The sequence below is a fragment of the Antennarius striatus genome, chromosome 11, assembly GCF_040054535.1.
Source record: "Antennarius striatus isolate MH-2024 chromosome 11, ASM4005453v1, whole genome shotgun sequence".
Classification (NCBI taxonomy): domain Eukaryota; kingdom Metazoa; phylum Chordata; class Actinopteri; order Lophiiformes; family Antennariidae; genus Antennarius; species Antennarius striatus.
This window is the reverse complement of record NC_090786.1, coordinates 13814732-14102336: the sequence shown is the minus strand read 5'-3', so window position 1 is coordinate 14102336 and position 287605 is coordinate 13814732. Positions and strand designations below refer to the sequence as shown.

At 39.3% G+C, this 287605-nt stretch overlaps 16 protein-coding genes across 26 annotated transcripts in view; 7 read left to right on the top strand and 9 right to left on the bottom strand.

The window, feature by feature from the left end:
* The window catches only part of prim2 (DNA primase subunit 2), an 18530-nt gene extending 259 nt beyond the window's left edge, over nt 1–18271 (bottom strand). The window contains exons 1-14 of one of the 2 annotated variants that reach the window (XM_068327498.1): nt 18180–18271; nt 17798–17947; nt 17561–17673; nt 17027–17130; nt 16830–16950; nt 15786–15881; nt 14370–14507; nt 11223–11290; nt 10564–10636; nt 9909–10094; nt 3675–3801; nt 3378–3460; nt 1974–2042; nt 1–618 (exon numbers count right to left, since the gene is read on the bottom strand). The exon at nt 1–618 is cut by the window's left edge and continues 259 nt beyond it. In XM_068327498.1, the coding sequence (XP_068183599.1) occupies nt 391–618; nt 1974–2042; nt 3378–3460; nt 3675–3801; nt 9909–10094; nt 10564–10636; nt 11223–11290; nt 14370–14507; nt 15786–15881; nt 16830–16950; nt 17027–17130; nt 17561–17673; nt 17798–17942 (1551 nt within the window). In that variant the 5' untranslated portion in view covers nt 17943–17947; nt 18180–18271 and the 3' untranslated portion in view covers nt 1–390. The remainder of the gene's footprint in view (nt 619–1973; nt 2043–3377; nt 3461–3674; nt 3802–9908; nt 10095–10563; nt 10637–11222; nt 11291–14369; nt 14508–15785; nt 15882–16829; nt 16951–17026; nt 17131–17560; nt 17674–17797; nt 17948–18179) is intronic. The other variant, XM_068327499.1, reaches the window with a different exon arrangement.
* A 1800-nt stretch (nt 18272–20071) lies between these two features.
* Nucleotides 20072–26434, top strand: rab23 (RAB23, member RAS oncogene family). The gene is made up of 7 exons (XM_068327054.1): nt 20072–20434; nt 22738–22946; nt 23201–23286; nt 23521–23677; nt 23975–24057; nt 24144–24236; nt 24323–26434. Exons 2-7 carry the CDS (start codon nt 22792–22794, stop codon nt 24454–24456), a joined length of 708 nt encoding a protein of 235 aa, XP_068183155.1. The 5' UTR covers nt 20072–20434; nt 22738–22791; the 3' UTR covers nt 24457–26434.
* A 283-nt stretch (nt 26435–26717) lies between these two features.
* bag2 (BCL2 associated athanogene 2) lies at nt 26718–29344 on the bottom strand. Its single transcript, XM_068327055.1, has 3 exons — nt 29084–29344; nt 28760–28869; nt 26718–27908 (listed from the first exon to the last, which is right to left on the bottom strand). Exons 1-3 carry the CDS (start codon nt 29203–29205, stop codon nt 27514–27516), a joined length of 627 nt encoding a protein of 208 aa, XP_068183156.1. The 5' UTR covers nt 29206–29344; the 3' UTR covers nt 26718–27513.
* Nucleotides 29345–29547: 203 nt separating this feature from the next.
* znf451 (zinc finger protein 451) lies at nt 29548–37360 on the bottom strand. 2 transcript variants are annotated; one of them, XM_068327052.1, is made up of 13 exons: nt 37262–37360; nt 36757–36817; nt 35254–35331; nt 35051–35164; nt 34329–34440; nt 34013–34154; nt 33805–33931; nt 33564–33723; nt 33157–33304; nt 31561–33044; nt 31407–31478; nt 30538–30588; nt 29548–29977 (listed from the first exon to the last, which is right to left on the bottom strand). In XM_068327052.1, the coding sequence occupies exons 2-13, from the start codon at nt 36811–36813 to the stop codon at nt 29928–29930; spliced, it is 2595 nt and encodes an 864-aa protein (XP_068183153.1). In that variant the 5' UTR covers nt 36814–36817; nt 37262–37360; the 3' UTR covers nt 29548–29927. The 2 variants fall into 2 exon arrangements, with proteins under 2 accessions (XP_068183153.1, XP_068183154.1); XM_068327053.1 differs by having other exon boundaries at nt 29549–30212.
* An 8066-nt stretch (nt 37361–45426) lies between these two features.
* LOC137603482 (microtubule-actin cross-linking factor 1-like) lies at nt 45427–47132 on the top strand. Its single transcript, XM_068326999.1, has 3 exons — nt 45427–45499; nt 45774–45978; nt 46856–47132. Exons 1-3 carry the CDS (start codon nt 45488–45490, stop codon nt 46987–46989), a joined length of 351 nt encoding a protein of 116 aa, XP_068183100.1. The 5' UTR covers nt 45427–45487; the 3' UTR covers nt 46990–47132.
* Nucleotides 47062–125785, top strand: dst (dystonin). Its single transcript, XM_068326998.1, has 100 exons — nt 47062–47241; nt 58253–58314; nt 60137–60226; nt 63445–63522; nt 64255–64347; nt 69604–69770; nt 69931–70043; nt 70210–70316; nt 70396–70515; nt 70844–70939; nt 71031–71158; nt 72023–72116; nt 72218–72372; nt 72453–72909; nt 73005–73133; nt 73252–73329; nt 73410–73571; nt 73657–73761; nt 73905–74000; nt 74079–74204; nt 74290–74442; nt 74529–74683; nt 74770–74896; nt 75058–75241; nt 75995–76152; nt 76237–76412; nt 76534–76672; nt 76756–76949; nt 77043–77205; nt 77295–77378; nt 77566–77673; nt 77768–77866; nt 78115–78261; nt 78803–78891; nt 78972–79080; nt 79656–83567; nt 83664–83810; nt 84512–84730; nt 84811–84954; nt 85038–85274; nt 86138–86290; nt 86406–86639; nt 86761–87036; nt 88138–88686; nt 89032–89208; nt 89996–90119; nt 90521–90729; nt 90854–91171; nt 91280–91446; nt 91567–91723; nt 92094–92220; nt 92391–92441; nt 92994–93229; nt 93377–93506; nt 93722–93921; nt 94021–94507; nt 94859–96327; nt 102069–102230; nt 102429–102599; nt 102891–103057; nt 103885–104044; nt 104230–104556; nt 104689–104773; nt 105392–105633; nt 105744–105950; nt 106167–106286; nt 106409–106516; nt 106602–106820; nt 106904–107107; nt 107229–107460; nt 108451–108677; nt 108764–108886; nt 109023–109124; nt 109747–109848; nt 110190–110363; nt 110606–110761; nt 110885–111082; nt 111430–111558; nt 111996–112166; nt 113053–113208; nt 113381–113587; nt 113854–113973; nt 114541–114710; nt 114821–114980; nt 115570–115764; nt 115841–115969; nt 116247–116390; nt 116581–116769; nt 116914–117043; nt 117210–117373; nt 117757–117919; nt 118012–118166; nt 118239–118313; nt 118482–118499; nt 120706–120823; nt 121536–121649; nt 122712–122902; nt 123124–123234; nt 123839–123965; nt 124739–125785. The coding sequence occupies exons 1-100, from the start codon at nt 47154–47156 to the stop codon at nt 124993–124995; spliced, it is 21231 nt and encodes a 7076-aa protein (XP_068183099.1). The 5' UTR covers nt 47062–47153; the 3' UTR covers nt 124996–125785.
* A 5831-nt stretch (nt 125786–131616) lies between these two features.
* On the top strand, nt 131617–144046 carry zmp:0000000760 (collagen alpha-1(IX) chain). The gene is made up of 26 exons (XM_068327866.1): nt 131617–131695; nt 132577–132700; nt 133768–134161; nt 134246–134323; nt 134411–134506; nt 134592–134645; nt 137049–137102; nt 137201–137254; nt 137330–137383; nt 137559–137612; nt 137699–137752; nt 137829–137882; nt 138214–138267; nt 138366–138410; nt 138508–138561; nt 138653–138706; nt 138820–138873; nt 139000–139071; nt 139154–139189; nt 139542–139586; nt 139670–139702; nt 140163–140309; nt 140610–140786; nt 141455–141545; nt 143475–143552; nt 143653–144046. Exons 1-26 carry the CDS (start codon nt 131617–131619, stop codon nt 143853–143855), a joined length of 2292 nt encoding a protein of 763 aa, XP_068183967.1. The 3' UTR covers nt 143856–144046.
* A 1272-nt stretch (nt 144047–145318) lies between these two features.
* Nucleotides 145319–172737, top strand: col21a1 (collagen, type XXI, alpha 1). Of its 4 annotated transcripts, none has more exons than XM_068328183.1 (29): nt 145319–145376; nt 151305–151432; nt 151587–152147; nt 152278–152443; nt 152528–152756; nt 154466–154636; nt 155438–155515; nt 156721–156804; nt 157887–157949; nt 158335–158388; nt 158472–158525; nt 158624–158677; nt 162262–162315; nt 162409–162462; nt 162534–162587; nt 163315–163368; nt 164824–164868; nt 165183–165236; nt 165330–165383; nt 166303–166356; nt 166531–166602; nt 166840–166875; nt 167279–167323; nt 170676–170708; nt 170800–170946; nt 171065–171119; nt 171206–171397; nt 171474–171551; nt 171686–172737. In XM_068328183.1, the coding sequence occupies exons 2-29, from the start codon at nt 151336–151338 to the stop codon at nt 171871–171873; spliced, it is 2880 nt and encodes a 959-aa protein (XP_068184284.1). In that variant the 5' UTR covers nt 145319–145376; nt 151305–151335; the 3' UTR covers nt 171874–172737. The 4 variants fall into 4 exon arrangements, 3 of the variants coding, with proteins under 3 accessions (XP_068184284.1, XP_068184283.1, XP_068184285.1); XM_068328182.1 differs by lacking the exon at nt 145319–145376 and adding an exon at nt 147507–147627; XR_011037391.1 differs by lacking the exons at nt 145319–145376; nt 171474–171551; nt 171686–172737 and adding an exon at nt 147507–147627 and having other exon boundaries at nt 170804–170946; nt 171206–171291.
* Nucleotides 172738–174410: 1673 nt separating this feature from the next.
* bmp5 (bone morphogenetic protein 5) lies at nt 174411–184724 on the top strand. The gene is made up of 7 exons (XM_068326934.1): nt 174411–175401; nt 177739–177931; nt 181811–181959; nt 182276–182473; nt 183592–183668; nt 183772–183882; nt 184035–184724. The coding sequence occupies exons 1-7, from the start codon at nt 174906–174908 to the stop codon at nt 184182–184184; spliced, it is 1374 nt and encodes a 457-aa protein (XP_068183035.1). The 5' UTR covers nt 174411–174905; the 3' UTR covers nt 184185–184724.
* Nucleotides 184725–192319: 7595 nt separating this feature from the next.
* On the top strand, nt 192320–204302 carry hmgcll1 (3-hydroxymethyl-3-methylglutaryl-CoA lyase like 1). Its single transcript, XM_068327794.1, has 9 exons — nt 192320–192569; nt 194486–194563; nt 195007–195114; nt 195410–195505; nt 195692–195840; nt 196372–196435; nt 196683–196871; nt 202783–202908; nt 203294–204302. Exons 1-9 carry the CDS (start codon nt 192474–192476, stop codon nt 203396–203398), a joined length of 1011 nt encoding a protein of 336 aa, XP_068183895.1. The 5' UTR covers nt 192320–192473; the 3' UTR covers nt 203399–204302.
* Nucleotides 204303–206484: 2182 nt separating this feature from the next.
* On the bottom strand, nt 206485–210089 carry gfral (GDNF family receptor alpha like). The gene is given in 9 exon segments (XM_068328121.1): nt 206485–206950; nt 207033–207114; nt 207346–207426; nt 207507–207766; nt 208522–208811; nt 208814–208998; nt 209164–209319; nt 209669–209797; nt 210024–210089. Coding segments are annotated over 9 exon segments (1290 nt in total). The 5' UTR covers nt 210061–210089; the 3' UTR covers nt 206485–206880.
* Nucleotides 210090–214739: 4650 nt separating this feature from the next.
* hcrtr2 (hypocretin (orexin) receptor 2) lies at nt 214740–226069 on the bottom strand. The gene is made up of 7 exons (XM_068328027.1): nt 225856–226069; nt 220632–220810; nt 218608–218851; nt 216038–216153; nt 215692–215912; nt 215351–215472; nt 214740–214909 (listed from the first exon to the last, which is right to left on the bottom strand). The coding sequence occupies exons 1-7, from the start codon at nt 226067–226069 to the stop codon at nt 214740–214742; spliced, it is 1266 nt and encodes a 421-aa protein (XP_068184128.1).
* Nucleotides 226070–231339: 5270 nt separating this feature from the next.
* fam83b (family with sequence similarity 83 member B) lies at nt 231340–242268 on the bottom strand. Its single transcript, XM_068327793.1, has 5 exons — nt 242158–242268; nt 238109–238581; nt 237180–237344; nt 235236–235360; nt 231340–234841 (listed from the first exon to the last, which is right to left on the bottom strand). Exons 2-5 carry the CDS (start codon nt 238556–238558, stop codon nt 232852–232854), a joined length of 2730 nt encoding a protein of 909 aa, XP_068183894.1. The 5' UTR covers nt 238559–238581; nt 242158–242268; the 3' UTR covers nt 231340–232851.
* An 11623-nt stretch (nt 242269–253891) lies between these two features.
* mlip (muscular LMNA-interacting protein) lies at nt 253892–280432 on the bottom strand. Of its 5 annotated transcripts, none has more exons than XM_068327590.1 (13): nt 280381–280432; nt 279253–279593; nt 273567–273692; nt 266250–266387; nt 264282–265895; nt 263462–263533; nt 261901–261984; nt 261737–261820; nt 261596–261640; nt 260703–260744; nt 260194–260256; nt 259968–260093; nt 253892–255320 (listed from the first exon to the last, which is right to left on the bottom strand). In XM_068327590.1, exons 2-13 carry the CDS (start codon nt 279280–279282, stop codon nt 255114–255116), a joined length of 2631 nt encoding a protein of 876 aa, XP_068183691.1. In that variant the 5' UTR covers nt 279283–279593; nt 280381–280432; the 3' UTR covers nt 253892–255113. The 5 variants fall into 5 exon arrangements, with proteins under 5 accessions (XP_068183691.1, XP_068183692.1, XP_068183690.1 ...); XM_068327591.1 differs by having other exon boundaries at nt 273567–273641; nt 280190–280423; XM_068327589.1 differs by having other exon boundaries at nt 280190–280422.
* Nucleotides 280433–282308: 1876 nt separating this feature from the next.
* Nucleotides 282309–285137, bottom strand: LOC137603997 (tyrosine-protein phosphatase non-receptor type 13). 2 transcript variants are annotated; one of them, XM_068327907.1, is made up of 7 exons: nt 284687–285137; nt 284277–284513; nt 284020–284109; nt 283848–283925; nt 283178–283447; nt 282941–283018; nt 282309–282697 (listed from the first exon to the last, which is right to left on the bottom strand). In XM_068327907.1, the coding sequence occupies exons 1-7, from the start codon at nt 284960–284962 to the stop codon at nt 282554–282556; spliced, it is 1173 nt and encodes a 390-aa protein (XP_068184008.1). In that variant the 5' UTR covers nt 284963–285137; the 3' UTR covers nt 282309–282553. The 2 variants fall into 2 exon arrangements, with proteins under 2 accessions (XP_068184008.1, XP_068184009.1); XM_068327908.1 differs by having other exon boundaries at nt 284705–285137.
* A 1130-nt stretch (nt 285138–286267) lies between these two features.
* The window catches only part of lrrc1 (leucine rich repeat containing 1), a 25039-nt gene continuing 23701 nt past the window's right edge, over nt 286268–287605 (bottom strand). Inside the window, exon 14 of the mRNA XM_068328141.1 lies at nt 286268–287605. This exon is cut by the window's right edge and continues 33 nt beyond it. Within this exon, the coding sequence (XP_068184242.1) occupies nt 287480–287605 (126 nt within the window). The 3' untranslated portion in view covers nt 286268–287479.

Sequence of the window (287605 nt, the reverse complement as noted above, 5' to 3'; positions counted from 1 at the left end):
TATTTTCATCCATCCTTCTGCCACCATTCATCCAAACTCCTGCCAGCAAATACAATGACATTGTTTTTGAGACAGCTGGGAAATGTTCTAGTCATCACACCCAAAAGCACATCCCTGCCAAAACAATGCTCTGAGACTTTGTCTAAACAATCCCAGTTGAGCCCCAGTTAAAGCAAAGAACGAACCACTGAGAGGATTTCACACTTTGGTTAAACAACATTAAAGATGTTCTCGCTTATAGGTCAATTCAGTTCAATGTCTTAAAGACCGTCTGCTGCTTATCATACTGAAAATACGACGAATCAGTAATGGAGATACGAAATTGTAATACTTGTACCATATACACCTCATTCAGACAAGAGACACATTAAATTCTACGACAAAATAAAATCATTCATCTTGAAAGAAGGAGTCCAGCTCCTCCATGGACTCCCCCAGACCCTTGGAGGTGCTTGCTGGTGGTTCTCGAGCGGTGTTGGATGTTCTGGAGGCAGCGTTTTCCTGCGACCTCTGTGGTGCCTCCAAGTCTCGCTTTATTTCCTTGGCACCTCCCAGCACCTTTTGGCTCTCTATGAAGTACTGGTTTGGATGACTAAGCGAGAAATTGGTGTCCTCGGTCTGCTCAAAAACACACAAGAGAGAAATTGCCTAGTTTTTCTCAGGAGAGACACGTTAGCAGTGAACTGATTCAATGTTATTTAGTGTTTATGAGGTCTTGCAATGTGCTGCACTGGAAAAGACATGAAATTATGAAAATTTATGAAGATTTACTCATTTAGTAACATTAATGGTGACAGCAGGTTTTCACAACCAAATTAGAGCAGTAAGTCACTGGCTAGCTGTTTCCTCAGAGAACGGAGAAGAGATGAAATACCCCTTGAGGAAATAGAATGTCAAAATCACTCATGGTGAGTAAAAATCTATGAGCCAATTAACAGAAGAATTTCAAACTCTTTATGTGACCTTTTCCAAAAGTTTCAAACAATTATATTATTTTGTTTGATGTTTAAAAAGCCCAAATTAAGATCAGTAAGGACGCATTTCACTCTGTTACCTCTACCCTTTGAACCACTGGAGGAGAAATTATTAGGTAAAAGAAATTAAAGCGCTTTAAAGACATTTATTCACGGACTGCACAGCTTTGCACAAACATTATAATGAATCTGCAGGGGTTGAAAGGGTTCCTTCTCTCCAGCTCCTCAGATTTCTCAGCCATACTCTTACATACAATATCTTCATTTTAAAACCATTTTACCTTTCGATGGTGTGTTACAGTGCTATAGTTATGTGACTGACAAGAAATAATGTCAATAAGACACCTTGTGGTTTCATGAAATCAATCAAACAACATTTAGCATTCCTCAAAACCCAACTGAAAATCACACATTCATTGTCTCAAACAAAATTTGTAAGTTTAAGACTTTGGTTTTCCAGTGTTTTACTACTAGTCACTGAGCAGAAACCTTGAAAATGACTGAATGGGATAACTTAAAGATTCAAACTAAGCAAGGTTAAATTCAATAAGCATTCACTGCACGCAATAAATCTCAGTGGTAAAATGAAACTAAAATATATGTGTGTGAAATAGCCCGGATCCCTCAGAGTGGGTGTATTTCATACAAGAAACTGTACACATAAAGGTAGAAGTCGGATTCCACTTCACAGTATTTAAAGACAACTTTTTTTAAAGGCATATTTTACATTAGTTTCTTTCATTTAGAAAAAAAAATAAATTTTTTTAGCATCATTCATCTTTGCGAATTATCACATAGTCAAATCGTAATATAAGAAGAAATATTTTAATTTAATGGGAGATGTGTAGAAAAATGTCCATATCCTTCTGGGCCACCCCAGATTCAGTTTCATGTAAAAGTCCAACAACAAATAACAGTTGTTCTTTTGAAACAACAATTGTTTTTTGTTGACGAGGATCGCCACGGTTACATCGTCATCAAATAAATCTGAATACTTACATTGTGTGTGAGCTCAAAGTATTTCTGGCAGGCCACCTGGTAGTGCATCCCTTTAACCAGTTCCAGGATCTGCAAAAAAAAACCCAACATGTAGAGGATTAAAAGACAACACATTAACTCTGAATTTGTTTTAAATTATTACTGTGACAGTATCTTTATCAAAAATGTTTAGTCAACTACATCTCTAACCATAAAAGGCTAGATTTAATTATTTTGAGTCAGTTAATCAATTTTACTTTCTGGTACATCTAAAATATATTTTTTTTACAGATTAATTTCAAGAGTTGCTGTATTTTATTCCATCCTTAGTAGTCTTAGTTTTGGCCCTGCTTTTATCAGATCCAGTGTTGTGTGAGCTCCTCCCATTCACATCTTCGTGACTAAGAGACAGGCTGTTCTAATGAATGCGCCTGTGTTCGACGCTTTCATTATTCCCCTTATTCCTGAAGGCCATCTCCATTGTGATACTGTCACAAGTACACTCAATGCTTATTAGTCTCTGCCAGATATTTCAGTCTTTATTATTTTGTTTAATGACACACCAGTAACATTTGTAAAAATGCCAAAAAGACAGATAATGAAGGGCAAACAGTAGCTGTGCTGAGGGCTTCAGTTCTATTTTGTCTCATTGAAACTTTTTAGACATCGAATGTCCTTTGTGAGGTTCATGGGGAATTACTGAAACACGTCAAACATCCCGTGAAAATCTCAAATTTCTCTGGCATCCCTGTGTCATTTCATTTAACAAACTAAGAAATAAATAAACATAAATATAAGTAAAAATAAATTTGATTTATTTGGTGATCCACTAATTTTTCATTATATTCAACTCTTAGTTTACAATTAAATACCTGAAAAACAGGTGACATTCCCATCAGCTGTTCACATCACATCAGTACTTTCTTTTTAATGTTGATTGGAAAATGTAAGCCTGACAGCAAACTAAACTAAGACGGCACATAATGACAACATTTCACCAAATAAACATCGCCATTTTCACGATGACATTAGCATTTAGCTTAAAGAACAGATGCAAGTGCATTCTCAGTCGACTATTAGTCTTGTTTGGCTGCTCTCAGCATGACAAAACCTGTGTCAGCACATTGTGTGTGTGTATAAATTCGTGTCTTCTTAAGGCGTCATTCACAGGTTGGTGTGTGTCGTCTGTCCCGGGGTGTTTAGTGCCAAATCTGTGCTGCAACTCCTTTCAAGTTGTTTTCGCTACGATTTAAAAACTGCAGATGAAACATTATTGAGACTCACTCTTTTCTTTTTTATATAAACCCATTTACAAAATAAATTTATATTTGAGTTTGACAAATCAGGGGAGAAACGCAACCTCGAGGACTTCAGAAGCAGATCGTCATGGTGTCAGAGAGCCGGTGCGGAGGGGATGTCACCCACCTGACTGATTCCACTGGGGGACACCTTGTAGAACTGAAGCTTCTGCTTCAGCAGTTCGGGATCGCTGTGTCGGAAAGGACATCCTAGTGAAATGATTTAAAGCAAGTAGATACACGCGTTAATAAGCAAATAGCATGCTTGTTTAAATATTTACTATGCATAAAGAGTTTGGTAATTATGTCCACAATCAGATGCATCACTATCCCCACAGCGGGTGTTTTAACCAAGAGGCCTGATAATGACAGCTGGGTGGCTTATCACATGGGTAATGGTTCCTTCCAACAGCTGTCAACTCACCATGATGGTCGCCTTGGCTGGGTGGGTTTGATAAAATCACCTTCATGCAACTGTAGGGGGTGTAGTCTGTTCGCTTGCCTTCTTTGCCAAACATGTGGCGGATGCTGTAGGCATATGCTTTGTCAAACTACAGCCAGGAAGAGATGACGGGAGAGGAAAAGGGAAGGCATTAGTGAGGATGAGAGTGTAAGCGGGACAAGGTTGGAGTGAAAAGAGACATTGTCATACATCATGTCAGCTTTGAGAGGGTGTTTTCCTCCATGAAATATAGAGCTATTAGAGAGGACCTGCTGTAGCGGCATGGCACACTTGAGATAGCTGAACGGATATCGTAACATGACCATCTTTCTCCAAAAATGTCTGCTCCTTTAAACAATATGAAGACTATATTTTAAGTGAAAGAACTGAGGAAGGAAACTGATTCAGGTGAACCTGCATCCTCCTACGCATGTGGCACAATATTTATTGTTCACTGGGAAAATTACCAATGTGCTCCACTGATATCTGTCAAAAAGAGAACGGTGCCGAAAGGTAAGCCTTCAGTCATACATCAATGTCTAAGAGTTGTTGGTATTTCGACCAATGAAAAGCATCCCCCCTAAACTTCTCAGATGATTTCATTCATTTCCCTTTTCAAGGCTCACAAATAATTATCCAGGGTTCACTAGAAAAACACAACATCAACTGTGAAACCTTGTGTTTTGCTCTCCTTTCCCATTTTGCTACCCCTCTGAGCAACCATCTCAAATTAAGGGTCTGAGTGTTTGAAATGTATGCTGTTTCTCTTTGTCTTGGTCAAACTAAATAAGATGTATCTTTTTAGAATACCGTGATGGCAATTGGACGATTAGCTCAAAACAATGAATTGATGATGATAATGTCTTGGCTCTATGAGATCCATATCATTTTTAAACGCTTTTTTAAAAATTTGAACACATAACACCGTTACTTTTATTTTCGCAAGACAACTCAAAGTTAATGTTGACAAACAGGGTGCATTTATAGTGAACAAATCAATGCCTTAACCTAATCTTATAACGTGACAGCAGTGTCACCTATTTCAAACTAAATGAAACTTTCTGTCCCTTGATTTTTAATTGCTGGGAAAAACTTTGTATGATCACCGAAAAAAAACAAGCAAACAAAAAACATTAAAGGACACAAGTGAACAATATCAATTAACTTTAAGAGTCTGACTGCTGCAAGCCTTCACATCATCTTCTGTACAAACCCTTCATTCATTTTGCTGGAGATCAAGCCACACAATCTTAACAACGAATCCTTTTTTATATGCACAGCACTTATGCGAAACCATAAAGAATGAATTATAGGAACCCGTCCTCTAAAAATTAAACAGTAAAACACACACGGTGCAATTCAACAGTGGCAGAACACTCATCATGACTGCACCCATCATAACACAGTAATGATGCCACAAAACCATTCGAGCTGCTAAAGAGACAAGCTGCGGTGCAATTAAAATATCCATAAAATCTTCCTTAAATACAATCAATTAAATATTAATCACGTAGACTTTCTAAGGATCCAGAAAGCCATTTCCTCATTAACAACCTCTTACTCTAGTAAAACGAATTTTGAAACTTTGATGGCATTTAAGTATGCTTATTATGTATTATGTGAAATCATTAGCAAATTATAAAAAAAAAAAAATCCTCTGTGGTCAACAAAAAGATAGTTAACATCATTTTCCAGGTGAGACTGTGGAGGTCTTACTTACATTGCTGTAAGACATCTTTACTGAATGTGTTGATGAAGCTTATGAATAAACATCAGATTTTAAGATAGAAGATGTTAAAGTCATACATTCATCATCTTGAAAATAAGATGATCGTTTCAAGAAGTTGCCTGGTCTTCAACAGTTTATCACAGGGCCACAAATAGAGAGACAAACATTCACTCACGCTCACACCTACAGACTAATTTAGAGAGTTCAAGTCACCTCAGCTTCAGGTTTTTGAAGGTGGGAGGAAGCTGTAGAGCCCGTTAAAGAACCCATGAGAGAACCCACACAGACACGGGGACTCCATCGTCCATGTGGAGATTGTAAAGCCCTTCGAGACATTTTTTGTGAATCTGGGCTACATTAAAATTAAATAAACTTGAAACTCGAAGCACCATGCAAAGTCCACACAGAAAGGAATCAAACCAGAAATCTTCTTGATGTGAAGCAAAGGTGCGACTCACTGTTTCACTATGTTGTCTTAACTTAAAATAAAATTTGAATAAACAAAACTATTGAAGCTTCACTTCCTGCTCAAGATGGCGGCATTGTGGCGCAGTGGGTAGCGCTGTCGCCGCACAGCAAGGCTGTTCCGGGTTCTAGTCCCGCCCTATGCAGAGTTTGCATGTTCTTCCCGTGTCTGCGTAGGTTCTGTCTGGGTTCCTCCCACCTCCAAAAACATGCACTTCAGGTTAACTGGCTGTTTCAAATTGCCCGTAGTTATGAGAGTGTGTGCGCGCTTGTCTGTCTCTGTGTGGCACCGCGGTGCACTGGCGAGGTGCCCGGAGTTTCCCCCACCTAATGCCCTCAGTCAGCTGAGATAAACTCCAGCTCCCCGCCGCAGTGGATGAAGCGGAAACAGATGAATGAATGAATGAATACCTGCTCAAGGTGTTCAGCAGGGTGATGACTGGTGAATAGTTGCAGGTGCAGTCATCCTACCAGCAGGGGGGACCATGTTCCTGTGGAGGTGAGCTCCACTGCAAACTCAGTTTGTTTAAAAAAGAAGGTGTTCCAGGGAGACTGAAATGCTGCCACAAACTGTATTCACATGTGAACTTCACTGGGAAACTGCCACTGCTTTGATGGAGATCTCAGAGCTCTCTAATGTTTTGTTTTTACACTAATTTTCTGCCTGTCTTTTTAACTTCACACCCTTCAATAATCTCTGTTGCCAAAGACATCATATCTGACGATACTAATGCACAAATGTTCACATTGGAAGTAATGCATTAGTAGTGCATTTAATCTACATCACTTTGGGTAACATTTCATTCTTTCACTAGGCAGAATCCTTCCAGAACAGACAAGCTGACCAAAGGTCACAATACCAAAACAAAAGAAAAAGAAACTTTTCTTGGTTTGAACAATATTGAAAAAAACAACACAAAAAATTCAACTGAATATAGAGCTACGGTAATCTCGCTTCATTAAAACATTTCAAAGCAGTTGACAGGAGTAACTATAATTATACCAGCAAAATGAAGCAAATAGATTAGAGAGACCTGATTTACCATTTAGTAACTTATTTTTAGTTGTCCTTGAGAAATACATTCAGATTCCTCTCAGTTGTTCATCCACATTAGATGCTGTCCAAAGCACCTTGCAATTTCTCCTCCACTTGTTCAATTTCTCACACAGCATGAGTCATCTAGATAAAATTGGCTTCAGTTTCTTTTAATCACCACTGCTTTCCTACACTTTAGGTAATCATGAATATACTGTACTCTAATACAGCTGACCTCTATACAGAGGGAATTCATGAAATCTAAATACATGCACAAAAGATGCATTAGAGGAGCAGAGCCACAGCATTTCTCCTGCACATCTTAGTTTGTGGGGCTAGATTGCTAACATCCCCCCACACTCTAGGACACGTTCACAAAAACCTGCGGCAATAGAAACAGAGAAATAGGACACAATCAAAGGGATTATGTATGCGTGTGTGTGCGTGTGTGTAAACTTGGCATGGCTTCTTAGGCTGAGTCCATGGTAACTGATATGCTTGTAGCTCCAATTGCATTTGTATTTAAAACCATTAAAAATGCTTTGCTTCCTAATCCGCACTACAGAACCTGCAGACAAAGCATGAGGGTCTACAAAATACTCCAAGTTCACACAAGTTAAAACACTGGAGAAAGAAAAGGCAGATTTAAACGGCCCTTAACACATAATCTACAACAAAAAGGCAACACGGATAAATAAGTACAGCAAAGTCCATAAAACACTGTGACAAGCCTGCTACTGCTAAAACTAAAATTGCATCAGTGTGCATCACCCCTAGATAAACATTTTTTTTTAATTTCTTCTATTTGTATTTTTTAACATTCTTACTGACGATGGTAGGTGTCACCATTAACTGTTGAAAATGTTAGTTTATTGACAATGATGGCTGTAACTTAAACTGTTAAAAAAGTTATAAGGCAAGAATAATCCAAAACATGCTTTCCCACACTATAAAAAAACAAAACGATGATCCTGTTCGGTCCAGACTGTGACCATCTATTTTTAAAGGAAGAAAAGTGGACCTCAAATTTCCCTTGCTACAAACAGCTGGTTGTCTGTGTGTATCAAGGGTAAAATTCACAAATATGTACATTTGTCTAGTTTTTGTTCCAATAATTAACATTATAAAATTATACATCAACCATTATTCTATGTATAGTGACATTCAGTCTGTCAAGTTGCTGAAACAGTACATCCATTCTAAAAGCTCATTTTATTTAATACTAATGTTTTATTTATGAAAATAAGTTCCAGTGAATTCCTTGATCCAAAGAAAATGACATCCATAGTCCAAAAAATTCACATTTTCACAGTTTAACACAGGGTAGCAAAGAAAGCTAAGGGGCTACTTTCCAAACTACTGACGATACCATTGATTTTAAAAAAAAACAAACTGTCAGGAATCACCTTTGTAGATACGCTTTAAGACCAGCTGAATAATGGTTCTGGTTGAGGCAAATAAATTAATCTGAAGTTTGCATTTGTTAAATAAACAGTTGACAAGCTGTTCTCCCCCAAGGCAAAAAGAAAACAAGATATAGTTCAGACAGCCCTCTAAATGAATAGGCCAACTTCTGTGGTAGGAAAAATGGATAAATCAAGTCGATTTCATCAATGGTCTCTCTGCCTCTAGCCTAATTTTACATTGCCTCTTCCTGCAAGTCTTCCTTTCGGCATCGCTGGCTTCCATCTTTTTTCTCGTTGCCTGTTACATACTAATGAGCAGGCTTTGTGCATCCTGCCACAAAGTGCAGTCTTTGACTTAACACATACATCATTGTAAAGCCGCAATCTGCCCAGCACTGTTCTGCTGCCAATGCTGTGGGACAAGTGCTGGGTTTTGTGCAGCACATCTCATCTTCTCTGTGAGCTCTTCCATGGGAACCGAACCACCTCAGAAATGGAGCACCAGAGGCCGTCAATACGGACCTCTGGTAACAGAATCTTGCAGATCCATACAGACTGTTGCTGTTCCTTTAGCAACGAACAATTACTTAAATCTTAATGTGGGTTGTGAAGTGGGAGGTACTTGCTTTGTTAAATGTATTTAAAAACTGCTGAGATTCATGTGGCCCTGGTTAAAAATACTACATTAATGTGAATCCACAGACCTACCTCAACCCTAACCTTCATATGTAGATGTGACAAGTAGCACATATCTGTAAGGAGCACACATCGACAGGACGGTCATTTTCACCTTGACTGGGTGAATTCCTATTGCTGTATGGTGGTGTTTCTACCAGTATGACTGCACTTGTCTCACTGAACCTGATATTTGTGGCATCTGTGACAGGACCTGTCTTCCAGAGGAGGTCCAGTCTCTGTCTGTAATGCACAGTTGCTTTCAGTGTTGATTAGGTTATTATTAGTGACCTGAAACTCATCAGACAGTGCAGTTGGCAGGACACTGAGTGCAGCCACAGCATGGACCATGAATGTATGAGAACTCATAATGCACTACATAATAAAAATAACTACTGATACACTAGAATGGCACTCAGTTCTGAACAATCCTTCACACCTAAAAACAAGTTCAAGGATAACTATTCAGTAGATCGTACTCATGGAAAATACTGTAGTGAAAAATTCACCGAGTAGCAATCGATGGTTGAAAAATCACCAGATATGTAACTTCAAAAACAACAAGCAAGGAAACTTTGTTTGCTGACTCACGTCACCGGAATGATGCCTGAATGCAACACTTCAGGCATCAGTTCAGTTCAGCAAAATGAAAAGCTTTCTCGGCACTTGTAAAATTCAGTGCTCCTAAAAATACACATCGAAACACTGAAGCTATAGTAAAAAAAAAAGGGGATCTCAATCTGATGCCAAACTATTAGTCGATCAACTGATTGGAAGGGTTAGCGGAGCAACCTGCATCAGCAGGAAAGCCATTTACTGAATTAATTTGTATTTAAAGTCCATCATTGATTAGAAAAAACAAAAACATTTCATAACATATATGGCACTCGTGATGTCAGCATTACCTTGTCTGCATCCACTTTGCCTCTTATGAACTCTGACCTCCAGAACTGCAGTGCTTGCTCCAGCGAGAGGCCGATGCCTTTGAGGAAGAGGCCATACTGCATACGACCACCATGGCGGAGGTGGTGGTTCTCTCTCAGGGCCTGGTGGAGTTGCCTCATACACAGTGGGAAAGACTTTCCTGCAAGCTGAAGTCAAACATGCAACATAAGGTCTATATTTACAACATATCTGCAATATAAGAACTATATCTATAACTAACTACTTGCATTCTAAATCTATGGGACTTATTTTAAATATAACCATAACCAGAAACATAATATTAAATGACTGATCAACTTGATCCACTAGCATTAATACACAATCTTAAATTCTGGCACTTGAGGCAATACATTAATACATTCATTCATTCATCTTTATACCGCTTTATCCGCTGTGGCGGGTCGCGGGGAACTGGAGCCTATCCCAGCTGACTAAGGGCGTGAGTCGGGGGAAACTACGGGCGTGACACCAATCACTCCAAAAACATGCAATTCAGGTTAATTGGCCGTTCCAAAATTGCCCGTAGTGTGTATGAGTGTGTGCGTGAGGCAATACATCCCCAAGCAAATAACAGCTTGAACCTAACGTCTCACAACGATGGACGATGCTACTTACCGAATCGATTTGCTCCAACGAGATTTTCCCAACATTTTTCTGGATGCTGTAATCCTGCCCCACATAAGCATGACTAAAACAAAAAACACCAAGGCTGTGACAACTCTGATTTGGGGGTTTTTGATAAAATCTTAGAGGCTGTGCGTTTCCTCAATGTAACCAAATTTTAAAAGATGTTAAAACTGACAACTTTGCTATTCCGTACTGTGTTCCCTTTCACATAGAGAATACTGGTTTAACCACGACTACTACCCCACTAGTCCTACAAGAATCTGGAAAGATTACTTTTTTGACCCATAAATGCATTTTGATATTTAAAGCTGATGAGCCTCCAAAGTGTTAAGCCTCTCTCCTTTTTCAAGATGAAAAGAGGTGTTCTCTCCATCTTGTGTACCAACACACATTAACTTCCAATCGTGCCAAAGTAGAATATTTTACATGGAGGTATCTACAGGAGGCCACCTTAGAAAAATCAGTCAGCTTTAGTACTATTGGTTCATTAAACACCTTGTGTGTAGGGACATTTCAAGGGACATTTCTGGCTTCAATCAGTCCATCCACAAATACCTCATGTTCATTGTCCCAAAATAACCCTGCTAAATCTCTTTCCACAGAATCCATGTCAAAGTGGCAGTAACGTTAGTAATCCCATTGCTTACCTGAGGTGGTTGAGGAGCGGCTGGAGTCGTTCATCAGAATGCACTGCTGGTAAAGAGCGTGCAGTCAGCTGCAAAAGAGATGACAAAACATCCACATTTGTGTAACAACAATACATTAAAAAGTACTTTTAAACCGCACAGTTCAAAATGATCACGAACATCGATAGATAAAAACTTGACTTGGCTTGACTCTCAGAATTTAAAAAAATGATTTCTGAGAGTGGTTCAGACGTGGCTTACTAATCCCAGAATGCATGTACAGCAGCATGGGCCTCAAACCTGACTCATGTTTTTATATGTTATCATTTTGCAGACATAAGTTCATACCATGTCCTAGAAGTAGCATAGGACTCTACTGTGATTATTACTTACACAACAGTGTTTTGTTCTCGGTATAGTATAGAAAGCCATGGATTCCGTTCAACATACTGTATCTACACCCAAACAAGTCCTCCATCATGGGACAGAAAGGGTTGTATTTTCAAAATTTAAAAACAAACACATTAAAACAACTTGGTCCAGTTCTGCCATTCTCATTTCAAGGTAATTATCCGGACCACTTGCTGTTGGAACAAAATAGTGTTCCAGAGCAATTTTTCTTGTAACTGTGCCATCTTGACTGTTTTTGAGCTACTATAATGGTTATTCTACTCCGCTGGGGACAATGAGGGGACATAGTAGAAAAGGTGTCATTAAAAAGGCATGAAATTGAAAACTGCCTCTCCATATGACCACAGGTAATGGTAGGATCTTGGATGTGTAATTTGGTGAAAAATAATAGAAATGTAGTACTATACTGATTTCTTTTCATGCAGGTATAAGACACTCAAATGATTTGCTTGGTGTTCACTGAACAAAAAAAGGTTCGCATTTCAAAACTAATCACGTCTGTCACAGCTTGTCTCGATCTCTGACCCTTTGTTTCAGTGGGGTGTGAAAATCAAACATCACAAAAAACTCTGTAAGACCTTCCCTCAGCTGGTTTAAATCTTCATATCAATATTGTGTTAAATGTACATCAAATCATATTAAAAATCTTAATGTTCCTCCCAAAGCACACATATTTTTTCCCCTGGAATAATTACCGTATTTTCCACACTATAAGGCGCACCTGAAAGCCTAAAATTTTCTCATAAACCCGTAGTGCGCCTTATAATCCGGTGCGTCTTATATATGGATTAATATTCATATTAATATTGGTTAAAAACATGATCGCTGAAAAAAAGCCGGCAGTCTGGCCGCCAGTCATGCCACACTCCGCCACCAGAGGAGCCCCCTCACAAGGCACTCTGGCCTACGCCCCCTAACAACGGTAGTCAAGGGGCTTCACCGAAGTCCCGGCTCTGACTGAGCTGCTCTCAGACGGTAGAGCAGACTGTAGGAGCACCGGTGATTATGTAGCAAAACATAAGGAACTTTCAACAATTCTATTAATAAAGTTTGACTGACTGACTGATCTCAGTATTTCCTAACTATTTGGCGTCAGAAATAACCCACTTTAAACTTAATTGGTCTTAAAAATGCCATTGTGCTGGAATCTAGTGATGGTCCATTCTATTAGTCTTTGGAAACAGACAGAAAAAACTGGCATAAAGGTGAATGAAAGACCCTCAAAGCTGAACTTCCAGCCTTTTCTGAAATTTCAAGAGCAGAGTCACTGCTAGACAAAGGTACCAACGGGTGTGCTGCATTGATTTACAAATGTAGTTGATAGCTCTGGGGGGGCGGCGGAGGGGCCCATTCAGGCTTGTGTATTCTGTCTGCAGCTACGTGTGGTGATATTCACGGCGGTGAGATTCACGGCGGTGAGACACCGACGTTAAAGTCAGTTCTAGGAGTAAAACAGCGTCATATTTGCCAGTAAATTATCAGCCTGACATTAAAAACTAGTTAAAAAATTGTTTAGGACACACAGAAGCAAATAGCTGCACCTCACCTCCGACTGGACTACCGATTGATCGAAACAATATATAATTAATATACAAAGACGAACGTCGGAGCTTAAATATCTGCTTCGAACTTCAGATCAGGAAATAATCTGCTCTGTTCGCACCAACTGCACTCGTAATGAATTTAACCAGTTTTTAATGTCAGGTTTTTTAATATGCGTGTTGACTTCTTCCTAAGATGGCAAAGTGATCAGGTTTCCTTGATGAGGCTCAGAATGGCTTATTGACATAACAATAGGGGCCACTCAAAGGTAGTCAGGAAGTCATGAATGCAATCATGACTGTCTGACCAGCGCAGCTCTATCTGGTGGACGGATTGCGCAACTACAGCCGCTGCAGTTTATCAAATAAATATTATTTATTTTTTATTGTTGGCGCCTTATAATCCGGTGCGCCTTATATATGAAATCAATTATAAAACAAACAAATTAGTGAGGGTGTGCCTTATAGTCCAGAAAATATTGTAATTATTTCTTCTGTGGACTGTGGATCTCATGTGCTTCATTAACAAGTTTTTTCACGAACTATTTAGTGGTCCTGCTTGGTTGTTGAACACACATTCTACTGCTGCCTGGTTAGAACTGTCTCCTCACATGTATCATAAAGAATGCCTCTAGTTACTAAACATCATGTTGCACATTCCTCAGGGCATTCACTGTGATGCTCAAGTGTTGTTGATATTGTGCCTTCATAGACACTCTTCTGCATCTTAAAAAAGGCACGCCTGTGGGGACAACAACAAACACTTTTATATTAGCTGTCCCCAGTCTTTCCTCCAGACATTTTATGTCATATGTGCATACTTATTCCCCTCATCTGAACCCTGCATTTCTCCAGCTTCCCTCAGGGTACTGCAGGCATCAGCCATGGCTGCACTAATATTTTTCCTTGTGCATTTAACATATTTAGATAAATTATATGTACAAGGAGTGGACATTATGTGTGATAAAAGGTTGTTGATTTAAAACCAGCTTTATTTTTGGAGGTTGGGGCTGTATTTAGACTGTATTTAACTGTGAAACACAAAACTACAGATTCAAACAAAAGTCCGTTGAAATAGCCCATGTGCATTAAAGTACATGCAAATGTTTCTTTGTGGTGACCCACACAAAAATTTCTCATAAACAAAAACTGACTGTATTAATGCACTAATATCATTATTGAACTTTTCAAAAGATAAAGAGCTGCAGACACTTACTGCAAGAGCTTTAGAAAGTCTAGTTCTGAAATCATTGAGCACAATGGTGACAATGTCCTGGTGAGGGATGTAAACATAGCCGGCTTTGAGATACACCTTCCTGGTTCTCAGTAGATCCAGGGCATCTTGAAAGGGAACCTTTAAAATAAAAGTGAAATGTGTATTAATGTGCTTATAGACAATGTCCTGCTTGCATGCCAGGTTAGCATATGACACTCTGACCCACACCAGCTCAGAAATTTCACTACTTAAAATGCAATCTAATCTTTAAACTTATTCCGATGGTGTTCAGTGGAATATGATTTATATTATCTCAAAGAACAAAACTATAATCACCAAATCTTTTGTGTAAATGTAAAGTAAATTCTAATTTGGGACAATTTTAATTCTCCAGTACTTTCATTTAAACTGAGTTAGACAAATATTTTCTTTTGCATTTAATATCAGGAGATACGTTTCTATCTGACAAACCACAAAATTTCCATTTCTCTCAAAAATAACTGAAGCTCTTTTTTGTCATTTCAACCAATCTTCATTTACAATATCAGACAGAGTGGAGGCAATGTGTGTGATCCGGGTTCCTACATTTAGACGCCTCTAAATTGGACCCAAATTATGCAGACAGTTTAATTCATCTAAGCAATCAACTAAACTGTGCTTGATCTGTTCGTAATGATGTTAAACGAGTACTGAAATTTAGATTTGCATTTCCATTAAACTGCAGGATTCACATGAGACAGGTTTCATGCAACACTCACTCCTTCAGTCCCTAGTGCAATGGTTCAACTTCTAAAGACACTGGATATTAACTTTCCGATAATACAATTCAAAAGCAAAGTTTTTTTTTCCCTTGATCTGAAAAAAAATCAACACATTCAATTCATGACCCATCATTACTACTTAAAATTTGAAATCCTACATGAGATGACTTCAGTGTTATCATTACGGTTACACACTGGTGTCTCAAGCAGCACCTGGAACACTGACTACATTGACCTTCTTGTGAAAAGGTGATAGTGTGCCACTTTAAAAATCCAGCGTGCAGAATTTTATTTGTTTCTGGACAATTTTTTGTCAAAGAATTTAGAAAAAAAAAATTAAACAAAATACAATAATTTCCAAGTTACCTTGTAATGGAGAAGGGAACACATTAAACACAAAATAGGGAGAGCAGTTATAAGTAAAAAAAAAGTCTGTTGTTGTCAATGTTATAAAATGTGGAATCAACTATTACATTACTGTATTTCAAAATTTTTATAGCGACAGAGATGTAGAGAGCGATAGAGAGCGATAGATAGAGCGATAGACAGACAGACAGATAGATAGATATTTCTACTAATTCCATCCACTATGTAAAACCTGGATACAACAGCTCATTAAATGCACGCTCAGAGAAGAGAAGGATGAGTGACTGACTTTGTAGAAGTCCTGATCCTCCACAGTGATTCCACTGACGCTGTAACTCGAGTTGATGAGTTTATCGTGCAGAGACTTCTTCTCCTCCGTGCTGATCTGCAAAGTAATAAGAGAAAAAAGTTTCATTGAAAAGTATCACTGTGCCAGCATTAAGATACTTAAAGTTGGGACTCAATGAAAACAAAGATTAATAATCAGATGAATGCATCGCTTTTCTTTTCACTGATGAACACGTAGGTGATTTCTTCAGGTTGAAGTCAAAAATTCAGTAAAAACCAGAAACACACATAGTTGCTGTTCACATCTGATTGGGGAAGTGTGACTGTGCTCATGTACATGTACTGTGTCAGAAATCTGTTTAACAAATAAAGATGATTTTTATCATCATTCAAGGTTCAGCTCGCATCCTCTTAAAGAGATCAAACAGCGCCATCTAGTGAACATAATTTTTAAATACATGTTGCACTGAACACAACCAGCAAGATGGTAGTGTGGAGTAATGTAGACTAGTTCTCTCAGTTTAATTACACACTGGTGACATGTTACTTTAAATTTAATCTTACCAGCCCATCGGATTTTTGTTTTCTTTCTATTTTATCAACTAATAAATGTGCCTCAACAATGAAATACAGTATAACTGAATTATTTCACAGCCCTTATAAGACTCTACAAAATCTCAATACAATAAACTGTCAAGTATTCATTAGTAATGGAGACTGATTTTTCTGACAGAAATCACAATATACAGTATGCTTCCATAATAATTATAATACCTACTTACTACTTTTGGCATACAATACATACAACATTCTGGTCAGTATAGAAATACATTTATTAGATAAATTCATTCAGTTGAAGCAGTCAGTTCCGGTCAGTCTACAAACCTTTCAATTCAAAGCTGTGGACTAGTATAAGCATCAAATGTGTGAGCAAGCATCAAGTAATAAAGGAAAAAGAAAAAAGGATTTTTTGTTTTGAGTGAACCTATTGATTTATTTAAAATGAAAACAGACTTTCAAAAATGTGAACAATGGTAAAACTTACTGTGTCATACTGCAGATTATTTCTATGGAGAAATTCAAGCTTCTGCTGTGAAGTCAGGGTACTGAAGCGGAAGCGGAAAAGATCAATTTCTTGCTGTATGAACCACCTTCTCAGGTCCTCCCTTAAAAAAATGTTTAGAAACAATCCTTAAGCCCAGAATGCACTCATGGTTCGAATATTTTTAACTACAGGCTTACGTTTGGCAGTAGGCAAGTCTGAGAATGAAGTGAGATATGTGGTCCTTTCTTCGTTTTTCATATTCACTTGGTCCACTCAGAGTTCTTTTGTCATCCTGAAGATTCTGAAACATAGTCAACACTTTAAAATACACTTTAAAATACATCTGTCATTAGTCACTAGTGCTTCATGTCTTTGTGCTTCTGTTCCACTGGTGCTACTGGTGTTGTGAGATTTTAGTACGTAAAATCTGACACCAGTAGCACAGTCAGTCTCTCTTCCAGAAGATGGTGCAGATGAATTTTATTACATTACAAATTTTCACTTTTTAACCATTTTCAGCAATGAAAATAGGCTAAAAAGAACAGTCGGTATAATGCAATATAGTTGTGATGGTGCACGATGATGCCATGATAGGGAAACCCTTGTGACAGGTAATAAAGCTGTGTGCGTGTGTGTGTGTGTGTGTGTGTGTGTGTGTGTGTGTGTGTGTGTGTGTGTGTGTGTGTGTGTGTGTATTTATCAATAATGGCTGTTGTGTTTAGTCTACTCACATTGTCTAGTCTGTGGGGAAAGCTCAAAGCTTTGGACTCACTGACCAGCTTCTTGGAATACTGTTCTGACAGCTTGACGTGGCTCACTCCCAGAGTCTCAACAGTCTTCAACACTGTAGCAGCATTCAAAAACGATATGGAAAATACAACATGCAACGTCAAAATTTTGTAAAATGTATTTCACAACAGAAGAGAAAACATTATCCACAGCAAAACGGCATGAAACAATGGTCTTACATTTCAGCCTGTCCACAGCAAATGTCTCAAATTCACTGAGGGACATGTTTTCAAGAGGAGGCTGCACGTAGAACTGCAGAGCATGTCCATAGAGCTCCGTCTGAGGATTGATGTTCAGCTTCCTTCTTCTACCACCAAACTGCATGGTTGCTGGTGATAAACAATTAAAAAAATACTTCAGTAGCACAAAGTGATACTAGTTTATTAATTAATGACCGTAATTCTACGCCAGTCAACAAAACATATCGCTCTACTCAGAGTACCGATACCATTTAGTTGATGCCGTTAGCTACCTTACAATTAGCTAGCAAACGTAACATCATACTACATTAGACAAGTATTAAAACAACCCTTAAATGATAGTATTCTAGTTATTTGTTACCGATTAGACAACGGACGATCTTATTCTTAGTTCAGTCCCGCCAAACAAACAGGGGTTGTTGAACAAACCCGCGTAAACGATGACGATTTGGGCCACTTCCGGAAGAGAAAACCTGTCGTAAGGGGGAAGCACTTGATTTGCTGTTCGGCGTGTCTCGCCCTGGCTCCTCTGCTGCAAAATAAACTTACGGGGCATTAAAAAGTTTAGAACAAACGTACCCAGAACCAGTGGTCTATCAACGTCGTAACGCATAGTGCGAAGCTTTCTTCTCCTTCAACTCCTCTTCGCCCTTCTTCATTTTATTTAATGACAGATGACCTCAACATTTTTATACTTTACTGCTGTCTGTCAAAATGGAGTTTGAACGAGATTTTTCATTTATTTTAGAAATATGGACTATCAACTAATGTTCTCTTAATTAACCCATTTTTTGTTATACATGTTTCTTCAAATACAGTATTTACTTGTATTAAAGTTAAAACCTATTGCAAACACATCTGAAGAAGGTTCATGAGATTGAAAGCATGTGCCACTACATAAGGCTATTGAGAACTGGCAATATTGTATTCACATATCTCAGTGGTCACAAAGAAAATTTTACGAAGGATCCTACAGGTGCTATTGTTTGTCGGGTAATGTTCTTTAGCATTATGTGAACATTTGACTTAACATGTATGTAAATAGTATTTTCCAATCAGTCTAGGAATCTATGGAGTCTTTGATTATGCTGTACAAACTACAGTATTTTCTGCACTGTAAGGCGCACTGGATTCTAAGACGCACCTTCAATGAATTGCCTATTTTAGATTTTTTTGTCCATATATAAGGAGCACCAGGTTGTAACGCGAACTGGAGCATAAGGCGCACCTTCAATTAATGGCCTATTTCGAAACTTTTTCATATACTGTATAAGGATTATAAGGCGCATCCGGTTTTTGAGAAAATTAAAGGCTTTTGGGTGCACCTTACAATGCGGAAAATACTGTATACGGATTCATTTCTCGAGATGAATATACTAAACTTGTAGAAGTGTTTTGTATTAACATTCAACAACATTCAAGTTGATAGTTACTGATGTGTCATTTTTGGATCAATATTTCCTTTAAGGTCATTCATAATGGTCAACATTATGAATGTCTTGAATCTGTAACAGTCTTTGGTGTTTCTTTTTATGTAGTAATTATAATAATTACTACAGTTGATTTCTGACACGGCACGGTGGCGCGGTGGGTAGCGCTGTCGCCTCTCACCGGTTACTTCCTCCAACCTTCAAAAGCTTCAGGTTGATTGGCCGGTCCCAAATTGCCCGCAGGAGTGAGTGAGTGTGTGTGTGTGCACTGGCGTCGTGCCTGGAGTGTCCCCCGCCTCACGCCCTATGCCAGCTGGGACAGGCTCCAGCTCCCTGTGACCCGCTACATCGGATACAGTGGCGGTACATGAAGATGAATGAATATCCATCTCATTTATGTATCATTTATGTGTTATGCAATCCAATTTCCACCGGCGCCCTGTAGGTCAAATGCCCCGATGGCGGTCGTTGTTAACCCGGGCCTCGACCGATCCGGTATGGAAGTCATAGGTTTGATTCGCATCTTTGATTTGGCAAAAGTTTTATGCCGGATGCCCTTCCTGACGCAACCCTCTGTATTTATCCAGGCTTGGGACCGGCAAAATAAGACACTGGCTTGTGTCCTCTTGCGGCTACATTCATCTGATTTATGTGGGTTGCATCACATATTCTATTTTGAAAAGCACACAAAAGTGGATACAAAAGTGGATTTTAAATGAGGTCTTCTGACCCAACAGAAGATTTGAAAAAAGAATGAGGAAGTCGAAGTCAGGTAACTATCTTGTGTCGTGTCGTCTCTGTCTCTGCAGCCTAGCAACAGACACGGGCGAGCGAGCCATTTGCCTACTTAGCTGCTCTCATGCGCAATGTACAGCACTGTAGTTAGCTGGAACGTAAAGGCAGCAAGTCTTTTTCCTCCTAGAATTGTCACACATATAACCTAGTTGTTGAAGTTGTTTAAATATACATGTCAGTCTGAGCTTGCGAACATTCGATGTGCGCAGTCACAAGTTATACGCCATTAAGGAGTGGAGGGCAAGGCTTTTTTTTTTCTGTGAAAAGCGGCTAACCATAGCTAAGTAACCTTAGCATCAGTCACGAGCAAAGGAGCACCACAGGAGTTATGTGATTGTGGGTTAGACAACTTGTTTGCTTACCTAATGTTGACCGAAACGTGGTTTTGCAGGTAAGGCAATTACTAAACTGAGTTTATTTCGTCACTTAACAATAGTTACCCATGACTTGCCACCTGAACATTTTCCAGCATCTCTTCCAATAGGTCACACCTTGGCCAATTCTGATAAGAGGAGATCACACGGAATGAAAAGTTGACTCTAACACCCATCACAGACTTTGAAAACACTATTTCGAGCGTCATCAGAAAGGAGATATTACATTTCATGGCATTATCTTATTTTCTTTCTCTTTGTGTAAAGATTTTGACTAGCTGTGACCTGCTTTTAGGCCTGGGAAAATTATCTAGATGACATTGTCTAGAAGAAGTGTATTATATCTATCTACTAACGTTAATTTTATATGGTTATTGCAATCCTTGGGAAACCCTGGTACCATGTTATGTAAAATGGGTGTATTCAATTCTGTTATATGTTTTTGACAAGTGGATACTAATGATAATGAGATAATATATCATAATTTCTAGAACCCCCCACCACCACCAAATAATGCTAGAGAGGAAGACTATCTATGTAGCCATGTGATAGAGAATTACCTAGGGTTTACGGTGTATTATGTATCAGACAGAAACTTATTCTTAGATGGTATAATAAGATATTTAGACATTATATGAGAAGTCTGACTGTTTTGTATTGTCAGATCATGTATCATACATTTTACAGAAGGTAAGTAATTAATTATCCAACAGTGTCATTGCTGGTACAAGCATCCATACATCCATACACCCATCTTCTTGTAGAGGAGACAATTGCATTTAATAAGTTTAGTAATGTGTGTTCATGGCTTTATTTCATCCCATGGTTAATTTTGCCAAATACAGTTTATGGATATGCACAGATAACTTCCCACATTTAAGTAAAAATCAACAATAGAGTATAACAATAAATCTTGGAATGTTAGTTAAAAAGAATGTAGTTTTTAAATATGTCACGAATTCATGTTGTAACAACTGCAGCAATTATAGTCAATGAATGGCGTCAGATATTGTATGACTCAAATCCAGACAGTCACACAGTAGGTTGTCAGTGTTGACTAGGAACAGCTTTCACACAGTATGTTGTTTAGCATTGCACTGAGCAGCTACACACATAGAACTGTAGAAGAGTCTGCTGCCAGTGCTAATGGAAGAATAAACACATTTCACGTTTGCTCCAAACAAATTCCTTGTAAAATTTACAACCGTGAGTTCAATGAGAGCACAGACACCTATAGACACATAATAGTTGTCACTTCAACATGTGATGCACCTCACTAGAATAAACCCCATACATCCTTAATAGCTGCATTCAGATTTGTAAAGTTAAATAGATGTTTATGCTGAAGGAGATTGGACTCTCAACCAAACAGAAGAATCTGTCTTGTAGACTCTGGTAGTTTTGAGTTTTAAATATTTATTTGACAAAAGGATTGAAAAATATTCCTATTAATGACAAAAATGAGCACAACTAATTGTTTAAATTTATTTGTATCATAATTATTTGGTTGTTGGAAAACAAAATTTGTGTTACTTATTTGGGTGGCTTGTATGTGTGGGTGTGGCTCGCATGTGTGGGTGTGGCTTGCATGTGTGGGTGTGGCTTGCATGTGTGGGTGTGGCTTGTGTATGTGGGTGTGGCTTGTATGCGTGGGTGTGTTGGTGCACGAGTGTCTAATTGCCTGATAAATATCACCTGTGCCTGGCTGTGATTCTCTTTTGCTTGGTACAGAGTGTGTGAGGTGGGTTGCTATTATTTCTGTTGACCGCAAAGAGTAAGAAACTCAGCGCAAATACGCAAAGGCCATTTTGTGTATTTGTTCTGAGTCTAGTCCAGTCATCGTCCATCTGCACAGAATGTATGTTCTTCATGGAAATGGTAAATTGAACGTCCCCAACTGCAATAATGCCTCATATTTCATCCTTGGGCTCAGACAGAGCCCCGCTCTCTCCTTTAGGTAACTAAATTTGGGTTTTGATAGTCACAAGTTTGGAAATATTTTTGATCTAAACACTTAGTTTTTAATTCTTTGACAGATGACAGCACACTATGTATGCATCTAGTGTTAATAATGTATTTACAATCATTTCACCCTAGAAAAACTAAACAGAAGACAGAATGTCAAACCCAAACAGTATAAATTTTGGATCTCTAAAGCAACAAGTATATTGAGTAGATTAAACCTATTTGTAATTACTGCCTTAATGTTTTGGATTTTTATATCATAAGGTCTGACATGTGTTCAGATTGCTTTTACTGCTAGATATGTTTAATAAGACATGTCAAACAATTGTGTTTTGTTTATTATACACATTCACAGGTGTTCTTGTTACATTACTGAGTGGAACTGAGAAAATCAGCCTGACGTGCAGCCATGTTGGAGGAGGACATGGAAGTGGCCATCAAGGTGGTTGTGGTTGGCAATGGAGCTGTCGGCAAGTCTAGCATGATCCAACGTTACTGCAAGGGCGTCTTCACAAAGGACTACAAAAAGACCATCGGAGTAGACTTTCTGGAAAGGCAGATACTGTAAGTAACTTGCTACTGCAGGGCTTGTGTTTCAGCTATCATTACTATACTCTTGATTTGAGGCTTTATTCAGCATTGACCAGGCACACCTATGTTTCTGTAACTTATTTTCAAAGAAAAATGTGAGAAAAGCTTGGAGTGCAGGCATTAGAGCTGCAGATGTGGGAAACATTTACAGACACAACAGAAATAAAAAATAAAGTGGGATTGATGCTGTTGAGAAATGACTCTAGCGTGTCTCCTTGTTGCTGTAGTGTGAACGATGAGGAAGTGCGACTGATGCTGTGGGACACCGCTGGGCAGGAGGAGTTTGATGCTATCACCAAGGCCTACTACCGTGGTAAGATCTCACATTTGACGGGTATAACACTGCTGCTTTGTGTCACTGACCGCTGAGGTTTTTAAATGCCACAGATTTTATGGTTGACTGGCTGTGTGGCATTCACATGGACTATGACTGTCTCGTGGCAATGGTCAAAGTAGAACCCGAGTTTTCATGACATGAAATGTCAATGTTTTTAATAGAATGAAGACTTATATAAATGACAAGTTGGTGTCCTGTCTCCCATTCCAGGTGCCCAGGCATGTGTGCTAGTCTTCTCCACCACAGACAGGGATTCATTTCAAGCAATCGACAGCTGGAGGGAGAAGGTGGAGGCAGAGGTCGGAGACGTTCCCACAGTTCTAGTGCAGAACAAGATTGACCTGCTGGAAGACACTGTTATTCAGAAGTAAGCAATATAAAGAAGACATAGCACACTTCGTTATCAATCAGTCAATCATTCAACTTTTATGTAAGTAGCGCTTAATCATATCTGAAGATATTTCAAAGCGCGTTACAGATAGAAAGCCAACAATGCCCTCCAGAGCAAGCATAAGCGACGGTGGCAGGGAAAAACTCCCTCATTGAGGAAGAAACTCCAGGCAGGACCCAGGCTCTGGAGGGCGGTCATCCGCCTTGACCTATGACTAAACAGTTAATACAGCAATGTGTGTTTTTTTTCTTTTCTGTGACTTTACTACTTTAGTGAGGAGGCAGAAGCTTTGGCTAAAAGGCTGAAGCTGAGATTTTATCGAGCTTCAGTAAAAGAGGATCTCAATGTCGTGGAGGGTGAGTGATTAGAAGTGTGCACAGGTAGTCAAAGTGAAGGAGTCTGAATGTTTCCATCATAACACTTCTGCTGATCTTTCCTTTAGTCTTCAGGTACTTAGCTGACAAGTATCTTCAGCGACTCAAACAACAAACAGCAGAGGAGACAGACGTTGTCCATTCAACAAGCAATAAAATAGGTAAAAGTCTGTTCATCACTTTTTTTGTCACACCTCATTTTTCTTCTGTATGGGTGATACTACTCATAACCTGTGTTCTCCTCAAGGTGTTTTTAATACCATAAGTAGTAATGTCTGCAGCCAGAGCTCCAGCAATGGCAGAGAAGTCATCACTTTGCGACCTAACAAACAACGGACCAAGAAGAGTAAAAACCCTTTCGGAAGTTGCAGCCTGCTCTAGATAAATCATTTCATGTGGTGGCTTGACTTGTTTCTGTGAGTACATTGGTCAATGTTATATTCTGTGGAGGTTGACACATTTGAATACCAAAGACCTCACTGACTGGGAAATACTATTACAAACCTATAAAAACCTTTTTTCCTTAATTTGAATTTAAGTTGTTTTCACATACTGATGGGTGGATTTTCTTTGATTCATATCCAGTTATTCGTCATTGATCTCACTACAAAACCAACGTTTATACACTCTTGAGTCGTCCTTGTGGTTGCCTTAATTAAAAGCAACAACTGCAACTACAGTGCATGTTTGTTGTTTATATGAATTTAATGATGCCCTAAAAATGACATGACAGTAACTTATTCTGTCCTTGACATTTCAACTGTGCAATACAGTATGTTTGCATGCATTGTAGAAGATACACACATTATTTTGTACCATATTTTTCTAACTCAACAGAATATGGTTCAAACTATGCTGTTTATCCTGGAAGAAACTTTATTGAATCCAGAGTTCACTCTCTGAGGAATTTTTGTACGAATCTAACAGTGTTGAGTGATATTGTAACTGAAGTGTTGACATAGTGCCAAAATGTACTCTTTTTTTCTGAGATTTAGTGAAATATTGCAGTATGGATTTAAGATTAAATTAGTGGAAAGTGCTCCTGTTTCTAACCAAAAGTCAATTAATAGTTCCAAACTGATACAGAAGAGTCTGCTCACAGCACTTGTTTGCACAACTGAATCTTAAAGACTTTTGAAAGGTTCTGTACTTGGTGACATAAAACATGTGTTCACTTGGTCACCTCTCATCATAGCCACTTATAGCACTATGTTTATCGCACTGAGCTTTTCTTGAACTTTGGCCCAGCTTTCTGAGTGTCAGCATGAGGTTGAAGGTATCAGCATCCATTTTTAAACTCCTGTACATTTCAAACACTAAACATGTTACAATATGTTTGTGACTGTGTGTTTGGCTTCTATAGCATCCAATCACTCTTCATGAAATATCAGCTTGTCCTTTTATTCCGGATTGGGGCCATAAAGTTGAAAAATGGTGGTGGAGTCTGTCCCCGTCTCTGTTGCTCTCAGAGGATAGGAAGATTGTACCTTATATTTTGTGTGTGCTTCAATATCCAGAACTATTGTTTCCTCTCACATCATGAAGGCAGTAAAATAGACTCCATAACTTATATGAAATTTACTGGGTTATGAGACACAAATTTATAATGGTTTGTTTATTCAGTGCTGGGAATTTGTTTCAGAACTCGATTTTGCCTTTTTTTACAAAAAGAAAAGTTAAATCTGAAATTGAATCATTTCCCACATTCAAAATTTTTTTATTTTCACGAGTTTCTGGTATTACAGTAACTTAAATGTCTGTTTCAAGAATACCAACTGGTGCTGAACATGTGCAGATGTCATCACTGATACTGCGATTGTGTCGTGTTGAAAGTGTTCTCATCTTGCTGTGTGTAAACAGTGCTGTGTAACTGCATGCAAGCCTTTTCCCCACAACATTGAATGTCCAAGCATGTTTGCAACACCACAATGCCTTTTCCATGTCCACATGCTCCACCACCTAGTGTTTAAATCTGAGCAACTCTGTTAAACTGCCCGCACACTAAACCTGTACATATTTTTCAGACTGTCTCTCGTTTGTAACTTTGAGTTTACTTTACGTTTTTTCTGTTTTTACTGAATGGATGTAGTGCACTTTATCAAAGATGAGGATGTAATCTTAAGGAACCACAAGTTAAAACTTACCATACTCATGTGCTGCCACTCAGGTGTTGTAATAATCTGTGTCTTATCGTTTTACTTTTTCGCACATGACTTCATCAAACTATTGGATACATTAAGGAAATCGATCAGACAAAAACAATACTGTTGGATTTCACTGTCAGAATATAAGATTTTGTTTGTTGGGAGTGGGTTGATGGTAATCTAACATTAATAAAGCAACCTCTTTTTTTCTTGGATGTCCTTGTGTGCAATTTCAATGACACAATGCTTCTGCCATGCAATCCGTTAAACAACTTCAAGTCATAGTAGTAACAACATCTGATTGCATGTGGTCAGATATAAGGACAAGAGGGACTACAAATAAGTACACAACTGTTAATGGTGTCAGCGAAAGACAGTAATGTCTGAGAATCGTCAAATACGTATTGTGATCCAGTGGAGGAAGATATATTGTACCTAAAATCTTAATCCAGAGTCAGCCACATGTCATTCATCCTCTTTACTGAAGAGTGCAATTGGCTGAAAGTGAATGAAAGGACTCTTAAAAAACCATTTGCATGGAAACTTGTCAAACTAAATTTTTGGTGTGATGGAAGGCGCAAAAAAGAACAGTTTGAATACTCAGGTTGAAGGAAAAGTAATGCTTGTGATTTTGCTGTAGGCTGAGTTAAAAATTTATCTGGTCTGTTAGTCTCCGAAAATGTCTGAACTGATTTTTTGAAAAGAATGGTACATAATATATCATGAAAGAGTTTATACGTAAACTAGTTGCTGCCACTGTTTACTCGACATTGGCTCATTGTGTAAACTTCAGTTTTGTAATTGTGGCCTTTCATAATACTTCATGCCAACATATTGAAAGACAATGTTTTAGGTCTTTATTGTGACAAACAAGCAGACATAAAGCAGCTTTGTGCAAAAAAGAACTAAAATCCATGTGATTTGTGATTCCTCTACACATTGAGGTAGTGTAAACACATCCAGGATCCTCACCAAGTGTCTGGCCTAAAAGTTGAGACGAATACAGTACATTTATTTTACTTGGATTTGATGTTTTTTTAATAAAACACTGCATTGCTCAGCATCAAATATTTTTCTTTTTACTGTGCAAATGTGAACACTGTTGGGTGGATAGATTAAATCAACAGTAACATGAGGGCAAAATGTGGTCTCAGGAAGATGATGCTGTTTGTTTCTTTACTGTACTTTTGGCCCCTTAAGGACTTGTTTGCTGCAGGGACAGTCTGACAGATCAGAGCGGCCCAATGATACAGTGGTACGGTCAGTAGCATTAAGACACATCATTTGCCACATGTTATTGACAGCCATTGGATTTTGGTTCCTCTAGTTTTTGGTGATCCATTATTTTGATGCTCTTCTCAGCATTTTCAACATTTCTCAGCAAAGTCTCCAGCCTCCGCTTGATCTTCTTCTGGTCCTCCAGAGCACAGCCAATCACTAAAGCCTGAAACGTCTGGTCGACAGGGACAGGTGAGGCCTCGGTCACACAGGCCGCGTGCAAAGCCATCAGACTCTTGCGGCCGCTGTCCATGTCATCCAGTATTTTTTTTACCAGTTCATCAATTATGAATGTGGCCTTGCGTAGTGCCTCCTCCTGCTGAGGATTTCTGATAGTGCCAACAGAGATCTCCACCGACAGCGTACGGCCCATGAGACGGTTTGCAGTCAGTTCTAACTCCTCCTTCTCTCCTGGATGATAGAAAACATGAAATAAATCAATGCAATCATCAATACATCATAGCAGAAGTTCTCCAGGCAATGCATCACATGATTGGTGATGTCATGATTTTGCTATCGTTGGTTACTCTTAACAGGATCACTAAAAAGTTATGGAAGGATTTGACTAAATGAATGTTTTTGGAGATGCTCCAGAGATTTCTTTTGTTGTTGTGGTGGTTGTTTTTTCTTAGAATTTGCCTCTGTGGTAAGGACAGAATTTAAAATAAAAATTTTAGTTGATAGTTTTTATCCTAGCGTTCTAGATATTATCAAATGTACCAAACACATCAGTGTGATATAGAGCTAAGTAAATGTAAAGAGCTCACAGAAAATTCATTGCCATGATATCAAAATTTTAATGGATACATAAAAATGCACAAATCTCTGCCGAATAAAGATCTCCCATAGACCCACCATCACCTTGATGTGTGGGAATCTTCACAGAACTAATCCACAGAATGGTACCTAAGTGTTGCTGAAACTGAGTTCATTGAGTTGTCAGATTTGAGATCCTTCATTTTAATAATTTGTACATGCAGATAAACTACTTTTCTGGATTTGATTTTAATTCAAAAGGACTGTTGAACCTTGGAAGAAGTGTTTTGTTCACTTCTAGTTCATAAAGAAAACTGACTACTTCTTGACTCTACGGTTTATGTCAGATTACATAACTTCAGATTACATAACAAGCCACAGATAGAACAAGAATTTGTGTTTGGAACTGCTTTGTCATTTATCCAGTGGATAAAAATAATTAATTGAATGCTCCACAATGTAAAGCGAATAGATGTTTTTCACTGTAAATTCAAGTGGAGTCTCACCCGCACAGATGTTTCGCATTTCTTGTCCTGTCTGGATGGACTGGAGCATTTCCAGGATGCTCTCCCTCTCCTGCTCCATGGCCGATGCTGCTTCGCGTAAAGCCTCCACCCTAACGGAGACAATAACGCGTCACAGCAGATCCATCCTCCGATGCATGGAGATACCGAGGTTCAGACACCCGGTGTATGTATTTTCTGAAGAGAATAAACATGTTTTCTCCTCTTTTACATTTACATTACATGAGTATGAATGGTATGTGTTCTATCATGGATGTGTCATCCGGTGCACATTCACGTCCCACGCGTTTGAGGCCCGATCCTTACCTCACTTCCAGCTGATCCAAACTTTCCAGAAGTCTTCCGGAGCGATCAGCCATGGACAGCGTTCTGTTGAATTTGGCAGTGGAAGACTCGGTCATTCTCGCTTGTATTTTAGCTTGAGCCATAACGATGATCGATTACTAGTATTGATTATTGATCCGGTGTTGGAGGAACACGCTCCGTGTGCGTTCAGCGCCTTGACTGGTCCGGCTGTGGCTCCTCAGTGGCTCAGGGGAAACATTACCTAACATGGGCTGCAACTTCCTTCAGTCCCCGCAGAAGCTTCCCGAGGACACCAGAGGGGTGGTTCACAATATCTGGTCAGGAGACCCCCCCAGAGGCCGCTGGCTGCGTCAACAGGGTCCACGGGAATGTCTTCACGCGTAATCATCCACCAGTGAAGATTTTAAGGTTTTATTTTCAAGTAAAAATCATTACAGTTAGACAATCTGAATCACAGGAACAAAAATGAACATGAAACACTTTCAACAACCCTGACTTGTTAATTAGATTTTTAAAAGCAATGCTTTTCCACATTTCACCCCTGGAAACTCATGAGACTATAGACCCACTCATCGAGTTCTCCTAAAACTTTTAACAATAAAAACAAAATTCTAAGTTTTCTTATTATGAAAGTTCTCAAAAAGCAAAAGGTACTTCAGTACTTGGTTGTTGTCACTGTTGTCCATCAATTGTGCACAAATGACTTTGACATCAGCACAAAGGAAACAGAATTTTCCACACAACAGGTGGCCCTACACTTTTAGGCCACCTGTTGGTGCATTCAATGCACTAGACTTCAAGTCTGCAGCAACACCAGAGTCATGAGAGCCGTCAGCACAGAGGTTCAAAGGTCAGCTGTAGTATTTGCAGTGTCATCTGGGCCATCTATAGAAACTGTCAACATACCAAAAGGTTGTCTTCACATCAGAAGCTGCAGAAAATCAACCACTTTCTTGATGATAAACAAAATCATAGACAAATAAAGCATCAGCTAACATTTATTGAATTTATTCAGAACACAAATATCTGCTACAAAAAAACCCTCAAAACAATGTTTGATGAACATTGTGTTATGACCCATTAGGTCCTTAAAACTCCAGAAGACTTCTTTGAAGAGCTTCTTCTAATTCTGGAGGAAAGAGAGTACAATTTGAGAGTCAGATTACACCGAGTCTAAATAGAATACTGGAACTTTGACACCACTATTTTACACTCTGCTGTAAAAATGCACATGAACCTAGTGCTACATTATACATGAAATATTGTCTGGTCATAAAATATGGTCCTTTTAGAGGACAACTGCATCCAATTTTCACCTTTACTACAGCCAACATAATCTGTGTGATTTTGACTCAAAAAGGAATCATTGAGTAACATATCAAATAAACTGCAAGGTTCTGAAATAAATTTGGGATTTCTTAATTCAGAGTCAGTTTAAAACCCAAGGCACTCACCTGCTGACTCTCTTGCCTCTTCAGACATACTATTCATCTTGTCTTCATCATCTGTAACAGAACACAATGAACAAGATGAAGCAGAGATCCCAGTCAGTAGTTTGGGCTGACGGGGTCAAGAAATACATCATTCAGATGAAGATCTTGAGGTGAAGAGGTGAACAAATTTTCTGTGCTGTGATCTTACTACCACCATTGTGTGTGGAAACTTTTAAAAGTGCTGAAAGCAGCCTGACAGATATGATACACAATAGAGAAAAAGTTCACCATACCCTGGATGCCTTTTACTGTTTTCACTAAATCTCAATCTGAGTAGTTTTGTACTCAGTCAAACCAGGCCTTCCTAATCCAGTCATGGACACATACCCATTAAGGAGACAAGCAGCATATTAACAAAATATTTCACAAAGTTCAGCACAATTCGGGATGTCAGATAGAGGAACAGCAGCTGTCTACATGTGACATCACGTCACTGCTCCATCACTGGGGCTTTAGTTGGTCAAAAGATATACGACGATACTGTTTGTTCCACTTACTCCATTCAATTGTAATGCCAGTAAAAAAAATGAAACATAGAAATGCAACTCAAAGTTTTATTTTCTCATTACATGAACAAGTGCAATGTTTGTTTGTTTCAGTCTCCATCAGAGGATCTTAAGTGCATATCAAAGCATGAAAAATGGCTTCAATCTGGAGGAGAGGAAATGAGGACGTGAAGCGAAGGGGTGGGGGTGGGGTTCCTACAGAGGAGCGCAGCTTCCCTTAATTTCAAATGGAATACAGCCTAAAGGGGCTGGAAGACCTGCAGCAAAATGTCTGAGCGGGCGTGTTCGGAAGTCAGTAGTTTATTTATATTTTGTGTTGCCTACCATCACGTGTTTCAGTCTCTTTGTTGGTCTGCTCCATGTTCAAAAATTTCACCAGTGTCTCATCATCGATTTCTGAAATTACAATATAAAAAACAGAATTAAATGTTGGATTTAGGTAGCTGATAAAAGTAAAAATAGAGAACTGCTTTATTACCTTTGGAGTGTGGATTGATCTCCATGGCATTTATTACTTTTACAGAGGTAGGTTCTGCTTTGGTGTCTCTGCTCTGAGTCCTGGAGCTCACGCAGGGTTCCAGTGAACAGTGCAGGAAGTGATAATGTTTATGGAAACTCGGTACATCTCTGTAGCTCTCCTGGCAAATTTTGCATTCTATTTCAAAGGTCTTATCCAGGTTCAGAGCTGGGTGCTTTACGTGAACATGCGTCTTCATCTGAGCATAGGAAGGCACTGATACATTACACGGAGGACACACGTATTGACATTTTTCTTCATGTGCCAGATCCCTCATGCATTGTGTGTATGTAGCCTTCATTTCCTCTCGTCTCTTTTCTGAGCCCATGCATGGGCATACAAGCTGGCCGGTGCTTTCAGTAACTGAAGGCTGAACGCCTTCACCCTCCTCTATGCAGTAGTAGTCCTTACTGTGAACTCTTTCATAATGCTCCAAAAATTCACCCTCAGATTCAAATTGCATGCTGTCGCAGAGGCCACAGTAATGGTGGCTCTTGATCTGCCCGTCGTGCTCATTCATACAATGCCTGCGTATGGTGGACTCTTTGAAGAACTTCTGAGGGCAGTGTCCACACATGTATCTCTGATAGCTGTGACTGCTGACGTCACTGCAGTGTTGGCGGACGTCATCTTCCGAGTCAAACACGTCCTCGCACATCCTGCACATCCAGGTCTGCTCTGTTTTTAAGGGACTCTTCTCTACAGTTTCCTGCTTGACTGTGGATGGGATAGAGAATGAATTTAATTTGCTGTTCGATAACTTTGCCTCAAAAGTGGTGAAGGCCTCCTCGCTGACTTCCTGTTCGCTGAAGTAAGTGTGTCCGCTGTGATTTTGTGACAAGTGCGATAAGGCGTCTTCATACTGAGGCATTTCAACTTTGCACTTGCGGCAGTAGAAGAGGAAGTTGGAGAGATGAGCGCCACCGTGAAAGCGACTCATGTGCAGTCGGGCAATTGAAGATTCTCCCATGTGTTTGCCACACACGCCGCACTGATGGAAAATCTGATTCACAGCCAGGAGGTGTTTGGTGGCTGCAGCTTTTTCAACGAACTGCAGACCACACTCGCAGCGCCATGCTGTCAAATTATTCTGACTGCTGACATTCAGACTCGCGCCAAGTCTCTGTCGTTTGGCTGGAGATTCTAAACAGTTGCTCCTCTTGCTGTTTCTCTTTGGAAAAGAATGTTGATTTTCTCTCTGTACCTCAGACGCTTCCCATGTCTGTTGAGCTCCTCTAAACCTGCAGTGCTGAAGTACCGCTTTCTCCATTGTTCGGTTGACTTCCACGTCATGTTGGGTCAACCTCTTATGACTTTCAATATCAGCTTCTCGAAAGAAGAGCTTACAGCAGAGGGTACACTGTCCTCGTACTTGTAGTTCTTTCATTACTTCCGTTACTGTCTTATCAGCTTTTGCCACAGCACAACCTTGTCTGCATTGCACACTGTCAAAAAAAGAAAAAAAGAAAGGAAAAGCAACAATCAGTGCAATTAAACAAACACAAATCTAATATCTGCTATATGAACATTTTAAAAAGATTAAATCCTAAAACATACTTAAAGTGAGCCTGAGCTGTATGATGTGAGGTCAGTATTTTGTAACACAATGAACATTGAACTCTGAACTTCACACTCTTGCACAAACTGATGAGGTGGTTCTTCACGTATTGTGGGATGGGAACAGGCAGCGCTCTTTCCCTGGTTTCTTGAGGAAGAGAAAAATAAAGATACAAATATGTTGTTCATACAATAATTATATTTAATAACTATTGTCTTTACTATGGTAAAAGTGCAAATTTGTCTGGTGAGACGTCTCTAGAGTTCCACAGATGAAATCAGAAAATTGTTCAACATCACTGCTTTATAACTATCTTTCCCCTTTCTTGCAATCATCAGTCCTTGACCTGGACTTCTCTAGTTTTAATAATGATGTACAAGAGGTGAAAACATTGAATAAACCTTACCATTCATGGCAAGTGACTCAGAAAAGTGGTTTTTGTCCAACATGTGTTTAAGACACTCATCACGGAGGTTGAAGAAGAGGTAGCAGGCAGGACAGGCAAAACACACAATGCGCTGGTAGGTCTGGGTAAGGCTGTGGCTACCGGGAGTGGAGGACGACACCTGGTAACACAAGAAAAAGAGTTGCTACATGTTTCTTCTCTGGAGTGATGATATTTAACACAGTCAGGAAAGCTCACAAACCTTGGACTCAAGATGTATCTTCCATTCATCTTTTGTTAGAAAGTGTTGACCACAGGCAGCACAGGCAAACAACTCAGAAGGACATCCTTTTAGGCTGATGGTTGGATCACAAGGAGAGTGATCAAACCTACACAAATGACATTGTAGAATAAAATATCCCATAATCATACACATTTGCTCTAATTATACTTATAGGATATAAGCTTACCTTTTTAGGTGCCCATCGAGGAGGGGCACATTGTCAAAAACTCGACCGCAACTTATTACGGGACAAGTGTGTCTGGTTGATGATTTTCCAGGAAGAAAAACTTGTCTTCTAAAACCAGAACTAACACCTCCAGGTTTGACACCTCAAGATACCACAAAAAAAACAACAACAACCCAACAACAACAGTTTATTGAATACATGCAGCAGTACAAGATAGTATTAGTAAAAATTTAAAACATAACAGAAAACGCTGTAAAAGATGGTCTGTTGACAGTGACAATGTCAGCTATTATGGAATAGGATTCTGGGGAAGTACCTGGCATCTTTAACCACATGTCAACACAGCGCTTTGCTTCCTGATTAGATCCAGCTCCTGAGCTAAAAGCCAGCTCCCTCTGTCCGTGAGCTTTTTGAAGCATCTGCCTCTCCTAAAAAGACAGAACAAAAAATGTCCTACCATCTCTACAAACGTTTTTGTCAAATAAATAAATATTATATTAAAGTAATAGTCTTTGTTTTCTATGTTAAACTGATGTATGGAGTAAATACACAGACATTCTTCATTGAGGTTGTGGTTTAAGTTATCCATTCATCCAACAAGTTAGAGCTGTTCTTCCAACTGGACTCCACATACAAACAACATGAAAAGTTAATTTATGGAGCATTTAAGTCAAGGACAAGGTTGTTAATAAATTGGATGTAGCGCAGTGGTAGAGCATGCTTTCTGTGGACGCTGCCTGGGGTTCACTCCCTGACATCTGCAGCCCTACAGGGTCACAATCCAGTGTTAACTCGAGGCCGGACCCAAGTCTGGATAAATGCAGAGGGTTGTAGTGGTAAGGGCATCCGACATAAAAAACTGCCAAACAGATATGAGTGTCCATCTAAAATGGAATACGGATGGCACACTGTGGTGACCACTAACAGTTATAATAGTTTGTAGTGATTTTGATTTGAAGTAGAGCCAATAGAATTAATACAAGTTCACCTGTCCATCACCAGTATAGATGTCAAACAGACTACAAACAGAAACTTTACCTTGAAAGCTCTACATTTGTTTGCTCTTTGTTGTTTCTCTTGAGCGACCTTCTGTGCTAGTCTTTCCAGGGTAGATGTAACTCTGGCTTTATGGCAGGTAATTTTATCTTCCAGCTACAAGAGGATAAAAGACGTGACAATGTCAGAAAAAACTCTGTTATTGACATTATTAAATAAAAAGAGCGTTCTTGTCAGCCACTCACGGTGCTTGATGAACATCCCTCATCCTCGCTATTGCTTGTAAGATCGATACATTCCGATACTGGTTTGACAGGGCCCTCCTAAAGCAAATGCAGAACATTTAATGACATTTAACACATTGTGACGTTAATTATTAATACTAACATGCCCTGCAAAAGATGAGGGGACACACCGATCAGCAATTACATTAAGGCCACCTTCCAAATATCATTTAGGTCCCCCTGACCCTTTGAGGTGTAAGACCTCTGAAGGTGTGTTGTGGTATCTGGCACCAAGACATTAAGAAGCAGCAGAGCCTGCTTGTTGTGAGATGAGGTCTCCATGGAACAGATTTGTTTGTCCAGCACCTCCTAAAGCGGCTCAGTTAGACCACCATCTAGGATATGAGTGGACATGGTCTGCAACAATAGCTAGAAAGACTGTACATAACGTCCACATGGATGACAGAACCCAATGATTCCCAGCAGAACATTGCCCAAAGCATCAAACTCCCTCCACTGCTTCGGCTTCTGCACATGCTGGATCTCTTTGACATCTACTCTCCAGCTAAGCAACACAAAAGCACTTAGCAACCCACGTGATGAACAGAAAATGTGATTCATCAAACCAGGCCACTTCTTTCTTTGCTCCACGGATCACTGATGCGCCTGTGCACATTGGTGAACACTTGTTGGCGAACATGGGTCAGCACGGGCATCCTGACATCCTGCAGTCTCATAAATGACAAACAATTCATTTCCTTCCTCAGACTTTTGATTGATACTGCAAACCAGGAGTTACTGAATATTGTAGACAAGAAGCTAGACCATTACACACCAGGAGTTACAAACCACTGCAGACCAGGACTTACAGATCAAAAGCAACAAACCAGTGTGGATCACTAGCTACAGACCACTGAAGAGTAGGAGATACAGACCATTGCAGACCAGAATCTACAGACCACTGCAGATCAGGAGTAACAGACCACGGAAGAAGGAAGAAGAGCAGTAGTTTTGGAGGTGTTAGGTTCTGACCCATCTAGCCATTACAATTTTGTTCTTGTCAGATTTGCTCAAATCCTTACACTCCACCATTTTTCATGCTTCTAACACAATAACTTTGAGGAAAAAATGTTAACTTATGGTCCAATATATCTAAGCCACTATCAACTGCTACGATAAAGAGATAAACGGTTTCATTCCCTTCACCGGTCAGTGATTAAATATTATGGCTGATCAGTATAGGTGTCATAGTCATCATGTACAGTCATAACATGTGGTAGCATCACTCACAGCTTGAAACAAAGTGATTCTACCCTTCTTATATATTATGTTTACAGGAAATATATTATATTTATCAGTGTTTGTGCAATAACTGGATCAAACAGAACAATTACAGAAACTCCATACAAAGGATAATATAGATGTTTCCCTGATCTAACATCAAATCTTATTTCTAGATGGTTCATTCATGGAGTTACTCTTGACTGAAATGATTTTTGAACTGATTGTTGATTTATTACTTACTGACACAAACTCCACTTCTTCCACCTCATCTTCATCCGTCTGAACTGGTGAAGACATTAACCTGAGGAAGGAAACACTCCTGAAGCTTTAGGGGCTGCGACCCAAACGTTCCACATTCACATCAGTGAAGGGATCGGTTATCGATCAACTAGTCACACAAGTACTGTAACAGTAACAGAATCTAACAATTACTGTTAATCAATGTACAGGTTTTCTCTGCCTTTTAGGAGAATAATTGTGACTTAGATTAGTCACATACTAACAACAATCATAAATGTTACAATGTTTTGCTCTACGATCTTATTTACATGGGATTTGACCTGAAGACGTCGCCTTGGATCAGGTGGCTAGCTACGTTGAGGTTAGCTTACATGTCAGCTTTACGTTGCAGGTAGTTATAAAATAAGCTTTATACAAGCTGTATTAAAATCCAGTACAAGGCATTTATTCAGAACATTTCAAGCCAGTATAACAATTGAATGAAGAAATAAAAAAAACGACTTACTCCAATGTATCACAGAGTCTTTGTAACAACAAATTTAGTCCATTCCGTAAAAGCAAACAATTCTTCCTCGCCCCCTGTCGGGAGTAAAGTTCTTCTCTTGAGTGCTGCCCTCTATGGGTGGGAGCCGGACTGTGGTCTCCTCTGTCTTTAAATGATGTTGTAGTATAACCTTTGGCCACCAGGGGCAGTAAAATTCAGCAATACTGAAGTTAGGTTTGACACTCAGATCATACAGTACAGTACATTGAACCAAATACACTACTTGAAGGGGAAAAATAAAACGTAAATGATAAGGAACGTACCATTTCCATACGGGGTGTGCCAATGGGACAAGGACACATGTTGGAGTTTAGTAATAACAATAATAGTAATGAACATATGATTACATTTCTGATCACATGTTAGAAGACTGGTTAAACTTATTTGATGATGACATTTTTTCATCATGAATTATTTTGTGAATAGATTTTTAATTATTTAATTAATGTGAATTTTATTCCATGCGCAAATTTGTAGCACATGAGGAGTCACTGGTGGACCCTATTCTTTAAAATTAAAAATCTGCTCTACAATCTGTTGTGTTTTCACTCTGGTATTTTTATTTCAGATTTTTCTTTGAATTATACACATCCTTCTGTAAATATTAACTTCATTTTTTTCTTATCATGATTTTTTTTAAAGAAACTACCAATATAGAAGGTTGAATTCAGCATCACATGGTTGAAAATAATAATAAGGTTGAAGGGATGATCATAACAGTACTCTGCATGCCATGGGTTATTTTCTGCAATAAATGACAGTGCAAAAATTGCATCAGCAGTTTTTCAACTTCTTCCTGAGTTTCCATATGTTGAGATTACACAGGCTTAGAGAGCAATCGGAAGTGCATCATCAAATCAAATCAAATGAGCTGTCATAGCCCATCCTCATAATTAAGCCAAGAGAGCCTGCTTCATCCAACAGATCATGAATTGTCTTTCATGGCAAAAAAATACTAAAGAATACTTTTTTTAGTACTGTATTCATCCAAAGCTTGTCCTTTTTGTCATTTTCCACTGTCAGTCAGTTAACTGATGCTTTTCTTTTTCTCCTGACTCAGTGTCGCTTCTTCACTTTCCAGAATTTTGCTATCATCAATCTGATAAAAATGAAATGCAGGGAACAAATGTTTGTACCTTTCTTTGGAGTGTATTCTTCAAACGAAGTGTCATATTGCTTAATCTAATTCTCATTCTGGGAACGAAGCATAATTTTTCTAGAGGATAAACTGCATAGTGCGACATATCTGAAAACAAACTTGGGGGCATTGTATTAATCCCATTTTTTATTTGTTTGATATTCAGTTTATATGAAAAGTAGTTTTATAGTTTTGCTTACAATGTTATTCCAATTATGACTGCAATTTTTTGTTTTCCAAAAATTAAAAAGCAAAAGAGACTCAGCATGCACACAATTCACGGAGCTATCACTCTGTTTGTGTTTTAATTCCTAGTGGATGAATATGTAGGTATGCATGGGTTGATGCTAATTGTCACTATTCACTTAAATATTTAATTGTACATGTTCTAAGACACAAGCTATAAAATGAAAAACAATTAAAGGTAAACTGAGACAGAGACATAACGACCACCAAGCAGACTGTTCACCATTATCCATTTATATTTTCCATTTCAATCCTCCTGTCAACATTGCTGCAATCCTCTATATATGAGCAAGACTGTCCATTGCAGATAAAACATTGCATGATATGCTCTTTGTGAGAAAAGCCTCATGAGTTCTAATGTGACTGCTCACACTTATCTAATTTCGGAGTGCTTGTGAAAGTGTCCCAAGTCAGACTTAAAAAGATCAGATTTCCTGTAAAAAATAATACAAAGAACAACAACAAAAATTGTACACAAATCACTTTTTGTTAGCAGTATGAATGTTGTCACAGTCTTCCATGATAGCCTAAAACAACTCATTATTTTTGCAGGTGCCTCAGACTCATTTCTGCAAACATTTATACATATACCTATCTGTATACAGGTGTTTCATAAACAAGGCATGTACAGAAAAATTGCACATTTCTTGCATCGCACATCACCATATCATGTAAGAACTAAATCATGCTGTCAAGGCCCTTGAGGCACGGTTGTCATTATGGGCTCTTTAAAAACAATGTCTTGATGTCATCTAATTATTAGCCTGTCTGGACATATTAAACATGGCACAAACTGAACATGTGTTATGAGTAAACACAAATTGTGCAAGTTTTTACCAGGCATAATATATTTTGACACATTCATTGCATGTTATATTGGCACATGATTGTTGCCTTTTCAGTAAATACATTTACATATTAATGATAATGAGAATGAACCTTTTTTGTGATTACAAATAAAACCTTGTAAAAACTCTTTACACTTTGATTCATCACAATCAATAAAAAATATCAAAATTCCTAATGTGCTGTGATGTGAGTCATCTTCTGTCATCCCTCACACCCTGAACGTGTCACTGCATAGCTTCTAATTTATTTAAATTGAACCAGTTCATCCACATTCTGCATGGATGTTAAACTTCACTTTGTCAGACAGAATTGTAAGATGATCAAAGATGATATGTAACCCGGCAATATTGTACAAATAACAGGAGAAAGAGCAACAAATATTCTGTAATCTTAATACAATATTCACTCTCGTATCCCAAATAAGTCTATATATAACTACTGGTATTGTACTTAGTGTCACATTATCCTGATGCGCACCTGACTGCAGCAGAGGATGAATCTGCTGACTCTCTCTGATCCTGTTCGAAAATAAATAAATATATAAACGCAACTTGCGTCTCTGCTGAGTCATGCATTGTGTCTCACAATAATGATATGAATAGCCGGGGCTGTATACTTTGAACCAAAGCACTGTTCTCTCCACTATCCTCCTCATACATCAGTCTCTTTTCTCGCGTCGAGCTTTCAGCGACGTAGCGGCAGGAGCGGAGTCAGCTGTTTGAGGCTGAGGGATCCGTCCTACATATCGCCTTATGATGATCGCTGCGGCGTTTCTGGTCCTGCTAAGGCCGTACAGCATTCAGTGCGTCTTGATACTATTGTTGCTTTTGCTCGGGACTGTTGCGACTATTTTGTTTTTCTGCTGCTGGCATCGAAGGCTTCGTAATGGAAAGCATCCAATGAAATCTGTGCTTTCCGGACGCGCCAGGAGCCGCGGTGAGTAGCGCAGGCCAGCCGACAGCTCACGCATGTACACTTCATGTTATAGATGAAGTCAGTCTGTTACATTTGTTTTATTTTCCTTCTGTCAGAGGCAAAGTCAGTAATCTACCCAAAAAATAAGCTAAGATGCACGAATGTTTATCCAGGCACTGACGTATAGACTGTTAGTTTATAGCTAAATGCTTTGAGTTGGCCGAATAAGAATATGAAGGTTTATATTCTATATCTAACATCTCATGGATTACTCCATAATATCTAATTCTAACAACTGTTTATCTGTCCTGTAGTTGGCCTGCGATCACATCATTTTCGCTCAGAGGTAGGATGAACTTTTTCATCAGTCGATCCTCTGTCATGTCAAACAGTTTTTACAGAAAGTAAAAACGTGTAAAGAATTTCACATGCTACACAAGAGTATACAAATGAATGTAAATATATTATGTATAATCAATTAAAGCCGGTTACTTTGAACTTTGCCAGAACTGCGTGTCTATTTAAGAGATCTTGAAGTGCGCAATGCGCATGTGTTATCAATTAATAATGGAGCTTGTTTTGCAGACTCACTCTTCAACGAAGGTTGAAACTCTTCACAGTGTGTTATGAGGAAGACGGAGGGGTTTAGTGAGCCAGTAGAAATCCACACTGCTTCATGATTGATATATTTGTTATCATGTTTTATGCTGAAACGCGTTACTGTATTATGAAGATGTCCACGTGTTTCCGTTTTACGACCTTTGCTTTCAAAATAAAACTGCGAAATTTTCAATTGTGTATCAAAATACCACACGGAAAAATAGACAAATACAAATCGTTTTCTGTCAAATTTTGTAAACCAGTCAGAAACTTTTTTACTAGACATAATTTCAATGTTAGATTGTCGCGCAATAAATTTGACAGAAAAACTAAACCTGTAACTCATGCAAGACAAATTCATAAACATTATTTATTTATTAAAATTGCCTTAGAGGCCACTCAGATTTATTTCTATAGATTAGACTTGATTTAATACACCATTGCCTAAAAATAAAGCTTTTCTCTATGTTCAGGTCAGACTATGGAACCACAGGACACTGAATCCCCAGTGGCTTATACTGTAGCTTATGCAGTACTATGCTCAAGGACACAACAACAGAATGGTTGTTGGCCCTTATCATTGGAGAACAGTCAACTATAACAACCCTTGATATCAAGTCCAACAATAAATTACTTTTCAGGGCCAAAAACAAAACAAAGGTTACCCTGAAATGTCTGTTTTTCCTCCTTTATTTCACTTAATATATCATCTTTTATTAATACTTCTGGCAAGTAAGATGCAGCCACAGTACTTCCACCACTTAAGAAACCTGAATGAGACCACAATTATCATGTTTTAATGAAAGCTTTCAATGTCTATTGTTTGCGGAACTCTTACTTTGTTGTGAGTTTAATGGCTGTCCATGTTTCCTAGGGCTTCAGGCACAGTCCACGTCATGCCAGAAGGAGCGTACATGTTTGTATGTCTGAGGAAAAGCCCAAACTGGTGGAGATTCCCGAGAGCGAACCAGAATCATCATCTGGTCCAAGAAAACGCAAAGTGAAGAAGAGAGTCCTGCCAGAATTTTACCAGTCGGTACAAGTCACCCCCACTCGTAAACATGTAGGTACCCATTTCGCTGTGACACTGATTAATGCCCGTCCATGGAGAGAGCAGTGTGTTTTTGATCCGGGTAAGAATTCGGCAAGGACAGAAAAGTGCTTGTTTCCAGGGTGCAATCCATCTGTTGAAGGATGTTTGTTAATTGTTAATGTTATTTTGATTACTCCAGTGAAATGATATTTGGGGTTTTTTGTGTGTCTTCTTGTCTTGTATTTGTGTGTGTTGTTCCGCTATAATAAGATGTCAGTATAGATAAAAAAAGGAATTTTAGGTGATCATACCTGACTTCTCCAAATATATGAAAGGTTTAATACAAGTGACAAGAAAGTTCTCAAGAGTTATTGTAAGGGATATTTTGAAGGCCCAAACTTAGCTTTAACACTTCTCCATTAGACATTCAAGTAAGTTTTAAATAATAAAGTAAATATAACCTGTTAACCTGAAGTTATTACTCGCAGAACCAAATCTTCAATCGCACTAGTTAGTCTTTATCTCATGGCACACACAAACATGTTATGTTAACATTTCCCAACTTCTTTTTTACTGATGTCCAGCAGGTCCTTCCCCTTTAACAGATTCAGTGGTATCTGCTCACTGTACCTTTGTTTTCAGTCATCCTCACTTTTATTCTGGAATTTGTCCTCGCTAATATGCTTAAATTCTAACAGGTTCTCACAATGCTATGGAATATGTCTCCTCTTGTGGATCTGGATATAAATAGCTTGGCTCTTTGTTAACTCAACACCTTTAAATTTTCCTTCCTCCATCGTCATGTCTCTCTGTGAATCGGCTGGACTGCTTTAAAGCCGCATTATGCTCTCCATGCCATACTTTTATCAGTTCAGATAGTGCTGTTAAAAGGTAAGGTGAGGAGGAAAATGTGCCTGACCCATATATTGATTCCTTTCTTCCTGGAAGGCAACATGACCAACAGGAACTCAGAGTTGAAGAAACAGCGCCTCAGCTGAAAGCATTTGAAAGCCTCCTGGAGGATTGAGCTGGTGTTTCTTTGTGTCATGCTGTTCTGATCAGAGACAAAAGATCAGATCCCACTTTTATTAAATCACCAAGACCCATGCTACTCCTGGGTGTGTCATTTATAGTATCCAGGATATGACGTGTCCATCACATGTTCTCTATAACAACATCATTTGTAGCTCTTACTGCTGTATAAAATTGACACGGCAGCATTGAACTGACTGTTCAAAGAACCTATTGACCTGTGTGATGATACTGCAACTCCCTGCATCCAGTTGTGTTGTAATACTCTGGATATTAGACATAAATACATTGTGGTTTTTATTACAAATGTCTGCAAATATGTAACACAAATTAATCTGACCCAATCATGGAGAAGAGTCTGTGTGTAACAGTTGTCTATGATACCTCCTAATGTTTGGTACAATCTGTTGCTAAAATCCACCCAATGTTTCAAACTGTGTGGATACTGTCGAGCAGGTCAGATGGTGAACTTGGCAGTGAGCAGAAGGTATACAGTCCTGTATTTATTTTCTGATTATAAAGGCAGATGAGTTTCATGTGTTTGAAGATGTGTTGAGTAACAAGAACTCCAAGATGACAATATATAATAATGCTATATATAATAGTCCTATTACTACTAATGAAAGTCTTGATCAATCATCACCATGTTTGGTACTCAGATTTTATTTCATTTAATGCACTTGATTGTGGGCAAATATATGTTCAAATGTGCCTTACATTTGTCAAAGAAACAAACTGGTAAATGTGGTAAAATTACCTATTTTACCACTTTTACTCGTATTATACACTAAACTCGACATTTGTCAAAAGTACTTTCCTTGATAAAAATTTTGTTTTTTAACTATGATCACTAAATGTTCAAACGATAGTCACAAAAAACTGCTGACAGTCCAGTCATGTCATGTTTGCCAACAGCACAGTGGAAAGGACATAAGGTATTAACAAAGTAAAAAAAGATGTTCCCTAATCAAGAGGATGAGCCTATTGTTATTGATGGGAGAGAGCCTCCAATCTGTCAGGTCTTCCTATCCTGTGTTTTATGCGGTTTTGTGTCTTATGCTGTTTTATTTTATAAAAACATGGACACAGGTGAATATTTTTATTTAATGAAAAACAGCAGGTTTCATAATAATGGGTATTCTTTTGAACAGAATCTGGAAATATCCCCCCATTAGTGTTTGGGATTATGAATAAACACTAAGCCGCCCTTTAAGCTGCAAATTTTATCCTGATGAAAAGTGATGTAATGATAAAAAAGCTGCTGTATTAATAGAAACTTTTATGAAGCCTGCAGATTTGACATGAAAGCAGCACTGACAACAGATACTCACAAATACACATATAGCTTTCTGTTGCCTTGTACCGTCAGGAGTTGCTCTGTTGACTCCAGGACATTTGCATTTCAGGCTGTAGTTTCAGGTTAACTTTTAGATGACGATGACGCCAGTCTGAAGTCTTATGAAATCTTTAAGCAGTTTTTTCTCCCTTTAAATACAGTTTCATCATCAAACAAATGAAGTGTCATCACGCAGGTATGCTACACCCACCCCTTTTCCATCAGGCTGTGTTTACTCAGATTAGCACTCTTGCCCAATCTCAGGTGTGTCAAGGTGTTACTGCAAATTGTAACAAAGTCATTCATCCACAATTTCCTCTGTCAGCAAAGAGTTGCTGGCATTTAGAAACATAAAAGTCTGAAAATATCCAAGAAAGAAATACACATTTATCTCCCCGAGAGGATGCATTTATTGGTGCACTTTTTCTTTGATTATATTGGCTTGATCGACTTGCTTGAGTTAGAGTGTAAATCTGGTTCATCATATAATTCAGGTGCAATCCGTTCTGTGTGCTCGCCATCCTCTCAGGTAAATTAGCTCAACTGTACCCTCGGTCAATAATGTGACATACCATGTAAGCAGTTATGTAATCATGTACAAAGTCCTCTTGGCCGTCTACTCTTAGGATCTCACATAAATCTATAGTAAAGTCTGTGGCAACCGTTATTTTCTCTAAGGTTTGGATGCACTTGCATCCGCGCTGAGCCTTTGTGGAGGATGGCGCTCTAACGCTGGCGTCACTGGTGGATCCTGCTGTTGTTGTCTACCGGGTGTGACGCGGACAGACATGCAGTCTGCTCTCCCATCACGTTCCAGCTCTGCCTCGGCAGCGCACATCGTACCATCCACACAACCCTCTGGAGATCTGACATCACCCACATCCTTAATGCTCGGATAAGGGACCATCCCGCGGCCGGAGCATCTCACCCCCCCCCCAAGGGCGTGGCACCTTTCTGACGCACGAAATGTGAAGACTGAAGGGTGGAAAATAATAACGCGCAAAACAGGATCATTTTTCTTCCAGCTGACAGGTCCCCATGTATACAGTGGTAAGTCGTACAGTTGACCTGGCGGGGGAGCCAGATGCTATTGATTTTGCATTGGCTTTATTTGACTCAGTCTTTCATTGTTATGGATCGTTGCGAACCGGTGGCTCATGTTCCTGAGCATCCTCACACCTTTACGCTCCCATTACGCACTTTGACCTGCGATGGTGAGAAATAAAGGGATTTGTGAGCGCTATTCCTGCACCGTATGAAAACAACACAGTCGTTGTTGGGGTTTTTTTTTTTTTCTTCATCCCCGTTTTCTTTTGTCTCACAGAGCTCCAGTTCGGGGAACCCTTCCCTTCACGGTTCCATGTCTTCTTCGGCGGATTTCTCAGATGAGGATGATTACAGCGGTAAATCTGGGTCGGCATCGCCGGCACCCGGGGACACTTTACCCTGGAACCTGCCTAGACATGAGCGGTCCAAGAGGAAAATCCACGTTCTGGATCCCGCGGAGAGAGCCGTGCTCAGGATCGCAGGTGAGAGGTGGTCTCCTTGTCCAGTTATCGGATATCAGGTATTGATTAGCCTATAGGGCTCACGTAGGAGCCATATGATCTCATAGGGACTTGTTGGGGACTACATTTTTATTTGGGAGTTGTTAAAGGTAATATTGTGCTACCCCATGATATATTGAAGTGGATTTGCGAGGTATTTTAGTCCTTTCACGAATATGGACTTAAGATTACCCTAGAAATAGCCTCATTATTGATATTAGCGCATTTTTATAGAAGCAGCGAATTTATCAGGAATTTATATCAATTTTTTATTTTTTTTTTACAATTGTTTTCGTTTTCTAGTGTTGTGAAGAAATCGCAAAGCCTCATCTTGTTTTCTCCAAAACAAGGATGGAATTATATCAATCGCACTGAAATCTAGTGTTCGTGATAGTTGTGAAAGTTGGTTTGAAAGTTTGTTTTAATCATGGTTTGACGTAACGTGACGTGACGTGACGTGACGTGACATGACGTAAAGGTCGGTGAACTTTTCCAGTGAACTTGCCATTATGGGAGTTTGTGACTTCAGTGACAGCTCATGAGTTGAAGGTAATCTCAAACAGGCTTATCTTGTTTATCTGACTAATTTGTCTGAAAGTTTCGGAAATATGTAAAACAATGTTTAAAAAAAAAAAAAAAAAAAAAAAAAAAAGGTCCGCGTTACGAGCCGGTACAGAGACGCCTGACAGGGTTTGTTGATGCACACTGTAAAAAGTGAATAATTCATTCAGACTGGTTTGGACTTCTTATTTTACTTCATGGCGTGAATGAGAAATAATGTCATATTTGGTGAATTTTTAATGCTTTGTTTTAATAAATATACATTTTCCTGTCATTTTGTACCACATTTAACCCTCAGTGTTGGATCGTACGTCTGGTTCACTCCGACTTTTTTGCAGCGTAACGCGTCCGGCAGGCCTTCCTATCAATCTGGTGAACCCCGGAGAGGAAATGTCGCCTATTGGACGGACCGCAGACAAGGGAGGGACGTAGGGCGTTTCCTTTAGTGCAACAACAGCGCCGATCACTCTTGAGTCCTCTGCACATTCACATGCACACACACACACACAAACACACACACATGCACACACAGGCGCAGACCCACACTCGCAGTGCCCCCGTCCGCTGGTGAATGTCCAGTTGGTGGAGTCCGGGTTATGGATCAGTACGGAGCGCAGGCAAACGTGCTCTCCGACGAACAGGAATACCTCCAAGCTTATGAGGATGTGTTGGAGAAATATAAAGGTAGGATCAGTCCTGATGGGATGTTGTTTTAGGCTCTAGGGGAATGAACAAATTGCTGCTTGACAGTTCAACAAATGACAGCCTGCCCACTCTCTTTGCGGCGACCGGCCGGTCTGAATGTCTTTATCCCATCAATGGAAAAGTGGGAATATTTCCTGCATGACATCATGAATTTCAGCAACCAAGACAAAGGCGTTATTATTGCTTTCTGTAAACTGACTTGATTGTTTTAGTGAATAATTTATAATGGTTTGGTAAATGGAAACATTTCAAGATTAGATGATTATATTTATTGCTAAATGATGTAAGCAGAAAAATGGTATATCTTCATTGAGTTAAATGTGTAGATCATTTATTTTTAGATGTAAGGAACATTGCTATGAGTTGAGCACCCTATTACTATTGACTGTGTGACCTATGGGATGTCTCAAGGCAGAGAGGACAATAGCATAGCAGGGTGAGGCTGTAGCTCACAGATCATTCCGCTCCATGTAGTTTGTTCTTTTGGGTTCATCTCTTAATTGTAGGAAATCCATCACACACAGGGGTCGGTGTTACTCAGTGTCTCTTTGACAGCCAGCTAACCATGTGGTCTGCAGTTGGGTTGTGGAGCTGTGGTGGAGCACAATTCAAAATGACAGCAAGACTTAAGTCTTTGTGTTTCATCCCCATGCAAAATAATGCCATAACACGCAGCGTGCACTATTATATAGAAGAACTGTCATGAGTGTGTTCTATCAGCTGTTTGAGTGCTGCAGCCAGGAGGGCCAGTCAGCTGTGGTAGAGGGCTTAAACGCCCTGACTGGAATCACATGATGCATCATCATTAGGAATCTGTAGCTGCCGTCTGCTGGCAGAGGAGCTGTGACACACATCCAGCTCATCTCCCATGTTTTCTTGTTTCACTTACTAGCAGACTTTGATTACTTAAAAGATATATGGATTATTTTGGGGGGGTGTTCAACTTCCCAGCAATGAACCCATCAAGGAATGGTAAGGCTTTTTTTTTTTTAGTTTACAAGTTGATAGCAGTGACAGAGCGTCAAAAGAATTATACTTTTTTGTGTGTTTAAATGTCATTGTTTTCTGTCATGTGTTGTTTCTTGTACGTTACACTGACTACATATAAAGTAATTTGCTTTTGTTTTGTTTTTAATGCTTGTCTCCTTATAAACAAGTGTTTATTAAGTTGTCCTGACACAAAAATTTGATCAGATGGGTGGGCGAATCAAACTTTTTTTCAAGCCTCAGCCCTGTTTATCTGCTGTTTACGCCTGTCTCAATGCAGAAAAAACTTTCTTACTTTCGTCATATTTATTTTTGCAGAGGCCAGTCAAAGAGGGGAGCAGGAAGCTATGAACATGATTGATTCTTAATTCTTTTGCATAATTTTCTTTTGAAAAAACCTTTTGAAAGTTAGTTTGTATAAGACGTTGTCTGTGTAACACTAAAGTAAATAGAGAGAATACATGAATGGGCAAAAAGATTGATAAATGTTTCTTTAGCTCTTACTTCCGTCAAACAAATTTGTCTTTTTGACTTGAACTGACATCAAATTGAAAACACATATTGTTTCCATACAAGTTTCTCCAAAGCTCCTCCAAAGAAGAGACATTTTTCTGAAGGGTGCTGGCTAAGTACTGTAAAATCTCTGTTATTGTTACTGAAGTTTAATTTGCAGTGGATGGAATCGCCCAGAGCCCAAGGCTTCCCTCCATGTGATTCCTGGATAATCAAAGGCACACATTTTCATAACAGAATTGTCAATAGTAACTGAACAAACAGAGCAGAAAACACAACAACAACAACCACTGGGGCAACAAGACATGAGTTTGTATGATTTTCATAATCAGCTTTAGAAGGTTAAACACATGCACTCCTTCCCGTAGGTTTATGAGGCTGCTTGTCGCTTGTTGTCTGGTTAATCCCACTGCCATCAAACACCCTCTCAGCAGGTTTGGCTGTCAGGTCAAGAGAAAAGATAAAAACTGGAGGAAAAGCTGCACAGGCCTTGCTGGAAGGAGGAGTGGACACGTTACGTGTTGCATTTCACAACTGTGATCATTTGTGAAATAAACTGACAAACATCACAGAAAGCTGCTTAAAGATGTTTGCATGATGATCTGAACTGTGTTTAGATCAGATGTAAGTTCAGAATTGTTTTTGCGACTCAGTTTAACTCAATGGACTGAGAGCATTCGTGCACATTTAACAGTTCAGACTGTGAAAATACCACTTTAATGTGGTATTAGCACTAATAATACACCAAATGGAGGAATTCTTTTGAGGCGGGATGAATTCCAATGCATGAGGTACAAAAGAGTGTAAATTTGAGTAGTGAGATAAATACATGGTTTCTTAGACACATGGAACAGTTAATAACACACAGCAGTGGATGGAAGGGTTCACACTGTTCTCTCAGAGCCTGCTTGTTGATCAGCCTCTGACACCAGGAAGGATTCAGTGGATTAGATGTTTGGTGGTTTGGTCAGCTCCTTAAGATGTGACACAGTATACATTTTCACAAGATTTAGTATACAGTTTGAATTCAAGCTAAATATACATTCGATTTTTCTTTTGTGGTCAAACACATTTTGACTACAGTGTTCAGAAACAATGTATTAAAAGGAATAAATAGAAATCAGAGGATCCTCACTGAATGTAATCTGTGACGGTCCACGGCTGCACACGAGTGACTCAAAAATGTGTTTGTCCTCAGACTCAATAACATCCAGTGATATCATAATTTGATGAGCTTAATATGACGAATGGAAACGATCGCTGAACAAAATAAAAGAACAGGTTCTCTGCCTCTTAAACATACAACAAATTGACTGCTGGAGGTTTGTTCTATGTCAGGACTATCAAGTGTTAGCCATATCCAGCACAGGACAGTCTCTGCAATCACAGGGTGTGGTCTGTCTGGGGGTGGGTTGACAGTCTATTTTATGGCATAATCTGTCTCCATAATATAAATAGCTGCGGACATATTAAGGAAGTGTATGATAATCACCATCAGACTATTTTCAAGTGTTATTTTCAACATCAAACTCATTGATGAGGCAGCTTTGTGTTTTTTGCACAGTCATTGCCTTTGTCCACCCTCCTGCCCAACCCCTCTATGTCGACAGCCCACTCATCACATTCAAATGGCCTAGTGGCACACACACACACACACACACACACACACACACACACACACACACACACACACACACACACACACACACACACACACACACACACACACACACACACACACACACACACACACACACACACACACATACACACAGGCTTGGTCTGTGGAATCTGCTACTTTACAAAAGACACTTTGTTGTATGGCAGCAGTGTCAACGGACCTGTACATGTGTTAACTTGACGATAACTGCACTGGGTTATTTTTTGTGGTCTTTATACTGAAATTGAAACATTTTGAAGCCACACTAGGAAATCAATGTCTAAACTGGACTCAGTTCCCAGATCAACATTCCTTTCTTAATTTTGTGGATGTGCTGTCAGCCAATGTTGCCTCACAAAAAGACGTACTAACTTTTCTAATTAATGGTTTACTAGACATGCTTGTAACTTCTGGATTATATGCAGTTGTTTAGACCTGCTCAGATTCTTATACAGATTTCAAATTTGATCTTTTCTCTGATCACTATATCAGTTGATTTCTATTGATAAACGAGAAAATGGCTTCATTTTAAAATAATTGTGTAATTGATTTTCAAAGTTTTATGCAAACATCAAAATATTAAAAATGAGACCCTCACTTAGTCAATACTGGACACTAAATCTCCATGTCCTGTAACACAATATTGTTCACTCACTGATCTAATCAATAGGCTTCTCCTAAAATGAGAATCATAGTCCGAACCAAAGAAGCCTCTAACTGCTCCATCAGTCTGTAGCTGTAGAAAGTAGCGTGTGTTTTATTTAATCTTTATAATGTTCTTTTATTATTCTTACACTTATCGTGAGATATGCATGCTATGTCCATCTGGAATGCATTTAATTTATCTGATTGCAGTTAATTCAATTTAGTTGTGTCTGCGTATGTCAGTGGCTCTCTGCCGTGCATCTAAATGTTGTATTTATTTGCTGTCATAGTGATAGGAAGGCCAACATGACTGAAACTCATTCCACAGCTTGGCTTTGCTCGTTTAACATGAGATCATCTTGCACGCCTCGGTCCCACCCCTGACTCATACTCTGTAGCCTTTCCTGTCTATCTCTCCAGCAGCACCACCCTTCTCTCCTGAATGCAGCAAATGGTGGGAAGTGATCCCATATCTGCTCTAGTACAGCTTTCCTTTCTTCACCATCTCATAGGAGACCTTGAAACAAGTAGTTCCGTCTGTTTCAACTGTTGTGTTGTTTTATAAATGGTGTCTACATTCATATACCTGTCTAATATCAACTGTAACTTCAGAAGAATCAAAAGTCAAAGAAGAACAGTGTAAGACATGGATGGCTAAGAGAATTCAAGTACAAAATAAAATACAAGATGAGGTGAAAAACTCTGAATTCAAAATTGATTAAAAATGCCTCCAATTATTAAGCAACACTCTTGCTGCATTTAATGATGCAAAAACGGTGGCGGAGCCCCAGAACTGGACTAAAACACTTTTGGGGTTTTGTTCTCCATAAATTGTAAGAAAGTAATTTTACAATTGTTCAAAATGCTATTGCATGTCACAGAAAATATGGCACATTATTCGCCAAAACTCTTTCAAAATGACAATGTGATTTTAATTATGTTTAGTGGCAAAAATGACAATTAATTCTAATATGGTTACACTTTGATAACTGAAATGTCCAGCCAATGAAGGCTTTGTCTGAAAATTTATGAAATCCTAACAGAGCCTCTCAGTGTAATTCTGAGCTTCCAGTGGATCTCCCCTGCCAGAATGTTGTCTAGAGTGTAACTGGAGTCATAAACCTTTAGTTTCATTTTATCATATGTATTATAACGTATGCAAATGTAGCAAATTCATGGGATTAGTTTAAATGATAACATTTAAATATAAAATTCTCCATAATATAAGTGAGAGTTTGGCGACAAAGGCAGGTTTCCTCCCATGAACAAATACAGTACTTATTCACATGTGACAGTTGCAGCTGTTGTAGATGTGGGAGCTTCTAATGGAGTGTTAGCAGCTCTGTGTATGTGTGTGTTCCTATTTGGAAGTGTGTATGCATGTCCCATTAGATCATTAATGCTTCCTCCCCATCTTGAGTTTGCTGAGTGCTCCTTCTCCCAGTTGGTTTATATCAAGGGTCATCTAATATTTTTACTTCACTTATGACGACATTTATTATTACGTTACATCAACCTCAAACACAATATTACCGTTGTAGGTAATATTACTGTACTACACTTAGTTATTTCGTTTATTTATTTTTTGGATATGTAATTACAGCAGACTTCACCACCTTCATCTCATTTGCAACATCAACATCTGGAAAAAAGGGCTGACGATTAGAAGTCGTTTGGCTTTTGTAGTCCCATCTCCCCTCAATCAAATAAACACCTCTGTCATCACTGTATGTTTTCAACCAATCCATGCAATAAATTTTGTCAGTCTTTGTGGCACATTGTTGTTTCAAACCGTGTGTGTCTTCACACGTCTCCATCAGTTCCTTGAGGGAACGTAAGTTGTTTAGTGTCCTTTAGTGGCTCTGGTGTGACCCACAGCATGGTCACATTGACATTCTTCCAACGTCAGAAGGTTTGGCCAAAATGAAGTTGATCTTGTTGGTGTTCTTACAGTTTCTGTACAAAAATGTGATCATATCAACCAATAACCATATCAAGAGTTAACCAACATTTCCATCTGTTTTGTAACCTTGCAATGTCAATTCTTTTTACGCTTTTTAAAAGGCAGACAGGTTTCCTAGACTCCTAACTTTCTTGTCCAAATTGTTCCATAGTTTGACACTAGTAAAGTAAATGATTTTAATGTAGTTCCTGCTTTCTTCTGTAAAAATATTGTATTTCCTCTTAATTTATAGTTGGACTCGCTATTCTGGAATTGTTCTAGTAAATTTTATGTTAAGCATTTGTTAATTTTGTGGTACACATTTGTTATAATGCCAGTATTGGACATTTTTTCCTTATTGGTATTATCTTCCTGAAATAAGCAGTTTTAAAGATGAAAATAACGTTTACACAGGTGCTCAGTTATCGTACGATTTTCATAGTTTTATCTTGCCTTTTTCTTGACCTGTGAACAAAGAACACTGAGTGGAAGGACGGCTTTAAAGGCTTGTCAGCCTGTTTCAGTTCCTGAGCTGTTCCAGGCACATATTTCAGGTGCTGCCCTGCCTGTCTGAGGCGGCTGTCTGTAGTATTGTCACTTACAAAGAATGAGAAAAATGCACCTGACATTATTGTACTTGCTTTATTGTTTACTTCCTATCCAAATAACACGTTGACAACATGGCTATTTCAGTGCACTGAAAGGTTTGTGCTGAGTCATCACTTCTGTGAACAAAACAATTGGCAACACTTAAGTTATACAGCTAATAATAGTGATGCTATTTATTATTATTATTGGTATTTACTTCCTATTATATCATTATATGACCTTAAATTAACTAATTTTGACCTGATTTATCCTTAGTTTAAACTTTTCTCTTTTGTTTTTTTTAATTTCATTTATGTTGTTAATCCATTACAATGATATTGGTTGAGCTAAATAAAATAGGCAATAGTTTAGGCATGCATTTTGAAATATGTGTCACAGCCACGCAGCACACATATCCACAGAACAAATCAGAGGTAACACATGCCTTTGCTAAGTGAGCTGGTTGTGAAGTGAGTGTTGAACTAGAATGTTTAGTGACTTCCTGTCATGGGCTGGAAGCTCTAGGCCTTTCCAGTTTAGTCCTGATTGCTTTTTTAATTTACCTCCATGGGAGGTCAAGAGGATTACACAGGCAAGATTATTGATTGATTGCTTGAACTTTTTGACCGCTCAGAATGTGAGGATATTTTAAGAGTAGTGATGTAACAAAACATCAATGAGTAACACTGCCGCCAACCCCACCAAGTTTTTTGTCGAAAATAGTAAAATATTTTTTCGCCCATTTGAAGAAGCTTGAAAAAAAATCTAGCAATCAATGATCAGGAGCTGTTGATTGTCGTCAGTCTGGTTGTGAATTGTCAGATATATTTTGCTATTTATTATTTATGTTGATGTAGAAACACATCCAGTGTTCTGAATCTCTGTTTGTTGAGTATATGAATTAAACACTACACAAAAATATTCTTGAACTAACAAATGTTTATTTTTGGATGGATGAATCATGTTCTTTAACAAATAAAAGAAACAAACAAAAGCAAGGAAATACACTTCATGTCCACAGATACATAAAAGTCAATTTTCCTCTAAATTCAAGTTAACCAAAGTGACTTTTGCAGTGAAGGTTGTCAACTAAGTGGCCCAGACGATTTGGCCTGAAGTTACAGGGCAGCAAGGTTTAGGGTTGTTGCTATTTATACTCCTTGCTCATGTGTTCTGCTGGGGTCTACAAATAAGCTCAATGTCTGTTTGCTGGTCTGCTGCATGTGGTTGACTTTTGGTTGTGGGCTAACACCTAAGCCACAATAACTTTTACATAAGACTAATGATGTTTGTCACCATTGTTTAAAAAATACAAAAACAGCACTTTTGCATAAGATCATAGTCTCTGCAACAAATTAATCAATATCGTTTAGTTGATTATAGTTACTATATTACTACCGGTTTTCATTTGTTTCATGTAAATGTAAATGTAAATGTGTACTTCTGAAGTAGGCTTTAACAGCTATTTTATCCACACAGCCTGAGGTTTAGAATGTCTCAAAGTTCAAGTGTAATGTGAGAGACAGGCGGTCAGACAGCCTTCAAATTGAACCATTGTAGGTCATATATGTCTGCTAAACATAATGCTCGTACCAGACCTATGATCTACCTGACACTGAAGGAAGAACTTAGAATCAACAAAATGAAGATTTGTGTGATATTTTTCGAGATTTAAAACAGTATGGTTAATCTAAGAAAAGTGTTTTCAGTAGAATTAGGTGCTGAAGTTTACAATTGCTTACAACAGTTTGGAGTATATTCACAATTTAATAAAGTTTCCTTGCTATTTCAAGATGTAATGCAAATTATTTATTCTTCACTTAGCATTATAATGGATGAATCACAGTTAACTTTGCAAATGCCTAACAATAATTTTTATTCAGGCTCTGTGTCTCGGTGTTAATGTTTGGATATGTTATCAATATGTCATTAAATGATAGAATTATCTTTACAGGGGCATTAATGGGTTAAACTGAGATGATAATTTAGTTACACAGGATGAGAGGCATTTTTATGCATTTTATATATAGACAATGACAACTCTGTTGTGACTATTGGGGAGTAAATAAAATGCACATCTGTACAATCAGTGCGACTGTACAATCTGTATTACTGAACTGAAGAAGTTGTTAAATTAGTCTTACATGTGAAATATGTAAAATCTGTGTGTAAAATCCAGAATAGAGAATGTGTATGATGATCTTTGACGTTGGTTTTTCAGTTTAATAGTAGTCTTTAATAATGCTTTCAAATTGTGACCACATAATGAGTGGTTACCATTTTAAATTTGGGAGCGTTTGTTTGGACTGACCCCAAACCGGAGTTCATGCATCATGTTTGTTCTCATGCAATTCTCTAGAGGGCAGTATACTGTCAAATATTCAATCTCAGCTTATTAACAGCTGCTTTCTGTGTCTGCTTCTGTTTATAAGGCTGGCATTAAAGCTCTGTAACGTGGTTTTTACGCCATTTGTCAGTGGCTGTTGTTGAGTCTGTTGGGTTTGCATGTGTGTCATATGTGAAGCACAGTCGTCTGTAACTGGCCTCTGTTTTATTCAGCTCTGACCTGTACTGCTGGATGGTTTCTTTGACGATTGGTTCAACTATTCTATTTTGATGCATTTGTCACTTGCGGTTTAATCATAATGCACCAAAGACCCGAAATATGAGGTACGGTAAAGTCAATTAGTGTCTTATTATAGGTGGAACTGCTTTCCTGCTGTGGCTGATGGAGGCAGATACATCAGCAATGACAGCAGCACTGCTGATAAATGCTTCTCTCTGACTCACATTATTAATATAACCACTATTACAGACTCTGATGTGACTGATTTTTGGCTTCATGTCAAACTTTGTGTAGAACATCAAGCAAAATTATAGACAGACCAACCCAACGTTCAATTCTCTGCAGCTTTGTCACTGACACTATTTTTAGATGAACTGAATAAAGACTGCAGAGAATAATAACGCAGAGCTCCAAATTATCCTTGAAATGCATGCACCATTGCGTTATTTATATTCCACAAGCCAATGTCAGCATATATGCCACTAACATATGTATTTTTATGTCATAAATAACTGAGACAATCTTAACTAATGTTTTTGTCTTGCTTGAGTCTTTTATAGAGTATTTCTGAAGGGTAGTTTGTCCTTCATTGCAACAGTGGCACACTGAGAGAAGCTGTCTTACAGGCCGATACAACTACAGCCCAATCTCAGGATAGGAACACTTTTTTTTCTATTCTATTTTTATCAAAGTGATATTAAGTATAATGAATAGAAAATAATATAAAAAATCTCAGCTGAACCATTTTGATTGAAAGATAACATCTGTTTGGTACGTTTCCAGTTGAATTATGAAGGATGGTTTTCTGCTAGTCGTCTCATCAGTTGCACACAAACATAATAATTTGAAAACATGTGCATGCGTAGATGTTGCAGTGAAGAAGTAATGTGAAATGAATGCTAAATGGCAACATAAATTCTACCTTACATGAACTGGTTGCATCCTAAAAAGGAACACTCATTTCTTCTATGGTTTTGAGTGCTGTTGCAACATAAACACTAAACTGAGCGGAAAGTGAAAATGGTGAGCAGCCACGGAAAACCTGACGTGACTCGTTCTGGGTGCTTCAGGAGAAACGGAGTCACTGCTGCCCTAGAGGCTGGTAGGCAGGCAGGAAAGCAAGAAAACGGACGAGAATGACAGACTGACAGCGTTTCCTCAGTCAGTCGTCCACATGGCATATGTCTACCTGAAGAACGACCCCGGTGAAAGCCCTCAGGAGCTGGTGGAGGGGATGAAGTACCTGTTAGAGACGGAGAGGGAGTATAGAGCTCACCTGGTGACTCGAATGTGTTGCATGGGTTGGTGTTAATCTTACTGCTCCTTGAAAGTTTTGTTTTGTCTGTGCCTGTTCATTATCATTGATTGAAGGAACAATGTTGTAGTGATGCACTGTTAGTCCTGTCGGCAAAAAATGTAGCATTGGAGAAAACGTGAACCAGCCAGCAGATCACTGGTAGAGTTTTGATTTATATGATCTTCTTTTGTTCATTGAGGATCACTGAGAGGAGTCTGGCAGACTGGGAGAGGTAGAAGCAGTCAAATGAGTCATAGCTCTGGTAACTGGCCTGAATTATGGTTTGGCCTGACATAGAACACAATTTAAAGGAGAAGAGAAAAGTAGAAATTGCTCATAATTTTGAATAGAAAAAATAGTAAATCATAGTAAATAGTAAATAATATTTTTTTTATTTAAATTTACTTTCCAATCAAATTGCAACTGAAAGGGCTTCAGTATCCTATGGTGACGGGTAGCAAAAACACTGTAGTCAAGAGCATGAAGGAGAGAGTCTGTGGGAAACAATCATCTTTTTAGGCACCGGGATCTTGTGGTTTTCATGTGTCTCTAATTTCTCTAAAAGTCTATTTTTGCATGAAGTGAAAGTATCCCTAAACTATGCATAAAGAATATTGTACATCCACTGTGCTACGGCAAACGACTGTAAAGCCTACGATTAGGCATATTTCCTAACATCTATATAAAATCTGAGTACAAACCAGAACTAGATGGGTCTACTGACATCTCGTGAAAAGAGCTTTTAATCTTCTATGATGATTCACTGGATGTCTTTTTCTGTCTTATCTCCAGATGAAAGAGACAGAGTGCAAAAGAAAACCTTCACGAAATGGATAAATCAGCATCTGATGAAGGTAAGAACAAATGGATGCTTCTTATTTTTGTCCATGTTTTTATGCCACATTTCTGTATTTGACATCTGACTGAAAATCACATTCATCAGATGCATTTATATGGAAGCAATATTCATTTACACAAACTAAACATCTGCAGCAATCAGTAACCATTTCTCAATAAACAATCCTTTATAGAAGAAATGGTAGGGACAACACTTAACACTTGTTTAGTTGTAACATGTTAACATTCCTCCCAGATATTATTGACACTCATTAAAGTTAGTTGACAGGTACTGTGTTGCAGAAGGTGTCTTCTGTTGAATTTGGTTACTTTGGCACCATGCCTGTCTGTGGAATTTAAGGAAACGTTTAGCAGACTGACAAGTGTTGACATGTCTCATTTACTAAGAGTTTGTAATGAGGGATCATACTAACAGAGATTACTGTGCAGTCTGATGTACAGTATATATAATTAATTGAGTTCACGCTTCAGTCACAGTTATTTAACTGTGACTGAAGCATCCGGTACTTCTTATAGGAACTTGTTTTTGTTTTGTTTTTTTTAGAAAAAAGCTCCAATAAATGTGGCTGAAACTGGAATTGGTGACATAATGAGAAACAAATTAATGATGAATTTTGAGGGTTTTTGTATGATTTGTAATCTGTCTCAAAAGACAAAATCTTCACAAAGTCCATATTTACCAATGAGAAATCCATGACGATAAAATAAAAAACCACCCCAATTTAGTGGCTTTTTTTGTATGAGGGTTCAAGTCCACTCCAGAATTAAGAGTGATTATTTCCTGAGACAGCACTACTGTTATCACATCCAATGTTAATATAATTTATGAGCAGACACCTACTGAACATATAACACTTCCACTGGCCACAGTGGTGTTCAGCAGTAAGTTCTAGCTGTTTGTAATTTGTATTACTAAACTAAAGGTACTCTACAGATTTCCACTAAACTAATGTGTGGATTGTATTGTATTTTGTACCTTTACTGAGGGATATTTATTGTTTTTGTGCTCCAATCATCAATGTCAGAGTATAAGATGGGTCACGAATCTGTCCTGGATAGTCCAAGGGTCTTTGCTTGATAGTCACATGGCTGCTATCATTTGGTGTGATATCTTCAAAGAAGAAATATATTTTGTAGTATTAAAGTGTATATATAAACAGTTTTCTCTTTATCTTTCTCAATCTTGTTAATGTTAATAAATTGTTTGATTTATTTTTTTTTTCAGGTTTTGAGGCTGATTTCTGGGGGGCTACCACATGGTCAATGAAAAAATTGGTGCTGAGTAATAGTTGGGAATGTGCTTTGCTGTCCCATTAACATAAGGGTTCAGATCTATTTTGGCTCCACAGCTGTGGGGGCTATCTGGGATTACAGCACTGAAAACCCTGTGTGAAAGCAGGTCAGCAGGAGGCCAGGGGATTTCAGAGGCGTGGTATTTAGGACAGGAAGGAGAGAAGGAGAAAGCCTCGGACACGGGGTTCAGTGCTTCGATAGCGTGTTACAATGACAGATGTTTATTCAGTGAACTTTGAGGGAACTAAACAAAAACAAGGTTGATGTAAAGTAACAAACAGGTTTTTCTAAAACTGGAATCAAACAGAACATATGCTGATGTACTGAGGTAGTTCATCTATGCCAGGCAGACGTGAGGGTGCCCTGTGTAATCCTCAAAGGATGATTTCTTCCAGTTTAGATCACAATAAAGTAGTACAATAACTACTATTATAGTGATGAGCAACCGTCGAAAAGTTTTGTCATCGTAGGATGATTTTTAATGTTTGCTGGTTATTCATACTTTGCTTTCTCCTTCTTTTTCAGGTACGGAAGCATATCAATGACCTTTATGAAGACCTACGAGATGGACATAACCTGATATCACTGCTGGAGGTCTTGTCTGGGGACACTTTGGTGAGTTAAGGTTTTTAACTTGTTGTAGCTTTTGTGCTTAGATTCACTTAAATGCAAAAAACGAAAGTGAGAGTTATGCAATGTAGATTGATGTTTGGTACACTCACGTGTTTGTGATTCCGTCAAGTTGCCAAAACAGTTTCTGTTGAGATCGGTCTCATGAAATCATAACTCAGATTATCATAAGACACTTAAAAAGGAAAGTGAGGAATCTGAATCTGTTTCCCCTCCTTTAGTGTCACAGTTTACTTTCTTCTTTTTCACTTATGCAGCTGATAGTAGAAAGGAATCCTTGAATTTGGTGGTCTGCAGGAAGATCTGCTGTTTATGTTCAGATATCTAAAAACACTCATACCCCCCACCCTCCATTTATACAGAAAACCAATTATTTAAAAAAAAAACATTCATGTTTTGAACACCTTTTAATTGTTTGTTATCCCACCATTATGGATTATCTATAAAATGTATGCATTCATTCTCAGTAGTTGTGCTTTGCTTCTAGCTGTAAGTAACATGAAATAGGTACTACTATGTAGTAAGCCTTGCTGTGTATATAGCTCCATGGTCTTTTGATACAGTAAGGGATGGGACGCTTTGAGCTGCAGCAGGAGCAGCAGCTCTGAATAATAATTATATAATAGTTATAGGTATTGGTGTGATATTTCCCAACAGAACAACATAAGTCACAAATGAGGAAAGTATGCTTCCTTGAAATTGTTTTAACTTGAATGATGACAAATTAATTTGAAGTTGTTTGATTCAATGTGTGGGGATTGTTCTGAGAAGCTAAACAGCTAAATCCTTTCACAAATATTAATGTGGGACCACACTGCATTTATCATGTTACATCTATGATATTACCACATGGTATTATTATAAGTTTAGAAAAACTAACTTGAAAGCATTTATTGTATTATAATGAAGCCACACATCTTTTTTGTGCCAAATTTAATGCAAACTGGTTTTAACAGAATTACCAGTGGTATTGCTGCTGAGGAATGTATTATATGTATTATTTTCAACAAAATGTGGCCTTGTAATACCAGTATGTCAATAACTTCTATAAAGCCTTTGTTGCTGGGGCCCATGCTCTCTTTAGGTCATGTATCCAGACCCTCACATACAGCACAGGGCAGGCAGCTGTATAGTACTCTGGACTTAGGCAGAGAACACTGGTGTTCTGCTTGTTATGAATATTATTCTTTGTTAACGCCCCATTCTTTTCTTCTGAACTGTGATAATGCAGATACATAATAGTGCTGATGTCCCTTACTGTATTAAAACGGCATTTATTCCTGTAAGAGGTACATCAGTGGTTACTCCCTCTCCAGCGTGACTAACTCTCATCCTCTAAGGGCCTTTTTTATTTTTTTTTACATCCTGTCTCCCTCTACTTTCCCACTCTTCCGTTCTCCACTCTTAAATTGGTTTCTGTCCATTGTCTAACGTCCTTTTGATTTGGCTGCCATGTGTGTCCATGTCTTCCTTTCTTCCCCATGTGTTGCCTTATCGGTGATAAGCCAAGGGAGCGTGATTTTCTGAAGACATTACGGTTGGTGAGTGGGACAGAAGCATGTGCAGTTGAGCAGCATGGAGACACGGTGGATGATGATGATAAGGGGGTACGTGCCCCCCCCCCACATCCCCTCACCCCCACCCCACAAACTGTTTTTAACAAACTAAATCCTTATGAATGACCATGTGTGTCATAGAAATAATGTGTTCCATTAATTGATATTAATTGTGAAGATAATTCATAAATATCATATAAAAAAATTAAAAAGTGTTCAAGGATCCACCCATTATCTTTGTCTGCACCAAAAGTCAGTGACATTTATGGGACAACACCCACTGTCTGTGTCATGGGAATCTGTCTTTACTTTATTTCAGCATTTAGCATCATGTAGTTTCTGTATGTTGAGTTTAATCTGTGACACTCTTGGCTATATATGTGGGAAAAACAAGTTAAAAATATGTAGCTTTGGTACGTAACAGGCTACGTGGATGCTCTCTTATCAATCTGAGGGTTATATCCTATATGTCCTAATTTCTACTGTTTTACCTGAGCAACCAGAGTGTCACAGTGTGACTTAAAGAAGAGGCTGAAAGTCAGAGCTGGTCAAAAAGAAAAGGCAAAGCAGCTAAGTGGAGATACAAAGACGAAAGGAAATGTTAGTGTCCAAGAATGTAATTTCATTTATTCTTTATTGAGTGTATCGGTTTGATTATTTATTTCCCCCTTTAGTGTGTATTCTCTAATTGATTTTAAATTTCACTATTGATATATTAATTTGTGTTTTTTTTCATATTATGTGCCGAGTGACTTATTTACATTTTTTAACTGTTTTAATTTCAAGAAGAATTTCAGTTTGGGCTGTTACTGTTTCTAATGTAATCTATATCATTAGGTAAACTATTTATATTTTCCATGTGATCAGAAGAATCAGACGGCTTCTTGCTCAAATCTTTTTTTGGAACGTAAATTTCTTATATGCCAATAAATTTGGCATTTTGAACCATGAAAGGTCTTTAAAATATACAAAAAATTGAATTGTGATGGAAATTGGCCATGAAGCTGTGCCCATCATTGCTCCATGCAGTCAAATATATCTGGAGTTTTTTTTGACTGCATGGGGATCTCCAGCACATCATTCATATACTGCTTCTATGTATTCTGCTAAGAAGCTCCTAGAGGACTTCGGATGCGAATGACATTCACTGAGTTAAAGCTGTGGGAGGTTTAAGGAAAGTTGCTGCGTTGCTTTGTTTCGTTCTCAAGGGGCTGAATGCAGCATAAGTCTTTTGTTGCCGTTGCACCCTGCCTTCAAATCATTTTCCATTTCACTACTTCATGCTGTGGCTCCTGACTGACCTCGAGCATTCATCACAACTTTCTTGATATGAGTTATGTTAACAGGCTAAAAATGTACATTTAGTGTCTACAGCACAGTGGAGAAAAGGTTTATCTGGTAAGATTAACTTTCTCCAAATGTTGGAAAATGTTCTGTATGTGCAGTTTTGGGTGGGGTTTTGAAAAATGTCGCAACGTCTTGAGGGGAGTGTTTGTGTGTTCTTTTAAGTCTTTGCTTCACCAGATCAGTGGGTAAGAACGTGGAAGCATGTCTCAAATCGCCTCGGCTACTAATAACTTAATTTAAATCCTCTGATGTGGAGAGAAACAGATTTCCACTCATGGGTCTTCTTTCCTATTTCTGCAGCCTCGAGAGAGAGGACGGATGCGCTTCCACAGACTCCAGAATGTACAAATAGCACTAGATTATTTAAAGAGGCGGCAGGTATGGATCAATTTACAGCCACACTACTTTTCAAACTCTTGTATCAAACTTAACATGGACGACAAGAATACACTGATATATAAATATACTGTATATGTATACTTTTATATATTCAGCACATACAGTAAATCCAGGCAATCATATACTGTATAGTTAAACATTATTTTCACATTTAATTACCACTTAACTGTCCCACGCTGTTCTGAATCACCTGGCTTTGGACTTGAAGCCATTTTTCTTGTGTTCAACCATTGCAAGTAATTTCAAACTGTGATAGCAGCATTTATGGAGCGCAAACTTTGAATCCTCTCAGTGGATCACTGTGACTGGCCTCCATTTTCCCGTCACAGTCAGGATGTGATGAAGAATGCAGCCTTACTGGGCTGAAGCCAGATGTGACATAACGCATGAGACAAAGGATTCATAGACAGTCACAAATTAAATGTTCGGATGATGTAGCAACAGTACGTACCAGACACATCCATGCCATCTACAGTGTTATTAAATATAAAACTATCTCACTGCTTGAATAAATAGCTTAGACATCAGCTTTCATTCTGAGGGACTATTTCTGACTGGTTATAAACAGTGAGTCTTAGCAAGTGTTCTTCCTGCAATTAACAGCTCTAACATAATATGACTGTTGTGCCACCTTGTGGTGATTTTGAGCTGACAATCAAATTAGCTAAAGCAGCTCCCAATTTAATGTATGGTAAATGTTTTCATCATCAGGTCAAACTTGTAAATATCAGGAATGATGACATCACAGATGGTAACCCGAAGCTAACTCTGGGATTAATCTGGACCATAATTCTGCACTTTCAGGTAGGTGTCGCTTTGTGGTTTTTAATTTATTTTACCAACGTGGTAGATCAGAGAAAGAATTCAGACTAGATTCAGGATAATTACTGTGTAACTTGTGTTTTCACCTGTGTCCTTTGGTCGATCTTTGGCAGGATTACACAAAAACTGTTGAAAGTATTTCTCTGATACTGTATTTGTTTGGAGGATGGGTCTTAGGTTGGATGAATGACCATATAATTTAATACAGGTCAAGAGATAAAGGGATGGATTTAAGAGGGGACTATTTAAGGGATTTATATCCATGAGTTTATGCAATTTGGTTTAGTTTTAATAAGAAATCCAGATCCATCACCCTTTTGACAGCTGCTGAATTCCAGGGATAGAAACCTCCAACTATTACCAATGTGTGGCTGCATTCCGGATGGGTTCCAACTGCTTTGTTGAATCCCTGAAAGCTCTAGTATTTCCTAATGAGTATGGGATATTTAGGTCAGATCCAGCCCCAGTTATTACTGGTCAAATGTCCATCAGAATGTTTCCATCTGCTCTTACTCAACGTATTACATTTTCTACTTGTGACCACAAGGTGTCAGAGTTGTGTCGTTTTAAATGAAAAAGGATTAGTGCTACTGCGAGCTTGTGTAGTGTTGACTTCACTCTTCAATAGTACACACATGTCTTATATTTACTGGAATTACTGAATTTCGTTTGTCTTCAAAACATTGTTTTCATGTTGTTAACATTTGTGCGTAAATCAGTAAAACAGATTAGAGTGTGTATTCATAATTTGAATGACCTGTCTTGAGTTGGATTGTTATTTTAAAGACCATTTTAAAGATTGATAGGCAGTAAAATTTCTATCTATCTGTCTATCTGTCTGTCTGTCTGTACACACACACACACACACACACACACACACACACACACACACACACACACACACACACACACACACACACACACACACACACACACACATACTTGAGCTCCAACAGCTTACAAATGTCACTCGCCTTTTCCTTCTGACTCTCTGATTAAGATAAGATAAACCTTTGTATTTGTTCGTCTGTGTGATTTTGGATTATTATTGCCGATCGGTTCATTCCGAACACAAACAGTATTATAACATTTCCGGTTTTACGTTCCCCCCATGAATTGACATTTTTGGTTTCGTTTGTATTCCTGGCAAAATACCAAATGTTTCTGGTTTTCGTTTTTGTTCCATGACCCGGTTCAAATCCCTGAACATAAGTATTGTCTTCCTGTTCAGTGACATTGTCCGATCAGACGTGCAGCTGATGAATTCAGTTATAGTCTTGTGTAGGATCATGAATGTATGTGTGACTAATGTCCTGTTGAGATAATGAGGGTAAAGGTGTTTGCCTGCACTCAGACATGCTGACAGGTAGTCCTGGATGATGCCAACACCTGCTGTTGTCGGTTGATTCAGTAGCGTAGGGACTTTTTTGTCTGGATATGAAGTAGTGTCAGATATTTTTTTGTGTTTTAGCAAAAGGATACACCTTTGGCCTGATTATATAAATATGGCTGGCTGCATATTGATGTGTATGAGTAGTGTATTATTTTATACAGGTATTATGTGTTTTATGAGAACTGGTTTTGCCTGAGGTTCTGGAATCATTTTGTGTTTGAAGAGTAGGGATTGTTGGGGAACACGCACTGTGAGCTTTGTTTGTTGCTGCTGGTTTTATATATTTTTATATATATAAGTTGTTTTGTTTTTTTTAAATAAAAATGATAATATGGAGAACGTTTTTCGTGATTTCAACTCTAGCCTGATTGGGGTTATCCACGGCCTTTTTTACGTGTTACATTCTATCCTTTGTTAAATCAGTACAGATAAGAAAGTAATTTCAAAACATAATGTTGCTGTTCTTTGTGACCACTTTGGAACATGGACCATCATCATGACTTTGCACTGTTGTCAACACCTACTCCTCTTTGTGTAGTTTGACCAGTACTTGGTATTGTGCAGTTTGACCTGTGCTGGCTGTCAGGTGACTTTGACCTTCAGGGAAATTTCACTGGTGCACACTGTTATTTTTAGTTCTGCTGTAGAGTAGCATTATATTAATCATTCACACGTTACTAAGCAATTTGCCCATCAGGTGATTAATAAAGTATTCTGATTCTGATTATTTATTTATTTATTTAGCTTCAAAATAAAATTCTTTGTAGAGTCTTCCACAACTGGAGATGATGCATTGGGTTTATGTACTATAATGTACAACTTCCTGGTCAGAGCATTTGGCCTCTTGTGAACTATGCTGGTTTGATCTGTTGATGTAATAATGTCGGAGTAAACCACTAATGTCAGAGTAATGTCGGAGTAAACCACAACAAAGTGAAACCACTTTGTTGTCCAGCTCAGATGTGGATGTTCCAGCCGTTCCTATTCACTGGGACACTGCTCTGGTTCATGTAGTTAAACTTGCTGATTTAAAGTTTATCACAGCATATTAGGTACACCCCCATGTCTGCCTGTCACACATCATTGCAGATATAAATAAAAGAAAAGTCACTGGCAGCTTTAGCTGTGACGTCAAAGTGTTCAGACAAAGCCTGAAACAGGTCTGTCCACAAGTGTTTTTGATTGTCACCTATCTTAGAGCTACAAGCACGTAACGCCACCTCTCTCTCTCTCTCTCTCTCTCTCTCTCTCTCTCTCTCTGTGTGTGTGTGTGTGTGTGTGTGTGTGTGTGTGTGTGTGTGTGTGTTTATTGTGTTTTTACCAGATTAGCAAAGCCAAAGACATGTTTCAAAGGTCAAATAGGATTCAAGTGTCATAGATCCTGTGAGAGAGAGAGAGAGAGAGGGAGGGAGAGAGAGGGAGGGAGAGAGAGGGAGGGAGGGAGGGAGGGAGGGAGGGAGGGGGAGAGAGAGAGAGAGAGTCAGAGAGAGAGAGGGAGAGAGGGAGAGTCTGACCGGCGACTCTGAATGGACTTTTTTCACCGGCTTTCAGGTCGTCTGACACGTCTGAATGTTTTGTAGAGGTACTTTGTTAGAATGACTTTATGTCACTGGAATAGTGTTTGTTCAGCTCAAGCAGAGTTCACTGGAACCTGAAACAGCTTGCTGCTGGGATTCCATTGCAGTCAATGGGCAAGAGACTACATAACTGTCAGCCATGGGAAACATCTGTGGCTGCGTTCGTGGTCCGAAAGAGGAATGCTATGTTGACCCTAAGAAAGCTCCACTGAGCCCTGGATCAAGAGAACTCAAGGTTCAACGGTATTTTCAGAGGAAGAAGAGGAAATGGGAAGATTCTCAGCCTGCTGAATCTCCTAAGAGTCCAGGAAGACAGCTTGTTACAGGTGAGGCTATCTGCAAGAGCAGAGAGCTCCAACATGGCCCAGATGCTGACACAGAGGAGTCCCAAGCTATACAGGCTAAACCAGCAGAGCTGGACAGACATCTATCCAGGAGAGGAGTTTTCAGCAATGATGTTGACATTGGAGAGATACCAGTTTTGACCACGAGAGATCCCGATAATTGCCTACTTGGCAAGACAGTACCTTACAGGTTGGCAAGGGTATCCACAAAGAAGACAGAAGATGCCAGAAAGAGTACCACTGTAGATGGAAATCTTCATGGCATGAATGAAACTTCCAAAGCTGCCTTGGCCAAGGATGGTCAGCCTGTGAAGAAGCTTCTACAATGCCAGGTAAGGAGGGCTGTTAGTGTTGGTGCGGTGGAACACATGGTGCAGAGTCTGAGGGGGCATGACGTACCTCAGAGTATAAGAAGCACTTGCCAAGATCATATCTGGCTCTCAAGTACACAAGAGGAAGCGACAGAGGGCCTACACCTACTCTCACGACATAGGGCATCTTCAAGAGTCTATTTCCACCCAACAAGAGGTAAACATAGAACATGTCACGTGGGCATAGTGGTTAGTCATCATAAATGAATAAGGCGTTTGATTCATTTGATATGATATCATTTTGCTTCAATATGGTTGGTATTTAAATCATGAAAGATGGGCAAACCCCAGAAGGTGCTTTTAAAAATAAAAATATTTGAACTTATGAGGATCATAATTGATGAATTTGTCTTACAATGCAGAACAAGCAGTACCGTAAATGTTCACAGCTACCCTTTCATGTATTGTATTGAGTTTCAGTGGTGGGGTTTTGGTTTTGTTGAATAGAATACATTTAGTGTTTTTGTTGGAAAGCACCACAGTCTTTACTTGACAAAGACTTTTTGGTGTGTGGATTGAAAGTGATTCTTCTTATCACATATATCCTATTGTTTTTTCGTTCTGTGATGTTGCTTGGAAATCAGCCCCTGTCTGTACAGTAGTCACATCCTAAACATTTATACTGGCATACTCGTAGGACATTCCGTCATTGTCTTCAGGTTGGCGCTGGTCTGAAAATATCAAAAAAATCTTTGGGTCAGAGTTGTTGACCTGTTAAACCTCTGTAATACCTTTTCTGAACTTGGCCGTATGTTCCATGGAGTCTGTCAGGGATTCTGCCTTCATTGATAAAATCTACTGTCTTTGTTTTGTTTGTTTTTTTGCCCGGAGCATTGTGATGGAATATTTATGTAATAGTAACACAATCTCCTAAATGTATGAGTTCCATCTGGTTTATGGTTCCATTATTGGCCTGCATGAACTGATCACCTTTCAAGTGTGAACAAGCTATTCATAATCCAAATAAGGATTGTTTTCTGTTCAATAAATATTGATTGAGATATGAAGGTGACAGTCAAGTCCAGTTACTATTCTTGAGGCAGCTTTGGCTTTTGTTACATTTGCATGCATTGTGTTTCAAGGTGTTGCTGCTGTTATTACCACTCTTTATCTCACGGAGTTTTTATTCATTAAGTTTTCGGTTAGATCAAGAGTTCTATTTTAACACATTTTCTCTCTAGCTTCAGGTTATTTGACTTGAAGCCTAATTCAAACTTTGATTATTAACCTAAACGAATAAATCTGTCTATATCATAACCAGCTGATCTTAAACAAATGTGGAAGAAATCACTTTCTATTTGGTACATGCCACAGCACCCTGAATCAATCCTTTATCCAGATCTGCGCTAGCACTGAAAGTTTAAAATTACAATCTTGCTAGAGATTTAAGGGATGCTTCTCTAGTGGGGGTAGCAGCTAGCTATGTAAAAAGACTTCCACTATCTCTGTATTCCACAGGTATTTAGTGTGAGTTATGTTTTCAGTCCTCCACAGCTGCACATGTATTGTAAGAGCATCTGGGGTTCAACATTTGTTATATGTCTTTGTGACAGATCTCAGAGATCCACGTGACAGGCGAGTCCGAAGACATGACAGCCAAGGAGAGGCTGCTGCTCTGGTCCAAGCAGATAACAGACGGCTATGTAGGTGTACGATGTGATAACTTCACCACATCCTGGAGGGACGGGAGGCTATTTAATGCCATCATTCATAAATACAGGTACTATGACACCCAGGAACTGCAGTGATTTTTGCGGAACTGTGAATCTTTGTGAAACTTAATGGACATATAATGGATTTAGTGCTCTATTGTGCACACTTTTGTAGTTGGCAGGACTCGCTAGCATTGATTCATTGGTCTCTGTTTGTCTCATCTGCAGGCCGGACATGGTCGACATAAGTCATGTGTCATCACAGACCAACCGATCAAATTTGGAGCGGGCCTTTTGTGCAGCTGAGCAGCTGGGGGTGGCCAGACTCCTGGACCCAGAAGGTGACATCAGACTGTCTAATAGTATTTTCAGTCAGTAAAAGACTCAGCACAGCTATGCACTGAAAATCATGAGTGAAACTCAGATTTTGGCTTAAGGGATATTACTGGAGTGGTGGAGCACATTGTGTTGCTTCTGTGACTGTTTTGTTTCTTCTTCACCCATCAGACGTGGATGTGCAGTCTCCAGATGAAAAATCAGTCATCACATATGTTTCTTCACTTTATGATGCCTTCCCCAAAGTACCTGATGGAGTCGATGGAATCAGCCCAAATGTAAGTTAAGAGTAAAATATCAACTCCACCCAGTCTTAAGTTTGTTCTTTGTTGCTGATGATCCTTTTTCTCTTGACAGGATGTTGATATCAAATGGGTGGAGTATCAAAATATGATCAAATATCTCTGCCAGTGGATCAAACATAATGTGGCTATAATGTCTGATAGATCATTTCCCAACAACCTTGCAGAAATCAAGGTATTGAAGGATTTTTGCTTCATTTTGTTCACATGCCTCAGTTTAGAGGGCTCCAAATCCACAAACCATGTCATAAGATGTAGAATAACATAATAATAACTGCTTCAGCTAGTCCATGTGTGCGTTTGTCTGCTGTCGCTGAGACCTAAAGTGTTTCTGATTATATGTGAGAGAAGGCTTTTATCAGTGAAGGCACTTTCATGTAGTTGTTTTTAAAAAGAGGTGCCATTATCTTCTCACCAAAAGTTGTCCTAGTCCATTTTTGTTCTGATGCTTGGTGGCTCAAATGAAGAACTTTTTGTTTGTTGCAATCTGTTACCTTTTGCAGGCGCTTTACAGACAGTATCTACAGTTTAAAGAGCATGACATCCCACTGAAGGAGAATGAGAAGACAAAGATCAGCAATCTGTACAAAATGCTTGAGGTAAACGTGTTAAACAGAATAGCAGTTGTGTTTATGCTTGCCATCTCACAGTCTGCAGTGATAACAAATCTGTTTATACTACATGTGACAGATGTGGATCGAGTTTGGACGTGTCCAGTTACCCCCGGGTCATCACCCTAATGATGTGGAGAAGGAGTGGGGTAAATTAATTGTTGCCATGTTGGAAAGAGAGAAGAGCCTGAGGCCTGAAGTAGAAAGGTATGTGCAACTAGTGAGTTATTCAACGCTTTTGTTCACCTGGTTCAGCATAATGGGATTTAGGTATATAATTTGGTTAAATGGTTTGAGTTTTGCTGGACCTACTGTTCTGCACTGAGGTTCACTTCAGGGAAGATGTGGACTGATAAATCAAAGGGTGACTGCTTGTTTCAGTCAGGTTCTCGAGGAGGAGCTCTACTTTCCCTACTGTGTTTGTTGGCAAGGTATCTTATCTCTGTGCAGACTCACATGTCATCTATTGGACATTTAATTTCTTTCAATAATTTCTTTCACTAATTGTTGAAGCAAATTTGCCACCATGTCTACTCTTATGACCTTTTTTAGCTACATATTTACATTAGTGTTAGATGTGTCAAAAGCTGAAACATCTACTACAGCAGTTGGGCAGACTTTTTGCAGCCTCCGCTCAGATGAAGGGGAACTGTCCAAACATTCTGTTTCAGCAAATTATAGGAGTGAAATTTCTTGTGGACACTCCTCACCTGGCGGTATATCTAAAAATGTGAATGAGTTGGAAGTAGTTGCATCAGTTAGTTATTTGAATGTTAAAGAATTGGGTCCTTTCAGAAGGATGCTATGGATTATTAATAGTTGGATTCATTTACAGTAGTAGAGGGGATTTACTTTGTAAAGTAAGATGGCCTATTTGAACAGATTCTCTGCTGGTAGCAGTAAGAGTTTTTGCTCTAGTGGTGACGCTATCCTCAGCGAGCCTTTCCAAATGACCAGGTCTGTCTTTCTCAGTGACAGTATTTCTTCTGGATACAGGTGAGGTGACACCGCTTCTAAAATTATAAATTATAACATTTGTAAGCTGACATCTTTTTCATTTTGTTTTTGAAGGCTTGAGATGTTGCAGCAGATTGCCAACAGGGTTCAGCGAGACTGCATTAATGGAGAGGACAAGCTAGCATTGGCAGGAACTGCCCTGCAGTCTGTAAGTTTTATGAATTTTCATTGTGATTTGATTATAGTAGTAACAAATAAGATTGTCGTATTAGTTCTTGAGTTTTGAGTCTCTTCCTTTCCTTTTTTAAGGATACAAAACGTCTCGAGTCTGGCATTCAGCTCCTGAATGAAGCTGAGATTGCTGGGTACCTTTTGGAGTGTGAGAATATCCTCAGACAACAAGTGGTGGACATCCAGATTCTTCTGGACGGGAAATTCCCCTTTACAGATCAACTTGTTCAAAGGTCTTAAGTATATCCTGTGGCAAAAAGAAGCCACAGAATACTTCAACATCTCATTAATTGTGTTCTATTTTTTATAACAGGGTATCAAAACTCCGGGATGACCTCTTGGCTCTAAGAGCTGAGTGTTCCTCCGTGTACAACAAAGGTCACACTTTGACATCAGAACAAACCAAAAGGATGATCTCCGGCATCACACAAAGTCTGAACTCTGATTTCTCACAGAGCATCAACACAAGCCTGACACCAGCCCTTACTCCTGCACTGATCCCAGGAGGGTTAGACACCCCTGGGTCCACATTCACCTCTAGCCTTACACCGTGCCTCACCCCATCTATGACCCCTGGTCAGCAGTCCCCTTCAGTCCAGAGCTACATGGGAAGTGGTGGTGGCATGGATGCAGGCAGCCTTACGCATTTGAAACACATACAGACCCACATACCCTTACGGAAATCCTCACTAGCAGACCCCAACATGACGGAAGAGGAGAACAACATGAAATTTGTACAGGAACTCCTAAACTGGGTAGAAGACATGCAGGTGAGTTGTCATCACTAGATTATTTACAGCGTGATGTACAGTAGCATTAAAAGTGATTTTATCATGGGTTTAAATGTTTTTCTAAATTTTTAAAGTTGCAGCTGGATCATTCAGAGTGGGGATCAGATTTGCCGAGTGTTGAAATGCATTTAGACAACCACAAAGTTTTACATAAAGCCATTGAAGATTTTCAAATGAGTCTTAAAGAAGCCAGACTATATGAGGTAAGTAATTCGGAGATCCTCTGTTGCTTATAATCCTACATAATCTAGAATATAAATGGTATTCTGAAATGGGACTGTCTTCACACTGATGTCTGTGAAAAATATTTTTTCCCCTCAGACTCAGATGAACATGCCCCTGAAAATAACTTATTCTGCCAAACTTGCCAAACTCGATAAGCAGTATGAGAGACTGCTGGTAAGCAATCTGTTTTGAGTTTAATATTGTGCTGCTTTACATGTTTTTCATAGCCTTACTTGGATGTGTGCTCCTTTCAGAACTGTTCAAGAGAGCGGCAAAGCCAACTGGAAAGCCTGCATGACTTTGTGTCACAGGCAACACAGGAGCTCATCTGGCTAAATGAGAAGGAGGAAGAGGAGGTCGCCTTCGACTGGAGTGATCGCAACAGCAGCATCTCCAAGAAAAGAGACTATCACACAGTAATATTTTAATAACTAACTGTGAGCTAACAAGCAAACTCGTCCATGCAGACGCCAGAAACTCAGATTGATGTCTCCCACATAGGACCTGATGAGAGAGTTGGATGAGAAGGAGGAAGTGATCAAGTCTGTGCAGGACAAGGCAGATCATCTCCTGTTCCAGAACCATCCTGCAAGACTGACTATTGAGGTAAACCCTTTTTGGGTTTCCCCATCCCCACAGTCTGTATGGTAGTTAGAGTATCGCAGCTGTCTTTTCACCTTAGCAAGATGGAGTATTTTTATCTGTAATTTTCCAGTTATTTTACCTGGGTGTTGTGTGTTCTCTTCCAGGCCTACAGGGCTGCCATGCAGACACAGTGGAGCTGGATTTTACAGCTTTGCTCCTGCGTGGAACAGCATCTCAAGGAGAATACTGAATATTTTGAGGTGAGGCGAAGCTTGTCTTTAAGTAATCAGTACATGTGTTTGTCATATCTAATTTTTTATCTCTTTTTTCCGGTGCAGTTTTTTGCTGATGCCAAACAGTCCATGGACTACCTTAAGAACCTTCAAGATGGCATACAAAGAAAATACAGCTGTGATCAAACAAGCAGCCCACACAGACTGGAGGATCTCATTCAGGAGTCCATGGTAAATCAAATGAAAGATACACTATTGTTGTGTGTTTGCATCTTGCAAGTGAACAGCATTGATGAAGCAGTGTGTGTGTTTTCAGGATGAAAAAGAACAGCTGCTACAGTACCGCAGCACTGTGGCTGGATTAGTGGGCAGAGCCAAGAGTATCGTGCAGCTCAGACCCAGGAACCCTGAAAGCCCCGTGAGATCCTCCATCCCTGTTAAAGCCATCTGTGATTATCGTCAGATAGAGGTGCACAGAGGCTTTGTACAACACATTTAATGCCAGGTTTTCCCTCATGATATATCTGTGGTGCATCTTTATTATTGTTTTTTCAGATTACTATTCATAAAGACGATGAGTGTGTATTGGCTAGTAACTCTCACCGGGCCAAGTGGAAAGTCATCAACACAGCAGGGAATGAGGCCATGGTGCCCTCTGTGTGTTTCACTGTGCCTCCACCCAACAAAGAAGCCGTTGACATAGCTACTAGGTGAGGTGTTTGGATTTGTTTAGTCTGGAATGGGTAACTGGACTTTTTTCGGGTAGAGTGATTTGTTTCATTTGCTTTTCTTGCAGAACTGAGCAGTTGTACCAGGATGTCTTGGCACTATGGCACCACTCCCACATCAACATGAAGAGTGTTGCGTCTTGGCATTATCTAATGGCTGATATAAGAGCAATCCACAACTGGAATGTGGCCTCGGTGTGTTTTAACTATAATAATTTCCTTTCAGTTTTTAAAAAAAATCAGTTTAGGTTTTTAACACTAACTGACGATCATTTGTGATAATTGACTCAAGTTTGATGATAACTCAAAAACAAACGTAAAGTTCATGTCCAGTGTTACTCTTTAATCTCATGCAGATAAAGACCATGTTGCCAGGTGAGCATCAGCAGATCTTAAGCAACCTGCAGTCCCATTTTGATGAGTTCCTGCAGGACAGTGAAGAATCTGAAGTGTTCAGTGTGGCAGACCGTGCCCAGCTAGAAACAGATGTGAAAGCCTGCAAGGAGTACTACCATGATCTACTCCGATCTGCAGAAAGAGGTAAGGCTCAGTTTCCCCTCCAGTCCCTCCTCAACAAAGAGCTGTTGGCATACCACGAATGTAACGCCATGAGGGAAACACATGGCTCCATAAGCCGTTTAGGCCACAAGTTAATGCCTTTTGGAATTATGTTGATGCTTTTAACTCTCTGGCTGCTAATGATGTCTATGGATGTCATTCATGTTTTTCAACGGGGAGGGCTGGGCAACAGTCTGGCAGAGCTTGTCATTGAAAATCAAGCTTCTAATCATGGAATTTAGGATAATGATGCCTGATCCAGTTAGGGAACAGATGATGGAGAATCAGAGGAAGACGGAGAAGGAGAAGCAAACACTGAAATTCATATGCAGTTATGAATTTTGAACAGGGAAACATCTGGGAAAATACAGAATCATTGTTGTATGACAGTATGTTGTCATTTTACTGAAGTCATTGTAGAGAAGAAGGATCAATGCAAAGTGTGTAGGTCGTCATTTACATATATCTCCCTTAACCTTTGTTAAGTTCTTGATAAAAACAATTTCCAAAACCAGTTTTATAAAACAATGTGATTTACTGTAGATTATTCCAGTGCAGTTATTCCTAATTGGCCTTACTCTGTTATAATGATGCCACCTAGAGTAGAATGTATGTAGGTTATACATTAAATGTTTAGCCTTCCTTTCTGATATTACTTTTTAAAAATGGATTTGGATTTTATCCCCCTATGTGATCAGTTTTAGTCATTGTATTTATCAATTTTTTTGTAAACAGAGGAACATGAGGAATCAATGTACAACCATTACATCTCAGAACTACGTAACTTACGAATGCATGTGGAAGCTCACGAAGAGCACCTGATCAGGAAACTCCGCACACCTCTGGAAAGGGATGACTTGGAGCAGAGTCTGCAGCGCATCGCAGAACATGAGGTAGACACATCAGAAACTAGTAGACATAGATACAGGAAAACAGTGTTATTGTTGTTTACATCATCTCCGCATGTTGCTCTGCAGAAGAAAACAGCTGATCTAAATAAATTGAAAGAGAACCTTGACGGTTTGAAGGAGAAGTGTGAGTTGTTCCTCAGACAGGCTGCTGGTTCTTCTTTTCCGACGCTTTCCTCGGAACTCACCGTCCTTGTTGAGAGAATGAGCCAAGTTTACTCGATGTCCTCCATTTATATGGATAAGTAAGACAAGCCTTCAATGTCTAAAATAATTAATGTGGCATTGAATGTTTTTGGGTTTTTTTGCTCTATATGTATTTGCATTGAGAGTACCTGAAGTGAACACATTCGCCTCTGTTTGCAGGCTGAAAACTGTGAGCTTAGTGGTGAAGTACAGCCAGGATGGAGAGGCACTCGTGAAGACCTACGAATCCAAACTCTATGAGGAAGATTCTATGAACTCCAACGTCAAAACCATTGAGGCAGTCATGTCAACACTTAAGGTCATACATCACAGGATTCTACATTTCTACAACATTGTCAATTTTTCTGGTTCCTTTTGAATCATCGATCCTTCTTGTTACAGCAATGGCAGACAGAGATGAGTGACAAGCAGCAGGTGTTCCATGACATGGAGGATGAGCTGCAGAAAGCACGGGTCATCAGTGATCGCATGTTTAAGATACATAACGAGCGTGACTTCGACCTCGATTGGCACAAGGAGAAAGCCGATCAGCTGAGTGAAAGATGGCAGAACATACAGTCTCAGATTGACAGCAGGTTTGTCCTCATTACTTCTTCCAGGATTTTTAAAAATTCCTTTTGTCAGTCTAAGTATTGTTCACAACTTACATATTTACATTTAATTCAAAGGCTACGGGACCTTGATAGTATCAGCAAATCTCTGAAACACTACAGAGACTCCTACAGTAGTCTGGATGAATGGGTGAGACAAATGGAAGAAGCACAGCTAAAGGCCCAAGAAAACAAACCTGAAGATAGTAAGGCACTTGCTGAGCTGTTAAACAAACAAAAGGTACAACAAAATTTCACTTCTTCAGTATTAGTAAAAAAAAAGCTGTATCATATTGCTTTAGAAGTTTATGTTTGAAATACCTTTTTCAGGTCATTGTTGCCGAAATTGAACAAAAGCAGGGCAAACTTGATGAGTGTCAGAAGTATTCAGAGCAGTATTCATCTGCTGTTAAGGTAAGCCAGTTTATTTGAATTTGTTTTTATCCATTTTATTAAATCTCATCATCATTTGAATTGAATTCACAAGTTTTTTCCGTTATACTATGTATATATATAATTTCCAGTCCATTTCCAGCAAAAATCTAATTTAATTTTTAAAAAAAACAACCCAGAACACTGTGAACTCTACATCTCATTTTAGGATTATGAGCTTCAGCTGATGACCTTCAGAGCAATGATTGACTCCCATCACAAATCTCCACTCAAGAAACGGAGGATGCAGACCTCATCAGATGCCATTCAGCAGGAGGTAAGACTAGGATTCAGCTATGAAATGTGTGCTCTGTACAAAGCAGGCCTTCATCCCAGTGACATACTTGTTTTCTTTGTTTGATTTAACGTAGTTCATGGATCTCCGAACCCGTTACACTGCTCTTGTAACTCTCATCACACAATATGTGAAGTTTGCCAGTGAAACACTGAAGAGGACAGAAGATGAGGAGGTGAGAGACTAGAGTGTTATACTCCATTAAAATTCCTGGCATTCTATATATTTTATATCTTATTATGATGGTCGCTTGGTTTGGCTGTGAAGTAACCTTGAATTGTTGCGTATTTTGTTTTACGGTTGTTGATGACAAAAGCAGTGTTTCTTGATTTTGTTTAAATTACAATTTGCTTTTCAAGATCCCCCTTCATTTTTTAAACAAATCTAATAGTCTTTTCATGAATCCATCTGTTCTGATCGTAGAGATCCGTTGATGAGGAGAAGAGAGAACATGGTGATAAAGTTAGCAAACTATTGCACTGGATGTCCAATGTGAAACAGACCCCCAACAACTATGGGAATGCTCCTATAGATAGCAATGCCAACACAGACCCTTCTAATAAGCCCAAGGTAAATAAATTGCTTTTCTGTAGCACTTTCTGTGTCTCTCATTGTCATATGATGCCACATATTATATATTCTTTGGTTTATTTGTGAGGATTATTATACTAATCAAAATGATATCAGCTTTTCGATGTAATAATTTAATTTAATTTAATTTAATTTAATTTAATTTAATTTTTAATTTTTTTTAATTTTTAATTTAATTAAATTAAAAATTAATCAAAATGATATCAGCTTTTCGATGTAATAGTCAAAATTTCTACAATTAAATTATGTTATTCAGTAACACCAGATGTTGCACAAGCACAAAATATATTCCAAGGTTTAGTCCCATTCTTTCAAAAAGAAAAGTGCAGAATGTAAAAAAAAGACAAAATTATATTGTAATGTAATGACATATGAAAGACATCATACATTTTCTCGTACATGTCCACCGTACTAGGATTCTAATTGGATATTTCTTCCTTTTAAACCAGTCTAATAGAAAAATACTAAGTTACTAAATGCACGATGGACATTACTAATATGCCATTATTTGATGTTCTAGGTGTCAGTCGAAGAAATGGTCACTAAGAAGGAACAAATTGCAGAAGCATTGAGGGCCACGCAAATGATGCTGGACAAACACAGTGACAAGTGAGTCAAGTGACCGTCACTGAATTGAGTTGTCCACTGTTAGAACTGTCAGCTTCATTCTTTTTGTTTCGTCATTACAGAATGACAGAAGAGGACAGAGAAAGAGCTCAAGAGCAGCTGAAGGCCCTCAACCAGGCTTACAGCGAAATCTCCCAACACTGTTCTGATCAGATACTCTCTGCAGACGAGGTTGGACACTTGGCTGTTTCTTCCCTTGAGTCGTTTGCATTTGTGTCTTATAGTGTGTGAGAAAACAGTGCCACTTTGTATTTATCTGCATGACTAACCTTTTTCTGACAGAACATTGTAAGCTGCTATCTCTTCCATTGAATCATTAGTGACAGAAAACAATATAATTACGATTGAAGAACAGTAGGTCTGAGTATGCTGTAAACATGCTTTGTTGCATTCAGCTTTCTTCTGAATGTGCTTGTCTTGAAAAGTCAACAAGATGATCGATTTGCCACATAACCTGTTTCCAACAGTAAGGGTTGTCACTAACTATCCTCTTTTATAAGACACTGGATACAGCATTCCCAGATGCATGATAGCTTTCACTGTGTTGTCCGTCACTCTCCTGTTGCACCCCGATGCAGTCCTGCACTTGTGCCAATTTGCATTATACATTTAACATGCCAGTATCTATCTAGTGGTGAGTATACCCTCTGTCCTGTTTTTATAAACTTAAAATGCATTTTCAAAAGAAGATAATACAGGTTTTAAATGCTGAAACCATGCACTAATGTTGTTGTTTTTTTCATTAGGATTTTAAATCCAGTGATGAAGAGCCTGGGAATGGATACATGACTAGCCTACATGATCAGACAGCTGCTGTTATTCAAGAGGAAGATCAACCAGTGGTATCCAACTCCTCTCAGCCTGTGCCGCATGTCTGCCTGGACTGGGACAATCCGTTCAAGCAAGATCTTATACACAGATCCACAAGGAACCATTTACCGGAGTTAAGTGAATCAAGCATATGCATAGAGAGTGTCTCTTCTGTGTCACTCTCTGAAATAGCAGCACTTAAGCCCACATCTGAGGACCTGATCATCAAGATGATTGAAGTAGAACAAGTCAGCGGTGGACTAAAGGTGTCCTACACAGGGGACATACTGACCTTGAAGACGGCTTTCCAGTGTGGTTTGATTCCTGCGTCAGTTTATGTAAAGATTCTTCAGAAGCAAGGGAGGCATCAGGGTGTTAGTGAAGATCAGTCACTCTTAGAGCCTGTGCAGGGGGCAGAACCATACGAAGTCAGTGGATTGATCTTGAAGTGCCTCAGCAGAAATAAATCACTGACATCAGGGAGAGATATTCAAACTCTGAAGTATTTTCCTGATGTTGATGAGGAGGCCATAAAGAGACTGTTAGGTGTAGGTGACCCCAATGAAGGTCAAAACATAATGGCTGAGGCGTCAGAGGATGTTAATAGCAACGTTTGGAATGTCAAAAGTGCTGATGGGCTACTGGTTGATGCATCCGTTCAGTGTGATTTGATGAGCTCCAGCAGCACACTCACTGTGCTTGGACATCAGCAGCAGTTTATTGGACTTGTGTTGCCTCCCACTGGGGAAACCACCTTATTCCAGTCTGGCCAAAACACCCCTACCAGCCACTTTACCAGCAAACTGTTTAGTAAACGGGAAAAGATTTTAGCTTTTTACATTCCAGAGAACTCAGAAGTGGTGGACATGAGCTCCGCCATTCAAAATGATCTGATTGATAGTTACACAGCGGACTTTTTGAAATCTATAGAAATCCCTGATTGTTTTCCTGATGTTGGTCACCTCAGTGAAAAGTTTCGCTCATGGCTCATGTATAAAAAGCTCAAGCTTGATGGATTCCGTCATGATGTAGATTGTTTGAAAGTTGGTAGTATCCCTACTCACACGGAGACAATGCAGTTCTTCATCTCCTACCTAATGATAAACAGCTATATAGATCCTGTTTCAGGACAGAGGGTCCTAATTCTTGATAAAGAACTGAGAAAAAATATTATTTTTTTTCTAGAAGATTCAGAATTATCTGAAGAGTCAGAGAAAAGTGTAGCTTCTCTGACGTTAAGTATTGGTGACCCTTCAGAACAGATAGGATTAGAGGTCCCGCTACAAATAAATGAAGAAGCAGAGGAGTTGAGCAGCTTCACACAATACACACCAAGTGCTCATTTTATTTCCTTGGTCAATGGAAGAATTTCCTTTGATGAGGAAGCACATAAAAACGCTTTGACTGTAAATCAACCCCTTAATAATGGCATTGACATGGATATCACAGAACCTGGCGTGACAGAGAAAGCTGCTGGTCCTGACTCAACAAAGTCAGGGGAATGTGAAGAAAATGTTTGTGGATTTTCTTTGCCAGTTGCTGCTGGAGGGATTCGTAGCTATGACCTTGATATTCAGACTGTTGCGGGTGTGTTGGTACTTCCCACCTCATGCTCTCTGAATGGCCAAATTAATTTGCCACTAAAATCTCCTGATCAACCACTACCAGACTATGACACTGAGTTCCTTTGTTCTGAATCAGAAGATAAAGATATTACGCAATCCGATTTTTTATACATTGAAGACTTTGTGGAGGATGATGCTGACAGAGGCCATGATATTTTTCTTCCACAAGCCCAGGTGAAGGAAGGGAGTGTATTAGAAGGGAGTGGTGAGACGACAGCGTTGAATCAGGTTGAACTGCAGTTGAATGAAAATAGAAGTGATTTAGATGATGAGGTCAGTCTAATGTCTCATTTAAAACAGGAAGAGTTTAATGGATCCATTTCCTCAGATTGTGTCCTTTCTGTAAGGGAACAGGGGCAATTGAGTTCTGGGTGCCCCATTAATGATAGCCAGTTATTGCAGTTTGAGTCAGCTTTAGAAAAGATTGATGACAGAATATTTAATTCTGACCCCAAAGTCAGCATTTTCCCAGAAGAATACCACATCCACTCCATCTCTAGTGATCATAATACAGGTTTAGTGAACATTAATGCAGACGAAAACACACAGCAGCTGACTGAGAGGAAGGTTTCTGTCACGGTACTTGATCTGAATGATAAGGAGGCCGTTAGCAGGGAGGGAGAGAGCAACAGCGGAGATGCAGCGGTAGATTGTGAGACAACAGGATACACAGAGAGCAATTATCCACATCATTTGCCTCCATCGACTGGTGGTCAGGAGTCCCAGATGAGCTCATTATCCAAAACGAGTCAGCTTACTGCTGAATGCGTTCATCACGACAAATCATCTTTACTGGCTGAAGACTGTGACTCACAAAGTGTCATCAGTGATCGGTTGACAGATGAAGCTGATGTGATAGAAGAACGTCAAACTCGACGTAGCATTCCTTTTAGCCACGTTAAATCTGTCAGCTTCAGTGATGAGGTCTCCATCGCTAGATCTGAAATAGGGAATCAAATAGTTAGTGAGAGTGAACTAGACACGTCTTCGTCACATTGCAGTTGGTTAACTGGAGAAAGTAGAGTGGAGGATGACACAAATGACATTGAGTCACCTTTGTATACTGAGTCAGCAGCAAGTACAGATTACCCAACATGCATAGAGCCGGTATCAAACGGAGTCATCTCAGGTTCCAGGAGTAAGGGTAACTATGACGACAACATGACAGAAGATGGCAGCAGAGTCACATCCCCTGAAAGACAAGAGCGTCTTTCACAAAGTGATCTTAGTGTAAACCTCATTAGTGAGAGATCGCCAGACAAAGTCACTGTGACAAATATCGGTCTCATGAGTTTTAATGCAGCAGATTCAGAGCGAAACACTCATACATCCAGCACAGTTTGTCCTAAGTCTGTATTGGTTGATCAAAATGTGTCATTTTCAGGGCCCTGTGCTACAGATAATGTCTCAAGCAGCAATGTTCTTCCTCCGGAGAGTCAAAATGGTGACATTGATATGGAAGAGATCTCTGAGTTACAGACAGCAGAGGCAGGAGATGAGCAAAGTGCAGATGTTAGTGGAAAGGTCTCTCCATCATGGCACTCTGAACCTGTAATGGGAGTGGCATTAGAATCTGCTAGTCCTCCAGAGGAAGAAAGATTAGAAGGCTGTAATTTTGAGCATCGTCAGAATCTGTCTCCAGCTTCATCAGTGTTGACAGATGCTGTAAAAGTGTCTTTAGACAACCAAGGGGAAATTACAGAGGTGACTAATGTCAGTGATTTACAAACTCAAGATGTTAGCAGTGTAGCTGAAGGTCTGAACCCTTCACAGCATTTAGTAAGTGACGGTTTCTGTGGGAATGTCCCACCCCACAGTCTCAAAGTGAGCACTCATCCAGACCTTCTCATGGATTTGATCAAGCAAAACACTCTCAATTTAAAAGACAAAGGAAAAGAAAATTCAGACGTGAAGCTGCAGGACCAGACAGTCAGTGACATTATAGAACGGTCTGATGGTCCAAACATCCAGCTACAACTGCTGCAGATCATCAAGAGCCAAGACCTTTCAGTGCTCCAGGACGTGATGGAGACACTGAACACAGCTCTGGGGGCTGAGCACCAGCAGAGGCAGCGTGTATTGGAGAACATCATGGAGGAGAGCTCAGAGGGAGATGATGAGGGGTCAGCAGAAAATGATGACAGGAACTCAGCAGACAAACACCACCCTCCGCCTCAACCTGCCAGCTCAAATTCTTGCAAACTTGAGCAAGTTAAATCAAAGGTACTTTTATCATTTCTTTTATGTTGAGCTCATCGCGTCCAGTTTTTCCCTTATGTAGCATCTCCTACACTGCTGCTTTGTGTTTTTTTCCCAAAGCTGTTCTCCACCCAGGACTATTTGGAGTGTGTTGGGAGACTGCAGGACCACGTTGATGTTTTAGATGATGTCAGAAAAGACCTTCTAAGCCAGGCACCCTTGAACAACAGCATGAAGGATTTATGGATCCAAGTGGAGGAATGTCAGGTTAGAAACCAACATCAATCAGCATCATTATTTTTTCATCTACAGTATTTTCCGCACTGTAAGGCGTACCTAAAAGCCTTTAATTTTCTCTGAACTGACAGTGCACCTTATAATCCACTGCGCCTTATATATGAAAAAAATAAATAATAGGCCATTCACTGAAGATGAATTTTCAGAGGAGTTCTCAGCTGTAACCTCAAGCCCCACGCTGTTACCTATCTGGTCAGCAGCCCAGACAGAATACGCAAGTCTAAGTTACACCCCCCCCACACACAGTTACCTGTTATTTCAAGGTCAACCACATTTGCAATCAATTTTAGCATGCCAGGTGCCTTTGGCTAGTCATGATTTGGCTCTTAAAATTTCAGAAAGAGCTACAGAGTTATGAATGCAATCTCTTTAGCGCAGCTCAATCTATTGGATGCGTAACACAACCACAGCCACTACAGTAGTGTCTGTTCTATGCACCTCATAATGTGGTGGGCACTATTCTGGTAAAAACAGGCCATTCATAGAGTTGCGCCTTATAAACAGGTGTGCCCTTTAATCCAGTGCACTTTATAATCTACTGCACGTAATATATGACATAAAAAAGAAATAGACCAATCATTGAAGGTGCACCTTATAATACGGTGCGCCTTATAGAGAGGAAAATTCTACATGTTTATTCATGCCTTTGTACTCAATTGTCCTCTATTAAGCAGAACTTGGAGTGCCAGCTTTCTTCACTGGATAGGGAGATATCGGAAGACATGGAAAAATCCAGGCAGCTCTTAAGTTGTGTGGACGAGGGCATTCCCATACAAATCCGTCAAGATTTGGCCTCAACTTATCTGGAGTTAGGGACACATTTTAAAGCACTACCCCAAATGTGTGCAGAAAGGAGTCAATCCCTGACTCAAGCAATGGAAACAGGAAAGGTAAGTGCACATCAACAGTATTGAAAATACAATAATGTCACAGTTTCATCAGTTATTTACTCTTTAAAATGTGATTTTAGGTACATTTGGAATCAACATACCAAAGACATCTTAGTGAACTTGGTGACCTAGCGGGTCTCATCCAGAACAATTCTGAGGTGAATGACATGGATTTTTGCACATGTGATGAACACACACTGAGACAGTTGATTCAACAGATAAAGGTACCTTTAAATGCTGATTAAAAACAATGAACACTAACAGTGACTACATAAAAATGCCAGCATATTTCTATCTTTCCATTCAGGACACAGAGAGCAACCTGCTAAAAGATGCTAAGCTCAAGTTAGAGGATGTTGCATTTGACATCCACTGTTTTATTTCTGAACATGCTGAGTTTCTGAGTCCAGCTCAGAGCAGCGACCTCCTCAGATTCCTCAGCAACACTCAGAGAGCGTTCAGGGATGAAACCGAAAGGCTTATAAATCAGAGAAGTGCTTTGGATCTCCTTTTGGACAACTGCGAAAGGGAAACCCAGGATAAGGTCTGCATGCAGATATATAGTAAAAAATCCACTGAAATAACAGCTGTGTACAGTTTGGTTTGCAAACTGAAAATGAAAGGTGATGATGAATGCCTACAGCATGCAGAGATGGCTGTGTATGTCACATTACTGGTCAGATTTAAGCAATCACAGCAGTGGCTGTGGAGTGTGCAGTTTGCACATGAACTGCATGCAAAGATAACTTTGAGTTAACTTATTTTAACGTATTAAATGTAGATTTAGGTATGGTTCTTAGCATTGCTACACAAATGCATATATAGGAAGCTGACATTAGGTTATGTCATCTCTCACATGTAGAGATGCCTGTTTAAAAAGTAGGAAACTTTCAGCCTTTTAATTTAATGTGGAAAATGTAACTTTTTTCAGATATGCAATGAGAAAGAGTCACAATCAGCAGGGACAGCTCTAAAACGCCTCTCTATCTGTTTGTCTTCAAAATGCTTCCATCTTGATTATTTAATACCTGTTGGCTTTTATACCAGGGTTCCAATGTGGGACACTCTGCTGTCAATACCTAAATGTCAACTTTTGCATGTTCAAATGCTTGATCACTCCTGCAGACTAACTTGTGTGTTGGTTGTATTCTTCAGGTCTTCAAGACACAGTGGACTAAATGCACCTTTCTGTTGGAACACCTTCATTAACACACAGGACATAATGTCCCTTTGAGCTCATGTTTAAAGTGGCAAAAAGCATGTTTACAGCATACTAAACTTTTACACTATTTTGATGAAAGGAAAAGATTGTATGTTACCTCCTTTGCTTTTTTTTGTTGGGTGTGGGTTGGAAAGGACTTAATGGCGATGTATTAATTTGTTGTTGTTTTTGAATGTGTTGTACAGTCTTTATTGGCAAAACACAAGGAGTTTACAGAGAAGTTGGAGGAAGTGTGTGACAATCTGACTCTGACGGAAAACCTCCTGATTGGTCATCAGCAACAGGCTGAAAATGCCGAGTGTGTAAGAGACCTGCAGCAATATCAACAGGAGAATCAGGTTTGAACTGTTTTTTTGTGTGTGTTTTTTAGTTTTTAGCACAGTACGAGTTCAAAGCATCTCCTTTAAAATGGCCTCTCACATCTTTCTTCCTTATGTCTGTCTAAATCTCAAGGCTCTGCAGAAAGACGTACTGACCAATGCCAGTGCTTTGAGTGAAGTCGTCTCAAGCACTGAAAAGTTTCTGGAGGAAAACCGGAACAAACTGATGCCAGATCAAATCGCCATGCTCGAGAAAAAGTTGGGAGAAGCCAAAAGTAAAGCCAAGCTCATTGACCAGCGAGCCGAGGAGTCTAGGAAAGATTTAGAGAAGGTTGTGACCACAGCCATAAAACAAGAGAGTGAAAAGGTCAGGTGTCAGATTACCTCCACATGTGATGCCTGCAAAATATATGTCATGCATTGTTATTATTAGCTGGTTTATAATTGACACATTTGAAATTTTAATGCCAACAAACTATGTTTCTCAGGCAGCTGCTGTTGAGCGGCTTGAAGAAAGTAAGAACAAAATTGAAGATCTCCTGGATTGGATATCCCACGTAGGGAACAAAAATGAGAGCAGTAAAAAAGAAGTAAGCAAAGAGAATGGAAACCTGTTAGAAGAACCTTCATCTGAGAGACTGATCAGAGAGGATGATGATGCCAATGGAAATGCTATGCAGACTACTGAAACAGATTCCGACATAGAGAGCAGCGGAGGGAACAACGTATCCCTGGATCTGGATAAGCAGTACGACAGAGTCAAGGTACGGTTGACCTGACCTGGTTATGACAGGTCATACTTGTATGTTTTTTTAAGGTACTGACTTTCTTGCAAAACAGTGTCCATGTAATTAAAATTCCAATTTTGGATCATCATATTTAAATCTAAAGATTAATGGCATGAAAAGCAAACTAATCAGAAATAGAACTAGAATCACGATACTTTATTGATCCCCAAGGAGAAAAAAAAAAGTTTTTAGTTCGAGCTGCTGTGCTTCAGAATGTTAAAAGACAGTCAGTATTTGAAGAAAAATTTTCAAATTCACCTTTGCTGATACATCCAACCACGACTGTCTCATCTGAAAACTTCTGGAGATGACATGTATCTGTGCTGTCGTTGAAGTCTGTGGTGTAAAGGGTAAAGACAATTGGAGAGAGAACAGTCCCTTGTAGGGGCCCCAGTGTTGCTGATCACACTGTCAAACACAGAGCCATGCAGGCACACATACTGCTGTCTGGAGGTGAGACAAACTCCAGACACTAGAGGATGGTCGACCTGTATTGCCATTTTTTCGTGGTGTCTTAGGTACAGAAACTGAGCAAAACATCGTCCACATCACAGGGACCCTCTGTAGACTCAAGATTGTCTTGAAGAGATGCTGAAATATCCCACACAGCTGAGAGGCACAGGCTTATACACTCTGGGGCCCACCCTGTCTGGGCCTGCAGCCTTCCCACAGTGTAGTTGCCCCAACTGTCTTCACACCTCATCTGCTTTGATCTTAATTGCCACCAGCAGTGGGTGAGGGCATCAGGAGGAGGCAGAAGAGTAGTGACATACAAAGAGGAGTACCAATTTCAGGGAGACCAGAATAAGAGATGTATGATGTTATGACATTTCCTTCAGTTAATTTAATTTATTAATAAAACAGTTCATAACAATACTAATACTAATACTACTATTAATAATAGCAATAATAACAATAATATTATTAATAATAAGAGAGTATCACTATTGGTAAATTGAAAATTTCAGATAAAACAAGCAAGAAAAGGAATGGACTCTAAAGACAAAAAATGATTTCATTGATTATAACCTATAAATGTGAGGATATTTTGTTCTCATGGTTTTATTGCTCCCGCAGGCCCATCATCAGGAGATTCTATCACAGCAGCAGGATCTGATCATGGCCACCCAGTCAGCTCAGGCATTGCTTGACAAACAGGCCAACATGCTGTCTCCAAAAGACCAGGAGAAACTGCAGGAGAACATCCAGGAGCTGAAGGGACGCTACGAGGCGTCACTGACACGAGCTGAACAGCAGATGAAACAGGTGCAGAGTGTCCAGGAGGAACTGAAGAAGTTTCGGGGCGACTGTGAGGAGTTTGAGAGTTGGTTGGACCAGGCGGAGGGGGAGATAGATGAGTTAGGAGCTCCTGTCGGCTCCCTCAATATCCTCAGTGACAAACTCCAGCAACAAAAAAGCTTCTCAGAGGATGTGATTTCGCACAAAGGGGACCTTCGCTTTATCACCATTTCAGGTCAGAAAGTGTTGGATGTGGCCAAAGCATGTGGGTCGGATGATCCTGCAGTTAAGGATGCTCAGCTGCACGTGGATACATCAGCAACCTGCTCTGTTGTCAAGGAGAAGCTGGATTCAGCAGCCACTAGATACAAAAAGCTGCATTCACAGGTATTCATTCAGTCTGGAGCTGATCTGATGGAGGTTGGGAGGTTGACATGTCTTATTCTCACCTCTGGGTGGGAGCGTTTGTCTTCAATGAAATATGTGAATATTACCTCATTCAGGAGTCTCAATCATTTGTAATCACATTGAAAATGTCCTTTTTATCCTAATGGTAATTGATATCTTTACTTCCACCAAGTCATGTTTTGGAATTATTTGGTAGTCAGTGGTTATGCGGACAGTACAACAACCTTATTGTCACAAAATTAAATTATACATGCCTTTCTAGTCATATAATCAACCCTAATTATCTGGTTTATGAGTGTCTTAATTTAATTTCCTTTGTTTCAGTGCTCTCAGCTTGGCAACAACCTGAAAGATGTGGTTGACAAGTTCAAGAAATATGATGACTCAAGCACCAGTCTTTTGAAGTGGCTCAACAGCTCAGAGGAAGAGGCGAGAAAGCTGCAATCAGAGGCCATAGCAGCTGAACCTCAAGCACTGCAGAAACAGTTGGATGAGACCAAGGCAAGAGTCATGGGCTGTCATGCTCAGGCATAGTCTTAGCGTCAAACAGCATGAATTCTTCTCTGATTTTGATCCTTTTCATCTCTTTAAGTCTAGAGGTCTTATGAAAAAGATTGGGTGGAAATACTTTTTTTTTATTTCCAAGAGCCTGAATGAATTATCCTCGTGCTGCAATAGACTTAAATTATAAATAACCTGGATAAAGAAAGAAAAAGTAGCTTTAATTAGATGTAAGAAATGTAGAACCTGTCACAACACAATAGACTTGTGTTACCATATACAGTGTTTCCACTGACTTAAGTATAACATAGTTATTTTTAGCACAGTGTCCAAATTCGGACCCACATGTGCATAGTTTAACTCTGGCTATTTGTGGCCCACGTACTCCTACAGGAGGAAAAGAAACGAAGCTGTCTCTGCGTTTTTGGCTGCAGTTGGTCTGAACATTTGTTTGTAGGGAGGTAGTAACGTTCAGCAGTGATATGCCCAGATAAGAGGCGCCTGCAGACCAGCCCAGAACGCTGCTGTTGGCTTTGGTTACAAATCACTGCACATAATCCTGAAATTTCCTGTAAAGTCTAGCAGTTGGTACAAACTTCTTACTATATCTGCAGAATGACTCATTGTTTCCATCAATCTCATCCAGACCATCATCAGTCTGTTGTTTTTATCTTCAGTCCACCACACTGGTAGAATTCCATAAAAGTATGGCTCAGTCTGAACAGAAAATGATTTTTGTGGATACAGTTCTATTTTCTCTAACGTGTTCTTCATCATTAATCCACAGGCACTACAGAGTCAGATGACAGTACATCAGACCGCTGTTGACACTCTAAGAAAAACAGCTGAGTCTTTGATAACTTCTGAAGGAGACCTGCTGAGCAACTCAGATGAAATCCAGGAAACAGTAGGTGAGGAAAAAAAGTCAAAGCGGGAAGCTGGTTTTGTGTGATGTTATTTGCTATCACTGACTGAATTATTGGATTATAATGGAAAAATAGTCATGCAGCTTTAGCCATGCAGCTTCTTACTTATGAGAAGGTAATCAAGATGTCCATTGGATGCACACCATCTGCCCACCATTCATTTTCTGTTCTAAATGATCTAGATATTAATGTGAAACAAGGCTTTTGCAGTGTTTCATTTGTTCTCCTGTTCCCCCAATGAATGGTCTCATGACTTAGGCGTAAAATTCTCTAAAGCTTTTTTGTAATAGCCTTAGCAAACTCGTAAACACTTGATAAGAGTCGGCTTTTTTCATGTTTATGTCACGATGTGTCTCACTTGAACTCAGCCTGATTTGTTTCCTTAGATGACATAGCTGAGCGCTACGATAACCTATCCAAGTCTGTAAGTGATCGAAATGAAAAACTGCAAATCACCCTGACTCGCTCCATGAGTGTCCAGGATGGTTTGGATGAAATGATGGGATGGATGGAGGGTGTAGAGGCTGATGTGAAAGAGAAAGGACTAATATCCCTGGATTCCTCATATATCAGAGATATACTCAGCAAAGAAGCAGTATGTACAAAAGCCTTGTAATCAGCTCATCATCTAACAGTTATAATTGCTTATTTGATGCCGTCAATTTTATTCTTATTCTCTCTCTCTACTTATTTCTTAAACCCTTTGTGCTTTTTCCAAGGCGTTAGAGCAGGACATAGCAAGTCGACAGAGCAGCATCTCAGCCATGAAAGCCAAGCTGAAGAAGTTTGTGGAGACGGCGGATCCGTCCGCTGCTGCCCTCCTTCACTCTAAGATGGACACACTCTCACAGCGCTTCTCTGATGCCTGTGATAAGCATAAGCAAAAAGTTTCCCGTCTGGAAAAGCTGAAAGAAAAGGTGGAACAGTTTGAGGAGGTCACGGATAAAGTACAGCAGTTTGTTGCTAAGCGTTCACAAGAACTACATGAAACAGACGGGCCAGGGAAAACCTTTAGTGAATTATCTCAGCTAATGCAGGTAAATCTACTTTCTGTCATTAAATTGATAAATATGTGAATTTTAGTAACATTTTGACTGTAAATGTATTTTAATCTGCAAATGCTGAGTGATATAACTATGTTTTAGGATACTAAAACTGAGATGACCCAGCATGCACGTGATCTGGAGAAACTACAGACTCTGTCCAGGGAACTCTCTGAAATGTGCCCTGAAGGAAACAAAACCTTGATCCAGAACAAGATGGACAACCTCACAAATATTTTCAGCACCTTCAAAGACACTGTCAAAGAAAAGTAAGTTGTAACAGTAATTCTTTTCTTTTTTTTAACAACCTTACATCTCTTCCTAATCTCAGCGTCCTTCTGGTAATTTAAAGATGAATTCACAATGTGACTGATTCTCCTCTGCTACAGAGAAGAAGAGGTGTCATCCTGTCAGGACCAGCTGAGTCAGTTCAGATCTGCTGCAAGCGCGCTCACCAAGTGGCTTGAGCAGACCAATGAGAAAGTCCCTGTCGTTCAGTCAAGCAGCAGTGAGAAGAGTCTGGAGAAAGACCTGCTGATTGTTACTGTGAGTTGAGAGATAAATAAGAGGTGGAACTGCACTTGTAATCTGGGAAAGCCATGGAGTCTGTGTGTTTTGCAACAGATGGATGTGTGTTTCACTGGTCATACCTCAAGCCTTCTTAAACTCCCTTCTATCCCAGCCTATCTTCTCTTCCAGCTAATGACAGATGGATGATCCTATATATGTTTAAACAGAACAGAACCAGGAGTGAATCACGATGTTGTCCAGCAGAGAGACGATCCTGATGTTGTAGAAAAAGTTCTAACTCTAATTCTACTCTCACAGGACTTTTCAAACATCACCATTTACTTTGTTGTGTCAGGACTGCCATGTTCCTACATGATATTTGTGTTGATGTTTAATCTACCATCAGGGATTATTAGAGGAATGGACATCTAAAGACCCCGCAGTCCAAGACCTCAACAGCAAAGGATCAACGCTATGCAGCCTCATCACCTTCCTCACATCGCCTGCCAAGATAAAGACCCCTAACAAGTCAGGTAGTCATCAGCACAGTTTGCACACGTCTGGATCGATCTGTTGAATGGGACGCATGATGTATATGTGCAGCTCTAAACATAGTGTAATCCCTAACCGGTAGAAATTATTTACATGATTTCCTAAGTAGTTTGGCTGTCCTTCACAACTTTGTCTCATGTCTTTGCATCAGCTCTTACTAATGGTGGTGGTCCTGGGACTCATTCCTACCTAACAAATAAAGGTAATAAGATGATATGATGCTGTTGAAATGAAATGTTTTGGGCACGCTGTTCAGGTTGGTTTCTAATGCGTTGCTGAGACACAAATACCAGTTTCTGAGGTTTACTGCAGTAGCATGTTCAGTTGAACAGTAACAAAGATACAGGAACCAAGACATACAGAGTTTGGTTTTTACATGCCTCAACAGAACTCCATAAATAATGAGAGACTTCATAATTTCTCACTGTATTTGGCACCTTTATCTAAATCTCTCATTATGATATGAAATTGCTGGCGTTACATTTGGTTTTCACTAATGTCAGCGTGTTTACTGCAACTAGACGGTGACATGCTTCATGACTGTTGATGTATGGGAGAACTTGTGAAATGTAGGAGTAGTTTTTTAAATTTGGAGATTTACACAAATGCCTGAAATTCATTTGCAACTTTTCTAATACTTTACCTGGTCATGTTGTGAACACACCGCATCACAAGCCAACCGTGTTAATAGTTGCCAGCAGCTGTTATCCTAACCTCGTAACGCCACCCTGACTCTATAACTTCCTGTCCTCAGACCTGATGGTGATTCAGCACAACATGTCCTTCATTAATGAGGGATACGCCAGCCTTGGGGAGATGCTGAAGTGTCGAGCAGCAGAGCTGAGTGGTTCCGTGCAGGAGGTCAAAGAGGTCAAAAAAGAGACAGATGACATGATAGAGTGGCTGAACGACATGAAAAAGACTGCAGCTTCCTGGAACAGCACAGACACAGAGAAGGATTCAGTGAAAACACAGCTTGAACAACAGAAGGTAGTAAAGTGTTGTTGTCGCTTACAAGATGAATTGTTTCATTTAATCGTGTTCTTAACCTGCATTCAATTCCCACTCGTTCTTATGCTCTGAATGAGACAACATGACACTCAGGATTCTGCAACTGTAATTATTTTCCTCTGTCAGGTGTTTGAGGATGATATGAAGCAAAAACAGGAGCAGGTCCAGAAGGTCAAAGAGAAACTCCTCAACATGATTAAGACTAATCCAAACTCCCCTGAGGCAGGAAAGTGGAAGCAGATGCTGACAGAAATAGGTACGCACAAGGTGTACAGATGGCCCCAACTCATTTATGTCTCCAAGTATGTTAGTCCTGCAGCTAAGTGCCTGCTGTCCCCCTCACTGGTTACAGCAACACATTTTTAGTGCCAAGTCCTTCACTGTGGGTCATATGAAGAGAGCTGCAGGACAGGAGTCACCTTTTCTGCTGACTAAGGCTCACCCATGTGTTTGTTCATGTTTCCTGCTCAGACTCTGCTTGGGCTGATATCATTGGCACTGTGGAGGAGAGGAAGCAGCATTTGGAAGAGTCCAATAAGAATCTGGATATTTTCCAAACCACTGGGCAACAACTCGGTCAGTGGCTTCTAGAGAAAGAACTGATGATGAGCGTCCTTGGACCCCTTTCGATAGACCTGAACATGCTTAAAATGCAGAAACAGCAGGTTCAGGTAAGGATGCTGCAGGTTGTTTTGAGTTAACTTTCTGAAAAACATATTTCCTACCAGTTTCTGACAGGATGTTTATCCTAAATGGTTTTTACCCTACAGATCCTCCAGAATGAATTTAAGAGCCGTAAACCTCAGTATGAGCAACTGGAGGAAGCTGCCACTGCCATCCTGAATCAGGAACCGTCAGGGGGGAAAATGGTGAGAGAACAGCTCTCCACTGTCAGCCAGCAGTGGCAAGACCTCATAGGACAGTTAGACCAGAGAGACAGCCTGATTGACAAAGCCATGGTTAAGACAGGGAAGTTTCAGGAGTTACTCAGGGGCCTCAGTCAGACTGCCACTCAGCTTGAGAATCAGCTCACCAACCATCATGGCCACAGCACCCAGCCTGACGCTGTAAAGAAGCAGTTGGAGGATGTCCATCACATATCAGGTCTGCTGAGAGAAGAGCGGAAGAACCTGAAGGAGGCTGAGGCCATCAATGCAGAGCTCACAGCGATGGTGACTGAGGACTATCTCAAAGCAGACTTAGCCAGACAGCTGCAGAGCATCAGCAGGCCCTTCAAACAGCTGGAAGAGAAAGCAGGTTGGCCCTCTAACTTAACCATATATTTTAATGCTGTAATGTTTGGCAAGAAAGAACTGTTCTATTTGTGTTGACTTAAGTGAAATGTATCTATTCTATGGAAACTCCGCATAGTTGTAAGGTGATGATAATCACTCTGGTGGAGTATTTCAACTCTGGTCTGGATTTGATTTTAGACAACTTTTTTTAGAACTACATGTTTGACATCTAGTAAAGTCAGGTGGGACTGCCAGCTAAATTACTGTATGCAGAATGAAATGTCATATATAGTCATGTTTCCAGTTACCTTTTTTGTGTATTTTTAATTTACCACAGACTGTACTCAGTAATCGCCTTATTTATCTGTTGCAGCAAAGCGGATTGAGCAACTCAACTCTACTTTTGCCAGCTCACAACAGTTCCATCAGACCTCAAAAGACTTCCAGTCATGGCTGGGTGAGAGGCTCCAAGACCAATCTAAGCCTCAGCCCATCTCTGCTAATGTGGACACCCTGCAGAAAGTTTTGGAGGAGCACAGTAAATCTCAGAAAGCTCTAATTGAACACGAGGAAACTTATAACACAATCATTGGGGAAGCAGACATGCTTTTGCAGAGCACCAATGGTGCAGAAAAACTGGCACTGCAAGGTCAACTTACTTCACTGTCATCCAACTGGGAAGATGTGAAGAAGAGTTCTGTGGAACAGGCTGACAAACTCAAGACTGCTCTGCAAAGATCTAATAAATATCAGGAGCTAGCAGAAAAGCTCAGCTCTTGGGTTCAGGAGAGTGAAGCCGGCGAGGGTCGAGTCAAACTCACAGTTGATCCAGTTACTATGGAGAGCTCACTTTCTCAGGTAAAAGCTCTCCAAAAGGATGTTGACAAGCATAGAGGAATAATGGAGCAGCTCAACGCCGCTGCCGATAGCCTTCTTGAGGTGGCCAACATAGACACTGAAGCTGTCATTGAGGAACAAGCTAGTTTTGGCAAAAGAGTGGATAATGTAGTGGAAAATCTTCTGTGCAAAAGGGAGTCCCTAGAGAAGATCTCACACACAGTTAAGGAATTTAATGAGGCCTGCAAGGAGGCTAAGAGTCAGCTTGAGGGGGCAAAGAAGCAGGTGGATGTCTATGAATCACAAGGAGTTCAGGCCCACAGTAGCAAGAACCTGACAAACATGAAAGCTCAACAAAAGAGTCTAGAGGGTGTTCAGAACCAAATAGAACACCTGAAGGACTTGGCTAAGGACCTCGTAGCAGAAGTTCCAACAGCTGATGGAGTGACAGACCTCTTGCTGCAGGCTGACAGTGTAGAAAAAGACTACAGCGCCCTTAACAAGAAACTAGAGGAGACGTGTCAAGGGTTGGAGGGTAAACTGCAGGGTATTGGGCAGTTCCAAAACAACATCCGTGAGATGTTTACCAGTTTCACAGAACTGGATGATGAACTAGACAGCATGGCTCCTGTGGAGCTTGACTTGGTTACGCTTAAAGTACAGCAAGACAGCATTCAGAACTTCGTGGCTAAGCTGAAAGAGCTGATGGCCAACACATCCAGCGCTGGAGACAGCTGTAAAGAGATGCTACAGACTGAAACCTCACCCGACCTGTTAGGCCTAAAGAGAGATCTGGACACTCTGAGTAAACAGTGTGGTAAACTGTTGGATAGGGCTAAAGGCAGGGAGGTGCAGGTGCAGACAACTCTCACCAAACTGGAGAAGTTGTACGGTCATCTTGAGCAGGCCCAAGATAAACTCTGCAGGGTCGTGGCCAAGGAGGAATCTCAGGAAGTAGTTGGCATGGAGACAGATGTCATCAAGCAACAGCTAGAGGCCTTTAAGGTACAGTATCCTAAATTTAAAATTGATCCATTGAATTCCATGACATGAACTTTAATAATGCTAACAGTTTGCTCTATGCAGAATTCATTCTGTTATTCTGTGAATAATAACATGTATTAACATTTGTCATTTGTCACAGAGATTAGAGAGCTTATTGATTACCCTACTGATTACTGATTGATTGTTTGGCCTTTATAACATCAGAAAGCAGTTAGAAAACATTGATTTGTGTTAGGGATTTGTTCAAAGCATTTTCAAAACTCAGAAAATAAATAGTTTACTTTATCTGAATGTCAAAAAACGGTTATCCTCAACTTACTACTACGTCGAGATTTGCCAACCAACTGATTGATTAATCAATGAACCTTTTGTCTAATATAGACAGAAAGTCAATACATTAATGTAAAGGTGATAAAGGGATGTGACATACTCTGAAAACTTTTGGTGATCGTAAGAACAACTGCAGGATAAATTAACAAATAAAAGTTTATTTTTTGTCATCTCAATGTGGAGAAATGTAACAACGCGTGAATTGCTTGTTCGCCAAGGATTTGTTAATAATGAATAAAAGTAAAACTCGTCTGAGGAAGCCTTGGATAATTCTAGCAGAGATACAAGTTTTATTCAGTTTTTAATAGTCTTGTAAAAAAAAAATTCTATGGAAAAACTTGACCAGTGGGACAAATTCTGCCTTTGGCACGTATTAATAAGTGCTGTTTTTATTGTAACTCGTAATTAATTTACACATCCCCTATTGGTTTCACATCTACAGTTTTTGAAAACACTAGCATTTCTGTCGTTACAAAAATCTACAGTAAATACTGTAGCTGTCATTCCATAAAGCCTTCATAGGGACAGATTTCCACCGTCTGAGGACACTTTGTACATCCGCTGCGATCCTTTGGGGACTGCTGGTTCATTAAGGACATCTGCTGTTAACAAAAGAGCTTCGGTCCTATGCAGTAACTGTGCAGGAGGGAAGGACTTTCACAGACAGGTGGTTACTTCATTCAATGGCTCCAGTAATAAAGTTGGGCCATGATCTCTTAATAGCGTCAGATATTTCTTTTTTAAAACTGCTGTTTATTTACACACTAACTTATACTCAACATGCTAAACCTAGTTTAAACATGTTGACAATATTTAAAAATTTTAAAATTATGTTAGTACAGTTAAAAAAAGGTTTTTGTAGATTACTGTACAGCTGATGCAACAATCCACAGATGCATTCTAATTGTTCTATTGGTCTGCTCTGAATGACTTTCGATGATCCTATTTGTTTGTATCATTTAGGGATAAAATGAAGGGCAGCCATTGGCAAGACAGCAGGCAGATGTAAAATATTTTAAACCCTATAAATTCCTTTGGAGATTTCCAAAAAGGAGATTAACCTATATTTATGAAGGATGTAACACTGCTTCTTGTACAGTATTAAACTACTATAAAACAAAGTAAACTGACATGAATGGATAAGTGAGAGAGATCTCTCTGAAGATGTAGGTCAGGGGATTTTTAATTTTCTTTCTTTTTTTTTTTGCTGCATCCCAACCTCAACTTGTGTTACATGGGTAACTACTAAAGTAGAGACTGACTCAGTGATGGAGTCAAAGTGTTGCCGAGCAGCGTTGTCATGGTGCATGTTTTCACCCTCTCTTTGTCCCACCACCAATCCGGGTTGAGAGGGCACGGATACGGCACCAGCTGTTCCCGGAAAATCCCCTTTGTGCTCCTTCTCTACCAATAGCAATAGCAAAGCAGTGCTGGAACTTCAGCTGATTCTTTTTCTATTCATTTGGAGCGTGAAAACACGAGATGATTGTGTCATATTCTGTTTTATGTTTGGTGGATTTGGCTCTTGTTACTGGAGGGAAGAGGGCTTCAAGGCCAGCTGGTGCAAAAGAAATAAACAGAGAAAGACAGCACTTGGAATCCTCTCTTTTAAGTGTTGTTACCATTTTAGGTCAAATCTTGAAAGTGTGTCTGACTTCATGTGTTTACTCTTGTTTTTCACATGAGATCCGTAGCAGCTTCACCGAGTTAGTAGGACTGGACTGAGGACGTCGTGGTGTATGTACCGTATATCTTCACAAGTGCCCTAAAGGGCAGCTCCGGTGACTCAACTCCACTGGGGGTTGGTGTGGGCGTCTTTTCTCGCTGTTGAGACATTACATCAGTTGCTCTTACGATTCATAAAGGAATTTCCACTGACTGAATCACGGTGTTAACCCATTTTGTTCAGGTTGATGTCAGTGAAAAGTGTTGTGACCTCGCTGTACTGCTTCTCACTGCTAGCTGAAATGATACCTTCCCACTTCTTAAAGAGAAAATTGAGACTTCAACATGACACTTTCTTTACAAAGAGTGTATACAGTACATTGTTTAGCTTTAAGGCTGAAGGTTAGGGGTAGGGTTGTTGTGTTTTCTATTCGCTCAAGGTTTTAAGTCTTTGTTTCTGACTTATGCCAACTTTTGAAATAATTATCCGCAGAACCTAAAAACATCTCTAGAAAAGTGTTTGGTTCGTGGGATTTCTTTGTCTTCTGTAGTATAAATGGAATATCTTAATTTTTGGGTTTTGTTACTTAAATATGTCATCGCAGGCTGTGTGAAATTGTGCTCATCATTATTTCTTTTTTTATGGAATAATTACAGTAATTAATTAAGAGTATAATGAAGGAATGTCTGAATTGATATTTAAGAAGCGTCTGTGTTTCAGCAGCTCATTTTTCTTCCACAAGATCTCAGCTGCTAATTTATCTCTGCCAGCATCTGCCTTACAACTTCTTTCATGCGTGCAGGACTGGACAAAGAAATTGGGGTTATTCAGCTTCTCACCAAGCGAATGTGGTGTCGACAATCCAGGAGACAAAAATAAATTCCTTTCATTATCTCCTTTTCCTACCCTCTTCTTCTACTCGCTCACTGAACATAAAAAGTGGCTTAATGCACTTGGCAGTGTCCTCGGTGTTAGATTACCTGGGACCTGTGCCTCCCTCAGCATTCCACTGTAATTAAGAATATTTGCAAGGTCCAGAGAAACCATCCACAAGAGAAAAAAAAAGAATGAAAAAAGTGAAAATGTTTATCTATTTCAGCATAGTGTGATGTCATCACACAAAGGTCAAGAAGCTGCTGCGTATCGCTTCCCCCTCCCCATTCGCTCAGTCACTGAACGGAAAAAGGGAAGTCAAAAAGTGAGTGAACGTGTCACGATGTGTAGAGGATGGCTTAGAAGTGAAGTCATATGGGCCATGCTGACATAAGGGGGAATTAGAAAGTGAAAAAAAAATACGGGTCATGTGTCCACCAATCAACATGTGCAGGAGAGGCTCTGAACACAAATGGAGTTGTGGCAGATGTTGTCTGAATAATGAGCGGGGGCGGGGCATGAAACCCTCTGCCAGGAGGGTGTCTGTCATTGCAAGGGAGCGAGGAGAGAGAAAGGGCAGGCTTTTTTGTTTATCCAGGAGTACCAGCTCTCCTCCTCAGAACTACCTACAGTTTTTGTGGAGCCTTTTGGATTTATATCTGGATGTTTTCACTTTGCACTAAGGATTTTTCTTTAGCTCACCTGGCTGCTGTGAGGATTAAGGGAAAAAGAAGCACTTTGGACTGGAGTTATAGTAATGAAATTTTGGGAATACATGACAAAGAGATTAGACTAATATTTTGGGGATAAGTGATTGTACTGAAAATTTAAATTTTCCTTTATAATTCATTTTATGAGGCTGCTCTACAGTCCTAGCGTTTGTTAGGATTTTTATATTGTTTGAAATATTTGTATTTTTAAAGCCTTTTTTTTCCTGATCTAGATAAACTATGTCCATAATTTTCAACAGATATTCTCCATGATTAACTGTATTTTTTTATAATTAAAAGAATAATGGAAACCATTAGTATATATTTGTTAACTTTTCTTTAAAAGAGGAGAAAAACATTACTTTGCACTTCTCACTTGGTTTCCTGTTTCAATGACTTATTTTGCACCAATGGAACATATACCTCAAGAGTCTGCACTGCATCCTTAATCTTTTCTTTGTTGTGAGTAACAACAGTTTTTTTAGCATGGGCAAACCACTGAGTAGACCAGATTGCCTCAGACAAAACCCTTCTTGTGTGGGGAAAGGGGAGGAGGAGGACTTGAATATCGATGACTGCTATGTGCCCCAGAGATCCATTTATGATACTGTCCGGCTCAATGAGCAGATAGACTCAGGCTCCAAAGGCAGCCTCTCCTCCAGGCACTTCACAGGCACCCTGCCTTACACTCACCGGACGTTAGACTTTAGCAGCGTGTGTGGAAATGGAGCTCTCTCTGCTTCCAGTTCTTTTGAGCTACGGAACCGCAAACCAGCATTGCTGGACGAGCGTGCGGTCTTTGATGGACTTAAGCTTAATGGGCACATAGCCAGGGTGACTGATACAGTGCTGCCAAAGTCACGTCTCCATGGAGGAGAGAAGAAGGATCACTCACATCATAGGCGGTCATGGAGGACTTTTGCCCCCACTAATTTTGATGAGTACACGAGTCGTAGTGGAACGTTGTGTTCAGGCAGTGTTGAGAGGTCAGGGTTGATCATTGGCAGGAGAGGGCAGAGTATCACCAGCTCTTTAACATCTGAAGAGGACTCAGGTCTGTACAGCCCAACTGTGGAGAGGGATCAAAATGGTCATAGATCACACAAAAGAACTGGCCCCGGGACAAGGAGCCTTTCGTCTTCGGAGGCAATGCACATGTCCGGGGACCTGAGAACAGGACGGTCACTCAGCTCTGGACAGGAGGAGTTCCTTCTCTCACCTGCGAGGGACAACCTGTCTCTTTACCACAGTGGAAGCTTGGTTAAAGAGCCACGGAAAACACAACCCGCTCTAGTCCATCTAAATGAAAAGGATACCTTCAACAATGGATTCTCCACAGGGAGGTCATCCTTGGGGTCAGCATCAAGGACTCAAAATGATAGTGGTGGCTGGCGTTCTAGGACTTTAACAGACTATGATGAGCTATCCACTGCTGAACTATTAGAGGATGTGTCTCCTCAAGATAACTGTGAGTTGGTTAGTGTGGTGGTGACACAGCCTGAGACGTATGGAAGTGCCATATCTCTACCAAAGGAGAGGCACCCGATAACTCAACCTTGCACAGCATCTAAGTACAACACCGAGGAACTGGAGGAGTTCCTTCAGTCAGTGGAGGCCTGCCTGTCTCAAAGTTTACAGACATTTCAGCATGTAGGAGAGCAGGAGATCGAGGCCTTACTGAATGCCATCGCTGCATGTCCTGAAATGGACCCTATGGGTTATTTCCCCCCACAGGTGCCCCAAACTGTCCTTCTGTTTCTTTTTTGTTCATTAGTGTTCCTTCACATTTCCGTATGATATACATTTTTCCAGTAATTTCTCATACCTGGTGGTTTTCTTGCATTTTTCTTGAACACAAGTTTAACTGCTTCAAGCAGGAAGTCTGTGTGGAGTGGCTAACTGATGGGATAGTTGTCAGGTCAGCTGGATTATGACATTAAACCAGAGGTGATGTTCATGGAGTCATGTCTCTGAATCAAATACATGTACATAATGTGGACTTTTTCGGAAACATTCTCATAGGTCAACCGCATAATGAATAAATCTGGTCTTTACAGTTCAGCTAGTATCCTGTAGGTTCTATGAACCCAAACTGAGAATGTCCATACTGTAATTTGAGCACTAACAAACAATTTATTCTGATTTTTTCCACCTGTTTTTAGGCTTTCCAGAAACAGGACATTGATCCATTGCAGACGCAGCTTCAAGACATCAACTCCCTTGGCCAGGGCCTGATCCAAACCGCTGCCAAAGGCACCAGCACCAAGGAGCTTGAGGAGGACCTGGAGGAAGTCAATACAAAGTGGAATACCCTTAATAAAAAGGTCAAATGTTTTATAGTGCTGATCTGATTAGTTTTTTCTTAAAAATAAAGAGATATTAAGAGTATAATAACTCGTTAATTTATTTTAACATGCAAACTCCTCACAGAACAGCCCTTTTTTGCTACTTGTTGTAGTATTACTGGATATTGAATGTAACCCTAAAACACGTGACATCTATATCTACCTTGTTCTTTGCAGATTTCTGACCGCTCAGCCCAGCTGCATAAAGCCCTGTTGCATTGTGGGAGGTTCCAGGATGCTCTGGAGTCACTGCTAAGTTGGTTGACTGACACAGAGGAGCTTATGGCCAGTCAAAAACCTCCATCTGCAGAGTTCAAAGTGGTGAAGGCACAGATACAAGAGCAGAAAGTAAGCTGGTACCACAGGCAAACACAATGATAATCGTGTAAAAGCACACAATAGTTCTGTTTCAAGCTTTCCACTTCAGTAGGAGAAAAACACATAGCTTTATTAGTTTTACCATTCTCCTTATTTAATTGACACCCTTTGTGAAACACCATTGTAGTACAATAGGTTTCAGTTTATTGGACATTTAATTTGTGCTTTTAAGATTTACGGTTTTTCAACACCAAGCGGTGCTCCTGGTTAGAACACATTAAGGCCACCTAATAATTCTTGTCTTTTGTTTGCCTTTGACAGCTCTTACAGAGACTGCTGGATGATCGAAAGCCAACGGTGGAGCTGATAAAAAAGGAGGGAGGGAAGGTTGCAGAACTGGCAGAGTCTGTGGATAGAGAGAAGGTTGCTAAAGAAATTGAATGCCTGGGGCAGAGGTGGGGCGCTCTGCTCAAGAAGGCTGAAAGCAGGTCTGTATAAACTCCAGCGGTGTTACACGTCCCCACAATTACATGCTTCAGAATGAAATATTATGTTTGGAGTATTAATATTAATATTTCCTTACAAAAGTTTTTGATTTCCCTATTCTATTTGAACTTTTACCACTGCCTTGGAGGTTATGTTTTCTATTGGTCTGTTTATTTGTTTGGATGATCATAAAAGGCATTAATCTTTTAGTGGGATCCAGTAAGAAGGAGGTCAGGCTTTCCTCTCCTTATTTGCATGAACATAAAGCACAAAGATTTTTTTTAGCAATAAAAAAAGCTTTACATTTTGAAAGGTCTCCATGGAAGAAAAGATCTAGGATCTCATTTTAGGCTTCCTGACTAAATAGCCGATTATCAACTGAATACAATGGATCCAAATGAAGGAACTTTTTCCATATCAGCATTTTAACAAACCACATGGGGAATAAGATAAAAGTTTTTTGGATGAAGTAGTTACACTTCTTTGATAGTTCCTAGAATGCCTGAACAAAAAAATACAACTATTTGGCTATCAACTATCCACCAAACTACAACTATCCACCAAAGTAGCTTACTTTGGTGGAAGTTTGTGTTCTCTGTGAGATTTGATTAGTGACTACTTTAAAACTCCCGCACTGCTTTCCTACAGATTCAAAATTATCCACTGAGTTAACGTGCAAATAAAATATTCCCATAGAACATTATTTATGTATGGCCAACATGTCCAAATAAACACATATTTTCAATAGGTCTAGTTGGAATGAACTTGTCAATATGTCCATGAATTTGTGTCTAATTCACTGCTGTAATTATGTGTACATATTTATAAGGCACAAACAACTAGAGAGCATCTTAGTGGTCACTCAGCAGTTCCATGAAACACTGGAACCCCTGAGCGAGTGGCTCGGAGCCACAGAAAAACACCTGATCAACTCTGAAACCATCGGCACTGAGACCTCTAAGCTTAAAGATCAGATCTCTCAGCATAAGGTAATGTCTATAACCCATTTTACATTTTTACTTGTGCTTTTGGATGTCTGGATTTCATTTTATTGTTTTAGCTTGGTATTTTTATTTTGTTGTGCTTCTTATTATTATTTCTCATCCTGTGTTCATTTCTGTTCATTTTTCTTTTTTTGTGTGTCTTTGGTTTGTGCCCCATTCCCTGTGATCAGGCCTTAGAGGAGGTGATAATGAATCACAGTAAAGACCTGTTTCAGGCTGTTAGTCTGGGCCAGATGCTCAGAGCTGTGAGCTCGGTGGATGACAAGGAGTTTGTTCAGTCCAGGCTGGATGCCACACAGGCCAGTTATATAGAACTCCAGGAGCGATGCAGGAGGAAAGCCGAGATGCTGCAGCAGGCTCTGGCGAACGCCAAACTGTTTGGAGAGGATGAAGTGGCCCTTATGAACTGGCTGAATGAGGCGCATACAAAACTAAATGAATTGACTGTAGATGACTACAAAACAGATGCTCTTGAAAAGCAGCTGACAGAACAACGGGTACTGTTCCTCAGGCCAAACTTTATTGTCATGTTTAAGTTGCATCAGTCCTGTTTCAGTTGATTTTTATCATTTGTGGGTCAGTCATTGTTTTCTGTGGATACTGAATTTGTAAGATTGTTTTTCTTGCAGGTTCTGCAAAGTGATGTTGAGTTGAGAAAGAAGAATGTTGACCAAGCACTCTCTAATGGGATGGAGCTTCTGAAGCAAACAACAGGCAAGTCTGACTTCATAGTACCACACTTCACCCTCTGCAATCAGTTGTGTTCAATTTTCCCATCTGTCATCTAATTTAAAGAAACAATTTGACATCATCAAATTTCTTTATTTGCATTATTTACTTAGATCATAAATTTGCCACTTCCTGTCTTGTTACAATGAGGACCAAGGATGACTTCCAGAAAGATAGATAGCTTGGGGAAGAAATTGCACACAATCCCTTTGAAATGGAATTTATCCAACATTGATATGTATGGAAGGACACACCAAATTTATGCACACACAAAAATTTAAAATGTAAATTGCTGACTTTTAAAGTTTCTTGTAAGCAGATATTTTTTACAGTTTACTGCTTCACCAATAATCCAGTCTTTAGTCTAAGCTAAGCCAATCAGCTCCTGACACTGCAAGAATTAAGTATTAATGAATTTATTCCCAAAATTTAAATGTACTTAAATCTGAAAACTGTTTTTACATTATGACACTATCAAAAAAAAAATCTGAGATCACTGGATTTATTTTCTGCAGAAAGCTGCTGACATGAAACTCAAGCTTGAAGCAACAGCACTTATAGTGCCTTAGAATTAATTTATGATAAAATCCTTTCTATACATAGGTGATGAGGTGATTGTTATCCAAGGCAAACTGGATGGAATAAAGACAAAGTATGCTGAAATCACCACTATGAGTAGCAACATTTTAAAGAAGCTGGAGCGAGTCTTGGATCTTTCTACAAAGCTGCATCACACCCATGAGGACCTGAGCTCCTGGCTCGATGGAGTTGAGTCTGAGACTGCTGCGTTTGCCAATCAGGAGCCCAAGGGAGAGGAGCTCCTCCATGCACAAAGCAGGCAAAAGGTAAACCTGCCCTCAGGAAATAAAAAATATCAAATTTAATCTCTAATACTAAATACTATCTCAATCAGTGAGCTGATTGGTGTTCTCCATATGTTGTGAAATCTTCCCAGGCTTTGCTGAAGGAGACCAAAGACCAGAAACCTATGGTGGACAAACTAAATGAATTGAGCAGCTCTCTTTTAGACCTGATCCCCTGGCACACTCGCGAGGGTCTAGACAACATAGTGACTGAGGACAACGAGAGATACAGAGCTGTCTGTGACACCGTCACTCAGCATGTCGAGCAGATCAACGCTAATCTGCTCAAGTCACAGCAGGTGATCCACAGAAACAGCTCTATCTATCTATCTATCTATCTATCTATCTATCTATCTATCTATCTATCTATCTATCTATCTATCTATCTATCTATCTATCTATCTATCTATCTATCTATCTATCTATCTATCTATCTATCTATCTATCTATCTATCTATCTGTCTATTGTACTTTAATTTACAGGTGTTCACAAAAATGTGTGTGTGTGTTTCCAGTTTGAACAGGCAGCAGATAATGAACTCAGTTGGTTGACTGAAGCTGAGAGGAAGCTGCTGTCGATGGGTGACATCAGGCTGGAGCAGGATCAAACCACAGCCCAGCTCCAAGCACAGAAGGTTAGCGTGTTGTGCTGTGTCTGTGTTTGTATGTGGATAGACACAAGCCTCCATTTAAACAAAATACAGTCAACATCAATGATTGTTTTGTCAAGTCCAAACTCACTCTACCGGTTTCCTAGATTTTCTCCATGGACATCATGAGGCACAAAGATACTGTGGATGACATCATCAAAACAGGGAAAGTGATCATTAACAGCAAAAACCCAGAAGAGAAAGAAATCCTCAAGGTGGGAATAATATCATTGAAATTTTAAGTAAGCCAGTAGTGCAAATGTGCTCATAAGCTAAAAGATCTTCTTGGTCTTCAATCAGGCCAAGACTCAGACTCTCCTGGAGAAGTATGGCACCGTCAGTCAGCTGAACTCGGAGCGCTGTCTGCAGCTGGAGCGAGCCCAATCTCTGGCCAGTCAGTTCTGGGAGACGTATGAGGAGATGTGGCCCTGGCTTCAGGAAACCTTGTGCACCTTCAGCCAGTTGCCTCCACCTGCCATCGAGTATGACGCTCTCAGGCAGCAGCAAGAAGAGCTCAGGGTAAGAATCAGAGAGAGGCTCTTGTTCTGTTTAAAAGCTTCCTCCGTAAGCCGTGAAAACTTAGCATGTCACATCCTTTCCAGCAAATGCGAGAGCTGATTGCCGAGCACAAGCCCCACATTGACAAGATGAACAAGACCGGCCCTCAGTTACTTGAACTCAGCCCAGTGGAGGGTGTGCCCATCAGAGAGAAGTACACAACTTCAGACCAGCTTTACTCCAAGCTGAAGACTGATGTCAAGCAGAGAGCTGCTACTCTGGATGAGGCCATCTCCAAATCCACCCAGGTGAGGAGCAACTCAACAGGTGTTTTAGGAAATGTTGTTTCCTGTGTCATAATAAATCATTCTCTTCAGTGATGAAGTATAACCACAAAATGATTCCCAACTTTCTGCATTTCTCCATCAGTTCCATGATAAAATTGACCCGATGCTTGAATCTCTGGATCGGATTGCTGAACGTTTACGTCAGCCACCATCCATCTCTGTGGAAGTGGACAAGATCAAGGAGCAGATTACAGAAAACAAGGCTGTCTCTGTGGATTTAGAGAAATTGCAGCCTTCTTATGAGACACTGAGGCAGCGTGGTGAGGAGATGATTGCACGGTCGGAAGGAACGGATAAGGACATATCTGCTAAAGGTATGAGGCCTAGCGCATCATCTCATTCAATGAATTAAATTCTATACCCTTTACTTAAATTGAGTAGCTATTAGTTTTATATTTATTCTACAAAAGGCCTTTGGGAAAATAAATGAGACAGCTAGAAGTCCACTCACAGAGCTCAAACCTCTACCAAGGCCAAAAGCCTACTTTACTATAACTTACAAATCAAAAAATAAGACTAAAAAACAAATTACTTTAAACACCAGATGGAATTCAGGCAAAATCCAGCAATATGGTCTCACCTTTGGTTGCATGGAGGTGTGGGAACTTTCTAAGTATTTTACAGCGTATTAAAATGAAACAAACAATCAGAATTTTGTTCTGATTCAGTGTTTTATTGTTGTTCAGACTAAGCCCTCCCTCCATTCAATGACTAGCTGTTCTCAGTGGGGGGAGGGTTCATCATGCAACCGAATCCATCTCATTCAAAGAAGATGACAAAACAGAAGCTGTTTCAGCCTGGTGATGTGGATTTGGTCCAAAATTGAATGATGGGCCCAAGTTACACCATTCAAACAAGATCCATAATAATGTGTCCAGCAGGATTTATGTAATTCTGCAAACAGCCAAGCAAAGTAACAAAGCAACAAACAGAAAACAAATCTCCTTGTGTAACTGTGTTACAATGTTTTTTAATTATTCCCCTTTCAGAACATTTTAAAAATACTTGGCTGAAGATCTTAGTTTGACTTTTCGGAAAAGATTGTGTTCACTTGATTTGAAAAGCTTTTGTCCAGGTGTGGTTTTAATGGGAATGCCATTCTTTCGTTAGGTGAAAGGGAACATCCAAGCTGCAGACAGACACTAAACAGTTTCTCATTAAACCTTTAAAGAGGGAGATGTGTTCACAGCACATGCAACTGAGGATCAAATGCTCTAGTGTCATGTTTGGAATTTTATTTTTCGAATTGTTAGTTTATTCTTTGTATATTCATTATAATTGTTTCTTGTTTTCGTCCCTATCAGCTGTACAGGACAAAATGGACCAGATGGTGTTCCTCTGGAGCGACATCCACACCTTACTGGAGGAGCGGGAGACGAAGCTGCTGGATGTGATGGACCTAGCCGACAAGTTCTGGTGTGATCACTGTGCTCTTATTGCCACTATCAAGGACAGCCAAGACCTGCTGAGAGACCTGGAGGAGCCTGGAGTCGATCCTTCAGTCGTCAAACAGCAGCAGGAGTTTGTGGAGGTCAGGAAGAAGTAATTGTAGAAGCCAGTGGATAATCAAGAGTGATGACTTGTATTTGCTTTATAAGCTGCTTTTTATCCCCACAGGGATTTAAGGAGGAGATCGATGGGCTGCAGGAAGAGCTTGATGTAGTTCAGAACCAGGGTGCTGAGCTCATGACTGCCTGTGGAGAACCTGATAAACCTGTGATAAAGAAAAGTATTGATGAGGTAACAGATAAAATTCAAATCCATCTTTGGAAAGTTCTTTTCCTTGCTAAAACGTTTGAGCTTCTGCTCTATTTTTTTGTTTTGTTTTTTTTGTCTGCAAATGGATTGTGGTGAAGTTATTTTGTTCTTTTTCCAGGTGAATTCAGCTTGGGAATATCTCAATAAGACTTGGAGGGAGAGAGTAGAGCGACTGGAAGAAGCCATGCAGGCTGCTGTGCAGTTTCAGGATGGCCTTCAGGTATCTGATTGCTGCTCCATTGTGTCTTTCCACAATCTGAAATTTTTATCTGCTTTTTAACTGCTGCATAGAAAAACTGTTTTCAAGTCTTGAGATTTTTGGTTATATTCAAAATCCAAATGTTTTTCACACATCAGAATTTCATTCCTGTCTTAATTTGTCTTTATTATATGAAAGCACAGCAGAATATTATGTATTTGCTCTTTGAGGCTTATACATGTGTTTGAAAGTCAGACAGTGATTCAGAGAGTTTATGAGGCCTTCAGATGAAACCACAGATTACAGCGGCTAGTTAATGCACTTGATTGAAGTGATGCAGCTTTTAATGGGAGACCTGTTTGGTCTCAAGGAATAAACTCCAACCACAGTGCTTTGCTTTATTTAGCTCAGACTTTGAATCAGTATCGTCTTCTATAAAAGGAAGAGCAGTTCATGGCTGCTTTAATTTGCTGTAGGAGTTAGGTTTAAGTATTCAATTTCACAACTTGCTTTTTATTTTGAACGTGTTGGTTTTCCTATTTTCCACCTGTAAGATTTTATAAACACAACACTATATGTGAAACACGACTCCCTGTGAAACAAGCTTTCTCTCTGTAACAATGGTCTCCCACTTTGTACTCAGGGTATGTTCGACTGGGTGGATATTCTAGAGAGCAAACTGGATTCAATGTCCCCTGTGGGCACAGACCTGGAAACTGTCAAGCAGCAAATTGGAGAGCTCAAGGTACAGTGTTGTATTTGTATTTAAGTACACAACAGCAGAATTTTCTTGCTTGATTAAAATAAGATGATTCACTTGTGCTCTGGCAAATTTGACTTAATTTATTTTGTAGTTTTATTACAGCCTTCACAATCTCTTTCATGTACCACCTGTCTTTGTATTGATTCATAACCCGGTCAGTGTGTCTGTTTCATGCAGGTACAAAGGCTCTGAAATAGTCAGTTTCATAAAGTAGTCACACAAAGACATGTCTAGTTAATGGGGTCAGATAGACTGACTGTTCAGATTTGTTTCTTTGCTAGCTGACTAGGTGTAACCCTGTGCTGTGTGCCTGTATTTTTCAGGAGTTTAAAGGAGAGGCTTACCAGCTGCAGATCGAGATGGAGCGCCTGAACCACCAGGCAGGCCTCCTGCTGAAGAAGGTGACAGAGGAGGCTGATCGTCTCGCCATCCAGGAGCCAGTATCTGAACTCAAGATGCTCTGGGACAACCTGGACGAGAAGGTCATCAGTCGACAGGTCAGAACAAGGAAACGTGAAGAAAAGGCTGAAGAGTGGTGATTAAAAAAACAGATGTCTAGTTTATGTGTAAGAAGGAAAACATTCCCTCTGTTTATTGTGTAGTAATAAAACTCTACAGCACCTTATTGGTTAAACAAAATGCACAACAATAGATCAGTCTGTGGAATGAGTCGTGTTGTATGCAGTTCAAGTGTTTTCACTTACACAATGTCTAATGGGTTAATGTTTCATTAATCCAGCACAAACTGGAAAGAGGTCTTCTTGCGCTGGGCCAGTTCCAGCACGCCCTGGATGAGCTGCTGGCCTGGATGAGCCACACCGAGGAGCTGCTGGGTGAGCAGAAGAAGGCTGGAGGAGACCCCAAAGCCGTTGAGATAGAGCTCGCCAAACATCATGTACGTTACATGTTGACTCCATAGAGTTATCTTACTGTTTTATAATGTCTAAATACGTTGTGATGCAGAGTCATCTGTACAGCCAACATCTCACCACCTTTCCCGGCTGCTTGATCTCTTCAGGTTCTCCAAAACGACGTGTTGGCTCACAAGTCCACAGTGGAGACGGTCAACAAAGCTGGAAACAATCTGGTGGAGTCCAGCGCTGGAGAAGAGGCTTCTAGTCTGCAGGGCAAACTGGACAACCTGAACCATCGGTGGAAAGCTATCCTGGAGAAGACGGCGCAGAGGAAGCAACAGCTGGAAAGTGCTCTGCTTCAGGTATGATAATTATTTTCCTGCTCAGGTTATATTTATTTTTGAATAAGCTGTGATTGATTATTTTTTCTAGGAGAGAGACAAAGTCTTACTTTTATAATGCTAAAAAAAAATCCACTGAATTTTGTAATGCTAATTGTTTTTAATTTATAATAACAGATAACTTTAGTGATCAATGGCTTTTTTTTCATGACCATTCAGGGTTTTTAATTGATACTTCACATGGATGTTTGGGTAGTAAAGAATCCAAGGAATTAATAACTCAGACATCCTGTTGTGTGAGCCATAGGTTGCCAACAATGGGTCTCTGTGACACCTTTTGTCCTGACTCAGGTTGTTTTGTGTTCTAGGCCCAGGGTTTCCATGGTGAGATTGAAGATATGCAGCAATGGCTGAAAGACACAGAACGTCAGCTGTTGGCATCAAAGGCTGTGGGAGGCTTACCAGACACGGCCCGGGAGCAGCTTAACGCCCATCTGGTATGTGTTTAACAATATGAAAGGCTGTATGCAGATGGCAGGCTTGGAAGGTATAGACTATGTCATCTCTGTGTTTTATCTGAAGTGTGAAAATTCAATGACATTACAAAATACACAACAGGCAATCACAAAAATGTGTTTCAAATTGATTATACTATGTCAGATTATAACGAATCCAACAATGTTTTCTTCTTTGTTTTGCTCTTTTTCCTAATCAAGAAACTCAAGATATACCGGTACTAAAGCAGCAAATAGTTCCTAATAAATCACTTTTATCAGATAAATTAAAAAATGCTTTTAGTATGCTCTGACATGCTTAATCTTTCACTGATTTTGGATAAAATATTGAACAACGCAGGTTTTTACTCTGTCGTCCAGCAGAGCTGTAATTAATCCTGCTGGACCATAATTTCTCCTCATGCTATTGTGTCTCGCAGGAGTTGTGTTCTGCCTTTGAGGCTAAGGAGGAACTGTATGAGGAGCTGATGAACAAGGGTCACCAACTACTCGCCATTACACCTGAGGGTCCAGATAGCAACACGGAGCAGGATCTCGCTAACCTGAAGGACAAATGGGAAGCCGTGCAGGGGAAGGTGACAGAGAAAAAGGTATGTTGGTGAAGGTTTTGAGCGGCAGACCGACTCGTCTTTCAGCGCGACAGTTCGCAGCTTCGGTTCCCGCTGAGAGGCTGAGATACACTTGAGCTATGTGGTTATAAGCCTCTAATCCCAGTGCTGATAATGAATGGTGTCAAGACCGAGTGCTGGCAGGGAAACACAGGATGTGGTTACACTGTAGATCACAGCGGGCCGGTGACTGTCTGAGTCAGGGTGGAACAACAGCGGTCTTGTCTCACGAGCTTCAACTCACATGTGAGCCAAAACAAAGACTCATCAGTCACTCTGCTTTTCGTTGGGGAATCTTTTTGAAGAGCTTTTTAATAACTGTTGTGGCCATGATAAGTAAACAACATTCTACACGGCAAGAAGCGAAATCATTTGTCCCTGACTGCTCACTCCAGACGAGGCGCTCCTCATTCTGGCTGCTCATTGTCATTGATTTTTTTTTTGATTTTTTTTTTGTTCACTTTGGTCCTGTTCCCAGAAGTCTGCTAAATGTTAGAGCTGCACAAAATCATAGCTGCTGGCCAAAACACTCCACAGCAATATAACGCTGCTCTCCCTGTAATGTCATTAACGTTTATGGTCATATGATGATGAGCCTGTGCCTGTAGCAAAATGAATGATTTTCAGCTGTAGTTTGTTTCATTCATTCAATTAAAACCTCATCATCATCAGCTTCTCCACAGATAGTATCTCCCTCTGTATAAATAGAAGTCCTGTATTGACACAACTGAAGTCCAATTGTTTCCCCTCCCTTCTGTGTGTTGTTTACACCCAACCAAATCTTTTCTTTTCAGCATTGAATATCGTAATGCGTATAATGAAAGCCCAACAGGTCTCTTGTCGAACTGATGCTCTGTTGTGTCTCCAGGTCAAACTGGAGGAAGCGTTGACCCTTGCCACGGATTTCCACAACTCTCTCCAGGACTTCATCAACTGGCTAACCCAAGCAGAGCAGACGCTAAACATGGTTTCGCCTGCATCACTCATAATGGAGACCATCATGTTTCAGATTGATGAGCATAAGGTGATGTTTGTACTGATAGTTAACAAACCCCTGAAGAAAAAATAAGTGCTGATGAGAAATAAAATGAGATGTATTGCCCCTGTTGTTGAGTGAAAGACATGTCCCTCCTTTTTGGGGACATAACAACTTGCCTAAACCTGGATCCTCTCTCTGCTCTGCTGTTGTTGGACAGATGTTTGTGACGGAGGTGAACTCCCACAGAGACCACATCATCGAACTGGACAAAACAGGAACCCATCTGAAATACTTCAGCCAGAAACAGGATGTGGTCCTGATCAAGAACCTGCTGCTCAGTGTTCAAGGCCGCTGGGAGAAGCTGGTGCAGCGGTCTGTGGAACGAGGTCGTCTGCTGGATGACGCCAGGAAGAGGGCCAAACAGGTACCGTTCTAGTTTCTATTTTGTATCAAGTTTGAATTGTGCACTATTTCAATGCTGGTTCAACTTTTCATTAACGGTGAAAAGCTCTAGAAATAAAACTTGAAGCCTGTTTCATATTCAGTCTGCAACTTAGAAAACATTTCCATTGTTGTTTAGCCGTATTTGTGTTTTTTGGGCTTGAAAACCTTATATTACATTTAACAAAACCCTGTATTAAATCATTTTTTTGTGTGTGTTTTTGTCTTTCTATCCTTGTCACTCGTCAGTTTCATGAAACTTGGAATAAACTGATGGAGTGGTTGGACGACTCTGACAAGACTCTTGACTCAGAAGTGGAAATTGCCAATGAACCAGACAAAATCAAGATGCAGCTGGCGCAACATAAGGTAACCAAGCAACAACGTATCATTACCCAGAATAAAAATTAAATCCCTTCAGCAGAGTTGCTTTTATTTAATAGAAACATCATCTAGACAGCTGTTAAAACACAGTTTTTAATGTGTAACGTATATAATTAGAAGCAATCCAGCAGTGAAAGCTTTACATAGGATGTTACAGTAGCTTCAGAATACATTAGTCGAGCATTTGCTTGCTTTATAGTACCAGTCCTGTCTTGTCTTTCTGCGGTGTGATGTGGGAACGTTGTGCTAATCCTATCATAATCCCAGGATGGACCAAATGTATTAGGGGTGACATTGCTTTTGGATACTTTTAATCTCTGAGCAGCAGTAGCTCTTGAGTTTTAACCCCCTTTTTGTTCTGCCCTGACTGTGTTATTAATTACAAAACACACATATACACAGATTAAGATAAGACCTGACATGACAACAGTAGCAAGAAATAAAATCCCCTCAGCTGGTTCCCTGTAACCATGACAGATAAAACCATCCTACCTCAGTAGATTATTGAAAATAAGACAGACTTAAAACGTTGTCAATGTTTCTCATTCACAGGAGTTCCAAAAAGCTCTGGGCAGCAAACACTCTGTGTACGACACCACTGCTCGAACGGGGCGCGCCCTGAAAGAAAAGACCTCCCTCCAGGATGATAATCAGAAGCTGGACGACATGCTGAGTGAGCTGAGGGACAGATGGGACACTGTTTGTGGCAAGTCAGTTGAAAGGTAAAGAAGCATGTCCCTGTTTGTTTTATTCTATCTTGCCCTGATGAGATTCTATTCAGAGTATTCACCATCCAACATCTTCATTCACTGTTATCTGGGCCCTTCTGCAGACAAAACAAACTGGAGGAAGCCCTGTTGTTCTCTGGCCAGTTTACAGACGCTCTCCAGGCTCTCATTGACTGGCTTTACAGAGTGGAGCCTCAGCTGGCTGAGGATCAGCCTGTGCATGGAGACATAGACCTGGTTCTCAACCTGATAGATAACCACAAGGTATGAAACAACACCAAGCTCCAGATTGTCCCCCTTTGTTGATCTTAGCCGAGCACTGGTCTGATGTGTCGTAATGGAAACCCAGCTTCAAAAGTAAATATAAAGGTTCTCATCGAGCCAGTGCTGCATCGACACTGGCTCTCCTTTCTTCATTCATTGTTTCTTGTCACAATGGGAAATAAACGACACTTGAGCCACACCTTATTTGGACTATCTATTCAAACAACAGGACGGCCTTTGTGGGGGTTTTTCTGCACTAAGAGTTTTCAGTCTAGTAAGGACGTCTGGAAAACTGATACCATCATGTTTGCTTAATCCCACTGTCATCATTAATAATAACTGCACTGCATCAGCAACAGTGAAATGTGACCCTGTTGTACTGAATGTGCTTTGTAATCCACAAGTAAAATTCTGTCTTGTACTTTTTCATTGAAATCATAAGTGGTTTTTAATATCACACACAGATCTTCATAACTCATTTTTTACAATTTGAAACACATCACAAACATCAGATAACAGGTGGTCAGCTTGTCATTTTAGGTGAAGTACAAACTGTCTGACTGTAGTTTTTGCTTTCTGGTCCCTGTAGGTTTTCCAGAAGGAACTGGGAAAGAGGACCGTGAGCGTCCAGGCTCTGAAACGCTCTGCCAGGGAGCTTATCGATAGCAGCCACGACGATTCTTCCTGGGTCAAAGTCCAGATGCAGGAGCTGGGCACTCGCTGGGAGACGGTGTGCAACCTATCAGTGTCCAAACAGGCCCGTCTGGAACAGGCCTTGTGTCAGGTACTGTAGAGACGCTGCAGCCGATGGATGGTGAACCGTCTTTGTGAGTCTGACTGATGTGTGTCTTCTGGCTCAGGCTGAGGAATTTCACTCCAGTGTTCACATCCTTCTGGAATGGTTGGCAGAGGCCGAGCAAAGCCTGCGTTTTCATGGCAGCCTTCCTGATGATGAGGAGGCTCTGCAAGAGCTTATTGATCAACACAAGGTGAGCAGTACAGATATTTATATTCCATTATTTTGAGCACAACTCAAAATTTATGGTTATATTTTGACGGCTTTGGTTGATTTAACAAATAAAATCCTAAGTAATGCTACAACATTCCTGTCAGTTTTAGGTCAGAAATAGACTATAAAATTTTTTTTCTTAACTATGACTTCATCGTCTTGATATTGCTTTTGTCTTGCTCCAATATTGAGCAATGCTTCATTTTTTTAACATTCCCATTTTACATATAAACTGTTTTCCATTTGTTTCCTTTAAGGAGTTCATGAAGAAGCAGGAGGAAAAGCGAGTGGCTCTGAATAAAGCAACCGGTATGGGGGAGGCGATACTGACTATCTGCCATCCTGACTCAATCACAACCATCAAACACTGGAACACCATCATTAAAGCTCGATTTGAGGAGGTCAGTTCACAGCAGCAGCTTTTCATACATTTTCTTCAGCTCTGTCGTTCCTACATGTACGACTGGACAACACAGTTTGGATGCCCCTAGCTTTAAAAATGAAGTTACCCTTCCATGCATCTCAGGATACAACAAGCATTTCATCTGTCAATGTACAATATGAGTGACTTTAGTGATGTTATTGTTACAGGTGCAAGCCTGGGCCAGGCAGCACCAGCAGAGACTGGCTACGGCCCTTAGTGAGCTGTTAGCCACTCAGGAGCTGCTGGAGAATCTGCTGACATGGCTGCAGTGGGCTGAGAGCAACCTCAACGATAAGGACAAGGAGTCTCTGCCGCAGGAGATTGAGGAGGTTAAAAGTCTCATAGCAGAACACCAGGTAAAGTAGAACTAGTGCTTTTTCTTTAGATGAGCAAACTGTGCTGTCACTGTCACTGTTTTATATCTTATCAAAGTCGTACTGGTAGTGTGTTCTGTATCTTACAGTATCTGATTGTAAATGTACTTATTGTTTTCCCTGCAGGCTTTCATGGAGGAAATGACCATGAAGCAACCAGATGTTGACAAAATCACCAAGACACACAAAAGGAAGGCGATCGTGGAGCCTCCGAATCAGTCTCAGATCCCAGTGTTCGGCAAAGGAAGACCTGGAAGTATGTATCCCACAAACACTCCGGTGGAATATGACCCGAGCCATCTGGCCATTGTTGACTCACCGCAGGGTGACGTGACATCCTCGTCTTGTCCATTTCAACACCTGGAATGATGTCATTCTTCAGAGCCTTCCTGATTTACACAGTAAGGTTTTTTGTCTTACAGGAAAGCGTTCTCCCACTCAAACCATGTACCCTTCAGCAACACAAGCTCCCATTGAAACCAAGAATCCCCGTGTTAATCTGCTGGTCACAAAGTGGCAGCATGTGTGGCTGCTGGCTTTGGACAGAAGGCGGAAACTCAATGATGCCATGGACAGACTGGAGGAGGTAATAAAGGACCATCCTGTGTATCCAGTTTTATTGCAGACACGATTTTTCGACAAATGTGAGCTTTTCTTGTTCTTGGTTTGTGGTTTGAACGGGGACAGAGGGTATTCCTGTGAGTTTGAGTGAGTTTGCATGTCGACAGTTCACCACTATTGCTTATTAAATGTAATAATAGTTAATTACAGACTCGATCACTTAGTGTGATCCTGATCCTTTGACAAGTTGTGTGAAGTACTGCCTCGCCAGGATGTACCCCGCTCTGCCAAATGTTAGCTGGGATGGGGTGCAGTCCTCACAACCCAACGCAGGATAAGTAGTTATTAGAAAGTGAATGAATGGTTGTTCAACTCATCCTTTGTATTTTGTTTTTGTTTAATATGCAGTTGAAGGAATTTGCCAACTTTGATTTTGATGTGTGGCGCAAGCGCTACATGCGCTGGATGAACCATAAAAAGTCTCGCGTCATGGACTTCTTCCGCCGCATCGATAAAGATCAAGATGGGAAGGTGACACGGCAGGAGTTTATAGAAGGCATTCTGTCCTCCAGTAAGCATTCAACACAGTGACTTACATAAAAATGCATACTACCTAGAGAAAACTTCACTTCTAACACTTTTCTGACAACAACTCTGCAACAGAATTCCCTACGAGTCGTCTGGAAATGAGCGCTGTGGCAGACATATTTGATCGAGATGGTGACGGCTACATCGACTACTATGAATTTGTGGCAGCTCTTCATCCCAATAAGGATGCTTATAAACCACTCACGGATGCTGACAAAATTGAAGATGAGGTGATGTCTCAACAAGAATGACTAAATGTAGACATTTGTTAAGGTGTCATATAATGAAGTCTATTTTTACAGGTTACACGACAAGTAGCAAAATGTAAATGTCCCAAACGATTCCAAGTGGAGCAGATCGGTGCCAACAAATACCGGGTAAGATGATTTCAAGAATGTCCTAACAAATACATGCATTACTTTAACTATGCAATGTTTTTTCATGGTACAATCATGTAGAAGGTAGGAGATGAAAAGAATATCAGCAAAAGTCAACTCCTTCTGAACAATCTAACTCTATATTTTTATTGTTCTTCATGTCACCAGTTCTACCTTGGAAACCAGGTACATATGAAAGTCTCTCCCTGTTCTGACGCTTCTGTCCTGTCCTTATCAAATCCTTTTAGTTTACTGTCATTTGTTTTCCAGTTAACACATTCTGCCAGGATTCCTGGCTGATGCTTTCAGACTGAAACTCAGAAGTAGAAATGGGTGTCCTGGTTTAATCCACAAGGAACACAGGCCTGAGATTTGTTTCACTTCAACAGTTTCACAATAGCTGGAATTGATCGGAACACAAAAGCGATTTCCTAATGAGATGTGTTTAAAAATTGATAGAACTTTTGGATTAGTTTGTTTTTGTTTTTGTTTTGTTTTTAAAGATAAATTTAACATCAAATGTTAAATATGTCTGCTTTTGAGTTTCAGAAAACTATAATATAAAGTGCCAGCACCATTTCAGCTCATGTTATTATTGATCCACAGACATAGATTCATCTGCTGGGCAGTTCGGAATATAATGCTTTCTGTGTGCTTGCGTTTCACGCTTCAGTATCACGGGAATGATTTACGTCAACATTGGTTCATTGGTGAAACTTACCCTGTTTATTAATTCATCTTTATAGTTGGGCAACCTTGACGTTTTCAATGAACACTTTTCATTTTACTGTCTCAGTTAATTTATATTGAACAATTGCATGTTGCAGTTTAAAACACATTTCTGATTTGCGCTTTGTTACATTTGCTTTCGCAGCTTACGGTATTAACAAGGGGAGGTGTTAGTTAAAGAGAAAAGGCACATTGGTGTTAATCTATGAACTAGTTATATTGATGTATCACACAACAAATGAATTGAAATAATTCTTTTGACAGTTTGGTCTGGTTCACTGCTTACATGACTCCTTAATCGGCGATGAGACAATAGCAAACAGGGAAAATCAAAATCTTACCCCTCACCTACACGTTGCAGTTTTGGAAAGCTGTATTCTGGTAAATGGTTATTCTTAAAATGTGTCTTGTGATCATCATCACCTTTAATGTTTTTGGTCACTAAAATCACCAGTGGCATTAATCATTGATAATCATACAGTGAAAGATTCTTGGCAGCTGAATGGATACCATAAGATAACGGGCACCTAATCTGAGGTGTCATCAGTGTTTGGTCATGTCTGCGTGTCACCATGGTGGATTAGCCAGCAGTGATCTGACCCATCCCTCATGTGTCACTGGAGCTAGCTGCATCGGATCTGCATCAGTGTCAGTGCATCCTGAGTATTTTGAGTCATAGTTGTAGATAGTCCAGCAAAGTGCTGGATTGCAGGAGACTGCTGTTCATCCGCTCGATCATCATGTGAAATTATTTTTTGACAGAAAGCATGCGGCTGTGATCGTCCCGTGTTAATTTTGTCTGTGTGTTAATACTCTCGGTCACACCCAACTGGCTGCGTCCGTCTTCTGTCGCCTCATTGACCTTCAACCATTTGCCTCCATAACGCCCTGAACGTTTTTATTTGTGGTCATTGAGACAAAGGTCAATTATTAAGCATGTCTGCCCCCTAGTGGTGTGATCATTTGCCTACAGTTCATGTGTTTTTTTCACAGACTATTCAACATACCAGACACTGTTGGGAATAAATGTATTCACATTTAAGAAATGTCCACTGATGTTAAGCTAACATTCTGGTTGTGTTGTGTATACAGCATAGCTTTGAATTTAACACTCAACTCAATGCTGACCTCTGTTTTTTCTCTTTTTCTTAGAGGTCTGAATTATATTCATACACTGATATGCATTATTTATAAAAACCAACAGTGGCTAATAATTTGAATATAGCAATAAGGAAACTTAATGAGTGAAATCACCGAGCTGTAAAAGAACAATTGCAGTCACTTTTCAATAGTAAAATCATTCATGCTCACCAGCTGACACTGATGGAAAAGCCAGTTGGAGTGACCTTTTGGGTAGTTTATGTCTTTTAAAATGAAAACTAAAAAAGTGTATTTTTAGTCTTTTCTGTATCGATCAGTGCAACTTTTAAAGGGAATCAGTCCTGAAGTGGACACAAAGCATCTGTCATTGTTTCTAGATTATCTACAGTACATGAAATGTAACAGAAATTTAAGAAACTCATCAATTCACTGAAATTAATTTGAAACTCCAAACCAGTCTGATTTCCTGTGTTGCACAGGTTGTATCCTTTAGTGAGTGACTGCTTTTTCTCAGATTGGTGCTTTCACACATTTCTTTTCTATTTTCTCTCCACCGCCGCAGTTTGGAGACTCACAGCAGCTTCGTCTGGTACGCATTCTACGCAGCACTGTGATGGTGCGAGTGGGGGGAGGCTGGATGGCCCTGGATGAGTTTCTGGTAAAGAATGACCCCTGTCGAGGTGAGATCAGACTCTAGCCACCAGAACACAAAGTGTAGGGTCAAATCTTACTGAAAACTGTGGATTAGCATTAGTTTATCAAAGGTTGGAATATTTTATAATGAGAAATTACTAAGAGGTCTATCAAGTTCAATTTGATTGTCTAACTCTGGACCAAATGACTGTTATTGTATGAAAACTTATTTATAATACAAAGTTGTATTATGGATATATAAACAGAAACTGAATGAAAAGAGATTAGTAGTAGTTCTCACTTCTAGACCCAATAAAAGCTTTAGAGCATTTAAATGAGTGGAAGTGGAAGCTGCAACTCTTTTTGAATCTATTCTGCTTTTTGTGAGACAGTAGTGATTTATTCAATATTTAGGAGTTGTGTATTTCTGTGGTTTAATTTATTCTTGATGACCTTTTCACTTAACAGCAAGCTCTTGATTAACTTTCCTGGAAAAAAGTTTTTGGGAAAAATGTAGTGAAACAATATATTTTGGTGTTTGGAGAACTGATAAGGCTGAGGAATTGTTAGTTATAAATCATATACAAGTAAGTAAAATTTTTGATCAGTAAGCTGCCACCAAAATGGTACAATGTCATCCTGAGCCCTCACATAGTGTCAAAGCCTTTAGGTACTAATGTTTCTGCTGTTGTCGATGATGGATTTCCTGTTTTCCCTACTGAACCCTCCTCCTGCTGAACATGATATTATTTCTTCTAGTTCATCACCACGGGAGCAAAATGTTGCGCTCGGAATCAAACTCTTCAATTACTCAGTCTCCTATAGGTTGGCAAATATCACACTTTCTCACCTTGCTCCATGAACCCATCAGTGGTATGTGTGTCTGCACATCCGAGTGTGTGCTGCTTTGTGTTGGTCCTGTTGGTAGCTGTGTGTGTGAGTGCACATCGTGAATGGCATCCTCACCGACCAGCTCCACTCATAATCAACCGTTTCTCACCTGCAGCTGGTTTTCATGCATGCAGTTGTTTGTGTGAGTCAAATTATCTGCTGTCACTTTCATTTGAGGTACTTTTTTTTATCAAGTTTTGGGGGTTTTTTCCTCGCAGCATGTAAGAGCAGCTCTGAACGCAGCTTTATTAGACATTTTATGTCATTGAGGATGATGGTGACGTTGTCAGCGTACAACTCACTCGACAGGACACAGGATATATTGGTCTTTACTTTGTTTAATAGTGTGACTTTGTGATTAAAACTGCGCGAGCGCTGTTTCATTTTTTAAACACAGATTGTGCACGGCGTGTATGGATTAGTGTGTGGAGTTAATTTTTATGTCGTTTGGTTGGTTTTCTAATTTGGGCCGTGTTGGTGTGTGAGTGATTAAGCACTTTTTGGTTCATTGAATCTTTTGTTTGGCAGTCCAAGCAAATGACACTAATGACTTCATGACACTTAAAACTGCATGAATATTATCGTTCATTTGGGATCTGAACCCAACTTTAAATTGGATTGAATTGAAATGTTATATTTTTTTCAAAATATAACTGTTATACTTTATTTAATAGGTCTGTGTCACTCATAATTTCCTAATAATTCATTTAGAAATACAGTAATCATAAATTGGTGCTAATTGATAGGGAAACAGAGGAAGTATTTGAATGATAGCCATTCATTGCTATTATAACCTCAAGAATTTTAGAAGAGAACACAACTCTACCTCTATTAGAACATGTGGTTTAAATGGAGCAGAACAAAGGTCTATTTCACCTCTGATTAGTACTAAATCACATAGTTATTTCTTTGGAAATTATTAAGAAGTTATGGATTCCATGCGGAAATGAAATTGTTAGCTCAAATCATCATCAACATGAAAGTTATGTTGACATAATCAGTTGTTTTTATGCAGTCTGGCTCATTTAGAGTGTCATTTCTCAGCTAAAGGCAGGACCAACATTGAGTTACGAGAGAAGTTCATCCTCCCAGAGGGAACAACTCAGGTAATGGCGAGCTTCCGCTACAGAGGCCGAAGATCTGGGCCGTCATCCAGAGGAGCTTCTCCAAACAGATCGGTCTCCAGTCAGAGCTGTCCGGTTCCACCAATCCCAGCTGCACCTACTACAGTCAAGGTGAGGCGCTCCACTCTGCTGGGAGAGTCCGCTTTTCTTCCAGCTGTCCGTCACGTTGTAGTTTGATCATTTCCCTCCTTGATTTTCCTCCCACGCTAAATTATTTGATATCATTCTTCTTTTGCCTTTTCTCTCTCTTACATCTAGTGATTCTTTTAGTTTTTGATTTGTGAATCCATATCTGTGTTTTCTTTTTTTTTAAATTTACCATTATTTCCCAGACTCCTCAACACATAACCCGCAATTATGATAAACCCTGGCTTACAAACATCAAACCCTGCCCTCCTCTTAAATCATCGGACTCCTTTGGGAGCCCAGGTTCATCCTCAGAGGTATAGCAAATGATCTGATGTGGAACATTTATGACCCAACTGAAAGCTAAAGTACAATTATCTACATAATAATTGTACAATAGAGACATAAACACACAGAGATATACTGTATCTCTGTGTGTTTATGTCTCTATTGTTATTATACTAGTTCAAGTACATTTGTCTCTATATATTATACTTTGTGTACATTCATGAAAAAAGACGTAAAACACCTGTCAGATGTACAAAATTTCAGTTGGGTCTAAACTAATCTGATTCCTAATGGGTGGAATATTTTTGTTCTTGTCTCACAATGCAGAGTATAATGTTGTCTGTGCGTCTATGGCAACATTGTCTATGATTGTGTGATTGTGTGTGTGTGTGTGTTTGTGTGTGTGTGTGTGTGTGTGTGTGTGTGTTAGAGTTACTAAAGGCTGACATGCTTTAAATACTAACTGCTTCTAAAACAAATTCCAGGTTTATTTGCTAAGCTAAGCATTACGTATTAACATTTTCAGCAGTGCTTCTTGGTGCTTTCTCGTTTGTTCTGTGGTGATGACAGTTTTCCTAAACCCTGTCTAACTACCACTGATTACAAATGAAAGCAAAGTTCTGTCTTTTGTAGGGAACACCGGTTCAGGGGAGCAAGTTGCGTCTCCCTGGGTACTTGTCAGGCAAAGGATTTCAGTCCGGTGAGGAGGGGACGCTGATCAGTGCTGCTGTACTGAAAGCACGAACACAAACGATAGGCGGTCAGTAGAGATTCACTTTGGAAACATTCTTCTTCTATTATGAAAGGGTTTTCTACAAAGTGTCTGATTATAGCCACAATTGAAGAATAAACTTTCCTTTCATATGCTTGAATAAAAGAACATGCCATTTAAAGCTATCTGCAGAAATTGACCAGTCAAACAACAGGCGATGCTGTTCAGACTTCATTGAAGGTATTTAAAGTCAGAGTCAGGGTCACAGTGGTCTTATACTCATTCTCATTGTTCTGTCGTGAATCTTGATGATGATGACAAGATGTTTACTTAACACATCACAGTGTCCCAATACCAGAATATACTTGAAGTCTGAAGAGTAGCATCTTTTTTTCATGTGCATAACTTTATATTTCAGCAAGTAAATGTTGGGCAAAAATATTTTACATATAGACAACAAATACTAAACTAGAAATAAAATATTACAATGATCTTTCCAGAATATCATTTGTCAAATAAATTCTTACAGCCAGAACCAAAAAGTTGAAAAACCCAATAATTTATTGATAGGGTAGCATTTAAAGTATTAGATTTGACTATTAATTGATTTCAAAAGTGTTTTTAGAGAAGATATGCTGGTTAATGGTTATATGTCAGTATTTATTTGGATGTAATAATGCACTGTGAAACTTACATTTGCAACCAGCAATTGAATCTAACTGTGCCAAAATACGTATTTTACCCTGCTCATTTGTAGGGGTTGAATAACTAGTGTTTCATTATTTATATTATTATTCTTAATTTTATTTTATCTCCTCTAGAATTAAGAAAAAATTCCAGCCGACCTGGAAGCAAAGCAGGAAGCAGAGGGAGCAGTCGCAGAGGAAGTGACGCCTCCGACTTTGACATCTCCGACATTCAGTCTGTGTGTTCAGATGCGTCTGAGACGGTTGGCGAGTCAACCCGAGTGACGCCGCGGTCTGCGTCCCGTCAACATGGAGGAAAACCCTCAAAGATCCCCACTCCTCAGAGACGAACCACACCTACAAGCAAACTGGCAAAGGGATCCAAGCGATAGTCATCTATCTGCCTTGAAGCGAAGAACCCAGGATCTAGTAGAACCCTTAACATGATGGACACTGGAGATATCTAACTTAAGACTGCAAATATGTTGTGCTATTTAAATCCTTGCAAAGATGTAAAATATTCTGTTGAGAGGCAATATGGTTTAAAATTATGTAAGAATGGAATGTCAGTGGCCTTGTGTGTTTGTTTTTAATGTATTTATTTTTTGGTGAAAAATGTCAAATTGTTTTTATTTTATTAATTGAAAACCTGTTGAAGGAACACTAGAAACCCTGGGTCTAGCTAACATTTCTAAACACACTAATGAAGGGTACCGGGCAGAATGGAGATCTAATGAACTGTACCTTATGTTTGCTGATGTTTTGAGTTGTCGTTGCATTATGGTACCTTTTTAGGCACACCAATAACTATTTAAGTGCTATAATATACTGCCAACATGCATTTAAAGGGCAATGCAATATACTGCAATGAACCCCAGTAAGCACTGCAGAAACCTTTAAGGATAGTAGCAGAAACCTTGTAATCATGAAGCTTTTCAGTCCTGTTTGTTTGTGAGCAGCTACAGTCCGCGTTCTGTTTGACCACTTCGTAGCGGCGTGCCCATTGACCTACATGTCAACATTTTTTTGTGCATCTATGTCAATGTATAATTCATTTCGGTAGAGCTGAAATTGTTACTGTAACATTACTTTGTAATAAATCTGCTTGCAGAAAACCACCAGACAAAAGAGTGAAGACTGAATTGTCATGATGGCACGATGATGGGGTGGGTCTGTGAGTTGGTCAACTATTGGATGGGTTTACGTGAATTTTCTTATAGATGGTCCAAGTCACATGAGCACACCATCGCCACTGAAACCTGGACACAATCTTGAACAATCTTTTTTTTCCAGGCCATCTGAGCTATTTCCACCAGCATTCAGACTTCTGAGCTGTGGCACACAGGACATTGCTCATTGCATGTTAATGATGTCACTTAACTTAGATCTGCTTCATCTCAAATCATAAAATACCAATACCACTCTCCTGACCCTGGACAACGACCCCCAACCTTTGAAATCATGGGTGCCACATCAGTTATGGACGAAAAATTATTTTCTATACAGTCACATCCAAATCTACTATTGTTCAAGATGTAAATTATCTTACACAGAACGGTTGATCTCATACGTTGAACTTTGACTAGTAATGATGATAACAGTGACCCACTGGTTTGACCTCCAGCGCCGTCACCATGTCCTACTAATTACCACCCATCCACGATCTCTACCTGATGTACTTTGTGCATTTGAACTCTTCCTACCGAAGTATAGCTTTGATTACTCATCATCATCATCATCATCATCATCATCATCATCATGAGGTAAATCTTAATTAAATCATACTTTTTTTTGGTGTTTATACCAAACACCTAAAACAACAACAACAACATTGTCATTGGTTGCAAATGTACTGGATGTTAATTAGTAAATATTTGCACGCAATGATGTTAGTCATTAACAAATTCTAGATATCAGCTCAGTTAGCCAACTGGCTAATTTGAGAAAAGCATTAAATGTAACTGGAGAGAACCTTTTGCTTTAAAGACTTTTAAAGGCTTAATAAATTATTTTTAAAAAGTTAGGGTTAAGGTTAGAAGGGGTTAGAAGGAGTTAGGGTTAGAAGGGGATAGAAAGCATTAGAAGGTGCTAGGGTTAGAAGGGGTTAGAAGGGGTTAGAAGGCGTTAGGGTTAGAAGGGGTTAGAAGGCGTTACGGTTAGAAGGGATTAGGGTTAGAAGGGGTTAGAAATTAGGGTAAAAAGGGATTAGAAGGGGTTAGGGTTAGAAAGGTTTAGGGTTAGAAGGCGTTAGAAGGGGTTCGAAGTTGACCCATGTGTGTTACCCTTTTACCCCTATCCGTTACCCCTGTCTGTAGCTGCAAGAGGGCACAAGCCAGTGTCTTATTGTGCCAGTCCCAAGCCCGGATAAATACAGAGGGTTGCATCAGGAAGGGCATCCGACGTAAAACTTTTGCCAAACCAAACATGCAAATCAAAACTATGACTTCCATACCAGATCGGTTGAGGCCCGGGTTAACAACGACCGCCATCGGTGCTGTTCACCTGCAGGGTGCTGGTGGAAATTGGACTGCTGTTGGTCGAAGAAGGAGAGGAGGAAAGTGTGTTCGTAGGAAGAGGGAGAAGAGGAACGCCAAGAGTATAGGACTGAGAGTAGGGACATTAAATGTTGGGACTATAACAGGAAAAGGTAGAGAGTTGGTTGATATGATGCAGAGGAGGAAGGTAGACATACTGTATGTCCAAGAGACCAGGTGGAAAGGTAGCAAGGCTAGAAGTTTAGGAGCAGGGTTCAAGTTGTTCTATTATGGTACAGATATCCAAAGCTGTTTAGTCAATCCACTGAACGTTAAGAAAGTTCTTGAAGATGTTTCGTCTCTCATCCAAGAGACTTCTTCAGTTCTGAAGGTGGCTGGTCATATCCCAGCTTATTAACCCTGTGGGGTGTGGTCAGTGCTATTCACATTCCCACATTGCCAACCCAGGCCATGTGTCTCATGCTAATGACCGTCATTAGCATACAAAGGTAAAACTCACATTTCAATGACCCCCTTTAACACCCCCATCAATAATCGTTAAGGAGCCAGATGGGTCGTTGGAATGTGAATAGCACTGACCACACCCCACAGGGTTAATAAACTGGGACTTGACCAGCCACCTTCAGAAATGAAGAAGTCTCTTGGATGAGAGACAAAACGTCTTCAAGAACTTTCTTAATGTCCAGTGGATTGACTTAAACAGCTTTTGATAACCATGACCTGGATGACTGAGAACCTACACAGACATGGTGCAGATAAGAAGAGAAATGGAGTAGGAGAAATCTTGAAGGAGGAGTTTGTAAGGAATGTCCTGGATGTAAAAAGAGGGTCAAATAGAGTGATGAGTCTGAAGCTAGTAATAGAAGGTGTGATGTTCAATGTTGTTACCTGCTCCACAGGTAGGATGTGAGCTGGAGGAAAAGGACAAATTCTGGTTGGACTTTGATGACTTGATGCAAAGCATACCTAGAAGTGAGAGAGTTGTCATTGGACAGACTTCAATGGACATGTTGGTGTAGGAAACAAAGGTGATGAGGAGGTGATGAGCAGATTTGGTATCCAGGAGAGGAACGCAGAAGGACAGATGGTAGTTGACTTTGCAAAAAGGTTGGAAATGGCTGTAATGAATACTTTCTTCCAAAAGAGGCAGGAACATAGGGTGACCTATAAGAGTGGAGGTAGGAGCACACAGGTTGACTAAACTTGTGTAGACGGTGTAATCTGAAGGAGATCAGTGACTGCAAAGTAGTGGTAGGCGAGGGTGTAGCCAAACATTATAGGACAGTGGTGTATAGGATGACTCTGGTGGTGAGGAAGATGAAGAGGGCAAAGGCAGAGCAGAGGATGAAATGGTTGAAGCTGAAAAAGGAAGAGTGTTGCATGACTTTTAGGAAGGAGTTAAGACAGGCTCTGGGTGGTCAGGAGGTGCTTCCAGATGACTGGACAACTACAGCTAATGTGATCAGGGAGACAGGTAAGAGAGTACTTGGTGTGTCATCTGGAAGGAAAGTAGATAAGGAGACTTGGTGATGGAATGAGGAGGTACAGGAGTGTATACAGAGAAAGAGGTTAGCTAAGAAGAAGTGGGATGCTGAGAGGACTGAGGAGAGTAGACAGGAGTACAGGGAGATGCAGTGTAAGCGAAGGTAGAGGTAGCAAAGGCCAAACAAGAAGCTTATGATTACTCGTATGCTGGACAGTAAGGAGGGAGAGACTGATCTATACAGGTTGGCAAGACAGAGAGACAGAGATGGGAAGGACGTGCAGCAGGTTAGGGTGATTAAGGATAGGGATGGAAGTCTATTGACAGGTGCCAGTAGTGTGATGGAAAGATGAAAAGAGTACTTTGAAGAGTTAATGAACAAGGAAAATGAAAGAGAACGAAGACTAGAAGAGGTGACTGTTGTGGACCAGGAAGTAGCAAAGATTAGTCAGGATGAAGTGAGGAGGGCATTGAAGAGGATGAAGAGTGGAAAGGCAGTCGGTCCTGATAATATACCCGTGGAGGTTTGGAAGTGTCTAGGAGAGGTGGCAGTAGGGTTTCTGACTGGTTGTTCAACAGGATCTTAGATTGTGAAAATATACCTGAGGAATGGAGGAAAAGTGTGCTGGTGCCCATTTTTAAGATCATGGGAGATGTGCAGAGTTGTGGCAACTACAGAGGAATAAAACCGATGATCCACACAATGACGTTATGGGAAAGAGTAGTTGAAGTTAAACTAAGGGCAGAAGTGAGCATTTGTGAGCAGCAGTATGGTTTCTTGCCAAAAAAGAGTACTACAAATGCAGTATTTGCTTTGAGGATGTCGATAACGAAATACAGAGAAGGCCAGTGGGAGCTGGGTTGTGTTTTTGTAGATCTGGAGAAAGCTCATGACAGGGTGCCCAAAGAGGAACTGTGGGATTGTATGAGGAAGTCTGGGGTGGCAGAGAAGTATGTGAGAGCGGTGCAGGACATGTATGAGGACTGTAAGAAAGTGGTGAGGTGTGCTGTGGGTGTGACAGAGAGGTTCAAGATGGAGGTGGGACTGCATCAGGGATCAGCTCTGAGCCCCTTCTTCTTCGCTATGGTGATCGACAGGCTGACAGACGAGGTTAAACAGGAATCTCCATGGACTATGATGTTTGCAGATAACATTCCGATCTGCAGGGAGAGCAGGGAACAGGTGGAGGAGAAGCTAGAGAGGTGGAGATTTGTCCTGGAAAGGAGAGGAATGAAAGTTAGCCACAGTAAGACAGACTACATGTGTGTGAATGAGAGGGACCCAAGTGGAAGAGTGAGGCTACAGGGAGAAGAGATCAAGAAGGTGGAGGATTTTAAGTACTGAGGGTCAACAGTCCAGAGCAATGGAGAGTGTGGAAAAGAGGTGAAGAAAGCGTGTACAGGCAGGATGGAACGGGTGGAGGAAAGTGTCAGGTGTGATGTGTGATAGAAGAGTTTCAGCTAAAATGAAAGGAAAGGTGTACAAAACTGTGGTGAGACCAGTGATGTTGTTTGGTCTAGAGACAGTGTCACTGAGGAAAAGACAGGAGACAGAGCTGGAGGTAGCAGAGATGAAGATGCTAAGGTTCTCTTTGGGAGTGACCAGGAAGGATAGGATCAGGAATGAGTACATCAGAGGGACAGCACATGTTAGAGGTTTTGGAGATAAAGTCAGAGAGGCCAGACTGAGATGGTTTGGACATGTCCAGAGGAGAGATAGTGAAAATATATTGGTAGAAGGATGCTGAGTTTTGAACTGCCAGGCAGGAGACCTAGAGGAAGACCAAAGAGGAGGTTTATGGATGTAGTGAAAGAGGACATGAAGGTAGTTGGTGTGAGAGAAGAGGATGCAGACGACTGGGTCAGATGGAGGCAATTGATTCACTGTGGCGACCCCTGAAGGGAAAAGCCGAGAGAAAAGAAGAATAAATTTTTAAAAAGTACTTTTTAGATATTTTCTAATCCTTTTTCTGACTCCATTCATTGAACCACCCATCTACTATACAGGTACATGTGTGTTATATCTCAATCTTTTCCCGCAGCCTCCTTATAGCCCAGTTGATCCAGTTCCGTGGGTTAGATTGTAGATGGGGTCCAGTTTGAGTGGAATGTTTGCCGAGCATCTTGAGCAGACCTGTGACATTCCCCATCTCCCCTCAGAGACTCAGCAAATGATGAAACACTGTCTTGAATGAAGATACACTAAAACTTGTTTGAGTGCCTTTTTAAGAAATTTAAGATTAAATTGACAAAAATGTCCATAAAACTTTTTTCTATTTTGCATAACGAGTGGTTATATGAAAAGACAGAACAACTCTGCACAGTAACAAATACTTCGAGCAAGTTATCATCAATCAAAAATACTGTGATTCTCTCATTTTAAAAGCTTTCAACATCCCACAATCCCTAGTGTGTGAAACCACAGCTTCTTTAAATGCTGATTTAGCTTACTGGTGTAGGTGTATATAGGTGTAACTCTTCCTATGAGAAGAGGCAGATCCCCTGGGGGCCAATGGTGGAGTGGAGCTCAAGGGTCAGGATCCTCTGAGCTTCTAGTCTGAATGGTTGTCCTGTTCAGCTCCAGCCCCGGGATGGCAGTTTAGAGTGGAATATATCCTCACACCAGGAACTGGAATTATCCATACGCAGGGGCCCTGGAACTCTGTTTTTAAATAATATGTGAGTTATTGTTTTTTTCTTCTTCTAAGAGACCATTTATCAGAGTGGTAAAAAATAATTTGTAATTATTTTATGCAATTATCAATATAATGGATAATTTTTGATATTGCTTTGATTGAAAGGTAATTTTATCATCTAATATGATTAGCAAACACGACAAACTGGATCACGTTAATATCAACAGATTAAGAAAGTCGATATCTGAAATACCTTAAAAGTACATTTTAATCAGGTTTGAGTTGATTTAAAGCCCATTAAATAGATAGCCTACTGTATCCACATATATGGCGATTTAATAGAATTGTTTATTTGCTTTTTTTAATACATTACAGGCCCTTGAGTCCAAATGCTTGAAAATGGCAGCCTATAAAGACATGCTGCTGTTCGCAGCAGCAGTTGCCGTCTTTGGACTGATCCAGTGTCAAAAGCTGCCAAGTAAGTTATATACATTTATTGTAAATGTAATGGATAAAAAGATAAAATATCCATTGATCAACATTCACAAACTGGGTGGAAATGTTATGTATGCAGGGAGCAGTTATCTGGATAAATAAACTTGTATAAATCATAACACATATCGAACTCGGTCTCTGTTCTTTAACGTCTGAATTGAACTCTGCAACTCAGATGGTTGTATTGAGAGTACCAGATGTTTTTTCATTGTTCGCTGTTCTCCTCATTCTTGCGCTCAGAGCTTCTAGGGACACTGTGGGGTCAAACAGGTCATCCTGTGTTTAAGCCACGCACACGAATATTTTAAGCCTTGGAACTTTTTATTAGCACAAACTACCAGTCAACACAATGTGTTTACCTATAATGTCACACTTGAAACCATCAGCAGACATTGTATGTGCAGTGCTGTATTTATGGTCAATTGATAAACAGCAGTGACGCATATGTGAAATCTCACTAGACTACAAATTTGACTGACAGCAGGCAATTCCATGTAGTCCAAAAATCAGAAAGATCGAGAACCTTGATAAAATAAAATAAGCTGAATGAATATAAGTTCTGCAATGAGTTTTGTGCATGACTTAAGAGACACAACTGCTAACCTGGTCTCATTCAAACTGTAGCACCAGGCTTACAGCATTTTGGATCCAGTAGCCTATTTGACTGGCAAGAGACATAAACAGGTTATTAATATCTGTGGATTTCAAAGATTACCTCATTGAAGGTATAGTATTACTTATTAAAGAGACTCACAAATCTTCAATGATATCAGCGCTGGCATAAGGTGTTAAGTCGTTAAGTTAAGTTTTTACTTAACTTTGGATGATGAAGTTAACTAACAAGCGAGGTTTTGTGTCTCTGAGGTTTTGACCTGCTGGAGGAGTTTCGTGTGCCTGAGTCCAGAGGCGTTAGGAAAGTGGTTGGCTCTGAACCCGAAGCTGTGGCCTACCGTGTCAACCCCTCTATTCATCTCCGGAGGAGCATGAGGTATGGCACTACACCCTGAAACCGTGTCATTTCTACGAGGACGGAACCTGGTAAAAGTGTTTCAGAACTGAACATCTTGTGATAATTTCCATATGTTTTATTTCTCTCCTGGCTGCAGGGACATTGTTGTGTTTTACAATATAATTTGGTACATTGTGACATCACTGTTGGTTTGGTTAGAGGAACAATAAAACACCATCACGCAACTATCTTTTGATACACCACTGGAAATAGACTGAAAACTTTCAAATACAATCAAATTTTTTTTTGTTATATGATATCATCATTGATTTCAACAAAGAATGGTGACACCACCAGAAGACGGCTTCCATATAAACTTTGATTTCACCATGTACTATTTTGTGTCACTAGGAACAAATAATCGCTGACTGTCTATGTCATCATGTGTTTGTTCTGTGTTGCTCATCGTTGCTACTCTAAGAAAAGTGAGGGTCTTTGCGATGATGGTGTCAACAATGAACCCACCTAGAAACACTTGGAGCGAAAGTCTGCTGTTTCCACTTTCAGTTTCTGGAAACTGAAAATCAGGCTGAAAAGCAGTTTTGCATCACCACCCCCACCCTACAGTGAAGTTTATTCCTACAGTCAGGCAAGAAATTAAATCAGTGGAGGTCTGCAAAAAACATTCTCCAAGGGTGTTAGCCCAAGTTTTCATCATGAGGCTCCTGTTTAGTAATAAGGTCTTTAACAACCTGAGTGTGAGCTCTGTGCACAATGGCAGGTCTCACCACTTTTAGATGGATTACATTAGCATGCTAGCATGCTAAATTACATTGTAAATTTGATAAATCTTACTATACTACACTATATTGTATTTATATCATGTTTATGCTCGAGTCATCATGGAGCTGTCAGAATGACTGTAGACCTTGAGTGTTTTCTCATAACAAATGCAGTGGTTTGATTGATAACATTCTTTTTTAAATAAAAGATGACAAATCTGCTGTAAGAAGTGTTCCACATACTGATATGAAATTTATATATGGTATTTTTATCTCGGTATCTGCCTATTAATTGTGTTAAATTCTTTTGTTCCTGTAACAAAGTGACGTGTATCCGGATGGACTTCCTTCTGACTACTCCATCATTGCAACTTTTAAATTAGCAAAGGACTCGGCCAGGAAGTCATGGGACCTGTGGCAGGTTAGCGACCCCAAGGGACGAGAGCAGGTCGGCCTGCGTTTCCAGGGTGATACGCGTTCTTTAGACTTCTTCTACACCGGGCCCCATGTGAGCCAGATGCTGAGGACCTTTCATGGTGTGGAGAAACTGTTTGATGGGGGGTGGCACAAACTGGCTCTGAGTGTGAGGGGCAGCCGGGTGAAGCTGCTGATAGACTGCGAGGAGGTGAGCGTGGAGCCCATTGATGAGCCGAGGCCAACCATACTCCAAGGCTATACCTCCATTGTTAAGCGGGCTGCAGGGGGTCGCTCTGTGTCGGTACGTCAGTGGTTTGTGTTTTCATGCATCGACTTTGATTTGGTACACAACTTCAACCCGTCATATTATGTCTCATCTCCGCAGGTGGACCTCCAGCAAATGGAGATGTCATGTGACCCACAGAAGGCTTACACAGAGGACTGCTGCGAGCTCTCTGGTGTGGTGAGTCAGCTTCCATTCAGGATAGGGTAGTCTCTCTATTTGTTAAGGAACTGTGTAGTTTTTGTCTCACCTCTCTGTCAATGACAGTGTGGCGGGTATGCGGAAATCGGTCTCACCGCTGAAAGAGCATCTTGCAAATGTATGCATGGACAGCCAGGCATCCAGGGAACTCCTGGCACAAAGGTTAAAGTAGCTGTACAAGAAAAAAAGAAATTTATCAACAAGACAACTTGCATTCTGTGTTGACTTTTTCTTAAATCTTCTTCAGGGTCACAGAGGTCTTCCAGGAGGTGGTGGAGAACCAGGAAGACATGGAAACTGGGTATTTTAAAATTAAAATACATCTCAGTTATACAAAAATTATATATTTTCACAGTTCACAGTCTCTAAGAGCTCAAAACAGAGCTAAACACATTTGCAGGCTACACACTTTGTAAATTTTGATTCATAAGACAGCAATAAAGTTGTGGAAAGTGGTGATGGCCATTCAACTGAGACCCAACAGGATGGAAACAGATCTAGTAACAGAAGTTATTATTTACTTGAAAACTTATGACCTCTTTGCAAAGGATTTGGGAGGAGGGCAAGATAAACACAATTCAAATGTGACAATAAGTTTGTCATTGTCTTTCTTAATTATCCATTTAGAGTTTAAAACACATCCGTGCTGGTGTAAAATCCAGGATTTGGCTCAAATTAACAAAAGATCACAAGAATTAAAATGGGCTTGTGTTTCCCTTTGGAAGCCGCAGAACTAAATGTAATGAATCCCACACACTCAGGAAAACCAGGGAGTTGAACAACAACCATCCCCCCGTGTGGAGTGGTGTGACAGGCATTTATGTGCTAGTCCGTTGTCTAAAGTGTCTCAGATGTTGTGTTTAATGCATGGTTTAACTTGTGGGGACAAGGCTAATTCTTTCTCCATTTGAACACTGAATAAAAATTTCCTTAAAATTCAAGCAAAGGACGAACTACATTATCATACAGCAGTGAATGAACAAGCACACTATACATTCTTTTGGAAGATGCTGATGTCATTACTTCCATGTTCAATTTAGCACTTGTTAGTCGCTGTTTTGTTACGCTGGATCTAAGAGCTGGAAAACATTTGTGTAAAGCAGGAAGCTTGTTTTATATCAAAGTAATGGCTTGGCAGCTACTGTGCCCTCTGGACTTAAGAGAAATCTTCCCTGTTGCCTGAACACATGCACGCCTGCAGGCCCTCGTACATTCAGAGCACATTTCCCTACATGCTACACATTGATGTGCTACGTTGCAGCTGTAGCTCCTCTGGGGTACACATCTGTCTTGTATAAATCATCAGTGTTTTTAACTCCTGCCAGCTTGTGAATCACAGAACCCCAACATGTTTATCTCCTCCCCTGCTGGCATCTGAGGAGGGCATTTCCTGGCACAGAGATGAACTGTCCATGTCGTGCAGTGGGTGGTCCTTTGCCCCTCAGGGCTATACCGCCTTAAACACGCCGTAAAGTTCACGGTCATGCTTCCCGCCATACTGTCGGCCATCTCTGAGGTTAACCTGCAGCCGGCTGACGGCTTAACAACAGTGTTACATAAATGGAGTGCTCCAAGGCATCCTGGACTTGTTTAATCTGTTTGTTGACTCAATCAAATACAGCCAAATGGAAAACACTTTTCTCCTAATACCAAAGGATGGGTGTCGTCTTTATGACTAACTTTTCCCAAATCTCCCTGAATACATTTTCCACTGATGTGACTAATATGACATTTATAGCATGTTCAACTTACATGAACTCTCCTTATCACATGATTTTTACAGTTTAGGTCAAAGGAGTACTTTAACAGTTTCATTTTCTTTCTTGCTGAGATTATTGATACAACTGTCTTATCTGTGGTACAGCAATAGCTAGGTGATGGTTAGCTTAGCAGAGACTGGAAACAGCTCTGTTCAAAGGTAATATCAGCGATCATTTTTGACCAAGGAATACTGGGATTATATCAATAGCTGATATCTTTGCCTATTTGATCTGCTGCTAATCAGCTTCGCTATTCCTGTGTCATAAGGGCAAAGTGACGTGGAAGAATTTTTAAAAAGGCCTACTAATTGACCTAAGAAAGAGATTAAGGTGTTTTGTCACTTTATGTCCAATAAAAGTCTAGGTTTAAACATTTTGACAAAGGTTATCAGGTAGTTCATATTCTGGACTACTTCTGGACTATTCTGGCACAATGACCTCTAGCACAGTGGTGTACAGTAGTGGGTTAGGGACTGGCCCTTCAGTAAGGAGGTCCTGGACATTTCTGTTTAGAGTTTGCATGTTATCCCCATGTCTGTGTGTGTCCCTTCTGGGTTCTCCAGCTTCCTCCTATCACCAAGAACATGCAATACATTATAAGTGAATTGATGATGATGATGATGATGATGATGATGATGATGATGATGATGATGATGAAGAATTTCCCACAGGCGTGAATATTAGTGTCATTGGTTGTTTGTCTTTCATGTGTAATACAACGACTTTCCCAGACCGTACCTAATCTCCTGTCCAATGTCAGCTGGGATAGACTCCAGCCATCCTGTGATCCTATACAGGAAAGAGAAATGAATGAAAAAGGGTGGGGTGGTGCATTGATGCAATGCAATGCCAACTCTATACTCATTTTACTTATATTTTTAAAATCATTCTCCAACAAACAGCTTGAGTGAAATGCGTTTTATTCATTCAAACTTATCTTGCAGGGGATCAGGGGAAACACAGGGGACTATGGCAACACTGGTGAACCAGGCCCAAAGGTGAGATCTGCCTTGTTATGCCCTGTCAGGTATTCACTCATGGTGTGTCTCATTACAGAAACATATTAATGAAACCTAATGCACAAACACATCCTCAGGGTGAAGAAGGAATCAAAGGCGAGAAAGGAATGAGAGGACTCTGGGGCCAAGTGGTAATTGATCACTACTCATTCATCCTTTTCTTTAACCCAATGGTCAAATTCTGATTGGAGATGTTATGTTCACAGGGGGACAGAGGTCCAACAGGCCTGAAAGGACTGACAGGGGCTGCAGGCTTCAAGGTAAACTCTTCTCCTGGATTTCGGTTTCAACATGATCTCTTTAATGAGGAAAAAGACTGCCAGCTAATGCTGTTACAAACTTTTCATTAGATTTCCGTGCAATTTGTTCCTCGAGTTTTGTAGCTTTATAGATAATCCTGTAGGGTTAATGTTGGTAATTTGACTGTGATTATAGGGAGTTCGTGGGCCACCGGGAGACATTGGAGAGACTGGGAACCCAGGAGAACTTGTAAGTTATCCCGTCCTATTTGGGCATGGCAAATGATTAAAATGAGGATAAAGTACATTATAGCTAGCATCTTGTTCTCCTTGAAGGGTGCGAAAGGAGAAATAGGATATGAAGGAATTCCAGGATTTCCTGGAATTAAGGTAAACATACTTCATCATTTTTTTATTGTTTTATTGTTCATATTGTGATTTTAAAACCCTGTGCCTTTATTTATAGGGAGAAAAAGGGTCTGCTGGTGTTGAAGGCCATGCTGGGCCCAGAGGAAAGCAGGTGGGTTGTTGTGGGATTCCCTGTTCCATAATGCATAAGGATTGGCTTCAAATCCTCTCATTAGAGTGTGGAAAGGCAGTAAATCATTTTTAATGTGGTAAAACAATGGAATAGAGCTATGTTTTGCAGTTATGTGCCATCTCTATAAACAACATCAGTTCCTGTGGCTGGAATGTGGCTCACATCTGAGGACCTGAACTATATCAACATAATCTAGTGACTCATTGAAGAGTGAACCACAGTGAAAGTCTACTTCACTTATTTTGCTGCACATGGAGGATGACTTCCTGGTGCACCATGTTGACCTACTGATTTAAATAATATTTCACAGGGAAATGTGGGAGATCCTGGATTGAGGGGAACTCCTGGAGAGAAGGGGAAACCTGTATGTATGAGAAATTAATCAAGGACAAAAAAATAATGACTGATTTTTCAAAATGAGTGATTTTTTTAATGGATTTGTTTCCTTTGAACATGAACTAGGGGATCCCAGGACCAATAGGCAGGGCTGGACCCCTCGGACTAAAGGTGACTCTGCGGACATGCCCAGCAACTCACACTCGAGCCTTCATTTACATTGTGAAAGTAATCTGTCTGTTTAATAATAATGATAGCGTTCCCTCAGGGCATTATTGGCGATCCAGGATTACCAGGCAGGGATGGTGATCCAGGAATAGAGGTATCATTTTATGCCTTAAATTATTGCTTTGTGACAAACTTTAGAAGCAGCACTCATACATTATGGTAATTATGTCATCTATTCCTCACAGGCTTATCAAGGATCACAAGGTCCCGGTGGAAAGGCTGGACAAAGTGGAATGAAGGTAAATGTTTTGTATGGTTTTTTTCATAAAGGTGAACATCTTTTTTGTTTTGTTTTGTTTCCCTTTTATTTGGCCGAATATTCTGAATATTATGTGGTTTGTGTTTCTTACAGGGAGAAAAAGGCACCTTTGGGCCAGTAGGGGAAATGGGTCCCCAAGGCCGAACTGTAAGTCTACCTTTTCAGATGCTATTCAGATAATCATTAAGTACAAATAGTTTGTCATCCTTTAGGAGAACTACAAAAAAATAAAGCCGTACTTTAGGTTGGTTTAATAAATGTTTTATTCCTGAGGGCCCAAGAGGGTACAAAGGTTCTGCAGGGAAACCTGGAAGACCTGGATTTATTGGCCCACCTGGACCTACTGTAAGACCCTACGTTGAATTTCTTTAACTCTTCAAATATGACTTATTTTTCTCCAAATCATTAAACTCTCAACTCTTCACAGGGACACATTGGCATACCTGGAAAACCAGGACCGAAGGTAAATAAATATTCTGAACATTAAAGCATTAAAATGTATATTTCATAGTATGCTTAATCCTTCATAAACTATGCGACCAATTGCATTTCTCTAATATTACATGTTTTTGTCGTGATGTGTTTGAAATCCGCAACTAGAAAGAAGTTAGTCACCATTCATCTGCAGAAAATAAAGACCAAATGAAAAGCGAGAAAGATACTCGCCATCAACACATGATCAACAAGTGAAAATTAGAATCAGATAACACACAATATCATAGAATAACCTGCCTGAGTCCCACACGAGAAATCCTCACATAAGAAATATTTTTTTAGCCTCTAAACACTACTTATTATAAATGTTCCTTGTTCAGGGTGACACTGGAATCCAGGGAGTCCAAGGACCTAAAGGTGGACAGGTAGTACCTTGAACGTCTCATGTTCAATTCTCATCATCGTATTTTCCTCATGTTCTTTTCTAAATATGACTTCATTTTTTAAGGGGGCCAAAGGAATTAAAGGTCCTAAAGGAAAGGTGAGCTAATCTGTTGCTCTAACTTAATGACTAAATATTGTTGAATTACCTTAACAGTGATTCTGTAGAAATTTTTTAGACTTATGGATTTATAAGTAAAGTGAACTGAGAATAAGTTTTTGGCTGAAGAAGAATTAAATAGAATTTATTCTGGTTACTTATCTTTACATGACTCACTAGTTATATTGCATGCATTTCCTCACATCCACCAGATGAAAGCATCCTTTACTTTGATCTGTGTTTGTTCAAGGGTTTGTCAGCTAAAACACAATTTGCACAGTTTGACGTGAAACTTGGTCTGGACTGAATAAATGTATTAATCCAGATTAATCCAGATCCAGGATTTTTTTTTTTACTTTAACATTTACAGATTAGATGTTTTGGACTAATTACACAACTTGACCAATTTCCCCAAAAGCAGAATGTAATCTGTATCCGATGTTGCTAATCGGCTCTGCAGCTTGGAGATAGGGGTCAGCAGGGTCTTCGGGGAGGACGGGGGAAACGTGGCCCTGCAGGTCCACCTGGACGCTCAGGCCCTATTGGAGACAAGGGGGTTCGAGGTGAAGGAGGACCTGATGGTTTTCAAGGGCCCCCAGGTCCCCCAGTAAGTAACATACAGCTGATGAAAACCACTATTCTTATTGTCTATTACGACTGGGATGTAATAATGTAAATAGTGTTGTTGAAGTAATCATGCAACTACTTTGTTGTTAATATTACGTGTAATCAGTTTCACATAAGCCTGTATTTTGTCATGATGCACAGCAAAGGTTTCACTTCTAATCCACAAGAAATATTACTGATGTCACTTGTTGATTGCTTCTTCCTGTCCTGTCTTTTACTGTCTCGTGTCCCACAGTCCAGCCAGCTTTTATGATTGGAGTTGTATTAATGTTTCACACAGGGCCCCACCCTCTCCCCTCAACACGTAATTGAGGTTTGTCAGAAAGTGGTCCTGGAGCAGATGTCCACCTTTGCCAACTCAGTGAAGAGGACCTGCGCTGCAGTCTGTCCTCTCTATGGAGATGTGCCCATGGGGGCCCCAGGGCCACCTGGACAGAAAGGACCTCCCGGGCCTCCTGTGAGATTTACATTTTAGTTACTTACATTAAAATTTAAGGGATTTAAAGTAATGTCTGTAGATTACACCTCCTTTAGACCTTTAGTGACTATAGCGCTCCATATATTGTTCTTTGTTTCTTCCCTGCTTGAGTAAAATGCAAACACATTTGAGGGTCTGGGGTGGACAAAGAGTGGTGAAGTATTTAGCAGAAAAGTTTGGAGTGAAAACATCAAGATTTTCCACGTCTCCATGAGGACAAATATGGAGTCACAGGCTAGACACTTGGCCTGTGTTGAATGGTTTTTGGAGAGTATCAAGGCTATCCTTGGATCGGAAAACCTTTTCCACATTATTATGCAGTATAGACCCGATTCATGTTCCACTACTACTTTGATCATAGTGACTCTCAGGCTGATAAATACTCTTTAAGCCATGACTATATAAATATATTCCACTATATGGCCAGTAAGCCTCATGTTGTGGCGTTTAATGGAAAGCTAAGAAACAAAGTTCCAGTACGGCACTGCATTTTCCCAACACAGTGTTGAATGACCAGATAAATCTTTCTCAGTTTTTTGTGCGTACAGATGATTTATCATCTTAATTTATCATCTAGTGTAATATTTATACCTGCACTGAAAACACGAAACATTATTCATGCATTTCCCTATTGATGTTGTGGTCAGGGTGATCCTGGGAATAATGGTGATGATGGAGAGGTGGGCCCACCAGGATTCTACGGAGAGGCCGGAGACCTGGGCCGCAAAGGAGAAACAGGTGTGAGAAACACTCCCGTCTCCTAATCAATCAATCAATCAATCAATCAATCAATCAATCAATCAATCAATCAATCAATCAATCAATCAATCAATCAATCAATCAATCAATCAATCAATCAATCAATCAATCAATCAATCAATCAGTTGATGTATGTATGTATGTATGTATGTATGTATGTATGTATGTATGCATGTACAGTATGTAACAGTGATGTGTGGTGAGGTATTGACTTCATCACAATCGGATGAAGATGTTTACAAACATACTAACCTACAGTGTAGCTTATTCACCATTTAATAAGCACTAGCGAGTGGGTTATTTTTAAAGTCTCATAGCAGAATTATTTACACATACAAACTGTAACACACAAATAAGCACATAAGATTTAAAAAAATTGTTATGTTGTTACCTACACGTATTTTTTTAAATGTTATTTTTACTTGTAAATTAAATCCATGAGCAGCTCCTTCTGAACAAAAGCATCAAAAAATTTTGGGTTGAGATATGTAGTCCTCCATTTTTATAGTAAGGCAAGGCGAGCGGAAAACAAATGAATGGCTGCACTTCACTCCCTGAAACTGTCACTTCTTCTACGGCCGAGAAGAAAAATCCTCGGCCAAATCCCTGGGATCACCAGCGCCCCCTACCATGAGAAAGGAGAACTGCGTGCCTCAGTTCACGCATTTTCCCAGCGGTTTCTGAACTGCTCAACTCAAGGAAGACGTTGCACACATGCAGTTGTTGACAAGAAAACACTGTACATTATATACATTGGCTAAATTATGGAAATTTATTTCATAGAGCAAACGTGTTTGAACATTATAATAGCGAGATATAGAAAGATAGCATTACGGTCTCACTGTGTAGCATACCAGCACAGCTAGTCGAGTCATTGCGCAATCCATGGTGATGCTCGGCTGGCTCGTGCCTCACTGCAGGTCTCTTCTCAGTAATTTAAATGTGAAAATTCAGCAATTTTGAGTAAAAATAGTGCAAAATTGGTGACGCTAAACGGACATTAACTATATAATACACGTCACTGGATAAATATGACCATTTAATTTATTTCTTCCATTTTTTCCATTTTTTGGCAGGTGAGGCACGGCCTCACCTTCCATCATACCAGTGACCTGCAGTCCCCTGACTGTGACTGAGTTAAGAGTGAACTAAAACTAAACGGTGATTTCATAGCAATGTATCCAGTTACAAGTTCTAACAGAAAGTGGAGACACAAGGAAGACCTAACAGCACTGGAGATTACTACAGACTTCAGGAGTTTATAATCCTAATAACATCTGTCAGCTGGGTGACGCCGACCAAGTTTAACCGCTGACATATCGTGGGTAATTTAAAATGCAGGGATGCTTTTGTTTTTTATGGGTGACATCTTTCCTGACAATAAAGTGACGACAAAAGTACAATATAATGTCTTGCTATAAAAATTGTGGAGAGTTGAAGAATTGTTGAATGAACTCGTCATGAATCACTTTAAAATCACTTTTAATCACAATTCACTTCAGCTCCTGTCATCATGAAGCAGCTGAATAAAACAGTGTTGTACATTTGGTAGGCTAACATATATATTATTGGTTCTACTTTATGAGTGAAGGCCTGAGAATGATTTCACATCCATGCATTCCTGCCAAGCCAATGAAATTCAAGAATATTTACAAGGTGTTTTCAACATTTACTTACCAATGATCTCAGTAACACACATGGTCTTTTATCAACAAGAACAGTGTGCGCTCCAGTTATATAACTCCTGGAGGGATCGCATTTTGACCCATCTGTTGTCATTCCTTCTGAGACACTAGTGTGTTCACGTGTGTGTGTGTGTGTGTGTGTGTGTGTGTGTGTGTGTGTGTGTGTGTGTGTGTGTGTGTGTGTGTGTGTGTGTGTGTGTGTGTGTTTGTGTTTGGCTCACAGGTGGCACAGGAGAGCAAGGCGATAAAGGTCCCGTGGGTCACGGTCTACCTGGATATACTGGAGACCAGGGACCAAAGGGTGAATTATTTTTGGAAGTTTTAATTTGGTGTCCACATCTTGGCCTGTGCATCCTTTCCCAAGCCAGGATTAAAGGAGTAATTATTGAATCACTTTTCAGGTCAGCGTGGACGTCCTGGTAGGGCATTCAATGGCCAACCAGGGAAGCAAGGTGAGAGAGGACATGTTGGTCGGCCTGGACTCAGGGGCCACGCGGGTCTCAGAGGGCCTCCAGGTGTATGCGTCACCTCTGGGTGTGCTCAGCTGAACTCCACCAACGGGACTCCTCAGTCAGCGCCACGGAGGTCGAGAAACCGCCCATAAAGGAAAAAAAAAATCCAATTAATATTGAGCTTAAAGCAGGGGAAACCTGAGAGATTGTTTTTGTTAATGCGTGTTTCTAGAAATATATTGACATTTCATGTAAATATGAATCTCAGTTAAAAAACTGGAACAGTTACCAGAGTCACCAACACCTATTTGATTTCAGGGTGAAGATTAACAAATTATATTTGTATAAAAAGACCATCTTTCATTGTTTTATTTAAAGTGATTTCCAAAATTAGTTGTCTAACACTTATTCTTTAAAATAAAAATAAAAGATGTTGGTATTTATTGAGGTTCTTGTGTGAAAGTATGATTCAGGCTCATGTACTAAGGCCATGTGACATCACTGAATTCCAGAACTTTGATATAATTTATGAAAAAAAATGTGTTAAAACACTTGTAAATGCAAATTACAATTGCTAAAAAAAGAGCATCATATTTTTTTAAATAATATTTCACAAATAATATCAGTAGCCATTTTTTGAAAAAGAGGCATTGATCAAACTAAAGTGTGTTTTAATTACCGTAAGTTACATTTTATGGACGAAAGTTGGAAGCACACTCACACGTACACACACACACACACACACACACACACACACACACACACACACACACACACACACACACACACACACACACACACACACACACACACACACACACACACACACAGAGTGTGGATGGCAGAGAGTTTATATGGTTGTTGGCAAAAAAATTAATTGCTGAGCTGATGACCTCCACCAACCGGGATCCAGGGATCCAGATGGGGGGAGCTTGCACAGGTGGCCATCGCACAGCATAGTGGTCACATTCTGCTTTGCAGGATTATATGATCAAAATTTGATGAAGATGTTTTTCATTTGCTGTCAGAATGCCTGTGAAATCCTGCAGATTTTTGCCTCAAAAAAGCTGGAAACTTATACAATAAATTTAAATCCATTTGCTTTATTCTACACAGCATAGTTTCAAAAAAGCTGAGGAATCCACAATCTCAAAATCTGCAGAAGGCTCCAAGTCATTTTTTGTGCCTGGACCCAATGATGACCTTTCACCGGGCAGAATAAAGAGGTCACTGTCTTTTAACATAACATCACTTCAATCAATTTGTGGATGTTTTTACAATATAATATTCGCTCCACAGATACAAGTTATGATGAAACCAGAATTCCCCACTTTTAAATCCTATACCTATAATGATTCTTGATTGCAATCTCCTTTCAAAACACACAAAAAAAATCCTCAATGGACAATACAGACTATGAATCTTAGTTAACAGGAAAGTAAATGACCCAAAACCTGCGCTTGCTCTCATTCAGCTGTTGTTGTAGTGATGGGAACAAACAGTAAGACAAACCCCAATGTTTCCGCTGTGATGGCTCGGCAGAGGCTGCTGTAGTGCTGTTGCTTCACAACAACACAGAGCTGATTTGCTTCCTGGCCTGTGCTACTATCCAACTGGGTCAATTGGAATGGAGAAATTGAAGGCATGAGACATGAGCTCTATCTGTATTGAAGGTAGGCCAAAATCCTTTTGGGGCATTTGTCTGATTCCTGTTCATTGCATATTTGGAAAGGAGCCCAGTAAAAAATGGAGGACTCGAGAAACAAAAATTTCTTCACATCTTACATGTAATGGAGAAACCCTTCCACACCGTTGCACGAGTCTGTCCTTGGTGTGTTTCCTAATTCATGGTTGTTTCCTCCAAAAGTGCCATCAACTGCTGATCGTCATCCTCCACCTCCTTTGTGACGGTGGAGGATGCTGTGATCACCTTTGGAAACTATTAGTAATGCATAATTATACTCTGAAGTTTCTCTCTGGGCTGAACCAGTTGCCTTTGGCATGTTCATTATTTATGTCTATGGTAAACTATCATTATTATCATCATCATGATAAATATGGCTTAATGCAAGTGAGCTGATTGAAACGACCTGGCGCAAATGAGCTTCAAAGTGATGGCAGAGAACTTGGTTATTAGAGTTTTATGTGAGCCTCAGGAATTTATTTAAAAACTTTGAGAGCAATTGCCAGACTGTAAATTCTAGTTGACGTGAGTAATAAGCTAAATGTTTTACTGTGATTTGTAGACGTAAAAATGAGCAAAGCACTAATGCAGTTAGGTCCAACTGGGGATTTCATTAAACTAATCTTCACAACTTTTCAGTATATTCAACGTACTTCAGCAGTAGGAGAAGTGAAGTGCTCAATTTATGGCTGATACAAGGTTTACCTTCCTTTTTGTCATAATGGTTGCTTTTTCGTTTGTGCAAACCACTAACAAATCATTTCATTAACTTACCTTAAACAGTCTTCAGACTGGTTTCACCCACAACATTTTAATTATTCTGGGCTCTGGCAAACCACTTCCATTCTGAGCATTTGGCAAAAAGGCAATGCAAAAATGTTTTAAAGAACCTTCACATCGTAAGTTTGTTTTATAAAACAGAGCCTATTTTTACTTCTTGAGGCCACAGTTTTTAAACTAGGATACAAATGAAATGGCTTGAGATGGAAAACTCATGTTGAAGAACTCAACCGCTCCCTTATCGGAGAATCTAAACAAGGTTTAGACTAGAGTTAATCACCTTTGAATTTGATTGTAAATAATAACTTCAGCTTTCTTGTTTTGTGAGCAAATCAAATGCGGATTTTTGATTGAAACGATACAAAATTTATTGTCAAACGTATGTGTTAAAGCCAATAATGTAATAAGAGCCTTTAGGCCTAATCCATCCAAATTTATTTTGACTAGACAAACACCATTTCACACCATTTCAGTATCTCTTGCCTGATCTGCCAGAGTGTGATGAGTGTCAACAGGCATCTCTGTTCTTAGTGTCAAATGCAAGATAATTCTATGGCTAATTTTATGCAGTAGTATTACATAATTACTGCTGATGCATTTACATGTAAGCAGCACAAAGCTTGTATTTTCTATACATGCATGCTTTTATAAGATTATTATTATGTTGTATATACATTATTTTTCTGTTATATATAAATGTCTTCATGTTTTTCTGACTGTAATTTTAAAAAATTAAAAATTGAAGTACAGGACAGATCTCAGGAAACTTCACACGTGCATAGAGTACATGATAAATCTCTTACAAGTGGATCAAAGTGATATCTTCCTGCTTTACACACAATAGACTCAATTTTCCATTCCTAATGACTTCCATCTGTTTGTGCAGCAAAAAAAAAAAAAAAAAAACACACACAAAAAGCCAGCAGTAGCTTTTCACACCTTGTTTGAGTGACAAAAAGAAATTCATAAAGGAGTGGGCTTCTGTAGAACCTTAACGGGTGTCTGAAGACCTGCTGAAGCCACCATGAACACACATTATTCTAAAATGTTTTGAGTGAGGTGGTGCTGTGTCTCCATCCAGAAAACACCATGTTCTCTACCCTTAACAACCCTCGCGTGATCCAAACCTCAGCTCCTGGAGTCTTTGGCCCGACATTTTCTTTTCTTTTGGACTGTCAGAGATGGGCTGGCACTTTACTGTTTCATTCTCTCCTTATCTTCTCCACTTTCCACCCATGATGATTGAAGGTGGCTGCAGGCCAGTAAAAGCTTGGAGTCAGGGGTGGGGGGTTGGAGAGGAAGAAGGCTAGAAACTGGACAGACACACTGCTGCTGGAAAGGGCGGGCTTTCACTGAGCAGAGAAACGTGCGCTTCTCCTGAAATGTTTGTTTTAACCTAGAGCTTTGAACAATATTGATCAGGAATAACAGGATTCACACAAGGATTTGGACACATACTGGTAACATTTTGATCATTTTGTTTCATGTTTGTGTTTCAAACGATTATAGTTCTGAAAATTATGATTTTGTTATTTTCAGTCTGTATTATATATTTATTTTAATGCATGAAGATTCTTATTCACTTGTCATATTTCTTTTTGGGTAGATAGCGATATTGTAATCTACCGTCATTGTTTTAAGTCTTTAAAATGTTCTTCTTGGGATGATTTTAGATTATTTCATTGTTTTCATTGTGGCAGCTGATAGATTTTGCTTTTGTTTATTGTCCATAGTACAAATGTTTTTGCATTTTCTCATTATTTATGAGGGGGTCTTGACTTTGTGCTGCCACAGGAACATATTGAAGACATTAAGCTCAGCTATCAATCCCTTGTTTATTCTGCTGCCATGCAAAGAATGAGTGGAATCATTTTCAAAATTTTCCTGGCCACTTTCACTTATCGTAAAAGAAGGGATACTATTTTCATATCCCTTGAATCTGAGCAGCTAACTGGACACTGTGTTGCAGCATTGTATAAATCGTAGTCATTGAGTTTGTACAGATGTAAGAAGTGCATGTAAATAAGGAACATAGTCTTCGTGATTCAAGGAGAAATTTGTCTGGAAATGTGTTGGCACAAAGTGATTCATATGAAGTAGCATTTACCAGGCATGGTTAAACTATTAAGATAGGTTCAAGAGATTTCTACAGAAAGTCACTGATAAGTCTTTCCTTTCTGATACTGCTTGTAGAACTTGGCAGGAAAAATTGCCCAGATCTTGGCAACTGTTCGCCCTGAAAACCAAGTGTGTTTTGTCAGGTTTGGGGTATGCTTAAAGCTTTAGAACTTTAACAGTTCAAGGGAAGTGACATAATTTACAGTCACAAAGCAAAGAGAGAAATAATCTATGAGATTAATTAGACTAAAACAGGTTTGTAGTCGCTGTTAACTAAATAACATCCAACATGTATAGAATATGAGACCGGTCAGAATCTGTGTGATGACTCAGTGTTGACCAGTGTGAAGTAGTGAGAAGTAATTTGTTCAGCAGCTTCCTGAGCAGCTCATCCAGCTGGGACTACAATAATGTGAATCATAGCTTTATATGAAGTACTTGTCAAAGAGTTATCACAAAACACAGGCTTGACCCAGACTTTTGATGTACATTTTGTTCAGTATTTATGCACAGCTGTGTTACAGTTCTGTCATTTATTTATCATAAATATGTGTCTGTGCCACCACAGTAACATCTGAGAGCACTGGGGACTGATAGCAACCTGAAAATCAAAAAGCGCCTATTCATTCTGCTGTATTTCACATTAATTCCAGCTCAAAACATTATAACAAACCCTCATATTCCTGCATTTCTTTTGTTCTTTGGATAGCAGTTTTCTTCCCTATCCTTAACTGCATATGTTTAGTCCCAGTCCACTCCAGTAATTTCACTGTCTGATAGTGTAAAGGAATTTTGTGGGTTGCGGGCAGAGGTGTAGAAATGCTCAGTTTCGGGAAAATCAATAGAGGAAGGTCATCCTGACTGCAGCCTGCCTGTGGTTTTCCAGCAATCTCTTCCAGCTCTCTAACAGGACAAGAGAGTAGTACCTCCTTTTGGCTGCAGTGCAGTAAAAGAAAAAGCATTTTGGAGGTCAAAGGTTACAACAAAGTCACCCCTTTTTTGACCTTTATTAGTCATGAGCAGAAACAGATACCTGTAAATTCAGCTCCTTCGTATTTATGTCCTACATCAAGTTGTTCTTTTTAAGCTGAATATAACATGTTTGATATTTATTCACCACAATTTTTTTCATGAATCTGTTACATATTTAAAACGACAGTAAAAGAAGCTGCAGGAAATACTTCACGTACAAATTAGAAAAGGTCCACTCACATGAAATCTTTAAACTAAATATTGACAAATATGTTTCCTCTCAATGTTTCACCTTGTTGCTAATATTATTCCATCACTGATTCCATGAACATAAACATATCTCTCTATATTGCAATGCAAAAAATGCTGTCATTGTTCACAACTGCTTTAATGGAGTGCTAACACCAGCAGGCTAAATGCTAACATCCTGATATTTAGCAAGTAAAATGTTGGCATTTGTGCATACTGACTAAGTCACGTGATGTGATGCAGAACATATGAGTTTTGCACCTTCTGGTTATTAACAAAAACTGACAATATGGTTGCAAAGTCAGGGGATCATGATTTGGTGCCATTAGGACGTCTGTATCAAACATCATGGAAATGCAGCCAGTAGTTTAGGAATCATTTAGCCTAAAATATAACTATGATTTCCCTTTAACCTTAGTGCAGGTGTAGAGTGAGAAGTCATAAAGAAGGATGCAGTGCTGTAGTGATGGATTAAGACAATCAGTCATACGGTTTCAGTGGAAACGTCAGCACAAGGGAGGCAGTGCTGCAGGGCTGGCTCATAGAGTAACTTAAAACATAGAAGTCAAAGTGTGAATGAGTGGAAACAAGTTAAAAATGAGTGTCAACAAATGTAAGGTTTTATCCTCTCATAACTGCCAACTCACCAGAGTGTAAAATAATCACTGGGCAAGAATGACACACCAGGTGACAAAACAACTCTAAGTGGTTTAGCAGCTTCTGACTGCAACTAGTTTAAAGTACTGTACTTCATCTGGTGATAGGAAAGAATTAAGATTGATTATATCCATGAGGAGGAAAAGCATAGAAGTGAAGCTTTTTAGGCACAGGAACTGACTATGGGCCAACGGGGTGCTGGTTGGGTAATAGCAGATTTAGGGAAACTGATAATCCCACAGGAAACGGTGAGCAGCACTTTGAGGGCAGTTGCGGTTGGAGGTTCAGTATATTATTTATTTAGTAGAGTTGACAGCATCATGTGAGGATGTTGTAGATGAGGCTTGAAAGGAAAAGAGTTGTAGGGAAGCATGTGCAGCAGAATTAGAAAGACAAAGCACCTGGAGGATGTAGGAGGTCTGAGCATAAAGCTACATTAGCAGGTAAATATGTAGGAAATAAATTTATGTATTTATTGTGAACAGATGATATGCTGAATTTCTTCCAGGATCAATAAAGTATATATCTATCTATAGTTAAAAATATGCAAACAGGCCCCACTGGCATGGCGTCTCTAGTAACATCAAGAGTAGTAGATTCTTCCCGGATTGTCAGTATATAATATTGTCATACCTTATTTGTCCTCATATATTGGTAGTGTACCCTATGATTCATATGGGACAATGTCAGATCTACCAGTTGTTGAATTACGGAATAACACAATATTCAAAATAACTTGCTGAAGGAAATGTTTGACTTCCTGCTGTCAGACTTCAATGATAAACAGTCACAATGCTTTAAGGAGTTGTGTTTCATTATCTTGACAGACCTCAATGCTGCCATTACAAATGTGTAAACAGTAGTGGAATCATTTATTGTCTGGGCTCATTAATAGTTGGCAGAATCTGACAGTAGAATCAACACCAAAGGCACGTAGGGAGATATATGGTAAATGTTTCATCTCAAAACCTTTGGGTGAATGCAGGAAAATTGGAAACAGGTTATTCCAGTAATGAAACAAGCATGGTGATCCTCAGACATTAACTCCTGTCAAGGTTAGACTAAGACTAACATGCCATAAATGCCTGATTATCTTTTTTGATTCCCTCCAATAGATAGCATGTTTTCTCCTTTCCACTAGGTGCACTATTGGAAACAGGTCCCAATGCGTAATGGGTAACAAAGCCACATCCTTGCATTGTGTGTTAAGATGCCTGTGCCTCCTCTTTCTCCATATGTTTAGTGAAGCTCAAGATGAAGACTTGCGAAGTAAGAGTGCTTCTGTCTTTATTTATTTATGCTTTGTTATGTGTGTCGTCCGATGAAAAACTGTCAAATTAATTTGGAAAAGTAATTTAATGTGTTATAAATGGATTTCATCTGCTGAGTTTTATGCAAGTTGTTTGTTTTCCATCTGCTTCAGGTTGTAGAACTGCACCGTGTGATTTAGTGTTCATTCTAGATGGCTCTTGGAGTGTTGAAGATGTCAATTTTGAGATAGTAAAGCGATGGCTTGTTAACATAACGACAAGTTTCAACATTGGACAGAAGTTCACCCAGGTTGGAGTTGTGCAGTACAGCGATGACCCTGTTTTGGAAATACCTCTGGGAAAGTTCTCCTCCAACAAAGACCTCATCAAGGCGATGGAGTCCATCGAATACATGGGGGGAAACACAAGGACAGGGGCAGCCATCAAGTTTGCTACAGAAAAACTCTTTGGCCTCTCTGAGCGTGGCCCGTCAGGCATTTCCAGAATTGCTGTTGTCCTTACAGATGGAAAGTCTCAAGATGAGGTTTTGAAAGCAGCAGAGGCAGCAAGGAAAAAAGGAGTAATTCTTTTTGCAATTGGTGTTGGGTCAGAGACAGAAAAGGCTGAGTTGAGGGACATTGCTAACAAACCATTTTCAACTTATGTCTTTTCTGTCGAGGACTACAAAGCCATTTCCAGGATCATACAGGTCATACGGCAGAAATTATGTGAAGGTGAGTAACTACTGCCCTGGACAGCTGGAGGTTATTTTACTTGAATATTAAGAGGCCAAACATTTCTCTCCTGTTATTCTATTTGTCCCTGTGTTTTTTCCCCCCATTTCTTTGTATTTGTCGGCTGCAGAGATTGTTTGTCCAGCAAGAATTTCTACAGATTTCCGGGATGAGAAGGGTTTTGATATTCTGCTACATCTAAATTTGGGTAAAAAAGCCAAGAAGACAAAGGGGACATTTCATGGTATTAAAGCCTATGAAGTTACATCTCATGTCGACTTAAGTGCAGCAACACGGTAAAAATCCTGTTTTTATTTTCTCTGAACCCTCATCATGCCTGTATTCACACTTCTACAACCTTTAATTTTTTGATCACCTAGGACCCTTTTTCCTGATGGGCTGCCTCCAGCATATGTTTTTGTGGCCACACTGAGGTATGAGGGATCAGTAGTACTTGAAGAATGGGACATGTGGAGAATACAGACACGTGATGGAGAACCTCAGATGGCAGTGACTCTAAATGGACTGGACCGCACAGTCAAGTTCACGACAACCAGCAAAGCACCAAGAGAAACTCAAACGGTTTCATTTTCACATCAGACAACAAGGGTAAATACAACTATGTGTTGTGTCGAATGCCAATTAAGTTTCATTGCATTAAGTGCTGTCTGTTAAAATATTGTTGGGTAAAGAAAACCACTAACCACATAACTAAAGTATGACCTATACTGCACCTTCAACATCATTCAACCACCTGAATGTCCTTCCTCATAAAGGAACACATTTACAAATCAGATTATGTTGTGTGCCAACCCTATACAGGAGAATTACTTTAGCAGTAGTCCCAGAGGTTTTTCTGTTAAGGCCTCAAGTTATATAAGGGCTCCATGCCAAACTGAGAGACATACATCACTGCTGACTTGAAAGCACAAAATGAGTTGGCTTCTGTATGATTAAAACCATGTAGATGAGATGCAGATGTCTTGGGATGCTTTTCATGGAAGGATGAAACAAAACTGTAACTTCAGGGACTTATGGCTCAGCAGTATGTCTGGAGCAGAAGGCTTGGGTTCAGGATAAACCCTGGAACATTCTAGCTTGGCCTTCACAGTCTACAAACTATCATAGGATCTTTGCTTATTGGTGCAATGACATAATGGGGAAACTCAGCTGCCTTGGTGGACCTTTGACTCTTGAGGTGCTATTTTCTTTAGAATAGTACACAAAGACTACCCAATGGATTTCCGTGTAACATGGTTGAAGGGCAGGGAATGGGCAAGGAGACAACCCATTCCATTTTGGTCTGGGTCTGAATAAAGGGGTGAATCCTAAAATTACACCTATAATTTTACACAAAAAGCACTGCATTGATTTACGCTAGGCATGGACCATGAGCAAAACAAGGAAACAATCAAGCTTTTTGTAAATACCAATACAGTAGCTTTGTCTTTGTTTAAGAAGCATGATATAAAAAGGTACTTTCAAAACATTTTCCTTCATTATGCCAAAACAAATCTCCAGATGTGTAGACGTGAGGTGACCGGCCTTGGTAAAGGTATGTGTAATTCTACTTTTTAAATATGGCTCCTGTAATTCTCTCAAGGCCAATAGATATTAAAGGTTTGACTGAGGTATTTAAAGCATATATTATAACAGAGGTAATGAATGTGACGTACATTTATTAAAACAGTCACCTCTTCCCATGTAGCTCTTTTCACCATGTACGATAATAAAACTTTGATGGAATTTTATTGCGTTTAAATTGTCTCCATACTTAAAATAATGACTCAAAATCTTGATCATTTATTATTTGATCAGTTACTCCTGTTTCCTGTTTTGAAGGATTAAAGATTAATTTGGAATTAAAGATTAAATTTAACTTTACTAATCCCTGACGCGGAAAATATTTTTACACTCAGGCTTTACATATATGTGTAAACAAACACGCAATACACTAGGGGCCTGTAAACATGCGATTAGTAAAGTTGAGGGAGAGTGACGGGCAGCGACTTTATGGTGCGCCCAAATTGAACAGCTTGTAAGAGGACGGGTCCTTGCTCAAGGGCGCCTCGGCAGTGGCCGGGAGGTGAGCTGATACCTCCCACTGTCAGTTCACACTCCGAGGGTGGCTGGGCAGGAGCGGAAATTGAACCGCCGATCTCTGATCATAGGATGCCCACTCTACCACTGAGCCACCGCCGCCCCATTACAGTAATACCTGCTGGTTTGTTTCTCATGTCTTCATCAGCATGCTGCCAACATTTTTCAACAAAATGAATTAATGACTGGTTATTCTTCTTTGTGTATGAAACGACAAGCTGTTTGATGAGAAATGGCACCAGCTAAGACTGCTAGTCACCGAAGAGGATGCCACTCTTTTTGTTGATGACCTGGAAATTGAGACCCAGTCCTTGGAGCCGCCCGTTGGAATTTTTATAAACGGAAAAACCCAGGTTGGGAAATACGTCAGGAAGGACACAACAGCGCCAGTAAGTTTATTAACATCAACAGATCTATTTTAATGTAGTGCTTGTTATTGCTTCTTCGAGAATCCAAACGCACATCAGCTTGACTAGAAAGCACTTTTGTATTTGTAATTGTCTTTAAAAAGTACTTCAGCAAACAGTGAACTTGTATCATTTTAAACAGCAAAAACACCACTACTGCAAAGTTTATTAGAGCCTCTTGAGAGACATGCTGGACCCTGTGGAACGTAAACCCATAGTAAAAGTTTGTCTACATAATCTCATTAATCTTAATTATTTGTTTCATTTGGCACATTTTATGCCAAGTATGCCTATGGCTTTAGGTGTTTGTAATAAATCACAATTACACTATGTTGTAATTTGCTCTGTGATTAAAATAGCTATAAAGAAATAGATACATAATCACTCATACGACTTGTGTATTCTAAAAAAATAATCCTTCAAAGAGAGGAAAGAACTAATGTCATTTATCCATTATAAGATTGGACATTAGCATGAAATACAGCTCAGCATGAAATCATTTTGTACCCTATCACATCTACTGACATTATAACTGAATTGAAAACATCTATGGGCCATTATCAGAAAAGCGTGAAATGATAGAACAGTTCAGCGTTGGAGCAGAGCACTCCCTCGAACAATTAAACCAATTTAATCCACTTGTGGCAAAGCTTTGCCACCGATAAAACTGAACAAACTGTCGCAAAATGATCCCATCCTTACAATTACTTTGTTTCAAAGCTTGTTTGGAATTTTCAACAGATGCTAATCAATTTTAAACTAGACATTCTCTTAAATTCTTAGTTTGAAATACAGAAACTTCGGATTTACTGCGATCCAGAGCAGAACAACCGAGAGACTGCTTGTGAAATACCAGGAGTCGTGAGTATACCAGTCTGCTTGGCTGTGCACTTTTTCATTCAGTCCAAAAGCAATAAAGACAACTTCTTCACACCTACTTCTCACCTTATTCAGCTCCATCTGTTTCTGCTCTCACATGCAGAGTTTGCTCATGAGTTGACTTCTTTCTATATGCTGCAGTATATTAATATGTTCCATTTAAGTCACTGTTTATACAATAATTACTTGCAGCTTAGGGCTTTTTGCTCTTACCTTTTTTATTGCCTGCTGGTTCTAAATGTGTGTGAAGCTTTTTTTGATGGTTTACAAATTAATTATCCCACCAGATAAACATCCTTAATTTCATGCCAATTAATTACAAATAATAGAGACAAGATTAGATTAAATTAATTACCAGCTACCAACACTGCACTTATCTCTGCATGCCATTCAGTGGATGATTAACAGTTGATTTTCAAAGTTCATTCATCAGTTTTCATTTTGAATAATCTGTGGAAGATCAGACATTTGTCTTGATAAAATAATGCAGTATCTTTTTTTAAAACAGCAGGATATCAAGCTTACATTTTATACATTCTATGTGTTGGGCGAGCATTTTTCTAATAAAATATTTATTAACTTTTAATAGCAGTTCATTTTTACGTAAAGCAATTTTATTTTAGAACTTTATATGATTAATAAATTATATATGATTTTAGAACTTTATATGAAGTGTATTGGCTGTAGTAATGATAATGAGTGTTTGATTGTGTCTTTAAATGACTGCTAATCATTAGGTGCTGATGTCAAGCCAAATTAACATTCTAAAGATCCAAGATCGTTTATGGAAAAGTAGAGCGCAGTAACCAGAGAATTGTACCCTGTTTTAATTTAAATAACCTCCACCTCAAAAAATATGCGCTTCAAGTTATTTGGCCAGTCCCAAATTGCCCGTAGTGTATGAGTGTGTGCATGAGTGTTTGTCTGTCTCTGTGTGGCTCTGCGGTGCACTGGCGTCGCGCTCGGAGTCCCCCCCCCCTCATGCCATCAGTCAGCTGGGATAGGCTCCAGTTCTCCAGAACCCGACACAGCGGATGAAGTGGTAGATGATGAATGAATGAGTGAATAAATGCATTTACTGTTAACTATTGTGTTTTTAAAGTGATTGAACAGCTTTTCTTTTCTTTTGTGCTGTCGCCGCCTGGTTTCGCCTAATGTCTTTTAGAGCTTATTTATGTTCATTTCAGTGCTCCAACAGTCCTGATTACACTGAAGCTACTCCACAACCTTGTGTTTGTCCTCCTGGACCCTCTGGACCTTCAGGAATAAAGGTCAGTAATGTCCAGCAAAAACATTTTTGGCATATTTCTGCTTTGTTCTTGGTCATGTATACATATGTTGCTTTACATGACAAGCAGTAAACAATTCCACAAGGAAAACCATCCAACGAACACACACTAAGATTTGAGACATGAAAGGGAGTCTGCTTCTGCTTTGGCTTATTACTCCTCCTTGTCCAGCTCCCAGTCTTCATACCTTACAGTATGAAGAAGTCCCCTAACAGAAAGAAGGTTCCAAGTTTGATTCTGTGCAGAGTTTCTATGCTCTCCCCGTGTCTGCATAGGTTCTCTCTGGGTTCTCCGGCTTCCTCCCACCTCCAAATACATGCAGCTTACGTGAATTGCTCACTTAAGTGTGTGCATATGCGGTTTTTGTCTTTCATATGAGCTGGCATCTCATCCAGGGTGTCACCCGTAGGTCTCTTGTACAAGAAAATAGATGGATGGATTTATACCGAGGAATGGTACATAATTAAATGGATTCCGTGTAGAGATATCTTCTGTACAGCTCAGCTTTAGGGAAATGGATCATTTTCCAGTTAAATGCTTCTCTTTAAATGCATCAGTTTATCAATAGGTCAGTGGTTAAAGCACATGTTTCTACTGAGTAGAACTGGTTAGGATGAAGGGACAAGGCTGACATCTCTACCTACATTGATCACAGGGCGTCATCCAAGTAATAGTAGCTCCGGTCATAAAAGCTTTCCACATGGACCGTTATTGCCTTAGGAAGAAAACTGTTTTTAATGAAATCTAGATGGGTCCAGGGATGTTTGTGTTTATAAGATCCCCACTGAGCTTTTACTGCTTTTGCTACAAAACATATCCATCGTGCTGGAATCATCACTGGCTTGCAGATGTTCATTGTTGGCCCACAAAGTGTATCTTATTGTAAACAAACAGAGCTTGCACATCATGAACTGAAGATAAATTAAAACAGTCTACACATGAGAAAAGATATTATTAACAGATTTAAATGTAATTAATTGACAAGGAGTCGCTTAACTTCCAACATGTGCTAACAACTTATTTAGTTAAGCTTGATTTAAAAGACTTTATTCCACTTCCCTTAGGGAGAACAAGGAAACCCTGGGAAAGCTGGCTGGCCCGGACGTGTCGGTGCTGATGGTAAGCCTGTGAGTACTACATAGTTTAATATACAAACATAATATACAAATGCCAACAACCCTGTCATAGGCCTCGAAAATTATCAACTGAGAAAATGCCAAAAAACCATTAAGTCATAGAGATGTCTGCTTGTTAATTTGGTGTGGTCAGGACTGCTTCAGAACTATAACAGTGGTAAACATGCTTATTTATTTTTCCAGTGGGTAAAAAACAAAAAACATTGATTACTCCCACTGGTGGCAGGGCAGTGATTCACTAAAAGTTAACCACATGTGCTACAGTCTTGTGAAAAGCCTCAGTTAAAGAATCCCAGCAGCCTACAATCACCTAAATTACATGCTCACAGTTCATTGAAATGTTCACCCCTATGTTTCCTTCCTTTTGAATCTATAGGGTATCCCTGGTATTAGAGGACGTCCGGGGGTACCAGGACCTCCTGGAGTAGAGGTAAATTTCACCTCGATTTCATGCGCATTAAAATGAACAATAGGAGGAAATTAAAAGCTGGTTTCCTCTCATGCTCCTACCAGGGGCCTCGTGGACCTGTTGGGTACAAAGGAGAGCAAGGAAGGCCTGGGGTTCCGGTAAGAACGTTTAATAGCATTCATTGTTGTGCTGTAGCATTGGTGTCCGCTCAGTACTTGTGTAATATAAATCTGTTTGATTGTTGTTGTTTTTTCAGGGTGACACAGGCATGACTGGATTACTGGGACTGCCTGGACAACCAGGAGAGAAGGTGGTGAACTATTCATACATAGTGACTGCAAGGTTGTTTCATATTATTACATCCAGATTAGACAATATGACTAATTTAAAAGGTAATCTGAGCATAGATAATGGATCACTGTTTGACCACAGCTACAGGGATATATGTAGAAAAAAAAACCCAAGAGAGTGTTAAAAGCACACAGTGAATTGTAAAGGTAAATCTTTATGAGATCAAATTTAGAATTAAGAGGAAATCCCTGCTAAAAACATCAGCTGGAACTGTTTGAGCCTTGCAGCATCAGCCATTCTATAAACCATATGTTATAAACATAAAGCCCGTTCCCCAAGGAAAGTGAAAACATACAGCTTTTATACAGGGGGACCAGAGGACAGAGAGAGAATGAAGGCTACCAAAGATTCTATAGATATGTTCATTTTTTTTAAACTTTTGTTCTGTTGTTATCTGAAAAAGCTCAAAATCTCACTTTGATACTTTGAAGGAGCCAGACGTGCCTTTTTGTTTCTCTCAAACAAACACACATTCAAAGCTCCAAATTATTCACAAAACAATCCACTGACTTCGTTGACTTTGGTCCTATGGGCTACAAGTCATACAAGTGCTAATGCTAACTTAGAGGCAACGTAAAGTTGAGAATGAGAATGAGAATCTCTAATCTCTGGAAAACATGTTTCATGATCTCTAAGCAAGATGGCTGTCCACCACAGTTTGTTATAGGATTTACAAGGAACATGTAAATGATTTAGTGCATCAGTAGCTATGGTTGTGCCAGACAAAACATGTTTTGGGAGAGTGCAGCTGAACTGAAGTTTTTTTTTTTACTGTGAGATAACTGATTGTTTCGTTTCAGAGCTGGAAGTTGATTATCTTTGTGTTTTGTTGCGCATGCCAAACTGGATCCTTCTAGCTGCGTATTATTAGAAACAAAACAAAAACTCCAAAGGTCAGAAAGTCTTTAAGCAGTCTCTTTAGAGCAAAAAAAAAAAAAGACAACTTGTTTCCCCGCATGTAATTTATCAGTCACAACAGAGAATTTCTGGTCTGGTAAATCAGGGCAGTGAATCCCAAGAGAGACAGATCCTGACCACGTGTTCAAATCATTTTGTCTGACTATGGAATTTTTTTTTCATTTCCATAAAAACTATGAATCAAGGAGCAGAATTGGGTAAAACCAGATTTGCTGCTATAAAGATCCCAATCACAGTAGATTCAAGCAGAGACCTGACAGATCTACAGTTTTAACCCAAACGTTCTTATTGCTCTGGTCACTTTAACATTCATCTGGGTAACATTTGCAATTGTGCCATTTTGAGGAACGACGAGGTGATGCATCCTCTCTAGGTTGCATCACCTCAGTGGCATCTTTTCATCTTGTAGTCAGTGCAACCCCGCCCCCACCCCCCAGTCACCCTTACCAGCTGGCTGATATGACAAATTCTTGTCTCAGCTCTCTCCAGACAGGTGTTCACCTGATGTGAGTCATCCTGTGTCATCATTACAGTTTAATTCATTGACTAGGATGTGTCACTTTTTTTTTTTTTAACCTGCCAGGCATATTAGGGCGGCAGTGGCTCAGCGGTAGAGCGGGTCGTCCAATGTTCCAAGATCGGGAATTGGCGATCAATTCCAGATCCTGCCCGCCCAGGAGTGTGAGCTGACAGGGGGAGGCTTCAGCTCAGCTCCCAAGCACTGCTGAGGCACCCTTGAGTGAGGCACCCTTGAGTGAGGCGCCCTTGAGCAAGGCGCCGTCCCTTTTACAGATTACTCATTGGAGGCACACCATGAAGGAGCTGCCTGCCACTCTACTTCCCCCTCACCTGCATGCCCACAGGCACCCTGTGTGTGTGTGTGTGTGTGTGTGTGTGTGTGTGTGTGTGTGTGTGTGTGTGTGTGTGTGTGTGTGTGTGTGTATTACAGGCCTGTTCACACTATACATATACTTTATGCATGCAACTACTAACCTGTGTGTTGAGCGGAATCCTAATTTCCTTTTGAGGATTAGGGCAGTTTAAAAAATTTAAAAAACAAACAAACGAATCCTGAACTCTCCTGAGATGAGAGTGAGTTTACATCCCTTTTTCATTGGTAAATAAAAGTAGATGTGGCAAAACCTGCATGTAAAACTGTTCATAAAAACATTAGTCAAACATGTTCGAAAAATGGGTAAAATATTGACAGCACTGAGCAGAAAACACACCAGTCAATAGTAACTCCTACAACTGAGTCATGTTAAACCGTTACTCATCAAAAATCATAATGAGTAACAGCAATAAATGTCCAAAGCATATGATTTTTTAAGTTCATGATCTAGCAAATGTTGACTATTGTGGATGCAAACTTAGAGGATCACCAGGAATATTACAACTCTTTTGGAGCTAAATATCAACATCTTTTCAAAGCTTCGTGCCAATCTTCTTCATGTGTATTTTTCCCCAAAAGCTGAAATGTCAACCTGCTGGTGTTGAAAATGGAAAATTCAGAAGATCACCATAACTGGCAGATTTCCTCCTCTGGGAATGGCAATAGCATTTATAACATTTTATAGCCACACATACAAGTGTTGAGATATTTCAGTCCGGATTAAAATTGTGGACTGATTTACTGACTGAATGAACAAAATCGCCAACCATGAATACAACAGTAAGGAGCTCTGATACATTTGGCTCCTCCACAATCTGAACTTCAATTTTTTGTTTGAGCTCCAAAAGACTAACCAGCAGACAGTTTCTTGGTCATCTCTCAGAGTTGGATGGGATCCTCATCTCATTGAGAGTAAAATTTTCTTTGGATCTAAACACACTTGCATCCACTTCTTCGAAATTGTTCCCATATTGTAAGACCACCCATGGGTATAGTCTCATTTTCCTGGCTTGGACATAGAGATCGAAACCACGCCTGCTAATTTAAGTCAGAAGTGCTTAAAGGACACAAAAGGCTGGAAAAACCACTAATTAGAAACATCTCTGTTTTCACTATCCATGATACTGAGTTATGTTCACAAAATCATTAATCGGCTTTGAACAAACACTTTTTTAAGTATTATTTTCAACACCAAAACATTAGAACACTGTAAAGCAAAACAGTCACAAAAGATTGCAATGATTTGTTAATTGTTTATACACACATAAACATATCACAAAGACAATCTTTTGCCTTCTTGGTGTCCTTAATGTTTTTAAAATAGGCCTACATTCAAGTAAAAAAAAAAAAAATCACTTGCATATGTTTGCATTCTGTTTTCTTAGTGTTTTATGTATCTCCATACAGCTCACTGGAGTACATTGATAAATCCACAGCCCACCTTCGGGAATGAAATCCTCTTTATCGTCCAAATGATAAAGGATGTACATTTATCCTGCACACCTGAGTTGAGGAAACACACGATATCTATGCTAGCAACAATCCTTGTTTTGAAATGCTGTTACAGTATTTTGAGTTAGTTCTCTTGGTTTTAGATTTAGCACCCTGGCTGCAGCACATCAGGTCAAAAATCCTTACACCTCAACTTGGGGCAGAAATTCCACCACCAACTAGGAACCAGTTTTAGATCATACCTAAAGATAATTTGCTTTTTTTTTTTTTCATTTTGTCAGGGTTCCATGGGATCCCCCGGAATTATAGGGTTACCGGGAAAGCCTGGTAAAGTGGTAAGACTGCTGCTCCTCACAGCTTAATAACCATTCAGTTGATCGTAACCCAAGACATGTAACATACTTCATGGGATGGCATGATTTTTCCAGGGAGACAAAGGAAGATTGGGACCTGCTGGGCCACCAGGTTACCCAGGAGAACCTGTATGTATAAAACTATCCAGAATTCCAGAGAACATGTTTGCAGTGTGTGGCATTATTTTCTCTGATTCCAGGGCCTTCCTAGTAGAGATGGAAAAGATGGGTTACCAGGGAGACCAGGTCTAAAGGTCTGTTTCTTTTGACAGCACTGAGGAGTTTAATCCAAAACTCATCCACGATTAGGAGAATAATAGCCTGAGGAATGAGGTTGGTTAAAAGTGCGCATTCTCAATGGAACCTTGTCCACCTTTGAATATACAGTAGATGTCTGTCTGCTAAATCCAGCATGACCCATTAAATAAATGAGACTTCATCTGAGTAAAGCTCAGCACTAGACATTTTGATTAAATAAAATCTATCAATTAATAGGACAATTATTTTATTAGCAATTATTTGGCCAAAGCATTTTAAAAAATGACAAATATCTCGATAATCGGCTAGAATGATAAACATGGTTTTAAAAAGTGAGCTGCTTGGTGGAGATAATTGATTCAGTACCTTTTCGAGCAGAAAAAAACATTTTTGTTGTTGTTGCAGCCTCTTCAATCTAAGTATTGATTCTTTTCCTTTATAATTCTATTACAGTAAATTTGAGGTGGCTCAGTGGTGTAGAGGGTAGCATTGTTCACAGATGGATGGAAGATTCTTTTGGGTTTGGGGCTGTGAAAAACTGAAATGAACATTTAAAAAACAAATTTGAAAGAATTAGCTATAGGTTAAATGATTACCTGATTAATTTAATACAATACTCATCAGATTATCCTACATTCAAAACATCTATGTGTTTTAGTCTATAATTAATGAGTGAGAATCAACACAGCCGTTAACACTGTTTTGTTTTTCCAATATATTAAGGGAGACGCTGGGGCCAGAGGTACTCCAGGTGTTGATGGGAGGGAAGGCCAGCCTGTGAGTCATAAACACCATCACGGCTCACTGCTCATAATTGGTATTTGGTATTCGCAGGATTTTTGAGCCATCAGTCTTTTCTTATTTCTTTTCGTCTAGTCCAAAAACTTGAGGGTTTTGTATAAATTGGGGCGGCAGTGGCTCAGTGGTAGACTGGGTCGTCCAATGTTCCAAGATAGGCAGTTTGATTCCCACCCAGCCGCACTGTGTATGTGCGGCCTCATTCTTTGTAGGTAAAGCGTTCCTGAAAAAACACACGATTTATGAATTCTGTGATAGAATGAGAAACTATTAACTTATTATTTACGGTAATTTAAATGTTCATGAACCCTTCCCATACTAATATTAAGCCACCTTCTATCTGTATTACCTTTTCCCACACTCTAATAGCCTGTTTAAAGCACATTTGTGTCTGACGTAAGCCCGAGACTCACAAAACATAGTGCACGTCTGATTGCCGTCAGCCAATAGAATGCGCGTACAGTATCACATGACTGCCTACCAAAAATCCGCGATGATGTTAAAGTTTTATTGTGTTTGAGTGAAATATCAAATGTGCCATCACACTAACAATATACTATTTGCACATACACTACAATAGTAGGTAATATTTACATGCATTTAGAAGTAGAGAGTTCATTGCCAGCAGTAAAAAGGGTAGGTAGGTCCTCCCAGTATAACCCTATTATGTAACATTCAGGCTCTGACTATATCATGGAAGTAAATATAACTTGTTGAGGAAAAGCAGTGGAAAATCTAATTCAGGAGGACTGTGCTTCGACTGGACCTCCACTCCACTGGTCATGATTCTAAGTGTTGTCCAAAGGTTTGTGATGGGAGTGCAAACAATGAGTCAGTTGTTTGCAACTGACATGTTTTCCAACTAGAACAGATCAGAGTTAGCGACACCTCAACACCTCAAATGTGATGTATATTTTCATTAATTATATAAAGATGACGATAGCACTCAGTTCTTCTGGGTAGGAAGGAAGGAAATGAATTCAAATAACCTTTTTTTTTTTTTTTCATTTTTGTATGACTGCAGCGAGAACAATGAGGAGGTAGCTCCAGACATTTATAGGTGCATCGTGTGAGTTTCATTAGTTCTGTTATTGGGCAATTAGCTGAATTACTACTGACACAATAAAGCAATTATTTCACTGTGAGACAAAGTTAACTGGAACCTGTTTTGGCAATCACTTTTCAAAAACTGCATTTGAAAATGTAGTTTCATTAAAAATGCAATTTCTTTTAAATATTGCAAAACTCCTGTATGTCATGCTAGTGCATATTTATTCTTATATTCTGGGCTGGATTGACAAGTAAAAATTAACAGCACAAATAATTCATATCATGTTTTTCTTTTACTTTTTAGCATTATTATTATTATTATTATTATTATTATTACTATTATTATTATTATTATTATTATTATTATTATCCTTTCCCTCCTAGGGCATGCCTGGACTGCCAGGAATTGCTGGCCCAATGGGACAAAAGGTGAACTGCAACTCAAAAACATATTCCTAAAATAAATGCAACATTTTTTCAGGCACTAGGCATTTTTTCAAACACTATATTTCTGCTGTTTCTCTCAGAACATCGGCCACGTACTATAACAATCTGTTTAACATTTTTATGGTAGAATACATGTGTCAGGGGGTACAATGCATTATCACTTAAAGTTTTATGAGTAACTATATGAGAAACAGAGTTGGTAACAGTACTGAATCAACATCTTTACGAACAGCAGTGCTGGCAGGACAGGATGGGACTGTTAATTGTTGCTGTGAATCATTCTTCTCTTTTTTAAGGGTGAAACTGGTTTACCTGGAGTCAAGGGCTTCAAAGGATCAACTGGATCACCAGTCAGTTAACAGATGTTGGAAAATTGGTGAATGCTGCTTTATTGTAACACTGAGCCTTAAAAGTCACAAAAGCCATTCCTTTCTCTCTTGTAGGGTGACTTGGGTTTACCTGGTTCTCCTGGTTTAAAAGGACCCATTGGACCCAAGGTAATCTTTTGTCCCTGTTAGGAAATCCCTTTTTTTTTATTGAGCATTTTCTGCATATTATTGCATTTTATTCTTTGTACTTTACACTGCTACCTCTTTCCTTGCACTGTCAAATTGTGTTTTCTTCCATGTGGAATTAATCAAGGTACATCTAACCTCATCTCATCCCATCTCATCCCATTTCATGTCATCTCATCATAAATATTACAGTTGTGAGCATACTAGCTCAACTGTTACTTCAACAAATCAACGAAGCAGATCAATAACCTGCATTAGTAACTGACAAGACAGAGACAAAGCAAATTATTTAAATCAGCACAGTGGAGGACTGTGAAACAGCTACTGACTAATGGCTGATCCTACAACATGGTAGCACATCCTCAAGCCCTGTGTCATATTATAAATGATGCACTGCAGGCTGCAGTGCTCAGTGTCACCAGTTCGATTAAGTTGAATCTCAATCCTCTGTTACCACAGGGTAGAAGTGAGTACACAGAAAGCCGCCCTGATCACCAGCACCGCTTCATTTGATCTCTGTAGGCTCCAAAAATGTACCTCCACATAAATAATGATCTGTTCACCAAATAGTGGTGATAACGTAAACATGGATATTGCAGTGCAGTTCTTGTCAGTGAATAAATTCAACCAAGGGCGCTAGTGGTCTGGATGGACACTATATCCAAGCATTTTGCCTTCAGCAAGACAGTGTGTATTGGTATTATGTATAGCACATAAGTGAAAAAACTAGATTAGGGATGATACTTTGACTGCATCTAAAGAGTCTAGCTCAACTAGTAAAGAAATGATGATTAGACAAAATAAATCACAGAGATTTAATACACCCAAACCTCTTTAAAATGTTCCAGTCGGTGATACAATGTGGTCAAGATGTTATTTCAAATTTTATTTCTTTATCAAGGGGAATAAAGGAGAAGATGGAAGTCCAGGGATACAAGGGACACCAGGCTCTGAGGTGTGTTCCCACTGAAATAATCCAGAGAGATGACTTTATTTCTGACAAAACACGTAACGCTGTACTATCTTCATCAAAAATGCAAAGCATTTTGGGATGTTTTACTTGCAATAAGATTTCAATAAAGTGTGATCTAATACTTAATTATCAAAGTTAAACTGGAATCTATTAAAGGGGAGACCAGGGGAACCAGGACGACTAGGTCAGCCAGGATACCCAGGCATGCCAGGCCTGAAGGGCAGCAAGGTATCTCTACCAGTGACGTTACACTGCCACGACTCTCCCTCCCATCATGTTCAAACCTTTTCCATTGTGGTGATCAAAAAGTATATCTTGTGTTCTTTACTAAATTACAATAACTATTTAAAACAATAAATAATATCTACAGCATGTATTGTGATATATAGTTATCAGTTGTCAATGACCTATCAAACTCAGAGCTGAGTGCTATCGAGTTTTAATCCATTTTTCACTTCTTATAAGGGACAAAGCGGACATCCAGGCAAACAAGGAGAGAAGGTGAGATTTGAGATTACATCATCCCTCCTTCGTCATACAACTAGACCTCTCTGTGATAATGTGATAATATTACTATTTATTGGTTCCCCGTTTGTAAAATAATTGATTTTTAAAACCATAACTAAATTACATTTTATCTTTTTGACAATTTAACTTAATGCTTCTGCTGATTCTCCAATAAATCAAGATTGATCCTTTTTATGAAAGAGTTCATGATCATAAACTGTAATCAATCATCAAAAGACCGTTAACATGTTGTATCTAAAATATTGTTAAAAACCAACAATACTACTGTGACTTAATTACTACATTTGGAATGGATGTTTTACTCTGCCCTCCTATATTACTATGTGTTACACAATTATAGTATCTATCCATGACTTGAAATCTGTTTTCTCACCAGGGAATGGCAGGTGTAAAAGGAGAGCTTGGGCCGCTTGGCAAACCTGTGAGTTTCCATGATAAGCATATAATGCTATGAAGATTAAGCTGGGGAGCCTCACAGCAAGAAGGTTCCAGGTTCAATTCCTTTCTGTGTGGAGTTTATATCTTCTGCCAAGGTCTTTGTGGGTTCTCTCAGGGTTCTCTGGCTTCCTCCCACCTCCAAAAACTTGTAGCTTAGATGAATTGATCACTCCATATTGATTGTAGGCGTGAGCGTGCATTGCTGTTTGTTTGTGTGGTCTTTTGTGTGGCCCCATGATGAGCTGGCATCTCATCCAGGGTGTACGCCGCCTGTCACCCATAGCCAGATGAGATAGGATCCAGCAGACCTGTGACCCGGCAAGGTCACGATAGTGTTTGTATCGGATATTTTCTCTTTTATTATATTATTGTGACACAAGAGGACACAAGCCAGTGTCTTACAATGCCGGTCCCAAGCCCGGATAAATACAGAGGGTTGCGTCAGGAAGGGCATCCGGCCTAAAACTTTTGCCAAATCAAAGATGCCAATCAAACCTATGACTTCCATACCAGATCGGTCGAGGCCCGGGTTAACAAGGACCGCCATCGGTGCTGTTGACCTACAGGGCGACGGTGGAAATTGGACTACTGTTGGTCGAAGAAGGAGAGGAGGAAAGTGTGTTCGCAAGAAGAGAGAGAAGAGGAGCTCCAAGAGTATAGGACTAAGAGTAGGGACATTGAATGTTGGAACTATGACAGGAAAAGGTAGAGAGTTGGTTGACATGATGCAGAGGAGGAAGGTAGATATACTGTGTGTCCAGGAGACCAGGTGGAAAGGTAGCAAGGCTAGAAGTTTAGGAGCAGGGTTCAAGTTGTTCTATCATGGTGTAGATAGGAAAAGAAATGGAATAGGAGTTATCTTGAAGGAGGAGTTTGTTAGGAATGTCTTGGAGGTAAAAGGAGTGTCAGATAAAGTGATGAGTCTGAAGCTAGAAATAGAAGGTGTGATGTTCAATGTTGTTAGTGGGTATGCTCCACAGGTAGGATATGAGCTGGAGGAGAAGGAGAAATTATGGCTGGACTTTGATGAAGTGATGCAGAGCATACCTATAAGTGAGAGAGTTGTCATTGGTGCAGACTTCAATGGACATGTTGGTGCAGGTAACAGAGGTGATGAGAAGGTGATAGGCAGGTTTGGTATCCAGGAGAGGAAAGCAGAAGCACAGATGGTGGTTGACTTTGCAAAAAGGATGGAAATGGCTGTAGTGAATACTTTCTTCCAGAAGAGGCAGGAACATAGGGTGACCTATAAGAGTGGTGGTAGGAGCACACAGGTAGACTACATCTTGTGTAGACGGTGTAACCTGAAGGAGATCAGTGACTGTAAAGTAGTGGTAGGTGAGAGTGTAGCCAAACAGCATAGGACGGTGGTGTGTAGGATGACTCTGGTGGTGAGGAAGATGAAGAGGGCAAAGGCAGAGCAGAAGACGAAACGCTGGAAGCTAAAAAAGGAAGAGTGTTGCATGGCTTTTAGGAAGGAGTTAAGGTAGGCTCTGGGTGGCCAGGAGGTGCTTCCAGATGACTGGACAACTACAGCTAATGTGATCAGGGAGACAGGTAAGAGAGTACTTGGTGTGTCATCTGGAAGGAAAGTAGATAAGGAGACTTGGTGATGGAATGAGGAGGTAAAGGAGTGTATACAGAGAGTGGGTTAGCTAAGAAGAAGTGGGAAACTGAAAGGACTGAGGAGAAGAGAAAGGAGTACAGGGAGATGCAACATACGGTGAAAGTAGAGGTAGCAAAGGCCAAACAAGAAGCTTATGATGACTTGTACGCTAGGTTGGACAGTAAGGAGGGAGAGACTGATCTATACAGGTTGGCAAGACAGAGAGACAGAGATGGGAAGGACGTGCAGCAGGTTAGGGTGATTAAGGATAGGGATGGAAGTCTATTGACAGGTGCCAAGTAGTGTGATGGGAAGATGGAAAGAGTACTTTGAAGAGTTGATGAACATGGAAAATGAGAGAGAACAAAGATTAGAAGAGGTGACAGTTGTGGACCAGGATGTAGTAAAGATTAGTCAGGATGAAGTGAGGAGGGCACTGAAGAGGATGAAGAGTGGAAAGGCAGTCGGTCCTGATGATATACCTGTAGAGGTTTGGAAGTGTCTAGGAGAGGTGGCAGTAGAGTTTCTGACTGGGTTGTTCAACAGGATCTTAGATAGTGAGAAGATGCTTGAGGAATGGAGGAGAAATGTGCTGGTGCCCATTTTTAATAACGAGGGAGATGTGCGGAGTTGTGGCAACTACAGAGGAATTAAGCTGCTGTGCCATACAATGAAGTTATGGGAAAGTGTGTGGAGAGTGTGGAAAAGAGGTGAAGAAGCATGTACAGGCAGGATAGAACGGGTGGAGGAAAGTGTCAGGTGTGATGTGTGATAGAAGAGTTTCAGGTAAAATGAAAGGAAAGGTGTACAAAACTGTGGTGAGACCAGCGATGTTGTTTGGTCTAGAGACAGTGTCACTGAAGAAAAGACAGGAGACAGAGCTGGAGGTAGCAGAGATGAAGATGCTGAGGTTCTCTTTGGGAGTGACCAGGATGGATAGGATTAGGAATGAGTACATCAGAGGGACAGCACATGTTAGAGGTTTTGGAGATAAAGTCAGAGAGGCCAGACTGAGATGGTTTGGACATGTCCAGAGGAGAGATAGTGAATATATTGGTAGAAGGATGCTGAGTTTTGAACTGCCAGGCAGGAGACCTAGAGGAAGACCAAAGAGGAGGTTTATGGATGTAGTGAAAGAGGACATGAAGGTAGTTGGTGTGAAAGAAGAGGATGCAGAAGACAGGTTTAGATGGAGGCAATTGATTTGCTGTGGCGACCCCTGAAGGGAAAAGCCGAAAGGAAAAGAAGAAGAAGATTATTTTATTGTGACACACTGACTTCTTATTAACCGCTATGTATATTCTACTTTTTTTAGTCAAAAGATTTTTTTTACCCTGTCAAGATTATCTTGTTAAGATGTTGAAAACCTATTTGACATAAATCATCACAGTGTTTGACCCAGGCAGGAGCCCATTAACCCAATTTGACACATGATGATATATCCACCTGTGATGCTGTAAAACGTGATGCTATTTGGCCAACAGGTGGTGCTCCAACATCTTGATGAACACTCAGCGGTCATGAGTCAGGCTTCCATCAAGACTTTTCCACATTAAACCCCAATATCTTCTAGATTTACGTGTTCCCCGAGCATCTGCATGTGCATTTTAGGTCTAAAAAATGTTTTTCTACTATCATAAAACAACACCTTTAAAGGTTGTCGGGACTTTTTGGAGGTGTTGTCCCAATACCTTTTAGTATAATGACTTATCCTGTCTTCCATTGGCAGGGCTCCACTGGCTCAGTGGGACTAAAGGGAGAGGTATGTTAAGCTAAATGCATTAATCATTCTACCTCCATCCAGCCTGAATTGTTGTGTGTGTTGCTAACACTGGGGTGATATTTTTTGCCAGAAAGGGTCAACAGGGGAACCGGGACAAAGAGGTCAAGAAGGTAAAGCAGGACATCCTGGACTGTCCGGTCAATTGGGCCCACCTGGTCCTCGTGGGTTGAGGGGGGACACAGGCCTACCTGGCCCAGCTGGACCTGAAGGGAGATCTGTATGTTTGGTTTTTTTTATTTTACTGTTACACATATTTTATTATAATGTTGTGTCTGACACTGACAACACACTAGAGTCTACACTCACTGAAAACCTTCCATCACTTTCTAATCCAGGCGAGCGAAATGTCAGACAATCATATTCGGCAAATCTGCAGAGAGATTCTTCAGTGTGAGTATTATTATGGACTTCCTGACAATAGGATCCTGTGAGTTTTCATCTCACATCTGAAATCCTTTCATTTTCAATCACCCTAGCTGAGCTGCCTTTATTGTTGCTTGGCAACCAGCAGAGCAGCTGCACCAGATGTCAAAGCCGGCCTGGATCTCCTGGTCTTCCAGGCCCAATGGGGCCCCAGGGACTCGTGGGTCTTCCTGGAATTAGTGGCCCCAGGGGACAGCCGGGTCATCCCGGTCGCCCTGGTCGGCTTGGAATCAATGGGCCTAAAGGTAAAACCAGAATCTGAGTATAGAATATATTATTAAAGCTTTCAGAACACTTTAGCAAGTACACTTGTGTTTGTAGGAGAACCAGGTTCGAATGGTGAGAAGGGGAGCCCTGGTCAGACAATCCCTGGAGAACAAGGGCCACCAGGGCCTCCAGGTAAAAATATGTGCAATTAGTCTGTTTCACTCATCTTTCACATTTCTTATCAAAGGCATGTGTATATTCATACTATTTCTTACTAAATACAGTTACATTGAGCTGATCATGGCTTGTTGTTTTTATCCCCACAGGTCCCATGGGTCCACAGGGGTACAGTGAACCAGGTCCTCCAGGTAAGACTGGACCCCCTGGTTTAGATGGAGCAGAAGGGAAGAGTGGTAATCCTGGCATCCCTGGTCAGCCTGGGGTGTGTGATCCATCGCTGTGCTACGGTAGCATGATGAGGCGGGATCCGTACAGCAAAGGGCCAAACTATTGACACAATGCAGCATCAGTGCAGGCTCCAGTCCGGAGCTGATGAGGAGCAAACCATTCTCAGGAAGATCTCATCGTTACAGCTTCTCTGTCGCGAAAGATCGAATATGTGATCAACTCAAATACATTCCATCGCATTTAGTATCATTATTCATGTGACCTGATTTGAGATTTAAATTTGTATAATGAGAATTTATAACTGAATGTTAAATATTCTCATCTGAACACCTTGAACAACATTTCTAGATCTCTCTCTCTCCTCTCACTTTCTCTGGTCAGTGTGGCTGACACATTTCCCCATATTGTCCCTTGATGTTGCTGCATTGCATGTCATTCTATACATTTCAAATGCATTTTAATTGAGTGCTGTATGCTCATTTAAATAGAAAAGATAAATAATTATTTTTGAAATTATTTCACCAAACATTACGTCTAATATTGGCCCATTTCAGTATAAGACTGTGAGGTGATGTCTTTCAGCTGATCATGAGCTGCTGTAAGGTATCAGTCTGACTGTCAGGCACTTCTGAAATGCTTTTGGACCAGCCAATCATATATGTATCACCAAAGTTAAAACAATACTTTAACCCCTTTTACAATACAATTTTTTTTTTCTTCAAACAAGTAAGTAAAATGTTCCATCATTTAAGAGGATATTGACATTTTATCATGAAATTTTAAGTCATTCTGTTCTTGGGGCTTATTTTTGATTCCTGTTGCAGCTAGTATATTGTTATTTATGAAAAGGGTCATAACAATGTATTTCAGGAATGACATGTCATAAACAACTTTCCTTAAAGAGACTTTTATACGAATCTTCCCTTTTTTTTGCCAGAATTAAAACATCTCAACCATTGGTTTACTTAGATTGTTCTGTATTTTGAGCTTTTGAGTTTATTTCAGGATTCCATCACATCATCAATCTCAACTTCTGCCTGGAGAATGCTTGACGTTTTGAAGTGTGTTGTGTGTTGTGAGCATCAAAAAGAATGTGTATGATGGTCATGGAAAGAAAAAAACAGATTACCACCAGGGCCTTCATCAAAGCACACAAACACTGTGAAACTTGGAATCAGTGCAGAGCTTCTGGCTGTGTGTGTGTGTGTGTGTGTGTGTGTGTGTGTGTGTGTGTGTGTGTGTGTGTGTGTGTGTGTGTGTGTGTGTGTGTGTGCGCGCGCGCGCGCGCGCACGCAGGAGACCTGAGCTGTAAACAGAAGTGTTTTCGCAGTGTACACTAGATGGCGCTATATGGTCGCATCCCAGTGTGCCTGGAGCGTCTTTACGTGGAAGATCGCTTCTTTTTCAACAGTTGGGACCGCAGGCATTCACCACATGGAAACCTCACAGTATTTATGTCTTTAATTATCCCAGTGTACTTAGCTCAGCATAATGTTTGCTTAATACTCCTCTGAGAACGGAACTTTCTGTCAGAAGCTTCTAATGAAATTGTCCATTCAAAGCCAGCTTTAATAATAATGAAGATGGAAATTACTGTCGACCATAGAAACCTGCAGCATGTCTGCATCGCTCATTACTGAATTTGTAATATACTTTGTCTTTTTCTGAGCTGTTTTTTCCCCCCTCCTTTTCCACACTGAAAAAAAGTGACGAATTTAAATATTTTATTACGTCAAGTAGCTGCAGGAAATAACATGATAAAGATCCAGAAGTATATATTTTTGTATTGTTATATGTATTATTATAGTACATTAAGTTATCAACAAATCTTTTTTAGTTAAATGTGCTTTTTTGGTAGTGTTAAACTATATTTACATTTGTTACATTTTAATTCACCTGTATTGCACATTTGTGGCCTAGGGAAGAAACCAAGGAATTCACAGGTAAATCGTGGACACGGTGAAGCCACGAGCAAACTACACACAGGAAGGGATTTTAAAAAATGGGATTTAAAAAAACAAACATCAGCTTCCAGAATAAACTGCCAGTTTGCGTCTGCACATGCGCAAACAGGAAATATGTGGATATTTTTACTGAATTCCATTTTTTTCTAAATACATTTAACTGACTGAAATTCGTTTACTTTCATTAAGAATAAAGATTTCAGATTCGATTTAAAAAGGACTTGTAGGATTTAATAGCTCATCGAACTCCTAACCCTAACCCAAACATTAAAAACAGAATGTTTACAAAAGATCAGAATCCGTTTTGTTTCGCTTCATATGAGAAATGTCCTCTATCGTATAGTTTTAAGGGCAGAACATTACAATTAGTGTGCCAAAATATTCAATAAAGTAATTTTAATAGCATTCCATATCATGTTTCTGTCCTCAAAAACATGATGCTTGTTGTTGGTGCTGAATGTAGCTGCAGCCCTCTCCTATAAACACCCAGACTACAATAACATGATTAAAAGCCTGTGTCATTATTCTTTCACATGTTAAGTTGGGGTTCTCAAATTTCAAGTGTCTCATTTTACGCTCCCGAGTCGCCACATTCATCATGGGACGGGGCTGAAGTTTTATTGCGGCCGCTAGAGGTGGATGCAAAAAAAAAAAGAGAAGTTGAGCGTGGGATGGACTCAGAGGGCAACGAGCCCCGACACACTCTGAAAGGGGGGAAACAGTAAAATGTGAGCCGGGGAATGCGTGGAGAGCTTCTCCTTGTTAATGCCGAACGCTGTTGAAAGCCATTCATCCAGTGAGGAGCAGTCCGGGTTATCCATCGACGTTATGGGCGTACCTACGCGTTTGTGCATCACAGAGGAGTAAGGTGAGGGACGGGGGTCATATGTCCATAAATACTTGGTGTGCGCAGAGACTTTAGATGGACCCTGGTGAAGAAAATACTGCTGGAGAAACTTTGGTCACAGGAGAGGAGCGACGACTTTTCTGCAGCAGGGCTGACTGGTAAAAGAAAAAAAAAAAGAAAAGACACTACCACCTTGAAAGTTGTGGTACTCGATCTGTCTAGTATGGAAAGTCTGATTCCTAATTGGCAGATGCATGAATGAATTAATTTCTCTCACAGAGTGCGATGTAGTTCATCTTCACACCCCACAGTGAACTATTTGTCAAGATGACAGCGCTTACACCTTTGAACCGTGCTATACTTGGACTCGCATGGAGCTGCTTGAGTTTTTTGTCCTGCGCTCATTGCGGCTTCAGTGACAACCATGTGCACTCAAGTTTTATTTACAGGAGGTTGCGCAATCACGAACGCAGAGAGATCCAGAGAGAGATCCTCTCCATCCTGGGATTGCCTCACCGTCCGCGACCTTTTTCTCCGGGGAAGCAGGCGTCCTCTGCGCCGCTGTTCATGCTCGACCTTTACAACGCCATGGCCGTGGAGGAGGAGGAGGAGGGCGGGCACCAGAACGCGGGGAAGAGCTCCAGTGCCAAGGCTCAAGGGCACTCCAGAAAAGGTTATTACAGCCCACAGCATGCCGGGTATTCCCGTGTGGCTCAGCCTTACCGCGCGGCCCCACTTCTAGGCCACAGCCCTGCGCTCACCTCTGCGCACGACACCAGCTTCCTCAATGATGCCGACATGGTGATGAGCTTCGTTAATTTAGGTAAGTGAAATTAATCCTCATCAGGTTTTATTCAGTATCAGACAAGGGATCAGAAGGAATTGGAATGTGAACAATGCTTGATTTAAATTCTTTTCAAAGTGGAAACTCTGAGGTTGACAAATGTTAAAGCGTAAAAGCCTCTTTTTAGTTGATCTATAACATCAGATCCTCATCTGTAAGGAAAATATAGGAAAGGACTTAATTTTATCTTTGCCCATAATTACTTACATCAAGTGTAATGTTTTTTATCAGTCCACCACAAACAATAGAGTGCCGTCACAAGTCAGCGTGAAATTCATGTTCTTCAGGCTTTGTGCTGAAGTAAATTAAATCATATTACATCTGCTGTTCAGTTGATATCAGAGCCTGCAGTTAGTTTTATCAAAAAATAGTCTGACATATGTAGTTTTTTTTGTAGTTGTTTTTTAATAAACTGAGTCATGTTGAAAAGAAGTCTACAGGCCCAGTTTGTGCTGAACACCAGTTTGACTTCCTCTCATTCAACGGTGAAAATGTGAGTGAGCTTCATTTAAGGTACCAGTCATCATCTGAAGAGCTCAGTAGTTGAAACTGTGTGTCAAATATCATATATTTAACAGAATTAGGCCCAACATTTTGACCCTATCAATTTGTGCTGCTTTCTACTCAAAAGCAGCTGACCTGTATAGTGACTGCATTTGTTCAGTAGCCTCGACCCTTAACCCAGCAGTTCAGAGCAACTTATCAGATGACTGTCTGACCTTGAGAAAATTGGTCTGAATTATTTCCTGTTGTTAAAAGGGGAGTGATACTGACTGATGCCTGCATATCTCAAGGTTCTCCCTGAAGGGAAAGCAGTAACTTTATTCTTAATATTGTTTTATTTGCACTATTTCTTCTTCTTTGATTAGGATTAAAACATTAAATATATCATATGAAAAGGTATTACAAAATAAAATATGATGTAAGATGGCAGAATCTAATAACACGATAGAATCCCTATAAATAAGCATTACTTACAATTGGTGTTGAGGATTCTGTGGTATTAAATTTACAGCTAAACATGGAGCTTAAAGTGAATTTGTGTTGCCTGGAAGTAGAATCCCTCACCTTGCTCTGAGCCCATCTGTTTCCACTTACCACTATAGCAGGGCATGTACACTGTCAGCCTTGAAAGCTCTGCTCTCATTCTAAGGACTGTCAGTGAAGTGTTCAATGAGGCTCTGTCTTTATTACAGTACACTTAAATATGGCTCCTTGACCTCAACTGTTTTACAAATGTGGCATTTCATGCAGTTTAATATGCTCTTCCTTTCTTCTTTCACCGAAGCTAAGACGTCAGCGATTGAAAATCCATACACAGAATTGTAGAAGAGGGTGTAACGATGAATCAATTATTTATGAATCCATGCAAAAAATATGGTCCTGGTTGAGAACATGCACATGGTTCACCTTTGGACCGAAGTCATTGTTGTTTAATTTTTATCCATTTGAAAGTTAAATTCTCTCCGGTTCCAGTGGCGCTTCTGCTTCACATTACTGCCTGTGGCTAATATAATGGAAGACACTCAGTGGGTAAAAGTCAGACCTGACCTCTGACCTGTTTGTGCTAAGTAACCGCAGGCCTTCTCTCTTGATAAAATATCGGGGAAATGCACCGCATGATATCACCTTCAGGAAATACGCTGACTTCGACCACATGCATCTGTCTGGTGGCAACCAGACAAGGGCACAACACAGCACCTTGAAAAATCAAGATGTATCTCTGATTTATTTCCACACACAAAGATATAGGACATAATTTACGTTTTTAACCATTCTCAAAAATGTCAGGACTTAAAAAATATGCTTGTTGCACATTAAATTGGAAATATTGAAGGTTAAGGTTTGCCAAGCGCTCTTTGAGCATTGTATGATATGAGGTCAACATTAGGTCAGAAATTAGGTCAGAGTAGATGCTCACATGAGGTTTAAGAATCCTGTCTGGTCTTTTCTCTCACTTGAGAAGCAGCCGAAAGTGTCTTTAATTGAAATCAGCCTGTTTTTCTTAACTGACAGCCCATTCATCATGGCCAGAGAATGCAGTTCAGCACACAGTAGAGGGCCTGTCTGGGAACTGCTACCTGTATTCAGTTGACTGATTTAATGAACTGGAAAGTGCTTTTGTTGGTAGTCAAAATGTTTGGATTGGAACTGGAATGTAAAAGAAGATGTGATAAATTACTCTTTTTTTTCTGGGAGTTTACGCCACCGTGTTTTCTCTGCGACATACAGCAGTTCAGAAGTTGAAACAGTAGCTTTTGATAAGTCTTCCTACATATACATATAAAGTTCATCATGAAATATTTTCTTTCCCAGTTGAGAAAGATAAAGATTTTTCTCACCAACGAAGACACTACAAGGAGTTCCGTTTCGATCTGACTCAGATACCGGATGGAGAGGCGGTCACAGCTGCAGAGTTTCGGATTTATAAGGACCGCAGTCATTCCCGCTACGACAATATCACATTGAAGGTTTCCATATATCAGGTCATTAAGGAATATCAAAACAAGTAAGTACAACTTTAAATGCTGCTTCATATTTGTCATGTGCAGTCTGACACGGGTCTGATGAATACATTTTGGTGCTCATTCTTAACTCAAAATATGAGTGCTTCTGAATGTTACTGCTTGTAAGAGTCATATTACTACTTTTCCCAAACAAATAGAACCCATTACTTCTTATACTATCAGTTAAAGAATGCATCTCTTTATTGAGCACTACCAGAATCTGACTGTTGGCACTTGGCACAAAATTAATCTGACCTCATATCATTAGAGGAATTTAAATATAAATTCATATCCATTCAACAAACTAAAAAAGTGTAGCCTGAGGACCGGCATCAAGCCTGCTCGCCGTCATGTGAACTGCTGAGAAACACAAAGCAGGCACAAAACAGGGGGAGAAAAGAAAAGTAGGTTCTACTCCTCTCTAATAAATGTAAAAGCTAAACCAATATGTGGCAGCTATGTTATTACACAGTTCAAAGGTCCAGTAGCTTTTGTTTGCGTTGCTGAAACTTTCCACTGGCTTAGAACGCCTTTCTATCTCTGCCTCTGCTCTCCTTCATTCGCACCATGTCTGCCTCACAAATATAGTTCTTGGATAAAGAGAAGTCCATTAGCGAGCCGGCCACTTACGAAACCGGGAAGGTCCATCAGTTATCACCCGTCTTGTGTTCCCTGCCAAGCTGGACGTGTCCCAGACAAAATCATGAGGGGCCATGTTAGTGGGGGAGGGGCTCTCTCTGGTGCTCCCTTGTCACTGTTATGCCCACCACCTGCCTGTCTTAACAATATTCCGGAAGTTTAAACCATGACATAGCTGAATACACAAGGGTGTACTTAAAAGTGGGCCCACATTTGGTTGCCAAAAATGTGTGTGGATGATTGAAGGGGAGATATGGCCCTCCTGGGCTTTGAAAAGGTCCAAGTCAATGGACTCTGCCATCTTAAAGGGGAAGACAGCTCAGTTTAGTTTTCACACACATTTTCACAAGGAATAGTGTGTTTTATTTTAGCTTTACAGAAAAGCACGAGTTTTTTCTAATATTAAAATATCTGGCCTAAATTTCCCCCCAATGTAAAAGACAAAAAAAGCACAGTACTGGAGTACAAGTAGTTTGTAAAGATGTACACCTTCTTTAGTACTTTCCTTCAGTGAATCAGAGGGAATAGACACAAATACACTCTGGCCTCTGCTAATAGCTTCCAGTTGGTTATTTGTTGTGCATTAATTAAAATGAGGTTGTGGTTTTAGTAGGTATATACAACAACTTTAATCTCAGATGGTTAAAAATAGTGACAATCAAGGTTTGGCGTTGCAGTTAGTGTTTGTACTACAATAAATGTAGTACAAATTGTGCAAAATGTGTTGCTGTGATGTGATACGTATTGTAAAAATGTATACTTTGACATAATACAGTATGCCCAGAAAATGAGGAGTGCAATCATATGTTCACCACTAAGAATCATTTTGCTATTCTTTGTGATTACTTACATTACATTACTTACATTACATTACAAAATATCTAATAGTTTTTTAGTTGATTTCTATTTTAAATCAATAAAATTTGAGTTTTTTAGTTGAATTAAAAATATTCTAAATAAACCTTGAAAGTTTTAAATCAACTCATTAATAGTTGTGCTTTATCTCACCGTGACAACAGAAAAAAACATTAAAGTAAATTCTGTTGCTGTCAACCCAAACAGTGTTTTTGATCAGTTCCTCAGAAAGAGAAAGGATTTAAAGGAATAAACAAGGTTAGTATAAGTAAGTAATTTATAAAATTAGGTCTTCACCACACAATCACATGAAACATTCTTATTTCAATGCTTAGAGTCTGATATAGCATTTCTTGTTCTTCAGATGTTAGGCCTGTTAAAATCTTAGCGGATTCTTTGTGGAAATGTTTTTATTAATTTTATTGTAGTGCCTCTTGCAACTTATTTACTTCTGAAACATCCTGTCCTTTCTGCTACATTAACTCTTAGCTGATGATGACTGACAATCGTCATCCTGTGACTTTCACACAACTGGAACATCAAAACATTTGTCCCAAATAATGATGTTGATGTTTTTACAAATTGTGGTATCATTACTGAAATTCAAACCAAAATGTTGCCATTTACCTGCAATTCACCATTTTAATGCACAAATAAATGCACGACTTTCAAGTCAAAGAGGATACCAGGTTTTAACAAATTTTTGTGAATGTTGTGTCACATCCTGTCAATCTCTAAAGTATCACTTTATGAGGGTTAAATAATATTTGAGAATCTGAGAATGAAAGTGACTTTGAGATACAGGTGTCCCTTAAGGTCCCTTAAATTATATATGTATCTCATCAAACCACACAAACACACACATACTACAGTATATTTAATTCATCTTCTCTTTTAATTTTTTTTTTTTTTTGTAGATCTTCAGGTTAGATTAAAACCTGCAATATTTATACATGTTAGCTGCCAGTTGTTTCCTTCGACATTTTTTTGGTACTGCCAAAAAACATTCTGTACTGCCTCTAACCGTCGAATGGGGAGACATTTGTCTTTTTGTGCATGGTTAGAAAAAGATACTAACAAAACAGGGACCTCTTCAAAACATGACTTCATATCTTCACAGTACTAGTGGGGAAAAACCCCTATAAAGTCAGACAGCCACGCACCAACCTGACCTCCTTTCACTCCATTATATCAACATGGCAAACATCCTGCACTGCTGCTGAACTTTGCTACTGGTTCTTAATGGGGGGAATCGTGGCATATGAACAGTTTGCAGGACACAGACTTACCTGAAAAGCAGAGTTCATTCTCTTCTGATATACACTCACCCTAACTCACTCGCTCTGGAAAAGTACATCCAGTAATTACAGATGAAGGGGTGAGATAAAGATTTTCCCCTTGGTTATGGCAATGGGAGAAGTGATTACTTACCTCGACAAACAAAATTATCACAGGATATATGCTTAATGCTGTCCATTTCAAAGAGGAAGTTCAGCAGTGTGTAACTCATAAATATTAGTGCTCATGCGGAATTCCACATGAGGTTGAGTTTTATTACGTCTGTAATAAACACATGAATAATTCCTGGAGTATTGGGGCCACATGGAAAATCTTTGTTCCCTCCGACCAGCACCGTGTAACCACAAAAACTGAACAGACGCTGCCTTATCCGTTCTGCCACTTGAAAGGAATTGAATGCAAATTGTGATGCAGAGATTTTTTTTTTTTTTTACTTTGGGCTGATTGATACCTTATGTCAAAAGAAACAAGCACTGATGTACATGATATGCAATATTTTGCCTTTGCAAAAGCAGAAAACCTGGCACCTCTTTTGCTTACCCTAAACCCAACTGTCTATTTTGTCTCAAGGTAGAACATCTACAGTTTATTTTTATTAATTATGACATAAAAAATGACAAAATGACTTTTAATACACTAAATAGCAGGTTGTCAATAGCAAAGTTCTTTTAGGAAAAAATGTTTGGTTTCCAGAGGATGAAACAATGAAGAGGAAAAAAAATCTAGCTTCTGCAGCAAAATTTGAGCCAAAGCATCCATTTGTGACCAGTCAGTGATTTGTTGTTTATCTGTTCCAGTCTAACTAGTTAAGAAATCTTGGATGCAGTCTAAATGCCCTCTAAGAAGCACATGGATTCTTTTTTGTGTCCTATTAGAGCTGAGTAGTATAAAGGTGCATAGACTGTTCCAAAGCTTAACTCACTACAGCACATTTGTATCTTGTTTATAATTCAGAGGAAAAGTACCCACATTCAGCTTAACATCTGTTTGATCAAGTCTGCGCTCAAATGACATAAAACAAAAAGCAACATTGCCATAAAGAATAAAATATCTCTTACGTGTGTTCTTCTGTTATCTCGTGCCATTAGAGATGCAGAAACATTCTTGCTCGACTCCAAAAAGGTCCAGGCTTCAAATGGCGGTTGGCTGGTGTTTGACATCACGGCCACCAGTAACCTCTGGGTGATGAACCCACAGCAGAACCTGGGCCTGCAGCTCTGTGTGGAGAATGTTGATGGCAAGTTTTCCATGAGTTTTACATTTTTTATCCAGATTTAACTCAAACGTGTAATCAGAAAAGGTCAGAAAGTTCTTTTGAGGCAATTAAAAATGTCTGTTTGATTAATCGCCACCAACTTATGTAATCTTTACATTCACCAATGAATGACCATAAATCCTCAGAAAAAGGAAAAATAAAAGCCGAAAAATTATGAGTCTCTAGATGTTGCAAACGTTGCTTGAAATCCTTTGAGAGCATAGAATGACACAAAGCCCATAAGTTCTTTGACTTTATTTTTTTTTAAAAACGTTATTTCGTTTCTGTTTCATTACAGGGCGAAGCATCAACATAAAATCTGCTGGGATTGTTGGAAGGAACGGACCTCAGTCCAAGCAGCCGTTCCTGGTTGCGTTCTTCAAGGCCAGTGGGGTGTTGCTCCGCTCAGTCAGAGCGACTGGTGGGAAGAAAAAGAACCACAATCGCAATAAATCCACCAATCAGCAAGAGTCATCAAGGGCGCCAAAAACTGGAGGCATGTAATCATTTGTGTTGTGTTTAAGATGCCACTATCTTTTCTTTTCTAATTTACTTAATCTTCTCATCACGTATTTAGATCTGATTAATTTTTTTTTCACCCATTGTTTCATTTGTCACTTAATATTATTACCTGTGGATAATCTCCACAGTTACTTAGCAGATTTCCATGGAAATTTAAAAATGAAATATTTTCAAACATGAACCAGTTGTTTCTTATTGTTGTTTCTGGTCGTACATTTAAATGCACATACAAGAAAATGCATGTATACTATATTTAATGGGCAAATTTCTTCTTCTTTGGTGCCAGTCTCAAAACAAAAGTCGGAAGTCCAGTTAATGCTTCATTATAAAACCTTGACGTAACTTTGATATCCCGCTCCTGACGCCACACTGGGGGCGGCAGTGGCTCAGCGGTAAAGCGGGCGGTAGAGCGGGTCGTCCAATGTTCCTAAGATCTGCGGTTCGATTCCTGCTCCCACCCCAAAAAAAAACCACGCAAAGTGGGAGCTGATAGTGGGAGCTATCAGCTCACCTCCAGGGCACTGCCAATGTGCCCTTGAGCAAGGCGCCATCCCCTTTACAAATTGCTCCTTTGGGGCGCTCCGCAAAAGGGCTGTCTGCCACTGTACCTCCCCCTGCATGCCTACAGGCCCCCTGTGTGTATGCGTGCGCTACAGGGGCCTGCACAAACTAACATATATGCATGCGTTTGAAGTATTTACTAACTAGAATGTGCTCTTAATTTCTCTTCAGGGATCAGATCAGTATATTAATTAAATAAATAAATAGATAAATAAATAAATATGTAAATTCTGTGACACTGCAGAGCAATCCAGGAAAATCAAAGCAGCATGATTGCACTTGAAGAAAATCACCTTGTTTAAAGGAATGAGATGTAAATGTAGCTGTAAACAGCAGAGCATCATGGGGAGCTGAAAGAAAAGCATGTTAATGAAGTACTTTATTAAATAAAATTATTCATAAGAAATTATTTATAATTAGCATTTGTAATTTATTAATTCGATAGGGGCAGCTGCTGCTCAAAAGACACTGTAGAGGTTAAATAATTATTTTTTGTTCTAGTTAATAACTTTTGGTATTTATTTTTTATAGATTATAACACAAGTGAACAGAAGCAAGCCTGCAAGAAGCACGAACTTTACGTCAGTTTTCGAGATTTGGGCTGGCAGGTGAGATTAATTACTTCATGTGGTCTTCATGTGGCGTCCTCATAATGAACATTTAAAAGTGATATGATAAGAGTCATAAATAAAGAAAGATATATTTTTGAAGGACTGGATCATTGCACCTGAGGGCTACGCTGCGTTTTACTGCGATGGTGAATGCTCTTTCCCACTCAACGCGCATATGAATGCAACGAATCATGCAATTGTACAAACCCTGGTAAGTATCCTAGACTTTATTTCATGTATATTTCTGTGTGTAGCAGTAAATTTCACATTGCAAGCTAGTACAGGGTTTGCAGCAGGTATAATCAATCTGAAGCTGACTGCTGCTTCACCTCTTTTAACCCTGCCTTATGTTTTCATTTTTAGGTCCATCTAATGTTTCCTGACAATGTGCCAAAGCCATGCTGTGCCCCAACCAAGCTAAACGCAATATCAGTTCTTTACTTTGATGACAGCTCAAATGTTATCCTCAAGAAGTATAGAAATATGGTAGTTAGGTCTTGCGGTTGCCATTAGTGACTGGGGTAACTTTAATTTATGGTTTCTGGTTCGGGAATTGCTGGAAAACTCATCTGCTGCAGGTGTGCTGTGATGTACAGTATTATGTATATAAAGTTTTATTATCTAATTATTTATTTCCTTTTTTAAAATAGCACTGAATATTGTGATATTTAAATGATTAGGTCATAATGTTGATTTTACTTTACACCTGTCATCATTTAACTTTCTCGTCCTTTGGCATATACTCTGTCTTAGTTACAACTGTATGATAACTTTTATGGCATACGTATTCACTGGAGTCATCATGGTAAAGAAGATTGCTGCCCCCACTTCTCATTTTCATTTACAAAACGCTAGTTATGTAAATCAAATATAGAATTATAGAAGCAAACTCTCTTCTTCCATTCATTTTTTTGAGTGAACCAATAAGTGATGGTTACAGGCAGAATCACAAATTATAATAAAGACAATGAGGAAGATGTCAAAAACTGTAAGAATTTTTATAAATCAAATGGCTTCACTGGGAATTTTTGAAGGACTTTCTTTCAGCGCTGACACTGATTGGCGTCTTGCATTCCAGCTTTTCTGCATTATTTTTTAGGAGAGTTTGTCCTCAGGAGGAGATTATGCCCAAGCTCTTCTTTAAACACTGTCATTCTTGTGTGATTTTGTCATATGCAAATTTCTTTGCTTCCCACAACTTTTGAGCTCCCATTTGGGGGGGGGGGGGAACTATCTTCATGTGGAGTTTTGTATTTTAATAAATGTACCACTTGGAAAAGAAAATCTTTTGCCTTTATCCGACCTCACAGTTTTTGTTCTCCATTCAGCCTAAACCATATGCAGAAGTGTGTTCCATCTCTGAGCTTCTTCCTCTCCTCCAGCTGCAAGTCCTCCAGCCTTTTCAAATTCTAGTTGTCCCTTTGTATTCCTGTTTGGAGTTGTGCAGATGTTTTACACACTGTTGCCTGACTACCGTCTCAGATTTATAAATGTTTGACAACTATGATATAAACCACGGATCCACCCATGGAGCCTGTTGACATGCTCTGGGGGACGGGTAATGCTAGTGATACAGTGCCAGCAGTAAAAAGGAGTGGTGTGACCTCCAAACGCAGCCCAAAAGGGTGATCATCATGAGGCTTCCAGCAGAGAGAGGTATCACTTTGTAAGCAATCTCATCTTGATTATCAGGAAAGAGACCATCTAGCACACAATTTATATAACGTATATGGCACATCTCTCATTGTGTACATTCTGCATTTTAAAAATGTGCATGTTGAGTTTCGCCCCTGGAAACAAAGTGGACACCGTAATCTAAACTGTGCGAGTGTAACATTTCCTCCTCTGTCAGGATTCAAGTAGAATTTACAGAAAAATAGGGGAGAACATGTGATTTCCAGAGAAGTGCTCTGGTCACGCAGATATTTTCAGTGGTCGTGGAAATCTAAGGATTAGGTTAAGGATTAATATTTATTTACACAACTGTGTTGACCCTCACCAAACACAGGATATGTACTGTTGCACTTTCCCCCTACCCTCCCACTTTTATAACTTTTTTTCCTCTGACATGGCAGAACATTGAATGACTGTATTTCACTTAATTAAAAGCAGTGGCTGACCTGCCCAGATGTTATGTGGGCTCAATCTAAAAGGAGTGTTGACATTCAGTGAATAGAAGAGGCCACCTGCTAACTTAACTCTTGGCTTGAGGGGTGATTTGCATTCCTGCGGCCTGTTGCCTGGCATGATTACGCCTAGCACTTCACAGTCCCATCTACTGTTTAATATCATGGATTCTTTCCAATGCAGCAACACGTCTTCCTTTTCTGTGAAGCAGTAGTTGCTATGAATAAGGTCCTCTTTAAGTTCTGCAAGGACTATGCTGCCATCTCGATAGAAAAGTCCAGACCACATGAGAACAATGGGGAACAATTAGCATACAGGATTATAAATTGGTCCCTTCTCTGCAGTCAAAAACAACCCAGCTGATGTTCATCCGATCAGGTCAAAACCCATTACAGTTTACTTTTCATGAAGGATTTTGTGTGAATTATTCATGCATCTCACCTGAATGTCACAACACTCTGTTGGTTTTATATAAACACAGTTACATAATGTCAGCATCTGTTCCCAGGTGCTGATATGATGTTGTTTTCTGCCAAAAACATGTTTATTCTCTTAAACTAATAGAGAAAACAGCCTTGTCCATTTAGGCAGCTTATAAGAGCACGTGCTTTTGTTCTGTGAAATTGATATATTTAGTGAGGGGCGATCATTTTGAAGCTTTTAGCAGGCCCGCACTGGCTGTACGTCAAAAGTTGCAAATGCTTGGTGGTTCATTTTTATGTAATCTAAACCATCACAAGCAGGAAATACGTTGACAAAATGCCCCGAAACTCAAACCGAACGCTGACGTAGTGAGCGCTGTTTTTTTCTGAGCTGTTCATGCCCCCAGAGATTAAAACTGTCGTCCACATTAAATAGTCTGTTACTGTCTAACACTCAAAGTAAATAACAGATGAAACCTTAAAACAAAATTGTTAAGAAATATGGAGAAATGCTTTTCTATAATACGGTAAAACACATCAGAGCAAAATCTCTTCATGGCTTCTGAAGTTGTAGAACACTCATTGTAATTCATAATAAATCTCCAATAGCTTATATTTAGATATATACATAAACTGTATATTATGTATTAATTATTTTGTGTAATTTTTGACATTGTAAACACTAGAATAAACATTTAGTCAGTCTTTTGACCAAAGTTTAATTTCTAGTTAAATCATATATTTGTGATTTTGAATATTAGTGATGTGTTCAATTACTCATACATAAAAGTAAGGTATTAAACGGCTGACATGAAGCTTATTTTGACAACATAATAGTTATTCATGACTCCGTGTTTGATCGGCTAACCCTCTGTTAACCAGGGGTCTTTTCTCTCTGTGGCTCAAAGTTTATTTTCAAAGTGTCACCTTGCAGTCCATCCACAAGTGAGGTGAAACTGTATCTAATAAAAATGTTGTGCAGTTTACCTAATTCATCTCCCCACATGTGGTTCTCCTTATTTGTATTCTGTGGGTGGGCTTTGACTTCTATATGGCTCAATCAGTCCTTCTTGAGAAGAGAGAACATATGGTCACATTTTTACATGCTGTTTGGTATGACAAGGCTGCGGCAGGACGAAGGGGAATGTGTCCCGACAGAGGGCAACGCAGAAACACAGTTATGTTTACTGGTTATTCACATATGCACATGAGCTGGACACAGAGGGGAGAGGGGAGAGGGGCTCTCAGCATTACAAAGAACTACTTGTGAACTTAAGTGTCACTTTCCATTACCATTAGAGGTGGCACCTGTGCATTTAAACCAAGTATACTATATGTTTTAAGATCTTTTATTTGATATGTGGATTTTAAATTATAAGCAAGTAATATTGAATAATAATAATATTGAATATTGTTTCATGGTCTAAGATAACTGAAAACCATCTGAAATAATTAGACTTTGTTGTTGTTGTTGATGTTGTTGTTTTATTAAAACTTATTGATGATATGCCGACAAAGTCCGCTCTCATCTTCATGCAGGGTAGTTATGTATTCCCCCTCATCCATTGTTTGAGCAGTTTATGTCAAAGAACATATAAAATAAAAATCCTTAAAAACGCAAATACGAAACAAAGCAGATGCTTTGTTTTTCTAGCCAAGCATGTCAGATTGATCATGCTGATTAATGGTTTCATGAAGTTTTTTAAACCAGTTTTTTAAATACACTGTGAAAACCGATTCCATCAGCAACACTTTGTAAATATCTGGACACAAATTAAAGGAAAGAAAGAGAGAAGAAAGCACAGTGCCTTCTGAAATGCTTAACTCTTCATGAAAATCTTCAGACATTTTTTTTTCTTCAGATACTTCCTTCAGACAAAATCTTCAGACACGTTTCTGAAAAAAGAAATTGATCTGAAATAGCTTGTTAATCATCATTTCCATTGCACCCAAGACAAAGAAGAGACAAAATGGTGTACAGTACTTGTCTTTATACTACACCTTCTCAGCAGAATTGGAAGTGAGGTGATGAAAGAAAGATAAAGGCACATATTTCACTATGTGAAATATGTGCCTTGTATGTGCCAAGGTGATAAACCAAGGTTTATCACCTTGATAAACCTTGGTTTATCAAGGTGAATTTTGAATTGCTCGAAAATATATCAGTAATTATATCTCTGCCGTTATTCCTCAGGTACCTTCAGTCTAAAACATACAGTGCACCATATAGAGTGTCAGGAAAAAGGAGTGGAAGGGTGGGATGCAGATTTTCCATTCTGTGTTTGGTTTTTGTTGTCAGCATCATTTTTGTATTTTTTGTCACGATATAAAACTCAACATTTTCTGGCAGCTCCTATTTATATCAAGATTGACTTCTTGTACGGCTGCTGGTTTTAATTACAGTAAATACACACTGTATAATAAAGTGTTAGCATGTGAAACATTAAAAAAAATTGTGTTGACACTAGCATCAATTATAGCACCACCACCAAAATGCTATTGGTTGTAGCCAGTTGATGTTTATCAGTCCTGTCATCCTCCCATACCACCATGAAAACAACAAAGAGTTGTCAACAGCAACCACTTAACCCTGTTCATGTGTTTTCTCGCTGTTCCAAATTATGCTGTGAAATTTAATTTCAGATGAGAGAAATATCTGTACATTCTTGTTAAATGTAATCTGGGACAAAGCAGTGTGAGCAATTGGGAAAAAAGCTAAATTATGGCCCACAAGCTAATTGATTATATAGATAATTGATTATATAGATATGGAGATATACAGGTGGGTGAGTCACTTTGAGCTGCATGTGCTCCGCTGCAGAAGTAGCATTTTATAACAGTAAGATGATCATCGCGGACACAAACCTAAAAGCCACAGGGCGCTCTGTGGTGTGATTACTGTGAGGATAATCTTTAACACACATGCTGTCTCTGAGGGCAGCTGTGGAAAGTTGGCTCAGACAAGCTTGCCTTCCTGAAGGAACTGTAAGGTAGGCTGCTATTTTTATGAAGGTGTTACATTTTATTTCAAGAAAAGTGTATGTGGTCATTTTTTTTCTTTTCCTACATCCATAATAACATACTGGAGACAAGAAGGCGTGATGAAATCTTTCTGACAAAAAGTCAGGAATAGTTTTCACTGCATTTACATATTTTTTCTTTGCAGGATGCCACATTCATGAGCCAGCTTCAATTATACATGATCAGACAGTATTTTACTGCGTGATTGGGTGCAATTATTTCAACGATACATCTGACCATCTTTTCTGAAAAAAGACAATAATTGTTGCTTTCAGCGAAATAATATAAATGGGCCATTTGCTCAACACCCTTTTGTTGTTACACCTCAGTTAAATCTACAATGTAGAAACTGAAGACGGAGAGAGGATGAAAATTGATTTAATCTGGTTCCTGTTTTTTTAACTTTGTTTTCACTATATATCTCAGAACTTAAAACCTCTTTCATGCCACGCTGAAACCTGTACTCCATAAAGGGCTGTGCTTCACATCTGTTTCTCTCTTAGCGTAAAAAAAGAGAAAAGAAAATAGCCTCTTTCTTTATATGCAACCTTTTTCCAGTTATGTTGTGACAGTTGCACTGTTTGATGTTTATTTAATATTTTGAGGCATTCATCTTCTGCTTGGTCTCCAAAATCCTCATGTGTAAAATATATTGTTCTCAGGAGACATCTTACAAACTAGTGCAGCGACATCCTTTTTCCTGTCAAGACATACAGTGTATCTGTTTGCCCTATCTACACAAGTGTAGAGTGTAGAGGCTGGTTCGTGTGATGTCACAGCGGGCTGAACTCACCACAGTAACAAAGGTAAGCCTTAAGCTTTAAGTCTACATAAAGCGCATCCACCATGGCAAAGAGCTGTTGTGTGCTTACAAAAAGATTCTCAGGTCCAGACAGATTTTACCGAGCAGATGAACATCGGAACTGCTGCCGTGATGCACTGATTGCTTTGACTGCCCATCACAGAGCAAAGTTGATAATTCAGTATCATTATAATCCATAAAAATGTACCTTATCAAAATTGGTTTAATTCATGGTTTCAATTGGTTTCAAGATCCAATTATGTTAAGTGCTATTTTGATCATTTCTTGTTATTTTTCTGTTATATAAATGTCAGTTCTTGCAGATGTTTCACATATCGATGTTATGTCAAAACATTAAACATATTTTAATATTCCTCTATGAAAAAAAGCTATTTTTCATTTTCATACATCAGACATCAGATGAAGGAATATCTTATAATTCTATATAACTGTCAATCTGTATGGTTTTTTTTTCTTTTTCACCATCTTAAACTTTCAAGTTTCCAGTCACCTGCTTTGCATTGATCCTTGAAAGCAGAAAAGCCCCTGAAGGCCAGTGCTTTATAGTGACCCACTCCAGCTGGTATTTGTCAAGAAGAACCAAAGCTGATGAGATTCCTTGAAAGAAGAAATGTTGAAAGCCTGGTTGGGGTTAATTGATTTATGCAGTTGTCAATGAGAAATCCGGCAATAGACAGCAAATACAAATGAAGAGAGGCATGTGTTATAATGATGAAATTGACCACAGATTTCTCTACTTTCTATGTTATTACAAGGATTTATTAAATTCTGAGTAGCTCCCTAACACATTTATTTGAAAGATTTGGCATACAGTATGCATACGTAGAACTATGAGCAATGGAAGTCAACATGTTCTATAAATTGTATGAACAAATTTAGCACTGTAGAAAAAAGTGGTTTTCATTTCAGTGTTTCCATGCTCTGATTATTTTTAAAAAAATTTTACAAACATCTGAAAAGAGTTTAAAGCCCTGTAAACCACCAACACCCTGACATTATTTCAAATGCATGAAAATTTATTTTCAGGCTTAGAAAACCACAACAGTGGTCGCTTTATTCATTTTTTTATTTTATTTCATTTGGCAGGAATAATGGGCGATAATGAATTTGTTTAGTGTAAAACAGGTAGTAGAAGTGACGCAAGTTGAAAATTACATTTGAAAATCTGTGCTTCAGAATTTAAACTTTAAAATCACAACACTCGTCTATGACTTCTTTTTTTGTGCGTTTAAAGGTGGGGCTCAAAGGAACATTTCAGATTTTAGTGAGTGTCAACTGGTAGACATCAACCTTGAAGTCAGCTACAAAGTCAGCTTTTTGGGGGCTGATCTCCCCCGAGAGGGAGAGAGAAATAGAGCGAGAGAGAGAGAGAGAGAGAGAGAGAGAGAGAGAGAGAGAGAGAGAGAGAGAGAGAGAGAGAGAGAGAGAGAGAGAGAGAGAGAGAGAGAGAGAGAGAGAGAGAGAGAGAGAGAGAGAGAGAGAGAGAGAGAGAGAGAGAGAGAGAGAGAGAGAGAGAGAGAGAGAGAGAGAGAGAGAGAGAGAGAGAGAGAGAGAGAGAGAGAGAGAGAGAGAGAGAGAGAGAGAGAGAGAGAGAGAGAGAGGGAGAGAGGTCTCTCATCACAGAGCAGTTTAGCGTGGTGAGATGGTTGAATGCTAGGACTTCATTAAGCCCCCTCTATTGTTAACATCTGGGTTCAGAAGAATGCCTCTTTCTCTGGTAAATGTTGCTCTGGCTTAACAAGGGATTTTATTACACCATGCAGTTGACATTGGCAGCGGTGTCACATTTGGCAATGGAAACAACTCCACTGTTTAGGTCACAGGAGATCAATCAAAGCACTTTTTTTTTATTTTTACTCTGAACTTTTCAATTCTCACTTGAGCCAGGAGTCAGATATGAATCTAATTTAGCTGTTCGGATTGAAGCTTTTATTGCAGATTTTTTTTTTTTTCATGAAGAACAAAGCATGTGACATTATATTTATTTCTGTTATTTGAAGTCAGTTTACAATTTCATGAACTTCCCTTTTTTTACTTGCGTTGTTTGACGTTCTCGCTTAATCTTTACAATGCTTTCACAAGGACTCCCAGTCTCAGGGCAGTGGTAACTATCCATGTCATTCCATTTGCCACTTTGCTTCACACCATTTGCTCCTTCTCTCACCCCCCCCCCCCCAATCCCTCTCTGTTTTTGACCCCGCCTTTGCAGGGACGTGGCTGTCATAGCAACTGCTGAATCATCCTTTTTCCTTGTGCAGGCGTCCTCTCCTCCGACTCCTCATGATGTAAGGGCCTCCATTGTCTGGGCCTGCATACATTTAATCATCAGATAGTTTCAGTCGGCACCGGAGCATGCAGGTTCATTTCAGAGGACAGCGAGGGGCAGCGGTTTGAAGAGCATCTACTGGGATGGGTAATGTACCCAGTACTGTGAAGCACTGCCTGGCCTATGAGCAGCTCATCCGGGACTACCCGTGGCTGAGACGCTGGCTGCTGGAGGAAACGGTGGGTGTAGTCTCTCTTGTTTCTAATCTGATGCACATGCTCTGCCACATGACTCCTTCATGACAGAAAGGCTGCAGCACAGCCACTGATGACAAATCGGATGCTGATGCTGCTTACGTAATAATCCTCTCCTGTTGAAAAGCTGCTCTCCTTTTACATATTTACTCTCTTATGGATGTGTGGAATTTTCTTGAAGCAAGAATGGTAATTTTTTTTTCTGAATTGAGTGCGACAAAAGACACACATCTAATGTGCCCTGCGTGTTGCACAAATCCATTAGACCTTCCATGGATTGATTTTGTGGTTAAGTAAAATAAATCATGGAAAAGTCCTTTAGAAAAACAAATTTGATTTGTTTAGTGCTCTTAGTGGCACTTCAAGTGTAAATGTTATTCACTAATCAAATATTTGAAGGGGTCCTATTATTAAAATCACATTTTTTCACAAAGTGGTCCTCCCTAATCCTTCAACCTCCTAAAATCTGTAAAGCAAATGGGTCCTGTACAACTGTACACCCATAAACTCGTTTTGGATCCCATCACTCCCATCGTGACGTCATGATGGGAGCGATTGACAGAAGTGATACACAGTGAGCCCTCGTGTATTCACCCATCGATGCTCGTGACTTCACCTCATTGTGGGTTTTGATAGGCAGTCACGTGATACCGTACGCGCATTCTATTGGCTGACGGCATCCGGAAGTGCGCTCGGTTCCGAAAGTCTCGGACTTACGTGAGACACAAAAGTGCTTTAAACAGTCTATCAGAGTGTGGGAAAAGGTAATACAGATAGAAGGTGGTTTAATATCAGTATGGGGAGGGTCATAAATGTTTAAATTACTGTAAATAATAAATAGTTCATCACGGAATTCATTAATTGCGTGTGGTTCCTGGAATGCATTAACCGCAAAGAATGAGGAACACTGTATCCCGAGCTCGTCTGCAGGAGTACACCCCCATCTCTCTGGATAAGGACTGGTTCATCCCAGAGGTGAAGTTTGTGTCCAGCAGTAGGGGAATAAAATAAGATCTGATCAGTGTAAATAATGTCAAGTTTGTTGCCCGGATCCGGAGGTGCCCATGTTCTGTTAATGCTAGTCCTCAGTCAGTAGTGTGTAGCACATTAGTGTCGTGGATGTGACTGTCTGGTCTCACACAGACAACCAGCCATTAATTCCAGTCTTTTTTTTTTTACATGTGTTAAATATATTTAATACTTTTGGGATTCGTTGATACTTTTAGGTATGAGTAATATTTGAATTCACTAAAATACATATTTTACCTGGACCAAATCAGAAGCTGGGCAGTGGTGTTATGGGTAGCGCTGTCGCCGCACAACAAGGCGCTTACGGGTTCGAGTGTGAGGAGTTTGCATGTTCTCGTGTCTGCGTGGGTTCTCTTCGGGTGCTCTGGTTTCCTCCCACCTCCACAAACATGCCAGTTTCACATTGGTCATAGGTGTGAGAGTGTGCGTGCGTGTTTGCCTGCCTTCATGTGGCTCCACGGTGCACTGGCGTCTCGCCTGGAGTGCCCCCTTACTCACGCCAGAGTCAGCTGGGATCGGCTCCAGCAATCCCACGACCCGTCCCAGCGGAAGAAGGGAACATTGAAGATGAATGAATGAAAAAAAAAATCAGAGGCTTATCGTATTGTATCGTATCTCATCTCATCTCATCTCATCTTATCTCATCTCATTTCATCTATACAGGTTGTGACTTGTTTTATATTATATATAAATATACAGAAAAAAACGTTCCTTCTATTGCTGTGATAGCCTTAGATCGGCCTTCAAGGTAGATAGTCATTGTTACTATAAATAATGTGTGTGAATGTCAAACATCATAAGGATGATTTACAGTTTGTATTCACTGTCACACTGGGCAAATGCAAATGTTTTTATCCTTTCTGTTCCTTCAGCCCATTACAGGACATGAGTATCCAAAATTTGTTAAAATAGTTGAAGTTGGACCGAGAGATGGACTTCAAAATGAAAAGGTATGCAGTCACATGTTTCAGTCAAATACCTCATTAATATTTATAAGCGCCCTTGTTTTGTATTACACTACATGATCTCACTGGAAACTCCAAATTGTTTCTGTATGTTTCATACCTAAAACAATCCATAACATATGGGTTGTGTACTATAATGGTCAGAAACATGTGTTGCACATTTTCTTTACATTTGAACAGGAAAGATGACACGACCTCTTAAATGTGCTAGCCTGGCACCATTTTACCATTTTCATCATTGCTGATAATTTTACAGATTTCACTAGCTGCAGAAATAATTTTGTTTACCGAGGTACAAACTCCTCTTTACTGGAGAAACAGGCAGCGTGTAAATTTATATTAATGTGATTTATAGGCTGTGTAATATAGTCAAAATCTGCATATTGCATCGCTCATCTTGAGCGGCTTTAATTTTAGTTTTTCTCTAGGAAATCGTTCCAACGGGCGTAAAAATCCAGCTGATAGATATGCTGTCAGAGACAGGCCTGTCTGTGATCGAAGCCACCAGCTTTGTCTCTACAAAGTGGGTTCCACAGGTAATCCCTCTCCTCCTCTCAGTGTACAGTAAATGCAAGAGTGACTCTTTTTCTTATTGGCGTTAGCCACGAGGTTTCTTAACATTGACCAACAGATGTTCTTGACGTTAAGATATTCCTACGGCACTATTTTCTTATTGAACAAGAAAAAACATGAACATGTCACAAAAAATGTGACATGAAACAGTAAATATACCCTTAACGAAACCCCTGCTGCCTGAATGCAGGTGAGAACATGTGCAGCATGATTCAAGGTTTGTTTTTCGACATCACGTGTTTCCTCCTCATCTTTTAGATGGCAGACCACACTGATGTTCTCAGAGGGATCCAGAGAGCCCCCCATGTTCAGTACCCTGTTTTGACACCTAACATACAAGGTTTCCACGATGCTGTGAGTAGTTACTGTCAAATCCACAGGGATTTCTGCTATAAAGTGGATTCTGCCCATGCTTGCCAAGTTGTCTTAATTGTTGGCACTATAATCCTGTTTGCCACATAATTCCTGCTCTTATGTAAGGGCAACACCTACGTAGCCTTTAGAATTGTTTTACAAATTCATTGTTCCTTTCCTTCAAAGGTTGCAGCTGGTGCTACTGAGGTGGCGGTTTTTGGTTCAGCATCTGAAACCTTCAGTAAGAAAAACATTAACTGCTCTATTGATGAAAGCCTGCTGAGGTTTGAGGAGGTCATTAACACTGCCAAAAAGAAGCAGATTGCAGTGCGTGGGTTGGTATTTGATATTTAGTAGTCAAAATTTTTTGCTTACAATTAATGAAAAAATATCCTGCTTTTTCTTTCTGTTTTATGCTCCTGAGCACACATTTTGCCCTAATTTGTTCTAAAAAAAAGACGAAGAAGAATGTTTTCAATCCAAATTAGAACAAAGCAACTAAAAATACAGGAAGGAGACAACATAGAATCTATCAACTTATTTTTTCAAACATCATTGGATGTTCACCAGGTTATAGCCATGCATTAGTATATTACAAGTCCAGCTGGATATTGAAGCAAACAAAAAAGCCCAGTCATTTTTACAAGTTATAGTTTTTTTCATTCCTGTAAAAAAAGACAGAAGTACTTAGGTAAATGCTTGCTTAGGGTCATCTTTGTTTACAACTACATGATAAATAAATGTAGCCATTTAAACAATATATTTCTTACTTATCTCTTATTTCCTGTCCAATTATAATGTAAATGTGTTCGGATGTGTTTTATATCTCACCTACAAACAGAAGAACAAGCTTTGTCCTCTTTCAGATACATCTCCTGTGCCCTTGGATGCCCTCATGAGGGACACACTGATCCCACCAAAGTGGCTGAGGTGAGCTAAACCTTCTCTGTTTGCATTATCTTCACAGATTTAGTGAAATAATCAGTACTTGTTTTGAAATGAGAAAATAAATAGTATCTCAGTAGCTTGTCTGCTTCTCCTAGGACAGATGCAAAATCTTATTATGAACTCGGTCCGGTGTCAATTCCTCGCATATATTCACTATGTGATAAATAAACAACTGAAAATGAGATTCAGACATTTCAATGCCACGCTCAAAACTTTCCATTTTCTTCAGTTGGCAAAAAGGTTATATGAAATGGGCTGTTACGAGATTTCCTTGGGTGACACTATCGGCGTTGGTACACCAGGTTCCATGACTACAATGCTGCAGAGCGTGATGAAGGAGGTTCCCACCAGTGCAATAGCGGTTCACTGCCATGACACATATGGACAAGCACTGCCCAACATCCTGACTGCACTCCAGGTAAGTAGAAGCGAGATATCAGACAAACCACGTGTGAAATACGGTTCATCAATGTTTTGGTTGTGACATTTATTTCATAAAGAGTGATTTTAAAAACTATACTACCTAAAAAGGTTCAATAAATTGCTGACTTCTACATGAATAATTTGACTTAAGTGATTCTTATACACAAAAACATGCAACAGAAACAAACTGGATAACAATGCTAGGTGGATAACATCACATTTGTTTAAAACACCAACAAAGAAATAGAGATTTTTCTTCATGTTTTTTAAAGAAGTTGTGGAAAAGATGAAGTAGAAGCTGCTCCCACTTACAAGGCTGTTCCATCTTACTCTTGACAAGAATTGTTCTTGGAGCACAGGGGCGTTTCTGGAAGTTCTTCAAATAAAGGACAGCAGCTCTAAAAGTTGGGTGGAGGGAGCCATGCATCATGGAAAATGATGTAGATGCAGCATGAAAGTGTCCTGATCTGGAAGACACAGAACAGATATATTTGATGAAGTAATGTGGGATACCTGAGTATGGATGAACAATCACCAGGTCTCCCCAAAGAGAACGAAGAGCTGTGATTAATGTAAAGGTGTGAGCCATTCTGTTTTCATATGGAGGAAAGCATCCCGATCTTCATCTACTTGAGGTGAGAAGCACTTTTTCTCAAAGAAGTCCAAAAGCCTGCAGGAGAAGAGACCAACTTACCTCAGAGTTGTACGTCCAGGCTGTCCTGTTTGCAAGCATGAGACAATGATGCAACATCCTCTTCATCTGCACATCTTCTCCGGATAAATAGTTTCAGAGCTTTTATTTTCCCCAAGGATTTGACTCTGTGCACCTTTTTTCTTCACACGCACATCCTTCACCTTTTGGAGTAATGCAATCACTCTTGTTCAGCACCTCAGGTCGATTATGGATAAATGACACATCTTTACGTAAATCAATGCTGTTCATCATGATGACATGAAGAGGAGCAACCAGATGTGAAAGTAAAGTCTTGGTGGGGATCCTTGTTCCAGGATATCTTTTAACTTCCTTAAGTAACTGCCAACATTTTAGAGATCACAAGTCTTTTCTGATCCTTTAAATTATTATTCCTGCTGGGGATAATCACAAACTGAGCTTCTCCCAATCCATCTTTTTCAGACAACCTTCAAAGCACATGTTACCGTACATTAAAGACAGCATCTTTTCTTCATCTAAGAGAAGAGTGACTGCCATTTAATTTCCTGTGGAATGAAGCAACAGAAAGAAATTATCATCAAAGCTTTCATTTAGGAGACTTATTTTGTTATGATGCCATTAAATTGATTATTAAGAGCGTTCAAAAAAAATCAACAATATAATACATGTTTATCCAGTACAATTCTATGACCGACATGTGAATGAACCCCCAGTCATTTAACATCACTATGAATGTATCCTCTATGTAAGTGAGTATTGACAATGCACAAACTAATGTATAGGTTTGAAGTGGAGCAAAGAGAAAACCAGCAGTCATCAGTTAACAGGGAAGGAGGGCATTAAGAAACATGATCTAAGCTTTCCCACAAAAGAAGATGATTCACAGACTGCCCAGCGAGGAAAAAAAAAAAATCCCGGAATGTTAATGAACATAAGATATTTCCAACGGGCCCTTCCATCATGGTATGAATGTGTGGTGGAGAGGAAACAGGTTAATATACAGTAACACTTCTCCACACAGCTCAGAACTGTGCACCCCTGTGGAAGAGGTTGTTTTTCACCACTTTGCCCGTAGCAAGTGTAAAACCGACATAAATCCAGACATAAAAAGAGCCAATATTGTATCAGTTCTCTGGAGCACATTGTCATCACTGAGGAGACGCTCATTGGGGGCTGGGTGGGTCAACAGATGTGAGGGGGTCAGCACAAAGGCTCACCTATTCAGTGTCTGTTGGACAAAGCAACTGAGAGCTAGGTGGATAGAAAGGCCCTGGGGGGCTCCTAACTCATCTGTCGCTTGCCTGTTGAACTCTCTGACAATGCTGAGCTTAAAGGCCAGTGCAAAATGATCCTTTCATTCGCTCGATGCAGAGCACGTGATGAATGCTGCTGCAGCTGCAAACCCAACTCTCGAAATTTGATTAACCACTTAAATATCTAGTCGGAAGAAAGACGTATGTTTTGTGACTTATATCACATTTTGAAAAGATATTTGCTAAATTATTGAGCTATTATCATTCATGGACAGCATCGCTGAATGAAAAACTGACATATAACTTTGGGAAATAAAAGTTTGGATATATTCAGCATCTCAATGTTAAGATTGACAGCTGACAATAAAGTTTTAGCACAGGTGTGTCTATGCAGTATTGGACAAAGGTAAAGAAACAATTCACCTTTCATGAAGGGATTGTAGATTTTTATTTATTTATTTCATTTTTGGCTTTTCTCATAAAAAGCAAAAATACATTTTCACGGAGCAAAGCGCAGTAACGTCAAGAACTAAAATAGCAAATACTTTAAAAATTTATCTTTGGATGGAAGATTAAAAAAGTGTATAAGGACAGTGAAATTCCTCTGTGGATCACATATAGAATGATTCATCACAGCTGCACCGTGACCACAAAATATAAAAGCAGCCGGGAATATTTAGCCTACCATTTGCACACCCATAAACAAGATGGAAATGAAAGATTTTATCATAGCTTTTCATTACTGTGTGCCAGAAGTCCACACCACCAACTGGGAGAGAAATGAATTCCCTGTGCTGACAGCCCTGAGTCACCTCTTTTGTTCCTTATAAAGACATTCCTCAGTCTTTGTACCCTTTTTTTCTTGAGGTCTGGTGGGGGCTTTGTTAAAACCTACTCCTGGCAGGTCACAGAATGACAATGTATGGACTAAGGTTTCACAGGCTTGGCAAGGAAAATTATTTATTTTCACCTGCAATTTTGGCCCATTGTGTACAGTTGCAGCTGGGGAATACAGTACAGCCGGTTTGTGCTCACACTCGACCTCTCTGCTGACAATAACACTCATCCTCAATGTTTTCATGTGTTGGTCTATGATGAAATATTCAACCATGTTGAGTTGGTAAAGTTGGTAACTTTTTTCTGTAATGCTCCAAGAGCTACTGACCAGTGTTGTGTTACAGCAACTCCCGTCCACCTTTATTTAAATAACTATTTGCAATACCAATATGGTGCATATAAAATTATCATATTATTAGCTCCTTTGTCACTAACAAAAGAGTTTATAAAGATATTACGTGTATTTTCTGTAAACAAGGACATGACACAGGAATGAAGCAAAAATAAAAATAAAACACACCATAAAATGTTATTACAAGATCAACTTTGCAGTGTGCATCTATGCATGCTCAGGACATTATTAGTATCTTGGTTGAGCCCTGCGTTTGCTGGTTATGATCTTTGCACTTATCAACGTATTTACCATGGATAAGGTTGTTGTTGTTTAAATGTGTTTCCAAAATGGTTTAATATTATGGTCAGACTGTTGTAGCACATAAAAAGAGGAGGCATCAAAGGACACATAAGATCACACAACATACTGGCCGTAGATTTAAAACACACAAAAACATGGGCACACAGGGACAGACTCATCACAAAGCACATTGTCTTCATTTGTAAAAGTTATTATACCAGTTTATTTGGCATGCTATTTTGACATCAAATCAAGCCAATTTCTTTTTTTTTTGGTTTAAATACAGTATAATGTGATCAGATTGTCATGATTATTGATTGTTCTGCATTCATGAAACGTGGTTATTCTTGGGGTTGAGGTTGAAGTTGGACAGCTTGATTATATAGTACCAATTTATTTATGTTAAACAGAATTTTGAGGTAAAACTGTTTCTGTGTTTTTTATACCGTGTGTTTGGGCTGTTTCCTAGCTGCGCCTCCAACCCCCCACCCCCCCACCCACCGCCATTATTGTGGATTTGCTCTCCAGCGGCAACCTTATTTACATGTTCTTGGAAAGAGGTGATACATGTGTCAGCAGTGGATCTGTGACAGCTTCTTTTAGCATCCCCAGTTTATGTAACAATGGATAAAGCATTGCTGCTTCATATCCTTCAGTGAATACGCACTCTATATCTCTGTCTGTGACGCAGTTATAAAACCACAATGGGAGCACATCCATCTTCAGCCTCGTCCACTCAGAGTGTAGAATGACAACAAGCTTATCCCACATTATGCGAGTTCGAAAATGCACTGTGTCTTTACTGAGGAATGCATTGTTATTACATAGCCACATCGCACTGAATATGGCTTTTTAACATCGAGTGCACATCTGGTTTCTGGGCAGTGTGAACCTAACTGAGCTTTGCCAAAGCTGCTGACCGCCAGTTTCTGCACAATTAGTGTCCGGAGGAACAAGGCATGCTGTTGAAGGGTCAGTTTCGTTCCTCTCGGAAACTGTATTTTAAAGACCCGTGGCCTTACACGGTTAGTAGCTGAAGGCGAGAGGATTGGCATGGCAGATTACAACTCTGTGTTTATACTAAAAAATTCTGCCTAGCACAATATCCTGCTCTGGCTTAAACCAAGGTCTGGAAATCTTATGCAGTGAGCATGCTGGAGTAGATCTCCTATCCCATCTCCTTCCCTAACTCGCCAACACAAACAGCAATTATGACTGGTTGAGACGACCACTGAAAGAAGTAGCTCTTGTCTGAAGGAAAAGCAACATATTACCAGCATTGTTTTTAAAAAAAAAATAGCTAAACAAGGAGATTCTTATAATTTACCCCAGGACCTTGGATTTGCTCCACAGGGTGAATGTCCTTTATGACCTGATGCCACTGAGAGGATCACTGAGTAATTTTGTCTAACTGTGGGATGCTCTGACATCTGGCTCTGCCACAGAAGCTGGAAAACATCTTTAATATTCTCGTGATGATCCCAGGACATGTGGAAAACATCCTGAGACGTTAGTCCATAATTACTCAGAAAAACTGAAGGTCTGGCATCATCATTTCTTGATGTGAAAACAAAGCTTATGCTAGCGAGAGGTCATTCTCATGGCAAGAACAGCTTTGTTTCTTTAGCAACACGTGGATCAGAGAGACTGTAAAATATATTTATTTAAATGAACTTTTCTTGCACGATCGACATCAAAACAAAATAAATGAAACAATATTTTTAAAGCAGCATTTTCAACTATTTTGTGAGCTTTCCAGTTTTACGGGTATTAAAGTGTCCAAAAGCATCACACTTCAGAAAAAACAACTCAGAACACATCGTTAATTTTCATATGGAGGCCAGACTTTTGTTTTGCAGGCAGTAAAATGTTTCCCACAAAATATAATGTTGAGTGTAAGCCAGTGAGTGAAACATGTAAACAAAGTGAACAAAGTTTAAAGGTGTTTTTACACGTTTGTGCACAAAGATCTTCAGTGAACGGTAACATTTTCAACTAGTGTCCGTAGTGAAATGATTTATGACGTTAATCAGGATTGCAGCAAAGGAGCACAATTCCTGTATTGTTGGCACAGTGTATGGTAAGAGAACACCATTTCACCGAGGAAAAAACGTCTTCTCAATGTGGCAAAAAAGTGAATCCCCACGGTTTAAGAACAGAGCAGCGCTGTAAAAACATGAGTAACCAGGAGAATCAGAAACATATGAAATGTTCTGTTCAGCATTTCTAATGTTCCCAGCATATAAACAATGTCATAATTAGGTGATGCTTGTGGTTTGAACTGACAAAGAGGATGACTAAGCCATACTGTGGGACATTCCGTGCCCACTCATCTTTGAGACATAAACCCACAGTTCTCCTGAACAGCTGTAAAACTCGACCGCAGCTCTGGCAGAGAGCGCTGCAGCGGGTAGAACAATCCAGCAGAACAAGGATCTTTGTTCCTGAGTTTTACCTGAGGTGAAGCCTGTGTTGAGGTCCTGAATGACTCTGTTGTGTTACCTTGCAGATGGGGGTCTGTGTGGTGGATTCTGCAGTAGCCGGCCTGGGAGGTTGCCCATACGCTCAGGGTTCATCCGGCAATGTTTCCACAGAGGATGTTCTGTACATGCTCCATGGCATGGACATTGAAACTGTAAGCATGTTTCCATAGACAGACCTGGTTTATTTATGTCTCTGTAATCCCAACAGATGAACTATCTTTCAGAGCTCATTCACATAAACAGATCACTTTGCTATCAAACCACTCTGTGATATTTTATTTTACAATGTATGGTGGTTTTGCAGAATTGACAGAACCCTCAAGTGTTGCATGGTCTTTCTCAAGAACAATTCCTACCCCTGCTGGTGAAAGTTTGTCACTGCAGCTGAGTTTTACATTACCTGCATGATCATGGATAGCACTGCCTTTGACTTGTTACATACTCTTTATTGTAAAGACAACCTTCCGCACTTTGTATTTTTATAACAACATCTATCTGTCTGTCTGTCTGTCTGTCTGTCTGTCTATATCCATTCAGGGTGTAAACCTGGACAGAGTTATTGAGGCTGGAGATTTCATCTGCAAGGCTTTAGACTGCAAGACAAAGTCTAAAGTCGCTCAGGCAAGAAGCAGGATGCTATGATGCATTCCTGCAGAGAAATATGTTAACATATTTGACTGTTTTCTTTCAAGTGCTTACTGTGTTGCTGCTGCCTTTGGCATTGTTGCCTCCATGCTGTTGTTTTCAAGTAAGTTGTCATTATGTGAAATTGTGAGATGTACAACACTGGCAATTATCAGAACATTCCATCATTGAGCTATGTTTCCAAAAACAGTTCTTTCAAGCTTTATTCCCTTTCTTTGCGGAGTCTTCTCAGACTGAAGGGATCATTATCACAGACTGGGTTCTACTTTTTTGTAAGATATTTTAGTTCACTGATTTTCTTGTTCCGTGTGGATTCTCGTTACAAATAAGGCAGGAAGAATTGTATTGGCTTTTTGATAACAAGAGGCAGAGGATAATTTCAAGAAGAATATTTTGTGAAAAGCATTCAGATTGAGAAACAGCGTCTTGTTTTGAGTGTTCACTACCTTTTTGCTGGTGTCAGCTGGAATAGGCTGCAGATCTCCAGCAGCTACAGAAAAAGGGTAGATGGATAATCTGATTGATGGTTTGAATTATGCATGCATGCTGACATTTTTAAAGGTTCAGTAACCTGCCACACAAACACCTGAATGAGAATGATTGGAATAAGAAAGAAAGGCAAACTGGGAATGGACCTACTTGTTCTCTGAATATAACTCGTTACACACTTCATTCTCCAAACACTTGTTCTATGCAGTCAGAGCTTGTTTAATACTTGCATTTAGGAAGATGACACTTCTAAAAGACAAACAAAACATATTTATAATACATATTTGAAGTTTCTTTGCCCTCAGGTTCACCACAAATCATAGACATGCAATCCTGAGAAGAGTTTTAATATCTTAACATGTAACCATGTCATTAGCTACTCTGTAGGAGGACAGTGATTGTTTGGGCAAACATTAATGCGTTTTTCATGTCTGTGCTGTCTGAGTACCTCTTATTGTGCTTTCTATAAACATAATAAAATGAAACATGAAAGAAAAATGAGTCTTAATGAGTTTTAAAGGAACTTTCTGTACAGCAGGATGGAAAAAGAATAGAACATTGCTCTTGAAAAAAAGTTTCATGTTATATAGAAATAAAATTATCCCAACGTAGTAAAAAGGAACAAAAAAGAAAATGGTAATGTGGCAACATGTAGTAATTGTGTAATCTCTCAATAATTGGTAGATAGACAGACAGACAGACAGACAGACAGACAGACGGATAGACGGATGGATGGATGGATGGATGGATGGATGGATGGATGGATGGATGGATGGATGGATGGATGGACGGACAGAGAGACAGACAGATGTATATTTTATTTATCCTAACACAAATTCTATAACTACAATGTAGAGTAAAAGCTGATAGGCTGTCCATGCTAGGATTGATTGACTTCCTAAATAGATTAAAATATGGAAATGACATACAGTATTCACTATGGTCCAATTTGAACACACTTGCAAAAAAGTCTGAAAACTGCAAACATTCTATAACATACTAACGAATGAATGAACGAACGGACGAACAAACGGATGAACGGACAAACACACGAACACTGACAAATACAATACATCGCCGCTTTGAAGCAGGATGTAATGATGCTGGTTCAGTGTAATGGTGAATATCACACACTGACTTCTAGTTTAGTCATGCAGACACTTATATACAGATAAACCATTTATCTGGCTAACGCTTCAAAGAATATCTTCAGCTCTCACATCATCTTGTGGAAGGAATATTCAGGGCAAAGATCTCAGTAGCTCTGAAATCCTCCTGGGAAACTCTTGAGCGAGAGGAAGTACAAGGTCCTAAGCAACACAAGAGTGACAAGAAGTAATTTAGAGAAGGTTAAAAAAAAAGATAAAGGAGGAAATGTGAGTTAAAAGGGAAGAAACAACATTTTGTCACTGATTTCAGAAGATGGAAAAACATGGATCTAAAGCATCTCATATATTTATATCTGACTTCTTTGGGGTTTATACAGATTTTAGACTGCAACGTCCTTCTACACATGTTTTTGAAACAATGACTCTAACGAGCTGAAGATGTGAAGCCTGTCTAGTCTCTAGCCTCATTTTTCTTCCTGTAATATTTGAAAAATAAAATAAAGTTGTTGTACAGAAATAATGAGATCACAATATCTGATGCTCTCTGTAACTGCGATTTATTCACTCTCTCAAATGATTTAAACTCCACTGCAATCAGCATTTAACACAATGTTTGTTTCAATCTCATGTATACAGCATGTTATGTTCATACGAGTGTGCACAAGATTTAAAGAGGCCTTTCATTGATCCAAGGTGTGCAACTTCAAGTCTGTTTAGCATGGGAATTATACTCAAAAAACAAAGTGCAGGAGCAGACACATCATTTCAGCCATTTTAAAACAGGATGGTGTCAAATGTTGTTCAAGTGGTCTTGACATAAAGAAAAATTGTCAGCTTTAAGCTGACAGAGCTGAGAAATACATTTTCCCCTGTCATACAACAGCAAACTAACATTGTAAAGAGCAGGATGAAAATAAACCTGATCTACAGCATCTAACTTCTCCCCTTATTTCTGGTGGATTTGATGAATTTTCAGCTTTAATTAATTACAAACAAGGAATTCAGAATTGAAATTTCATATATTATTACGTTGCACGTAAAATGTTTCTATGTAATTGTCTCGTATTCACCCTTCACATTTTACCCTTGTCAAACGTTGCAGTGGAGATGCACAGACTGAAACGTGAGTGATGGAAGCAGAATTCCCTCATCAGCTGCCTTGTGCTTCTTATACTTGTGGTTCCATATTATTTCTCATCATTCTATTAATTGATAACCATTGAAGCTTTGGCATAAGATACATCTTTACCCATTGACATTTCATTGCGTTGCATCATTTTATTTTCCTCCACACATTCTTATCCCAGTCTTATCACAGTATTGTGATGTTTAGAATTCAAAACAATGCTTGCAAAATAAACTGATGAGCACAGGATGCCAAATGCATTTAAAAAGCCAATATACTACAATCAACTAGTATAGTCAGTTTCTGCATGAATACACAGCACTTCAAGGTGTTCAAGGTGAAATTTATTTTGTGGAATAACAGAGACGTAGAAAACCAATAACTCACAATAGCATTGCAGGTGATAAATTCAGATGTCTCAGCCAGAGCAGGTAATATTTTAAAGGATTGATTGATTGCTCAAGGCAATGCCTATGAGACAGAAACCAGGCAAACTCTGATTGATTCTGAAAGCACTGCAAAGAGACAGGTTCATGTTGTGTTGTTCAAGACAAAATCATCCACCTGAAAGCTCATTAACCCAAATTCAATACTCACAATATTTCAAGACAGCAATATTTATAGTATGTATCTAGCTCTTGCTAGGAATTCCTATCAACATAGTGAGAAAAAATTAAGTTACACTATAAACAACATAGCATCTAAAATCTATTTGAGTTAAGAAATCAGTAATGTTAATGACACAATTAATAAGATCAGAGAATAACAACGCAACTACTCTTCTGTGGAAGTGGAATTTTGTTTCTCTCTCTTCTTCTCAGCATCCTGCAAAACAAAAGAAATTCAAGTATTATAATTTAATCCAAGAATTATGTCTTTTCAATTGGCTTCCTATTTATGTACTTACCATATTTTACTGATAACAGCCAGAGGCATTAATACAACAACTCCAACAAAGAGCAAAGCTGCAAAACCATAGAGTATATAATCTGAAGAGACAAAATAAATCAACATTTTTGTGTTAAAACATGTACTAATGTTCATCTATTTATTTAGTAGCAATACTCTCTCTTTTCTTCAAGGGACATTTTTACAGAGACTTGTATGAAAACATCACAAGTTGGTCACAGTGTTGACACAAACTGTTCATTCACAATCACACCTCTGGCCAGTTTCCTGTTTAGAGTCACTACTTGGCCGTGAGGTGCTTGGAAACTTACCGTGTGACCAAGAGTGATCTTGTTCAGATTCATTGGTTTTAGGCGGCATAGAAAGACCACTGCTGATTTTCCAAGACATTGCTAAAACAAAAATATATTGCTTTGAGTTTTTTTTACAATAAAGACATTAAATTAGGAAACTTCTTCAAACTTGTACTTACTAAAATGTGATCTGTTATGAAATATATCACGAATAATGTTACACGTCACTAGATCATCATTGTGCACTCCTTGACAAGTACACGGGTAGTGAAGTGATGAGCCAAGAGTGGTCATGAAAGCCTTTTTACATTCAGGCTTTGCACCGAGGATAAGAGCTGGATCCATTTGGCTGAAACATTCATCTTTTAGGAAACCACTCTCACTGCATTGTGCTTCATCAGGGCTCCAGCATTTGTTTCGAAGAGTTTTTAACTTGTCTCTGGTGAGTGAGAGAGGGAGAAAGATGTATAATAATGTCACCAACAACACAACAAGTGTTACCTCAAGTAAACACAAATCCATCCGATGCATTAGAGTAACAGTTCTTATAAGCAAATAATATGAATCTAACATTCTCAAAATCTGATCACAAAAAGGAAGATATTTTAGACCCGCAATCAAATTGCAGTGAGTTACAAGTGATTTCATACTTCTAGCCTGCATTCTAAAAGCACCATATGTTGCTGTAATTGGTTTTCTAATTCCCTATTCAGCTGCACAGAACATGCTGAGTGCTTAGAGATTAACATCTATGCATCGCAATGCACTTAGGCTAAAACTGTAACTCAATTCATAACTACTATTACAAGAAAAGGTTGAAGTTTATATCAGCAGTGATTAACATTGACAAAACGTTTCCAAATAACCGGTTCGACTGCAAGTTCTAGTAATTCCTGCATGCATTATCACCTGGGCTTAGCGCTGAAACCTGTAGTAAACATCACATTCATGGAACAACATGGGCAGCTACTAAGCTAAAAAAAAAAAGACGCATTCTTCAAATGAATCGCCATTGACTGCAGGCCCATAAACATTGTTGAAAATCTTAATGCTAAAATTTTCAATGTAAATCTTTGGCCATTAAGTTAAAATTGACATGTTGCTGTATGATACTATTTCAGAAAGTTACAATAATTTCCTCTATAGCACTGCTGTCATGTCAAACAAGCTGCAATTCAACATAAAACTACGCACCTGCAGGTATTGTCTTCAACACACTGCTTGAATGTATCCTGGCAGATCCAGGTCTTGTGCCCACATGTGCGACTATGAAGAGCAGCTTTGATCTGCATGCAGTTTTTATTTGAAGCCTCACACTCACACATGACCAACATCTCTGCCACATTGTGTGGCATGAAGTCAAAGAACTGCTGGGTTACTTTCTGACAGAGGTCATCATCACAATGATCTTCTGTACATGCCTGAAGGACATGTACAAGGTACTTGTTACAAACTGCATCACTGACACAAACTGCCATTTGGTCTAAGCAGGATCCACCACCACTGTGCACTGCAAAAAAAAAAAAATGCAGTGAGGGAGTTTTGTGATTGCAGACAAGAGCATTTTAATTATAATATAAAACACCAGTTTAATCATAACAAAATAATTGCCATAGCCAATTAAGCTGCTTGACTGCCAGTCCATCACTGTTCTCCTCCTCTTCTGAGGCACTGTAAAATAATGAAATACATAAACGGATTCTTTAGCAAATGCTTATGAAGCACAGTCTGTTGATCATAACAGAAATGATAATTCACATGATACACCTGGTCACCTTTAGTAAACAATAATGTAATTTCAATTGCTTATCTCAGAGACTACTGAGAATACTGCACCTGGCTTTCGGTGGCATTGTGCGACCAGTGTTTGTATGGAATCACAAAGCTCCTCCTCCCAGGAACACACACATCCTTGCAGGGAGGGGAATTGGTCCATTGCTGTCTGGATGGTCATGTTACAGACCTCTGAGCCTTTTATTTGGCACCCTTCATCTTAAATAACACAAACACAAGGGGGAAGCAGAAAAACAGGAATTTCCACAGCCAATTGAAGTCTTTGTTCCACTAGTGGATTCAATTTCACCACAGACTTAGGCCTATATATAAAGCCAGCTGACAGCTTGTTTGATAGCTTTTTTTTAAATCATCATTTAGTTAGCTATATAAACTTTGCTCCAGGCTATTGGCTTGGTTATCACATTTAAGCCACACTGCAAAGGTATAATTAAATTATATAACCTCATGCTCTTAGCCACGAAAGAAAATGTCTTAAACCACTAAGAAGAGCACTATGCTCCAATCAACCATTGAATAAATCTAAATTTATGTAATTTTTATTTACCCCAAGAGATGTCGTCGTAAAATGCCTGCCTATTCTTGCATAAATTTGACAAGAAAGTATCCATGGGAACCAAACAATCGGGAAAAGGAGAAGACATGCTAATACTGACAATCCAAGGAAGAACAATCCCTGAAAGACACATTGAAATTATTACTGCATAAATATATAATTTAATGACATTTAGTTCTAAACTAAAATTAAAAAACAAAGATTTTTTGGTTGATTGCATTTAAATTAAGCATTACATGTTATATGTTTTAGTTTAAAGACTGACATCACTGATAACATCAACAACATTACAAAGAACTCAAATTTTACTGACAAAAAGCTGAGATGTTAATGATATTTTACTCACCAAACATGAGTGTGGCTTCCAGCTGAATCGGTGGCATGTTGGATGTTGTGAAGCTTGATGTAACTGAGGCTCTCCTGCAGCTAAGGTCTTTCTGCATGGTGTCAACACTGCCCGGGATACACCACCCACAGTCAACAGGGCACAACGGATTTATTGGAAGCAGGGCTGTGATCAATGGAATAAAATTACACAAGCGAGTAGAGAACAAACCAAATATTTTTTACCTGCATGTAGTGTGTGACTTCACTGGGAATGAATTAGCAAGTGTTTGTAATAATAATATTTTAAGCGTTTATTAACAGTCTCCTGTTGATAAACTCCTTTTATGTGAACCAAAATACTACTGGCTATTGGTCCTACTGTTTTTAGCCTATGTTATTATTTGAAGTTCTACTTTTACATAGAATCTTTATGTTGACAGACTGAAACAGCAGAAAATTAGCAGTATAGATGGATACTTTATTTATGAAAATGTTCAGAGTAAATAAGCAGTTTTAAAGCACACTACAACAGAAACTTTAGCCTTGAATCAAGGCAAAATCGCATTAAGCTGTTTCCAAATGAATGATTGAATAGAAAAACACACATAAACAAAATAATAAAAATAAATAAGTGACATCATCCATTAACTTCAGTTTACCTAGAAGTTCAGGTGGTGTTTTTCCAGTTGATAGAATTTGACTTTAAGAAAGTACTGTACATCTTATATATCCTGTTATTTAGAGTTCACTGTGATCTACTGATTTAAGTGTATCTAACTGTCATAAAAATATCATATCATACTATCACTAAATACAAATAACAAACACAGTGGCAGCCAAAGAAGAGTTTAAATACATTAACTGAGTAATTATATTTAAAGACACAAAATAAAAAGTAATAATAAAGCTTGAGTGTAAAACAAGGAAATGATAAAAGAACAGGCACAAAGAGGCAGTCAAAATTATACAAACACTGTCAAAGGGGGTGAAAACACTGAAAATCCTCTTTAAATTCAATTCAAGAAAATATGAAATAACAGCTTTAGAATTTTTCCAGAATGGATTTTAAAAAAAATCCTCACAATACGGCATCATGTTTCAAAGCCCTTGAAAGAAGCATCCTGGTTGCATCCTGGGCAGATATAATTAATCACAAGTGGTTTTACACTTAATGATAAACATTCTAAAACTCACTCTTCCAAAATAATGACAACATCAAACTAACATATGTGATAATCAGCAACAATCAATAAATATTGGCCAAATGTTTGCACAAGGATATTAAAAAGAAAGACAAATAAGGTGCACATCAATGCTGAAAGTTATTTCATACACTTTACACTATGTAACAATGTTTTTTTTCAACTATATCTTTTGTAAAAATAATCCAACATCTACACTTTTTGAATCCAACAGAGAAGGAATTCTGACAAACTACCAATTTATAAGAATGAATGGACATCTTCTTCTTTCTTCTTTTCCTTTCGGCTTTTCCCTTCAAGAGTCTCCACAGCGAATCAGTTGCCTCCATCTAACCCTGTCTTCTGCATCCTCTTCTCTCACACCAACTACCTCCATGTCCTCTTTCACTACATAGGAGTGAATGGACATAAATGAGGATATCTTACAATAAAATCAAAGTAATTCTGCCTGAGATGTCTTGTCGCGGGTTATGCTGAAATCCATCCCAGCTTCTATGGGCAAGAGGCGGGGTATATACTTGATGAGACACCAACTGATTGCAGGGCCAAATATTCAAGCATCCATGGACAATTTAGCCCAATTTAGCCATGAGGCAACATCACTAGCCACTGCCTCCAGTCATTGATTCAGTTTAAGACACATGAACCAGTATCAATATGTAACATTAACAGCTGAAACTCTTCTCTCAGCCACACTACAAACATATCAGGTACAGCATAACTCAGGCCTGGGCACATCACATTTTACCCCATAAGTAAAGTAATTGTTTTAATTGTAGCACAAAAGAACAAAGAGACTACAACACAACTCGCTCCCTAAAGGGCAGATCTGTAGCGAAAAAAATAGACTGTAAAGATTTTTGTCCAAGGAACAACTAAACCATCCATCCATCCATCATGGCTATGAACGAAAGGGGGGGTACACCCCAGATGAGATGCCAGCTCATTGTGAGACCACACAAAAGACAAAAAAACTACTCATGTCACACCTACGGACAATTTGATGTGATCAATTCTCACATGCTTCATGGTTTTGAGAGGTGAGAGGAAGTCAGAGAGCCTAGAGCGAACCCACACAGACACAGAGAGGAAATACAAACTCAAGACAGAAAGAAATAAAACCCAGAACCTTGACTGTTAATAAACACTCTGAGACAAAAGAGCTACCCTTTGCACCACTGTACCACCCACAATACTGTAATTCAATTATGTTATAACAGATTCAGATAACACATTTAAGAGTCTCCTGAATCATTTGGGGGGGGGGGGGGGCAGTGATTGAAAGGCTGGTGAGGAAAAACAGCAAGCCTTGTATTAATGAAGTATGTGTCCAAGTATTGAAGTGTGGATCTTTGTGCAGGAACTATCTGTCTGGGGGACTTGAACAGAGCAGATGGACTATATTCTGTACATTTTCTAATGATCAAAAACATCACGGAGTATCCACTGGGTGACAGGAAGTTGAACCCAGATTACAACTTTACATGGAGAGAGACGTGTTGTAAAATTCAAACCATCTTCAATGATTAACTCTTATTTTCTATTTAAACTTAAGGATCTTTTTGCGCTTGCTTTCATTCAAAGTTCAACACTCTAACACTGACAAACCACTGTCAGAATTTATACACAGTATTCCGAACAGGCATGATACAGGCAGGATGGAACGGGTGGAGGAAAGTGTCAGGTGTGATGTGTGATAGAAGAGTTTCAGCTAAAATGAAAGGAAAGGTGTTCAAAACTGTGGTGAGACCAGCGATGTTGTTTGGTCTAGAGACAGTGTCACTGAGGAAAAGACAGGAGACAGAGCTGGAGGTAGCAGAGATGAAGATGCTGAGGTTCTCTCTGTGAGTGACCAGGAAAGATAGGATCAGGAATGAGTACATCAGAGGGACAGCACATGTTAGAGGTTTTGGAGATAAAGTCAGAGAGGCCAGACTGAGATGGTTTGGACATGTCCAGAGGAGAGATAGTGAATATATTGGTAGAAGGATGCTGAGTTTTGAACTGCCAGGCAGGAGGCCTAGAGGAAGACCAAAGAGGAGGTTTATGGATGTAGTGAAAGAGGACATGAAGGTAGTTGGTGTGAGAGAAGAGGATGCAGAAGACAGGTTTAGATGGAGGCAACTGATTCGCTGTGGTGATCCCTGAAGGGAAAAGCCGAAAGGAAAGAAGATACACAGTATTCAGAACACTGATAATGAGTTACTCCTTACATACTGTATATACATAATCTAACATTATTATCAGCACCTGAATAATATGCCACCTTTAATGAGAAGAGAGTTGTTTTATTGTATAATTCAGACAGGAGATTGCTGAATAATAATGTATTTTTGTGAAAGTAAAAGCTAAATGAAAGTAAATAACTTAATGGAGTTATTTACATTGAAGAGGAGGATAACAAGGATTATTGTACAACATAACCGACCTAATTCATGTCGTGTTTAGGCTTCGGGATCTACATTGCAACCCCCTCCGCCAATTACACCATGAGTCATAAAAAGAAACTGAAGCATCTCTCTCTCTCTCCCTCTCTCTCTCTCTCGGATTACTTGTTTTGAAATTTTGTCTGCTTTTTTAAAAAAAAAAAAACTGTTTTAAGTACAGCGTGAACGGCACAGGGGACATGGAGACAAGAGCCTCTCTTTTCAGTTTGATGAATGTTAAAAGGTTAGATGTTTTTTTTGTTCAGAAAACACACAGTACTTTTAAAAATCCTACCATTGTTTTTGTTTTTTTCTAGATGTGAATTCCCTTTTACGTTAATCTCTTTTGGATTTTGTGTCAAAGTGATTATCTTGTAATTTGGCTTTTATGAATAAACGTGATCTTAAAAAGCAACAAAAAATATCTCTCTCTCCCTGTGTTTGCATGTATTTCATGTCATGTGTTGTGTTGTGTGTGTTTAAAACTCATCAGTGTTTAATGGATGTTTACATGTTTTCCCCACAGATGAGGACGTTTTCTCAACTGTCTTGTGTTTTGTATTTTTCATGTATTTTATTTAGTTGCATCACAGTTGCCTCTGTATGTCAGTGTACTACTTGTGCATTTTAAAGTGTGGTTCTGATATATTTTTTATTACATTTTTTTTTGTGTCTCCCGGACTGTAAAACTCAAGTATTCTCTTCTGACAGGGTCTCACCTCTGTCCTGTTTTTAAAAATTTCATCTGTTGTCGACTGCTCCTTTTTTTCTGATTACTGAAATGTAAAAAAAAATAAATTGTGGCACTTTGTATAGTGGGAAAGATGCTGCTGCTGCATTGTCATGCATTACACACACAGAGGCACGCACGCACACACACACGCACACACATATTAAACAGTTTGATGGATGTTCATTATGTTTCACCTGACATGTATCGTCTCTCTGTTGACCAGAGGGCCTGAGGAAACAACTTAAATACATCTAAAGCTTCACATTCAGTGTCCTTGTATAACAAATCAATAAAACATTTCTTTCAAAGGTCAAAGGTCAGTTTTCTTCATAAATATTTTTTAATAAACAGAACCTCCCACATGGATTATATGACTATGCCACCTGGTCTGACATACGTGACGCATTGTCTATGTTGATAACTTGAGTTGACACAGATTTCCGGCTCTCTGTGCTCGCTCCAGTCCTTGTCCTTGTTGGTCGGTTCTGTGTTTGGCCGTGACAGTGGCAAGAAAAGGCTGCTTTGAATTCCTCACGGAACTTCCCTGTAAAGAAATGAAAATAATACATTCAAACCTTTATGTCTGTGTAGGTTCTCAGTCATCCAGGTCATGGATGACTTCAGAACTGAAGAAGCCTCTTGGATGAGAGACGAAATGTCTTCAAAAACTTTCTTAACGTCCAGTGAATCGACTCAAACAGCTTTTGGATTCAAGCCTTTAGTCTTAAGATTAATTTTTAATCTTCCAATTTTATTATGACCTACAATTTTTCTTAATTCTTAATTGTTCTTAATTTCCCTCCGGGGATCAAACCAGTATATAAAAATTTTATTAGAAATCCATTTTATTGACTCTCAGAATGCATATACATCTTCAGAATGGTCATTTAAAGCTAGCTGCTGTGTTGATTCCAATCTGTCCACTGGAGGGGAGTAATGATCCCATTCAGCTGGTGGAAGCGATCCAGACAGGTTAACAACTTACCACTGAGGAAATTGTAGATGATGGGATTTGCTGCACTGTTGGCATATATGAGCCAGTGCGAGAAAGTGAACCATGCATATACTGTCTCTCTGTCATTTGTGTTCTTGAAAGCCCCAAAGACTCTGCAAGTAAAGTACAGCATCAGTTGCGTTTATATTTTCATTTAAATTTAAATACTATTTTAAATTCAGGATTAGTGGAAGTAAATAAATAGTTAGACTTCATATAAAAAATAAAATGTAAAATATGGGAGCCTGTATATCTGCTCCCATGTACTCTTAATGGTGGATTTAGCTCCTTGTTTTTGTCTTTGAAATACAAGAACTTGAAAGCCCACTTACCTTTTCATGACATTGAGGACACTGATCGGCAGGTAGCACAGGGCAAAAACAAAGAGGACCACCATCAACATACGAGCGGTCTTGCGACGGGCTTTGACCTGCTTTATCTCAGCGCAAACTGTGCTGGTCCTGACTCTCACAGGTTGTCCCTGTCCAGAAGATGAAGCTGAACACTGTATGGTCCTCCACTTTCTCTGCACCACTGATGTGCTTCCAGGAATCTGTTGATTGTATATGTGCATACATCAGAGTATTTAAATAATCTGAAGAAACATCAGCTTGCTGTCTAAAAATAGCTTGATGAGAGGAGCTACAAAAACGTGCAGTGAAGAGCAGGAATACAGACCTGTTGAAACCATAGCTTGTGGCATATCTGGATATATGCCAGGACCATGAGACAAAGTGGTGCAAAGTATGTGACAATGAAAAAACAGGTATGGTACACCTTTGGGTAGATATCAGCTGTTGAAAAAGTAAAAAAAGATATTGTCATAATTGTATTCAAATCAGTTTGGCTAGTGATCATTCATTTATACCTTTGGTGGTGCTGGTATGAAATCTTTGCACTCTCTTAGAGCATATTTACATTAATAAATATGTTCATAAAATGTTCCATACTGAGTCTTTGATAATAACTTTGCAAAAAATATCCAATATAAAATGTAGCAATCAGCTGATGACACCGGGAAGTGTGGCATTGATATCCGTCTGTAAAGAGTTGTTTCAAAAATAGTTCTCAGACTGTCAGAGAAAGGTGAAATTTCCCTCTCGGAAATTCCAATCAGCAAGTTCTCTGTTTTCAACTTTCTTTCTCGACATGTCTGAATCCACTGGTGGCTTGGACAACGTCTTTTCAGACAGTTTGAATCCATGATATGAAGTTAAAACAGGAATACATCCATACACAGCTACATTCACTTGCGCTGAAACATACTGTACACCCAGCTCTAAATGATTTTGCTTCAGCTCATAATTCTTTTGAATGACTTGATGCACCAGAGTGGATCTGATGTCAGAGATGGAATGACAACTGAACACACCTTATGAAATACTGAGAACCCTTTGCAGATTTGTGAGATCATTCCAGGAGATGTCAATTTTTACTAAGTTTAAAAGCATATTGATGACTATAAGAGTAAGCAGTTAATGGCCAAGAAAATCATTTGGTAGTGTAATGATAAGATAGACACACTCTTGTGAGGGGCAAGCAGTTCACAGCAGGCAGAAAAAAGTCAACAATGGGAATCTGTAATAATGTTGGCAGCTGAAAAGAGGCCCATTACTTCTGCTACAATGTGGGGTGTACTCTTAATCCATTGTATACAAGAATTCTGTAGTTAAGAACAGTTGTGTTCGAGCCTTGCTGTGATTTAGGGGAAAAAGTCTCATTCTCCAAATCGACCTGAAAACTGCAGCTGCAGTTTCAATATTGTTTTGAAATCTTCTTTTCACCAATCTTGCCCATCATGTGTCCATGAAGTAAGAAATCTGTTTCAGATGTGTCAAAACACCTGACTCAGTTCCTGTTGTCTACTAATGGGAACGTGTCTTGTTTGTCCTTTAGAAAGTCATTCAGTGTCAGACTCATTCACCTTTTCTCAGTTACACCATCCTTCAAAGTATCCACAATTTCGAACCACCTCAATCCAAGATGTCATTAAAACATGTCCTCTTCATCTCTTTAATGGCCAGTGGCCACACAATAATATAAAGACAATGTGTGTGTGTGTGTGTGTGTGTGTGTGTGTGTGTGTGTGTGTGTGTGTGTGTGTGTGTGTGTGTGTGTGTGTGTGTGTGTGTGTGTGTGTGTGTGATGTGTGTGTAATCCTCATAGCCTCGTACTTGTTGCTCTTCTTAACAAAGCTTAGATTGTTCTTTTTATTCTTTATATTTTTTTACTTTTGTTTGTAATTTTTTTTTTAACATTTTTACTTTTTTTTTTGTATTTTGTCTGTCAGCTGGGTCATTGCCAGCTGTGGAAAGTCTGTCTTTGACACTTTTGCACCTCATCACCCTTGCTCTTGTCAGTTGTATTAACTTGTCTAGCAAAAAAAAAAGAAATCACTCCACACCCTTAGTGGCTGTTGATGGTTTGTTGTCAGCTGTTTTAAGTTTTCTCAAAATCATTGTTTGTTTTGACAATTTCATACCATAAACTCGACAAGTAGGGAGAAGACCATAAATCTTTTCAAAAAGGAGAGCAGGCTGTCATCAAACTGTCTCATCTTTGTGCTCCGACTGACCTGTTACCCTAAAACACCACTACATGATGATACTCTGATAGGGAGCTGCCTTATTCTATTCTTTTAAAAAGCTCATTGTCAGTCTGTTAGGCTGACAATGACTGTACATTAGCATTAGATTTTTTGGTTTTTAATTTCTGTTGTATTTCCTTTTGTTTGTTTGATTTTAGCATACCCTGGTTGAGAATGAATTTTTTTTATAGTAGGACTCCTCTGTAGTGTCTGATTTTTCATCCTGCAGCAACATGTTCAAACCTCTGCTGTGGCTTTACTGCCGGTTTGGTCACAGGTGTGCGTGGGTAGCATTCTAACTCCCAGTGTCACGCCTATTATTTGATCTTTTATTTTTCTCAGTATCCATCTTATCTTTCTAGACACTGTTAGTCTTTCCTTCTCCACTTTTATTGTCATTTTAATTAATACTATCAGAAGTGATTCCTTTACTGAAGAAAGAGAATAAATACATTCTTCTAACAAAGCATCACTTATTTTTTCCTTATTTTTTTTTAATGTGTTGACATGAAAAAACCCTGGTCTTTTAAAGTTTTATGGCAACAGAAAAATTTATAACTCTTGGTGTTTTCAGTGGGTGATATTTTCAAGGTGGCACTACCACTTTTCATTTTGTTTTACATTATTGTTCTGTAGCCAAGGCCTTTCCGGTTACACGCACCTGCCCAATGCTCATCGCACACAGTAAACAGACTGGTCTTGTTTGTTAGTTCCGGCAGCAGGCTGCTGCATTCCATCACAATAGCTTGAGGAATCATGATAATGCACGACACAACCCAGATGGCAACAATGCTCTTGCGGGCCCTCTTGGCTGTGCTCTTGAATGTCAATGGGTGGCAGATAGCATACCAACGGTCTTGTGCAATGCAGCTCAATGTTAGCACTGACACAGAAACAGAGATGGTCTGGAAGAAAAGGGAAGAAAAACACAGTTTGAGAAGAAAATTGTAATAGTAGTGGTCAGAATGCTGAAGATAAGCTGCCATGGCATAAGCTGTTACACCTCATTCATGGTTTGCAGCTGTGGCTCATGACTCATTCATGTGGTTGAGATATTGATTTAGTTTTGGGAGATGGGGAAGAAGTATACTTTCATTTAGGAGTGTACTTAGATTTTATTTAATGTAATTTGAGTGTATCAGGACCATGACGTGGTGATTTTGCACTTTATTTCAACTTGATTGGATCTAGAAGCTTTGCTGTCTGTTTTCCTCATGTCTCCCTCCCACAGTCCATAAACATGCTAAAACTGTGACTCTAGACTGAGCTAATATTAGAGAGTCACCAAAAACATAATGAGAACATTCACGTTGTATCAGTAGAGTAATTTTGTGGATCCACTTAATTTAATAAAATTAATGAAATTCAGCAAACTTCATATTTCAAATATACTGCATCAGCAGGTGAGGACATTGCTTGGAGTCATGCCTAAGCAATGGAGTTGGAGTTGAATTGAGAATAAAATTCTTTCACTCACTGGAACAAAAGTTTCTTTCAACAGTTGTCCAAATATAGACATGAACATTTGTGAAAGTCCCATGAATAAAAGAGATAATGTTGAAAAGTAATGGAATCATAATCAACCACCAATGTGAAGAGAAACTTGACAGGGAGTCTGGGGTAGATGTGCAGGGGTCTAGGCAGAGCAAGTCTTCTTTCATCATGACATGAATTACATAGCTGCCTTGGTCTCAAGGAGAATCTGTAGAAAGCTGAGCTCAGTCGTATGCAGCAGAACTTTAATTATGGATCTGTGAAATGGATCCAACATGGGATGTGACATGTTGACATGTGTTGAAGTTGGTCTCACTCTCTTTCAGTGGGTCACCGATGTTTTTTACATGCAGCAAATAAAATCCATTGCATCTACAGCAGTGCTACCAAATTAATAGATCAATGCAGGAATAAACCATTGGGTTAATCTTTAATTTGACATAAACACTCAGCTCCATCCCTTTGAAATGTTTGGCTTCAGGATGCCAGCGGGATACCAGATGACCTCTGTCGACCAATTACTTCTGTCAAAGGGGTCAAACATGACTCACCAGATTACTCAATTAAAAGTTATTACCTGACAGGACAGCCTTAACCGCATTTCATCTATTAATAGCGTAGTATACTGCTGGCCAAATGTATGCTGTAATGTAGGTTCACTTCCCATTATGGTTCTTGCTCTCAAACTAAAAATTGACACAAGATTTGTTGAAATTCACAGAAAATTGAAATTATACCCAATAGATAGATAGATAGGTAGATAGGTAGGTAGGTAGGTAGGTAGGTAGGTAGGTAGGTAGGTAGGTAGAAATGATACTCTCACTTAAGTGTCGACTACCATCACTGTGGTGAGCTAAAACTTACACTGTAATAGTTTAGTTCAGTGCGTAGGATGTAGGACTTTTGATTTAATATATTAAAATGTTCAAAATGACACAACGGGGACAATTCTGCGTTACACAGTAATTTAAAAATTGAGCTAGCAAAACACCCACTTGGAAATGCCACCATGGCAAACATTGGAAGGACTTTCAGTGTACATCTAATGAGATATGATATCACCCTCATGCACAAAGAGAGAAATATAAATGTCAAAGCAGGCTTGTATTGATAAGACCAGTGTGTACTTGTCATCAGACTGTGATTTCTAACATCATCTTTAAAGAGCAGGTGTCGTAGCTGATATCTTACCTGTAAATATGGTACAATTTTACATAGTGTGTTTCCAAAGAACCATGTCTCTGTGATGTCCACCACCAGACTCGCAGGCAGGCAGATGATGGTGACCAACACATCAGCCAAGGAGAGATTCACTATGAAATAGTTGGTAACTGTGTGCATATGACGGTTTTTCCATACTGAAAAACAAACTGAAAATAGCGTACAATCAAAAACCAACCAAGCAAAAATTATGTAAATATACATATACATATGTTTAATATCTACAGGGTGCGATTGCCAAAAGAACGGGGGTGAGGGGTCTTTTTGTCAGTGGTAGGCCTCGTGAATCTGAATTCCAACCAGTTTATTTAATACAAACTTAAAAAGACATGGAACACTTAATTGTATGTGCCTCGATGATGAAGATGGTCTAATGAGGCTTCAAGACCACGGAAAGGCTGATCAATATTGCTGGAGGATTTAGCCTAATGCTAACAATCTGTAAAATGCAACATTATTCCATTCCAAAAACTTTTATTTGTCCCCAAGGGGTAATTAAAGGCACATAAAGCAGGATTGGTGCTTATGTGCCTTTAATTGCAAAAAAGAAATGCAGAGCGCAAAGAGCTAAAACCAGACATAACACTAAAACTAAAATACACAATAAACAGACATGTACAACATAAAAAGGTATTTGCAATATTTTAATTAACACCCCATAGATTGAGATTTCACGTCAAAATAACTCAGCAAATGTCAGACTAAGTGAACAATTTACTCCGATGCCGGACTTCATGTAGGTCTTTTTGTCTTTCCTGTTGTCGTGTTATCGGCTGCATTTCATCCTTTTTTTTATCCACATCCCTGTGAACCTCCAAGTAGGGAATAAACCCACAATGAATTTAAGTTCATGGGGTTATTCATGAACATCAATACTGACGACAATTCAGGTCAGGTTGAAAGTTAGTGCCAGCAATGTAGATTATAGACTTCCTGTTAGAAAACTCTGTCACAACCTGCCTGTTATTTAATATTTTTTAAATTATGAATTATTATTAACTCGAGTTGTCCCCCAAGCATAAGATTCGTTCAGCAGAGGAAGAGGTGTAAAAACCATCCCCACCAACACATCACACCCTGAATATGGAATAGACCGCTGTCTCAAAGTTGGAATTTTTGAAATACACATGGAGTGCAGTTGGGAGACACTTTTAGTTTCAAAAGGCTTGAATAATTCATACACCTTGGAGAATGTAACTTGTGCTTCACTGCAAATTTACAAAATGACAGGAATTTTGGAATGTAAGAATGACAAGAATTTCCACACTTCAAATATGTACACTTCTGAAAACTTCTGGAGTAGTAGCATTCTCATCAATGAAAGATCAACTTGTAGGAGACAACGGTGGTTTTTGTCAGATTGAAGTGCGCTTCTTATTTAATGCTAGAATTGAATTTGAATTTTCCTTTACTTTTACTGTTTAATTTCCAGTTTTAATAACTACCATTTGAACAGTCACAGTATGTTTGATCCTTTTCTGAGGTAATTTTTTTCTGTCATAATAAATTCATCCCTCCAGATTTGAAAGCTGACGCTGACAGCGCAGTGTGCATAGAAATAATTTTATTCCATTCTTATCCAGTGTTATGGTAAAGTGTGTGTACAGAAAAAGATGTATTTCCATTTTGAAATGAAGAGTTAGTGTTTATTTAACAAAATGTGTTTTTGAGAAGAAAAGTAACCATTTGGTCAATAGTTCTTTGTAGGTGTGAGTCTGTGTTAAGAGTTTAGAAAAAGTATTTGAAGTATGGGTAAGCGCTTGCTAGCGACTGAAAAAAACTGTAACTTGAGGACAAAATGCTTGTCCTCACAACACGGCAGACCCAGGTTCGAGTCCCACTCTGTGCGGAGTCCACATGCTCTCCCCGTGTCTGCGTGGGTTCTCTTCCTCCCACCTCCAAAAGCATCCGCTTCAGGTTGATTGGCCGTTCCGAATTGCCCATAGGAAGGAGTGTGTGTGTGCATGGTTGTATGTCTTTGTGTGTGGCTCCACAGTGCACTGGCATCGTGCCTGGAGTGTCCCCCGCCTCACGCCCTATGCCGCCGAGATAGGCTCCGGCTCCCCGTGACCCGCTGTGGCGGATATAGCAGTGGTAATCTGAAGATGACTGACTGATGCTGTCTACCAAAGGTGAGAATGCCAAAAGTATTTACTCTAATGAAATATGAAAGAACTTTGAAGATCCACTACATGGCTGAGGCCTCATCTGTTTTGTCCTCTATTTCTGATATAATAGTGAATGATAGACAAGATGATTGACCCTAAATTATTGTTTTTATCCTTCCTATGTGGGGCCACTTTAATCAAGTCCCTCTCAATGTTCAGTCCAGACCCGGCTTCCAATTTCATATCATTTCAAACCACTGAGGACAATTCGTGCCCAGGAAAAGCAGCGATGCAAATTCACAAACATAAAAGCATTTCAGAGTAGGGCCACAGGAAAACAAACAGACCACATTAACTTCATTTTATTTAGGGAAATTGTAGATAGCTTATAATCAACAAAAATATGCACAGCACAATGTTGCTGCCAATTATACTTCCACCATATATTCATTTGTTGATTGTTTGGTTGGTTTGTCAACAGGATTATTTAAATCTATTGGACAGCTTTAAGTGAAACTTTAGTGGATGGATAGCATACAGGCCCAGAAAGAACCCATGACATTGCTGTGAAACTGGATAAAGGACAGCAGTAAGTAGCGTTTTCAGTTTTTTTTTTAAATCATACAAAAGCTACTTAAGTGAAGCTCTGTGGAGGAGCCCGGCAAGTCTGAGAGACATGTAGGATTTTTGGCCATTCTGAAAGGATGCTTTACTGAATGCCTCTCCTTAGAGACAGAACATCTCTTTATTTCCTCAAAGTACCTAAGTACTTCCTCTAAGTACAATACAATTTCCCAGGAATAACTGCAGTACCAGATTGAAGACGCACCTGAAGTATACCTGTTTTAGAATTAGTAGATTCTTCCATTCTTTCGTAATCACATTATTGCTCTTGTGAGCAGATCCAGACCAATTACAAGGAACTTAAAAAGAAAAAGTAGATTTTATATAAGCTTCTTCACATTCAAAATAAGTCAAATACACATACACACACACACGCACGCATGCAAGCACGCACGCACACACACACATGTCTAGGGGGAAGGGAAGCAACATGAAAACCCAGATGTGAAAGGTTGAAATAAGGGTTGAAGTAAAGACATTTAATAGACCGAGAATTATTTCTAAGCCCTACACAGAGGGATGCTTGACAGAAATATCAACACAGGGCCGATAGATGCTACTTAAATAAACAAAAGAATAGAACCAAAAGACAACTTCCAAGAACATTGCTAACAAATCTGTCTGATGTAAAATATAATTGGAAACAAAACCTACCATAGCCTTATGTTACGGGTGTTCAAACATACAAACAAATACATTTTAGTTTTTAATATAGTAGAGAAACATTGTCGCCTTGTCTTCTTCTAGTTTGTAGGTTACAGGGGTTGTTACAGACTAATGAGATATTATTATGTATTTAATCTTATTTGTTGTACAGTACCATGATATTATGTGCTTTTAACTAGGGATGAGTGAGTACACCACTATCTATATCTGTATCTGTATCTGTTCAACCATCTAAATTATCTGTATCCGTATCTGTACTCGGAATGGGCGGTGCTTAAACTGGTGTGAAATGGGTGGGGCTGAAATCAGTACATGATTTTAAGTCTGAAATTGGTATGGATTGATCGGAAGTTGCTAAATTAATTGTTTATTTTAAAACTATTTACGGAACAGACTCAAAATTGAGATTCAAATCAATGTTTTTGATCACAAAAGTAAGAGAACTATTTACAAAACAAGTCTTTTATGAATTCAGAACATGAATATTCTTACGTGTATGAATGAATATTTGCAGAACAGCCTCAGAATTGAGATTCAATGCTTTTGATTCAAATAGTAAAGAAACTATTTACATAACAAGTTTTTTAAGAACTCAGAACAACCTCTTCTTCTTCTTTTCCTTTCAGCTTCTCTCTTCAGGGATCACCACAGCGAATCAGTTGCCTCCATCTAACCCTGTCTTCTGCATCCTCTTCTCTCACACCACCATCCTATGCTGTTTGGCTACACTCTCATCTACCACTACCTTGCAGTCACTGATCTCTTTCAGATCACACCGTTTACACAAGATGTAGTCAACCTGTGTGCTCCAACCTCCACTCTTATAGGTCACCCTATGTTCCTGCCTCTTCTGGAAAAAAGTATTCACTATAGCCGATTCCAACCTTTTTGCAAAGTCAACCACCATCTGTCCTTCTGCATTCCTCTCCTGGATACCAATCCTGCCCATCACCTCCTCATCACCTCTTTTACCTCCACCAACATGTCCACTGAAGTCTGCACCAATGACAACTCTCTCACTTCTAACACAGTTCTTATTAGACCTTCTAAATGACACATTTTTGCTTTAAACTCAGGTGTACATAAACCACAGGGATTAACTTCTGTTATCCTTTCAGTATCGGTCACGGCTTGAAGGTAATTACTGTTTTTAATTTTGGTTATATATAGACTGTCCACAGGTGTGTGCTCCTTTTCCTCACATGCACAGAGATAATTTTATTTTGCTCAGGTTTGCTGAGACACCAGTTATCCGTGATACTGATGGTCACAAATTTTGTCAAGATGAAACAGCTTCAGAGACGAGAAGTAGGAAAAAATCTTGGTGCACAAATCTGAGTGTTGAGGATGCATTAGATCAAACTGCAAGCAAAAAAGGAGCAAGTGGCTGTAGTGTGTGTTACGCTGGTGGAGACAGAATTCTATGTTGGACACATAACAATGTATTTTCTAACATTTGAAGGTAGAGCAGAAAAAATCATGAGAAGCAACAGCATGGTCACTGACAGCCTCCCTTATATTCTGACAACTCTACATGGAAATTAAATATACTAATGAATATAGAAAGGCAATGAAGAACAAATTGTTGAAAATTGTGGGGAAAAAAATATTTTTCCAAAACTGTACTACAGTATATTGTGAATCTGTGTATGTAACAAGAAAAGAAACTGATACGTCCAATAGTTTAATTTCTTAACGCATAAGCATGTTTTATTCTTTCGTTCTCCAAAAAGTTGTACCACTATTATGCGTGAGTGGAAAGAATTACCACGTTATCACAGAGAGCTGCAACTTACCAAGCGAGTTTCCCACGAGTGAAACGATGAACACAACAATGTAAGCCACGATCAGGACCCATTCGTACTGCTTGGGGTGTAAGTACTCTCTCCAGATGTATCTCAGAAGTTCGTCGTCATCCACAGTGGAGTGCTGGTGGAACTCAGAGCTGTTGGTCTCATGTGCTGAAAATAAACACTGCTCGCAATCTGAATTCCCAGTGTTCCCAGACATCCTTGCAGGTGTTTGTGCGGATGCTGCGTTGAGCGTGTGTCAGCAGCGACCGCAGGTTGTGGAGCCGAATGCCGGTGAAGACGCAGCGCTGCGGTGTCATGAATATACGCTTCGCTGACCGCGTAACAGTGACGCGTATTTCTCCTGCTTTACGCACGTATGAAGGAGGGTCATGCAAGAACAGCACAGAAACTGTAGTGAGAAATTGCTGCTGTCAAAAGACGCGTTGTCATTTCGATTCAGTGTAGAACTCTTTAGATTGCCTGAAATTGATTCATAAAAGAGCCAAGGACTTGAGTCCATTTCATAAGTGTCATTGACCTGTCTTGATCTAGCTGAATCATCTGTCACAGCAAAAAGGACTGGATTAAAGTGTGAAAATAATAAAATTGTGTTTGGTCTGGGCTTGTTCAGTCAAAACTTATCAATAAAATCAGATGATGGGTTTAAAAATATGGAGAAAGTGAAGAAAATATGATGATAAAAGTTGTGGAAACCTGCAGTGACACAACAAACAAGACAAAACTGCACTGAGAGTTGATGTCAAAATGGATCAATGACATAATTGAAGGGGAAAAGTTACGTGGTACTCGCGCACACACACTCACACACACACACACACACACACACACACGCACACACACACACACAAACAAAGACATGACTTCTTGTTTTCCGAAAGTTACCATCAGTGACAGTTTTTTTTTTTGGTCTTGTTTTTCTGTTACAAAACAAAACCTTTGAGAATAAATACTTGCCTGTCTATATTTAACTCTGTTTTGTTTTCAAACAGCTAAAATTTGTTAATCACAAAAAATCTTTTCTTTGGCATTTGTCAAATGGCATCTTTAATTTAGTGTCTGGCATGAATACAAACAAACATTCTAAGCTTACTGATTGTATAATAAAACAAACTGATGATAGACTTCCCTTTTTATCCCCTTCATCTCCCCCATAATATATTTAACCTTCTTTTGATGACTATATAATTGCTTTCCGGTTATTCTAAGAATTTTGTTTTCTGAGGATTATTGTCTTAAAAATATGCAAATCTATATATTCACTTTGGTTTGCCTGTTGTGTTTGCTGTTTAGTTTTTTTCAGTCGCTAACAAGCATTTGTCCAAACAATAGTCACATTTTCAAAACTCTGAACACAATTATCACAGCGTCAGTCTTTTGTGGCCATACCATTCACACATTTCATGTTCCTTTCACATAATATGCAGTCAGTGAACATATTTACACAATGCTTTCATTTTCTTAACAGACAAACTGTACCTCTCAACAAAATTATGGATTGTTTTTTTTTAATTTATTTACAAATGTTAACACACAACATCCCACAATAGCAACAACAATATTCCAAATCTTTTTTTTATTTTATTTTATTTTTTTATTGTATTTACTCAATTAATCCTGAAAGGGAAATTAGTGGCACACTCTAGTGTTAGTAATTCACACGTGTATATATAAGTGTGTACAGGCCTTCAACACACACACAGACACACACACACACACACACACACACACACACACACACACATACACACACACACACACACACACACACACACACACACACACACACACACACACACACGGGTCCTGTATGCATGCAGGGGGAGGTAGAGTGGAGGGCCACTCATTTACTGTGCGCCCAAATGAGCAACTTCTAAGGGTGACGGCGCCTTGCTCAGTGGTGCCTTGGCAGTGCTCCAGAGGTGAGCTGACACCTCCCACTGTCAGCTCACACTCCGGTTATTTTTGGGTGAGAGTGGGAATCGAACCGCCGATCTTAGAATGTTGGATGACCCACTCTACCACTGAGTCACTGCCCCCCCATTGACCCACAGCTGATCATTACCAAGGGTGGATCCCACATACCAATCAGTTCTATCCCAGGGGCATCGCCTTGGATGATATGAGAGATCGTAGAGATTAGAGACAGTAATTTTGTGTTTTTTTTACGTAACCCCCCCCCACACATACACTTTTTTCCAGGCTTTCTGCTGTTGTTGTTTGTTTGTTTTTTGGTTCAGAATGCTCCTGTGTGTTTTCACGGCTATTTTGTTCACTGTAAGCTTTTTCTGTTCTGTCATATTGTAAACAGTATTTTTACTGTACCTCCTGTAATAAACTGTAAAGGAGAAAAATGGATTAGCTCTTTACTGGAATGCTTTTGAATTTGAAAATTGCATGTGGACATAAAGTTCCCAACCAAGACATTTTGTGTACCCAGTATTTTGAAACCTTGTGTACTTTGATTGACTGCATGTACCTTATGAAGTGAAAACAAGCATTATTGTTTGACACAGTAATTTCATTTTGAGACGAAAATCCAGTGTTTTGGTAAAGCGTGTATACAGAAAAAGATGTATTCTATTTTGAAATGAAGAGTTAGTGTTTAAAAACTAAGGAAAAAAGTAAAAGACATGATTGTAGAAGAGATGATTGTGGAGAATGGATAATTTTTTTTTTCTTAATTTTAGTTTGATAAATGTTAAAAGGTTAGATGTTTCTTATTTCAGAAAACGCACAGTACTATTGAAAACCCTGTTTACGTGAGTCTCTTGGATTTTGTGTCAACGTGATTATTTTGTAATTTGACTTTTATGAATAAATTAGGGCTGTCTGTTTAACACGTTACTTAGATTGATTAATTAATTACTCAGCAAATTGACGCGCTATAAAAAATTAACGAAATTAATTGTGAGTGGCAAGTCAATGTGCAAGCATATTAAATTTGGCCCATTGAGGGACCCGTAGGCTGCAGTGACGTCACTTCCTACCTGCGCCACTGGTCAATAGCAGAGTGACTGACGACAGAGATGGACGCGACACAGGAGAGCGAGGCAAGCCCACTCGGCCCTTTAGGCGGAAAGTTTATTTATAAAAAGAACAAAGAAGGGACCATCAACAAAAACGCAGTGATTTCTACCTTCTGTAAAAGATAATTTTCATATCACCGAAGCAGCTCCAGCCTAACGTGTCATTTAAATGCAAAACATGTCAAGGACACAAGAGTTGTCTGTTGTCAGTTCCTGTAAAGTTAGCTTACCCTTTTAAAGGAAAAGCCTGTTGGCTTCTTGCTATTGATGTTGCCTTATTTAGAGGCATGTTATACTATTCATTTGAATTGCTGTATTAATTTTGATTGAGAGTCTGCTTATGTGCCTCTTTGAGACTCAGCCTTATTTTATTTCTGAATTTTATTTATTTCATTTAACTGTATTTGTATTGCATTTTTGATAAATACACCTGGCCTAATGGGTTTGCTGATGTGCTTGGCCTTTTTTCTTTTGAAATTCATTTATAAAGCACACTTAACCAATAAAAATGTGGATTTCAGATCGTCTCTTCTTGGTGTATTCTATTGATTATTATTATTGATTTTCTTAATCGCCTGACAGCACTAGAATAAACGTGTTAAAAATCAAAAAGTCTCTCTCTCGTGCTCTTTCTCTCTCTCTCTCGCTCACCCACACGCACACACACTCACACAAACAGACACACACACACACACACACACACTAAAGGCCTACAGACAATCAGGAAACGGTGAGATGGTGGTGATGGGTAGTTGTACCAGGCACCCAATGGCACTTCCAGATTTGATGGGCACAATATCAGGAAGTGGAAGATGCTATTTCTCACATTTTGTAATGAACATAACGCCACCATTGTAGAGAGAGCATAGGAAAAACAGGAGAGGAGGAGAAGGAAGACATCTGACTGCGTTACATCACCTGATATTCTTTTTTTTTTTTTAGGTGTTTTATTATTTCTTCTTGATCCAGAGATGAAAGGAATGGATAAGATTCGTTAGGAATTATTTCAGCATAATGGGACCGGGTATTAGTGCTGCAGAGCAATCTCCTGCGTATGGCTTATGGCCTCTAGTAATCCTGTCATTCAGTAGATGCAGTGAGAGAAGCTGTTTATTTTCTTTGGGAAGTTGATGTTGAAACATAATTCAACACTTTGTCAGTCCTTATTGTAAACCAAAGGTTTTGTGTTGATTCATCATCACACATGTTATATCATATTGCAATGGCTCATGCCTTCAGTTAGGTTGTCGCCAGACTCCTTGGGATGCTGAGAATACAGTGAATGTATTTATCCCCAAGGGATGCATCTGCAAATCAGATATAGTGTGCAAACGTGAATTTAAAATTGAAAAATATATCCTGTGTCATTCACTATAATGATTAAAATTTTAGGACTTAGATGATGGGCTGCTGAGTGTGGCAGGACAGGAAAGAGAGGAAATCTCAAAAAATAAAAATTAAAAAATAACACAAGGTTGTGCTTTTGCATTGTTATATCTTTAATTAAATGAGTAGAGTACCACCACCTGTGAATGCTGGATTGTGTTCTAAAGTGCGCTTAATTACTCCAAATGAAAAAGAGCAATATAAATACAGGCCATTTACCATTTCTACTTAAATGCTACGTGAAGTTTTCATTTTCTCCCCATGACTTAAAGTGTCACTAAAAAAATTTCCATATGAGTGTGAGCTTGAATGGGTGTGTATCTTTTTGCATGGCCCTGTGATGAACTGCGATTTATCCAGGACGTACCCTACCTCTCGTAACCCCAGACCCGGATTCAGATAAGAAGATGTTGATGACACGATTGTAATTGAAAAGTAATTAATTATTTGATTTGCATTGTATATTTTTATTAGGTTGTGCTGTATTTGATAGTACAAAACATATCAAGATAGATTTCTCTGTTGACTTTTTTTGATAAGTTTCAAAATTAAAAAGGGATTTCAATTGCCGGAAAAGTACCAAGGCTAAAAAGTAATTTTTTATTCTTTATTGACGGTCACTGTAAATTTTCTTTTTTAAAAACCATTACAGTGACTGACAATAGTCACTAGCCAGACCATTTTTCTTGAATGATAAAATAAATGATTTATAAATACAAATTTTATTTGTACTGGGGGGTTTTTATATCCAAACTTTCTTTAAAATGTCTCATGGCAAAGAGACACAGGACAGATAAAAACCAAAGAGGAAGCAAAAAATAATGTTACATGGACAACATGGGACAGAGAGAAAAAAACGATCTCATTCACCACCTTCATTTGATTCCGTTCTCTTAATTACTGTAATTACTGTAATGGCCTCGTAGAAAAGATTGGAGTCAAAAACAAATATGTGTTGGATCACATGTTGCTTATCAATCTTTATTTCATGCAGTTTCACATTAAAAGATAGATATCCACACCCTCCAATCATTATTTATGTGAACAGGCCTGAAATGCTTGTCTATCATGGGTTCATTTCACTAAGCAAAGACATAAAAAAAATAAAAACATTGTGAGGTCCCTGTTAATTACATCAATTGTATACCTGAGAAAATTATACTTTCAAAAATAAATTAAATATTTAAAAAATGCACTGTGTAGTATGTTAAAAATATTCTGTATACTTTATGTTTTATGAAAAAATACTGAACCAAAAAAGGTCACTTGAGACAAATCCCACTCACAAAGGAAAGTATAGTTGACTTGTTGCCATGGAAGCAGCACAAAAAATATAAGGTCATAAATGGATGAAGGCCCCACTTCGGTACTTAGTTGTTGTGTGTGAAACGTTTTGCACAAAAACAAAATGATTGCTGAGAATTTCCGCTGAAGAGGGCAAATACATTGCAATAACCATACATTCAAACTGGAGCCATAACATTGGAAGAAATAAAATCACAAATGACCCTCAATACTTAAATTCACTTCAAGTTATGATTCATGCATGCGAAAAAATGTTAAAACTGGTTTTGAAGTGTGCTCAAAAAATGAAATGTGACAGACATGCGTATCCCACTCCTGTGTCCTCCTCATGTCCTTTATCAAGTTTTGGGGATAAAAAAGTGGATTCTGGATTTTCATACAAAAAACTAATATTACTTACTTACTAAGCTTCAGAGCCAATGTAGTATGTAGTATGTCAAAAATAAATTCATCCCCTAGATTTTAGGCTTTGAACATGTAGTTTCCTGCACTGAGCTTGAAAATCAGCTCCAGGTATTTTGCTTTACTTCAATAAATAATAATGCTCTTTTTTTCACATTCTATGGAACACTACTAGATGCATGAATATCTCAAGTGTTGTTGTGAAAGCAGTCCTGTGATGCAGAGAATGTGTATTGCTTGGTGGGACTGACAAAAATGAGAGTTTCTCTCTCTTGCTGGAGGCATTATGTGGCAGAAAAGTTACAAGGAGTAAAAGCTGGAATACTGAAAAGACATTTCAGGTTACTTGAGCAGCAGGATTAACAGCAGGAGAAAATCATTAATGTAGATGCAGGTATTGGAGATGGTGTGTTTCCCTGACAATTTTTTGCATGTTGACAAATGTATCAATACCTTCAACTCAAAATGCAGACATGTTCTGAATGTAGTTACACAATTGTGGCATTTCTCACACGTACTTTTGCAAGAATAAATTGTCTACACCATTGATCTTTTAAAAATAACATGTACTTAAGTGCCTCTGCAATATTAGCATTAGATGCTAGTGGATGACACATGTCAAGGCTCTGACATGAAGACAGTGTTGTAAGATTCTATTATTCTGCATGAAGGTCTTGTGCTCTCCTTCATGTTAAACATATCTCTCTAGATTGCACTATATTGTTAAAATTCAAATAAGCTCAGATCAAAATGTAAACAAGCAAAGGTCTTTTCTGAAGTAGATGTTGAAATATTGTCAATCAAACGTGCCTGACAACGTGTTTTATGCGTATTAAAACATGTGCAAACACAGATATCACTATTTGCCCTTGTGTATGAAGTTTCCCACCTTGTGAAAGAATTTCTCCAATTTATTTTCATGCTGTCCATGTGCCACTCGGGTGAGGTTGGGTTCAGCACCTGCCTCAACTCCAGTAAGGCTTTCACCTTTCTCCTGAGAGCTGAATGCAGGTTTCATAGAGTGTTTCATGTCCACCGAACAAAAAGGCTCATATCTACTATAGATGCGATTCTCTGGCCTTCGATCTTTTCTCCAGCTACCCATGTCAAGGCCGGCCCGTGAGTTCCTGTCAAGAGCAGGAGGTCTTTTCTGTGCCGTCACCTTCGGGGGAGAGATCTGTGGTGGATTTTGATTCTCCTCCACTCTGAATCTCGGATTTGAATATTTTAAATGGTCATCATCTAGTTGGTTCCTCTGATGGTCAGAGGTAGACCGGACAGAGTGTTTTGTTCTTTGATGACAGTGTTCTTGTCCATATGTTATTACTTCCTCGTCAGCTATTACATTGTCTACACTGCTTCTTGACTCCAAAGTTCCAATCGAATCCTCTTTTTTCTCTGGTATGTTCAATAAAGACTTAAGTTTCTTTGAACTCTTCTTCAGAAAATAGTGAGCACCCATATTGTTGGATTTTACTGTTAATTCCTTGCTGTTTGCATGAATGGCAGCTGCAGACACGGTTCTGGTCGGAGGCTTTTGCCAATTAGGAGCACGAGAACTCTTTGTGGCTGTGATATCCTTGACATCATATTGAGAGACAGACCGCTGATCTTCATTGAGATTTGATACATATCCTCCATTCGGTGCACTGATACCTGTTGTGCTTCTGTTTATTGGTGTCCTTACTAAAGCTCTGTACATATGACCCGAGACGTCATGTTTTGGTCTTTCATCAGCCATGCTTTGCCTTTTCAGCCAACTTTCTGTCCAGATGTCTGCCCTTGTGGTCATCTGACCACCTTTAACTCTGCCTAAACTACCATATCCTGGCTGGAATGAGTTCCTTCCTGAACCATAGCTTTCGTTATTTTGGTAGTCATCCAGAATCTGCAGACTTTTCCTTTTTGACATGAAGTCTTCATAGTTCATTCTATTGTCATTTGCTGCTGGATTCCACTGCATGGATGCATAGTGCGCTGGAGTGTTTGGCACTGCAGAGGATGTAACACCAATCGAGGAGTCATTAATATAGGTGTTTACCTCCATTTGTTCCGGTATTGTGGACCTCAAAACAAGAGATGATCGCATTCTTCCTTGCATGAAGGAGCTAACTTTATCCTGTGGATCAAACTGGTCTAAATAGTCACAAGAATCTTGAAATGGGGTGTCAGCTCGTTGGAGGTAAGACTCGATCCTTAACGTGCGCATGAATGACTTGGATGTATTCTCCATTTTTGGCATGTTCTGCTGCATAGACAGAACCTGTTTGTGGTTGCCATTATAAGTCTGATGTAAGTTTTGACCTCTGTTTTTCAATGGAACTTGTAAATAATTGTCCATAGAGTAATTGTTTGTTACATGTCCTATTTCTGTAGCAATATTCCAGTTGCTTGGCCTGTAATCCTGTGATGAATATCCATCTCGCCTCTCTCCAGCATAGCTGTGCCTTTTCCAGAAACCCATTGCGTCTGCAGACTGATATTGTGGGATGTGATCCTGAGTACTGATCTCATTCCCAATCAAGGGCCCATACATGTTTGCTTCCTCTCCAAGATGGCCGTCATTGAAGTCTCTCATGCCTCTCCTTTCACACGTTTTCCTATAGACTGTGTCTAACGTATGCCTCAGCTCATTCTTCCTGTCAATTCTTTGGGAAGAATACGTTTTTGGCAACAATTGTCGTCCACGTGGGTCATTCTGTTCAAACAAACCCTCCAGGGGGTACAGTTGAGCAGGAAGACTTGAACAGGCAAACAGTGTTCGAAACTCCTCATCATAGGATTTCACCAGATGTCCTGTGATGACCTGCACCATGCTCAGATTGATCTTCTCAAACGACCAAGTGAAGCTGCAACCAAAAACTCAAATGTTTATCATATCATGGAATAGGAGGAAAACAAAGAGATCTCTATGCAATGTCAGACGATTGGGATTTCATCTAACTTTATGTGACTGGGGTATTGACCGACACAAATGAACCTAAAACACAATCAGGTTTAAAAAAAGAACTCTTTGAACAAGAAAATATTGTTTTCCTTTCAGTAGCTGTCACCTCACCTTCTAGAAATTTGTTTTTCTTACTCTTAACCAGAGTCACAAATAGCATCAGTATTGAATGATGGCAGCAATTCAGAAAAGAGTGACAGTAAATAAAATGATGCGTCAATTCTCATTGCTTTGAGAATTTACGCATCAGTGGTCTCAACCACACCTGTATTTGATCAGACCGCGGTTTTATTTACCTGTACGAGCCATAAATTGCTGTGTGGCAGTCAACCAAAAGAAACCTTTGCTGCATTGCCCCGTGAAATTTGGCTCCTGTTCGGCAGAGATAAGTTGGACCTTTCACCGTTCGAACCCTCATGTTCTGTGGTAAAAGCATAGATAAGAAAATCACGTTGAGACAGGATTTCTCACTGCTATGGCTTATAACAGACGGCAAAAAGGTCACTCATCTTATAAACTTCTTAAAACATCATTCTAAGAATTTGGAATGTTTCTTTTGTCCCTAGCCTGTTGGGTTGTTCTCCCCCCATGTTTTTGCAGGTTTATGTAGGATTTGCCAGATGATCAGTTATTTTTGAACAAAGACATAGAAACAAGCTCATCCAGTCTTTGAAATATGCCCTTCAGCATGCTTGATTACCAGTCAGTCATCTGTATGCATTAAATTAGAGTCACAGGCAAATTTATTAAAAAAGTTATTTATAACAAAAGTTGTCATTGAGTGTGAAATCAGCCATTAAATATGAGGCTCCGTGTTTGCTCAGCCATACTATTCCATCCGGCCATTATTCTGAACCCCAGTGGAGCACTGGTTCTGACGTGTGATGGCTGAGAGATTTCTGCAACTTGAAACCAGTTTAAAAGAATCATAATTAAACAAAACAGTGCAACTATTAGACTCACTAATCGAGTTGTTATGACCCAGTTTGTCACATAGTCAGTCATCTGTTTTTCTACATTTATCTGGTAAAATGTACAATTTTGGATGTGGCGAAGAGAGAATCACCCCCATATATTTATCAGCAGCCAGCTGTGTACATACGGCTTAAAGTGTATTCCTTGAATGTAACTCCTAATCTTTTCTTCTGTTCTGCTTGCTCATGGTCACTGAGCCACTCACTGAAATGCCAATAGAAAGTAATACTTTGCCACAGTCTAACCTGAAATTCAATGAAGCCTTATCAAAAACAAATTCATAGATAACCCTTTAAGTAAAATTATTTTGGCAGACTGCCTCCTATGAAGACATCAAAATCTGATGGATGCAAATTTATTTGGATCTGCATTAAGCTGAGCAAGGTCATAGATGCCCGCCCCATAAATATTAATACATTTGTTCAAAACCCATCCTGCCACCATTTCTTTTGCCAATTCTGTAAATTTGAGGTTATAAATCAACAAATAAAATATCGTGCGTGAAATATAGCCTCTCTGGGGGAAATAATGAAAAGACACTTCAGAAAACATGTTCAATTTAGAAACACATTTACGAAACAAGTCCTGCAAACAAACGACTGAGGACAGAACCACACAAAATACCGACCAGCACTTGACAGGAAAAAAACATTGAACAGAAGTGTTTCTAGATGATCCATCAACCAGAGAGAATATGTCGATGCAGTTGCATCATACCACTGCGCTTTTTTGACTAGTTGTGAAATATGACCACCTCACTTGTATTATTTCACGAGCTACAAACTACAGAGTGTGAAGCCTCATTCTACACAAAAGCCTCCTGGAAACACTTTGACTCATTCTTTTATTTTCTGTTTTCAGCTGAATTCACCATATAATTTAGAAAGGATGTGTATGATGTATGCATACAGGATGTGTTGATATATTCATACAGAAATACTTATCTATATACTGTACTGTACAGTTTAATTCTATATTGCTCATTTTGGGGGCGGACCTGGTCGAAGCTGCCCGTCACTCTACCTCCCACCCTAATAACTGCATGCAGGCCCTTTGTGTGTGTTGTGTCTGTGTCAGGGGCCTGTACAAACATATATATGCATGTCAATAAACAGTGTATGAGTGGAAAAAAATAGTTTCCCCAAGTGGGATCTGTCAGGTTTCACCTTCTTTCTTCTTCATTATTGTCACCATGATAACAAAGGCCACCTGACTGACATGAAAAGAAGAGAGAATTAAATTAACAGTTTAAAAGACTAACTTACTCTCATTTGTTGAACTTTCACATCCTGATTTTCAGCCATTGTGAGGAAACTTTTCAAATGGTAAGAATCCAGAAGAATGTAGACTGCGACTCCTCGTATGGAGGCATCAACAACTTCTTTGAATATGTCAACATCAGTGAACATGTCCATCACAATGGCAATGACCTGCAAGGTCAAAGGGAACAAATGATAAGCTCAGCGTGCCACAGACTAGAGTGGCTATCATACTTTAATGAGTTTACACCTCTGAAACTTGTAACATGTAAATAAGTCTAACAGAAAGAAATATATGACAAAGACACTACATAAATAAATACTGAGTTAAGACTAGAGACAGACTGAGAAAATACTGCAGTTAGTTAGAAATTTAGTTAACATTGTTCATGCCGACATGGGGAGAACATACAAACGTCACACAGAAAGAACATGAGGAGGTGGCACCACCGTGATGAAAGGCATTTGTTACTGTTAATGTGCCAACTACATGTATATCAAAGTACACCAGTGCATTTAATTTTAATTTCTGTACAATTTACCTCGCACTGCCTTGACGTAATTATGAGGTTTTGAAAAAGGGGTTCTATTACTCTGTGTGATATGTTAAAGATAATTTTCATACTAAGGTTCATATGTGAACCTTAGTCTGAGCACATTTATGAGTCATCATGCCTTTGTTTGAAGACTAACAGATGCATTGTGAGACGGATATGACTTTTTTTTAATAAACTGCTGTTAATGTTCTCAAGTTGCAGAACCAGATTTGTTCTCCTGAAAAAGGCACTCCTTATGCTGTAAATTGCCTTGAGAAAGAAATGATGTTACTGAAAGGATATACTGTAAACTTATTCCCATGAAGAAAGAGAATAACTGAGCCAGTTTTCTGCTCTGGGAAATGCTTTTTCTGTCTGAATGCAAAATGTTTTGATCACCTGTCTCGCTTCTTGAATATTCTTTCGTACCACCTCTTTGATGGTGGGGCTGCTTTGTCTTGGAGGATGAAAGAGCAAATCAATATTTGTCTGCAGAGTGTCTGGCATGACCCCTGGCCATCCTAAATCCAAATCTGGTGCTTCCACATCTGAGTACATGGGCCAGTATGTCCCCGAAGATGACTGACTGTCTATTGGTCTCCTGATTTCTTCTTCATCATCTAGAGGTGAGAGCTGTTCTACATTTTCAGAGATGAAGCAGATCTCTTCTTCTGATAAGAAGCTCCCAATACGCTCTCCTTTTAGGAACTCCTGGTAGCTTTCTTTACCACTCTTCACTAGACAATTGACTGCCAGGCGATAAGACTCCTTATAATGGGGTGGGATGTAATCCTCTGGTATCAACTCTCCCCTCAGGGATGACAGCAGAGAAAGTTGCGGAGACTCCATCGCTCGAGGTTGTTTAGTTGGACCTGTCACAGATAATCAGAGTCAATGATACCATGTGAGGGGAACTTACAGTGTAGTACATTAAAAGGTCATATTGTTCAATTAAGAACATTAAAAGAACAATGAAGCAATACACTGGAAAGTTCAACTGTTAATGATTGAAATACAACCTCACTCCTGCTATTCATGGTTGTTCTAAATGAAACAAATTGTGATCTTTTACAATGAGAAGAACACATTACTGAAAATGAGGATCAAAATTGGAAATGAAAAGGCTGAAGTTTACTAAACAGCTCCTCAGTGATACAGAATCCCAGACTTTAAAGGCAGTAGACCAGGCCTGGCCAACCCCTGGCTCTTGAGCCTCATGCAGCTCTTTGCCCAGTTTCATGCGGCCCTCACGTTCATATCGAATTTTGTGTCTATGTGTAGGTGTGTTTGCTTAACTTGAATTAAACAGTACATATATACATCTATATATACAGTACGCATGTTACTAACTAAATGAGGCGGCACGGTGGCGCAGTGGGTAGCGCTGCTGCCTCACAACATGGCAGACCCGGGTTCGAGTCCCACTCTGTGCGGAGTTCGCATGCTCTCCCGTGTGTGGGTTCTCTCCAGGTTCTCCGGCTTCCTCCCACCTCCAAAAGCATGTGCTTCAGGTTGATTGGCCGGTCCCAAATTGCCCATAGGAGTGAGTGTGTGTGTGAATGATTGTTTGTTTCTATGTGGCTCTGCGGTACACTGGTGTTGTGCCCGGAGTGTCCCCCGCCTCACGCCCTGAGACTGCTGGGATAGGCACCTGCATTAGCGGATTAAGCGGGTTACAAGATGACTAACTAAATAAATAAATAAATTAAAAAAATTCTTGTTAATGATGATAATGAATATAATGTCATTCTGCCTTGTATGTCAGGTGTCATTACCATCAGTTAACGTCATGGAATTTTCAACAGGAATTTCCTGAAGGGATCTGAACTTCATAAACATAAATTGATCACTTTGAAAAGTTGAGCAGAAAAGCAGACATAGTTGTTCCTAAAATTTACTAAGCTCTCAGAGACCGTACTACTCGCATCGTATTAACTGGATTGGAATGTCGAATGTGCTAATAAGTCATAGAATGAAGGGACGTCAAAAAAATGTCCTACAGACGTTGTTGAAATCTTGTCTAAAATTAAAACGAGCGGTATCTGACATCCAACTGTCCCACCACACTTACGAACACAGAATATCGGACATAGACATGGCTATTTAATTACAGGTACGCTCTGAACTTCAAGCGTGTATTTTAGTGTTGCATTACATGAGTATTTTTAGTAAAATAATACTGTTCTGCCGCTTCACTTATATTTGCTGTCTCTTTTTCCTTATTTCTTTTGTAATAATAATCCCTCATGTCGAGTCTGAATTCTTAGGTTCTTCATTAAACTCAGGTTTGGTTCTACTCACCCATTTCAGTGAGCTTCTCATCCATATTCATTTTTTTCTTTACCATGTGTTTTGTTTGGTGATTTTATGAGGCTGACTATTACTTTTCTTGACTGCCTCCACTTACACGATACCTAATTCTTTGTAAGTTAGACTTTTACAAAGTTATACTTCATTACAATGCAGCTGTACAAAGACCATCAGAAATGCTCTTGTAAAATATTATTTTTATGTGTGGACTTGGTTGAACTGAGAATTTGTGTTTGTGAAACAAGTGCACACAATGCTCATTGTTGAATTCGGTGGTCTTAAAACAATAAGATTCCATTTTTGTCTTTATCATATTGGTGTGTGACATTTACAGTGATGGTTGGGCAGACGTCTGAGAACAACAGACTGGGGCAGTTCATGTGTGTCACAGTAAAAACTGTTGCTCTTCTCTAACTGGTTGGCCACCCCTGCAGTGGGCAATCATGATGTAGTTGATAACATCTCAAAGTTAACAAACCTGTGAATCTGAATTTTGATATCATGATTATATTACAGTCAAAATGTGGTTTAAGAGTGGCTCTCAGGCTGACAAGAAGGTTCTGGAAAGGGTCAAGCAGTCAGCACAGAAGATCATAGGTGTACAGCTGTTCTCTCTGTCAGACATCTACAACACCAGATGTCTGCGCAGGGCCACAAGCATCACCGGTGACCGTTCACACCCCACCCACAGCCTGTTCTCTCGACTGCCCTCAGGGAAGAGGTACCGGTCCATCAAAGCCTGAACTACGAGACTGACCAATAGGTTTTACTCAAGTTTGATCAGAGACCTGAACACAGTACTCCGAAAGTAACTGGCGATACGCTGTTGGAACGTTTTTACCAATCATGTGCAATGTATTAGTTGAAACTGTGTGCTATCAAGCCCTGTGCTGTGCAGTACATTCCTACACTCTTGACGGCTCATCGTAAATAAACTTCTATCATTACGTTGTTTCTTGTACCTGTGTTCTGTTTTTTTTATACTAGTTCTTTTTGCACCTGGGTTCTTGCACCAAGGGTTGTCATCAAAATTTTGTGATAGACTTGATGACAATAAGGGCATTCTGTGTCATTCTATTCTAAATCAACTGTTATATGTCACAAAATTCAAATGAGTTACATGTTTCAAAATTAACACACTTCTAATTTGTAATTAGTCAATAAATTCTTGATGTTTCTTGGTAGCAGAAACAACGTTTTGTTTCTATTCTATTTGTTTCTGGAATTGATTCAACAAGAAAGGCTCAAACATGCTATTGTATATTCATATATTAATCTGCGAAATAATTTTACAATGTTCTGTCTTTCTTTTTATTTTTCATTCTTTTTTTTTAAGTAATGAGATGAGCTTCAAACATGCCTCTTCATAAAAAGTGACTCATAGTTGTCGGATGTTGAACCTGTTTGCCATCAGTATTTAGGTTGACTGGCAGCTCACACCCACAGAACAAATTGTTGTTGCACCTGTAGTGTGTCTGAAGGGTTTGGTGGAGAAAAATAAAATGGATAAACATGTTATGTTTATATTTGGTGTCTTTAGTGATTGCATGATAGTGGACTAAAGTCTGTCACAACAAATAGTAGAATCAAAATGCATACACTGGGTTAAATCACTGCTGTCAACCTAAAGCTTTTGCTGGTACACACACGTCCATCCAAGCGTGTTCACTTACTGTAAATACGTACATACAACACATATTATTTATTATCAGTCCTCAGTGGATGAAAGCTAACATAAACTACTGATGCCTACAGAAGATTTTATACAGTAGGTCTACATATTCATGGACGCAATCTCTTCCTTGTGGAGTTATTTTGAATGTATCCAAAACAAAAATGTTTATTCTGTGACATTTCCATTAAATGTACCATTCATACATTTGACTGAACATTTTGACCTTATTTATATGGAATCAGTGAAATGAAAAGTAAAGACAGTGAGTTGCTGCCTCATTTTGTATTCAACATACAATTCAACTACCTTGAACAAATAACATATATACAAGACTACACCAAGTTTGATATGACAACATCACCACAGCTGTTTGGTAAATGTTTCTCAGGTCTATCAAAGGCACACCAAGATATTAGCTATGTTAACGTTAAGCGTTATCATATGTTCCATAACAGAAACTTACATGAAGATTGCGAATATTGTGAAAATCCTCTTCAGTGCTCCCAGAATATCCCTCTTAGATGTATGTGTGCTCATGTGCTTAAGTCAGTATTGGAGAGCTACTATACAAACCAGCTGGGAAACAAAGACAAGGAGGTGTCTCAACATGATGAACAGTCTGCAGAAAGAGGGTGTGGATTCCAGTTTTGACATGCAAAGTGGTCTGGCTTGAAACTTGCTCACAGGCAGTCAGAAACCTGTTTGAGAGACTTAGCCACTCCCCTCCTGCCTTCAGGGACAAAGTTCATGATGAAAATCAAGATAACAAAAGACATAAACTTTCGATGAATACAAATAATCTTTACTTTTACATCAGTTTTTCCTGAGAGGCCAGTTCACGAAACACATGCATGTAGACACGGCACAAAAACTCCATTTGAATTTAAATAGTCTTAAATAACACAAATTTGTATTTCGCTTCAAAGCCTACCTACATTTCAAACTAACAATATGCATATACAATACATGTACATACTGTATATGTGTGTGTGCGTGTGTGTTTGTGTGTGTGTGTGCGTGCGTGCGTGCGTGCGTGCGTGCGTGTGTGTGTGTGTGCGTGCGTGCGTGCGTGCGTGTGTGTGTGTGTGTGTGTGTGTGCTTGCGTGTGTGTTTCTTTTGTAATTAAACCTCTACAGCAGTTTTAAACAGGCGTGTGAAGCAGCAGTGTGACTGACTAGATGTCATTTAGCTTCAGTGGATCTCTGGCTGGCCTCAAAGCATGTCTCAGATCGGTACAGGTTTGTATGTAACTGTACAGAAGCCCAAACCAACATGTGACAAGATCACCTGGCCTTTTACTGTACACATAGCACACACACACAAAAACATACACACACACACACACATACACGTGTTCACACCCATGCCCCACAACCAAAGCCATTAATCCAGCCTGCAACAGCTGCCTTTTCAGGAGCACAAACATTTTTGTAACAAGGAATGCTCAAAGAAATATTTTGACTTTTGTTAGATATGTTTCTTTATTTTCTGCTGTTAGAGTTAGAAATCAGTCCAGTTTATCACTAAAATGCTACATATGTGAATAATACTTTGGTAATACCAAAAGTTATTTAATGTTTTGGTTTAGTTTAGTTTAGTTTAGTTTAGTTTAGTTTAGTTTAGTTTAGTTTAGTTTAGTTTAGTTTAGTTTAGTTTAGTTTAGTTTAGTTTAATTTAGTTTAGTTTAGTTTAGTTTAGTTTAGCACACAGGGTAAAAACTAAAAAAAAAAAGGGTAAATACACAATTCATTTGTTCAGTCAGAAAGACGATAAAATAATTTGCCAAATTAAGAGAAGTTAAATTAAGAAAAGTTAAAGTTAACAAATTCCTACTTTTAACTTCTGCTTGTAGCTTCATTTTTATTGTCCTCGTCTGTGATGTCAGTTTATTATTGGTATCAGTTGATAGTAAAATGATTCTAATTTAGCTGGTGCTTTCTCTAGACTCTGATGTGGTTTTATAAAAATAATATTTTTCAGTTCACCTGAATCTGTTTTTCTCTCTTTTTTTTCTTGTAATCATTTAATTGTTCCTTAGTTCTTTAACTGAATACATGTCAGCAATATATGAGTAGCATTGTCTCCTGGAAGTCACCAAGGGGGAAATCAGGAAATTAAATCACATTTGTATGACAATAATAGTGTGATAACTAAGGCAAAATGTTTTTATGAAACAAAATTAATTTGTCAAAGTGATGTAGATAGCATGGGCCAGTATCTTTCAAATTAATCATTCTATCATTAGCATTCTAAAGAAACTATCTTAATATGAATTATAAAGGCTGAAATTTTGAAAGACACTTCCAAAGGTTCCACCAGGAGGTATGAAGCAGAATATATCTGCGCTATTGTTAGGCTGTGTCTTGAATCTGGGTGAGTATAGATTAAGTAATGTTGGCCTAAACTCTGAGGGAGTTTCTGCTCCTGGAGCGTCCTCACAGAAACTCACATGTCCCGTTTGTGACATCTAATCTCTGCTCGACGCATTCAGACTGGAGCCTCAGGCTAATCTTGGCTTCTGGTAACTGGTGACACGTCATTGTGTTGTCACACTTCCACTAGTCCGAACACTGATGGTCATCTGTTTGGCACTGATTTATGCATAATAGTTCATTAGTATGATAATATTTCATCAGAAACACAGCCGATTTCTTTGTTTTCTAAACATAAAAGACAAATGTTAGGTATTTAGTTTTTCAGGATTGTAAACTTTTTAAGCAGAGAATTGTAATTTCGATATAGTTGGGTTTGTTATTGTAATGGCTGCTTGTGTGTTTTGGGTTTAATGAGAGGGGGAAAATGGATTTTATTAATTATTTTTGGAACAACATCAAAAAGACAAGAAACAACAGCAAACATGCGATCATCATAAATTTCTCAGGTGACTGTTGATTACGCAATTTTTTCCCACAGTCAGTAATTATTGTATCCTAGCAGCACTGATGACAGGAGCGATCCTCTTCCCCATGTTCTGGTACATGGGGAGGAGGAGCCTGTCGCCCTGTGGGATGGCGGCCCACTCTCCAGTTAGAATTACAGTACATGTCACTGCTGCTAACTAGCCCAGACCTTCGTCAGACAGGTCCTGGGGTCCAGAGACAGTAACCCATCACAACCAATGTGGGGTCATGGGGTCATGGGATGTCTTTTGATCTAACCTTACACAGGCCTACTATGGATGTCTGGCTTCTCTGTTGTTGTGGCAATAACAGTTCTGATGCTGATTCTGAGGCGACGCAGACAGATGTGTCTGCGGTTTTTCCTGCCTGGGTGTGGGCGGTCCATTGTTCCTTTGGTAAAGTAATGACAGTGTAGGTGTGCTACTGTGGAATGTGAGTGTTCACCACCCTGGGGACTGGTCTGGAGGACTGTCACACCCACAGCATGCCGATGCCATGTCACTCTGACCCACTTACAGCACACCTGCAGATGTCATTTTCTTCTTATTCTTTCTGTCTTTTTATATAAAAGTATATATATATATATAAAATTATACTTTTTATATAAGTATCATTTTTGGGAATTTTTTTTTCTGGGTTGATGTCCTTGTCATTTGCATAACACACCTGATTTATTGTATAATAATAATACAAAACGTTTTCTGTACAAATACTCAGAATAATTAATTTACAAAAAAATAACAAAATTGATCCGTAATTAAAAAAAACAGTGAGATATTGTATTCAGTTGGCTGTCCGTTTTTCTGTGATAACAATAGTTAATAAATAATATTGTTTGTTTTATTGTTGTGCATTGTAAATAAAGTGGCTATGTGGATGAGAAGTAATAGATGACTGAGAGCAATGATCTGGTTAGTGCTGGCTGCTTAGTGGCCAACACAAACTCTCTGCTATTGCTCAGTAGCTCGCAGCTAATATATGGGAAAGTGGCCGTTTGTCTGTGATGAATAAACTTCAGGTTAACCTCAGAGATAGAATGCAAACAAAATCAGATCACTCTCACTCGCAATTCAAGGCCAAGTCCACTTTATATGTATGAACAGCAATTAGCTTCAAGGCCAGAACTCAAGCTTTACCTCTTTGTGGAAATAGTAATCAGGCAGCATGGTAGCTGCCCATTTCCCAATGGTTTAACTTGTTCAGGAAAGTATGAAAGCTGTAACAGGTAAAAATCAACATGTTACACTAATGTTTTGAAACTACCTTTTGTTGTATTCCATATTTTGAATAATTCATAGCATTTTTATGTAAATTTGTACATTGAAGGATCTTTTGGATGAACTTGGAGCATTGTTATCTGTTCTTAGGTTATTTGATATATTTCATCAATTATAAGTCAAGTTAGTACATGTGACAAATATAAATATTAAATTAATGAACAGAGGGGTATCTGCCAAATGAGTATGATGATACCTGGATGACTATTCATAAGTGAAAACAGTAAAAAAAAGAGTGAATCAAGTGTAACAAAAGAAATACACACACACACACACACACACACACACACACACACACACACACACAGACACACACACACATGCACACTTGCTTCAGTTGCTCCCTCATTAACAAACACACAAAAATTATACAGTTCTCACATTGATGCACACAGGCACGAAATGAACAGAAATGAACATATAATAGAAGCAGCAAATTGTTTCCGGTACACAGTAATATCCAAGGGCAAGTAGTCCAATCACAGTAAATAAATGTGATTTCAAATAAAGGCACAGTTGTCAATGCGAGAGGGGCTTCAATACCAAGTGGGAATGTTTTGTACAGACAATGATTTTTGTATTCAGTCACAGTTAAAACAATTTTAGTGTCAAACTCGCTTTTGAGACCCTTGAAAACCCTTTATATTAACTAAACAAAATATTACGCCAACAACCCAATTGTTGTTTTCATAGGAGGATTTTCTCATCAGTCTCCTTGTGTTGCTTCTCTGGCTTGGTTCCCGAGAAGTCCTTTCAATTGGAGGCCTACATATTTACACTTAGGAGTATCTAAGTGCCTCAAGAGGACTACTACATGTGAGGGATGAAGGTTAAAACGCCAGCATGTTCATATGTGGTTAAAGTGCTTTAAACTAACTCTTCTGCCACCTTAACAAAAGATGCGACACCTCAGTAATCAATCCAGTGCTCCTTCATGTCATCAAAGAACTGAAATCTGAAAGAGGACTTACCTGTCAACATGTTTTGTTGTCGTATCGCAACAACCAACTTTCTGACCTCACCTGCTCATGAAGCTAGTAATCAAACTTAAAATAAATCCACAATAATGATTCACAGAGGTTACTACATGCCATGTCACGGTTTTTGATGCCTGCATGATTTGTGATCCTCAGCCTTCATCAAGCCCACAGCTGAACTCTGGGTATGACAGTGTCATTGTGGATTTTTTTTATTTCCTGTCTGACTTTCATTGACCTTTCATTCTTGTTTGCCCCTTCCTGCCTTTGTCTGCTTTGTGTCCTGTAATATTGCTGATAACTTTTCGGCTGTGTTCTGGTTTAGTGACCTCATTCTCCAAAAAGATGCGCATACAGACCAAATGCCTCACAGCAGCTCAGCTAGATTCCTTCAAATGCAGCATCATTTTCCCAGTCCACAAAGGATTAATTTGATTCATCCTTTGCAGCCAACCACAATTTTACTGGAGCTACTTTGATTACCAATAATTCTGCTAAATATCTTTTACCACAACTTTAATACTGATCAAAAAGCTTGCTGAGATGTTCCAGGCAAATATTTCTCCCTCCAAGTAGTGTGAATGTACCCTTTTGATTGATAGATTTGTAGCATTGGTAACATTTAGCATCTAGCACCAAGTGACTTTTTCAGCCCCTCATGATACTTAATTTCATGTGCAAAAGAAAAAAGCTTCACATTGATTACCACACACCCAGTTCTCTGCAGAAATCTGTCTAAATAGTTGAACTTTTTTCAAAGAAAGGCAATAGTGACATCAGTTTCGGCTATAAAAGACAGGAACTACAATGAAGTTAGAATTAGAGAGCAAAGACAACACAAACATGTGTATTTTCTCTCAGTCACAGTTAGAAGTATACCTGGCCTGCATATGTATACGGATGATCCTATGTCTGGTTTACTTTATATGCTAGAGCCACAGACACAGAATTGTTCCCACAGTTCTGAAAGTCTGTTTACTGTAGACTTATGAGAAGAAGGGTTAAGTAATGAGTTGGAGTGACTGTAGCAGAACAGGCTGTGTCAAGACTTAGGAGGCAGAGCATGTGACATGAGAGACACAGGAAACCAGGTAGATAGGCGTGGGATGGACCTGAGGCACAAGTCAGAAGAGAGTTACTCTGGGTTCCATGGTAACTGCAGAAGATTCCAGAAGCAATATTATATGGTGTGTTTCCTGAAATCATGTACACATAGGTGAGGGGATGGTCTGACGAACATGACAAGAAAATCAGATGTGCGAGCACGGGTGCATCAGCAGGAGAGGATCCTGGGGCCTGTTCCATAAAGCGTACTCAGAAAAGCCAGGATTAAAATCCATAACTTGATTGGAATGAACCTGACAAATCAATCAGGGCTAAAGGGGTTTAAAACATTGACTGACAGACAGGCAGACAGACAGAGGTGTTAAATTAGATGAATTAGATTTTTTTAAATTTAATATTTGCCCTTCTCTACCTGTAAACCAGACTAACCAGAATAAACCTGGTTATTTGAAAAGTTTGCTTTATCAAAGACACAAAAGAAACAGAAAGAAGACGAGACAAACAGGGGAAAAAGGAGATGGATCAGATTGAATATATGTACAATACCTGTACATATTATTCAATCAGCACCTCCAAATCTGAGACCATGGTCCTCAGTCGGAAAAGGGTGGAGTGCCCTCTCCAGGTTGGGGATGAGATCCTGCCCCAAGTGGAGGAGTTCAGGTATCTCAGGGTCTCATTCACGATTGAGGGCACAATGGAACTGGAGATCGACAGGCGGATCGGTGCAGCGTCTGCAGTGATGTGGACTCTGTATCGGTCCGTCGTGGTGAAGAAGGAGCCGAGCCGAAAGGCAAAGCTCTCGATTTACCGGTCGATCTACGTTCCTGCCCCCACCTATGGTCACGAGCTGTGGGTCGTGACCGAAAGAACGAGATCCCGGATACAAGCGGCCGAAATGAGTTTCCTCCGCAGGATGTCCGGGCTCTCCCTTAGAGATGGGGTGAGGAGTTCGGTCATCCGGGAGGGACTCAGAGTCGAGCCGCTGCTCCTCCACATCGAGAGGAGCCAGATGAGGTGGCTCGGGCATCTGGTCAGGATGCCTCCTGGATGCCTCCCTGGTGAGGTGTTCTGGGCACGTCCTACCGGGAGGAGGCCCCGGGGACGACCCAGGACACACTGGAGAGACTATGTCTCCCAGCTGGCCTGGGAACGCCTTGTGATTCTCCCAGAGGAGCTGGACGAAGTGGCTAGGGAGAGGGGAGTCTGGGCTTCCCTGCTTAAGCTGCTGCCACCTGCGACCCGACCCCAGATAAGCGGAAGAGAATGGATGGATGGATGGATTTATAGATGTGGATATGTTTAAATTATAAAATGTTTACATCATGTTCTGCCCTTCCGCTAGTATTTTTATCGTCCCTATAAATTGATGTTCATTTGACTGTGAGAGGAAAAGCTGCAGGCTGCCAGCATCACTGTAGCCAGGTGTTTTATCTGCTTACCTGTGTTTACAAGGGCAGTAGAGTTCAAGACCACAAAGTGGGAGTGCAATGCATTTGGCTGTCTAGTCGTTGCCATGGATACTGTATAAGGGTCTAAAATTGGTGGATGACAGCTCCTTAATCTGGCACACACAGGGACTGCTGGAGCTTTAATGAACAGTAACAAAAAGACAAGAGTTTGTACAGTTATTTCAAATCTTTTGAATCAGAAATGTTCATTCAAAGGCAACAAAAAAACCTCACCCATTTAAAAAAATAGAGCTACCAGGATCAAACCGAATCATACCGATTTATACTGTATGTATGCAATTAGTGTAAGAAATCCTGGATCCTGTTGCTTGTTCTTATGATCCTGAATATTAAAGGATGCCCTAAATCAGATTTGCCGACACACTGAGCATGAGCCTTACAGATTTGACTGCTGTCACATTCTCACCATGCTCACTTTCCTCACACTCTCACCGTCTCTTCCTCCAATAGTTTTATGGTAGTAGTTAATGCATATTACAAAAAAACTAGGGAGCTGAGGGTAGGCAGTTCTACTATGACCAGAAATCCAAAGAATAATGGATTCCCGTCCCTGGGAACTCTAACAAATTAACCACACTGCAATTTAAAAAAACAACAACCTAATAAATATATGTAACCACAAACCATGTTACCGCCAGGAGGGAGTCAACTCCCAGCTCCTAGACGACATCCGTGACTGGAAGCAAACAGCAGCTGCAACACCAGAAACAGAGTCAAGCCGGACGCACAAAACTGTAAGATATATTTTCAGCAATGAGCAACAGAAAAACTAAGATCAATGAAAAGAAAGTATTTAATATAACCAATGCTCACATAACAGCAGCCAGGGCTCTGATAAGAATTGTGTGTGTGCAATACGTTCAGTTGTTCCACCAACAATAAAGTATATGGCTGACCCACAATGTTGTTATGTTTAAAAGCACAAGACAGCAGCGTGGTTGCCCCGCCACCAAACAGGTTCAACCACATGCAGACACACAAAACATCACACTCTGTGTGAGGGAGAAGCTGGCAGTCTCCATAACTGCTGACCAGGAGCATAATCGCTATGTACCCTACGTTCAACCTTTGCATGGAGCGTAGTTTCCTCCTGCTACGTCAGCACATCCAGAAGGGTTTTACTGCATTTAAAGTTGTTATTAAATCTGTTGTCAATGCTTTGATTTTTTAAATGTGTGTCATAATACAATAATATGTAATTTATCAGCACAGTGTTTTATGTAGTGTGTGATAAGGACAGATGATAGCGTTAGTATGACATGTAAAGGAAAGCAAGCTACTTTCATTTATGTGGACCGATCTGACTTAATGAATCATTGACTGAAAGGCTTCAGAACAAGCAAGCATGTTTATTTATTAGTCAATAGGCAATGAATCATCACAGCATGACCCAATAACGAGTGTGAACGCGTCGACTGATACGAAGCATTCTCAGGCAGACACATCTGATTTGGTCACATCTGATGCCCCATAGTTTTCTTTTGATTGGAGAAACCTGAATGATTGAGGGTCACACCTCATCATGAGGCAGCTTGTTGACATTCAAATGCATTTTCTGACTTAATAGATATAAACTATTGTTCAGATGCATATTGTTTCCCATTTATTTTCCAAACTGAATTTAAGATAGGAAACAAGAAGCAATTCATAAAAAATAGTGTTGTGCTAGTGTGTATAAAGCAGATGAGAAACTATGACTTTTCATTTTAAACGATAAATTTAGGTGAGGGCTCTGTAATTTTCTACACCTGTAGTCAAAAATATTGCAGTCCTATTCACTTTAAATAACAGACCTAAGATAAATGAAGTGGTCTGTAAAAACAAAATATATTTGCTGCTCAGATTATTATTTTATTTGAATACTCTTAGTATATAACTTATTTCTTCCTATCACCTACACCAAAGAGATCATGTTTTCCAGCACTGAGTCACCTTTCATTGAATTACTTGAAAAAGTACAAATGTATTTTGCCGTGGAAGCTTTCCAGTAAGAAACTCTGACACATCTGAACACCAAAACACTGTAATTACATTTGAATGATGAATGTTACCCCTATCAACAAAACACTGATAGGGGTAATGTGAAGTTATGTTGTAATTACAACAGGAGGAAAGAACGAACCAGGAAAAAATGTCTTAAAGAGAGGATGAACAATTGGCTTCTTATAGTGGTTTCATACAGTACATGGCATCCATTGGCATGTTACGCTATTGACTAAACATATTCAATTAGGGTGAAGAGGAGTAAGTTATTTACAAGTTGACCATACAATTGAGTAGTTACACATGCATCTATAATATTGTTTAGAGAACTAATACCTTCTACAGCAAAACAATATGTCGAGCCAGGCAGCCTTCACTCAGAATACCTATCAGCGCATTTGTCACATTTCTTTTCAAAGTACAACCAAAATAGATAAATGCTGATGTAAAAGACCTTTCCTTCACAATGGATCCTGGAACAGTGAGGATCCTGATCACTTTTTTTCATTCTTCAAGGTTGCAAGTTATGGCCTAGAGTTTTAGTGTGACATCTAGTGGTAATGGGTATTACTTCTAAACACTTGTCAAACTTAGCACGTATGTAGAACGGTGTGACATAAACATTTCAATAATAATGTACCAGATTGGTTAATCCAAAAAAATTTAATTTACAGCTCTCACACTCAAATGACAAACATGAACTCACACAGAAAAATGTAGCAACAAGTTCCATTTATGGGTGGATGGATGGATGGATGGATGGATGGATGGATGGATGGATGGATGGATGGATGGATGGATGGATGGATGGATGGATGGATGGATGGATGGATGGATGGATGGATGGATGGATGGATGGATGGATGGATAGATAGATAGATAGATAGATAGATAGATAGATAGATAGATAGATAGATAGATAGATAGATAGATAGATAGATAGATAGATAGATAGATAGATAGATAGATAGATAGATAGATAGATAGATAGATAGATAGATAGATAGATAGATAGATAGATAGATCTATTCAAGCGCTCCTTCAAGCCACTTGTCTCACACAAAAATCTTATGTCAAATGTTTAAATGCCAAAAAGCAAGTGCAAAAATCAAACTTCAGTAACATTAGCTAATATGACGTAAACACAAAACAGCACCTTAGGTGTCAGTGTTAATAAAAGACCTTTATTGTCCCACAGTGGGGAAATTTGTGAAATTTGTGTTGACCTAATCTCCGTTTCTTTGTCTCATTTCTAAAGGTTATGTCCCACCTGACAGGTTCCACATCCAGCGCAGGTCAGAATGGTTCAAATGAAACTCTATCATTGTTCATTAACAATGAGGACAGATGCAGTGTTCTCTCAGTTTTGTCTCTTTTGTACAACCCTTCTTATTCATGATCATTTGTACAATTTACATATTTATTTATTTGATAGAACTTTGGTACTTTTGACAAATTAGACAATTTATTTATCCATTCGGACTTATTATGATTTAGTTATTTAAGAATTTGTGTGAGTAATTTGTTTTACCCCTTTTCCATTGCTGGCGGCTAGTGGCAGTGGTGATTAACTGTGTGGTGGTACCCCCCCCCCCTTTTTTTTTTCAGGGAGCTGTGTTTCCTCATAACCGGGTATATCCCATTTCTGGGTGGCTGGCATTTTGTTTGTTTATTTTTGTTGTGGAGGAACCTCTCTCCCTTCTCAACAGTCCTCGTCCCAACCGCCGGCCCCAGCTCTGATTAAGTTTCCCTTCCTTTTGCCAGTATAAATAATATTTTACTTTAATAAGAGAAATCTGTGGTGATAACGAAATGCTTTGTGTTCAACTTTGGACCACAGCTCTTATCCAAAGGCATTAAATCAAATCAACTGGACTTGTCGAAAGTTCCTTGAAGACGTTTCACTTCTCATCCAAGAGGCTTCTTCAGTTCTGAGAACTGAGGTGAGACGTCTTCAAAGAACTTTTTACGAGTTCAGTCCATCTGATTTATGCCTTTGGGCAACCTTTGGAGAGCCATGCCTGAGATGAGTGAGAACCTTCAAAAACAATCAAATCACTTGAACCTTAAATTCAAGGTGTTTTTAGAACATGAAAAGTGGGTGAAATTAGAAGAGTGGCACTGTTGGACAACAGTTGTCCTTAACTGTGACTGCAATTGATTAATAATCCCATCCTTATCCTGGCTGTCTTGGCATAATCAGCAACGAAATGCAGCTAATGACCTCCCATTCAAGATATTTTTAGAACTGCTTCATCTTTTCTCTGACTATGAGCACATTAGTAAAATGAACATCATAACTGTGAGATCTAGGAGAGATACTGGGGGCTCTGAGTGCTTTAGTCACCTGCACCCATTCAACTCTTGTTTGTCCGACAGCTTTTCTAAAGCTCAGTAGGCTTTTAGTGAGGAGTTCTAATCAGGTGTGAATGATCACCAGCCAGCAGCAGTGAAAAGAAAACCACACACAAGCTCTTCAACATCATAATATAGACTAATGTATTCAGTGGCGTTAATCAAAAATTATATAACATTTACATTTTATTATTGTTATAGTAATGCAAATTTAGCAGAAATATATACAACTTAGACAATTAGGGGAGAAGATGTACTTTATTAGATATTACTTACCCCTAAAATCATTGTATTTCCTCTAGAATTAAAGGACTTACATAGTTTGGCAGACTTGTACCCGATACTGCATGGATTCATTGAGTAAATTGTTCATGTGAATGCTAGAGCATATAAAACACATTCAAAGTCATAAGCTTTATTCTATAAAAATGTTACTGCTTGTTCCTCTGTGGGGGGGTTTTGCCCCGATTTACCTTCCATTGAAACATTCTTTAAAAACCGCTATTGTCTACTCATAACTCTCCAATTGTATCAACACCAGCTGATAGTCTTTCTCCACATGCATCTCGACTGCCATCTCTGTGGAGCTGGGAAAGCCTACCGACTGTCTTTCAGCTTTTACATGCACCTATTACTGTCATGAAGAGCAGCTGCATCGTGATGAATGCCTTTCTGGACAGACCTTCTTTGAAAATGCCCATGATTGGTGCCATTTCACTGTCTGTGACATCATACATCTTCCGCCCACCAGCCTTTGATGACACCTTCTGGTGTCTTCTCCGACATGTTGTGTGAAGCAGTTCACATGTGCAGGTGTTCTCTGGAGCTCTGACTGTGTGTTGACCATGTCACATACAATTGTGCTCTAGCTTCACTTTTTGGTGCACTTAGAAATTTGTTTTCTTTTTTCTTTTCTTTTTTTTGGATAGACATTCTTGAAACTCTTTCAATACATCAATACATTGCTTTTTTTGATTTTCCTTGTCCAGGATGACACAGATCCTACACAAATATCTCTGCAGGAGTTAAAACAATGAACGGACCAAAAGCCTCAGTCTCTTAGCATAATGTAGCATAGGTTGCCATTAAGTATTTTTATAAACACCCAGTTCACAGGAATTTTGGTTTCAGTCAAAACAAATGAGACATTACAAAGTCAAACCAAACCACTGAGCTGAGTAGCTCAGTTAGCCATCTGGTTACAGTAGATAAGTTCTGCTAGCAACAGCTGTTATATCGATGAAAAAAAAATTGGGATTAGTGAATTGTAAACAGCTTGCGTTTTCCTTCATCTCTGTAAAGCTCGTGAAATCCTGGCTGTTTTACCAAATTATTCTTCAATGAAAAAAAATAGAATTACCATTATAGCCTGATGCTTTACAGATAAATGTTAAATATGAGTCTGAAAAAATTCTGTCTGCTCCTCGGTTGGCCTGAAAGAAGTTGGAACAGCTTTTACAGGATGAGTGAAGCGTTCATCCGACTCTGTGATCTGCAGGTCACATTGTGAGAACAGGCTTTTTCCTCCAGGCTTCCTCTCCTCCTCTCTCAATATTTGGGGTTTGGAACTTGTATAAAAATCTTTTCCTGTCTCCATCTGAAAAAGAAAAGACACGATGATCCCAGCTTCCTGAATTTACATTAAAAGGGCCGCAGTAATTAGGCTTGTGCAGTTTCCAGCAGTAATGCATTGATTTACATTTCCATTAAAATTCAAACTATACATGTTGGCAATTAGTGACATCCTTAGAAAGCAAAATATAAGTTTCTATAGTAATATACAGTAGGTGCTAAACTAAATGACACTGCAGCTAGAGGTGGATACGTAGCTCTTGCCAATAGATAAATGATTGGCAATTACTTCCAGATGATAAATGAGGACCAAATCCAGATCTTACTAGCTAGACAACAAAAGAGGAATTCAGTTGGCAAAATGAAGTTATTTCACATCCAGCTAAGATTCAAATCATCTCATTAACAAGTTGGAAAAACTTGATTTTTCAACCTTTGAAATATAGACGGACTGCTATCATCAAAAGTATCATTCATCAGAATGCGATTATGTGACAATGTGTGACAGTGGAGCACATCTTTTATCAGGGTGCTGAAAGAAACTATGCACTGGAACCAAGAGGTTATTTAAAACACATTCAATCTCTGAGTGTGCAGGTTGTGGCATTATTTTTTTTCTGTCATAATGATTTAGGTATTAAATTTCTAACCCTCCCTATGAATTTTTTTTTATGTGAAGTACATCTTGTATAAAATCCACAATCTAAATAAAGTTTATTAGGAATATTTCCATCATTATTAGATCTAAACTTTCAACACAAATTAACTTTAAAAGATTACTTTCTGAGTTTGCTTGGGGTTTGCACAGGGATGCATATTCATGGCGTATTTTTCCATAAATGGTAATTATCTTTCTGCATTGGTGATTATAGCCACCTGCCCCTCATTCACTTATTCAGTCATCTGTATTAATGTGCATGTGAGCCTCTTCTACATGAGCAACCAACAATATATGAAGGCTAAAATACCCAAGTTTATGTCTTTGTCTAATACTTCATTACATGCGAGATGTGTTAATAACCCAAATCTGACACATAAAACAGATGTGGCAATTAATTTTCAAAAAAAGATCATGTAGAACATAATGTGTAATGTTCAGAATGGCACTGCCTTGTCTTTTCTGTAGAAACAGCACAAACACCCACATCATCGTTTATCTTGTTTCATTCAGTTCAGAGCCTAAAATACATTTTACCTTTCCAGTGTAACTGCTGTACTGGAGGCAGGAGATGTTTAGTATTCCATTACATCGCTTAAGTTTTCATATTTACATGTTGTTCACTCTGAATTTTACATCAGTAATCAGAAAGTACAAACAATAAGATTAATAATAATGATGGGAGTGTATCTCCATCAAGAGTGAAAGCCCACTCCTCTGCAAATCTAGACGTATGTCAACTTCATCAGTGTATTTATAGAGCGTCTATAAGAATTTGAGCTGTGTTTGAATAAGATTGTGTGTAGCTGAAATTATCGGCGTCACCTCTGAATCATCACTGAAGACCCACTAGGCGTGTGACAGACCCCCTGTGAGTGGTTGTATTTGTTTCTGCCGTTATTAGTTGTGATGTCTTTGCACACAAACCTTTGGGTAGTTACCTTTAAGCTGCGAGGTTAACTGCAGGTTAAAATGTGACCACCAGGTTACAATAATGTATGGATCTTTGTTGTTTCTCATGCCACAACTTTACAAGCAGCTTTACAACCAGCACGGCTCCCAGTAGGCTACACACACACACACACACACACACACACACACACACACACACACACACACACACACACACACACACACACACACACACACACAAATCAAACTTCCAGTGTAGATCTGTATACAGGTAATGGAGTAAAATTGTAAATTATAAATTACAAATTTCTAATTTTGTACATTACTTCTTTACTCCTTATTATTTATATTATTACTTCTCTATCTCCTGTTATTCTTATTATGGATCTTATTTTGAATGAATGTCTATTTTACTCTTCCATTTCTCTGACTACCTCTGACACTGCTGCTATAATAGTATAAATTTCCGAATTGTGGGACAAATGAAGATACAGTATAACTTATCTCATCTCATCTCATCTCATCTCATCTCATCTCATCTTATCTTATCTTATCTTATCTTATCCACAACTTTCCACCATGTCTGACAATAATATGACCAGTATTTTTCTGTTATTTTGCTAACAATCAGATGAACAAACCAAATAAATGTTGCAGAACTAAAAAAAAAAAGATATAAAAAATTAAAATGAAAGAATTGTCCTTTTTTTATATGTCCAATGGTTCATCCATTTGAACATAACTTGCTGCATAGCATATAATGAAATGCCACAATCTTTCATAAGAGCCCTGAAGGTAAGTATCTGATAATTGCTTTCTATATTTTTGCTCATTTTTACCTTTTAGGCACAGTTGAGTAATTTTCTGTTGGTCCGTTAGAATCATTACAAACTGATTTTTTCCAGTAGCGGGGCATCTGTGTCCTTGGACATACATTTTCCAGTCCTAATTAAATTTGTGTTATACCATGCCTTTAGGGGTAAACTGAAACTTTAGTTTATCTCTCTGTACTTTGTCCATCACATATTTATGTTTCTCCCCCTATCCTCAATATGTGGCTAGCTGAATAATACTACTAGTTTATTTAAATATCTCTGTGGTTGAAGCAGTTTGTCTCCATTCAGTCTGTCATGTTATTTCATTGATTAACTACATACATGTGAAGTTGGATATTGACCGGAAATTCGTCGACAGTTTAGTCTAACATAATTATATTAATCCTTTTTTTCTTCCACAAATAATTGAAGTGTTAAATCAAAACAGACATATGTACACTGGTAAAAATGATTCTTCCTTTTTCCTGTTGTTGTTGTTGTTGTTGTTTTTTTATTATTTGTATAGAAAAATGTTGGAAAATACAAGTACAGAAATGGTCTCAATATTTGAAATGTTACCATTGACTGTTCTTCTGCTGTGGGAGATTGCTGGAAGTCACTGGTTTTGTAAGGTCTCACTATGTCTGTGAATTTCATGAATATTTTTTCTTGCTTCTTGGTTTCCACTCATTTTGACCTTGACATTTAATTGGTCACATGTTTAAGCAATGAGCGAGACTTAAATATGTATGTACCGGTATGTAAATATGCCAGCAGGTCCATAATGATTTCATAATTATAGTTTCATAATACTAATGATTCATAATAATAATGATCGCAGGATATCAGACTTCTTTTTTGACCTCACAGTGTGATAAACAGGCGACAAATAAAAACTGATGTACCGGTAACTAAGATGTGTGAGCTAAAGCAACATATTAATCGCTATAGTGAATCTCTTATTTGTTAAAGGTTTGAAAGGGAAACCTGATTCAACATGTTATACAAATCTCAGCAAGTTGCTCGTAAAAAGACAAAAAGAGAAATCATTTCTGACGACTCCGTTCAAACGCACGAGGCACGCTGAGCAGAAGCAGAGTTCTCAAGTGCCCTGAGTTTAAAAATGGACAGCAACCTTAGCAACCTGTCAAGCAAAGTAAATTGTCCCCTCAGAGGATTGGATAAGGCTGGCTAACGAGAAGGACGATGTGGTACGGAATTAGAATCAGATAAAACAAATGCAGTGATGGCTAAAAAAAAAAAGTCCACATAACTACACTGGGTAGCTGAAAAGGACATCCAGTGTAATTTAGCTCAAAAGAACATCCATCATCATTTTTTCTGCAGCAAATTCAAAAGCAACACTAAATCATTCATTTCGTTTTGCAGATCAACAAATATACAATTGACCACGTAAATAAATATAATTACTACATGTTAACGCTTCTGTGAGTTCAAGCGAAAAGTCCAACCAGTGATAATCTTTGCATTTCTACATTTCTCAAGCGATTTTTCAAAATTGATATTCCCTCCAACAAACAAAAGAGGACATTTTTACCTTTCCATTACTGCTAATATTATATACTTATTCCACAGAGAACCAGAAATATGTTCTAATACATAGGGGATATGTTAAGTATGCACAGCACCAACTCTGGAGACCAAACAAACTCACACACTTAAGTCAATAAAAATAGGATTACAAATATGGCTGTGAGTGGGATCTATACCTTTTTATTGCTTTTGAGTAAATATTCATATTAGTCAAAAGTCAGAAACCCAAGAACTCCCACTGTTTAAAGGATTTTGGTTGTGGACACACAAGGGAATCATCCAAGAAGCAACACAACCTGGAAAGTGTTTGTACTTATTTTACAAGCTCTGCAGTATATATTAATGGAGCAAAAGTGTATAAAAATGAGGATAATAGGATAAAAATTGATGTTTAATAAAAAAACTACATAAATAAATTAATAAAAATAACCTTCAAGTCGTAGAATAGGGTTATTTCATGTTGACAATGTAAATGCATGAGAAACAAGTATTTCTTTTATTCATACAATAGTGTATAATTTTTCATTGTTTCCAATAAGCCTGCCAGTTCTCACACTATGAATAGAATGTTCTCTGTTACTAAGATACGAGTTGAGATTTTTACTGATAACTGGCTATTTGGGGAAAAAAGACAGTATGAGTTCTATGAAAGAAATAGAGAGTTTAAAATATTGTCCTGAATGCAAACCCTTCCATTTACATTAAGGAAAGAACACAGAGACCACATGAATACCTTCTTCTTATCAGTAAATGTTTCCTTGACTTCATACCGCCAGCCAGGATTTGGGTGACATTCTTCCTTATCCTCCACCATCAGTGTTGGAATGGCCGTCATTGGACGAATAACCCCAGGCTTTGTCTGGACAAAGAGAATTATAATTTGACAACAGGTAAGAATGCATTGCTAATTTTATCCTTTTTTGCAGGAGACTAAACCTTATCAAATAAATGAATTGTACCTTTGTAGATTCCGTAAGGTTTCTTTCCATGCCAGTGGAGGGGTACAAGCTGCATAATGAAGCCTGAATATATATTCCAAGTATCAACATAGTTAGGGTTAGGGTTAGTCTATCTGAGAACTGAAATATTGATAAAACAAGGAATGCTTCTGTCAGGGGAAGGAAAAAAATACAAAATAATCAATCTATATCTTTGGGGAAATTCTAAGTGTAATTGTAAGTACATATGATATTTAATTAAAATACATTTTTGCATAAAAAAGAGAAAACAACTGTAAGCATTCCATTGAAATATTTTCAGCATCACATAATTAGCAATCATATATTGTTTGTTCATAAGTGACATGGCATACACACCTTCTATTCTGAATTCAGTAGAATAGAACATTCAACAAACTTATTTCGGATGATGTTTAAATATTGAGTAGCAGAGAGAGTCTTCACTTTTCTCCTGAGGGGATGAAATGCTATCATCTCTTAACCGACAACACAATCTGTCTGATACTCACATATTTGGTTTCACGCCCCAAGGATTTGTGAAATGAGTTGATCTGCAGAAAGTAAAAGACAGTCAGACCTGTCACAGAGCAACAATTTCAAACAAAACAAAAGATGAAATAACAGAAAATTATCCATGCAGTATTTTAAAAATGGAACCATCAAAAGTTCCTAAAAGAAACAAGAAACTAGAGCTGGGAAATGAATGAATACAAAAACTAATTTAACTTTCACAGAAATTAAGATGTTGAGGTTCTCTTTAGGAATGACCAGGTTGGATTGGATCGGAGACAAAGTCAGAAAGAGAGAACTTTGATGGTTTGGACACATCCAGAGGAGAGATCCTGATTATATTTATAATAAGGTGTTGAGGATGAAGCAAGAGGGCAAGAGGAAGACCAAAGAGAAGGTGGATGGATGTAGAGGGAAAACATGAGGGCAGTTGGTGGTACAGAGGAGGATGCAGAAGATAGAGTGACATGGACAAGGATGACATGCTGTGACGACTCCTAATGGGAAAAGTCGAAGGGAGAAGGAGGAACTTTTCATGGGTGTATTGGATGCAACAGAATCAACCAAGAACCGCAGTTCACACACTCTTCATGATGACCACTCATTCACATTTACATTCCCAATACATAGTTTTGCTACTGATTTACAGCTGCACAGTAGAATAATGTTCAGATTAGTCTACATCAAAAGTCAGAATTAATCTTTGCGCTGAAATCTATTCCTTTTTTCAATATTTAGTTAACTGTCTCCTGCTTCAACTCCATAGTTCACTCTCATCTTTTTGTCAGGATATAACGTTTAAACTATTCCTCCAAACTAAATTGTAGGTGGATAACAAATTATTTATTAGTTTGTTATACCTGTTACTTGGTGCTAATAAAACACACTTTACCTGCAAACTGGTGTTGGGAGTCGATGACCTGGACGAGTGGAGTGACTGGGAGGCACAAAATACGCAAACACATTGCAATTAAATCCCCTTATGAGTGTAAACCAACATTCGTTCATGTTTGCTTTCACATGGTGTACTCACTGTTGGAAGAGAATTTGTCAATATCTCATCAATAACTGCATAAAGCTCCTCTGACTGTTGCCGGAGCTGAGCAGGTGAGCACATCTGCAGGAAGTATAGCATCATTTATGTTAGCTGCCTGTTTTGTGAAGCTCAGGGAAAACCAGCAGTATTGCTTGGGGTACCTCAGCATGGGTGTCCACAGCATATCCACCCGGTGTACTGCCCACGTCGAGATTTCCTCCTCTCTCTACTTGCTCATCTATTGCCTGTGGATGCAGGTCAAAGTGGACAGCGTGAGCTCCGCGCTAAGAACCTGATTTCTTGATAAAACAGCAGGACACCAGCGTAAACTCTCTGATTCATGCTCATGCACACTGATTTCTCCAGTAAGTACACTATGTACTGCAAGGTGCCATGATTTGTCCTTTACCAAGGTATAGAAAGAAAGAAAGCCTGCAAAAACTATTATATATATATATATATATATATATATATATATATATATATATATATATATATATATATATATATATATATATATATATATATATATATACTGTATATACACACTATTATATTTATATATATTCCTGTTTTTCCTATGCTGCCAGGAAAAAATTGGTTGTGGCTACGTCCCTCCTTTCACTTGATTATGGTGATCTGCTGTATATGCATGCCCCTGCTCAATGCTTACATTGTCTGGACATTGTGTACCACGGCTCTTTGAGGTTTGTCACAGGATGCAAAGCTCTCACTCACCATTACACCCTGTATGCCAAAGTTCAGTCGCCCTCCCTGACCATGCGCAGACACATTGGTACAATTTTATTTATAAGTCTATCCTTGGTCTGTACCCCTCTTACCATTGTTGGTATATTTTGTTTAAAACCAGTAACTATTGTCTGCGCTCCGATGACATCCTTTTATTGGCTGTCCCTAAGGTTCGCACTGAACTTGGATAACAGGCTTTTATGTTTTCTGCTCCTGCAGCCTGGAATCATTTGCAGTCTGAACTACAGCTTCAAAAGGTGATCCCGATCAGGGATTTTAAAAATTTGGTGAAGGATATGGAGGCAGATTCCATTGGAGTCTGTAACTGCTTTCCTTCTTAGACATTGATGATTTCTCCCTGTTATTGTATGTTTTATAATGTATCTGGGGGTTTTTTGTTGTTTTTTTAATTGCTGTATGTAACTGTAACTGGTGCTGCTGCCGTCTTGGCCAGGGCTCCCTTGCAAAAGAGATCTGTAATCTCAATGGGACTCACCTGGATAAATAAAGGTTAATATATATATATATATATATATATATATATATATATATATGTGTGTGTGTGTGTGTGTGTGTGTGTGTGTGTGTGTGTGTGTGTGTGTGTGTGTGTGTGTGTGTGTGTTATTTATTTATTTTTATTTTAAATATACACACACACATACTCACACACACATATACAGTATAGAAATATATATATATATATATATATATATATATATATATATACATATACATATATATATAATTTACTGTGATATATATATGTAATGTAATTCTCAGATGACTGACGACTTAACAACTTTGAAAAAAATATCCCCTATTTTAATACGATACCTTTATTGCAATTGACATTCACACTGTTTTCATCATTTAAATGCCTTACATAACACAAGAGTTGAGTTTGTAAAGCTTCATTTGGCCAAATACTTAGTAGGATCTTAAAGTGAATTATTGGGATTAGAGAGAACTCACCTGTTGATCTAGTAGCAGGCTGTTTGTGGGAATTGCAGCTAGAGACTTGTAGCTTAATTTTATCTTGTGGCTCTAAAGTTTGTAGAAAAACACAAACCGACAATGAATACAAATAATTCAGAATTCAAATTTCAGCTTTTTACCCAAATTTGATGTTATTAAAAGTAATTCGCTGTATTTTGATTTAGGCATGCTTTGTTGAACCCTGCTACAGACTATAAATCATGCAAACCAGTCCATCACTCTCTCGATGCCCTAGGGATGAATAGTGCTGAAGTGTGTCAGCATTGGAACCACATCACCGCGTCACTGCTCAAATGTTTCACTGATCTTGTAACACCAATAATTTCAGTTTTTCCTCAATGACAATGATGTAAAAAAGGGATGACTACATCCCACACTCACTCACATTTCCTGGATTCTGATATCAAATTCTAAGATTTTGAACAGCATTGTTTAACTTACAGACATATCTGACCCAGAACTCAGACTTAAAAAAAAAATAAAAAAGCTGATGGGGTCCCAATTGCCTCAACATTTTAGACATGTTTACTATTAAAATCCACGGATGTTGAGTGTGATTGACGTGTCTGAACAGGAAAGATCTAGACCTACGTCAAACCATAAAATGGCAAAGACAAACACACAAACAGATATCTAAAAACAGCACCACAAAGTGTACACCACTTGATATCTAAATATAAAGTGAGTGAAATCTGTTTTTAACTGCTTAGCGTGAGAGAACAGCATGTCACAGGAAGTATATTAAATAAGAGCCTGGGGTGAAACAAGTCATGCATGTGGCAAGCAGAGTGACTACCTTTCTTTTTTTACCCTCCCTGTCAGTGCAGTCTGATATTCCACTCCCTGGCCTTGGGGAGGGTGAGGAGCATAGCGAGAGAGAAGGCGAAGGGATGAGGTCTCTGTTTGGTGGAGCAGGAGAGGGCGTAGGCGGGGGTGGACTGGTGGGCGAAGGCCAGGCAGGGTAAGCAATAGGTGTGCATTGGGAAGGAGACAGACAGGAGTCTTTGTAAAAACTCTCTGATGTGGAGGAATTATGAGGGACAGGACAGCTCCTCCCTGTCTCACACCGTCCTGTGTTCTGTTGAATGGGGGGAGGGGGAGGAGGTGATGCTGAGTGTGTGACACTGAGTGGACGCGAAGGCTGAAGCTGAGGACGGCATAGAGATGAAGATCTCAGCTGTTGAGACAGTGACTGAAGCTTCGAGAGAGATGAATTTGGCATTTGACTCTGTTTCAGGGAAGCACGGGTCTCTGGCTCATAAATAGGTTTAGAGGATGGGGACTTGTGGTTATTGAGGTTATTTTCAGGAGTGACGTGTGTATGAGTGTTGCTACGATGGAGCTCAGGGGTCTTGGAAATGGAAATGTGACTATGCTGCAGTTTTTGGGGAGACGAACAGTCTATTTCTTCATGTTTTGATGGAGAAATTGAGTCAAAGTTTGAGCAAAAAACAGGTAGAGGAGCTCGGGTTATGATGCTTCTCTTCACTCTCGGGGGTGAAATAACCTGGCCCCACTGAGGCAGGCTGCCCGAACAAATCTGCTCAGAGCGCTTTTGCACCTGAGTTTGCGGCCATGCTCTGTTGCGTTCATTAAAGTGGACAGGAGGAGGAGAAGTAACACATCTGTTCGGTTCTCTGTGAATCTGACTCTGACTATCTATAGACACTGATGAAGAGAAGGTTGAGGAAAACTCCAGGGGGATGGAGGCCACACTGGAAGCTGCTGAGCAGGCGTTACAGAATGACAGGGTCACAGGATTGACAGGCCAGCAGGGGGTGTAAGGCCTCTGCAGTGCAGGGGACAAAACAGGGAGGCGTCCTTTTCTCAGGATGGCGGTGAGGAGAGAGAGCCGAGTGAGGGGAGGCCGGTGCCGGTGTCGAGGTGGGGGGGACTGGGGACACACAGAGGAAAACAGGCTCTCACAGGATGAGAAACAGGTTTGAGGGGTGTGAATCAGACTGGAGCCAGGTGCCAGGAAGTGCTTCTTGAACTGGAGAACAGTGGGGGTGAAGATCCCAGAGAGAACGGACGAGCAGGGGGAAACAGTGCGGCTGAAAGAGGCGGGAGAGGTCACAGAGGAAAGGGGCACAGCGGACCAGCTCTTCTCTTTGTCTGAACTTTCGGAGAGGATGGACTCTCTGGACGAAGCCGGGGTGGGGAATATGTTTGCAGAGTTTGATGGGTAAATTCTGTCCTCTGATACAGACACTTCATTGGCAAAGAAACCAGAGCTAACCTCATCGAGTCCAGCAGTATCAGGATGCTGCCATTGGGAAATATCCCTGCCTTTATCAACAGCTGTTTCCATAGAAGCCGTCCCGGCAGCTACTTGGTCGAGGTTACTTCCAGCCTGAGCACCGGCTGAAGGACAGACGATGCAGCCCATGTCATCAAGTGAGGGTTTTAGCTGAAAAACAGCAAAACCAGTTAATAAAATGACATGTAAAGTGTGACTGCACTTTTTACGACTTCCACTTCACATTATATTTAAAGACAAGTGTTTAGCCTGCATTTTTCCACTTGCACCATGTTCTGTTACCCGAGAATAAAAAAACACTGCCTGAATGGAAATAAATGTCCTCTTTTGACGTTTAAGTATTTTTTATCTCTTGGTGAATGACTCACCACACACTTAGGTCTATTTGAGGAGTGTATATTTACCCTGCTTGGATACAGAGGGTATACTACACTCTGGCCTGCACACACAGAAGCATATTTTTATCTCAATATGTCCAAGCTATTAGTCACACGTTGTACTTACTTGAAGTTTTGTTCCCATCTGGATTGTGTTTCCTGCTCCTCCCTCCACAAAATCCTTGATAAAAACTTTCTCTACTTTGAAAATCCCCCTGTCTGACATCATGTCCCCTGTTGTCTCCACATGAGACACAGCAACGTCCTGTCAGGAGAAAGTGAAGCAAATGTTTAGGAGGAACTGAGCAAGTGAAACCCGAGAAAACCCGAGGTGAACTTCAGTCAGCCTGTCTGAGCTCAGGGGTGTGCTTGGTTGCAACACATCACATGCCCCACACGTACATATAATTCACATGTGCACACGCACGTCCAGCTGACATTTGGGCAGGACATGATTCATGTGCTGAGGGGTGTGTGTACGCACAGATATTTAAAGGGGCAACTTGTAAAATAAGGTCTGAGTTGTAGCTCCAAATATAAGTGTAACTTGTGGAACACATCTCCCAACAATAAGCCCATAAAATTGAAGTGAAAATATTTGAATTTTATGGGTTCCTTTAGATTATTTAAGCAACAGAATGAATATATCTTTAACTGCTCAAGATTATTTATTATCGGCATGTTTGTCAAACATTTTACAGGCTCTATTTTACTTTAGTTCCAATTGCTTTAAAAAAAATTATGAGTTAAAATTGTTGCACTGAAGCTTTCAGAAGCTCTCTCGTGTTTGGGTATTTAAAATGAAGCTACTGGCATCAACTGGTTGATTTAGATTAGGGAAACATAATCCAGCACCACATGTTTACGCAGGTTAACAAACAGTGACTCAGTTTTATTCAGTTCAGTTCAAAATTAAAAATCAGGGTTTTTTTGATTGCAGTATTTACTGAGCCTGCCAGCTCAGTGTAAATTAGAGTACATGTATATACTGGAGCTACAGTCTATGGCAATAGATGGGATTATCATAATTTTGAAACTAATAAACTTTCACTCCACTTTATTTACTCACAGTAAATAATCACTGGAAATGTTCAACTAGTGTTGGAAAGTGGTGTGACGGCGATGTCACGTTTTTATAGTCTACTGGAAGTGATTCAAATGCCTGGATTATTATAAATCTACTGAAAGGAATATCCCAGTAAATGATGTGTTGTATTTACCTGGCACTAAGGGGAAGCTGCTTATGGGATTCATCATTACTGACATGAACTCCCACATTTAAGACGGCTGTGAGCCAATTATACACATAGCCTTTGGCACCACATGAAAAGGACATCCCTGTGTTTGAGATGAGCTCTATTATTTTCTCACAGCTGCTCTTTTTTCCTTACTGAAGATAACAATAATCAAATAATTGAAAGGCTACTGGAATTACATATATTCCTGGAACTGAATTGAACATAAATGGCATCTTATGCCAATAATGTCCTCACAAACTGTGCGTCATGATTGAATCATGTGACATGTCTGAGGACCCATGATAACATTTTGTCTGGTTTCTCACCCAGTACCTCCCAGTTAGACGTGCCATTAAAAACATGGTGAATTATTGTTGAACTCAAATATTCCAAAACCGATCATTTATCTTTACAATGCAAATCATTTCTAGCCATATGTGTCACCTAAATCTCTTTTGCATGCCCTCTCCCCCCTTAACTACATCCGTGTGAGTAGTCACCTGGCATTCGGTTGGCCAAGTCACCACATATTAGTACCCACTATGTGTCTCAAGTGTTGAGTGAGACTCACAGGCTAACCTAGCTTTTGACAAAATATCCAGAATCAGACTATTCTGATTCTTAGCAGTCTTCTTCATCATCAGGTATCTTAACAGTGAGTTTAGTAGAGGCCAGCATGAACGCCGAGAAAAGACCGAATAAAGAATGATCACAGTCTTCTGTCATTTGTGGCTGACATGAGCTATGAAATCATTTCTGAGCAAATTTTAAAAACACCTGACCACAAATCATCCATAACTGGCCAGCAAGCATGAGTATTATTTTAGGAGCTTGACAAATCAATGCCATCATGACGGTGAGGTGAGTGAAGGATTTAAAGAAAGACCTACCACTAGTGGGGTAGCAGCAACTGGCAGAGACCAGGGATGATCAAAAATTACAAGTAAACATGTAAAGCATGAATGTAGACATGTTTTGTATATCATTAGAGGAGTAGGAGGATGAGAAGGAGGAGGAGGAGGTGGGGGGAAGGAAGGGGGGAGGAGGAGGAGGAGCTGTAAATACCTCCATCATTATTCTGCGACCATCCTCTGTGATGTATTGGTTTGCAGCTCAAGAGATGGATGCTTCATCTCTTATTGGACAGTTGGTGGTTCAAGCCATGTCTACATGTTGAAGCATCCTTATTGCAATATCGAATTTGTTTCCCAGTTGTAAATTAGAAAAGAATTTCCCCACAGGCACAATACAACTATTGCCAATCTTGGAACAGAAAGAAGCTCCATGTCTGCCTCTCGTCCGTCCCTAACGGAATAGAGTGGTTATATTCATTGTCTCCTTATAAGTAAGTCATATTCACCTCATTCTCTCATACTCCTAGTGTGTGCATGTATCAAAGGAATGCAGAGGGCATGTTTTAAAATACGTGTTTCAAAATAAGTCAAAATTTTTTATTTTCATTTATGCTGTGGTGCACTGGCATTGTGCCTGGAGTGTCCCTCGCCTCCCACTCATATGTCCGCTGGGATAGGCTCCAGCAAACACTGTGACCCGCAAAAGCAAAAGAAAAGCATAAGAAGACGTATGAATGAATAAATGAGTGTCACTGAAAAAAGTTAAACAATGCTGCCAGATTACAATGGCTCAAACCACCTGATTCAATGTTTTCCAAAGCAATCAAAATTATATCTGTTGCCATTATGTTATAGTGATTTTCAAAGTGCATGTTGAAAGCCTAAGGTTGTGCAGGAACTGGTAATTTGCACCATATTGCTATGTACTTGTTATGTTTAATTAATTTAATCACAACTATTGCACTAAGAAGAAAGATAAGGTGGTCTGCTAATTAGAAACAAGAAGGTAATTAGGTGAGGAAACTCTGAATACTCTATTGTACTACCTTTTATCAGTCATTAATGGTGATGGTGAATTAATGAGCTCGGTATCACAGGTAATCCTCCGCTGCCTGTGCTCCGGCATCATGATATTGGGGATACTTCATCACAGAGCATACCTCCTGGGATCATTCGGGCACATTTACATTCATGTGTGTAAATGTGCCAAGGAGATAATAATAACACTCTAAATTACTATGAAGAAGTTTTTCTTTCTTCCAATGGGCCTGAAACAGAACACCTTACACAAAAGGAGTGTGTCGCAGAATCATAAACACTGGGAGGAAAAAACCATCCTCTGCTACTACTTGTCTCTGCTCATCAGCAGATGAGCAAATTAAGACTAAGGTTGCTTTAAGAATCTGAGAGTTTAATAGCTTTAGAAATGGATTAAACCTTTCAAACCTGTCTCACTGTTGTTTTGGCCCATAGGCCGAAACACCAGTGAGACATCTGTCCCCAGCCCAAAGGCACAGGGACATGATCCTCTCATTCACCGGGGTTGACGCTGATATGTAATGGCTGAGCTGTGGGGCTATAAGCAAGTCCACACCAGCCCACAGCGTCTCACCTTGGCAACGCCAGAAAAGTGAAGAGTCCAGCCCCTCTAAAGGGTTTGGTTTCCAGGGCCCAAGTTGTGAGTGGAGGTGAGCCCAACTATATCTAGTGAGAACCTGTCAACCTCCCTCACAAGCTCTGGCTCCTTTCCCCCCAGCGAGGTGACATTCCATGTCCCTAGAGCTAGACTCTTTGTCTGGGGATTGGGTCGTTGAGCCGTGTGCTGACGACTGCCACCCAATCCACACTGCACACGTCCCCTATGGTTTCCTCAGCAGGTGGTGAATCCAACGGAGGTTGGGTCCACGTCGTCCTTTCGGGCTGAGCCTGGCGCTCGCATACGAGCCCCAACCCCAGGCCTTGCTTCACAGTGGGTCAAAGTTTTGCGATGTCACGGTTCATGATATTTTCGTATTCACAGTGGTTTTGAAACTGCTCGTAGTCTGGCCCATCACCTAAGACCTGTTTGCTAAAGAGACCCTAGCAGGAACATAAAGCCTGATAACATAGCTCCTGGGATCATTCAGGCACTCAGACTGAGGTGGTTGTTCCAGGCTGAGAAAGAGAAAGGTAACGAAGGTACCAAAAGGTAACAAAAAGTCCATCAGAGACGGAGAGATGGTAGAAGAGGCATTTGTTGAAGCAGCTGACTCAATTAATTACTGAATAGTTAATGCTTTAAAAGGAAAGATGCAACATCTTTCCTTTCTGGCATCATCCCCGGAGTATACCCTGCCTCATGACCCCAGTCCGGCAACGCCGCGACCTATGACAGTGGAAGAAGCTTGTATTGAAAATGAATGAATGAACATTATGTAGATCATTTTGACTTGGACATTTTATAAGTAACTGTATCTTGCATGCTGAAAAAATGTGATTATCCCTGCATTATTTACTTCCCTTTCTCACCACTAGTTACACCACAGCTATGTACACCACCAAAACTAATTCTGGCTTTTAAAATAAATAGCGTGAAAAAATCCAATGACTGAAAAATTAAGATAGCATGGAACTGTGAAGGAAATGTGTGAGCATATACTATATATACTATATATTCTGTAATACATACAATCCCACATTGAGCATGTCAGACGTCAGTGTATCCCTATGTATGCTAAATCAGTTTTCCTTCTGAGCAGTCATATGTTGGTGGTTAATAGTGCTGCCACCCCTCTAGATAATAATATGGAAAAATTTTAGAAACTCATGGTGCCACCCCCTACTGAGAGGACCTTTGAAGTCTCATGCAGCCTGCCAGCGAGTGGCTGGGAGCTGCAGCATTGCTGTGATGTTGCTTCTTCAACACCACGTGTGCCCCAGGTTGAACATTTGCACTTTTTATGCTTTAAGAAATCTAACCAACCCCAATTCCAAGAAAGTTAGGGTAGAGAACTTTATTTATTTATTTATTTATTATTATTTATAAATTTGAACTTTGTCTGAATTTGACACCTGTAACACCTTTCTACAACACCGGGTCTTGTTTACGTTGCACCAGCATTTCTCTTAACGGCACCCAGTGAGCATTTGGCAAGAGTTATAAAGTTATCACATTAGGAATTCACACTGGCATAACAAATCACAAACTAAAGTCATTTTAACTAAGCCTGAAAGCAGCAGAGTAAAATGTTTTTTTCAGCTGATGTATCTGTCCTTTTCTGTTCAGAAGAACGACTCACTACTCTAGTTTTTGTCATCAGTAATTTGTGTTGAGAGTTTTATGCAAATTCCAAGATATTTTATCTCTCCACTTGGAAGAGTTGGTACAAATGTGTTGCAAGTTAAGGCTCCACAATCTGCTAAATGATAACGTACATGGAAATTGAGATAAACAGCAGCCTGTGTGTGAAATTAAATTTAAGGTAAGACCAGGAACGATCACATCTCATCACTTGTGAACAGGAGAAAGGTGAACATATTTTTTGGGAATCTTTATCACAATTTAATAGGTTGCCACAGGATTGGAAATTGTGGCAAATTTAATGATAAACTAAGAGAAGTTTTATTAGTGGAGCTTTAGATACGCAGAATGGTTGTATTCCTATTGATGGTGAGTCAAATGAAGTCCCTGGAATTTACGAGGGGCGGAAAATGACTATGACAGAGTGCAGACACAGATTTCTTCTGGTGATTCATAGGAACATATGTGACCGGTAGAAAATGTCCCTCCTGGGCCACCAGAGTTGGGTAGCAGTCAGCTCCTCCTACCAATCAGCCTGGAATTGGTATAAGGTGTTACCATGCTTCCTTTCTGGCTAGGAGTTGACTGCTACACATGTTGCCGTAACTTGTGTTCTGTTTTTATGTTTATGTGCTTTGTATGTGTTCTTAAATTTTTTTGTCACATGGTAGGTTTTGTTCAGTGGCTTCCCTCATGCCCACACAGGTGGATTCCTGGAGAGGTTTGTTCCACAGGAGACCGATTGCCACTGCTGTTTTGTTTTCATAGTTTTGTTTCATCATTTGGTTTTTATTGTTTTATTTTGTTCCGATTTTATCAGTTAGGCTATTGTGCCCTTTTATCTTCCTTGTACAGTCAAACCTCGGTTTTCGATTGCTTCTGTTCTCGACCAAATCGGTTTTCGACCAGAAAATCCGAGAATTTTACGTCTCTGAACTCGACCAAAATTCGGCTCTCGACCAAACCGAAAGAGTCCGAGCGTACCTGAACGCGACTAACTTGGGAGCCGATCGAACTCTAATGCCCAGGATGCTTCCTCCGTCGTGCATTCATGTTCAAAGTTCGATAGGATATATTTTATTAAAATAAAATTCAGCATCTATTTCTACCCTTTTTTATTTGTGGTAAACCGTATACAGTGCAGTTTGAGGTGTAAACCGTAAGAAGCTGAGCGTACCTGAATGCGAGCCACTTAGAAAAAGTTGTTTTTTAGACTTGTAACGGATTAAAATGATTTACATTAATTATAATGGGAAAATAGTTTCGGATTTCGAACAACTCTCTTTCCGAACAGCCTTCTGGAATGGATTATGTTAGAAAACCGAGGGTTGACTATTTATTTTAGGCTTGTATTTTCCCCCAAGACAATATACTGGACTGTGGCAGCAGTCCTGCTAACTTTTAACATGTATCTAGCTGTTCTTTCCCTTGCATGAGTGCTGCGGGGCCGGTGACGGTGGAACTATTCAGACGGTGGAGCAATCGGTGAGCGGGGTCCCTCACTTCAGCTCCACACTCCCCTAAATTTGTGTGTTTAGTGGTTTCGCACAGCCTTCACGTGTTGTACTTTTATCCCTTGTCTTTTTGGTTTGTTTGCTGTGTGAGTGCGTGTTGGGCACGGAGCTTGGTGAGTGCTCCGGCCTCGATTGGCTCCCTGATTACAGTCATCCTGGCCATCCTGTAGTGCTCATGCAGGTAATTGAGACCTGATAGGTCTGTTGGTGTTCGTCTTGTGTTTTTTTCCCTTTTTGATAAAGTTTTTAGTCTTGGGGGAAGATCCTTGTCCCTGCCCATTATTTTTATTATTATAAACTGATTATTTATAATTATTGCCCACTATTGCTTGTGCAAATTTTTGATATCTGTGGCCTGTTCATGAACTTCAGTCTTACAATTTGGTTATTTAATGTTCCTGAACTCTATTCAGTGTATCGCAGTCTTTTCTCAGTGGCTACACATGCATTAGCTAAATGAACTGTGTAACACCTTTTTGATGAAAGCGGCAATTTACAATAAAAACAAGTTGGAAATATTGTCACTTTTAAGCTCTAGTGTGTGTGCTGCTTTTATACCTTTTCTGCATTTTCCGTTAGTGCTCCGGATCTTTGTCCTTCAACAATAATGGTTTCAGCTGGTAATTTCTGCACCTGCGGCAAAAATGTGAAAATGGAAGGCTGAGATGACGCTCCTATATGACCCTGCAAGGCAAAAAATAGAGATGGAAATTATCTACAAATTGTTGAACAGCATGATTCCCAGAAAGATGTCTTCCTATTAAAAAGTAGTATAAATGATCAGGTCAATAAGGTACAACTAAACATCATGTTCCCCTCAAGAATCGTAAAGATTGTTTGTTTTCTCTTGTGTGTGTGTGTGCGCGTGTGTGTATACTGTATATATAATGTAGCCATGTCAAATAGGAAACGCGTTTATATTAAAGCGGTTCGAGTTCTTCATACTGCCTGGTGTTGCGCTGTTGGTCGGCCAGTAGGAGTCGCAATTTTAGTTGCGTCCACAGGACGTTTACCTGGGCTGACGTCTGTTCACGTGGGACGTTATTGGCGCGCTACAGTCGCACACTCACTTCGTAAATGAGAGAGATGCGGATCGGAGACCGGTGGTTATCGTCGGGTTTGGAGAAAGACGCTGAATTGACCACGTTGAGGATAGGATTACTTATTGGCGTATGTATTCTTATGGTTGTTTACTAGTTTGGGGATTATGTGAAGGACTTGTTTGGCGGATGTTGCTGACTAAATCTGTTCATGCAGAGGGGAGAAGACACCGTTCGACGTGATTTTCGGGTGTTTGTCGCCATTTCTAGAGTCAGACCCCGGTTAGGATATTCAGGTGTGTATGTGTAATAACTACAATGTATATCCAAGATTTTTCTGTTATGTTTTATTGCACATGTGTTTCCAGAATGATGCGCAGTAGTGTATTTTATTTTATAAAAATTGCCACTACTGTTGTCTTGTCTGGTGTTGTCTTGTGATGGTTTATTTTTAGTTTTAATCAAGTAGTTTTTATTTGTTATCTTTTATTTTTCCTTTATTATCCTCAAATTGTTTGAAGGAGGTAATTGGTAATTCTGTTGTTTTAAAAAACTGCCAGTTCAACCAAATTTAATGCTGTCTTCTACGTGAGTCGGGGGGGGAGAACAGTCGGGAAATAGAACATTTGGGGAGCCGTCTAGACTGTGTGTGTGTGTCTCTGTGTTGTCCGGCTGGCCACACACAGCCTGGTCATTCACAGCCTGGTCATATAAGTGCTGTCAGGCGATTAATTACAAATCCTGTAATTATTTTTTTTAATCTAATTAATCGCATTTTAATCTCATACCTGCTAAAGGCCCCCAAATAAAGAATTTGAATTCTAGGACATTACAAAATTGTAGTGAATGACTAATCAATAGAATAAACCAAGAAGAGAAGATTTGAAATCCACATTTTTATTGGTTAAGTGTGCTTTATGAATGAAATTCAAAAGAAAAAAGGCCAAGCACATCAGCAAAGCCATTAGGCCAGGTGCATTTATCAAAAATGCAATACGAATACAGTTAAAATGAATAAAATTCAGAAATAAATAAGGCTGAGTGTCAAATAGGCACATAAGCAGACTCTCAAAATGAATACTAAAGCTGAGTCAGTACAGCAATTCAAAATGAATAGTATAACATGCCTCTAAATAAGGCAACTAAATAGCAAGCTGCCAAGCGGCTTTTCCTTAAAAAGGGTAAGTTAATGTTAAACTCTGTCCTTGACATGTTTTGCATTTAAATGATACATTAGGCTGGAGCTGCTTTGGTGATATGAAAATTCTCTTTTACAAAAGGTAAGGTAATGATAAGATTTATATAGCACTTTTCTGGACACTAAGACGGTTTACATCGGACCCATTATTCATTCACTCCTCATTCATACTTGGTGATGGTAAGCTACGTGTGTAGCCACAGCTGCCCTGGGGCAGACTGACGGAGGCGTCCACAGCGCAGATTGGCAGCGCAGAATCACTGCGTTTTTGTCGACGGTCCCGTCTTTGTTCTTTTTATAAATAAACTTTCCGCCCAAAGGTCCGATTTGGCTTGCCTAGCTCTCCTGTGTCGCGTCCATCTCTGTCGTCAGTCACTCTGCTTTTGACTAGCGGGGCAGGTAGGACGTGACGCTGCCGCCTACGGGTCCCTCAATGGGCCAAATTTAAAATGCTTGCGCATTGACTTGCCACTCTTGATTAATTGCATTAATTTTTATAGCACGTCAATTTGCAGCGTAATTAATCTAACGCGTAAAAGTGACAGCCCTAATGTATATACAGTATAGTGTATACAGTATATACTGTACATATATACACACACAAGTAGAAGAGACAATCATCTTGTCTACAGCTGCTCAGACAGTGTGAAACACAGCCCTACTTTATTCACATTTTCAGTGGAACAGTCTTGCTCAAATACAAGCAGTGAGTGTGTGGAACTAATTTTGTGAAGTTAGATCACCAACTATTAAAGTCATATTTTCAAAATCCTGACAGATCCGTGTGAGAATGATTTCTACAGCACTGTCTTCAACCAAAACTGTATCAACATGGAACATTTTTAAAATGCAGGAGACAAGAACTTTACAATTTTTAGCTTAGCAGTTGAAACGTTCAGAGGTGCGCCAGCGCACACATGCTCCACGCTCCAAGGTCTCATACTGCAAATGTACGAAGAAGTCGAGAGACATTGTTGTGGCTTCATGCCACATATGACTTTGCTATTTTTAAAATTCTTGAAAGCTGCAAAATATTCCATTGTGGCATCTCTATATTTGCATTTCCCAAGCTTAAACTGAGTAGCAAAGAACGTTATGAATTTCTGACACGCTTCTGAAATGATGTGTATGTGTTATTATTCACATATATAGTAGGTTTCAAGGTAGTTTTGCTATATGGATATGTGAGGACAATTCATATTCAGAAGCACAGTAGTTCCTCAACTCCAACTTCTTCTGTTCACACTGTTGGAAGGTCATTTAAAAAATATAAAACTGGAAGATGTGGGTGCTGACATTACCTTCACTAATCAGTGAGGGATTTTTTTTAGTTGTACCTGAGATGTCAAATGCAAAAAAAAAATGCATCACACATCCTTTGGTCATTATACTGTACCTGTCAGAGATTCAAAACATACAAATGCATTCATTATCAACAAGAGAACAGGAAATTTCTCTGACATCGTCCAAATATGAAAAGAACAGTTCATTCAAATAACACACTTTGCCCATTTATTCCTCGAGGCCTGAAAATGCGCCTTGCCAACTTTAGTGGCCAAATTTGAATCACTAAAACATTCAACATTAACTTCAAATAATTGCGAAGTGACGCTGAGAGACAAGCAGTCAGGGAGATCCATGTGTGAGATAAATGTAGTTCCACACAGTTTCCTCAGTTTCCTATCTATACTGTATATATATATATATATATATATATATATATATATATATATATATATATATATATATATATATATATAAATTTAATCATTTTCAGACCTTTAAATGTCCCCTTATGTGCAGTGGTACATCATGCTGCCCAGGGGGTACCTTGCTCAAGGGTACTTCAGCGTGTTGACTTGTGGGAACTGGGACCACCACTGGCCGTCTGTTGGGTGTACTGCCCTTACCACACAAGCCACAGAAAAATAAACTTATCTTGCATTGCCTTGCCTGATAGAATTACAAATTCAGCATCACATATTGACACATCTACCACCTTCCTTAAACCCACTTAACTATTTTCTGAGTCTGAGGAAATCCATTTTTACTTCAAAGGGTCAAGATATTTATGTTAGAGACACCAGCAGGTCGGGCGGCACGGTGGCGCAGTGGTTAGCGCTGCTGCCTCACAACACGGCGGACCCGGGTTCGAGTCCCGCTCTGTGCGGAGTTCGCATGCTCTCCCCGTGTCTGCGTGGGTTCTCTCCGGGTTCTCCGGCTTCCTCCCACCTCCAAGAGCATGCGCTTCAGGTTGATTGGCCGGTCCCAAATTGACCATAGGAGTGAGTGTGTGAGTGAATGATTTGTTTGTTTCTATGTGGCTCCGCGGTGCACTGGCGTCGTGCCCGGAGTGTCCCCCGCCTCACGCCCTGAGACTGCCAGGATAGGCACTGGCTACTCCGCGACCTGCGTTAGCGGATTAAGCGGGTTGGAAAATGACTGACTGACACCAGCAGGTCTGTAATAATCTATAAATAAAGAAACAGAATGAATAACTTGACTAAAATAGTCAGGTGCCATCTCATAAATGTGTTTGTGATCTTATGTAACCTCCTTGTTTGCTCTTTCCTCTGTAGCCACAGCAGAGTAAGTCTATACTGTGAACGGTTAATATGAGCTTTTCCTTCTTGCCCGTCTGAGCCCCCTTGAATGCTTGATTGCAGAGAGTGTTACCGAGGTCATGTTGTCCTCATAGATCACATTCCAGCATTCAGTGGTTCACTGTGCCACATTTCACCTCACTGTTTGCATGCTATAACTCAAGTTTTTTTTTTTTTCTTGTGCCATGTTGGAAACCATCCCCAAGAGTGAAAACGACAAGTACTAAATCATTTCCTGAGGAAGACCACCCTCTATGGAGCATCTTAAAGGAACGCTTAAACACAAACCCAACATTAAGTGAGGAATATGCTTTTAAGCAAAGAAACTGCTGGATGAATGCAAGTTATATTATAATAAAGATTGGAAGAGGTCTATGAGTTGTGAAATAACTTGTCCTCTGAGTTTGTGTTCTTTAATGCTGTGCTGTTTCACCTGCAGATGAATCTGTCTGAAACGTAGGCAGGACTCCATGCGCTATAAACTTATTAATGTTGTGCTCCCATGTTTGTGTTTGTGATGACAATCACAGCTGCAAATCTGAACGGATGTTAAAACATGAAAAGTGGATGCTGCCCCACAGGAAAAGTGTTTCATGAAGTAATGACTTTAATTACAGGCAAAAACACAGCCCCTCCTTCTAAAGTAGATACGGCATGCAAATATAGCCCACTCACAGCTGCTGGAGAGTACACCGGGTTATCTTCCCAGATTATAAACAAATGTTATCAAAGTCGTGTACACAGGGACAAAAAACAACAATATGTTTCTATTTATTTGCAGGAATGTCTGTGGCTTCAGGATCAACATAGACACAGAGAAAAACCCAGTGATTAACAAAAGCCTACTCTTCATTAATGATTCATAATCATCCACGTACCTTAATGATGAATATTTTTTCATAATGCTATCGGTGTGACATTAAATGAGGTAATAAGAACATTGTAAAGAGTAATAAAAACTTCAGATATATCTAAAAACATACAATATTATAAAATGCAAGATGGATTTCTGTTCATTATTATGACTTCCAGTTTTTACAATCATTTAAAAAGAGTTTGTTCACTATTAATAAGGTGAATATGACAGGAAGTATAACGTATCTGTATGTACTGTATAACATGTCTGAGTGTATGTGAGAAAGGTTGGGGGGTGGCACCAGAGGGTTTGGGCACAATGAGGGGGTTAATCAGGTCAACAGATCATGTGCAATTTTTAGTTACTTTAATTTTTGCAGTAGGATTGAATTTTGAGGTGTAAATATATAATAATTATGATTTTAAAGTAGAAGTTAAAATGTTGGTGAAATGTAAAGGCAGGTTAGCAAAATTAGTTGATCTAAAGAAGGTGATCAAAGAAAAATTTCAACTTTTTCCAGAGAGAATTATTTTTTAAAAATTCTTACCTTTCCCGAAGTCTTATTCAAATTGTCCATTTCTGCTTAACATGCCTTGCCCCTTGAAAATATTGGTTGCATCCAAGTTTCACAAAATCATCTCCCAAAACTGAAACAAAAAGCAATATGTACACTTCAGCTTGTCTATTGAAGTTCAAAGAGTATTACTGTTGTGTATGTGTGAGTGTGTATCAGCCTGCAGATTTCCTTTTATAGACACATAATAGCCACAAATAGCTTGCAGACAGCAGTCAGCCTGCTAGGCACCAGCAACAATGTTCACACGGGGAGCTGCAGCCAACACAGCTCCGTTGCAGCAAGTCCGATTTTTCTTATCTCGTCTTTCATCTCTGTGGAAGAAGCCAAGTTGCGTATTCATGCATCAAGTATATCAACAATAACCAGAATATATCTTATGGTGCTCAGGTTGTCTGAGTAATACATGAATACAGAAATGTATTACAAAAAAATTGACACTGTAAAACAAAGTATTTATTGAATAATATATATAATATTAAGGATAAGCATATATTTCCCAGTTTGGGATCAATGAAGTATATCTATCCATCTATTTCTATTTACAATATATTTTTATATATATAATGTTTATGGTGTACAACGAAATATATTATCAGTGTAGTATTTAGTGTGCCAAATAAGCGTTAACAAATGAGCACAATATTATACAGAATCCCCGCTTTTTTGGATTTGGGGGTGGAAGTGTTGCCTTAGCAAACAAAGAATTAATGAGTCAAGCATTTTGTTCACCAGAAATGATGATCATTATTTCATTACAATTAAGCATTCATTAAAGCACAGGTCTTTGAAGGGTTCTCAGTGTGTGATGAAGCCGCTGTGATTATACAAAATAGAAAATGCAATTACGGTGATCTCTGGGAACCTGCAGCTGAGCACAACAAGCATTCTGTGTGAGGAGAGTAATTACATTTTAAAATAGTCTTGAGTGTTCTCCATTGCTGGTGAAAATATTCCACAACATTAAAACAACACAGTTAAAAAGCAGTGTTAAATACATGCATAATAAACTGATGAAGTCTTCATATCAGAAGAACCTCTGCTTGCCAACAGAGGGATGTGACAGACACCCGTTGCCAGAAATGAAACAAATCCATTTACTTGTTTGTTTACTGCTGCATTGACATCTCTGTTCACATAACTGTAAGCGAAAGGAGACCTTCAGAGTGGATGCTAATCCCATAAGTACACTGCATTCTTACTGTCACAGCTGCTCTTGTCTATTTTCACCTCGCTGCCCTCCCCCTTTCTCTTTGTGGCAGCCACACACGTACAAATCACAATCAGACAAAACATGCACCTACACTGACACGTGACCTTCTGGTTTGGAGATTGTCAAGAAAGATTTGGACAACAATGACAAATACAGTAACACTCTACAGGCAGGTTTATTAGCAATAACTCATGAATTAAAAATGTGTCCTGATTCCTGGGCTGTATCATATCACATATCATATGACATGTGATTATAATTAGTTTGGGTGCAAATGACATCAGTATAAAAATATAAATTTTCACATTAAGCAATGAAATATTTATTAAGCATTAAAAAACCAGAAAAGACTATTTTGAAGCACATTGAAGTGACTTTGTTTTGCCTTTCTTGTCTTGAGATGAATTGTTTCACATATCAGGACATCAGCGTTTTGTTTTTTTTAATTCTACCATCTAGCCTTTGTCTACTTTGTACATACCTGTTAATATAGCCATATTAATATTGATAAGGTGTTTTTGGAGATTTTTTATGTCGAAGTCAGTAAATCTCAATTAGACTGTGTTGAAAGATCATATTTTTATTTCCGTGGTGAGTCAAGCATCAAATACGTTAGTATGCGAGAATACTAGTTTAATAAGTATAACAATATGGATGGATGGATGGATGAATGAATGCCCATGTAAACATAACAGAACATGCAATCTGTTTGCATGACTGTTCTTCAGACAAGCACGCTCTTTTATTACAGAGCTATTCATACCCGTGCACACCTTGACTTGACCTGAAGTCTTGCTTTTGTGTCACAATCTTGCACATTGGGTGTTCGTTTCCGTCAGGTTTCATCCCCAGACTATTATCACCCATCTGCCAAGAAATATTTCACAGCAAAACTGATCACGCAGTTTATATACAGTCACAAACAACAGTCTTGATGTCTGACAAACCTTCACCCTCTGAATTATGTTAATAACGGTTGATCAAAATGTGTTTTCATGGCTCTTTAACTCATTCTTTATACATTTAATAATAATAATAATCAGTAATTTATTAATCCCTCTTGGGGAAATTCTTTTTACACTTCACACTCACGCATGTACATATATGTGTTAATTACACACAGGGTTACAGGTTACAGGCCCCTGAACACAGCACACACTAGGGGCCTGTAGGCATGCAATTAGTTGACAGAGAGGACATATAATGGTACAAGGGAGGGGGAGTGACGGGTTGCGCGTGAGGGTCGCGCCCCAATGAGCATCTTGTCGGGGGGACGTCGTCTTGCTCAACGGCGCCTCGGTAGTGGCTGGGAGGTGAGCCGACACCTCCCACCGTCAGCTCACACTCCGATGGATGTTCTGGCGGGAGCGGGATTCGAACCTCCGATGGCTGAACCCCCGATTTCATACTGTATGTTTACCTTATAGTTTGTTCAACTGTGAGTCTGGATTTAAGTCTTCTTCAGAACAACGACAATGCTCCTGGAATGATATTTTTGCACTTTATTGAGAAAAATATTGAACAGGTATTGATGGTTCCAAAGTCCAACCTTTGGATGCGAGACTGACATCCCTATTCTTCTCATGAAGCAGTCTATTAAGAGTGTTATCTCAGCTTATACGGGAGGTGAGTGAACACGTAAGAAACTCTCAGCATGTCTCAGGACTCCTCATGATTTTGACTACTTGCTGTGCACTCCCCAGCACTCCCCTAGTTTACAGGGCAGTGGTATGAAAAGGAAATTGGACATGTATTATGGGTAAACTGATCCATTCATGCTTGACAATATCTGTTTTTGTGCAGGCAAAGCTTTTATTTTCCTAATAAATTCAACATCTTACAGTTGTCCATTCTTTAAATGACTTTAATATCACAAAATACTATGAGCAGCAATATAAATTTGACAGACATAAAAGCTTCACAGTCACAATAAAAAAAACACATTCCAACAGTTAGAATATGTTTTAATCATTAATCAGTAATATCAGTGAGATCAATCCATTCCGTAGAAACACGAGCTGTGGGTAATGATAGTCTGTGCAGCTGGATGCCCCCCTGTTGTCATGGTGGGCAGAAGGAGTTGTCGAAGCAGACATGGCTGTCATAAATGTCAAAGTCATGTGGAGGCTCTCTGCTGAGGCTTTGTGTCAAGAGTTCCACATCTTCATCTGAGGTTGAGGGATGAGTGAGGATTATCCGCGGGATCTGTCAGATGATTGACAGAGCAGGATATGAAATGAGAATAGGGAGAAAGAAAAAAGAAAAGTCATCAGGTGGTGTAGTGCCTATGTGATGAAATCTGAAAAAATAAAATCAGGTCAGAAATCTCAAGTGTTTTTCTTTTGAATTTTAAAAAAGGGCAAAATAAGGTGTTTCAGGGCAGGATAGAAAAAGGGGAGGGCAGTAGGGAATAAGAAATATGCTTAAAACATGCCTAAATATGCTTACAGCCATTGTATGTTTCCTCCCTTGGAGTGAATGACTGTTTCTGAAGTCCTCTGCCTCCGATTTACTTTCCAACTCAGACTGAAATGCAAAAAGACAAAAGCAAGATAAAGACAAAAGAGTGTGAAAGACTGGCTGACGGGAGTTGTTTTTTGGGGTTTTTTTAAATTTTAAATCCATTTTAGGCTTGACTTATGTTGCAAGATTTCTGCTTGTACTGCGAAAGAGAAAACCACCCACAATGCCGTTGCCATTGCAGACGACAGCCTCAATCTTCCTGGACAAACAGCCTTCCGTCTTCTCCATCATCAGCTCTTTTCTGCCCCGCTCCCTGACGTCCCTGACGTCCCGGCTGTACAGCTGTCGTTCCGATGTGTCGTGCTGATTCCGAGGCCCTTCCCGGTCACACAGCCTCTCTCTCAACACTTTTAACTTGATGCAGCTACCAGCTTTTCTCAGGGCGCTGACCGCCTCCTGGTGGGTCGCCCCCTGCATATTAAGGCTGTTGACCTGGACAGAGTTAGAGCACAATATACTCCAAAGACCAATGAAAATAGGCTCAGTGGTCAGAGGTCAGAGAGCAGCAAAGGTTCTCTAAATATAGAACGCTCTTTCCACTGATTGGTGTGAATCCAAGGATAAATCAGAAACTCTGGTTACTGATTTGCTTGTTTCTCAGTTTTAATCCCAGCAGTGTAGAAATTCCTTGTTGACTGTTCTGTGCTAGTCTTATGATGCCCTCCTATGGCCAGAAGAGGAACACCAGCAGGAACAAAATCATGGGTTTTAAGGTATTTCTTACAACCATTATGTAGTCCATGTATGTGATTCACATGTTTCACATGGGTAACAATCCATGAGTTGAGACATTAACCGTTATCATTTAAATATATACATAATTCCTGCCTACCTCCAGCAATCTATCACCAACATGGATCCCCGCCTTTTCTGACGCGCCGCCCTTAATGACTCTTGAGATAAAAACGCCCTGAAAAAAAAAATAAGTAAAACTCTCAGGCTTGATGAACGCTGCAATAAAATGTGCTCAAAAAAGTAACCAGCTCGTCTGAACCAGCACTTACCTCATCATGGTTTTTGAAAGGCAGAGAACCCTTCCCACCCGCAATGCTGATTCCCAAAGTCCCCCTCTGGCCAGACGCTCTAATCTGCAACTAAGAGGAAATTGTTTCATCAAAAATAAAAAGCTTGGATTTATATGCAATTAAGGGCTGAGTAGCAAACAAAGATTAGTGATTTCCTCCAATCTGTGCAGCGGTCTGCAGTGCTCAGTGTGGCTCTGCAGATATTTTGATATGTAAGAGAGACACTGTGCATTTACTCTTAATGGCACTTGGGAGATGACTGGTTCCTGAGGAAATGTCTTCACTGTTGTCAAAGAAGACTTGGCATGCCCTGTGATGGAGGAGATCTTTATGTTGTGGATGGGACCTGCATGGACCTCAGACCCCGCAATAAGTGCAGTTTGATGCTGAAATTTCCTTCCCTCACCAGTGTGACCTCTCTGTTGGCAAAATGGACGTGGTGAGGTGTTGGAGTCTGATTGCTGGCCCAGATCCTGGTGATAAGAAATGATGCACTGATTTGACTGTTTACCTGCTAGATGCATCAACTGAAACTACAGTATTTCCCTCTGGGCTCATTCACAAGACATAATAAAAATGACATCTTCTCAACATTTTCTTTGCGTATAAATCAGTTAAGATAAACAACATGAGTGGACTGAGATACCTGATTTGGAAAACAGACCTCCTCAAGTCCTTCATTTTCTTCTGTATCCTTGTCTGCACTGGAGCAGTGACCACACACACTGTCGCTCTCTGGGAACACATGAGGCCCTGTTGTCTGCCACACTTTGTTGGCCACCCAGCTGAAGCCTGGGATGGCCCACTTTTGGCTACTGGTCCTGAGGGACTGGTTAGTATGAGGATCGCTACACTCCTGGAGATAAAAGACAGCACCCATTGCTGAAAGCCTGTGAGGTACAATCCTGCTCAAAGCATGCATTTGAGCAACACAAACCTGGTACAATTGTTTTGAACGTTCTAAAAGGTAACTGAACGACGCTCTGCATCACCAAGGCTTATTTTGTCCCATCTCTTTCCAACCTGTTTGGTTGCATCTTGATAAAGAGGCAAAGGAAGATTCAGGAAGTTCAGGTCAACACCATGTTTGAAATGTGTTGTAGTCTACCTGAATAAGAGCCCACTTTTAAGCAGCACTAGGCCACTTAAAGTATCACAACAAAGATTAATGTTAACAGTTGTAACCTGAAATTAAATCAAACAAGGCCATATTGATAATCAATACCCTTAATTAGCTCTCAAAATATAGAGAACAGAATAACAGTGCACCTGCCATGAACAAAAGCATTTGAGCTGAAAACTGAGAAACTGCATCATTATATTGTGTTCCTTAGTTGTTGTTTTTTTAGGTCATTTGGGCACAAAAAGCAATGATCTATTCACTCGCTGGAACACTAGATAAAAAAGGGATGTAATCCTGTTTTACGAATACATTGCATACTGAACACAAGCAAGATAGTTAAAAGTTCAAACTGATGAACTTTATTGTTGAAGTAAATGTATATTCTGGAAGTGATGTCAACAACATCAACTTTTAAAGGGGTCCTAATATGAAAAACACATTTTTAGTTAGAACACAGGCAACAAAAGGCTGGGAACACTGATCATTGTGGAAGAACAGCTGATTGGTTGATTCCATGTTGGTGACAGGCGACAGTATCTGAGAATGAAAGGGACCTCCTTCAAAGGCTCAGCCATTCACCACCAAAGACAAAAGTACGTATGCAGAGACAAACCTCTGCATGTCCTTAACCTTTGTGGACACATTTACAAAACTCAAACATTTATCAGTTTGAACATCAAATACGTATATCACTTTCGACTTGATTTTAAGCAGTCAAAAATAATTTGTGAATCACTGCATTGTTTATGCCTCACACAGCGTCACAAGTTGAAATCAGGGTTATATTTACACAGGGCAGCATCTGTACAACATGCAATACATGCAGGGTCAAACAGGTTGTTTATGGCACATCATGCACTTCTGTCCAGAAAAGACGAGAAACAGAGGGTCAGGAAATGGACTCACTGCATTATTGTCTGAATAGCAGCTTAAGTCTAGCATTAATGTAAAATATTATTTTTAAATATAATGAATAATGAAGCCCACACCAAATTTATGTTTTCTGAAATAGTGCATTTCATAACATTAGAACATATCTAACATTTTCTTTACACTTAAGGCTAATAAAATCAAATTAAAAAGGAGAAAAACATGTTGTTTAGTGTTGCACTCATTTTATTGATCAGTGGTTAAAAGGTAATCAAAATCTCGAGGCACAGCGTCCATCTGAGATCAGATTTGTGCAGTTTGATCAAAAATAATAATCAGAAACATTAAAAACCAACACTTGAACCAATTTCTCTGGTCCACATTTTCAATCAACTTAAAAACAAAATAATACCATTCCTTATGTACCATGTAAAAGAATTTGAGAAATGCTGAGAAGTGCATCAAAGTGGAACTTTTGACAACTGTTTCAAAAGGATGCCAACCTTGTGGTAAGAACTTCACCATACGTCTGATCATACAGTACTCTTAGTTAAAGGGAGAGAAAAGTTAAAAGGATATGATTGGTTTGGCATCTATTTAAAAAAGGTTGCAAAGCAGTGGAGCACAGCACATATAAATAAGACAGCATTTCACCTCTGCAAAATTACATCGCAGATGAAAAGTTTAAGTTTGATGTGCAGCACTTAAATCCATATATAATTGCATCTACAGTATTTATTAGCCAATAATAAATTTAGATGTTTAACAGGATTCAAGGCTGCCTCATGACCCAATGAGAATTATATGGCTTGAATAAGACATTAGTGACTGTGTTTTGTTGCTTTGATTAAAAGAGAAAAGGAAAAAGTTTTAAAGGTTTGCAACTGATTACATAATTTGCTATACATTTTCTATTTACACGTGAGCTGCCAAAAATATAAAAGTTTCAATATTCACAAGAGACTATACAATAACCCTTAATCAGTAGGTCCATAAAAACTCCTGTTTTAGCCCAAAATGTAAAAAGAAGTATTCACCCAGTGTTTTAAAAATAGATATACAACACATATATAATACATTTACGAAGGCTGGACCATATTATAAAGACTTATGATAGTGCAACTACCTATTATATAGTTTTAAAAAAGGAGGCCTTTAAAAAGAGTTACATATTTTAAAAAAGAACTTTTTAAAAGTAGCATCTGTGCAGATTATTGCTGTGGACATTATTTCAAAACAGGAAGGCACTGCAGCCCTGACAGTCTGAGTCAAACACATTCTACACAAGGCAGGAAATGAAATAAGGTTACAGGCATCCCAGGGTTTAATCACAGGAGGGGTAGGCCACATCAGGGTTTGTAGGTAAAAGAAAAAGAGGGGCAGTGGGATCTGTGCAGGACAACATGGCGGGACACAGGAGGTAAAAGATATTTCTGAGGTAAAAGGTCACACAGACGTGGTCACTCTGTCTGCAGCATTATTGACCTCATTTTTGTTGGAGTCCAGGCCTTTGGCAGCGTTCAGGTCGTTGCGAAGGTTCTCAGCTGCTTTTTTCATGGTTTTCAGCTCACC

What these genes read in the sequence shown, in the direction of transcription:
- bag2 (XM_068327055.1), bottom strand. Translation starts at nt 29,205, where the DNA reads ATGGCTCAAGCTAAAATACAAGCGAGAATGACCGAGTCTTCCACTGCC. An exon ending in TTGGATCAGCTGGAAGTGAG is followed by an intron (nt 28,870 to 29,083) that starts GTAAGGATCGGG and finishes TGTCTCCGTTAG; the next exon opens with GGTGGAGGCTTTACGCGAAG. An exon ending in AATGCGAAACATCTGTGCGG is followed by an intron (nt 27,909 to 28,759) that starts GTGAGACTCCAC and finishes TCTATCATCCAG; the next exon opens with GAGAGAAGGAGGAGTTAGAA.
- LOC137603482 (XM_068326999.1), top strand. An exon ending in AGCCGTGCTCAGGATCGCAG is followed by an intron (nt 45,979 to 46,855) that starts GTGAGAGGTGGT and finishes TTTAACCCTCAG; the next exon opens with TGTTGGATCGTACGTCTGGT.
- dst (XM_068326998.1), top strand. Translation starts at nt 47,154, where the DNA reads ATGGATCAGTACGGAGCGCAGGCAAACGTGCTCTCCGACGAACAGGAA. An exon ending in CAGATGCCATTCAGCAGGAG is followed by an intron (nt 77,674 to 77,767) that starts GTAAGACTAGGA and finishes GATTTAACGTAG; the next exon opens with TTCATGGATCTCCGAACCCG. An exon ending in ACCCTTCTAATAAGCCCAAG is followed by an intron (nt 78,262 to 78,802) that starts GTAAATAAATTG and finishes TTGATGTTCTAG; the next exon opens with GTGTCAGTCGAAGAAATGGT.
- fam83b (XM_068327793.1), bottom strand. Translation starts at nt 238,558, where the DNA reads ATGGAGTCTCCGCAACTTTCTCTGCTGTCATCCCTGAGGGGAGAGTTG. An exon ending in TGAAAGTTCAACAAATGAGA is followed by an intron (nt 235,361 to 237,179) that starts GTAAGTTAGTCT and finishes CTTTTACCACAG; the next exon opens with AACATGAGGGTTCGAACGGT. An exon ending in GCAATTTATGGCTCGTACAG is followed by an intron (nt 234,842 to 235,235) that starts GTAAATAAAACC and finishes TTTTGGTTGCAG; the next exon opens with CTTCACTTGGTCGTTTGAGA.
- LOC137603997 (XM_068327907.1), bottom strand. Translation starts at nt 284,962, where the DNA reads ATGCATGCTTTGAGCAGGATTGTACCTCACAGGCTTTCAGCAATGGGT. An exon ending in TCTCCCAAGTGCCATTAAGA is followed by an intron (nt 284,110 to 284,276) that starts GTAAATGCACAG and finishes ATTTCCTCTTAG; the next exon opens with TTGCAGATTAGAGCGTCTGG. An exon ending in CTTTCAAAAACCATGATGAG is followed by an intron (nt 283,926 to 284,019) that starts GTAAGTGCTGGT and finishes TTTTTTTTTCAG; the next exon opens with GGCGTTTTTATCTCAAGAGT.
- mlip (XM_068327590.1), bottom strand. Translation starts at nt 279,282, where the DNA reads ATGGACAATTTGAATAAGACTTCGGGAAAG. An exon ending in GCCTGCTACTAGATCAACAG is followed by an intron (nt 261,985 to 263,461) that starts GTGAGTTCTCTC and finishes CTGCATCCACAG; the next exon opens with GCAATAGATGAGCAAGTAGA. An exon ending in TGGGGCGTGAAACCAAATAT is followed by an intron (nt 260,257 to 260,702) that starts GTGAGTATCAGA and finishes ATATATATTCAG; the next exon opens with GCTTCATTATGCAGCTTGTA.
- znf451 (XM_068327052.1), bottom strand. Translation starts at nt 36,813, where the DNA reads ATGTCTTCACCAGTTCAGACGGATGAAGATGAGGTGGAAGAAGTGGAG. An exon ending in AGATACATCTTGAGTCCAAG is followed by an intron (nt 33,724 to 33,804) that starts GTTTGTGAGCTT and finishes TTGTGTTACCAG; the next exon opens with GTGTCGTCCTCCACTCCCGG. An exon ending in TGAGTCACTTGCCATGAATG is followed by an intron (nt 33,305 to 33,563) that starts GTAAGGTTTATT and finishes CTCTTCCTCAAG; the next exon opens with AAACCAGGGAAAGAGCGCTG.
- hcrtr2 (XM_068328027.1), bottom strand. Translation starts at nt 226,069, where the DNA reads ATGTCTGGGAACACTGGGAATTCAGATTGCGAGCAGTGTTTATTTTCA. An exon ending in ACTCGTGGGAAACTCGCTTG is followed by an intron (nt 220,811 to 225,855) that starts GTAAGTTGCAGC and finishes CGCTATTTTCAG; the next exon opens with TTTGTTTTTCAGTATGGAAA. An exon ending in GTGCGATGAGCATTGGGCAG is followed by an intron (nt 216,154 to 218,607) that starts GTGCGTGTAACC and finishes CTTTTTCAACAG; the next exon opens with CTGATATCTACCCAAAGGTG.
- bmp5 (XM_068326934.1), top strand. Translation starts at nt 174,906, where the DNA reads ATGACAGCGCTTACACCTTTGAACCGTGCTATACTTGGACTCGCATGG. An exon ending in ATTAAGGAATATCAAAACAA is followed by an intron (nt 177,932 to 181,810) that starts GTAAGTACAACT and finishes TCGTGCCATTAG; the next exon opens with AGATGCAGAAACATTCTTGC. An exon ending in ATGCAATTGTACAAACCCTG is followed by an intron (nt 183,883 to 184,034) that starts GTAAGTATCCTA and finishes TTTCATTTTTAG; the next exon opens with GTCCATCTAATGTTTCCTGA.
- col21a1 (XM_068328183.1), top strand. Translation starts at nt 151,336, where the DNA reads ATGGGTAACAAAGCCACATCCTTGCATTGTGTGTTAAGATGCCTGTGC. An exon ending in TCGGTGCTGATGGTAAGCCT is followed by an intron (nt 157,950 to 158,334) that starts GTGAGTACTACA and finishes TTGAATCTATAG; the next exon opens with GGTATCCCTGGTATTAGAGG. An exon ending in AAGGGACACCAGGCTCTGAG is followed by an intron (nt 166,357 to 166,530) that starts GTGTGTTCCCAC and finishes AATCTATTAAAG; the next exon opens with GGGAGACCAGGGGAACCAGG.
- zmp:0000000760 (XM_068327866.1), top strand. Translation starts at nt 131,617, where the DNA reads ATGGCAGCCTATAAAGACATGCTGCTGTTCGCAGCAGCAGTTGCCGTC. An exon ending in CAGGAAGACATGGAAACTGG is followed by an intron (nt 134,646 to 137,048) that starts GTATTTTAAAAT and finishes CTTATCTTGCAG; the next exon opens with GGGATCAGGGGAAACACAGG. An exon ending in AAGGACCTAAAGGTGGACAG is followed by an intron (nt 139,587 to 139,669) that starts GTAGTACCTTGA and finishes TCATTTTTTAAG; the next exon opens with GGGGCCAAAGGAATTAAAGG.
- rab23 (XM_068327054.1), top strand. Translation starts at nt 22,792, where the DNA reads ATGTTGGAGGAGGACATGGAAGTGGCCATCAAGGTGGTTGTGGTTGGC. An exon ending in TTTCTGGAAAGGCAGATACT is followed by an intron (nt 22,947 to 23,200) that starts GTAAGTAACTTG and finishes TTGTTGCTGTAG; the next exon opens with TGTGAACGATGAGGAAGTGC. An exon ending in TTCAACAAGCAATAAAATAG is followed by an intron (nt 24,237 to 24,322) that starts GTAAAAGTCTGT and finishes GTTCTCCTCAAG; the next exon opens with GTGTTTTTAATACCATAAGT.
- hmgcll1 (XM_068327794.1), top strand. Translation starts at nt 192,474, where the DNA reads ATGGGTAATGTACCCAGTACTGTGAAGCACTGCCTGGCCTATGAGCAG. An exon ending in GCTGGCTGCTGGAGGAAACG is followed by an intron (nt 192,570 to 194,485) that starts GTGGGTGTAGTC and finishes CTGTTCCTTCAG; the next exon opens with CCCATTACAGGACATGAGTA. An exon ending in TACAAGGTTTCCACGATGCT is followed by an intron (nt 195,506 to 195,691) that starts GTGAGTAGTTAC and finishes TTTCCTTCAAAG; the next exon opens with GTTGCAGCTGGTGCTACTGA.